The following is a 284604-nucleotide window of genomic DNA, read 5'->3' as shown; positions in this document are numbered from 1 at the left end:
GATTGTAGATCCCCTTTGTCTGATTGTAATCATCATTGCCTCCATTTTGCGGGCACTCCATGTTTATAATTTAGTCTGAGATATGGATGTTGACAGATGTGGTGGGAGCAGATAAGGACGCAGAGATAAAGGGAGAGGAAGGGGGACAGGCAGGTGAGACCAGGCGAGACATTGTGTGCCGGTAAATGCCCTGCATGTCTTTCTCTCTCATTTCATACCTGCAGACAGGTGCTTGGCAGGGCAAAACGTGCATGTGAGAGGTGGGGGGAGGCGGGCTGAGGGAGGAGGGTGGGAGCGAGGAAGACCTTCAGAGGGGGATGAAAGGAGGTCACGCTACTCCTCTCGCTAACCCCACCTCCCCCCCCCTCCTCGCACTCTCCCTCCTCCACTGATCTGGAAACGATAGATTTCATTCCTGCTTTCGCTCCTGAAGAGGGGAAGTGGTGTTGGATTACCAGGGTGGGGCCTGAGGATGTGATGTGGAACGAAGAACAAGACGCAGGATTCGTTTTATTATCTTTGATTGTGTCTATTTATTAAAAGATAAAGGGGGGAATATGCAAAGGGACAATTATTATTCCAATGAAGGGCACGTCGCTCAATCAGTTGATCCACTATTTGAGGGATTACCACATTTTTTTACAGACGCTCCTGCTTAATGAGATGATGATGATGATCATCATCATGATGATCCGTCGACTTACATACAGTGTCAAAATTCTGTTAAAAACTTTGGTTTATGACCAAATTGCTTTGAAAATGAAAGGCATTCTCAGCTGTGCTCTGTGTATGATGTCTTACATGGAAGGCGTCATCCCTGTTGAACATTTGTTAGCATTGTGATGGAAACATTAAGCTCCGTGCCTCAGTGGCGTGACCCCAGACTTCTATTTTTGTCCATTCTCTGCCACATTTTCTTTCAATTTGAGTCTCCAAAACGAGTCTGTAGCTCATTTGAAGTGTTTTACGTTAACTTTGTTCTTCTTAATTAACTACGTTAGCAAACTGGGTGCCAGACAGATTGTAAAACAAAACGGACACTCTGTATTATTCAACTTAATGATTCGTCATGAGCATTCTGCTTCGTGCACCACGGCTCCCCTACTTCCCGACTGCGTGAAGTTCCTTCACCGTAACAACGGTCGTCCTATTTCAAGGCTCCTTTCACCGTATTTAGCCCCCACCCCCCCCCCCCATAATTCCCATCGGGGGGACTCTTTATAGAGCTGTTGGACCATGTGTATTTATGGCCGCAGTCCTTGCATGTTTTCTCTGTTGTAGAGGAGTTACGGCCTGGCGAGTAGAGGTGCAGCCCCAGGCCGTTATTTACTGATGCCGCTGCACCTCGGGGGGACACGCAGCCGTGATACGGGCGGCAGGAGGCATGCAGGAATTAAATTACAGCACAAATTTAGTGATCCTTCAAAAGAATGGGCTCCCTTGTTGGATAGATTTACCTATGTTTCGGCAAACAGAGTTTCCCCCCCTTTGAAAAGGTCTGCTGGAGCAAACGGCCAACGCGGGTTTGTGCAGCGTGCGGTTGACATGTCGGCTCCTGTGTTTTTCGGGCTCCAAAAACAACCCCGCTGTAGGTTCGCTTAGAGAGGGAATTGCTAATCTCTAATTACCTGTTGAGATGTGGTTTGGATGGAAGCAGCCTTTGTGACAGAATTGTCTTTCTTCTTGATGAGGAAATGACAGGCTCAGCCGGGGCTCAGATTCTCTCGGTTTGCATCTCAAGGTCTTCACCTGCTCCTGTGCTTTCTCTGTAGTTTGAATTATGTGGTTGAAGGAATCCCCCCCCCTTCAGAAGTGGTGTGGGTTTATTTTCCCTGCTGCCTGGAGGAGGTGGAGGTTTTCCGAACCTCAAATTAACACATAGAGATTCATTTTGATTTTGCGTTTCACAGTAACATCCTGCAATACAAATCACAAAGATCAGCGTGTTTTATCCCCTGCTGTGTGTCCGCCGCGCTGAGTTATAGGGATATTTTGTACACGGACGCGTTGAGGAGTAAACCAGTGACGTGAGATCAAACACCACAAATGTCTGTGTGTGTGTGTGAGCGTGCGTGTGTGTGTGCGTGTGTGCGTGTGTGCGTGTGTGTGTGTGTGTGTATGGAGGCAAAGGGGGCAGATAGAGGGCAGCGAGGATTATCAAGCTGCCATTGATAAGACACACAGGTGGCTGATCTTGGGGCTTAGGGTCTGACGCTGTTCCTCAATCCACCACTTCCTACTCTGCGCACACACACACACACACACACACACACACACACACACACACACACACACACAGCTACACAAACACAACTCCTGTCCGGGGAGTTGCAATATCATGGCACAGCTCAAGTTACTTTCAGGGTGCACCACTCTGGGTTGTGGAGAGTCAGGAATGGGATGAAATAGATAGTCCATGTGATATTCTGCCAGTTCGTTCAGAGGTGAGAGGTTGTTGACGGGGGCTTTGCTGTTTGAGCGATACGTCTGACGGCCTCAGGATCCCCGTTTGATTTACAGTTTAACGGCCTGCAGGCTGCAGGAACGAACAAAGCCCATAACAGAAGAGAAAGTGGAGGAAAAACATAAAAACATAATAAGCAATCACTCTCTCCGCCGCACATTCTTAAGTGACGACAATTCATCTTCAATTTCACACCAGAGGTTTTCCTGCGCCGGACCCCCATAAAGTGCCGAAGAGCGGCCTAGAACTCTCCGTGGTTGCTGCTGTTGGCGTTAGCGGCGGGGGCCAGAGAGGGAAGAGGGGGTTGACATTTATGGATGAGGTTTTCCACCATCTCTACCACCGGGTTTTAGGAGCCATTGCTAGCTTGGAGCCCCTCTGCGTGCGGCGTTGCAGGGGGGGGCGGCTGACAGGATCCGGGTCGGCCGCGCTGTGTTCACGGAGGCTTTGTGAACTGCGTCTGTGACGTGCACATCCATCACGGCCCGGCGGCCTGCTGGGTTTCAGTATGGGGGTGCATTCATTATACTGACACGGCATGGAGGAAGGGGGGAACTGGGGGGGGGGGGGGTCAAGATTAGGGTGTTGGGGTAGAGTGGACAGTGTAGACGTGGTGGGGTGGGGGGGCCGGTGGGAGATAAGGAGGGTTCTGCGGGGGGGTTAGGGGGGGGTGAAGCTCCATGGCAGCACTCAAAGCCGCTGAAGAAATCTCACTCGTTCTTTTACAAGTCTTTGCATTGATAGAAGGGGATGTGGGGAATAAAAGGTTCCTGTGGAATTTCATTAACAAAACAACCTTCAGGCGGAAAGTAAGTGAGGGAAACACTTCAGGACTTTTTAAGTAACAACAGCGTCCCTGCAAACATTGCTCCTTTTAAGCTGACTGTTGCTTAGCTTTGTCTGTTCACCATGATTTTGGTCGTTTTAGGTTGGTTTTAATTTGGGACAACTGTTTCTCTTTTTCTTATTTTAGAAGTCTGCGTTGTCTGAAATCGCTGCTTGTTTATTTTTTTGGGACGGATCCACCTGCATGTCGCAGTTTTATTTTTATTCCCAAGCGTGGATTTGGCGGATTTCCATATAGTTTTCTGTCCCCAATCGAAACCCTGTGTCACCTTTTCACAATCTCTCTTCACAGCTCTGCACACACATAGTCCAAAGTGTACGAAGGAACTATTGCTTCATCCAGAGAGCGAACAGGACTTGTTGTTCTTGTAAAGCGACGACAATCTGCTGGAGACGACGGCAGAAACCTCAGGAATAGATTCATCAAAATCAGACAGCCCTTTACACAACGACACCCTTTTCATGCATTGACAACAGTGGGAAAGGGATTGTTTTGTGTGACTGCTTCTCTCCGCCGCCCTGTAATCTGTGCTAACCAGGGTGTCTGGTGGTGGGAGGGAGACACGGAAGGGAGGGGGGGGGAGTGATGCTGACAAGGAACATCAAAGCAGAAAGAGGGGAGGAGATGAAGGGCGACGGAGATTAGGTGGAGGGAGGGGAATGAGAGAAAGTATAGGTCAGGAGCAGGGTCGCGTGGGGAGCATGACAAGCAGACAAGTCCCAGATAATTATCTCGTTTTTGAGACCTTATCAGACCTCTGGCATGTAGGCGTTAATGTCTGCACGATGGCAATCTTCGGGCATCGCTGCGTTTTGGATAAATACAGATAAATATCAGCCAATTAACCCTTAATAATGAAGCTTAAGAGCGATTCAGGTTGATAAAGAGCGGCTTTCTTAATCCCGAGGGCCGATGGCTTCATCGCACATTCCATCGGGGAGCCGGTGGTATTCCAAAGTGTCAGTCACAGAGACACACAGGCTTCTTCTGCCGCAGCCAAACCCTCCAATCACAGATAATGATTTCCATTTGCTAGCTGCAGGCAAAGGGAGCAATTCTGTCTATCTCAAGAAGATTAATTTCCCCAGACTGAACCCCAAGTAAACCCTCAATTCAACCGGTTTGAAACATTCCTTCTTGTTTGTTGTTCTAAACAACGAATGACTCCGAAATGTAATAATATTTACTTGTTCTAAGATGCTGCACCACAAGTAGGAATAAGACGCTACGCGAGACGTCCAACTTTTGCAGTCACAAAGGGAGGACGGAGGGACGAAAGAAAAGGAAGGAGATGAGAGAACGGGAAAGTGAGAGGAGGAAGAAAAGGAGAGAGGATAGGGGGAGGAGAAGAGGAAGAGGTGAGTAGAGGAGAGCCAAGAATATGTGGAGAGGAGGAGAGATGATGGAAGAAGGAAGAGGAAAAGGGAAGAAGGAAAGGGGACGAGGAAGATATGATTAGAAGTGAAGGATAAGAGGAGGAGGGGAGGAAGAGGAGGAAAAGGGGAGGGAAAAAATGAGGCAAGGAGAGGATACAACAGGACGGGAAGAGGAGGAGGAGAGGAGCGCTGGTGTAAATCCCATAGAGACCTTTCTGTATCCCAGCCCACTGCAGCTGGAACTAAACGTCCACAAACGAACATCTGCTTTGTTTGGCCGCGGCGGTCGTTCTTCCTCTCCTCCTCTCCTCCTCTCCTCCTCTCCTCCTTCCTCCTTCCCTCAGCCGACCGCTGCGACAAACCACTGTGCTGTCACAACAATTTTCATCCATTTCTTGCATGAAGTAGATCCTTGACCTGGGTGTAGGAGGAAGATGAGGCGAAGGAGGCCTGTGGGGGCTTGAACACAAAGAGGAGGTTAGAAATGTGAAATCCTCTCTGTGAGAAGACGCTGCCCTGCGGAAAATGAGAGCGTTTGCTTGACAGAAAGTCCTCCAAACACAACAGCGTCTGGCTGTAATATGTGCTTATTATGGATTATTGCTTTGCTGATTCAGTGATGAGCTCATGCTCCTCTGGCAGCAGACTATCTTACAGTCGTCCTAAACAGCATCTCAAATTCTTGTTTTCTGAACACGTCAAGCGCGAAAAAAAAGCGAAAAGATTTACTTTGTGTCTAGAGAAGGATTTAGAGATTTAAATCAGGCTTTAATGAACATCCTTTCCTTGTGGGATGTTAGATGACTGTTTAGACGTGTCTGATTGATCCATATTGGATTCTCGTTCAACTTCTTATATAACTTTGGTGAAGAGTAAAAACAAAAGTCCTCTGTGAATTGACAGATACACTCAGTAAATCAAGTTCTTCTGCTTCATTTGTAAATTAAGTAAACAGTCATTCTAAAGGATCTGTTTTTAGTGGAACTTTAAGGATACTGCAGTTTTAAATCCAATATAGAACATATCAATAAATAATTATCAGGTAAATATTTTGATATTAATTATGAGAAAGCTTTATCAACTCCTTCATCACAAATGCATTGAATAATATTAATAGTATATAAAATACATCTCAAATTGTTTTTTAAGCTCACTTGACTAAAAGCATTGGTAGCTAAAAGAAGTTGCATCCCATCACGTGATGAAACATTAGATATTAGAACGAACAGCGCTTGAGATGTTCATCATATTTCATACTGCAGTTGCACCAATGTACGTAATTAGCAGTAATTTAGCCCATAAGTTAACGTTAGTAATGAGAGAAATCTAGAACTCCACATCCACTATATTTATATCAATCAAAATAAATTTAATTTCAATTTAGATTATTATTGTCTTCATCACAGAAAAAGGCTTCTTTGCTTTACACAAATGAGACATTGGTGCTGATATCGAGCACGCGTCTTGTCAGCCTCAGTAATTTCACAGCTAATCTCCTCCTGTTTCCAGCATCGTGAATATATTTGTCTCATTCCGGCTTCCTCTATTTGCTGCTGCAGTCCTGCAGTCATTCGATCCAATAATAACCCGGACAGGTAGCTCAGCCGTGTGGAATTTAACATCGTGTCCCAGGGCGCGTCGGGCCCCCGATGGGGGAGTGTGAGTGGACGGGAGACAGCCAGTGTCAGAGTGTCCAGAGTGAGTTACAGTCTTTGCTCAATTTTACTTGCAGACAGTTTTGGAGTGTAGGGCGGGAATTTCTATACGTAAACTAATCATTTTCAACAAACCTCACGAAAAGAACAAACCACCAATGAATTTATCAACTAGCCTGTCGGGAAACAATAAATCTGAAAAGAAATGACACAAAATGTGAAGAATCAGAGAGAACGCAATAAGTTGATTTTAAAAACAATGAAAATGCTTGAATTGGAAATTTAACATTTTTTTTAATATGTTATTTGCTTTCTGCCAGCCGCAGTTGATCTGTTTTGTTTAGTAATATTATACTTAAACATTCTCTGCCTCAAACAGCAGTAAAATCCTGCTTGCACATTAACGCATGACTCATTCTAATCAATTGATATTATACAAGGGCCGTTTCCTGCAGTACCTTTCCATGTAACACTTTAAGTCACGACCATACTCATACAAATGACATATTTGTGGGACTTTTACATGCAGCATTGTGGTTCTACTTCCGGTAATGGACTTGAATAGGGCCCCTGAACATATTGTGTGCGAGTGTCTTCCCTTCACAGACAAACCTTTCTTCTACTAAAGTCCAATGGCATGTAAACGTTAAGCAGCGGACCTACATATCAGCAGATAGCACACATGTTGTACATACATAAAGCGTTCATACTCTAAATACTTCAGCCTCCTACACGTCTCCTCTTCGCCCTCCCATCTCTCCTCATCTCTCTCCCAGGACCCGGGGTCGGTGGCGGCAGAAGCCGAGTGATTCATGAGCAGAGCGGAAGGAATGCGTACGAGCACCACATGTCTTTCCTGCTGCGCGCTTCGCGCACGGCGACAGGTGCTGCGTCTGCAGGACGGCGCGCGGCACTGAAGGAGGCCCTTGTGGTCGTTGGCCCAGGACCCTCAGCTGTGAAACTGTATAAATATTAATATTTCAGTGTTCGGTATTCACAAAAATATATCGCTTGGGGTCGAAAAAGGCTGCGTGCAGAGGATAATGTTTTAGCTTCACATCCACACATTGGAAAAGAATCTAATTGGTCACGAAAAGGTTTAATAAACCCGGGAGTTGAAGCATTGAGGCAACTTTCAGGGACGACTGGCTTCCATCGAATGAATGTAATAGAAATCCTCAACATTGGGTCACGCGGAGGTTAGAAACGTTTACGTGGTGATGATGTGAAGCCCGGTTTCCAGAGTGGGCTCATATTTCTGTGTGCGCACTCCGTTCGTGTCTCTCTGGGGGGCCCGAGGGTTTAGCTCGCGAGGACGAGGAGAGGACAGCGGCTGGCAAATGAGCCGGTTTGTCAGAGACTCGAGAAAAGCGCCGTCCGCCGAGAGCGGCGGTGTTAATAGATGCAAAAAAATGTTCGGGCCTTAATTAATATCACCTGGAGATATGAGGATATAGTTTACATCCATGTCCTTATGTTTATAACATGTGCAACTGGGTCCGGTTGTTGATTTTGGGGAATCCTGTTCACCTCCTCTAATGGTTTCATGTTCTCATTCAGGAGTCTGCTTTTCCATCCATGTCATAGTAATGTGTGTGTGTGTGTGTGTGTGTGTGTTTGGGATTTCATGTTATTTTACAAGAGAATTTTTACAAAAAAAATGATTGCATTGTTATTTATTATTTACATGTCTCCTGCATTACTGTACTGTGATATTCAATTTCAAACAGCTTTTTTGGGATACACTGACACCTATTATGACACCTACTATCCAGGTTTAGAGCACTTGACCTCAGCTTATTGTGTATTCAATTCTCATGTAAGAAATGTGATGTTACTAGTTGGATTCGGAGGCAGCGCAAAGGTTTGAGGTGCTCTGTGATATGAGTAAAACAGATGCCTGGCAGCCAATCACCAGTATTTTTGGCAGTCATGCTATAAATACAGATACATTCACACCACCCAGTGTTACACTCACATTCACGTTGACTTCAGGGAAATACATAGTTTTATTATATTATTATATTATTATTTATTATATATATATATATGGACAATTTTAAGCGGCGTGCAACAGCAGGGACCAAATCTGATGCATTCCTGGGCCCGCGTGCTGGTCGTTGCTGTCTGCCGGCTGGGTGACGAAGGAGCCAATAGCAGCCTGGCTACGTGATGAATGGACCAATAGAGGATGACGAAGAACAGCGAGGACGCAGTTGAGGCCCGAAACGTGAATGTCACAATCGAGAGAAGGACTGGAAGAAAAAACACAGAGAAAGATGGAGAGAGACAGGTACAGGGAGAGAGAGCGTGAGCAGCGATGAGTTATGGCTAAAGGAGTGAGAGAGGGGATGAGCAATGTGACGCGGCGTTAGGAGGCGAACAGGGCTGACGGAGGAAGGGGGGATTTATGAGTGAACAGAGAAATTTAATTAGTGAAGAAACAAGGTGAGCACAGACTTATAGGCACAGCTGTACTTTAAACTAAAATCTAACGCCATGATCAGAATAATGACTGAAAGCCACAAACGTCTACATCATCAGAGCGTCGGAAATAAATTTGATGGCAACCCATCCGGTCAGTTGATGAAATTGTTATATTTCAAATGCCAGACTGACGGACCGACGTTGCCGTCAATGGATCAGGCTGTTCTCAGACAGCGTTTACTTTAAGTTGTAGAAATGCTACGAAATGTCAAAATAGTGTGTCACTTAACCTCTGTGGAACACCAAGATGTTTCCTTAACGTAACTGAGAATCTCCGTTTTTTACGTATACATAGAAATGTAAATTTACTTTGAAAAGACAAATGTTGGTGGACTTTGGAAAACAGTACAAAAAATATAAAATATATATATACATATATAAAAAATATGAGAAGTCACTTTTTTGCAAGATATCATACAAATTGGTGTTTGAGGATTTTACTTAAAAAAAAGAAGAAAAAAGGCAGAAAAAAGTGATGCATTGAGCAATTTGCTTGTGCTATTCATCGAAGTGTGTGCGGGTTTAAATCCATTTACTGTGTAATACCACCAAGAGTCTGCAAAGTACATATCGGCCTGGCAACCCGGCAAACAGATTATCACAAACAAGAGGAAAACTTGTTTTTGGTTTGTAATCCAGAACCGCAAACCTCGGAAAAACAAACCCAACGAAAGGCAATGAAAAGAGAGATGTTAACGCCACAATAAATTTACTTCAGATGAAAACCTGCGCTGGCTAAGACATCAAAAGAGTGGAATATTTTCCATCACGGAATATTTTCAGGTCTCCTGGAGACGTGTGCCCAGGTTCTCATGCGTGTCAAAACAATCCCGAAGCAGTTCGCGCCGGCAAGTCGGAACTTAACCTCGGGCGCGACTTTTCCCGCCAAAACGGCCAATATCAGTAAAAAGCTGCAGGTTGCTTCTTCCAGCTCCAGCGGCAACTTGGCGGGTCCCTCGTGGAGGCGTCATGCGGGTTGGACTCCAAACAGCTCCGTCAACAAGGCGCAGCGCCTCGCAACAAAGGAAGACTGATTAAAGTTTCGGAAAGGGGGGGAGGGCGTCGCCTGCACACCTGTTTATGCTGTGATATCAAAAAGAATCTCGCTTGTTTCTGCTGCACGGTGAAAACGTCCGTCACAGTCGGCAAGTTCATATAGCTTCAAACAGAATACCTGAGTGAACAAAGACAGACGAGGAAGGACCATTAGGAGGCGAAAAAAAGGAGTGGAAGTTAATTATTTAATGACGATATCTCACAATGAAGAATAAGAATGAATGAAGAAAAATGGTAATATCCGTTGACAGTGAATCGTCTTTTATTAGATAGTGGTCATTTTACTTATCTGCTTCTCAGCGTTATTCATGTTGAAACAAACATGCTGATCTGCTGAATCAAGTCCATTCTGAGCCGCACCCACCAAATGTAAAATAAAATCCATAAATTACAAAAGTGAATATGTGTATGTAAATCTGCTAATCTGCGCTTGTTAGAAATGCAGATTAGCTGTTGAATTGAAATGTGCAAAACATTAAACTAGAGGAAATGTATATTTCCTTATACATTATTATATATTCAATTGTCATTTCTTATTTCAAACCATATGTCATTACACACAATGTTTAACACACTTCCTCCTTTTTTTTTCAGACCCAGAGGTTGCCGCCTGTTCACCCAGATGCAATGCATTGTGGGCCAGCTGAGTATGCGCAGTAAGCTCACGCCTCATAATAAATTATTTGTGCTGATGTAGTATCCATCTGGGCATTCCTGGAGTCCACAAAATCAACATCACATGTAGTGTGACCACAAAACGCAAGCAGCATAAACAACCGCATGCTATAATAAAGAGAGAGAGACAGAGGGAGAGGCAACAAAGGACTGTTAACTTTTGTATTCATTCAAACCAGGGATCAAAAGAGAAGAGAAGAGGCAACCTGGTCCATTAGGGGGAAGAAAAAGAAGAAGCAAAAACACCACTATTATCCAGCTTCCCTCCCGGGTTGCCATGCTCCTGTCACTGTAATGAGATGAAAACAAACAGTAACTGTAGCCCAGTGTGTGTGTGTGTGTGTGAGAGAGAGAAAGAGAGCAGACATTCTATATCCTTGTGTGTATCCACAGTGCTGTGTTGTCTGGTATCAATGGCAGTCACTTAGAGAGTGTGAGTCAGTGTGTTTACTGTTTTCACAGATGGAGCTCTGACACTGTCTGGATAACTGAGATAAATGACTCGCACTCCAGCTCAGCAGATAGTAAAAAAACAAAAAGCCTGTTACACACACACGCACACACACACACACACAGATATGCTGTATGTTAGAAATTGAACCCTTTATAAACCCTTTTTCTCTCTTTTATTCACATCAGGGAAGGTAAAAAAGTAGCTGCTCATTAATGAGGAACCGTCTGATTGGATTGGAGGCCACGTTGAGCCAATCAGGAGAGCTCATCTGTAATCAATTAACAGCAGCATTTGGTTACAGGGGAATCAAAGCAAACAGGAGAGAAAAGGTGAGCCAAGTACAGTGCGGCGCCTTAAGAGAGGACTGTGAAAAATGTCTGACCGGCCGCCATCCATCACGCCGTCTGCGAATAACCCCCCCCCCGCCCCCCACCGAAGGTTACTGCTGTTTAGTGGAAGGGCCCCCGCAACAGGTGTGTTACAACCTGCTGGTGACCTGCAGTTCAATCGTGTCCTCCAGCCCCCCCCCCCCCCCCCCCCCGGTCCACACAGTCCGCCCGCCACTACTGGCAAATACTGCCGCCATGTGGACAAAAAAACCTTCAGCCGCTCTGAGGGATGCAAGGTGGGGGGATAGGGGGGGGTCACTGGCAGAAGTAACCTGAACCAGACCTTCTGCCTGCATGCAGTGAGCGGCTTTCAGTGCTCACACTTCCAACCATGACGTTTATGCATTTTATCCGGCTCCAACTTCCACTTCTGGGTTAGTTTTATTGATCTATGATGATCTTCTTTCTCTCTGCATTCAAACTGATTTCACGTCATTCAGTTGTTAAAACTTGAACTTAACTTGTTGCCGTACTTCAATTAAAGCATCTGATACAATGCAGCTTATTTCAATTTCATGTTTTCTCCCACTAGCATGGTTTCATTTATTCCAGAACGTCCTAAAGATTCTGTCACATGCTGCTCACTTCTCTAAATTCTAAAGAGTCACTGAGTCATGCCCAAACAGCACAATATTCATAGGTCAAAAGACAACACGCACTTATCAAAACACATTTGAAATATAATTTATTGCACATTTACAGATCAACATAATGTGGCACGATACCCATTTCAATCCTGTTACATCAGAAACAAAAGACAAAAAGAAGTCCTAACAAAATGCTCACACCTTGTTCATGATCCTTGTTTTACACAAAATAACCACGTAGTTGCAGGAATGCCAGACCGAAACTGCATAGATTCATAAAACAAAAGAAAAACATTTTAAAAAGACACTTTTTTAATATGGCACAGAAAACCCAATCCGACCTTGCGTGTTACTCATGTTCGTCACACTTGGTCACATGGTCTCAGTGACTTACAGGCGGTTCAGTGCGTCAGAGGAAAACTGGGGATTTCCAATTCTTAAAAGAGGAAAGCACTGGTTTTCACATATAAATACAAACACGTCAAGCTTAAATTCAAATTCTATTTAGCAGAAATGATGAATCAAATATTTAAAAAAGAAAAAAAAAAAAAACATTCCTTCAGCCCCATTAACAGTAGCATGTTATTATTAAAACATGCGTCACTGTAAAAGCCTCAACGTGGAGGTGCAAGAAAAAATATAGAAAAACAAATTACATGATAGTCACAGTCATTTGTTTAAGATACTATTTACATCTTTGACCTCATTGTTCGTGTCATATCACAACCCAAACTCCCTTTTTTAAAGTCAGAATTGTCCACATCATTGATTAAATTAGCCGTCGCGATTCATAATAGGCGAATAATAATTTAATAGTTTTAGGGGGCACGGACCATCTCTTATTGCTGCATGGCTCATGTTTTGATAACTTGTTTCATCCACGTTTGTTGGCAAAAATCTATTACTTTATATCTACCGTTTCTGCTTCAGTTAAGTCATAAACTAAACCCCTGTGAAGTGTGACACCCAACCTAAATACCCACCATCGGAAAGTGGCTTATATGAAGTCCAACCCTAAGAGCTACATATGTACAGAATGTAGGTGAGAAGTGGCAGCCGTGCGTAAGAAACATACAAATTAATCATGGCAAAAAGTCAGTTTATGATCCCGTCACCTCACCTGAACCGTAAGTAAACATACACATGTTGATGTACAGTACAGCATAAATATAAACCCAGCCGATGGTCAAGAGAAGGACGGCACAAAAGCATGCGAACTGGTTTTAAAACTTATTAAAAGTTGCCCGATCAAAGTGTTTTTTTTTTTTTTTTTAAAAGGACGTAGCTGCTGTGAATGAAAACGGTTTGAATCCTCGACAGGTTTTAACATGACGTTTACTAGGGAAATAGTGCAGAGTGACCCCCCCCTGCGTTAGCCGCTTGATAAAACATTATATACATGGATGGCAGTAAAGAAACGTGATTTGTTTGGCACACTTTTACACTCAGTGTCTCGCAGCTTGGGCTGAGTTGAATATTAAACAGTAACATCGGTTGCCATGTCAGCTTTTTAGTAGGTCACTTACATGTTTGATGAACGTTGCCCCATTTATGCGTCAGAGGGAACGGGCTTTACACCATTGCGACTGCTCTCTAGCGCCCCCATTACGGGGGATTATTGTCAATGCAACTTTCCAGTTTAAAAACAAAAACAAGGTTTGAAACACTACCGTCGCCAAAAATCATTTTTAATGGTCGTGATTGGATCCGGCTGGCCGTTGTGGCCGTTCAGCATGAAACACAGCTGGAAAAAGATTCGTGGGGGGCTCGATTAGAACTCAACTGACCGAACTTCCAGTCTTCCAGAACCTGCCTGTTGAGCGCATGTACAATGGCACCACCATGAAAACCTTTTGACCCTACCGGAAAATAATTAAGAGAGAAATTCGTCTGCCGCCGAACAAAACCTTAAAACCGCAGGACGCATATTGTCCAAGTAAACATGAATAAAAGATGCAAAGTAGAGTTCCAGCGCTGAGCTATTTGGAGACACTTTGAAGAAGCAGCACTTGAGAGAAGCACAGACAGAAATGGGGAGATAAAAAGGACGTCAAGAGAGACGGACTTTCCTTTGGCACCTGAGCCACGGTGACATCGCTCCTCTGTGGGCGGAATAATGTACCAGGCGAGGCTGAAGAGACGAGACAGAAGAGGGGGAGAGGGAGCTCATGTGAGACAGCTGATGCCCGAAATAATCCTCCCTTGACCTTCCCTCTTTGGCTAACTGTTGGTTCTTCCAGCCCCCCGTCGCTCCGTCTGTAGGTCGTGATTCGGTTCCTCCCACATCGGTCGCACCTCTAAAAAAAACACATCAAATCAGAGCCAGAGTCCCCGAGGAGATCTCCTTCACAGCTTGCACCTCAATTCAGCAGGAAACCCTTGCGAGTGCTCGCTGAAGGGAGGTCCAGTTTCTTTATGGCACACAATGGGACTTCTGCAGGTTTTCTGTCTCCTTTTTTTTTCTTTCCTTTACACAGAAGAATCTCAAGTTTCTCCCAGTTGAGTTTCACAGGTGCTCCTCTGAGGTCGGTTAGTGCAGGTGGTTTCTGTGTCCCCCCCCCGGTTCGGTTCAGTGTGCGGTTCTATAGGTTCTCCCCGGGCTGATACTGGGGTTCTGTGGAGGTGAAGTAGTCCTCTAGGAAGCCCTGCAGGTACTCAAACGTAGGCCGCTCTTCTGGGTCCTTCCTCCAGCAGGAGAGCATGAGCTCGTGCAGAGAGCCGGGGCACTCCGCCGGGCAGGGCATCCTGTAGCCGCGCTCCACCTGGTCCAGCACCTCGCGGTTCACCATACCTGCCGAGAGAAACGGGTCAGAAGGACGGACGGGATCAGACGAACGTTCTTAAATGAATAGAAAAATCCTTATAGGGTACAAATAAAGATTTCCTGTTAGCTCTTATCTTCCAGCATCCATTTCGAAGGAGACGTGTTGAGGCGCTGACGCGTCCCGCGAGTCCTTACCTGGATAGGGGACCCTGCCTTTAGTCGCCAGCTCTGTGAGCAGCACCCCGAAGGACCACACGTCCGACTTGATGGTGAAACGGCCGTACAGAGCCGCCTCTGGTGCCGTCCATTTGATCGGGAACTTGGCGCCTGAGGAACCACGGGGCCAAAACGAAGCGATGAATGAGCGAAAAGTGGAAAAGAGACATGTTCTGAAACAAAGCCGTACTTCTCTCAGTTGTCGAAGTGGGAGAATAACATGTGGCGGAGTGGACTCACCCTGTCTTGCGGTGTACTCGTTGTCTTCGATAAGTCTCGCCAGACCAAAGTCCGCTACTTTACACACCAGGCTGTCTCCCACCAGGATGTTGGCGGAGCGCAGGTCTCTGTGGACGTAGTTCATCCGCTCCACGTAGGCCATGCCGGCTGCAATCTGGAGGGAAGCGACGCACAGCGGACGTGGATTTTATACACGAAAAAAAGAAAAAAAGACAAAATATATTTTTAAGTGGCCAAACTAAAAGGTTATTTTACCTGAGAAGACATGTCTACGAGCTGAGGCAGACGAAGCATCTTTCCTGAGTCTCCTTTCAGGAAGTCCAGTAAGCTGCCTGTGACAGGTACAAAACATTCAGCACAGAGTAATTAACCACTTGTTCATTTTATGTTCAAACCTTAAAAAACACGAGCTGTGAATTATAAGCAGTGTTATATAATGCTATATGCTTACATTTAAAAAGAACATTTTTAAACTTTTTTTTTTTAAGTTCTATTTTATTCCGATAAATCCAAGAAGCATTTCAGTTTGAGTCCCAGAGAATGTTTGATCCATCGCCTGTTACAGTGTGTATTACCTTGGCTCATGTACTCTGTCACAATGTAGATGGGCTCTTCAGAGACCACAGCGTACAGCTGGACCAGCTTCTCATGCCGGAGCTTCTTCATGACCTGAGCTTCCTGCAGAAAGGCCTCTGGAGACATGGTGCCGGGCTTCAGGGTCTTAATGGCAACCCGCGTGGTCCCGTTCCACGTGCCTGTCAACAGAACATCATTGAATGACTACTATGACAAAGCTGTAGACTTAAAGGAATACACTTATACTATTCCCTACAGAGATAAGAGAATCAAAGCCACTCTTTATAGCTTAGCAGAAATACTGTAAATCTCACTAATTAACGTGTTGATTTTCATTAGTTTACTTTGCATAAAAAAAAAATAATAATTGTAAGGGCAAACTCTTAGTCCAATAAATAACCTCCTATTAAACGCGAGTGATCTACGAGGCGCTGGAGTTTGTTACCGTTGGACGGCGCCTGGCGAGCAGTTTCCGGTATTTTTGCCAAGCTAAATAACTACTCAATGAAATACTCAATTTAACAAACAGACGTATGAATCTTTTATATCAAGCTCTCTTGCCAGAAACGACAAAATAAATCACCCAAAATATTCCTTTCATCAAAACAAATGATCCATTACCGGGATTGACGTCATCCTTGCGCGTACGGCGAGCGATTGAGCAAATTCACTGCATAAACCGTGTGTCTGCCACGGTGGGAGACGTCCTTACCCATCCAGACCTCTCCAAAGCAGCCCTGTCCCAGTTTAAGGTCGAGGCGGAGGGACTCTCGGGGGATCTCCCAGGCGTCCCGGGCCAGTCCCTGGGTCTGAGGTTTGGCCACCGGACACACGTCCGACAGAGCGTGGCACAGCCCATCCGAGTGCTCTGAGTCGGGGGGGTGGGGGAGAAGGGAGGGTGAGGGTGAGCGGTGAAAAAAGGTCTCCGGTCAGAGAGGCGGTGCGTGGACTCACTGCGGTAGTGAAAGACGAGCTGCTGCAGGCTGCTGAACTGGGTGCGGGAGGTGATGTAGAAACCGCCGCTGTCCAGTTTCCTGATTTTGTAATGTTTAACATTCAGGCCTTTGGTGTTGTCATAGTCGAGCACGGACAGGCAGTACGCCCCTGTGAACAGGACAGAAAAAACGGCACGCGGAGACGGGTTAGGACTGTAAAGCCGGCCGTGTGTGTCACCAGCTGCTCGCTGGAGTTTCCCCAGCAGCTGTGTCCCTGATGTCCCCTTCAAGGGCCCCCCAAACTCAAACAGAAACAGTGCTTAATCAGAACCCACTAGCGAGTAAGGCTGGAATTACTGTTACTGTTTTGTGGCCATATTTTTTGCAAACCAGTAAAACAATTTTGTACAATTTTTATTATGTACAAAAAAAACGAAATAAAAATAATAAAACTCGGAAAAATGTTTTAAAACATGAAATAAATCATCTCGTGGTCAGAGTGGACATGTGCAGAAAGGACACACTTACAATACTATTCCAGCAGTAGATCTTAACATCTGTGCCATAGTCCAAAAACTGTAGTTTCTGTACCAAATACACTTGATCATTTCCTGTAGTTTACTTAAATGTGTGCACAATGCAAGGCCTCCACACTAGCTGAGCCTTACAGCGACGAGATGCATCACGACCAGTCGGACATGATTCACCCCGTCACACTGTTAAGCCTCCGGGCAGAGCTCCTCCTACCCTCCCTGATCCTCACCCCTCACCCTCAAGTCTCCCCTCGCTCAGTGCGGAGAACGCAGACTTGTAGCCAGGAGGGAATCCAGCGCCCTCATGGGCTGACCTAGTTCTGGCAAAGTGATTCAGCCCTATTTTCATTCACAAGGCCCGATCCGGTCCACGCTGTGCCCTCTTCCTCGGAAAAAACAACCCCAACGAGCCCACTGACGTCACACGAGGGCTGCGTCTGACTGCAGAGTTCCAGAGAAGGATGTGAAACCCCAGAGAGCAAAGACACTGCGCCACAGGCCTGCGTGGCAGTTAACAAATGACTTAATTACGAGGTTCTGTCGCTTCTAAAGTGAGTCCCTAAAGATCTGGTCATTTTCAAAGTAGGATCACATCCGCTACGTGGGGAAGACTGCAGGGACAGATGAAGTGGTGTTAAGTTTTTATGAAACATGTTTCATCTGAGAAGTCGGTTTTTAGCTGTGAGAAAGTACATTTGTCCTCCAAAATGCCTCCGAAACGAGGCCCATGTAACGTCGATGCAATGTCTCTCTTGACTTCCAGCCACTAATCTCAAACTTCATAGCTTGAGGACATTTGCTTCATTTGGTGGAAACAAGTTACACGTGCAGGTCGGATAGCGATTAAGTCTCAAAGACGACGGCAGCCTGCGGCGTGTGCGCTCACCTTTAGTGGTCTCGCTCTCCCTCACCAAGAAGGTTCCTCGTCTGTTCTGCAGGTTCAGAAGGAGCCTCTCGGAGTCGCGCCGCGTTATCTTCCCAAAATACCACCTGCCAAAGTGGGCCGGGGAAGAATAAGATCAGACAGAAGCCACTGCGGAGCGTCTGGAGCGGAAAGAGACATGTTTTGACTGGAAATACGGCTAGGAGCCGAGGGGACGCCAACATTCCCTCAACACGTCCTGCATTTAGCTGGTAAAAGTAAATGTGTAGCAGAGATTCAGACAAACGCTTCAGAGTTGAAGGAGGAAAACTGCAAGAGGGAAAGAAGGATCATTTACTCTTCAGCTTGGATGGAGTCGGACGGAGCCACGTAGTTGCTGGGGATATAACCGCTCTCTCCGGTCGTCAGGGAGCGGGCGAGCCACCAGTCCCCTTCTCTGGGACAAAGAGACAGTGAGACAGAGACAAGAGAGTCAGCAGCAAATAGAAACAGAGGCGGCCCAAGGACGAGGTCTGTCGGATTGACTACGTTTGGCATAGTGAAGGAACATTAAAGTGCAACATTTACATGTGTGTATAGTTTTTGGAGAACAATAAGGTCCATCTCACACAGGAATAAGATAAATCGGGCTTTTTGGTCCTTTTGTTCCATTAAATACCATATATATATATATTGGTATCTACAGCACAGAATGTTTCAGTGTGTCCTCAGTAAGAAAGTGGCCGTCTGAAACAACCCATGATGTCATGTACAAACCACAGAAATACTTTTCATTCATTGTGTTTGAAATAAAACACCACATCTCATTCCACATTTAAGTGCAAAAAGTGAAGAAAAAGTAATTGTAAGATGAAACAGACGAATGCAACCTTCTGTTCAACTTGCAATCCCTCGGTTTACATTTTTAAACCTTTAACCGCTGCTCTGTGTAGTGAGACGTACAATATGTGACCCTCCAACCAACAACCCTCTACAGTAGATATTTAGTATTCACTTACTCACAATCTAATTCATTGCAGTTATGCTACACGCTCAGCAGCAGAGGGACGGTGAACAAAAGGTTGCGTGAGATTTTTCTTATTCTTTTTTATTACTGACCTGAAGCTGTACTTTTTCCTAAGAGGAACCATGAAGCATGAGAGAGGGAGAGAGAGAGAACAGTCACAGCAGACACATCAAAAACACGGCGAGGAGACACAGCCAGGCGAGCGGCACCGATGGATGGCAGAGGGGGGCGCCTCTGCTGTAGGACCACTCGGGGGGGGGGGTTAAAAGTTTAGAAGTTCCACTTTCCAGTCGAGTTTGGATGAGAGGATTGCAGGAATATGTCCCTGTGTATTATCCATAAATGATCAGTACCAGATATCATGGGATTCACTTTGTAGTTCCGCTAATTTTTTACTCCGTGCACCAATTAAGTCTTTGGAAAACTAGATATTCAAACCGTAATATCTGTGTTAATTATTAATGAATTCTATTTGCCAGCCCAAATGGTGCCAGACTATAACACCATAACACCCGATTTAACACGGGAAATTATGGCAAGAGCGCCGTGGGAGAGAAAGAAAAGGTTGTTCCGATTTAAACTGTGGGGGAGTTTTGCTCCAGTTCCTTAAAAAGTCAAAAAGCACCACGCAAAAAGCACCTCGCAAAAAGCACCACGCGGAAACACTTGCCGACGTCGAAGAGGACAACACGTTGTCACGTTGTCAGGCGGGACATTGGAGTGGAGCGGCGCTCCACGGAGCAGGCGAGCAGGCGCGGGAATGCGAACTAGTCAACAGATGGAGCGGATCAGACGCGGCTGTCCGGATCGCTCCGTATTCACCAGCTCCGCCTTTGTTCATTTAGTCACACAACTGCTCGCCATCTCACTCACGTGTGCGTGCGTGCGTCTGCAAATCTTTTTCGTTTTAGATGTTTGGTTGACGGCGTGGCACCACACAAAGGAAGAGAGAGAGAGAGAGAGAGGCTGTGGATTCTTACGTGTGGTTGACAATCTGCAGCCTGTCCCCTTTCCTAAAGGTCAGATCAGACGCCGTCCGTGACTCATAGTCATACAACGCCACAAATGTAGTGACACCTCCTGCAAGAAAGTACACACACACACAGAAATACGCGTTTAAGGAAGAATGTAATTATAGGGACAGATAAACATAGAAAAGGTACTTCCCGTGGTCCTATTCACTTCCGTAATACAGATGTGGTTATATCGCCTGTGAAGCTGGTATATTTAACCTCTGCTTTATGAAGCCATTTTCCGAGGCCTAATGAGAAATATCTGCATTCGGATCGCTCGGTGCGGATCGTCCGTGAAGGACGCCACCCCTACCGAGGAGCTTTCTACCTCTTCCTTTTAACGAGGCTGCGATCTACAGCCGGGAGCTCTGCGGCCAATTATTGATTGGCTCATTAGATGACCAGGAGGAGGCGGCTGGCAGACACAGCAGCAGCCCCCGTCTCCCTGGATGGAGCAACATTAAGCTAACCATCTGGCTGGTCTAGACACATTACAGCTTTACGCCACTTAAGATCTGGACAGTTTGGCTTCAAAGCCAAAGAGAAGGTTTGAGGTCCGTTTGGCAGCCGATGGTGGGAAAAGGACTTTTTTTTTTTTTTAAACATGGTTCTGTGGACATATGACTCACTGTGAATCATTTTTCTCAGAAGATCTGTAATCTCAAACTGAAAGTCAGGACTTACTCATAGATAAATCAAAGCTCTTCAATCTGCCTTCATTCACAACTTCAACATTCACATTAACTATTACTTGGATGAGAAGATCGATAGTCCTGTCAAATTCTGTTCCGAAAAGGCAGTCTGGAAATATCTAAATCTGCCCACGTGCAGGAACTTCCTAGAGTCTCGTCACGTAAACATTTCCAGGGAACCAGCAGAGGTTCCTGGACGTCGCTGCAACCGGAGCTTTTATTACCGTTTGTAAGGAAAGTCAACTTTGTCCCATAAACGTTGTTGCACCTATTTGCACCCCCCCCTTCGTCCCAAAGTGGCACCTACCTCTGTGTGGCGAGGTGACGGTGCCCGTGTGGTCCACCCCTCCGAACAGAGCCAGCACGGGAGTGTTTGTCGGAGCGAGCTGGTGCTGCCCTTGGTGGCCGTGGCCGCGCCGGCCCGTCCCGACGGCGGGGCTCCGGTTGGGGGTTTGAGTCTGCTGGGCCGGCCCCAGGTGGTGGAAGTGGCCGCTGTCGGAGCCGGTGCCGATGGTGCCGTCCAGGCTCATGGAGCGCTGGCCCGGCTCCTTGGGCTTGCTCTTGCCCGCCCCCATATGCAGACCTGGGAAGAGAGCCGACGATGAGTAAGGAGGCAGGAAGTCCCAAAAATATACGAGAAATAGGTTTGAGTCGTATGCCGAACAGCACATGGGGAAATTTGGACCTTCAGAATAATTTAATTGATTAAACCATTGAATCGATCGTCGAGGGATGACATCACAAACACTGTGAACAATATACTTGTTTGATTGTTGGTCGGATTAAAATACTTTTTATAGCAATATCCTGGCAATTCATTCAAATAGATGTTTCAAAATATTTATATCACAACCTTGACGAGGATGCCGTTAATATACCCAATTCATTTCTTCATATTAAACGTGGTTCTGTATTGTTCTGTCCTTGCAGCAGCAGGACGACTGAGGAGAGCACGTTGATGTCGGCCAACCTTTGTATTCTAATCAGGACGCGCATCGTTTTTCCAATAAGAAACATTACGTCAAACTACCGACAAACTGCATTTGAGAAAATAAGCAGTTCAGTTACATAAACGCGTAAAGACTGTCCCGAGTGAAAAGAGAGAAACATTTTCAAACCCCCCCCCCCCCCCCACCGCTGCAGTGAGAGTCGCATTCTCCTCCGCTCACCACAGACGGATCCTTGGAGCTGTTCCAGGTTCAGTTAGAGACGTTTAGCAAGCAAATTCTCAGAGAAGAGGACACCTTCAAACAGCCAACACACACACATTCAAGGTCCGTTCTATCGGTTGATTCAATCTGTTCTGAATCAATAAGCATCTACCGAGGGAAAACATACAAAAGGGAGCAGTGGGGGACCCCAACGCTAAAAAACAAAACTGGTGAGTTGACGGAGAAAAACCGATTCACCTCCTGCAGGTAATTACAACACTGCTTCTTCTTAAACACACACACACACATACATATTGTGGGCTGATGAAAAGCAACCAGACAAACACATGCCCAGACACTGGAGTGCACCCACAGAAGGTTGTAGTGCCGCGTTCGAACGCCACATCCGCCCCCCCCCCCGAGGCGCCGCAGAGTGATTCACTGAGAGACCGGCTATTTCAGGCCGGCTGAAACAGAGACAGTCATGCACACATGAAACAGCCTCGTTCCTCCGTGAATATAGAGGCCCTCTGGGGTCCACAGAGAGTCTGCGTGTGTGTGTCTGTGTCTATGTGGAGGGTGGGGGGGTTGTGCGTGCCTGAGCAGCGGCACCTCGGTTCCTCTGGGAAACGAGGCTCTATCGTGCACTGACACTCAACCGCAGTTGCATCTCACATCCACCCCCCCCCCCTTCTCCTCCTCCGCCTCCTCCCCAACACTGATGGAGAGGACAGAGGGGGGTTATTAACGGACGAGAGAAAAGAGGAACTGGCAGTGGATGTAAAAAGGAACACGTAGGTGGTTGTTGCATGCTGCATGGACAGCTGAGGTTTTTGGGGGGGGGCACCAAACTCTGGGGGGTGACATAACTCCACGGGTACGGGGTCTCTCAAAGGCACGGGAGGAACTCGCTGGGCAGACGTGTGGGCACGCACAAGCTGCAGGTGTCTGGGTGATCAGTCAATCACGGTTCAAAAGGCGGCATTTCACCAGCCTGTCGCACATTGAAAGAGCTTTTAGTTCCTCTTGTTGTTCCTCCTGTAACTTCTGGTTGCAAAGAGATCGTACGGGATTCCTCCCAAGACCCACGAACATCTGATGGATCGCCACGACTCGTGACCCGCAGACGATGAATCCTACCGAGTAATATCTCGACAAGTTAATGGTGGAACATTTGGTACAGGACTACAAGTTCCCCTCTGGTGGAATTGTAATAATAAACCTGGTAATCCCCTGACATTTTTTTTTCCGCCCTCATCAGATAAACATTTCAAAGCCGTCCAATACTTTGGTTTAAGACAGAATATTGCAAAACCGCCATCACCATCAGCTCTGCGGTGTCTACTGCTCTGCCAACTATCAAATATTAGCCGGGCAATAGAATGAACCACGGCCTTCAAATCATCCGTTGAATTATTTGCACATTGTACGTTCTTTAGAAAAGGGCTATATTGCTGGTTGCTAGTGTCATCGTATGATACAAATGGAATCACCCATAATCCTTCATGATGCCGATACCACAAATTCAGTCATTTGTGCCAGAGGACAGCTTGGAGGATTGCTTGCTTCCAACGGCACAAATAATTCAAACCCCCCCCCACCACCCCCACCACCCTCCTCCCCTCTAATCAGCGTTGGTGAACCTCCATCTGAAGCGGAGCCCACAAGCTGCATGTTCCTGGTCAGAAACACGAGCACATTTGGCCGCGACGAACCTCACTGAGTCACAACAGACGGTAACAGTTGCCACCGTGCTGCAGAGAGAGGGAAGCGGCTCGAGCCAACGTTTCAGCCGAATGGGGGGAAATTACAGTTTGCCCTGGGGGAGGAGCAGCTAGGGAGGGGGGGGGGGTGATGATGATGATGGCTCCTCAAGATCAAAACAAGCGGAAATGTGCATATTTTTCAACGTCCTATGCGACTATATGTCGGCCGATAACAGACTCCGCTCAATCCACATACACAATACACAGATTCTCTATATATAGCCCCAGTGAGAGGGGGGGGTTGCTTAAAAAGCCAATAAAGTCACATAACTATCAGGCCTCGTCCCGGGTCAGTACCCTGGATGCCCCGATCAGATATTCTCCTTTATCTTCTCCCCAGAATGTTTTGATAACCCGGCTGACTTTTCATGGGACAGCCCGAGCTGGCGTCTAGCTGTCCCATGTTGTCTCCGCCCCCCCGCGGGACAAACTGAAAAGGAGGAACATTTACATCGTTTCATCCCTTTTCAGCTAGAGGCTCTGCAAGCGATCCAGGCTGTGATGAACAGCTGCTACAGCGTGACTCTGAAGGGCAAAGGGTGGGAAGCGGGACACAAAGGCCGTTTCAGCGTAGGGGAGCTGAACTTTTAGCAGATACAACGACTTCTCTTCAGGACTTCCTGTAATGTCAAAAGGAAAGCAGCCGCTCTTTGGGGAGAATGTTCAAACGAACAGGCCAACACAACTAAAGCTGCGTAATGTAAGCGGGTAATACGTCTGGTAGAATTAAAATTCAGCTCTTCATAGAGAACATCTGATAGTTTCCTTTGTCCTTTGTGACAGGACATCAGAGGCGTTTGTACTGAAATGTGGACCAGACAAAAGAGCTTTGGGGACCTTTTTTGTAGACACCGTAGCGCTGTTAGTTTATAAAAGAGAAAGTCAACAACCACATCAGGTTGGGTTTCCCCCCCCCAGGCCATAGCCTCACGTTTATCAGCTAAGCTAGCGCTTCATAGCATCTCCTCACGTGTTCAGTGGCAAACAAAAAAAAAACGCACGTTGGGCTCTCCAATGATTCGCCTGCTTTGTTTAATTCTTAACCTGAATTCATTGCCTAATGGGAAATAAACTGGAACTCGTCCACCACCCCCCCGTCAAAAAAAAAGACTACATTAGATTAGCCACATAATTAAAATTCTATTTCCACGGGATTAAACACCAGTTGTCGGCAAAGCCGCCTTGGGAGAAACGAGGGGTGGGGTAGTGGCTTCATACGGGAGCAGCTGTCAAAATAACAGCGTCTTTGCTACGGGAGGGAATTAAACAATAATAATAATAATAATAAAAAGAGAGGACAAAACGCCAATCCGTGTTTTCCAAACTGATCCACGTTAGACGCGTAAACAGGATTTTGTGAATGGGAAGAGGGACAGACGGCGACGGGGGGGGTGGTGATGAATCAAAACAGGTGCTGTTACAGCTCCATTTTGAATTTCGATGGATTTGTTGACTTGTTTTTTTCTGCACGCAGTCGATTCAGCGAGTCGGTATTATGACATTTAAACACACGGTGCGGGTTTTGTCTAAAGGGTTGGGGGGGGTTCCGTCAACACAACGGAGCGCCGACACACACGAGTGGCCCTGAATGCGCGTCCGGTAAAACAATGAAATACGAGTCGCGCGCCGAGTGGAAAACATCAGCGTGGGAACATAAGCGGACAAAAAAAATAAACCCTGCACACAATTCCAGCAAAACAGGTCTTTTTTTGGATGGGGGAGACTCGCATTAAAACGACACAAGCTGTAATTAACTCACCTTTGACGCGTGTGAAGATTCAGTCCCCTCCCCAACCCTTAAAAAAAAAAAAAAAAAAAAAGACGAAATGAAAGACGCGCAGCGTGGAACTGTGTTAAATCCCGACGGCTGCCCTCATTTGAGAAACGATGGAAGCGGATGGCCAGTTGCTGCGGAAACCCTGCAGACAGCCACCAATCCCATTTAGCGAATATCGGCGGAAAGGCCGGAAAGGGGAGGTCATGACGGGGGCTGCCTTCGGGAGCAGAGGGCACAGCTGCCGGGCGGCGCTGCACCGGAGCCGGTACAGACACCCCCACCGCCCCTCCGTCGGGTCAGTGCGCCGGTGCCGGGACAGAATCCCCCCCCACACACCCCCTTTCCCTCTCGGGTCAGTGCGATGGAGCAGCGCGTTCAGCTGGGAAGAGACGACGGCGCGGTACATTCATATGAGGAAGCAGGAGCGGCGTGGGGATGACATGCCTCGAAGTGTGGGGGGGAGTCGAAAGGGGGGCATGGAATAGTGCATCATCGACGAAACGCGAGGGCGCAAATATGATGAGTCTGGGTTTTACGCTTTGTACGCAGCAACGTCGGAGTGATGCAGATTCACGTCGTGTTGCGTAACGTGTTAAATTCACGAGGCACGACAACGTCCCCCACGTTGAGCCCCCCCCCCCCATGAAATTAACCACGCTTTTGTTATTTTCGTATGGAAAATTGTTACAATAACATGATGCAAATACGCTGTACTTCAAAGTCATCAGGAAATATCCAATGCAAAACTAGCTTCGTTGCTTGACAGCACAACCGGTTGCTTAGCGACACAACGTTGCTCCTGCGCATTGATATTTAAAGGGAACGGTTATGAAGCCCGGCAGGTTCTTGTGTCAATCATGTTTTGAAGCTCATACCTCTATTTGAGATTTAAAAATTACCCAATAAATGCGTCTTTATATTGGCTGATTTTTTATCAATCATTTTCAATAAGAATTCCCTAAATCTGATTAGTGAATGAAACTATGCTCTACTTATTTGGCTTGATCTTCCCTTGTTACATACCTTTGTATTTTCGATGGTATCTGTAAATCATGTAAATTTATATTAAAAAAGGTATTTTCAAAGAAATTCACCTTACCTGCAGACAAAACAAGTGCCACAAAACTGCAGCATTGTGAGGAAATCTTATTGTTAGAATGCAATGCAACTCCTTCACACTTTAAAACCGTTCAAATATTAAAATATTCAGCTCTTTCATGAGAGGGGTGCTATGTCTTTTCAGCTTTCTACCTCTTATGCTTGAATTTATATAAATCAATAATCATTAATATTTTAACATGGTTTTCCAATGGAGATTTTTCAAATCCTCTTAAACTTTCAGACTTTTCAGCTTTGCTAATCTTTCAGCTACAGACACCATTCCAACTTTCAAATGTTGACACAAGTCTCAACTATTTTATGAAAAAAACTGCTTGTTGATATCTATTCTACTTTTTTCATAATCACTTATGTTTCACAAGTTCTTCGGACCGTTCCTGAGTTTTACATGAGTGTGTATTGCGTTTGTTAGAGTGAGACCCGGAGAGCTAGAGTGTAGAGCAGCGTCAGAATCTGGTTAAAAAATATGGAACTTCTGTCCTTCCAGCCAAAGTATACACTTTTGAGGCTTAATTTCTTTAGATTAATGATGGCATGGTTGTGCTGATTGGATTGATGTGGTTATGGAATCCCAGAGTTCTTTAGTTTTGGCTTCAGGAGTGTTAGAATGACACAACCTCTGCAAAAAAGCCCCATAGGGTCCAATACAAATCTGCCGACATATTTCTCAAAACATCCAGAAGGTACACGTTTTGTAAATTGCGACAGGAGCCGTATTTATTACCGGACAGACATAAAAACCACATCGTTGCGTTCGGAAGAGTCTTGGGTCTCTCACAAACTTATTTTTTAGATAGCCGTTATAGTTTTGTGCTGGAGGACACTTGTTTGAGGTGTGGATTCTGTGTAACTTGCTGTCCTGTCTCTGTCCTTTTCAGCAGCTCGTTAATGAACCCAGGTGCGCTGTTGCCGTGGATACTCGCACACGCTGCAGTACCTCTGTCTGTGACTCACATCTGCTCCTATTACCTGATTAGTGGAGTCACATGACGCAGCTATGCTTTCTGTCAACAGATCAACATGATGAAGACACTCGCCCCCCCCCTCTCCCCTGACCTCCTCACTCTTGATCAGTCACTCAGTCTGTCTGTCTGTCGCTTTCTCCCCCCCTCTCTCTCTCTTAATTACCACCCCTCACTTCCTCACCCTCCCTCCCTCTATCTATCCCCCACCCAATCCAATAATTTCAAAATAAAAGCCCCATGGAGTTAATTTACTGTAATGTTTGTGATGAGGCCTATCAATTAATAACTTTTTAGTTTGAATAACAAACATTCTGTCTCCCAACCCCTCACCCAATTCCATTATTTCAAAATAAAAGCCTCAATGATTATCTGTACCTTAACCATGAAGCTCAGAATGAAGCAGTTTCGTTGTAATACGTATTGCTCTTTCAAATACTACTACAACCACTAAAATATTACTAGTACTTCTAGTAGTACTACTACAACTGATACTTCTACTACCATAACTAACACTACGAGTATTTCAACTGGTATTAATGCTAAATGTACTTTTACTACTACTCTGTAAATATTTAGCTGTATAAAATATTCTGCAAAAGATAAATGACAATTAGTGTTTTAGCACATTGAATGTGAAGGACACATAGTTTGAGGACATCCTCGAGAGTCTTGAAATAAATGCACCTCATTTTAATTGTTGCAACATGACATTGTTTGGTACACCTGTAGTGATAATTGTATTTGTAACTGACTCACTGTTAACCATACAAACGCATTCACACAAGCCAGTAACACGCACACGCACACACACGCACGCACACACTCACACACTATCGCTTCTTTTTGCTCTCTTTCTTTGGTTTCTGTCGGATCTGCGGTGCGAGTCCTTTGGGTTTCTTCATCTGTTCAGTGGCCTTTCCTTCAGTCGATTCAGTCTCCTCCTGTAAAGCAAACAGAGGAAGCATTAACCAACCTGTATTTTCAAAATAAATCTGTCAGTTGGTATGGTATATGGTGTCAATTTATTTAAATGATAAGTATGGTCGGGTAAGTAGATAAATGCTTGTTCAGTCTCAAACAGTCAACACAGTTGGTTTTATACAGAACACTGTGCATCAGGAGGTGAGTAATTAGTGATAACAAGCAGCAAAGTGCATTTTGGTCCAACTCAGCTCAAACTCTGCTCAGACTTGTCTCAATTAAAATGGAAGTTTGAATAAAATTCCCCCAGTTCTTGGAGCACAGATACACACACAAATCTGACTGCCTTTTAACATATTTCCCTCTGTCTCTACAGAACAACATAAGGCTGCTATAAAGGACGAATTGGGAACCCACTGTGGAGCGTAATCAGTGCATCTCATGGCAGCGTCGGAAAATAGAATAATTAGATGGTGGACTTAATTGCCCTCGTCTATAAATAATCCCTCCCGACAGTTGTTATTATGGAGATAATGGAAGTCGTCCTCCATGGCACGGTCTTTGTGGAAAGAATTAAGACATATTCAGCACTAAACCAAAGGATATGTGGTTTCTCTGTATTTCACAAAAGAGTGCCATTGCAGAACTAATACATTTGTGGAAAAGATAGAAAATAAAGATATTAATCAAACCAGCAGCTGTGACACACTGCAAATGTTTCTGTATTATTTTGATATCAGATGTAGCCACCGGAAAGAACATTGTAAACATTTGAGCATTTGAGAAATAAGTCATGCTAACCTAGTTTCAGACATCCAAATCAATATTTTATTGCTGCTAGTGTTGTGTAGAAGTTATTGAGTCACGTTTCCCATTATCCCGATATCCTTATTCTGACCACCTATCTCTACACTCGCTTACTTATTCAAGGTAACACACACACCTGTAGTCACAACATCCCGAGAAATGCCCTTTCCAAAGAGCTGTAAACAGACTTTGACACAAAACCTGCACTCGTCCTTTCCCTGAAGTGTCTACCCACCTGCTCATGAGACGTGGATGTGGGGAAGACGACAGCCAGGATGCAGATGAGCTGGAAGATGGCCCCCAGGAAAAGCCCATAGCGCAGTAGGCTTTCTAGAAAGGTGGGCTCAGGGACCTCAGGTGGAGACAGGTCCAATTCGGCAGACATGATGCTGCTGATTGATGGTTTGGTTACTCTTCAGGGAACCTGTCTGTGAAAACACCACGTCCAGTGGGGGTAAAAAAAGAAAGAAAAAAAGTGAACGAAAATGTATTTATTTAAAAATAATATGATTACGGTTAATATATTAACTAAACAAAATATGCCATACTCATGTCCACGTGTCCCACTGCGTATTTACCCATAGTAATGAATTATGTTATTTATTTTCAAAATGGAAGTCAAATGATGTATTGTGCTCCTACATAGTCACGTCGATGACAATACAAATCTCTGCTGACTGATACTAATAAACAAACTGTATATGTTCTTAGCGGACAAAGCTGGTATAGACCCGGCTAGGACACACAACGGCTAAGCCAGCTGCGGCTAATGTCGCTAACGCTACGCCTTCATTTAATAAATGTCGACACGCAACATTAGTCCGTGGAAGACGAAGCTCACCGGGGCCGGAGGAACATCAAGCTTTACTTGTCGTTACGGGAGTTTGTGTATTGAAACCTGGGATAAAACCAAGTGAATGAAGTAGTGCAAAGACCAAATGAAGCCAATGCTAATTAATCTCACAAAGGGAAAAAACAACATCCGCTAGGCGGAAGTGACGTAACACTCGTGTGCTCCACTTCCTACCCGGTGAATGGTTGTTTTGAAAATGTCACCATCTAGTGCTTCATACAATACTACTTCAACAGGACACTGTATAATATGAATAGCATCATGGTTATTTTACAATTCAATTCAGAGCAATGTTACTTTATTGGCATGAACGTTTACAAAAAAGAAGGTAAAAAAAATGTAACCTGGTTACGAGTATCAACTTATTTTTACACTTGCAAGTACTGTATATCCGTTTTAACTTTAAGGCACTTTGCTTGAGGGCGTCCAACTCCACAATATAACTTTTTATTCTTATTATTTGTCTGACAGCTTTAGTGACTTTTTCACATAAGTAATAATAATTCATTTAGATTTACTGTATGCTTTCCTGGTGTTCGTCATCGCAAGACTACATTTAGAGAACATATTTTATAGTTACTTTATAACGGTGGTTGAAGTACGAGGTCATCACAGGATTTCATAGATAAAGGGATTACACACTAGTTTAGAAATGTACATTTTCTCTTTGGTCTATTCCTCGTTTTAATGCAAACATACTGATTAGCATAAACAGAAAATATTTGATTTACAACATCTTATATATGCTTACAAAGAGAAATTGTACAAATACATGAACAAAAATATGTCAAAACAGATTAATACAAAGCCCCATTAGATACACAATATAAGGTTGTGTTGCTGTCTACTACCACCCCTAAAGCTAAAAAGTCTAAAATCAACATCTAGCCCTACGTTTTGTTATTGCAACACACTTCAGGACATTCTAGATTATATATTTTACATATTATGCTCGGTGTGATGGACATCAGGCTTCCAGGATCACTCTCCATTGTGGCCCTTCATGTCTCTTCTTATGATGTCATTCACTGTAAAACATTACAAACACGATAAGCAACTATGTAAGCAACTATGCTGTAATAAACAGACACCATGCTTATTTTACGTCACATTCCTCTGCTCAATTTTTGGCATATAATTATCATTTCTATTTTCTTTTGTAAATATTCACGTTTGATATTCTTTCTCTTGACTAATGCGCCATGCTTATTGTTATTAAATAACTCGCAAAGATAATTTATTGTTGGGTCCAAACCTACTTGATAGCACAACCCATTTGTGCAGGTTCCTTAAATAATAATGGCCTCTACATCGTATTTATTACAACCAGCAGCTGTCGCCAAAGTACATTTTTGGGGGGACATTTTATGATTTTACGAGAGTGTGAAGTGAAGAGGTGACAGGAAATGAGAGAGGTGAATATCAAAGGTCCTCCCTTGGACTTGTGGTTTGTGGTTAAAGCCACGAGGGGTCCCTCAGAAAAGCTCTAACTAAATCTCTAAATGCATCCAGTTTAATTATGCAATGCATCTCCAAAAGTATTTTCCACTATGTTGATTTGATCAATCAGATTTTACTCATACTATTTTTGGAGTAATCAATGATGTCTTTCCAAACAAAACTATGCAAAATTGTAATCTAAGTAGTTATATAAGCCCTCACTGTTACCCCAGTCTGTATCAGAGACCAGAACAAAGGACAATGCAGTTTTTTTCTCACACCACAGATGTATCTGCATGTATTTGTGTGTACACTAAACTTCCTGTTTCTGTCTCCCATCACAAAGGCTTAAACAGAAACTTTGCCCCGCAGTAAATAACGTCATAGAACATCACTTGTTCTCTCACTTCATGGTGGTGTTGCTACTTTTCCCATCCATCGTGCTTAAACACATCGGAGGTAATTTACATAAATTGCCCTAGATTAATCATAAATGAGACTGTGCATGCGCATTAAGCCGTTACAAGTACGTTTCGGTTATGTGTGTCAGAGTGAGACTGAAAGACACAGGAAAGTGGATCGAAACACCAACACAAACCACAATGCAGGATTTGCAAGCGTACAGTTACAATGAGCTCGTATGCATTTGCAAACTGGACCACAATTACCCAACCCTCAGGCAAGTATGTATGACTGATAGACAATATAAAATTTACGTAAATACAGAACATTAAACTATGAAATACAGAACCAACAGACTCAGACGTTATAATCAAATGGGGATAACAACATGATACGCAAACATATGAAGGTAATCAAGTTAGAGCGTGTAAACCCAGCAAACATATGAAAATGGGGTTGTTCAAGAAAACAGCATGTCAGATAATGACTCACCATCCTCCAGGTAAGCACAGCGGAGATTCTCTCGTTTGACCGGGACCCGCTCTGGAGCTCGTTCCTCGTAGTTTCCTATACCCGAGCCGGTCTGGTTCAGAGGCTCCGCTCGGCTTCCAGACTTTACCTGGGCTTGACCCTGGGGGTACCTGGAGGATGGTGACTTCCCCATATAATTCTGATACCTTGACGCCACGCAGGCCTTGGGCGAATTGCCGACTTGAGGACCTGCGCCCAGTTTGCCCACGGGGGTTCTGACGCTGACGCACGGGCTGGGAGTTGGAGTAGGGTAGGAAGCCATCGGGGAACCATGGGGGGAGGTACCCCAGTTGCTGTAACGTTGATTCGCGGTGTGGTAAAGCGCAGGGTTGTTGATCAGAGTGCTGGCGCTGGACTGGTAATAAACCGGCTGGTCGTCCAGTGGATCAGGGATCAAGACATGGGATCTGGGGTCTACGGAGGCTAGATGGTACATTGTTGGACAAACATTCAAAGAATGAAGGTTGCTCTCCTGCTCCAGGTGATGGCAAAGCGACTTCATTGACAGGCCAGACAGGGACTGATTGTCTGAGTAGATGTATGAATTCAACTGGTAATCGTCCAGCGGTTCTGCTTTTATGGCTAGAATTAAAATACAAAAATAAGAGAAATCAGTCTAGGTCAATCATTATCTCACTGACAATGGTACAAGGACAGAGGCAACAATAAGAGAATAGCGCCACCCTGGTAGCACCGTGGTACTTCACATAAATGCTAACCCACTAGCTTTTGTATGATGAGCACTGATGACCCTCTAGTCATCAGCCTATTCTCAAACATTCAAGGTACATTTGTTCCCCCCGAGCCAGCCATATACCTATCATAGGAGTGTAGATGAAGTGCTGAGGCTGACTGCGTTTCTTCTTCCCGTTGACGACGTAGAAGTTGACTTTAGCTGGGTGGCAAATGCTGCGGTTTCTATACGGAGGGACCTCCACAAAGAGCATGTTCTAGAAGGGGATTGCGACAGAAAAAAAAGATTTACTTTAGACAAAGAGTCATTTTGAAACAGAGGGGCGTAGGCTAACCCAAATCTCACGAATCAAAATCCGCACCAGAAACAAGACTGTTTGAAAATGACACACAAAGCTGCATGTTGTGTGGGGCCAAAGGTTTTGCCTTTAGCTTTCTGTGAGCTTGTTACAGACAATGTGGGTGTAATGATTGAATACATTTCTATAAAAAGCACATAAGGGGTTACGTAAAAGCGTCATAGAGCCTCAATCCACGTGTCATTACAGGGAACCGTAAGTTAACTCACGGCTTGTGTTTTGTCTCTGTCAACAGTGGCCTCCACCTCCCAGATCTGCTTCCCATCTGTAAGCAGAGGCAATTTAAAGTGTCAACACTTTAAAGCAACGTAGTTTGACATCTTTGGCAACACGCTGGATTGACAACAAAACTACAACAAACAGCTGCAGATACTACTTCTACTTAGCTTAGCCAGGCTTAAACGGGGAAGGGAAGACAATGCTAAGACAACGGTTTCAATTGGGGTTTGTTTTAGCTTGTATGGAAATTATATGCAGCTTGGAAAGTTGTCTGTTTCCCTCGGTTTCCAGTCTGTGCTGAGCTAAGCTAACTGGCCGGCCCCAAATGAAAGCAAATAAGCATGAAGTCAAACTAACAAAGAGTTACTGCAATAGTAGTAATGCATGAATTGAACAAATCAGATCACATCAGGATATTTATAGATGGATAATGGATAGCAGGTTTCTCAGTCTGGATTATAATTTCATCACCACATAGGTTTGAACCTGCAGTCACTATTTTCTACCCGCACAATGTAGAAAAAGTCTCGTCTCCGGGTCTGAATCTTTATCAGTCTTTCTAACCACATCCTGTTGCATAAAACCCCACGCACAGCTACAGAGAGGCTTTACATGCAGTCATTTACCCATCCTGCTCTGTGTATGTTAAATCTTGTGTGGGCAGTAGGAGCAATAATAAGGTGAGACATTTCCATGTAGAAATCAATATAAGGTGCCACCAAATGCTAACAGTTGAAAGTTATGGCTCATTCTCATTTTGTCGGAGTTAAAAGTGTGGGCTGAAGGAAAATGTGCGTCATTAAAAGTTGATGTTGCCCGTGAAAAATGCAAATACTCTGAAAAAACAAATATTATATGAGTAGGTGGAGTGTGCTCAAGCAGCATGTTGTGAGGACACAGACTGGTGTTGCAAAAAAAAAGTATGTTTATTTTTATGAGTGAGCACTATGCATTAAAGGGATAATTCAACATTTTGAGAACTTGTTTGCTTTTTACTAAGCTTCTTTTGAGAAGATTCTCCTCCCCATATCTTTCAAGTTCCTTTTCAAATTAATGGTGTGTCTCATCTTTAGTACCCTTACGAAACTGTGATTTGAGATACGGATAGACATAAAATTCCCTATTTCTGTTCACATGAACAGACAGTTAAAGTTCTCACCTTGTGTCTTCTCGGAAAATATCACTTTGGAGTCAGATGTGAAGTTCTGTCCTGTAAGGACCATTTGTTGACCACCAAGCACTGAGCATTGGTCCAGGTCCTGCCTCTCGACTGCAGGGAACTCCTGAGCTGAGCGCTGGGCTGAGGAGACGAGGAGAAACATCTGTATGAAACACTGGAACCCCACGTGGGACCAAAACAAGCACGGCGTACTGAACGTATCAACGGTTTGTTTTTTATTGACTATGATTCATTTTTGTTAATTTGCAATAGGAAGCTTACAGCATTCGATAGGATGAGAGGCAGCTTGGAGGGACACCAGTTGGCCCCCAGGTTGAGGGATGTGGACGCGAAACACCAAACGCACACGTGTGTTTTTTCTTCCAACGTCCGTCTCACCGCTCCTCAGTTCGATGTCGGCATTCCTCAACTTCAGGATTCCCACACAGTCAATCCTACGAAGTGTAAGAAAAGACAGTGCAAGTGGCCGTGCAAGGATGATCTGTGTCAGTTGTGACCTCATTTCGTTCCTTCAAAGTAATGGTCTGTGACATTGTAAGAATAAATTACTTCTTCAGTGATATATCACAATTCAAGTTCTAAGCAGGGTTGTTGGTTTTGCTGTTGTGAACAGCCAGTGTGCGGTGGATTTTCGTGGAAAAAGTATTGCATTTTGTGTTGCTGCCAAAGTTGGTCTCAAAAAACACAAAGGACCTTGTAGCTTGCAGAGGCAGCCGGCACACGCAATGAGCACAAAAAACTCAAACCTTATCAAACAGAAAATAAGAAGAAAACGGATGACATCTCGCACAAGACCGGGTTCAAAGTATCTCCGCATCTGTAACTCTGAAAAGGGAAATGCAAACACGCCAAAGAAGTGACTGCAGATTATTAACTAACTAACGCCCAAAGCGTCCCACTCACATCACTTTCATGTGGTTCTTTGGCTCCAGAGGGATCTCCAACACTTTGGTGCCGTTCATCCACCGCTCCATGCTGGGCGTGGTGACGGTCTTCCCAGTGATGCGGTGGACCTGGTAGAAGGCGTGAGGTTTCAGGATTCTCTCGTCGGCTGTCCCTATGAAGACCTGCAGCCCCAGTGGAGCTGTGCCTTGGTACCCACGGAGCTACGGGGAAACAAAGTCGATTCATTGCATGCTTTACGTTGAATTAAATAAACTATAATACCATTAACATCAATGGGTGCATAGAGCAAATTTACACTGTGCAATACATCTCTTTCCCCTGCAGGGAGGATTTTACAGATCATTACCTAACTGGCTTAGCAAGAATAGTGATTTGCATAGCCTGTTTGTGCAGCAGTGCCAGGAAAACCAACAGTAACAGGCTTTTCAGTTAACTGATCAAAGCATTGATTAAAACCCACTCAATACTGTAATATTTCAACACAAATGATTGGTAATAATTAGTGGGTCTTTTAGCAATTTGAAACAGTTTGTTCCCAAATAATTTGCCTTTCCTGTCATTTGCATCATGGCTGTTGGCTTTACATAAACACATAACCCAATAAATACCCCCCTATATTTACAATCTCTCCTGTGTATCTTTAACAACAAACAAAAAAGCACCTGAACTTCCGGATGTCCTCCGTTAGGTGTCTTCACAGCTCCGCGGCTGCCCTCCGTCTCATAGTGAGCTCTGTGGTGGGATCTGGGCTCTTGCTGGATGAGAAGCTCGTACTGACCAGACTGGCATGGCAACGGCCACTCTGGGGAGGGCAGTGGAGCCACCGAAAGTCTGCTGGGGAAAAGAAATAGTATAGATAGAAAAGTACAATAAGAGGGAAACCGAAGACAAAAACGTTGAATTCCCAAATGTAAAAAAAGTTCATTGATCATATTTAATCTTAAAGTTCTTCTTAATGTTTACATTTGAGGAGAAAGATATAAAAAAAAGTCTCGGACAACACACCCGAGTGCTCCGTGGTGAACCGGATGAGGAGGAGCCCACACGGTTGGAAGCATATAGAAGTTCTCAGACTTGACCTCGGCCGCCCTGCTCATCCTCTCCTGCTCGATGGCCCGGTCATACTCCCCCCCATACGCACAGTCCTGTCTCTGGGCCGGCCCGTGAGCATCTCGCCCCACGGCATAAGGCAGAGCTCTGGATGGGCTGGAGCTGAGGCTCCTCAGCATCTCCTCCAGGCCCGTGGGGGAGCTCGGGGTTTGGGGCTGGAACTCTGCCTGGTACTGTTGAAGGTAGTAGGACCCCTGCTGCTCTTGGAGCGAGGGGATGGGGCTGGGGCTGGGGCTTCGGGAGCGCTGCTTGACGGGAGTGGCTCCCGCACATGGGTGGGACGGGTCGTAAGAGCGCTTCCCGTGCGGTGAGGCCGAGCGGGAGCGTTGGTGGGGGAGCGACGAGGCGGCGCATTGGTGCCTGGGCAAGAGATAGGTGTCGTCGGTGACGCTGTTGCGAGGTGAGGCTCCCGGGGAGGAGTGGGCAGAAGAAGTATGGACGCCCAGGCTGAGGTCCAAGCTCGACAACCCCATCCCAGCGCCGCCTCCATTAGATGGGGAGATGCACGGTGAAGCCAAAGGAGAGCATCCCTCTGCGGGCCAGCCCGTGGAGGAGTTACTGCTGGCCGGGCTCACACACTCCCTGTAGGCCGCCAGAGCTTTGGTGCCAGGGCTCAGCTCCGGGGTTTGAGAGCTGAGAGAGTCCCCTGACGGAGTGATCTCTATCCTGGGGCTGGGTGCGGGGATGGTCCCGGGTCTTGAAGCCATCACAACGGCGTCACACGCGACCCCCGAGAGGTTGGCTGTGGTAGGGCTGTAGGAGGAGGTGTCCTGACTGGAGTCGTCCCGGTCGGAGCTGGAGATGTAGGCAGCGGGATGATCGACCACCAGCAGAGGAGGGTGTTTGTTGCTCTGGAGGAGAACACCTGAGCCATCTGTGCAGAAAAATCAGAATTCGTTTGTGCACACATGTCAAGGGACTACTAATATACCACCCTGGGACAATAGATAAAGACATGTACAAATACTTTGGGTCTAATATGTTCAACAACCTCAATAGAACGCCTTCATACTTCAATTGAAATAAAAAGAAGAAAACCCCATTTTTTGTGAATTGAAACCATTAATCTGTAATATACTGTTCACACCTTTGTTTCTGTGTGTGAAGAGTCAATTGGACCCCCCCCCCTCTCAATGAGGAGGATTCAAATATAACATCAGTAACTGACAGTGCTCATAGACATCCCGATGCCACTTTACATACTACTACTAAAAATAAAGAAACAAACTCACAAACGGAGAGAATGTTTAAAATTACCATTAAAAAAACACATCACGTCATTGGAAAGTCTTAAGTCTAAAGCAGAATAAGCGATGCATGCACACCTTTATCGCAGCCGCCAGGAAAGTCCTCCCCAGGAGGATTATACAGAAACAGGTCGGAGAAGTCCAGCTCCTCCTGGCCGATGTTCGGACCCAGGTCCTCCGTGAAGTCCAAACCTACAGAACTCATCTCCCCACCTCGAAATATCTCTATCTTCTTTGGACGAGTGTATCTTTTATAATAACTTTTTCAAACTCGCAAATTGACGAAAGCTGCACGCACGAGATAAATAATAAAGGGAGGGGAAGAAAGAAAAAAAAAAGCCCGACAGATTTCACATTCAAAGCACGTAGAAGCTGCTTCGCTATAATATAGAACAGAGGCAGAAGCTTCCTGTCACCAGATGACGAGCGACAGGAGACGCGGACCTGCGTGTGTGCGTGTGTTCGCGCGTGTTTGTGCACTTCAAACGGACCCCGTTTCCTCATGCAGAGACACGTAAAGGGAGACATACAGGTACATGCAGCAGACTGGGTTTCATAACCATATGGAAAGAGTCGGGTTCACATAACCTCCAATGAGTTAAATGCTTTATCTTATAAACTCACTGTGTTTTAGCTTTGTGGATAAATCCCTTTGACTCTCTGCTCCGCCGTTTGGGTCAATAAATATTATTTGTATTGACCCTAACTCCACCTGATCAAGACTTTGAGTATGTAAAATATGTAAAAAAAAATAAAAAAAAAGATTATTATCCAGAAAGTAAAGGTGCAGAGAAATAATTTCCACGACTACAGTGGACATTAAATAGCTGCAGGTGTTCTTCCTCTTTATCTGAATAAGAACAATACACACACACACACACACACACACACACACACACACACACACACACACACACACACACACACACACACACACACACACACACACACACACACACACCACACACACACTTGCTTTTTGTGAAATAGGGTTATCTGTAGAGTTTACAGTGTAAACATGCCAAATATGAAGTGTATACAGATCAAATAACATATATGGGCAATCACATACAGTATATCCTCTTTGCCTCACTTACCACAAATCCACGGTAAACATTACATGTCGGTTAATGCAGCTTTTGGCCACTAGATGGAAATATTGTAAATTCCATTCCCGCACGAGCTATGATTCTCCACATTTAAAAAAATGCATATACTTTGTATACATTTCTGGCGGCTCTTAGTATCTTTTTCAGTACCTTTTTACATTGTTATAAAATAATATTTCATTAAAGTCATTCAATGATTTTATGCAATTTCAAAAGACGGCCTTGTATCTGATTTAGTGCGTCTTTAAGGCCTGAAATGTGAAGCCAATGTGGAAGTGCCTAAAAACCTCCTCTCTACCGGGCAGCAGAGGGCGGCAGAGATTCTGATTGAAAACGACCCTACGTCACTTCATTTATTGTTTCTATAAACACTGTGAAGATGAGTTCATGGTCTCAGTCGCTGGTTTCAAGTCTTCTTCCGTACAGCCCACGGTGGAAATGACGGTTCCATTTAGGGTAAATTAACGTTAAATACACAATCAAGCAAGGTGGGCTTTGGGGCGTGGCTACCTTGTGATTGACAGGTTGCTACGACCGCAAATTCACCACGGCTTCTTTACGCGTGTTGAACCATTGATACAAGATGTCACAATGGAGGAGAATTAAAGCGATTGTTTAAACAAGTAAACAAAAGTACTCGGTGTACACGCAGCCTGCCCAACTGGACTTCGGGTAACGAGTCTGGGCAATGACGTCACTAACTTTGTATTGAAGGGTGTATATATATATATATATTTATATGGCTGGACCTAATACACAGGAAGTTAAACACGGTCACAGTTTAAGGTCTAAATTTGTAAAAACTCATTTCTAAATTCAACGTCAATGAAACGGCAATGACGCAAACGATTTTCCAATGAATGTACTCTCTAATTTACCTAAATTAGAATTTCAACCAAAGGACTTTTGAAGATCAACACCCTCTATGTGACGCGTCGTGGCAGGCGATCGCAAACATTACATCATATACACCATTCACACGTGATTTTCATGTGCGGCCCTATAGCTCAGTGGTTAGAGCACTGGTCTAGTAAACCAGGGGTCGTGAGTTCAATTCTCACTAGGGCCTAACTATTGGTGACTCCCGCATTATGTTCCCCTGGTGTTTGGACTGAAGATATTTCCGCCCTCATCGTTCTTAGATACAAACGAGACCTTTGCGAGGTGTTTGACTATTACGTGTCAAATGATCGGTTTATGATGTTGTCACATACCTTTAGTATTAAAAGGAGGTTTTTACGTTTTTGAACCTGACCCATTAAATAATGGCCCATACTAACCTTACTTTTTACTTTACTTCCACAGCGGTCATGCGATTCATGTGAAACCTCCAGGGACGATATGTCAGGACAACAAATAAGCCAAGCTGATAAATGGTGTTACTCATTTCTTTACAACGTTCCCAAACAAGAATATCTTGTTATAGACCGAGCGGAGCTGAAGTATTGAGATCATTTACTGAAGGGAAAAGTACCAGGGCCACAATATCAATTTCCAAATCAAATTTAGATATTACACACGCCTGTCAGTTGGTAAATGGTGAAAAAATTATATCTGGACCTGAATTGTTAAAAAGTATCAAGTAGCGTTGAATGGAAATACACAACTACGAGCAGATTATCGAGCAAATCTTCTTCGTCTAGGCTTCTGAATCTTTTCCCAACAAAACAAACCCACCAATTTTGGTCCGCCTGCTTGTTCACTGCTTGTTGTCCGACTTAGTTCACATTTAGTGTGTTACATATAAAAAAGAAAAAGAAATAATCGCCCGAGAGCAAAGGAAAAGTATACAAAAGCTGACTGTTCAGATTTGTGTTGTTCAGCCAAATACAGCCCAATAAGATCCCATACGGGCCGGACCGGTGAAACCATTGCATAAAACCAACACCATAGTTTTATTTATAAAACGCGTATTCACCATGGGAATCGCCACTAAGTTGACAGTGCCTTTCATTGAAAGATTTGACAGTTTTCACATATTTGCCAGGCCATGCAGTCGAGCCGGTTCCCCCGGGCCGAATGTTTGACACCCGGGTCTAGATATAGGCTACTTTAGAAACTAAAGTCGTGTAAGTAAAAAGTACAACACATTACCATCCTTGGTCTAGATCTAGAAATGATTCAGATTGATTATATTATGTTGTTGATCATATATTTATGTACAATGTACAGATTAGTTAGCATTGACCTGTAATAAATCCATCTAATGTAATTTTGGACAAGATAAAATGTTCAGTGAATACAATATGTCGCCACATAAAACAAAGTAAAATACTTTAATGACACTTATATACACAATGAATATATACATATGCATGACTGTATATATTACATACATAAAAATATTAAACAAGGATAAGAAATAGTTACATACACAGCTGCCTTTGTACAACATTCAATTTGTACATGACAACTGGTATTTTGGTTTAAATAAGTTTGAGGTATTTATGGCATGATTACATGTATAATAATGTGTCTTTTTCTATTTACAGAGCAGCAATACAGGGAGTCACTGGACCATCAGGGCCTCGGCAACAGAGGTCTCCTCCTTCTGTGAATATGAAGCCTGGGAGCTGAGAGAAAGAAGGAATAATAACATTTAAAGTAAGAGCATTTATTCCACTCATATAGGTAAAGAGTCACAGTTAGCTTAGCTTAGCACTTTTGTTCAGCAACCAACAGGCTTTCGCTCCATATTTACATCATAAAAGTCATATGTTGTTTTTTTTCTTGTTTCGTTTACCTCATCTCTTAATGAAGGCGACGGGAAGTTCTCTGTTGGGGACCAAAAGCCCTGAGTGGATCACGTCCAGCGGCTCGTTGTCGGTCGCCACCACCTCGTAGTCTCTCACCAGCTGTAAAGGAACACGGAGCGGAGTCAAGCGTCGGGTTCGAGAGACGGTTGGGGGGTCGATGGGAGCTTCAGAGTGAACCGGGCCCCGATCTTACCCAGCACATGGCCAGCTGCAGCTGCAGCTCCGCCAGCCGGCGGCCGATGCACATCCTCTTCCCGATGCCGAAGGGAACGTGGGCGAAGGGGTTGATGGTGTTGTTCTCCCGCAGCCAGCGCTCGGGTTTGAACTGCTTCCCGTCTTCAAAGTACTCCTCGTTGGAGCCCAGCGCGTGGCTGTTTATCATCAACACCGTCTGTAAATGAAGGGAAATCACGGTTGCGGAGTTATTAGGAGTAGTGATATAGACAGCGCGGCACATCACAAGAGTAAAGACTCCGACCGATGACACGTTACTGTGAGTCTGATCCGGACGGACGGTTTGCAGAGTTGCACAAACTTGCACAAAGCCACTTACCCCTTTGGGAATGGCATAATCTCCCAACACAGTGTCTTTGTCCAGAGTCCTGCTGGTGAAAGGGACTGATGGCGATAACCTGTAAGAAAAAATAGAAAAGCACATGGGTATACGGCCTCAGTGAAGCGTGACACACACATCTAAGCCCTTTAAACATACATTCCATGTGACGCGGCTCGTCTATCCCACGTTATTGAGAATTCTCGTTTTTAATCGCCTTTGCCGTTTTTACGGCGTCGAATGTTGTATTGAAGACGTCGCCAAGCGATCGCAGTTAGGAACCTACAAGCAATGTGCCATTTCGTTAGCGGCTCCCGTCTCCTACTGTACCTCATGGACTCCTTGAGGCAGGCCTTGAGGTACGGCATGCTCTTGATGTGCTCTCCACAGGGGTCCTGGTCGGGGGAGACCACCTCTCTGATCTCCTCCAGCAGCTTCCTCTGGGCGCCGGGGTTACGTGACAGGTTGAAAATAGCCCACAGCATGCTGTTGGCGGTCTGAGAAACGCAAACAGAGGGAGAGAGCGGGGAGATGTCACTTACTGAGGCGGCTCGTCAAAGTGCATTCCTCGGCGGGGTTGCTGAGGGGAGCTGAGGAATGTGTGGGCTCCCTAAAGGGCTCCTCAGTTACATCCCACATCACATTCATGTTCCGCTTCAGGAGCGCTGTAACCGCAAGCACCTGTTTGTTTGAGCGGTTGAGCGTTTTCAAGGTTTCTTTTTTTTTTTCCCTTGAAGGGAAATAGGCGAAAGGTAAAAACTTTATCCTCATTCATGACTAACGTTCCTGCAGCCGCGCGGTCCGTTTTGGGGCATTAGTTGTAAATAAACGGGATCTCAGCTCTCGGTGAGAGAGTGATTCAGGGTGTTTTGCAAAAATGTCAAGCTGTTTCTTGAAGCGCCTTCGGAGTGGGAGGGGGGGAGAAACGGGCCGCTTACCGTCTCGACTCCTCCGATCTGCAGCTCCGTGATGGCCGCGTACAGCTCCTTCTTAGAGAGACAGCTCTGGTGTAAGATGTCGCCGATCAAGTCATCCGGGTCCCTGACGGCGTTCTTCTTCAGCTTCTTGTCGATGTAGACTTTGGCTGCGGGAAGGTAGAAGTAATGAGGAATTAATCCACTATATGAAATCTCACATTGTCCCACCTGGGGACGGCTCTCATCTTTGTCAGGGCAGCTTGTGTGGAACTACGTGGCGATGAATGCCAGATACATGCAGCTTTCTGTGGTGCTGACTGTAAATGATATTACATTTTTAAACGTATGCACCTCATTTGGTTCCTTGTGCTGAAGCAATGAGCTGATGGGTTGATTAGGTAAAAAAAAGTGAGACATTTCAAGCGTCCATCTCGTTTAGGAAATGTTTGTCCTTCTTTTTGGACTTTTCAAAAGATCCAATAATATGATCGAGTCACCCTCGGCTTTAAAGTCATCTTCTTTCAGATCTTCCTTCCCCCCGTATCATTCATGCGTTCATGTGACTTTTGGCGGGATGTTTGACGAGCTGCAGCGCGAACCCTCCCACCTCCTGCTACTACAAATATTTGGCGGATTTCTCCTCCTCTTGGGTCACACGGTTTACTATGCGTCCGGCTGCCGTTTACTCAAAGTGCCAAGTACACAAAAAAAACACAGAGGCACTCGGTTCAAGCCGGCCCTCCCCGATCTGCCCCCACGACTGCAACCCTCGTCCAACTGGGCCGTCAGTGTTTGTACCTGTGCTGAAGATGCGGTCCCACGCTGCCGTGTGGTCCTGCCACGTCTTGGTGTTGAGGGTCTTGTGGAGCTCCACCGGCGTGACGATCATCACGCCAAAGGTGCTCATCATCTTCACAGGCAAAGAGGGCAGAGGGTTCAGAGTGTATCCCACACACACACGCACGCACACACACACACACACACACACACACACACACGCTGAAGATGCACTTACTGTTTTCACGGCAGTGATGAAGTTCATGGCCTCCTCGTTGACTTCGTCCTGCAGGAGACCAAACCTCTTGTCGTAGAGGATGAGGCAGATGGCTGCACGATGAAGAGACGCAAAAAGGTTGAGAGGATACAGACAGTTTTCAGAATGAACTGATGATCACAAACGAATAAACGAGTCGAACTTACTCTCAAACGACCATTTATTCAGCTCGAAGTACAAGTCCTCGATCTTCCCACCGGCGTTTTTTTTCCCGATTCTTCCGACGAAGTCCACCAACACCTGCGTTCGGGGACAAAAGGCGGTGAGCCACGGAACCCTCGCAGGACACGTGATCGCCGGGGGCCGACGAGCCGAGTTTCTCACCTCATTGATTTTGCGATCGAGCTTCACCACCTCCGTCGGTTTCATGAGCTTCTGCTGAAAGGCGCTCCTCACTCTCTGCCAGTCCTCCCCCTCCCTGCAGACACACCGCCGGCTTTAGGACAACTGTCTCCCCCCGCCTCCTGCCACGCTTTTATTCGATCCCGACAAAGGAGTGTACTCACAGGATGAGGAGCCCGTACGCCTCGTCTCTCATGTCCCTGTACGCGGTCCACGGTTTGATCTCCAGCCTCTGCGGGTAGTTTCCCTCCTTCCTGTAGAGCGCCTCCAGCAGGCAAGGTGCGCCGATGTGCACCGACTCAAAGGAGCCCAGCTTCATCCGGAAGATCTTGCCGAATTTCTTATGATAGTCGACCTAAGATCAAATGCATTCAAGACAAAAATAAATAAACAAACAAATGGCAAACTTGTGTATCTCGTCGGTGCGCGCGGAGGAGGAGGTTGGAGCTACTGTACCAGCGCCTCGTGCTGTCTGGTCAGACCCCCCTTGCGCAGGAGCTGGAACAGGCTGCCGACGAGCGGCCAGTTGGTGGGACCCGGGATCGCGTCCAGGCTGCGCGCCCTCGAGGCGGCGTGCGGGCACCGCGCGGCCCGCGCAGCATCCTTCTCCTCCAGCACGCACACCGACGACGTCGGTTTGAAGTGCTGCAGCCCGACGTGCTTCTTCTTCAGAAACTCGACGATCTGAGGCACCTTTTGGATCTGCACCCTCATCCTCGAACTCGTAGATGTGTTTGAGGGAAGATGCAACAGCAAAAAAAAAAAAAAAAAAAAAAAGCTGAATTATTTAATGTTGAATAGTGGGTATTCTTCTTTTTTTCCCCCGTTTCCTTTTATCTCGGGGAGTTTCTCGTTTCTTGGAAGGGTCACACCTCACCGCGATGCATATATACCCTGAGAGTGTTTATTCCGGCCGTAATCTGGACCAATCAGCGACCGGTCCTGCATGGTGTGGCCGTCGAGCCCACCATTCGTTTATCCACTCTGGAAAGGTCCTATGACCCCAGATGGACCGAGGAGGTCCCCCTTACCCCCCTCCCCCCCCCCCCCCCCCGCTCTCCCTTCCCCTCCCCTGCCTTATAAATAAACAGATGGGCCAAATCAGAGGTGACGCGGTTCGCTTGAACCGTGTTACAGAGCGACCCGCGATTTGAAAAAACGAAACTTTGGCAGAGCAAATACTACTGCCACACTTCTGCACCGTGGAACAAATATTGGACAGATTGCAGCCCGTGTGTGTGTTTGCTTTGTTGTTTTTTTAGTGTGCGTTCTTTGAAGTTGGTACCTGGGCTGTTTTTTGCAGGAATCTTCTCCATTTGTATATTTATTATAATTTCACATTTTGTAAACCTTAGAACACCTCATCTAAGTATAGAAATATTAATAGTCAACATGGTTATCCTCAGAATCACGTCCTTCAGTAATTAAACGGTTTCCACGTGGTCTCTTAGAATAAACCGTAACTGCCAGTTGTGTGAAACTATATTTCATAAGTGCAGGTGAAGTAAGCACACACAATAGAAAACACACACAGAAAATCCTCATTTGATCAATTGATCAGCCTTTTCGATATCAGCTCTGTAAAAGAGTTAATGAGTTTGTTTGCAGCGAAACCACCTCCTCCCGCTCCTCTATACACTCACTCTCTCGCTCCCTCACATAAATGGCGTGATTTAACTAACATGTGCAGGGGCCCCGTGTTGGGAACCGGCTCATTCAGGGACTCTCGGCTGGCAAACCTCGAAACAGCCGTCAGTTGTTTCATCTGCCGCATACAACTATTTCTCATCCTCAGTTAGAAGACTTATTATAACCGACTAAAATTGATGAGACGGAGGCTTAAATATCAAGAGTATTAGTCCGAACATCAAAAAAAACATCTGGATCCTTCATCTCTCAACAGCTGTACTTTGCGTTGCTGAAGACGTCGCCGTGGTATTTGTGATGGGAGTAAAAGAGGAAGTGAGGAGACATTTTGAAAGGAACAGGTTAGGCTGCCGCTTGTTTTCAAAGCGAGAGTCGTGTTTGTTGCCATAGTGACCCCTCGACCTTAACAAAGCACTTTTGACACAACATCTTTCTCTAACCCTGAAAACTGTAAGAATTGTCTGTCAAAGCGATGTTTGAAATAAAGCTCGTCTTGCCCGGTTTATGTCCATGTCCCCCGGCACAGTTTGCCTGTGTTACAAAGCCTGAAAGCCCCCCCGCTGAGCAAATGCCCGATGACTTCACAGGGCTCGTTTTCACGAAGCTTTAAAAAAAAAGCCCCAAGAGCCACAAAACAAATGTGTTTTTTTGTTCAGGAGCTGAACATCGATGACAAGTGAACTGGCCTCTTGGGGGGGAAAGTGTGAAATGCTGTGATAAATATTTCCTCTGTGTGGCAGAGGTCAAATATAATTCGAGCTGAAACCATTAGACGACCAAGCAAGAGACTGTTTTTGATGAAGTTCAGTTCTTTTTTCTTCTGTGTTCTCTGTTCAGCAACTCGTTCGTGTTTGGGTAAGGGACATCTACATCATAAGAAATGTTGTATTTTATATATTTATGGATTGCAAGCATTTATTCAGAGCAGAATGATCGTGAGTGAGCATCAGGTTTTTGGGGCGTAATATGGAGCGAGAGCGTCGGTTTTATTACATAAAGAGCAGCATGTTGTTGACGAAGGCTTTGTCTGTTGCACAAGGTGACACTGGACGTGTTGCGGACGGCCGGCGCTGCGCAAGCTGCAAGTCATAGAGAAAACATGTTTTCTCGTGATGTCCTCTTGGGCAAATAGTCATACGCAATACTCCCCTGTGTGACCTCGGGTAGAATAAGTGAGTGACGCCGTTTTACCGTAATAAGAGTGTAAATAGAGGATGTGTGTGTGTGTGTGCTATTTGTTAATCAATTATTTTCTGTCACAATACTTTTTGTTGTAGTTTCATGTTAAATATATGTAGATAAATATCTGAAATAGAAGCAAATGTTGTTGTAAGTGTGTATGCAACTGCTGTTTTTTGGGAGATTTATTGGAAAAAGATATTTTGGAAAGAATTGCAGAATTTAACCTTAATAAATTAGCAAATTCTGAAAGGAAGATAACACACAAAGGAGACTTATTGTACTCAGTCAGGAAGAGAAGTGTCAACTTTTTAATAATAACAGCCAACATGATCTATTGGAGAAAAGAAAGAAAGTAAAACAACAACAAAACTATAGAAAGCGCTGTAGAAATAGTGTGTGTCAAATAAGAAAAAATAAATATTTTTAACTTCTTCCATCTGATTCACGTAGTATTAAATATATTGTTGTCTTTAAGCACTAAATGATCTGTTGATCTGAAATGAAACCGGACCCTCCTAAAGGGACTGAAACCTTCATTTTTTATTCACCAGAAACACTTTCATCATCTCGTCTCTCAGATATCCTCCTGATTTGCTGTTGCGTCGTCATTGTCTTACACTCATCCCGTGAGGGGGGCTTTGTTGTTGGAACGTCAGCAGGCAGAGAGATAACTGCTGGACTGAGATACGGGACGGCTGACCTCCCCCCAGGGCAGATGTGGCGTTATCAGCGCACAGAGCAGGCGAACCTGGTGACTCAAACTGCCCAAAATTGACTGAAAGGTCAGTGAGTTCGGTGTTTTGGGGGGTTTGAAGTGGAGGCTATTACGTATTCGCGCGGGACGGAGAAACACAGTCACGCTCAAAAAAACCATGCGGAGGCTCTCGCAGAAGATTTCGTGGGAACCCATAGCGGAGATGGAGCTGCTCCTTTCAGTCACATCGGCCTCTCACAACGCCTGACCTAGAATGCGAGGTGCCCCCTTCCCCCGGAGTCCACTCCTACACTAAGACTGAAAATATTTACAATAGAGCATGAGTGCAGTTATGCAAGGAGCGCCCCACCGCCATGTCCCCCTCTCCCGGCAGCACGTGCGGCCGCGGCGCCGTCAACACGCTCCGATTCGTTGCACATTCTGTGTGGCCTTAATCGAGCATTCTTCCTCGCCGTTGACATCGGGGCCAATTCAAATGTCACGAAACATGAGGATTCGCGACACTGACAAGCGAGGGGTTTTATATTCATTTGATCGGTCACACAAAAGCCTGTAGAGCGTCGGAAAGTAGGTCAGGTACAGGGATTACGGGGAAGGGCTGGATGCCGGTTGAGGAAGGAGATCTCCGTGAACTTGCTGACCTCCTCCTATGCACACTGAGGCTGCTGTTGCCTCAGTACTTGGGGCAGGATTCCCTGGATGGAGGAGGGCCTCCCTACCTCCCTCCCTCCCGCCTCTCTGATGGCAACAAGCTGAAGGAATGGAAAGTGTTTCAGTAGAAGGGAGGCCCCCCTCCTTGGAAAGGGGAAACGTCAATAGGCAACAGCAAAGTCATAAACGCAAGGGTCACAAATATGTCACAGTAAAAAAAAAGCTTCTTTAAATAATCATTGTTGCTCCCCAAAGTTTGACAATTTTAGCACCGCATCGTTCCCTTTAAAGAGATTAGCCTGTTGAGGCGGAAGTAAATGAGGTGAACTGCTGCTGTAGTTCACTGAGAGGGTGCAGTTAACAAAGGTGAACTAAATGTGTCCTGGAAAACTCAAGGTAGCAGCCCATAGAAAATCAGTATAGCATATTCGAATCTCATAATTAACACTCCTCTGCTCTCTTCACTGGCTACTGGTGGCTGCCCACATCCAGTTCAAAACATTGGTACTCACGCTCCGTGCTGTGAATCGGGTCCAGTCTACATCCAGGACATGGTCAAACCCGACATCCCGACCCGCGCACTGCAAAACTGCTTTGTCCCTCCCTCACTGACGGACTCTTTGCCGTCCTGGCTCCGAAATGGTGGAACGAGCTCTCTGTGCTCTATTGGCACAAACTCTGGGAAGATGATGTTCTTCAAATATTTATGAGTGCCCTATATTCCCCTCCGCCTCCGCTGTGTTTAAGGCTTATCGTCACAAGTGTTCACATTTAATGTGACATTCACTGTGAACTCAGACCATTTTACCTGCTAAACATCTGCATGTTGGCATGGCGATTGTGAACAAGTTAGCATGCTGACGTTAGCATTTAGCTCAAAGCACCGCTGTGCCTTCACGGCTACATACTTTGTAGTCTTCTTTGAAGACAGCTGATGTTTTAATGTCAAAGTTTGATGTAGGTACATTATATCGATTCTATTTACGTGCACGTGTGTGTCTGTCCACGTCTAATCTTGCATATTTCTGCACCGGACTACATCATGTTTTGGCCCCTCACTTATTACTGCATGCTCAAGGGCCTCTTGTGGTTGCAGTAACTCACACACACCTTTTATTTCCTGTTGTGTACTGCCGTTGATTGACTGATGACACCTGCCTCGCTTCTTTTACCTGTAGAGGCCGCAGGTGGTCCCACTGGTAACTGCGTCTCCTCCGCTTAAATGCTGGTTTGCAGCCTTTTTCCAAACTTCATGCATCAATCTCACGGTTCCGTTTGTGTTGGCAAAACAACAGTACCCAAAGCCGAAATGAAAGGTCCAGGTCGCGGCTACGCCTGTGAGACAGAGTTGAGAAGTGCGTCGCCAAAAAAAACAGTGCAGACACATGGATTGCAATTAGGGTGGATCTGTCGTGGTGGACGTGCAAAGTGGAAAACAAGTCTGTTACACTTGTAGTCTCGACGGGGGGGAGGGGGTGGGGGGGTTATTAGCCCTTTGTGGGCAGGTCCAAACTGGCCATCCGGAGCACCTGGAAAATTCATGGTGGTCTGGACCAGCTGATCGGCCTGGAGCGCCAGGCCAGTGTGAAGAATGCAGAATGTAATGAGTAAATCAAAGGGAATACGAAACGAGGTTGAGTCAGAGCTGATAATCTCTGCCTGTCATCACTGATTGGCGCGTGTGCATTCACAAACGCCGGAGGAAAAGCTCCAACTCAACAGTAAACAGTAAATGGCATCCGTTGGTGTTGTCAACAACGTGATCAGAAAAGTTGTGCGCCTTTTCGAGACGGCTCCACGTGCATCGATAATGCATATAGGTGATAAGAAATTGACCGATTTCCCTGCTGTGGTTATGTCACCATTGCCTCCGTAGGCCCTAGATCAACCTCGTTGACTACGTCGTTGACACACTTTGGCCTCTCCACTGACCTGAGCCTCACGGGTAAATTTGCCAACGTTTTGACCCCCAGATACAGTGCATCCCCACGGCCTCATAAACCCATCGCCCTGCCTCTGTTATCTTATCATTATAAACAAGAGCTCCTCGGGTTGATGTCATCATGCACCGGTGTCCTGTCAGCCTGCCTGTTGGTGGTCATTCAGAGGCGGCCGCGCAAGACAGAGCGCGGATAACATTTCGCTGCCCCATTCGAGCTTCGCGGTGGTTGGTGACCAAATAAACATCCCATAGTTAAACGACAAGCTTGTAAAAGCTCTTCAAACTACTGTAACTTCTGTAGCTGAGACTTTATAAAAGTTAATGTAACTATTATATAATTTAACTTGTATGGAGAAAGTCCTAGTTTATACATCCATTTACATGGATCAGAACAATACGCTCCTTGAATTAGAGCCGTCCTACTTTGTACCAATTGTTAGGGTTTGGGATTTGGATTTGGGGCCTCAGGCGAGTCAAAGTCAACCAAGCTCTTTGCTTAATCCTAATTACCTGTGTTGTGTTGCCTAAGCCTAACTTCAGAAGTTTATTTTGAAAGGATATTCATAGACATGTAACTGGGGAAACTCACACAGCTTCCATGCCACATGCAAATCCGACACTAGAGGGGAAGTGAGAGCATCATAGTTTGTGTTTAGGGCCACTGACCAAGCATCGGGATTGAGAATGTGTTCTTTGTTGCTAAGTTTTACTTAATTATTTTGTATTTCTGTAACCAAACTAAGTGGTGTTGTTGCCTAAACCTAAATGCCAACAACGTGACACATAAAAAGCCTGAAATGCATCAGTAAGAAACCCTTGAATGCCATTCAAATGTGGCATTTCTTTACACCATCACCCAACGATCAGATATCACTTGTAAACCTGAAGTTTTTATCTTTTTTTTTTCATGGTTCTTAGATGTATTTGTTAATAATCATTTGCTGCAAAGAACAAGAATCTTGCTGTGTATCTGATGGATATCGTGGGTTTCGAGTGAGTCTCGATTTACTGGACAAAATTCCCGCCCCTGCTTACAGCTTTCCTTTGCTTTCCCCAGTGTACATTCACACCGATCCGTTCCACATTACTTAGCAGATATACGACTCCCCCTTCACGGTCTGAGCACCACGGGGGCACGGATGGAGTAGCCGTTCCATGGCTCTTAATTAAGAGCCAGCGGGAACAGATGAAACCATGTCAAGCATAAGATCCCAACACCTCCTGGTCTCCTGGATGACAGTGTTGTTTACTACGCAGCGACGGGAATGTTCTCCACATCTGTAACCAGTAACCAGATCACCGGCTTACAGAGAAGAGCCCTTGACACACAATTCCAGGAAATGTTATGCTTTGATCGTCGCGTGACATGTGGCATGTGTTCTTCATTCATAAAGAGAGGGTGAGCAAACACGGGAGTCTCAAGGGAGGCTTTTTCAGGAACGAGCAAAAGAAATGGGAACACTCCGCGCCACTCACGGGGGGGTCGAAACACTCCGCAGTGTACCAATATCGAGTTTCACGGGGAGCAAAACGCCGTTGCTCAATGACATGAATGAAATGGGGAGGAAAACCATCCAAACAAGCGTGTCGAGACACTCGTATCAGTGGCAAATAGATTGAGCCTGTTTTATTGTGTGGCAGAGGTGATGGCAATGGGCAAAGAGGAAGGAACATCAAGTTCCACTTTCCCCCCCGTAGAAACAAGTTGCGCGAGTCATGTCTTGATCGCTCTTCATGCTGATTTAATGTAATTGAGTCGAATGCTACACTTGTTCATTGCGTCTGCAATAGATGATGTTAACTTGTATTTCCGTCTGATCAAACCACCTTCAGAGGAAGCCGTAAGCTGCCCGGAATGTGAGTGTTGCATCTGCATCTCCAGATGTTGCTTTTGGCGCCAACGAGGCGAGAGCCAGCACTTGTACGGCCTACTTGATTTAGTCACGCTAGCGCCGTGGCTCTCTGGGTGGCAACGCAACGTCTGCTGGTGGTTTCTGGATGGATCGCCAGGACATTGTGTTCAGACAGCTGTGACGTCCAGACAATGAATGCGGGCGGACTTCGCGTATTTCACTCAAAACTGTTGGGCAGCTTCGCACCGGACTAATAATTACCCCACGGGTAATATGTGACGCCTCATTCCGAGCCATTATCAAGTTAAAATACTAAGCAGTAATTTCCTTTACAACCAAATCAATCTGCAGCCTCAGCGGTACTCTGTCTTTAATGAACTCTAATTAACAGATGTTCTTATATACTAGTTAACACTATATTTTCAATGCAGTATTGAAGATGACACTACAAAGTAAAATGATGCCCCCCACCCCCCCCCCAGCTATCTAGCTCAATGTCTTGGAAAATGTGCTTTCTTATCGAGAATGGAAAGATGGATACCTCGCCTGCACAGTGAGCTGCAGCCGGTTAGCCTATATAGCTTACAGGCAACAGGGGTGGGCGGCACATGCTCGTTCCAACATGTGTGCAGGTGACCTGTCCCATGTGACCCGGCTCCCCGGCTCGCTCCCCTCGTTTTTTGTTTTTTCGCAGTCCCTGTTTTTGTCGAACATCCTCATTGGTTGTTTACAGAGTCAGATGTGGTTTCATCCAGCTCATCACTCACACCGACTGTTACAACATCTGTCTGCCTCTGGTGCCGGGGAGCGGGTCGCGCCCACGCTGTGTGTGTGTGTGTGTGTGTGTGTGTTCATGTCGTAGAGAAACGAAGCCCCGAGGTCATCCAGCCTGATCAAAAGAAGGTTTTAAACGCGGTTGTTTTGGAAAACATCACAGTATATTAACTGTGTTACTGTGTGTGTGTCGGGGGGGGGGGGGGGGGTACAAGGTAAGTTATGGTCTGTTTTGAGCTATGCAGCTGAGGTGAGATATTTGTTGGAAAGGAGCCAACTTGCTGAGTTCAGAGGGGTCCTTGTGTACCCTGCTCTGAACTCTTACAACCTCGGTGTGTGTGTGTGTGTGTGTGTGTGTGTGTGTGTGTGTGTGTGTGTGTGTGTGTGTGCAAGGGGGGAACAAGGTGGTAAGTAAATGAGTGAATGAGCTAAAAAACATGCACCGGTCGACCTCGCCTTTGCCAAAGTGATGCCCCGCCCCCCCCGCCGCCTTACAACTACCCCCCCAGGACTTATTGGCGTGGATGTGACAGTGATAACATGCAGTACCTCACACTTTGAAACACCCCCTGGCTCCAAGAACAAACAACAATATTACAATTAATAAAACACTCTGGATAGTTTGACTTTTGATACTTTCAGTAAGTTTTGCGGTTATGCACTTATGTACTTTTGCTGTATCATTTAGGACATTTACATGGACGTTATATACCATATACATTTTTTTTATCTAAGCAAAAAAACGACTCCTTCTTTGACCACAGCTCTTTCCGTCACATCTATGAGGTGTCAAAATAATTAGGGTTTAAATATCATGATAACGCACCTTACACACAGGATACATTATGTGTTATAACAAACTTTTCAGGTTCTCAGCTGAAAGATTTTCTTACCTTAATGCGTAATATATTTCATTTAACCGGTTTTACATTTATTCAACCAGGAAATTCCTTCTGATATTGAAATATTGTACATAAAATTATACAGGCCAAACATTCAAACCAAAATATAAAAAATAATATATAAAACGTTTGCTGAGTGAAATATAGAAGTAAAGATGCACGGAACGCAGGATTAAAAAGATGGGAAACCAGTTCATTCATTTGGTCCAATGTAGAAAATAAAGTAAGGACGCAAATGCACCAGGGTGAAGCGTGTGTCGGCTGCTCTCTTGTACCTGTTTTTATCAAAGGTCGATGTGTTTATCCCCACAGCAGCGACTGATGAGTCGGCCCAAACCAGGTTAACACCTTAAGGTCTCACACAGGGTTCACTTGTGAAATACACCCGGGGGTGTAAAGCACAAATGTCTCTTTATGCGACTTAATGTTTCACTCTACCCGTTTTTACAGATCCGTCTAAACGTCCCATTTAAAGATGTTTAAACGACATCACACGCGCATTATTGTCCAGTTGTTTGCGTGTGTGAACGCTCGCTCGGCGTCCACGGAGTGACTGACCTCTCCACAGATGTTATTACCCGCCCATCTGATCAATAACCCCTCACTGCGTCATCACACCAACATGTGTGTGCATGTTTGCCGCCGCTGCCCCCACACTCCTTGTTTTTCGTACTGTATTCAATCGAACCGCATCGACCTTCTCAAGGTCTTTCCCGCCGGGGGACTCTGATCTGTCGCATGCGAACTCTTTGGGCCCCTTCTTGTTTTTTCTTTATTACAACAGAGGACGGAGAGTTGAAAAAAAACAAAGCTGGAGTTTCTCGTCTCTGCCCCACTGAGCGTTTTTGACAATCAGAATATTTAGGAGGCTGAGGCTGCTGGCTGAGGTTTCTTGTAAAAGTTGTGAGGCAGTTAATGTCAATAATGCATCAGTGGCAGTTTATTGGGTGATAAATACTATTTCACCGTAGCGGAAGTCATTTTCTCCAAAAGAGCACTGTAAAACGTTAGTCGCCTCTGTTTAGTATTAAGTTGGGCCCGTGTGGGATTTAACTGCTTTTTCTGTCCGGTACAGTCGACGGGACAAGCAGAGTGTGTTAAAGAGTTCAAAGTTAAGGTTTGTTGTGGCCGCGGAAAAGGAAAAGTAGGAGTTCAGAAATCTCCACTCCAGGTCTTTGGTTGGTGTCACATGTTCTTCATCAGCAGAGTGAGGTCACTCAGTTGACGTGAATCTGTTGATGACCTCGTCCCATCCATGTTTTTGCCCGAAAGGTTGGCGTGAAAAAGTCAAAACATCGAAAGGTCCGCCGCAACTTAACAAACTGCGAATGCCGATGAAGACGAAGTGGGAAGTGGGCAAAGGCTCCGGAAACAAGGCGAGTTTCACAAAAGCAACAGAACAAATATGAGATGAGAAAGTAAGTGGACTCCTCCATTGATTTCTGTTTTCAAGGTCACAAATGAACTTACGAGTGTTTTTTTTCCTCAAGAGATTTCTGTGAGTTGAGAGTTGAATATCCTGAAATAACGCACGATACCGCTTCACTCCTGTATTCCTGTGTTAAATGATGATTAATATATTATTAACTAACAAAGGGGAAGAGACATTCATATAAAGAGGCTTCAGAAGGTAATCACAATAACATTTTATAGACTTTATTGGTTGAATTGAAACACCAACTTTTCTGTTATTAAATAATGCAAATAGTCCCCGTAATGACAAATTAAAAACATATTTGAATGAAACAAAAATGTTAAATCTTCTATTACCCCTTTAATCTTAAATAAATGAGTACCTTTGTTTTAACTTTTGGAGATGTGTTTATTAAACCGTTGATCAGCAGATCAATACAATACATAACGTACCCGTTGTCTTTCTTTACAGTAAATCAGTTGCTCAAAGGAACCTGAGTAAAACATGTCCAGGCCTTATCGGGCTTTAGGCTCAAAGGGTCACGGGGTCATAAAAACATTACGTCCGTGCCTTCCATCTATGGTACGAAAAACAAAAACAGGAATGACAAACCCGGTGACGCAAGGTGTGTGTGTGTGTGTGTGTGTGTGTGTGTGTGTGTGTGCGTCTCCCGCAGCTCGTTTATTCCTTTTGACCCGAGCTGTGCTCTTTATTAACGGCCCGCAGGAGGAAGTCGGGGCCCTGCGCTCTGCCGACCTCCCGAGGCGCCGGGAGGAGATGTCCGTCTGTTTGTCATTAAAGGGTCAATCTGTCAACATGACCTGATCAAATACCTGTGCGCTTCTTGGCAGCTGCGTGCGTGTGTGTACTTGGGCGGTTGCCCTCCGGTTTTGTGCAATTGGAGGATTTTCTCGGCTCGTCGTGAACCCGCTGTTCCATTCGTTGGACGCGCGCGGCCCGGCGTGTTGCATCACACTAATCAGGCCGCAGACTCACGCTCCTTTTTCACACTCAGTCATATTTGTTGTGCGCATTGTAGCTGTCTTTGGTGTGCTGCTTCCCTGAAGAAGAGACAAACGTAAACCGAGCGTGGAGATGTTTTCTGAAATAAAGGAATTTTAAAAAGTAAATAGATCAAACTTCACGTCACGTCAGCGATCACCCCTGACCAGACGGCGGCCTCTTGTCATCTTTCGGATATTTACGGTTCCTGAATGAGGACGAATGGTCATCGGACTGTGGATGTAATGTGTGTTATTTTGAAGATGCTCAAACCACAGTCCTCCCAATTTGACACTTGTTTCTTTCATTTCACCTCTTTTTTAACACATTTTCCATGCTCACCAAGCTCCTGACATCACTGCTTCTTCCTTCTTTTCATCCATTAAAATGGTATTTGATCACAGTGTCCTCTTCATTAGGGAGGCTAACCTCTGTTCATTTTTTAATAAACACAAAAACAGTATAGTATTATCAACAATAAACATACATGTTTGACTTAAGTAAATCTACAGTGTGAAATATATTTCATCACCACCCAGTCTACACCTGCTGTGTGTTGCCGTACACAGACCGCCACACGTTTGCCTCCTCGGCCTCTCAAACGCTGCCACAGATTCAGAATTGCCGTCTTGTTTGTCTTTCAGCGCCGGAGTTGAACTCAGAGCCTTTGACGGACGGACAGAGGACACTAAAACACTGCCAAGTGTTTTAACACAGGCGATAGCGACTTCACCGCCGCTTTCGCAATCGCAGTCTTTGCTTTGGAGCGCTCCCAGGTGTCAGTCACCTGAAACAGTCGCTGCGGTGAAATGTGTGTAGAGGTGAGAGTCGTACGTTTGTGGGTCCGCGGACGTGAACAAGGGGGGATTTAGATGAGCAGAGAGACCGACAGGAGGCCCGTCGAAAGAAATGGACGCTTAAAGAAACTTTATTCACATTTGAATAGCTATTTACATTACGTGCAATACTTTAAAAATGAGTGTATGTGAACCACGCATGGATCAAACATATATGAATTATTGTTTAATAGTCAGCTTTAGACTTGCTAGCAGGTTGATTTTGATACCTTAACATAAGTGAACAACAGAATAAATGATATTTGAAGTGACGTTGAGACGTGTATGGCTCTTGTAGCAACCTGTCAGTCACAGGTTAGCCCCGCCCCAAAACACACCCAGATTTTTTTTGGACTATTTTGAGAGCATTATTAACCAAATGAACATTAAGCTGTATTGAAGAAGACTTTAAACTAGATTTGTTAAGTTTGGTCATCTTATTTTTGCAGAGGAGTCCCCACCTGCTGGCAGGTAGAGAGACTGTTTAAGTGACCTCCTCGTTGTCTTCACCTTTCAATGCTGCACAAAACAGTGTTTTCATGTAAGCTGATACAGAAGGATCGTTCCTCTGGCCTTTGGAGTGAAAGCATCGTCATTTTAAAATCATTTCAAAGGGTTTATGATCATTTTAAGTTATTACAGCACAATTATTTTGTTTGATTGAAGCCGGCGGAGAGACTTGTTGACTGGTTGAAACCAAAAGCACAACAAAAACACACTTGGGATTGGTGTGTGTGTGTGTCTGTATGTGTATTGTGTATTCACAGCCCTAAAACAAAGCAGCAAGGAGCATCTGCAGCTTCCGGGTGTTGGACTTGGACTTTAAACCTTTAGCACCTCCCAGTGGTAGAATGAAGAAACACACACTGTGAGTGCAACAGTATCCTGATTATATACGTGTTTGTGTAGACTGGAATTTGAATGTTACTGTGAAATCATATGAGGATTCTATAACTGTGCCTTTATGAATCACAGCCTCGACCTCAATAATAACAAACGTCCATCTTAAAAACTGCCCAGCGAGGCCCAGTTTCTTAGGCTTCAGGTAAGAATAATAAGGTGTTATCGGCTAAATTCATTTGTATAAGTAAAAGTACTTATTATATTACTGGAATATCAGTGCTGATCCTTTACCCCCTAATGTCACACCGCGGTGAGATCTAGTTGGGGTTTTCTCGTCTCCGTGCCTTGTCTTGTCATTTCCTGTCTTATTTTGAAAGATTAACCCCTCTCTCGTTTCAGGTCACTTGCCCCTCATGTGTCGCCAGTCGAATCGTCTCCCCTGATCCCTGATTGTGTCCAACTGTTTCCCATTGCCCTCATGTATCTTATAGTCTGCGGCTCCCTTTCCCTGGTGCTGGAGTGTACCGACCATTCACCTACCGGGGCCCGTCGCCTTAGACTCGGTGGCCCTCGGCCTGGACGATTCTAGTTTCAGTTTATGGATTCAGTTCCTCAAGCCTGTTTGTAGTTTTTGTGTTTTTCCTCCTAATGGAGCGATTTTGTGTTTTTGATCTATTGAACTAAATAAAGACGGCCTATCCTGTTCATCATTCTGCTCCTGAGTCCTCTCTTAAACCCGACACCTAAGTAGTATTCTACTTTAATTCAACTGCCCGGAAACGTATTCAAAGTGTTCACCCACTTTCATTTATACTTAAACCTTTGGGAAATTTAATCAGAACCTTAATTATAGGAATCCGACCGCAATGACTGTGCAGTGAACACTGCCGGTACCAGAAACCTTCCCCTTCCTGACTGAAACACCTCGGCTGCTTCTGAAACGTCAGTGTGGGCAAGCGGATATGGTGTTGTTTTGAATGCTGCTGACACGTTTTCGCTGTTGCAAAGCTGCTCGGGGGTCCGTGAGCAACATCAGCGAGGACCCCAACGGGCCCAGAGCGGGACCGGTCTGTCCCCCGAGCGGGACACGGTGACACGTGCGGGACAATGCGAGCAGGGACAGACGGACTGAGGAACAGAATGTCCCCCCCCCGGAGCTGTAGCCGCAACACACACAGACAGACACACACACGCACGCACACCACGGTAGCTGCAACTCATTCGGAAACAGAGAGCATCAGCTGTGGAAAATTATATTCTGATTCTCCTGCACTTAATACTCAGTTTCCACTTTCAAAGCAACACATTGTATCATTTTAGTAACTTTTTTTCCTTCTGTGTGTTTGTATGTATATTGGTAGTTATTGTTCGCGTCGCTGTGGTTTGTTGGCTGAGGGCTACCAAACAAAACTTGGTCTTTGAAACTTGGGAGAGCTCCTGTCAACCTGAAATCTTATCAGTGTAAATATGTAAAACGTCAAGTCAAAACTGACAACAAAGATCAAACACCTCTATTGGGTTCTGTTCGTGGTGTCAACATGGACATTTTAGCCCAATATTAAAATGTCACAAACAATTCAGCCAGAAATGTAAAATATTGGTTTGTTCCGAGACAAATAGATCACTAAATGTTGCATCTATTGTTTAAACTTCTGTGTGCGATTCTTATTGTTCGTCCACACCAGGGTTTAAATATTGAGTGTGTCCGTTTGATGGCGAGGAGTGAATTAAAGAAGCTCTTAAGTGAGAAGAGTGGACGCCGGTGTGACTCGCTGTGAGCTCCTGCTAGTTGTGTTGCACCTCTTGTTGTGTGTGAAGTTATACTCATTTTCACTGGTGTACTTTTTGTGACTTTTCGGGTGAATTGTTGTTGTCCACGCATGTTAAAAAGAGGACGATGTGTCGAAGCTAACCCAACGGCGGTGTAAAACAATTTGAGTGATTTTATTTACTTGCCTGTCTTTGTGCATAAAACACGAATGTGATTGGTCAATTTGTGAGAAAGAAAATCACAGCACTTTAAAAAGAATCATTATTCATCAGTAAGTTAAATATTGGCGCAAACTTATAATAAACAACAGTATAATGTGTAAAAGATTCAGAATAGTTAGTTGCATCGACTACGAGAAAACCTGACAATTAGTGTTGCTGCTGAAGCAGTGAGACGTCATTACTGATCATTGTAGCAGTCGAGTATTCATCACAGAGAACTTTAAACCACGGATGAAGAGGAACATTAGTTGATCTTTTTCAGAAATGGTAAATGGACGTAAAGCCCTTTAACACTTCGGCAGACAGTGATAGCCGGGACTACAAGGGTTTTTCCATTATCACAATCCACACCTTGGTAAGCATAAGAATCCAATCAGAAGTGAGGGTTCTTTTGTGTGAGCCGACTTGGCTGAAGCCCAGTTTCTCGTACAGTTGCACAGCAGCCACCTGGGTGGAGCTGGTCTCCAGCACCACCTTGGAGAAGCCTCGCTCCTTACAGAAGTCAACCACGGTCTGGGTCATCCGCCGGCCCAGGCCCACCCGACGGCACGTCGGCGAGATGACCATCCGGAACATTTCTCCGTGTCTTTCTTCCCCACTTTGTTTGGCCACTACGGCCACCGTGCCCAAGATCCGGGTCCTCCCATCAACCTCGGCCTCCGCCACCCAGAAACAGTCGTCCGGCCGGCTCAGATAGTTCCCGGGGATGTCCTGCATGTCCGTCCGGAGTTTCTCCCTGACGTAGCTGGCGTATACCTCGTGGCAGCAGTAGTACACGAGGCCCACCCAGGCTCCCGTTAGCACCACAGCGCCCGACACGGAGCCGAGCAGGCGGCCCGCGACACACAGAGCCAGGGCGACGGCGAGGTTGAGAGGGTTGGTGATGGCGTTCCGGAAACACGGGTGGATGTGCTCCTTGATGCCGTTGCTGAAGAGGGCGCGCACTGCGTCCTTGTCTGAGGGACGGTACTGACGGATCACCGGCTGCATGGTCAAGAGAGAAACTAAGGAACAAAATAAAATAAAAGGATTAAAATGTGAAATCACGCATAATTTTATCCGAGTGTGTTCATTTATTTTGCTTTAGCTGGAAAGTAAAGTAGATGCTTTAGAAAGTATGCAATCCAAATTGACGAGCATTGGCCTGAGCATGTATGAAAGAGTTGCAACTATTAGTCCATCATTTGTTCATTTAATATAAAAAATACCCATTCAAGTAAAGAAATTCATCCATTCCATAACCTGTCGAGTATGAGGACTATTTATTATATTTATTTCCATTTAAATTGAGTATCTTTGGGATTGGGGCGGAACAGACTAACCACAAAAAAACTCACTGTAGTTAGATATTTATTTCACAATATCTTGGCATTTACTGATGGTGGTCAAAGTCTCACGTTTTGTCTCAGCTCTGCTTCTTCCAGGTAATAATTGTAAGAAGCCCCAAATCCCATTTTTTTTATCATGTAACGTTAATCAATCTCTTTGACAAACCCGTCATCATCATCATTATTATTATTTAGAGTAACTGTACAGACAGCTAATGCAGTTTGTATCTACAGAGTCACAAACAAACCCATGCGTTAGCATGAGCGGCAATACAACACGTTTAAAGTCACCACACGACAACCAGACCACGTCACTGGCATCGCTCCTCATGGGACATCTGGTGACGTCAGTTTACGTGTCTACCATTGAGCTAACTCACTCTACGTTAGCTCACTCAACATGAACTCACTACACGTTTCTAATCTCTACTTTAGCTCATTCTATGTTGCTAAACTCTACGTTAGCTCATTCTATGTTACCTCACTCTATGTTGCTAAACTCTACGTTAGCTCACTCTATATTTCTAAGCTCTACGTTGCTAAATTCTACGTTATCTCACTTCACGTTGCTAAACTCTATGTTTGCTCACTACGCTGCTACACTCTACGTTACCGCACTCCACGTTGCTAAACTCTACGTTAGCTCATTCTATGTTAGCTCACTCTACGTTGCTAAACTCTACTTTAGCTCACTTCACGTTGGTGCAGAACTTCAATTAATTAATTATTTTTTGTGTAACGTTTTACTAATTCAATCGCCGCAAAACGTACTTAAAATGCCGCTCGACGGTTACCGCTCGTCTGCAAACGTTAGTTCCATAATAACATAACGCTTTTTTTTTACTTACCAAGCCTTGAAAAGTTGTGAAATAGTTGCGTGTGGAGAGCCACCACGGTCCAAGCAGCGGCTCGGATGAACTCTGCACATGAGGAATCCCTAAGCTGAAAATTAACTCAGCTGATGAAAGAAGAGACATTTTAACCTTTATGTCGGATCAAAGTACAGCGAAGAAGTTGTATAAGGGTTATAAGTATAAGGCTTGAACAAAGCTACTGCCCCCCCTCCCCCACAGCCTGTGCAGAATTCTGGGATAGATGTAATTAATCATATATTTAAGACATTTGGACTTGCTCTATGTGCACTCTGCCTCTGCAGGCTACAGGTTGGAAGTGGTGACACCACCACCACCATGTAAAGGAATTACCATATTAAAAATCTGACTTTAGAACTAATGCATGCAGTTTTATTAAGAAAAAGAAATTAATTAAAACTAGGCCTCCCAATGAGACACAGGTTATTCCTGTGTGAACCTTGTAATGGTAAAATATGTTATAACATACTTATGCTAAAATATGGTAAATAGTGCATTGTATGGAAAATAAATTAAACAGTTGAATGTTGCCAGGATAGTATTTATGTTCTTAAAGCTGCTATTATTATTTTCTCCTGACAGAATTTCTGCTTTGGTCTTTGTACACCAGGACACCGAGGAAAGCCAGCAAGGGTTACGTTAGCACTGATCTTACATCTTCATGTTGATCAGTCTTTTTCTGATGCAAACCTAAAATCATTATCATCCAAACTCTTTCCAACGGTGAACCTTTATCGCTGCTCCCAATTCGGCCTCGGTCGTAACTCAATTACCTCAGTCCAGCCGTGCAGATAGTTATCCGTCTTTGAGATTTCTGCTGTCGTCCAAGTGCATGAATGGAAATTGGTTAGAAATTACATTTTAAAAATTCATAAGCAATTTTTCTTCCCTGAATATATGTTTTTCTGTGAACATGGACTATGTTTATGGTAAGAGGTGAAAGTGGAAAGTCATAGTAAATCAGTTGTAAAAAAAGGAAGTAATACTCATCTGACGGATGGGCACAACAAAAAAGTCTGATAGAGCAGCGGTTCAAACCACAAAGTATTTTATTCCAATAAATTTTCCAGATGAGTTTCACTTCCTGTTACAAATACAAAACATTACGGGAAGTACACTTGTTTGCAGTTTAACTCAATCACATGAAAACGTTGTTTATCGTGTGCGTCCAGCACAACAGTAAGAGTACAGTATTGAGAGAGTTTAGTCCACTTTTGATTAAAGACAGTGGAACAAATATTATTTGTTCACAGCAGAGAGAAAGTAAAAACTCACAAAAAAGTAAAGACACAAAATACATCTTCAGAAAAAAAGCAAAGCTGAGTATAGATAAAATGGACAAGCTTTGTATTCATCAATACGCCGTAATTTAAAACGAATGAAGGAATCTTCCTTCACTCGTTGCTGAGATTGTTGTCTGTCGACTGGCTTGTCTGAGTCCCTTGGTTTTCTCCTCGACACGCGATGTACTTTCTCCAGAGCTCTATGTACGCTGTCTTGATCTTTTTTATTTTGAACGCATACACGACTGGGTTTACAGCCGAATTAGCGTGCACCAGCAGGATGCCAACGTAGATAGCTATTTCGTGTACAGCATGTTTGCCACTAAAGTAATCAATGGTGTTCATAATGTGGAGAGGAAGCCAGGACAGGGCAAACAGAAACAAGACCAGAGACAGAGACCCCGCCAGCAGTTTCTCTTTCTTCAGGTAGTTCTGAGACGTATTTTGGGGTCTCTCGCCTGGTTTCTCTCGAAGGTTTCCTCGGATGGTGCAGAAGATGTAGCCGTACAATACAGTCATCACCGACAGCGGTATCAGGTTGCAGAGAAAGAAGCTCATGTAAACCAGGTACGACAGGGGCACCACTTCTATAAACTTGCATTCAATAGTCGGGTTGACTGACATGGTGCCATTTTGGTTCCATCCAAGCATGGGAGCGAAACTCAGGGGTATTGCCAGCAGCCAACACGCTGCTACCACAAGGCAAGAGTGTCTCTGCGTTATTGTCCTTTTGTACCTGCATGCAGAAAACAAGCAATGATTAGCCTCGCCAAACATGTATGTATTTGAGTGCTCTGACCATGTATGAACATGTTTAACAAAGATCATCTTGTTATTGTAGTTTTGAAAACATAAAGACTTTTTCCTGATTTAAAAACACTTTCACTTGCCTCTGCATTCAGGAAGCGTGAGTACGTCTGAATGGGCTCACCTGAGAGGTATATACACCCGGAGGAAGCGGTCCACTGCGATAGCCATGAGACACAAAACTGAGACCAGGGTCAACAGGATGGTCACACAGCAGAGGAAGAGACAGACGTGGAATGAAGTCTTTACTTTGCTGTCCACGAACACCGCCAACGGTATGGCCACGAGGCCGACCAGAAAGTCGGTCACGGCCAGACAGACGATGAGGCAGAAGGTGGGCTGGTGAAGGCTTTTACTGGTCCACAGCGCCAAAATGACCAGTGCATTACCAAGACAGCAGCTAACGGCAATCAGCAACTCCAACAACGTGTAGATCACTGCATTCGCCCCCTTTGCGCTCTCCATCTGGGTGATGTTCGATGGTGAAAGGTGTGACATGTCTGATACGGAGTCTGAGCCTGAATGTGTTCAAGTGAAACCTTTAAAGGAAGTCCACAGCCTTTAGAATCTTTTTTTTTGTTTACCATAAAACCACAGTTCTTTAGGTCTGGCAATAAATTTAACCATAGTTCCAATGGTGTATGAGTCACTAAAGAATGACCTATTTGGATAAGTGAGCCACAAAACCACATCCTTGGTGCAGCTTACTCTGCGCAGGGGTGAGTTGCTTGACTATCTGTCAGGGGTGCGGGTGGAAGGCAGGACTCAGATGCAGACTTCTCCGAAACAAAAGACTTTAATAGTTACTAGATACAAAATGCCAAGGGGCAAAAACACACAGGCATGAACCTACGGGGATCCAAGACAAAAGACAAGAACATGCGTGGCGAAAGACAATGACGCGACAAGTGACAACAGACACACATGGTTTAAATACACTAGGGAGGTGCAGGTGATTGGACACAGGTGGAAACTATTAGACGATCACAGGGGATGACGGGACAAGGCAGGAAGTGAAGTTACCCAAGGACACAAGTGGCAGAAAACTACAAAATATAACATGAAGTGAACCACACCGTGACACTATCAAATGCCATGGCTGGAGCTTTATGTTGATTTGAATTACTGTATATGGTACAGTGTAGCTTAACCCATAATAATATACAATAATTAGTATGGTACCGAAACCGGTCTGTTGAATAGTGGAGTAAAGGTACAATATATGCATCATGGGGTGAAGTACATGGCATGCTTTCAGTTACACTGCTGGTTGATAAATAATCATTGGCACCAACTAGTTATTTTCCATCATTTTTTTTATCTACACATACAACTATTTATGAAAAAAATAAAATAAATATTCTAAGACAACGGAAACCGTTTTACAACCTGATGTAAGCGTGTTCTGTGGTTGCCTAGCAACGGCAATTCCGCAACTATGGAGGGCTTTGTTGCATTAAATGCCGTCATTGGAAAACACAACATTATAAAATAACATTAAATTAGATAAGACGGTAGGCACGATGCCTTTCCTCGTGTCGAGCGTAGTAAAGTGCGATTTTTTGTGTTTACGTTTTCAACAAATCGGCGCGACGGACTCGGACTCTTCGGCTTTAGGACCCGGGGGCGCGCGGTGGCCCCAGACACCGGTTGATGAGACGGTCCAGTCGGCATTACGCGTCTAATTACCCGACAAAGAGCGACGGTTCGCTCCGGTCAGTCTCGGGACAAAAAAAATAAAAAAACTTATCAGAAACCGAAGGGTGGACCACAGTAGCGACCGAAGCGAGAGCCCAATTCCCCCTCGTCGCCCTTTTGCCCGTCACCCCGGTCACCGTGGCATAGAAGACCCCGCCGCTGGGTCTCACCGGCGACAACCATGAGCCAGAGATTCACCGTCTCCAAGAGCGACGGAGAGCGGCGCCCCTCGGACATCCAGGGCGAGGTGAACCAGCTGTTCGAGGGAGACGAACCCGCGACCGGCAGCTCCGCGGAGGCGGACGGATCCGCCGCCGGAGGCGAGGTGCTGGTGGTGCTGAAAGGTAAGCGGCAGACACACTTAAGCCGATGGCTTCGATCCACCTGCCGCTGCCCGTTAGCCGCAGGAGGCTGCAGGCTAGCAGACAAGATGCTCTCCTCCTGTGCGGAGGCACGTTGTCTGTGGACAGATGTGTGTGTGACTTGAATGTGTAATGTTCACAAAGGGCAATGACCGGGGCGCTGCAAAATGGGCACACAAGACCCCCCCCCCCCCACACCCCGTAGTGTGTTTTTATTGTTACTGCCTGCATGCATCTTGATGTCTATGTTGACGAACAAAACGAGGGTGTGTTTTTATTGGATTTCAAATGTTATGTTCGTTGTTGTGTACATTTTATTGTGTGTTTGGTTGCACAGCACAAATCGTCAGTGGCCCCTTTGAAGGGTAATGCTCCACCCTGGTTTGTGTATACTTTCTTATATTTATTTGATCTGTCCATCTCTTTCTTGGTAGGTTCATTGTATCACGGGTCAGGGCCTACAGGTCTATTCTTGTGTTCACCATAATAATGGATTTTATTCAAAAGGGGTAAAAAAACAAACAAAACCCATAGCTGGTCGAACCTTCATCTCTACAGTTAAATTTGGGGCCCTTCTGTGTAGTCCCAGTCCCGTCTGCTGGGAACCAGAACCATTGGTGTTCAGTCCGGTCACCTGAGTGAAATGATCGAGTTCCTGTCAGTCGTTTTCTGAATTGAACGCAGCCGTGCAGAACAAATAGTGGCCGGAAACTCCCACTAGGCCAAAAAATGGAAGCCATTACCATTACCAATGATTTGCAGCAGAAAGATTACAATCATTCAGGTCCACTGCAGTGCAAATACAGATTTGTCTGAAACAGAATCAATACATTTATACCGTTGAACTTATGAAGGCTGCCTCGTAAATGGCATTTCGAATGAATCACCCAGGCTCCATAGATTCCCATAAATCCCTGCAGCTCTATATTGGCTGCACCTTAGTTTTCCTTCTATGCTTTCCTCTGAAGGCTACTCCATCAACTAAAGTAGCCAAACCGTTAAATATTTGGGTAGAACAGGTCTTTTTTCTGATTTATACGACCACCTTTATACCGTACGCTTCATGGTACTTCCGCCTCTCACTAGATTTATGGAGATGTCATCCCTTTGTCTTCCTGCCGCGCCGCGGTTTTAGCGTCGCTGACAGATATCCGCTATTAAACCAGCCGGCCACCAAGATGAGGAGTGAAAGCTTTTAATTACCAGTCCGAGCACTCCGCTTCATCGCTACAGAAAGCCTCGCGGGTTTAAAAACACGGCGAGCAGTCGAAACAACATCTGCCTCCTCAGCAAATTTCTCCACTCCAATGCCCCCCGCGTGTTTCAATCATTCCCCTGGACATGAACGATGGCTGCGTGGGTCAGCAAGAGCAAAACTCGCCATCTCCTTATGCTCCCCGTGAGGGATGGGGGACGCTTTATCGAAGGACTTCCACTCATGGACAAGATGCTATGTTCTTGCTGAGCTGCAGCCTTGTGGAAGGCTAGCGTCTCTGCATCGGCTTTGCCGGTTGCCATAGCGACGCAGTACATTGTGGTGGTTTTTGCAATCAGGTGAAAACTCTTCAGATCAAGCAAGTACCATTATGAAACTCGCTGTGCCGTGTGCTATTTTCTCTCCTGTTTTTTGTTCGGTTTGGTTTGGAGTTATTGTAGTAGGACAAAAAGATGAACGGTAAGGATCAGGTTTTTAATGATGCTATTAGGATAATGATAGTAATTGTACTGTTGCAAAGGATGTGAAAAACTGAGTATAACAATCATTTTCATTACTGTGCATTTTCTTTACTAACTGTTTGGTTCGTAAGACATTTGTGAAAAATGCAATATCAAAGAATTAAAGTTGACATTAAAATAACACATTTTCCGCAACAACAGATCAATGAAATCCAAACATCTTCAATCATACAAGACAAAACATCTTGACATTATAGAAACTGAAACCAGAGAATACTTGATAATGCGCTTTTTTTTCTAGATTGAAAAATTATTAATTTATTCACCTTTGCAGTTGCAGTGCATAATGATGGATACATCAGTGTGCGGGAAACATTTTTGTGTGTGAGAATTCCTACAGATCACACTTAAATATGAATATAAATTCCATCTTATTATAAGAAGCGAAACCCATCTCTGAACTCTTCCCCCTTGGACCAGACCCGTGATCCTGTTCCTATTGATCCAGTGGGAGGTGTGAGCTTCAGCCAGCCAATGCGGTTGATGATGACTGACTGCAGTAGGGGGGGGGGGATCCTCGACTGGCTGCCAAACGCCCTCTCTGCCCTTGACCTTGCTGTGGTGTAAAGGGATACATCTTTGTTAGACCCGTTGGGCTCAGTGGAATGGCCGTCAGTTGGGTTCGGAGTGGGCCGGGAGCTGCAGTCGGCAAAAAAAAGAGTAAGGCCTTGCAAATGCTGTGTGTCGTTCATAAATCTTCTATTCCCAACATATTCATCACTTAAACCTGCAGTCATTGTTTGTTTTACCGCAGCGGGCCGTAAAAACAGCCGAAGTCATGATGTCTGCATTGACATGTTGCTTATTGTCACGTTTCTGCAGTCGGATCAACTATGACGAGTTCTGTGTCCACCTGATGAATGTACACTAATTATTTGCTTTGCTTGGTCTCCATTAACTCCTGGGTGAAATATCCAGCTGCTAAAAGCTCATCGGGATTCACCAGCTCGTTGCCAACTTTATCTATCGAACGAAGCTGATGGGAGTCGACCAAGACTCCAAATAATTATCTGAAAAATGAGAAAAAAAGTTCTGTCGAGCGGAATCACCTGGTGTTCTTATGCGGGTCACACATTAAACATTGTATCTTGATCCATTTTGAATATGAAAACAGGGATTTGAGCAGCTTTAAGGGAAGAGTTTATGATTATATTCTCACTGCGCTTCTACTCCAGCTTGCAGACCTCCGTGTGCCTGAACTCTTTAAGGTGAATTAGTTTGCTCTCTTTTTCTAACTCCTCTTTTACTGATGCACTCCTTGCACACCTCGACTCCCGCGGTCTTCAGCCAGGCTGCGATTGCTCTAACAGTTACTCAATTTGTGCAAGTGGCCTGAGTGTGTGTGTGTGTGTACCGGTGGTGTAGTTTTATATCAACAGTAACGAGCAGAAGCAGAAAGGCTTCAGCTCTCAATCACACACTTGACGCCAGTAGCCGCTACCCAATTTGTCCCCGGAGGTTGGGTCCCGTGAGCGGGGGGGAAGGTGTGGGGGGGGACTTGGCTGAGGTTTAATCCGTGTCAGGATGTTCTGTTTCCTTGTCAGCAAATACAGTCCCAAAGACAATGCCACAGCATGGGAGCACGACAACACCCACAGCAGCGCAACCCGATAACCCCACAAAGTCGGCAAAAAACACATTTAGTTTGTTAGTCAATTTTCTAAGACGTGTACAATATGAAGAAATGTCTCTGTGTGTGTGTGTCAAGACAGGAAATGGATTTACAGCATTAACACGATTTCCTATGCCCGTCCTCCCACTGTAATTTAAACGATGTCGCACTCCGTGATGGTTTGTTAAAGGTTACAGCTGCAATCATCGGCCCCTTTTTGCTATCGAGCCAAACACTATTGTCTTGAGGCCCCCCCATGGTTTTCACTAAAGACGCCATGCACCACGCATTTTTTTCTCCTTTCTAACAAATGTGGTTACCTGTGGATGACACGCAGTGTTCTTGAGGCACTGTTCTCCACATATCGACATTAGTAAGTCGGCTAATATCCGTATCCAGCGCCGGCTGCCAGCGAGTGTGTTCCCGTGATAACGGGCCGCTTGGCTGACCACGCGGAGGATTGTTTGCTGTAATGAACGCCGTGTAAATAACGGAGGAAGCCCTTTGATGCGGAGGTGCAGTCCGATGGCGAGCGCAGATATGGAGTCACAAAGGTCCATTGTGGATGAGTCCCGTGGCGCAGGGTCAATCCAGTGGGAAGAGTGCGGACACCTGATTAGGATTTTTATGGATTATTTATCCACGCCGGAAGGCCTGGTGTAATCACAGCTGTTTCTCTTCACAAAGGGAGAAATGTGAGACCCAAACGTGGTTTGCGCAAACCTTCGATCTCCTTGTTTGTTAGTGTTAACTCGAGACCGTGTCACCAGTTCTTTGGGTGCACTTTGTCTGCCTTGCCGAGCACATGGTCGAAGCTTGGGAATCTGCACCTTTGCCTTAACTGATGGACCCGTGTGTGTGTGTGTGTGTGTGTGTGTGGGTTGTATCTGTGGTTGGAGAGGAGTTTTCTGAGGCAATTATTTTTCCATGTGATCCAGTATGGTGTGCAACCTGTACCGGGTTTGAATCCATATTGTTTTCAGGGGGAAAAAGCACTTTTTTCAAAGTCAAAGTCTGCTTTGTTGTCAATTCCTCGACGTATACCAAACATACAAGGGGGCTTCAGTTCAACATATAAAGTAAAGATGAATATAATTAAGAGCAGGTAGATTTAAAAAAACAAAACATTTAGACAACAAAGTATTTTGATGTGTATTTTAGCAGCAGTCAGAAATCTAGCATCTAGTACATTTGGGGGAGTCTTAGTCTTGGGGGAGAAGGAGGGAGTTCAGCTTCCTGACAGCTTGGTGGACGAAGCTGTTTAAAAGCCCGGTGGCGCGAGGACGGAGGCTCCGGTATCTTCTCCCAGAGGGCAGGAGGCCAATCGAGGAACACTTTGTGTCGCTCATGTTTCGATGTTGGTCCGTTCAGACTCAAAAAGCATCGATCAGGGTATCGGTGACAAGGAGCCCATCATTGGTCATATTTTGCTCTATATGTTATTTAAATTATGTGAATGAAATTATGAAATTGGATCGGTGGATAACCAAAGACCAAAATGTTGTTATTGTTACTCAAAAAGCCTCGTGGAAAAAGGAACGTTTCCTCTACAGTGCAAACCTTTGTGTCTTTAACATCACCTGCCGGAAACATGAGCTGTGAAGATACATCCAAATAGTTTAAATCAAATACTTCTCTCTGGACCCAGTAAACCTCTTTAACCTTCCACTTACCTTTCTTTGTCTTCCTTCCCCAGCTGCCCTCCTCCTGCCGTAATGCCATTTAACGGCTTAAAATGTCCTCCCTCAGAAGAGCCATTGATTTGTAATCTAGTGAGCCATTAAATGCCAGAGCTTCTCCGCCATCATTCACCCGGCTATTTTTCTGCCAAAGAGGGATCCAGAAATACAGTGCGGATCAATAGAACCCGTACACCAGTACCTATGTATGTCCCTGTCTAATTATCTGGTCAAATTAAATCAAGTGATTAGCGGCTTCTTAGTGGGGTGAGACGCTGCGCGGTTTAACGGAGAGGTGTGCTGACATTGGCCTCACGGCAGAGGGCAGCCGGTTTGTTTATAAGGAGACACGCACGGCCAATGTGCCGGCTCTGTGGAGCGATTTTCAAATGAAAAGTGTGAATATTCAGCTGCTCCGTGCTCGTGCAGCATGCATTGATGTGCACGGGGATTCGGCGAGGCTGAATGTGACCACTGAATTGCCCTGCAGTGACCCGCGGGCGAGAGGGTGTGTTTCTCCCCTGAGACAGCAGGGGGCAGTCATGTCATGAAGAAGACGGCCGGCGTCTACGGATATTCCCTTCAGACAGAAATGATGTGCAAGAAAAACCTGATGCAAGAGAGGGGATCGGGAACGCAGCGAATTACACAACAGTCTGCGTTGTGCGTGTGTGTCTGTGTACGTGTGTGAGAGAGCGAAGGTGTGCGGCAACCATATTGTGTGTGTGTGTGTGTGTGTGTGTGTGTGAGAGAGAGAGAGCGAGAATAGGATGAAGAAGAAGTAAGAAAGAGCAAAAAGGTAATGGCTCAAGAGGAGGAGTAAACCTCCCTCATCCCAGAAATCCTTGTGCTGTTATGTAACATGTCTGCAAACGTGGGGGTAGGTGTGTGTGTGTGTGTGTATGTGAGTGTGTGTGTGTGTGTGTGTGTGTGCGCACGCTGTTCCGGACCAATTGATAGAAAGTGACAAAATCCTCCTCACATGCAGGCAGGCTGCAGGGCAGACCTCAGTGACACTAACATGGGACGAAGGAGGAGGAGGAGGAGGTGGAGGAGGAGAAGAGGAAACCTCAGTGGGTGGAGGTGAAGCGCCTTCTCCTCCACCAACGGACCTTGGACAATGACACATCCGTCACAGGTCCACTGATCCGGCAGCCCCGGACGGCCGCGGCTCGTTCTGCGACCTTCAACCTTTTAAGCCTCTGTTTCTCACGTCGACACGAGCAAAAATTGACCTTCCACATGGGGTCAGCCGGCCGGCCGGCACCGGTTTCACGGCCCCCTGTGAGGAGAACTTTAGAAATTCTCCCATAATGCATTTTGTGCGTATTCTCCGTTTCATTCTTGCCCGAAAAGATGCCGCGGGTGTTTATCCTGGAATTGTTCGGGAGAGAAACCACGAACTGCGTTTTGCATATTTTAGCTCACTTTTATTTTTTCCCAGAGCGGAAACAATTGGTCGCTTGAATTGATTAGAATGCGTCCAAAAAACTGCCCCCGGTTTGAGCCACTAAAATGGGAATTAATGCCGTGTTTTCTAGTCTTTGTAAAAACAAACTCGGATTCTCTATCAAACTTAAATGGGATGGAATCATATTGATTGGTCCGTCTTAACCTCTGTCTCCCTCCCCTCCCAGTGACCTGTCTCCTTTGGGTTTCACGCTCAGCACATCGCGGTTGGTTTCCTCTATTTATTTACTAGCCCCCGTGGGACCAGGCTGTACTCAGCTCCACGCCGTCCCGATCTGTGGGTAGCGACGTCCCCGAGGAGTCTCCTGCTCACAATTAACAGCCGCGCGTGTTATTTCGGTCTGATTTCAACGGCGCACGCTCCATCCACTGAGGCAGACAGCAGCGGCCCACAGATGCAGGTCACGGAGCCCCATGGGCCGGGGCTGGTATTCAGGAAGTACACCAGGCCTTCCTCTCCCCCAGGACCGCTGCGCTGTGTTCTCCCTCCCTCCCTCGCTTCTCTCTCTCTCTCTCTCTGGCTGGGAAACAGTTTGTGGCTGTAGTGGGGGGCATAATTTAGTTTTTTGAAAAGGTGAACTGTAAAGGGAGATTCATGATGTGAGATGTGCCACCAGCTAAACTCATTTTAATGATGTGCCCGTGATTTGATCATTTTTTTTTTTGCGTTGGGAGCTTTTCATGGAGCTGCAGCAGACCAGAGGCAGGAGGACTTCGCCCTCGTCCAGGTCTCTCCACAGTCCACAGGTTCTGTCAGCTAGGGGGTCACGCACCGCGGCCCCATTCCCACGCCAGGGTCAAGAGGGTCACTGCAGAGCAGGCCTGGGTCAAGAGGATTTCCGAGTACTTCCAATTGTCTGAGAATACACGCGTTGATTACACAAAAAGGAGGCGCTGTGATATGTTACGACAAGCCGCACCACTAGTCTGGTACTCTAAATAGATGAAATGGTTACAGCTTGTCTTGTTAATAGTATTTGGAATAGTACATTGGGAGTTTGTCAGTGCGGACACCTGCTACTTATTGATTTACAGAACTTTAATTATTTCACTATGTATTTATTTTCTTCTTCCATCTGTAGTTGGGCCGGACTATAATTCAGTATTAACGTTTAGTCACCTTCAGCCCAAATGTATCATGTTGAGGATCATATTACTAAGTCAATGTGCAATGTTGAGGCACCGTGTTGTCATTGGTTTTATGGATGAAATGCTAATGTGTTTAATAGTCCACAGCAGCGCAACAAGATATCTGTTTTTATTTGCTGTAGATTGATGCGGGTTTATATTCAAATTTTGTCATAGTTCCTTAGTTGATCCTTTTCATAATTAGTGAACATTTCAAATAAGTAGATGTTTTGCCCACTAGATGTTCATGGGGTCATTCTACTTCTGCTGCATCACCAGGTAACTTCTGAGTTTGATTTCAGTAATCTACTTCTGCAAGGCATTATTTTATAGGGTTTGTTATTGTGGGCTTTTATTTATTCATGTATTCATTTTATTTAAATTAGGCTTCACAGAAGTGCAACAAAATACAAAGGAATCACATTTGCATGCATGTTGCTGCAGATACAAGCACGTATACACATATTCAGAGTCCATGACTGAAGAACATTGCATACATTGTTTACTTACAGTAGGAATCCTCCGTATGGAGGATAAGCACATGTTATTCTGAAGCACTTTCTTCCTCCCCTTCCTACAAGCACACCTGTAACATGTCTTTTTTTTATTGAACAATATTTTTGGACTTTTTGTAATTAGTACAATTTCAGTGATGACTAGAAAGATCTTCAGCATCGCGTTAAAGTTCAGGAAGTTAGTGAGAGTTGAGAGAGATGTTAACAATAACGACAATGATGCTTTTCTTTTAGACGTTAAATAAATTACGTACCAGCGCCTTCACGTCTGTCAGCTCGGGGCATTTGTGGGATCCAATGAAAGAAACATGAACGACGAATCTGGCAATGACAACATCACATTTAACATTAATTGTCGACATGGCCTCTACACTCCTTAAATGTCAAATCTCAGCAGCTGAGAAGCTTTGACTTCACCCTCGTGTATTTACCACTTTGGTGGGTTGTTCGTGTGGGCCCGGCTTGGACTGTCAGGCTGTCATCTTCTCCAACTCTTATACTTAAGAGACCGGACTGGTCGCCGGTCCCTCTCAAGCCCGACGGACCACAGCCACCAACTCAACTCAACCTGGATGGGGGGGTCTTGGAACTCGAGTCTTGAACCCATGACCTTCTCAGTGTGTGGCTCCACACCACCGTGCTGCCCCTTCCAGCCGAGGTGACTAGATCCTTTTATCCAAATGTCATACTTTCAGGAGGGTTACAAACGCACAGAAGGAGCCAATCACATCCGGTGCTATTTGGCTCGAAAAGCGACCGACATACTAAAAAGATGATCATAGCTGCTGACTAGTTTCTTAAAAGTGTCCCGTGACCTTCATCCTGCCATCTGCCAGAGACCCCGGTGGTGAACTTTCTGTCAAATCCTACGGGCCCTTTACTCCTTCTGTTCAGCATTTCATGACCTTGTCAATCATTTCTGTTCCCAGCGACTTCACGCCGTTGATTCATTTGGTAATCTGCGCTTTTCGAGGCGACGATTACGATCGCGACTCCGTCCATCTGGTCGCCTCCTCTCTACCACTGCACCCAGTTCAGGGGGTCCTCTTCGGGGATCGGGGCCCCACAGTCGCTCTCGGAGTGGATTGAGTCATGCCGAGCCATTAATCTCCTCCCCCCTCTGCCGTCTACTGCTCTCTTTCTCACCTTCCCTTTTCACGTCGCTTCGACCTTCCCTTTAATCCGCCTGCCAAGAGCCGAGCGCTCCCGCAGTCGCTTTAACGTTGAGTATTTGAAGAATGCCCCGTTACGATCCCCCCCTCCCTCCCCCCCGTCTCCGCAGTCATTTGTTTTCCGCGCCGCGTGCTCGTTGTCGACCAGGTAGGCCGCAGACGGCTGCACGCGCCGCCCGTCTCCATCATCTGTTCGCTTGATGCGCGTTTAACGCCCACGCTCCATCACTTCCAGCCGAGAACTTCACACGCAGCACCTTTTTTTCACCTGCACCCGAGTAAATACTCTGTCTTTTCTAGCCCACACTTCTGCCTGCCCCCCCCCTTCTCCCCCTACACACATCTCTTTTTCTTTCTCCTCGTGGTACGTTCATTCAGCTCGGGGGCCACGTACCCTTGCCTGGCTCGCTGAATGGACGGTAAAAATCAGCCGCGTGTGAATGGCTGCTCGGTCGGCTCGCCTTGGTAATGGTGTGCGGAGAGGACGATAGGGAGGACTGCTCTGCCCGCGTCCTTCTGCAGATGTGTGTCGCTCGTAGTGGAAAGGATTGGGATTGTCTCTGTGGTGGGTGGGGGGGGGGGGGGGGGGGGGTGAAAGTGTAAAAACTACCCCCTCCCTCCAACACACACACACACACACACACACACACACACACACACAATTCTGCGGGAGCTAAAGCTAGATGGATGTGAAACAGGTCTTGTTGTTCCTCACCGCTCTCGATCTCCCTTGTTCTCTCCCCCTCTCTTGGTAAAGTCTCTCTTTGCGTTTCGCTGGTACCCCCCCCCCCCCTCTCTCCGTATTTTTGACTCCCTCTCTTTCCTCTCCTCTCTATCTTTCTTTCTGTCTCTGTCTCTACCCACCCCCTCACTCTTACACCCTCTCTCCCCTTGGTTTTGGTGCAATGCAGTGGCTCCACCACCACGTTGGAGACACAACAGCCTTGGCAAACAAGGTCTCTCTCTCCCTCCCTCTCTCTCTCTCCCGCTCTCATACACTCACACACTTTCTACTTTCCATTCCCTTGTTTTAGCCTCCATTCCGCATCCCTTCTCCTCTTCGTACTCTCAAGGCTTATCGAGAGCGAGAGACAAAGCCCGGAGAATGAGCGGAACAGTAACCTCAACTATTTCCATATCAAAAAGCTGCACAAGATTTGAAATAAAAGCCCCCAAAAACCCCAATCCTTTGGCCTCATTCTTGCTCAGAAGACACACCACAGCCCTCAGGACCCTCGTGCAAGGCACCCACCTCTTTAGTTTGCATATAATGGATTGCTCTTTTCTGGGGGGATAAAGACACTTCTCAGATGTTGAGCGGACAAAGACTTTGTTTGTGTCATCTATCACACCTGAATAGACTACCGAGGGGCGCGGCGCTGTAGGAGGTGACATCAAGCATCAATCCAGCGGCGCGTTCTGATTAAACAGACATTTGATCGGGGTTTCTTCCACCAGTATCATGCATTCAGATGTGCGGTCGAGCTCTAAATGAAGGTTGAGTTTCAATTCATCACTATTGTTTTTCTGAGCTTCTGGAAAGTGTCTTGAGATGAGACACAGATCAGAAAAAAATATATTTTTCTACTCAGTCAAAGTAAGACAAGTAAAATTGTTTTTTTGTGTGGGTTTCAAAATAACCAAATAGTTTAAAGTTGAGAATCTACTGATCTCTACAACGTATTGCAGTTCATGATATTTAAAAACTAGAAACCGGTGCAGTGAGCAGTGAATGTACATCACATTACAGACACATTATGCTGTCGAGTAGGGATTAGTCACTACGCTACTGTCTCATTGAAGGAAATGCATTCATGCATTCAATTCAATAAGCAGTTCCTTTATTTATTAGTCTTTAAAAGTCTATACAAACTCCAAATGTAAATTTAGAAAACCGTCAAAGTCGAACAGGAGAGAATAGTGTGTTTGCTGGGGATTATTTTCAGCGGTGGATTAAAACAGATTCTGTGCTCTGGTGATCATTTACAGCAGCAGGACGGTGTATTTGGGATCAGCTTAGAATAAACTACACTGGTTGTGTTCATTCATCATAGTGAGCGGACACGTCAGACGGCGCGGCACTTTGTCTCACTAATGTCATGGAGGTATAAATTACATATACATATAAAATCTGGCCAGGTCAATTCTTTTAAAGGTGCAGCGTGTACAATTTGGCGACATCTAGGCATAGTGGAACCGACTGAAACCTCTCCAGATTGCCAACATCTGGATCTGGATTGGTCCGTTCTCTGGTGCTGTCGACAAATCAAACGCAACGAATCCTCATTTCAGGTTATTATTCAGTAAATCCCCCAAAACATTCTACACGCCGAACCCCGAAGAACAGACACGAAACGGGCTCCTGTTGTTCGTTCTGATCTAGAATCAGTTCATTTGTCACGTTCCGGAGGCTGTTGGCAGCTCAGCTGTCCATCTCCGCCACACAGGAACGCAGGGCTGCGTGAGGCAAACCCCGTGAAGCATCGCTCCTTATAATCCGAGCTATTTAAGGACGTAACACACCCACTTGTGAAAACCCAAAGCCGAGCCTGTGATGTAGAGTTCCATGCGTGCGTTATGTAATGCTTTTTTCTTTCATGTTCAAACTCCTCTGCAGGCACTGCCATAGTTTATTAACGAGGATTGCATGATTGGGGGGGTTGGTTGTCTCTGTGTGTGTGTGTGTGTGTGTGTGTGTGTGTGTGTGTGTGTGTGAGTGTTTGCATCAGCGAACAATGCTTCGTCGCATTTGTGTGTGCAAGCGCGTGTGGGCCGAAAGCGTGCTGTGTGTGTGTGTGTGTGTGTGTGTGCGTGTGTGAGTGAGTGGGAGGAGATTGTGGGGATTCCTCTGCACTTGAGTAGTGACATGAGAAGCATGACAAAGTGGCCCCCCGCGACCATGGTAGGTCAGGGTTTGTCTTCCCCGAGGACGGCATGATGGCTCGTCACAGTTTGCACGGATTACCCACTCTTGCCAGCGGACATATGTGACACGATATGTGCGCAGGCTGCAAAGCTCAATAAGCGAGTGGAGAAAGCTGAAGCTGTTGTAGAAAAGTGTCTTCCTTTAAAATAGTTACAAATTTAGTGGGTAAAAGTACAATCACTGTTGTTTCGGGTCAAACAGCAATCAGAGGTTGTAGAGTAAAGCTTTCTTTTGTGTTTTTAAAAAATATATATAGGTTTATATTTTTAAGAATTTCTTTTAAAAATTCTTTGGGTGCAATTATTATCCGATTTCAACAATTCAAAATAAAAACATAACATTATTACAGTAAAAGTCCATAAGCAGCTTTGAGTAGAAGTCAAATAGATAAATCTGTATTCTAGGTTAAACTTGGTGTCTTTTTAGCCAGTCGGCAGGCAGGATGCATTAAAGAGCCTCCTAGAAATAGTTTTCCTGGTCCATGTTAAGAAGCAATGTTACTCAAGTTTTACGAGGAATCTTTTTGACTTCTGAACACGTGTCGAACATGTAATGAATGAAGAGGCTTGTCTTTTGTCTGCTTCCGTCCACCCATGATTCCATTTCTTCTAAAAATCCGTTCTCGCATCTGCGGCCCTCTCTGGCTCATCTCGTTACCTCTATGGATCGCGTGTGCATTTATCGACATGGCGAAACTTGTATAAGTAATTCAGTCGAGGCGTACCTCAAAAGGTCAGCCGTGAGGGCTGTGGCCGCTCCGATCGATGGACTGCGGAAGCCTTCTCGCTGTGGCGCGCGGTCCAATTGCTCATCGGGCTCGGGCGGCAGCGGCGGCTTGCGCTCAAGCCGTCCTTCGCTATCTCCACCCGTCTCTCAGCCTGCGATCGGCCCTGGACGGGGTTGGGTTTTAATCGAAATGGATTTCGTCTCCGGCGGAGGAAGCTGATGTAATTGATAGGCAACGTCTGGTAGCTGCCTGCAAATCTCCCATTGGGTCTCCAATGGTTTACTCCTCCTAAGTCTAGAGTTGTACAAACTAAGCCCCTGCTTGTTAAACCTGCTCTGACGACACATGTCTCGGCTGACGGAGTCACGCAGATGTTAGCGCACCCGATACGCCCTTCGGGAAGCTGCCACTGTTCGTTGATGGCATTTCGTCGGCCTCGCTTGCTGCCGTTATTCCAGCTTTAACTGTCTCCTCCACCGCTCTCGTTTTATTACCCCTCTCCCCTGTCTGTCCCTATCCCTCCGTCTCTCTCTTCATAGTGTGGCTATTCACCGTCTGTGTAGGTGTCTATCAGTGGAAAAATGCAATTGCTATCCCTCCGATTGGCCGAGTGCAATTGCCCGCGCTCTTTGTGTACACCTGTGACTGAATTGAATCAGACCAATTGAAGCCCCGATCTGCTTTTTATTGAGTCAGATGTGGAGGTGAGTGTATCCATCACTTTCCCGCTGCCGCGCTGAAAAGGAAGGCCACTCGCCTTCCCCCACGAGGCAGGTCAGCACGGAACCACGATTTCCACCCTCGACACCTCGGCGAGCTCAACGCAAGACCTCTCTTTCTTCGTTGCTAAAGGTCCCGTGTGGATTGGTCAGTTAAATCCCAATTGGGGTTTCCTTCATTCCTGAGAGAGAGAGAGAGAGAGAGAGAGAGACCTTGGCAGAGAAACTAAAAAAGCAACCGTGACGAAATGTTCACGTTTTCTCCCTCTCGGCTTTTCTCACCCATTATTCAGAGGAAAGGAAACCAGCGCCGGCGTCACACCGTGCTATAAATGGAAGCGCCGAGGATGTCGTGTAGTCAAGGAAACCATTTGACATAGATGTTCATTTTTTCTTTTCTTTTACAGAGGAAGCTCCTGTGTGCTCCAAGCGGGGCTCCGCTGAGTGATGCATGTAAGAGATGAATCTGAAGAACGCCGTTCGCTTGATATTTAAAACAGTTGAAGAAGGCAAAAAAGAAGATTTGAATCAGCGGAGTCCCTCTTGCCTCTGACTTTGGCCGGTCTCCTTGGCGATGAATGCAATGTGGGAGAATTACAGAGTGATTCATCTCACTACTGTGGTTCTTGGCTCAGTCACTGAGCAGCCGTACACAAATTAGCCTACTCGCATGCTGTGTGTAGGATCCCGGCTCCAACGTCACACTCTGGGAACAAATAAAGAAGAGACATTTAGTGCTTCTGTCCGTGTAAAGCTAGTGGAGCGATGTTGAGCTTTTTCAGTGGAAAATGAACTTTTCCAGCAGTCAGAAAGTCAGAAAATGACTCTACAGGGAGACCTGTATTTGATGGACACCTTCCCTGAGCCGCAGCAACATAACCCCCCCCCTCCCCCCGATGGAGCTCAGACATGGTTTGTGGTGTTGGCTGATGATGCTACTAGACTGATTGAGTTGATGAAGCTGATGAATGGGATGAAGATTGGGCGGAGATGGGGGAGGCGGAGGGATGCGTGACAGCAGCAGGATGATAACGATGAGGCTAACGGTGTCATTTGTTTCATTGCGCTTATTGGACGAAAGAGACCAGCTGATTAAAAGGCGTTCTTGATTGACAGCTCCAAACACGGGCATATACGAGTATATTCTCCCTTTCATATGGACACATTTTTTATTATTCGTACTTCATATGGGGTTGAAACATTTTATTTGGTAATGCCTTCTCCTTTTTGTTGATAATAGAGATGCTGTTTATTCACCAGAAGAAACGTGTTTTAGTCCTCGGGTTCATTATCTTTTCCTTGCTGCCTGCTAATTTAGTGCCCTCAGCCGCCGCTCAAGATTACCGCATGTCGCAATTAGTGCTTGCATCATTTTTTCGGTGCCCAAACTGTACAGCTGCAGTGCATTTCATGCCTTAGACCTTCCAGCAGCCCCTTTACAGAGTGTGTTTATCACCCCTGAACAAACGCAAGTTAATTAATGAAAGAATAATTAGCCGCGCTAATTAATAGGCTGTTAAAATCTCGGTGAGTGCATCCGTCCGACGCTAGTCCTCACACCTCAAAATAATTTGGTCTGTGCTTCCCCCTTGTGAACGAATAAGCGGCTTATGCATTCGCCAAACATTGATTTGATCTTCTCCGCTGACACGTGCGCGCCGTGATGGTCATGCTTGTAATCCTGTTGGCTAAATATGCTCAGCTGTGAAAGAAGATTAAGACATGGCTCTGTTTTCTTGGCCAGATATTCCCAGTGGCCCGGGTGATCTGAGCAGGAGCGCTGAAACATCTGTCCAGTGTTGTTGTGTTTAAGCATGACCTAAGGCTGCGCGTGTTACTGTGAGTATTCATTTCAGGGGACAGGGCACTCCTGATCATCAGACATTTTCTTTAATATCAAAGTAATCCAGCTTACAATGCTCCTTTTTATCCTTCACGTGATGGACATTTGTGCTGAGGGAATAAGAAAGAGGGCGTTACAAGCGCATCCTTTTGTAAAATGAAACATGATAGAAATCTAAGCGTGCATCCATTTAAAATATCATGTTTTTACAAACGTTGTTTTTATTGATTTAACAAGTATTTTCAGTTATGATTTAGCACTGAGGTTATATATAAATGTTATATTTAAAATTAAGAAAGTTACAGAATAATAAAACTCACGTCAGCTTACTGCATGCAATGTCTCAATTTAATACATTTAAAAAATTCTAAATTCTATCAATAGAACAAAGCCATTTAATTTCCATGTTCAGTTATTAATTATTCAACTACTTTTCGGGACATTTTAGAATATTGCCGCTGTTTCATTCCAGTGTCAATATCGAGAAATATTTAGGCAGGCTATTGTACAAAAGTCACAATTCGGTTGCAATTGTGACAAGCGACAAAGACGAACAGGCGCCTCTGTCATTTCCATTTGGCTGCGTCCGACCTTTGCTCACGACTACGGCTTCATCATAGAGGAGCCCGCCGGGGGGCCCGATTGTCAGCCGGACGAGGTGAGAGCAGCGTGCCTGGAGAAGGCTGCGATAGGCGGAGGTCGAGGCGGAGGTGGTGGAGTGGAAGGAGGCAGAGCTCTGGCAGTGGGCACCGCAGCCTCCACACCAGCAGCCAAGTGGAAAAGGGCAGTGGGGTGACGTAGAGGGGAAATACATAATGTAATGTATGTATATAAATATATGTATGTATTTGTTATATCAGTCACTATTTTTATGACCAGAACCGCATCGCTCCCCAGAATAAAAGAGGATTATACTTAAAGTACTGTGAACAGTTGTATCCGATTACTCACAAATGAACATTTCATCTTGTCGGATCACACCGAGCCTCAATCAGAGACAGCAGAAAAAACAAATAAAAATCCCTAAACCTCTACTTACGCCACGTTAAGGACACGGCCCTCAAATACTGGCATGCGGCCAATCATCCGACAGACAAAGATTCCCGCGTGAGACACAAGGATGAAGTAAGATGTAAGTAAGATGAGACGGCGAGAGAGAGACAAGTAAGGAGCGGTGCAGAGAGAGAACGGCAGACCCACCGCTCGCCGTATTGGACAGGAGTGCCGTTGCCATGGCAACCGGCAGCTCTCGATTGGTATTTGGAGCAGCGAGGGGAATTACTGCAGAGGATTTGATGTTCAGTACACATCCGGGGGTCGGCCGATGTGGTCGCTACGATCAGCTACTCCTTTGCTCGCCTTCCACCAGCGCTCCCCATCCCCCCCCCTTTTTCTTTTTTTGTGACCCAGCGGCTCGCACCCGAATTCCCCCCCCCCCCCACCCCCCCGGCCTCAAAAACCTCCCACCCAGGTACCAGGTGAACCGCCGGTCCGCTTCACCCGGACAGATGTTTGTGGCGCCGAGTACAACGTCAGGCCGGTAGCGTGTGTTCGTTTCAGGGCAGCATTCATTATTGGCTCTTGTGAAAAAATCAACTTGTTTTATCTGTGTGAGTAAAAAAAGAAGAGGTGTTCACTTTGACGAGGAACAGACGTGGAGAGACGGCGTAGTTTACATGTCGGGATTTGATGTATTCCCCAGAGTGACAGAGTGATTCCAGATGCTGAATCGCCCAAACCTCAAAGCTGCAGAGGCTTTGTTCGCCAAGCTTCTCAACGCCTTGCTAAGAGGGTCCCCCCCCCCCCCCCTCTCCTACCTCCCCACCACCGGAAAGTTCACTTCGCATCAATACGCCCCAAATTTAGAGACACTGATCACTTAAACGTTATTGGAATCGGCTTGTCCAATATTGATCGCGGATTGACTTCTGCTCTTTGACCTCATCATCCATTATCTGTGTAAAGGGCGGATGAAAGCCAGTTAATCACGGGGCAGACACACGGGTCGCGGCACATGTAGAAACCCAACAACGGGAATGTTTTTTTTGGACTGTGGGAGGAGAGCTGGATAAAACCCAAGTGGACAAATGCAAAGACGCAGGTGGAACTCTGTAGCCTGTGAGTGATAAACACTGCAGCACATGCTCTTCAACACTAAATGCAGCAAAGCCCTTTTAATTAAAGATTAATGTATGATATTAAAGATGCAAACGGACCCAACAAAGCACAGAATGGTGATATTTCCATTAATAACATCAGGTCCAGTCCTTTCTTCACCATGAACACGGGCGGTGTTGTTTATTCAATGTGAATCGCACGTATACAATACACCGTGCATACTCTGTAGGGCACCAACTGTATTAATCCACACCTGCAAATAGTCACCCAACCAAGACCAGCCGCTTTAGGAAATGAACTAGTTAATTCATTAAAAGAACCGAATGTACAGGACAGGGTATCAAAGTAAAAACGCACTCACACGTTGTTTGGTGGTTTTGGTCTCATTTTGTAACACCAACCTCACGCTCTGCGATGCTGCGAGTTACGGACAATATCTTTCACGTAGTTACAGCCGACTGGATGGGCTTCCTTCGCCAGACATCTGTTCTCCCTCCGCGACACGCCTCTCTGAGCGATGACAAAAGCGATTTAAAAACAGAGATTTCACGGTTTGGGTATGTCATGTAAGTTTTGGTTGAGTCACAAATAAACCCCAAAAACCTATTCAGGGAGAGGGGGAAAACCACTGTGAGCCCACAAAAGCAACGGCAGAGGTTTGCAGCATCGTCTTGTGGACTTTGCGATTTGATAAACAAGCTTCGTATATTTTGTGTAATGATGTTTTTCTGTGCAGGGCATGTTGGACTAAACAGAACTTCAAACAAATAGCTTTAAATAGCTCTCTCTGCCCCCTTTTATTCATGAGTTTCAACCTTTCACTTTGGATCCTGCCACTTTTTCTTCTTCAGTTGATAAATCTGCTAAAAGGGTTTAATGTCACACACCAATACATGTCATTTAAATATTTGAATGATGTTCTCACTTCCAGCAAGAAAAGAGGATGGGGGCACTTTAAGTCCATTTTTAGCCCGTGGTTGTAGACCTGCACCACTCTCAAATCCTTCGCCTCTTTCCGCCTTATTCAAGCGTGTGTACTGTACGCTAGGACACACACACACATACACACACGCACACGCATTCACGGACTACAGACCTGCACAATAGATTTGATCCAAGTCTTTGAAGTCTCTGAGCCACAACATTTTCCCCCGAAAATAAGTAGGAAAAGCAGAATCTGATGATTTAGCAACAACCGGGTGTGGATTAAAGAAGCCAACCCAAAGACCCATTTATTCATAAGCACCACAAGAGACCCGCATACAAACATTCTCTTTATAAAAAACATTCTCATTACGTTTTTCATAGATCTGTACTGATGCATAAGGGCTGTAAATGCTACATTCCAGATTAGCGAGGCATCCTGGTTAATTTGTGAAAAAAAACACCACCCGCCTGGTTTCTCACTTCTCCTTTTTTCACTGAGACAAACTCATTGTTTTGATCTAATCAAGAGACCGGCTGATTGGTTTAGAACTGAGCGCCTGCAACATCTCCCCCATCATTTTTTGTAAGCTGAGCAGGGTAAACAAACTCATTCAGCGACATAATGCTCGTGGCAATCAATCAATCAATTTCCCACAAGTGGAACTCAAACAATGCGCCGCGGCTGCGGAGCATTCAATAAGGAACTGCGGTTGAAACACACATTGTTCAAATGGACATGGATTAGTGTCTCCAGTGTCTCCAGTGATGTTTTCTACTGTGAGATGAAGTGAGTAGTGTGACCCCCCCCACACGCACACACACACACACACATGCTGTGATGTCTGTTGCAGTTCAAATTCTTCAGATAATAACCCTAGTTCACTTATAAATAATAATTATTGAATATCTACCCTGGAGCTTTGACCCGGCGGGGGGCCCGGGGGGGGCAGTGGATTGCTGGTCCAGTAGCAGACACCCTGTGTGTTTTATCTGTTACCATATAACTCAATAACTGGTCTTTTGTTCAGGGCTGTGTAGCTTACAGACTTTCTTTGTTAAATTGCCTCCCTGGAACGTGCACGTCCGTCTTACGACCGCTCGGTAGTGTTTTGAGTCACGGAAAGCTTGTCATTGACAGAAAATGAAATAATGTGGGGGGTCGGGTGGGAACAAAATGTACCTGTATTGGTGCACACCACAAAGTGTCTTGGACACGTGTGGGGATCTGCGTTATACGTGTAAATATTTGATAAAGAAAAAGCTTACTGCAGAACCCGCGGCTCTGTGGATGTGGTGGGGTTAAAAGCGTTTCTCCTCCCACTCCTCCAATACCCGAATGGGTTTGTAACGCTCTCTGCTCTCAAAAAAGTCTTGCCATGCTTCTGTCTAATCCTCGACCTTCAAATATTGACATTCTTTAAGGTATAAACTCAAATGAGGACCTTCGTACATTTGTTGATTAATCAGAGGCTAGATTGGTAATGAGGAAGCAGAATTCCTGTAATTAATTCAATTATAATGTAAGTGAACGAGTACCACCTTCCTCACCCCCCCCCCCCCCCTCCCGCTCTGTGTATTATTCATCATGGAGGACTCCTGCCCTGCTTCCCTGGGCTATTTTTACCCAGCATGTCCGTCACATTAACCAAGAGCCCCAATCCCCTGCTGTTCCCAGCAGCGAGCTCCCCCCTCATCCCCCCCATCTGGATTACATCCTTCGTTTACCCCTTTCTCCTACTCTCGGTACCTCTGACCCCCCCCCCCCTCCGCGCTCTCTCTCTTTTTTTTATCCCCGCTCGTGTTTCTTCAGCACATCGCTAACCCTCCTGCTCTCCTCTCCTCTTACTTAGGTCTGTCAATCATTCATATCGGTGCTCGCCTTCCCCCCCGGGAGGAATCCTCCCCACACATCTCTTCAGTCATGGCCTGCCGAGCGAGTGTAAAGGCGGGGCTAACAAACCACAGCTTTATTGTTTACAGGGAAATCCTGTCATCTCAAAATGATGTGTCCAGCCACGAGCGTATATATTGTTTGGTATGATTTTTAAATTGTGCCTCATCGTGATAGTTAGAAAAGAATTGCTCAAACTTGTTATTGTCTGAATTCATTGTAGTGCCCCCCCCCCCCCCATCAAAGAGGAGAGCTAGAAGGTGCATGTAGGCTTAGATATGGCGGTGAAGTGAAGTGTTATATTTAGTCATGCACTATAAGAACGGTGGAAATCCATCCATCCATCTTCAAAGCCGCTTACCAATCACAGGGCTAACACATAGACAAACAAAAGCATCATTTAATAAAAGGTGTTTTTGAAATTCAAACTTTTGATTTCACTGACCTTTTTTATTTCTCTCATATTTTAAGAAACAATAACAATGTATCTGTGGAAAAAAAAAATCCTGCTTGTTTTCTCTCTTCTAGTGAGTTGCACACAAAACCAAAGACTCATACAGTTTGTGAATATGTTTATTTCCTTCACAGTTCAGTCAGATGTGAATATGAATATCACTGTCATTGGTCCAGGATGTGTTTCCACTGTAGCTTAACCTCGGAGACTCAAGGCTGAGGTATAATATTTTCATACATACTTGTCCTTAAGTCTCCTCCTCTCCCTCCTCTTGTTTACTGTAATTAAGGAAAATATGTACATATGCATTCCCACAAACTGGCTATTTACCATCTTAAAATCAACACGGATTGTCCATTCATGTTCAGTTTACTTAGACCAGACCAAAGTTTATTGACCGAATATATGCAAATGTACACACTAGTACAGCCATTATTTTTGAATGCTGATTTAGAATGAAAAATATTTAGTTGTAGTTGTAGTTGTATTTAATAGTCCGAGGCAATTCCTGACATACAGCTGCAGCGCTTCTTTTCTTTTTTCTTTTCACATCCTAGGACACAATGTAATTTAATTTCCAATGAGTTCCCTCTTCCCCCAAGCTTCATCAAATAAACAGGGCCTCCTCCGGGGGCCAGGGCCTGCTCATTACTGGGAGTGATATGTTTCAGTCTCCGAAAACACGCAGTGAGACAAGGAGGTGCTCTCTCTGCAGAGTTCCAGGCTGCTATAACACTTTTTTTTATTTCCCATTTAAGTCCATTTCCCCTCAAGTTAGCCAAGTTAATATTTAATAACACCCACCGGCTCATCTGAAGGCAGTGCAAGCCCATAACAGCTCCAAACAATCTCTGGTAGCCATTTGTTGTGCTATTTCTGAGCCTCTGCAGTACGTAAGCTATTGTCATGTTGTTTTTTCCACTGGCTGAATGTATTCAGTTGGAAGCCACCAAAAGACTAATGGAAGTATATGACGCTGTGCACACTGAGCTGGGATTGCAAAACCGAGCGAAGCAGTGGCAGCATCTCGCAAATCTACGAATTGGCAACTGACTCTTTATTGCTCTTGAATTACAACATATATTGTCTATTGATTTACTGTGTAGATCAATAACAACGAATGCTACGGACAGGGAGCGGCATGAGAAAGAACAGAGAGCTCCTAGAGGGAGTCAAATGTAGAAATGGGGTCTGCAAAGGATGTTCCTCGATTTGGCCTCAGCTTTTTAATTACATCACACTTTTGCATGGTGCTCGGTGCAAACCGCCTCCTCTGTGTGACAGACGCTAGCACAACGAGGAAAAGGCTCTCGGGGGCCGATGTGGTTTCCCTCTTGTAACACTTACTAGATTACATCAGCTGCTTTTCTTCGACGCCTTTTTTTTCTTCTTTTTTTTTTTACCTTCATCCGCTTTCTCGGCCTCCGTCACCCACCCGACCCCGTCCGCTCCGCCGTGAACGTCTCCGGCAGCGCGTTATTTGACGAGGTGTGCTGACACGACGCCTGTCGTGAACACGAAGGAGTCTTCATCACTGTCTGTGTGTGTGTGTGTGTGTGTGTGTGTGCGTCGAAGAACAACGAGACAGCCCTTCAAATGAACTGCCCCCACTTCTCTTTAGCGTCCGTCACTGGGCTGCTTCCCCCCCCCCCCCCTCGCTCCCACTGTCCTTTCCACTGAACACACTTCACATTAACTTACCTCCTCGTCGCTTGGCTCAGTCACTCGCTCTGTCACCTCCCCCCCCACACACACACACACACACACTCACACTCGCTGCTGAGTCAGCAGCTGGTTTCTGTGGTTGTACCAGTTTGTGTGTGTCACTGTGTCACTTTCACTCCAACTCATTTCAAGTTTGTTTGAGATGCCCCGCCCCCTCCTCCCCCCCCCCCCCCCCCCCCCCACTCCCCCTCACCCCCCATCCTCAAGACCTGTGTGAGACAAATAAAATAATGTGTATTTTTTATATATTATATATTTTTTTGTATAATGTGAATGTGTATTCCTGTGGGGAACTGTGTTATCAAAACTCATCAAATGAGTTCTTGGAATTTGTAAATTGAGAAAAACTGCAGAAAAATGGTTTTGCTCTTTCTTTCTGTCTTTGTGACGTCTTCCTTTTACCTGCCGAACTCTGTAGCAGTCATTGAAACACACACACACACACACACACACACAGAGTTGTGTAGTTGATGCAGTGTGACAGAGTAAGTGCTAACGAGCAAAGCGAGGCAGGGAGTGTTCTACGTTTCCCCCGGGTATCCGAGTCAAACGTAAGACAGAAGGCCATAACATTTGAATTACATTATATTCACCCAGTGTCATGAAACATTCATCCTCTCTAAATATTGCATATGTTGTGAAATGTTATTGATACACCAACCTCTTAGGACAAGTGAGCAGGGATCAATTATTCATGTTTTCATTCTCAGAAGGAAAGCCGCTAAGAACGCCAAAAGCTGTATTTATAATGAGACATTATGGAAAGTTTTAATCTGGAGGTGACCTTAATACGCACAGCGATAAACAGCACTCATAAACAGCACTCGGATCCATGTACCAGTGTTTCCTTAATCTATTATTTAAGCAAGCGCAGTAAAAAAAAAATGTCGAGGAATAATACAATTGTCTCGCAATTTCAAACAAAAAAGAAAAATGTTTGACTTTACTCTTACTGTCGTGTTATTATAGACGGACAAACTGGTTGTGTAAACTAATGAAGACTAAATGAGCGCTCGTGTCACGGCTCCACGGACGTTTACGGCACGATGGCAGCTGCATCAAACTGTTTTGACACGCCGGCGTAAAGCTCGTAGTTTGATTTCATGCAGGAGAACCGTGACGTGTGTCTACTGAAGGCTTCCTCGGGCCCGCAAAACCCGGTAACCACATACACTCCCAGTAGATCTTACTGTTGGCCTACATGGAAAAAATATAGATCAAGATAAAACTCCGTGGATGCAAGTACAAGACAATGAGAACAGTCTCATTCCCATATTTCAGTTCTTAGCGGTTCTTCTGATGTCGGCAGGTGTGAATGGGAAAGAAAAGGCGAAATCCAGTTACATTTACTCCCACCTGCCAGCCTAGAACAGGCCCGGTAAGCTGGCGAGAAGCTCCGTAGTTCTGGATGTCCAATAAGTGTGTGTCCGGGCTCTTCCGAAGATGCCGGAGCCGATCACCACGAGGGAACGCATCTGCCTCCTGCACCAGTGGGCAGATACGATTATCGCATTTAGATTCAGAAAACCTTCTATTGCTTCAAGCTGACTAAATCTTCGCTGCACCCGTTAATACTCAAACTCAAACATGCTGCTGCATTTTTTAATTTTTTTCATTTTATCCGTGGCCGCAATAAAGGCTTGCTGTGATTTCCACAGCGTGTGTAGTTCCACTTTCAGTGTGTGTTTTTCTTGTGGAGGGTGTTTCTTTTATATCAAAACGTACATCTTTAAATTGGCCTTTTAAGATCAGCGCTGTGTTTTAAAGCATTTTCAGCCAGAAAATGCAAACTTTTCTAAATCTGAAATGTCATTACGCACACCAGTATCGATGTGTTTGATACACCGCTTGCATCTTAAAAAACCCTTTACTCTTTTATGACGCTGACACAGTGTCACGATCCAGGACTCGGGTCCATTTCTGAAAAGGTAAAGCGACACACCGCCTGAAATGATCTTCCTCTCTGATATGGTCTTAATTCTATCAGCCACGGGCCGAGCTGTAATCTCATTATCTGTTGTTAACAGAGTTGGGGTTGGGTGGGGGCTCGGCAGCGATGGGCATCTCCACAGGGCAGATTACCTCTGCATTATCCACTCCGAATAGGACATTATCACCTATCACAAGCCGGAGGTGTCAATTGATCCAATCACATTGTCCCTCCAGTGGTGCGGGCCACTCCCACCGCCAGTTAATTATAGAGAAGAAGAGACAATTTACATCCGGGGGAAGAGCTAGTGCCGCCTGCTGGCGCGCGGCTGTACTGCACGTTGATGCTCGGCTCGACAGCATGCTTCATGTCTGACCCCTGTGAAGGTCGAGTAGTTTTACTCTGAGCCGATGTGAGCAGCAGCTGCTGCGACCCAGAGATCGTTTATTAATAGATTATGAAGCTGGTTCCAAAGTCTTTCAGTGTTTTACAGATCGAAAGGAAATGGCTTCTCTTCGTCTAAAACGTTTTACTGGGCCCACCAGATAATGGACCTCTGATCTCCTGAAGGATGCCCTTTAGCAAAAGCCCTTCCACGGCCATTTCAGCATTTTCCAACCTGCCTCACATTTATTGTATTATTGTGGCCGCTCTGACTAATAGATCGTGCACTAAGTAGATCCCCTGTACACAACAGGAGAAAATCCTTTTTACATTACATGACCTTTTTTTAAAGGACGTATGTTGTTTTACGTGGTCTCCATTCTTCCACTAACAGTAGTGTTGTTAATACACTACTGTTAGTTACTTTCATTTCGAAAGGACAAGTTACACATTGTCTTTTTTATACTTTGTAATTCTTAAATATTGAGCCGCATTAAGGCCCGAGTGTGATGGGAAAGCCACAAATTACAAATAATGAATTGAATCCCACAACACATTGTGGTCAACTTCAAATCGAGGGCTTGATCCTTTCCTAATTGATCAGCCATCTCTTGCCAACTGGCTTTTTTTTGTTTTGACCACAAACGTATTATTGTGTATTATTATACACGGTATCTGCAAAAACAGATCAGGTTTCCTGTACTGAGATATTTCCCAATTGAAACACACAGCGTGGTTACATGGATTGGAATAACTGGCTTAGTCGGACTGAAATAGAATTATCCGTTTCATGTAAACACCTTTGTCCGACTATGTGCGGTCCGACTACGATCCGACTAACACCCCTGGATAACTCCATCCGATCCAGTTGATAGTTCGACTATTGCGGCATGTAACGGTGAATCGGATGAGGAACTGGACTTTGCGTCTTTGCGCATGCTTGAGATCCCGACGGCGTCTTCTCTCCGTTATGAAATCAGCCAATAGCGCCATTCGCATTGGCTGTACTCCTATTAACGTCATGCACACATAGTAGAGGGATGTAGCTTCACCTTGCTCTCTGCTCGCCATCTTTCTCGTAATGTGGATGTTGTTGTTGTTTGTAGTGGTGAAGCGGTCAAGCGGAAATGGCTGTATCACAACTAGTTGTAATGAAAACAGCGCCACCTATCATATCGGATATGACATGCTTTCGGCCAATGATTCGATTTATTCACTGCCATGTATATTGGAATAAAAGCACTTGCCCCGAAAGAGAGCGTAGTCCGACTAAGCAAAGATTTGAATTATACCATCATGTAAACACACTGACACAATAGCACAGAAGTGGTTTGCTCAGTGCTCATTGGCTCAAATGTTTTGGCTGATTTTCTTTTGCGCTAGTTAGTATTACCTGAAAACCGTAAACCAAAGCAGCTCAAAATAGCCCCAAAATTCATTATGCAATCATTTTCCCTTTCGTCATGATGTAAAAATAAGAATAAGATGAAATAAAGTCGCCGAAAATAAAAGAAAAGCGGGATATAACAGTGATATGAAAGGGCAGCAAACTCACCGAATGTCACCCGCTCTGAGCGGACGTCTTCGCTATGCTTGTCAACTTGCTCTGTACCTGAAGCCGCTGGATAAAAGCAGTACTGATCTAAGGGATTATTTCAGTCTCACGTTGATGTGTTTATTCCGGGACAATGTGGCACTAACACGGACACAAAACAGCCGTTCAGCAAGCAGCCCGAGCGAATCCCGGCCCAGTAATCGGCTATTACCACCTTTATCGGCCACGTACGCGTGCGCACACATGGAGTTTGTACTGTACATACAAAGGTTGTAACTGGCTCAAATGCATGACATGATGTTGTTAACTAACTAACGCAGCTCTGCCCTGGGTGCCCCCCCCTCCTGAGTGTAGAATGCAGTAGTTCTGGTGGAAATGTCAGCTTGGTGAGGGCTAGCCTATAGGTACTTTGTCGCAGGGCAGACCGAAATAGAAACAAAGGTCAATGTGGCATAAAATGAAATCAGATTTCTTAATGTGAGAACAGTAATGAGGTGACCTTTTAAACACAGACCCTGTGATCTTGTAGCACAAAATGCACACGAACGACGGAAAAGTTTCTCATGTAAAATACTCCGCAAAGGTCCTTGTTACAACGCAAGCATCATTTGCGCTTTATTATTTCCTATATTTTCCGTAGTTCTGGTCACAAAACGTTATCGCTGGTAACCGGTGACCTGTTTGTGCATGCCTCCATGAGTCTGGACAGCAGCACAGAAGCAGAGCAAATAAACCAGGGCCTTTTTATTTTATTTTTCCAGAGCAAACCAGGTCTGAACTTCATATCCTGTGGCCTTTTTATGAGAAATAGTGCGTTACAAACCAGGCAGAGATCCCACCTGGCTTCCATACGTGTACGGTTGGATGCCCTTGCAGTTATATATTTAGTTCCTCTTTTTGATGTTGTGTTCTTCATTATATAAATGTTATATGAATGAATGCATGCCTTTAATAGTGGGCTCGCTCATCATCTGGTTTATAAAATATAAAATAACTATGGCGTGTACTGTACACAGTAGAGGTGCACAGTGCAGATAAGGGCTTTTAATTAAATTTATAAAAATGTGTATACATGTGTATGTATATTTGCGTGTAGAATTATTTTCTCGAAAAAGAAAAAAGGCTTTTGTTTACACCACGTTTGTCTGGAGCGCCGCGAAAATGATACCTGAGTCAAAGTACTTGTCTTGTTTTTCCCAGTGAATGTGTGCATTTTGAAAACCATTAGATTTTAAGTCCTGCATCTGCAGGCAGTTAATTAGACAACAAGCGAGGCTCGATGTTCTCTGTAATTAAGGCGAAAAAAGGTACGCGAGTTTATCGGCAATCGGCCAAAGTGAGTTGGAATGAAATTAGACAAAATCACAAATCAATATTGTGCCTCTCTAATACACATTTGTCAGAGCCTTAATGCTGGAACGGGTTACTATGGGATTCATGGGAGCCGCTCTGACTACAGATTCAATCTAAACAATACATTTAAAGAAGACCAAAGTTGCAGAATTGGGTGTTGATTTAGCATAATTAGCAACTTCACATTGTAGCTATTTTAATTTCAAAATGAATATGAATGTATCAATATATTCTGCCCCCCCCCCCCATCCCTAAATTATTGATTATTTAATATCGGATCAGGATTTAGCAACAATCAAATCAAACTGATTATATATAATAGTATACAGTTTACATTGTCTTAATCCTAGTCCAAACCGGGTGAATATCTTACCCGCAATGCAGCTGCATCAACAGCAGTTGCGTCCGCGATCCAATCATATCACTGAAAATTGAAGCCGCTCCCCTAAATTGACCAATTTCAATTCTGACGTTTGACTGGTTCGAGATTAAAAACAGGTGTAAGCCACAAAAGGTTTGCCTCCGGCTTCATTCCATTTAGGTGCACCAGTGAGCCAGCATGCACATTAGCAGGGAGCCCCGGCACCTCTAAATGGAACACAGTTGTTATTAAGTTACACCTGTTTCACTTTCTCTGCCCAAATGCATTGGGAGTAATTCATCATTTTATGAACATGTACATTCGATGCTTTTTGGATAATGTTTTCAGGAAAGAGAACAGAGCCCACTTAAAGTGATATGGCTAGCGAACACAGCCAAAAGAAGTCCTTTTCTTTGTCTTCTGAGAGTTTTTCCGTTAGTAGGTCTGTGTGTGTGTGTGTGTGTGTCTGAGTGTGTGTGTGTCTGAGTGTGTACAAAATTAGCGTCAGCAACAGTGGAGAGTCTATAAAAACCACACAGCCCACATATTTCACAATAACCCTGCACAGCCTTCTCGCTTTAGTTCGGCAGGCGGAATATTGTTACATGTTACACAACCCAACGACATTCAAACAGAAAAAACATTATACAAACTATTTTTAACACAACGTCCACTGCATTTCGCTTCGACAAAAAAAAAAGACCAAATATGGCTGCCAGCTGCTCGCTAAGATAATCCCTCTGAACATGTTTCTGTGAAGCCCGAACCAAAAATTGATTTGTGTTACACTGGATGAATCTCCCCCGCCCCCCCCCCCCCCCCCCGCCTACCACCCTCCATCCCCCCTTTTTGCATCTCAGTCAAGTGTCTCCTTTCTGACGTAAACAGATGTTCTGTGCTCCTAAGCAGCTTACAAGGAAGGAGCCGCCTGCAGTACTTTGCCGTTCTTCACACCAGCTCGGCGCCGTTGGTGCGCTTCTTGTAATGAAACCGCCTGTAGTGCGTTTAAGTAGGCTTCTGTTCACACGTGTGGGTATTATTAGGTACACGTAGCGTAGATGGGCAGGTCAAGTGTGTTCCAGTTAGACATTACAGGCCAGAGGAGCTCCAGGTGCGCTGAGGAGGTGAGTGACTGAGCAAGCGAGGGAATTATCAAAAATTCATGCATGGAATCGCTATGAGGTCACTGAGCTCGGATAATAAACAACGACAAAATATAAATCACGGCGAGCTCCGCCTTTGTCGCCGTGTTATTGGGAATGCAGTAAAAAAAAAAAAAAAAAAAACGTTCATGAAGGAGATGAAGTCTTAATATGTTTGCAAAATACACCCGAGTTACACGTGGCGCCGCGACCGCTGGAGGGAGAGAATTTCAATAATGATCATTTCTTCAATTGCTGTTTGGAATAGCGTGGTTAGAGCAGAGTGCATCACATAGTGAGTAAAGTGTGAATGCCCTGATAAATGTCGCCCCACGAGGAGATCTCCTCAATATTGTTCTGGTTTGACCGAAGCGAGGTTGTATCCACACGATGTGGGTCCGTGTGTGGAAATGAGCCCTCATTACTTTCTGTTCTCATTCCGGGCGATGCTCCGCGCTCCTCTTTTTCTCTCTGTCTGTTTTCCTTGGGAGGGAATGAAAGTGGGTCATATCTTCACTCCTTCCTCCTCTCAGTGGCTTAAATGGAAAACATAGAGGGAAAAAAAAGGGGTAATTAATGCAGTGCTGGTGGATGTAACGGGGGGGTGGCGATGTATGCAAAGTAGTACAGGAATGGTCATGCCCACACACACACACACACATCCAAAAGCAATTGGAAGATATCTCTCAGTGCATCTCACCCACCAGTGGGAGTCTCCTTTTCTTTCTTCGCCTCTCACACGAGCCGCATCACGCTGCTGCTTTTCTTCCTGCCACATCTTTATCTAACGTTTCAGGGGTGTCAGCGCCGACTGCCTGCCGCCACGGCTCAATAGTTCTGTCGGGTTTACCTTTTTTAACGTGGGAGGATGTCAAGAGTCTCCCTCCCCTCAAAGACTCCCGGATCAGCTGCACAAACACATACACACACACACACACACACACAATATGAGTTCAAGGAAGATACAACAATACGACCGTGGGTTGCACATGACAATGAGGGTACAGTAGGTGATAGAAAGACTGGATGTAAATCATCACCCGACTTAATAAACTCCATAAAGTAGCCCCAACGGTGTAATAAGTAACTTTTTTTTGCATTCAGGCTTTAGATTATTATTTGCAACAATTAGACCTGCTGATTTATCTTTCTATGATAGTTAGCTACACAACAATATTCCTGTGAATATATATGCAGTTGCTATGCCAGACAATTGCGAGGGCATTTTTTGCTGGAAAACCTTTTGTGAGTGTGTACGGGAGAGTTAGGGAGAGAGTGCAGACAGTTTGTTGTGAGTGCACAGCCGGCTTAATGTTAGTGAAAAGCTTTTCAATGACATGGCTAAATAATGGAGGCGTCCCCATTAGTCACTAAGGCAACAACGTAGGAAAAGGGTCCAACTTTTAAAATGTCAAAGTGTCATTTCCCTTTTTTAATAACGCCTCCTCTTCATAGGAATATTTAGAGTGTTTGAAGAAGCGTTTTTGGAAATGAAAAGGAACTCTAATCCAGCCAAAATGAAAGTTAAATAAGAGAAGGGAACATTTCTTCACCTCGAGTCTACACTCTGCGCCTTGGTTTGATTGATTAGTCTACGGCTGCAAAATGCTGTGTTTTCATGAATGTAATATTGACATTTAGAAATTTCACAGAATTATCTCCGGGAATGTGTTGTGTGACATTGAAATAATAATAGGAAAGGGATTTGGATATGATATAGGAATACTGCAGAAACTCAGCTAAACCTTGTTTTCTGCAGCTAATGCATCAAACGATTGATTCAACGCAAACGCCGCTCTGCCGTCCGTCTCTCTATCAGAGCTGAATCCTGCTCTGTCCCGTAGTTCAAGTTCAAATTCCCCGCCGCTTTGTGCTTCTTTTCCTTTCTCTTGATCTCTGTGGGATTAAAAGCGAATGTCCTCGACGCATACCTGACCACATCTGTCCACGCCCCACGGTGAACACACTCGCAATACCTTTAAGCAGCACTCAGCATGCAATGCAACTACATGACCTCCGTGCATGTCCTGAGAGGCGGCGGCTGCTGTGGGGCGATTAGGCGATTAGGAAGACAACGCTCTGGGATTGGCCAGCAGGCCTCATCAGATCAAACACGTTTTGGAGCAAAACAAAAGGCCGGCTCTGCCGCGTCGGAACGCGGCCACACTGCTTTGATCTGCTCGTCTCTTTGCTGCGGAGGCTTCAAGAACCCGCCTCACATCGCCTCAGACGCCTGTCTCGCGAAATCAAAGCCCTGCCGGTGGAGGAGGGCTCGTAGCCTCAGGACGGACCCCGGCCATTCTCAGATGAATTACTAGACGCCCCCCCCCCCACCCCTCCCTCCGAGGGCCGAGAGGTTCTGCGTGCCCCCGGGCGGGTTCTGACACCTCGCAAATCTCTTTCCCCCGTACACGTGTGGCAGTCGCTGCGCCATGCGGGACAATGTGTTATGTATCCAATCAGCCCGGGACAAACAGAGGACGGGTTTGGAGCTTGATCGTAATTGATTTCCGCCCCCTTCGTCCCTCCATCACGTTTTCCCGCTCGTGTCTGTTAACGGGGGTTGGAGAACTTTTTTTATCATACTGCCACATCAGCCTTTCCCAACGGACAAAGCTTCATGATTAGATTTGTTTTTCAGAAAGACAACTCTCAGAAAAAGCGTATCGATTCAATAAAGAGCGTCTCCGCGCCGGGTGTAAACGTGTCATTTAACGCAGTGGTCCCCAACCATCGGGCCGCGGACCGCTACCGCTCCGGGCCATTTGGTACCGGGCCGCACCACAGAAAGAATATATATATTTTTTTCTTCTGAAAAATGTTTTATTTTGAAAATTGAAAATTGTGCGCTCGTCCCTCTGACAGATTCCCCACGCGTCACCAGGAGTTTTTCTCCTCTTACCGAGAATTGTCCTCTTACCGCGCACGGCATTTTCGCCCACCAGCGAACAGAGAGCGCGCGACTACTACACCCCATGTAGCTGCCCCATGTAATCGCCTTAACCCGTCCCAACACAATTTCACACAAATAAACGCAGAACTGTATCCTTATCTGTGCATGACGTCCTCGGACTCGCCGTAGGAGGATATTGGGCGTTTCTGAGGAGAGCCTGATCAGATTTACCGCTGAGAGGAAGAGAGAATAAGACGCATGGGAAGCACAACTGAGCTGAACTCATCAACAGAGGTGCTTGGGTATTGTTCTTACAAACTGCATCCTCAAATCGCTTCGCCGCGGCTCCGCAATAACCCTAACTTTGTATTTATAGAATTCATCTTCATGTTTGCATATTTCATTCCCAAAATGACTGAGCCCGAAAACCAAAATGCATTATTCATCACAATGCAGCTTCAGTTAGATTCATCGCAGACGAATAAAGATCTGACTTATGAGGGACATTCTGAGCAGACTAACCATAAAATGTAATAACACGTTTAGCGCGATGGCTTCGGCCCCGTGCTTTGATTGCGGGACAAAGCTGTTGTGAGCATGGTTCATTTGTGGGAATGGGGGGCTTAGATATGTCTAATGCTGACTCAGCCATTTCTGGCTGTTTATTAAATTTTTTCGACGGATCAAGAAAGACGGTGTTTTGCATTATTAACGTGCAAGTGCCTCCTCTCACTAAAAATATTTGTTTGATTTTAGACACTAAGGGAATCCAGACAGAATATTTTCGATGGCGTTTCATTTCAGAGCTTATTGACACTGCTTCCGCCGCAAATAACCGCCTTTTAAAACACTTTTTTAAGTTTGCGTTTAGTCTCCTTCTTGTATCGTTTGCTTCCAGTTGAGGTTCACCTCAGCTGCCGGGCCGGGGCTTCAGTTTTTTTTTTGCGGCAGCTGGATACTGTCAAACGCAGCGTGTCCTTGTCAATGTTCGGAGGTGCTCAGACAGACCATAATTATCTGGCAGCGGCCCAAGAAACCACAACCGGCCCAGGAGACGCGTCTCTGCCACTGACGCTGTAGGCCGGAGGTGGTCGCCGTCTTCGTCTCATCCCATAACCACCCGGGCTCCTTCAGCGGGGAGAGAACGTGACGCCGTGTGACCTCTATTCGTCCCTCTGTCTGGTCCCGGTCTCGAAGGTACCAGATCTGGGGATTTATTACAAGACGGTAGGTCTGTAATATCCTGCGGTGCGAGGAGTTGATGTACTTCTTGTACCGATTTGCTCAAAGAAAAGAAGATTTTTTTTTTCTATTGGATTAATGCGGAAAATGGAAAACTCATTCCTGCATTACTCTTGGTTACATGGTTTAAGGTTTGGTGGAAGCGACACTCTATTCTAGTGTAATCTCACATGCATTAAGTCACATCTTCTTCAGTTTGGTTTTCATCTCGTTGTTTTATGAAGGACCTCCGATCCATTTCTCTTGAAGGCCCTTCCTTTGTCTCTTTCTCGACCTTTGCTCCTTTTGTTGACACAAGGTCACAAGAGGTCAGCACCATAATTGAAGGTCTTTTTTTTTTTTTTTTTTAACCCCGGCCTGTCGTCATTAAAAGTATTTGGAGCGAATGAGTTCCCCTGCTTCATCAGTGCGCTCTTGAGAAAGAAAAGCAGACCGGGTCAACGTGACCTCAGCATGGTTCCATTTAGTTAAACGTGGCTCAACAATGATTATCCCGTTCCAGCTCTGAGTTCATGACATTTAAAGGAGCCTGCAATCGAACCCCTTGAAAATATAAATGCAGCGTTTCTGTCGCCGAAAACCTTTTAGAGCCGTTCTCTCCGAGGGGATTTATTGGTAGTAGAAGTTCTCCTCTGAGGGAAAAAAAAACACAAATGAAATTGGGCACAAGTATGTTCGCACATGAATGCCGGCTCACACGCATGTAATCAGGCAGAGATAACATGTGCAACAGGAAAGCTAGTGACTCATACATCTGCATTGAGTCATAATATTCTGTTATTTGTAAATACCCACCTCGACTTCGCTCTCTCCGTCTGTCTGTGCCAATTTAAGTGTGGTTGTAAATTGACATGCAGCCACTGTGGTCGTAGGTTTCACTGCCTCGACTTCCCGTCCTGTAAAACCGATTTTCTTCTTCTTTTTCTTCTTTCCGGCGGCGTCTGAGTGTTGTGAGGGTTTGTGCTAATCCAATAACCGGACCCTGTTTTGGAGAAGAAACTCTGTTGTCAGCGAGCCGTGATGCTTAAGAAATAAGACGATGAGTCAGAAGAACATGCACAGAATAGAACATATTTGAATGGCATTTATTTGACCCTCGTGTGGCTGTGGTTGACAAAATGAATGACAAATATGACAAAATGAACAATAGTGTTGAATTTACTTCCGGAAAGCCTTTGCATGTGACTTGTAAGTGAAACAGACCAGTCGTAGTTGCTTCTTTGGAGGATCAAGGGGCACTTTTTCAGCCAGCCACCTCGCGAACAGGGTTTGCATCCTAAGGCCGACTTTTAGAAGCGTTCTGTTACAACTCAGCGGAGCCTTATCAGTACATCTTCTTTGATTGTGAGAAGTCTCACAGTTTGTTGTGAGTGTCTTTATTGGGAAAGTGCTGCTGTGCCAACGGGCCCCTCTGCTCCAGTGCCCCCGATGCTCGTCTCCCGTCCTCCTCGTACATCCCTCCTTGTCATCGCCTCCAAGCACGACGCATTCTCGTTACCCAACACGAGACACGAGACACGAGACACGAATGGCGCAGAGACATTTTGACGGCAAATCATCACATTTCCGGTCCAAAAGCCTTGCTTCGTTTATTTCATTAACACGCAGACGCCATCGTCTATGCCACGGCGCTTTTGCGTCGTGTTTTTGTGACAATCCAGTGTGTGGAGGCGGCGGTGACAGGCAGACGGATGCAGCGCACAACTCTCTCTAAATGGTTAGCAGGCGTTGGGAATTGCGATGCGTGTCGTCGCCACCGTCTGCCTGATAGCTTCATGTTCTCACCTGTCTCCCGTCCTGTTTAGGTGATATCTCGACCTTGTCCCTGTCCCCTCCTTCCCTCTCCTCCATCCAGCTCAGCGCTGGGACCATTTTAACCACCGATCAAACGAAAAGATCCGCGCAATTCTCCAGCGTGTTCTCAGAGTGCGGTTAGTACATGTTTGATGCCCCGGCTGTTGCATTCAGACTAAACCTGCTCAGACAGACAGACAGAGCGAGATCGGTAGTGATGCTAACCTCGCTACAACACACTTTTATAGGACGCACGAGTCTACAGGTGGATGCTGTAATGGATGTAGGCCGTAGCTGCTGCTGTGATGCGGCGTCGCAGTGTCGCAGAAGCCCCTGAGGCAGAGTGACCTTTGCATCGAGAGCCTGAATAGATCATCTCGTTTAAAAAAAAAAAAGGGTGTGTTGCACATTAGTGTAGCAGCAGCACTTGAGTCGGGCTCTTCTGAGTTGTTGTCGTACTAAATTGCCTTTCCGTCATTTGTTCATAAGGTTTAACACCGGCTACATAGAAACCTTCTCATCTCAGGAGTCACTATGTCACATGTGCATCCACGTAGCATATCCACAAAGTAGCCATTATTACAGTAAATAATGCAATTGGGTTGTTGTTGATTACACACGTTTTAATCTAATTCCAAAAGGTAAACTAAAACAAACAATGAAAACCTGTTTCCCGTGTTTCCAGTGAAGCTGGGGTTCTTATCACCCTGATATCCCGCCGTGCTCATGCACATTAAACAGACGGCTGGTTTGATACTACGCTTAGCACAATGTACATGGAGCATTAACAACCGGCTATTCGGGGACACAACTGAACCGAATGTTTCAATTGAACGCAAAGGCTCGTCCCTCGTGGATAATTCAATTTGTGCGCGTCTGATGTTGTTACAAACAAACTGCCGGCTCTGACGCGAGTACTAATAAACAAAGAGAGCGGAGTGCATCCGTACACACAGCTCAGTAGAGAAATGTGTCACCCAGCTTCAAGGTATTGGTTGTTCTCGGTACCTTGGCATTGTTTGAGGCAATCGGTAACACATTTATTCCCTGGAGCCAGTGATATTTCTCCTCCCTTTCTCTTTGTCCAAATCTATTCTGTGCATCAGCGCTACCATGACTAAAACCGAGATTAATTGCTTTCATATCTGTGGCGTGGGATCGCAAACTGCCGGGACACACATAGAGACAGAGGCACGTGTCTCTGCACACGGCGCACGGCGTACCAGAGCGAGATGAATCTCCGTGGGACCTGATTGACAGCGAGGCTTCTATGCTGCCAATGCCGACGCCGTGCAGCATCTCTGTTGGGAAACGAGCATCTCCACTAGAATTAAGAAGTCAAAAGAAAAAGGACGCAGAACCTTGCTCTCCGGTTTAAGCAACGGGAGGCTGGTATTGCTGACACAGTGTGTCTTTTACAAGTGTGCGAGTGCAAGGCTCTCCGTGTTTATCTCACCTGCATGCTGATGATGTCAATAGTGCTCGTTCACCCCTTGATGGAAACCGAGGCTCTATTTGCATCTGACATTAAGGTGCGGGAGCGAGCGCCGTCGGCTTATTGCAAAGCTGACAGGAGGATGGGGGGGGGAAAGGCCGATGCATAATGCACCTGTGTGGACAGACGCCCTCTTTAACACCATCAATTCCACTTCCCCCAATCACCTCCGTGTCTGACAGCCGCGATGAGGGGAGGGAGCGCAGAAATAGATGGAGAAGCAACCGCACTAGTGTTTGGATGTGCAATCACTTTGGCAGCTACAGTGACTGAGCAACATTATCCGAGCAGGGTGAGAGTGAGTGTGTTTGCTTCTCGTGTCCGTGAGTGGGAGAGATCGAGATCAGGAGCAGGAAAAAAGAAAGACAAAAAAAAAAAAATAAGGAGGAGGGAGAGAGCGAGCAAGTGTGCAGCTTTGAGGCGCTCCATCATCACCCAACTCCTGCAGCTTCCCTCCTCCTCCTCCTCCTCATGTAGGGAGAGAAAGCAACAGAGAGAGAAAGGGGGGGGCAGCAACAGCGAGAGAGAGAGAGAGAGAGAGAGAGAGAGTCACGCTTACAAGCCAGCGGAGAAGAGACGTCAAGAGGAGGATCTAGAGAGGGAGGGAGAAAAAATAAATCCTTCTCTCCCTTCTGCCGCCTCTCTTCGTGCATCCGACGGGCAGCGCGGAGCGAGGAGGATCCGGCCGGCACATTTTCTACGCTGCTTTTCCCTGCGATTTCTGCGGCTGCATCACAGTGGGTGGAGCGCAGGGAAGAGCCGCCGAGAGCTCGATCGGTGACACCGCTCCGCAGCAGAGGAGGAGCGCCGTAGAGGAGCCGGGATGCTTAACAACCTGACCGACACAGAGGAGGGAGACGGGGGAGCGCAGAGCCAGGGTGAGTGACGGGAATGTGCACACGCAGGAGCAGATAGGCAGAAAACGGCAGGCGACGGCACGGCGACCTGAGGCGCATAGATGTACCGCACGTCTGCCCACGCTAACGCGCAGAGGGGACGTGTGCGTGCGTGCGTGTGTGTGTGTGTGCGGCACATGAAGTGCCCCGTGAAGCACGCCACATGCCCAATTTGGGTTTGCGCCGATCTGAGTGAACCGTCATGGAAGGCGGTGTGTGTGCGTGTGCGTGTTACAGCACTGTACAGTGCGATTTGGCCGCTTTCTTCCCCTGCTGCTATACTGCAAGGCTGTTGTGACAGGAATAGTAATGGGCTCACTCCGTACCGTGGATGGTCGGTGTAAAGGCATTACAGCTTTGCCCAGAACACGCACACACACACACACACACACGCACACATTAATAGGCCCGCTCACAAACCGAGACGTGCAATCAAACATGCATACGTACAATCCAGAGCGCGTTTTTCGGTTCAGTCTTCATGGCCAACATAAACGCCCCCAGCACACATGGCACTGGGTTGACGGGCAGCACGGGCACGTGCACGTTCTCTCTCTCTCACACACACACACACACACACACTGGCATGTACATACACACAGCCACTCAGAATTGAACAGATACCGAGCCACCGTCGCTGCTAATCCCATCCCCCCCCCCCCCTCCCAGCTGTCAAAATCTGCCCTCCATCGAATCCCCATCGCTCGGACCGGGGAAACCTGTGGGCTGCTGGTTTGTGCAGAGCGGTGTGCTCTTACAGTACACCTTCTCGGGGCCCATCCGGGAACCGAGCGTATCCCTCTCAGCGAGATACAGATAAGTTTGGTCAGGCAACCTCTCTGGAAGCCGTCTAGCTCCTCTGAGGTGAAGATCAGTCTGCGGCAGACTTAGTTTCTCCCTCTGTGTGCTTTATGTTGAGGATTGTTTGTTGCTCCGCGCACATCTCTCTCTCTCTCTCTCTCTCGCTCAGGCCCGGCTCTATCCTCCGCTGCCCTCGTTTTCTTCCTTTCGCTCTCAAGCTTTTCTCTCTCTTGCCCTTTCATGTCCCCCCCGTCCTGCGCTGCGGTACCAATCTCCCTGTTGTTCGTCAGGGCTCTCAGGGATGCTCTGGACAGACAGGTTACGGATGAGAGAACAGTCACTGGGCTGCTTCTCCTACCTGTGAGGGCTTAATGATAAAAATAGACCAGCGCTGGGAACATAAATATTTAACTTAATGCGGGCATCTCTCTTTTTTGTGTGTGTGTGTGAGTGTGTGTGTGTGTGTGTGGGGGGGGGGGGATTACAATGGTCTGCACGGCCAGCGGTTGTGATAAGTCGCCGACGGAGTGCGATGACCCTGTTTCTAAGTGCGACGAATGGAAACCGGCGAGCATTACGTGGAGCCACACAGCGCAGCGCGGAGACGTGTTAAACTAACCAGATTACTTGAGCGTTGCCAGCTCTGTATGCGCTTCTACCGAATGAACCATTTTAAACATACGTGCATGCGTCCACGCGTGCCCTCAGCCGGGTTTTAAAGTCAGCACGCATGTAGAAACGGAGACGTGACACTCGTCGCCTCCTTCTGCTTCATGTAGATGCCTCTTTCATCCGCCACGCTGTCCCTTTTCATCTTTTTCAGGGTGATGCATAGATGTAACCTTCACGTGTAACGCGTAAAGAGCCGAGTTGGGACCCTCAGAGAGGCGGATAAGTGCCCACCACCACCTCCTCCTCCTCCTCCTCCCACCTCCAACACGTCTCTCTGTTCCTGTTGTCACTCTCTCCCGATCCCTCTCTCTTTTTTGTCACTCCGCAGTAGCAGCATCTCTCAGGATAGGACCTCATTCTCGCACACACACACACACACACACACACACACACACACACACACACGCTACCCCCTCATCCCTTTCATCTGAATCACAGGCCTGCTAAGCTAGCTGTGCAACAACCTGAATAACTGTTTAGTCATCAGTACTATGCAGGCCGGCTGCAGATAGGGAGGGCTTTTCGCCTCTTTACAGTAGGATTGTCAGAGGCTGTCGCTGTCCGCTCTCCCCCGGTGCTGAAATCCTCCCCTCGCCCCCCCCTCGCCCCCCTTTATCCCTCGCCTGACTCCAGTAGCATGTACATCCAGGAGCTCAGCGCTGCCGAGCGCTGTCCGAGGTGCTGATTTATAGCCTTCATTACATGGCTGGGTCACAGCCCGGGAGAGTTACCCACAGCGTCCGGGTGGAGATGTGTGTTTATTTTCGCACTGCGCACCTTTATTTGTATTCATATATAATAATAGCATGCAAAGATAAAAGATATAATTCATGTTCTCAGATGAATTAAAAAAAAACGTTTTAGGGGAAGAAGCGAATGCATGTTGAGTCAAAGCCAGATTTCCATTTTGTTGCCATGTTGCTCTCCCACCGTATTGTTAATTATCCACAGATTTGTCAGCGGTGCAAGGAGGTGGGATGCAATCACGAGCTGAGCTGAAGCGGAGGCAAAGTTTCAGTGAACCGTTGGCTCCCCGCACAGACGGGCTTTGATGGCAGAGCGGGGAGGCTGTTACTGTCTGAAAGGTGTTGTGATGCAGGATGTTGGACACCTGAAGCGAAGAGCTGCTTCCTCGGCGGGCCCAGGATGATGGATTCTTGTGCTTCGTTTATATTTCAGGTCGTCATTGAGACGCCGGTGTTTAAACGCGGCGAGCACCATTTTACATATCCTCCACCTTGTTCCACATTTTCTCCCACCTTCCGAATCATGTAAGGTATCGATCCCGTCACCGTGACGATGCCGAGCTACAGCGCGGAGCATGTTTGCTCGGGCGGTCGGCGCACTCGTTTGTTTGTGGAGCTGCTCTCTGTTGTTGTTTAGCGAGCAGAAGTGATTTCACGCTGCCTCTCCAAACGTTTGTTACCGTCTGCAGTTTTTCATTTATGTACTCAGTCACTCATTAACGTGTCAGTTCAGTTTATTCGCTGCGGTTCAATGGGTGAGTAGTTTTTCGTAACGTGTGCATAATTGAGTATTGCTCATGAGTTCTGCCAGTACAGCCGTTAGCTGAGCGGGTCAGCAGACCGGCTCGCTCCACGTGGACCACAGTCTGGAGTATTATTATTATTATCGCCACTGTTGGGTTAGATGGACATTTTATTGATCACATGCAGAGAAAGAGAATTGTGTCAAAAGTATGTATACAAGAACAAATGTATAGTACAGGTACGTCACTTAAAATAGACAAATATTATAAAAAAAGCTTTATTTACAAACTTAGACAAAAAAGTCAGTCAATAAGAAGCTCAACCGCAATTTAATTCCTAAACCTTGTTATATAAACAGCTTTTTTGATAACACAGCGAATGTTGGTAACAAAGACATTTTTTCATTGAATGCTTTGCAATAAAAAGCCGCCCGTGTTTCACCATTTGAGCACTTTTAATGTGAAGCAGCGGCAGGAGGAAACGTCCTGTTTACATCAGCAGCTCTGATACGGCGTTCGAAGGGTGGACCGTAAACAGTAAGGCCGTTATCAGCGAGATGAAATTAAAAGCGATAAATCTAGATTACATGCACATCATTTCCCCGCGACTCCCTCGCGTGTTTGAAAGCAATTTCAATGAGAATGATGGGTTGAGCCACTAGCATGTTAATTAATGCAATGGCTATTGCTGATGAGAGGCCAACCATAAATAGCATAAACATTTGTTAACATCATTATAAGTAAGGACAAGATCTTTTCTTTCTTTCTGTGCCCGTGTTTAATAACTTTCACTTCTCTTGCTGTCAGATTTGTGTTTTGTCAATATCTACTAATTGGGAGGTTTAAATTCATGGCTAGTAGCAATTCATGACAACATCATGAATAGTATTGTCCTGCAGGTAAATGCAACGATTGTTAACATCTATAAAGTACAACCAGGTCTTTGTGTTCAATATATTAACCCACGGCGACTCCTCCATGTGTTTTTGCATTTACACAATCAGCCATCAACAGTTCATTCATGGAGAGATACAACAATAAAAATGTGTTCCCACCTCTCGTTAGATAAATGGTGTTTTTGTTTCATATGACATTTAACACAATATATTTGGGGGTTGTATTGCTGGGAAAACAAGCACTCATCCGTCTGTGGGAAACTAGAACAGTCATTATTTATTATTCGCAGCCCTCCGTCCATCGTTTCACCCCCCACCCCCAACCCCCCCTCCGTCCACTCATCCAGCCGTCACCTCTCTTGGTCAAGGCCTCGCACGAGGTTGTAATGATGTTTAGTTGGGTCCGACTGCAAAATGCTCCCCCGGGGGGGCCCTCTCTCCCAGGGAGGCAGTTGTTGTGCATGCTCAACGTCATTATTCTCCGTCTATGCGCTCTGCGTCTTATCCACTGTGAATGGAGAGACCGCCGGGATGCACTGTAAGTGAAAGAGATCGTTGGCTAATGCAGAGCCACGGGCACTTGTTACTCGGTAAGGTGGCTCTCCGGCTGCACACGAAAAAGAAAAAAAAAACATTTTCAGTGGCTTAGCGCTAAAGTGTATCACCTCCACGTGCGTAGCCAGACACACAGGCCCGTTGTAGCCCGCTGTGCCGTACTGTGTAGGTCAAGTTCAATCATTTCATCGCCGGGTCAAACAGGTTCATCGCTTGACCCATAGTGCAATATTAATATGTTCATAGTAAACGTGCACATGCGCATAGAATGCATCTTTCTGAGTTTAAAGGCATTATTGTAACCCCACTAATCATATTTCATTCATTGAATTTGACTCTATTTGATTTATTTGATCTAGTTATGGTTTTGATCTGTCCCCCTGATTCAAATGTCAGCAAGCTCGGGCATAACATGATTTTGTTTTCATCATTGTTAAAAGAAATGAAAAAATGTCATCGTCAAAATCAACCTAGTGGATCTTGGAGCAGCAATGCTGTGCACTGCATTGCCAATTAGACAGTGACTTTGAAGAGGAGAAACTAAATACCGCACATTGCAGTTTTTCCTGCAAAAGATATTATAGCTACATGTTTTGCCTGATTTCTAGCCCAATACAATGCCAACAAAAATACTCAGCCCATGACTCACTATTTTTCATTAGGGTACCAACTGGCTGCGTACTAATGGCTCCTGATGTCTAAATGTAGATTCTAATTATCATATGCTTAATTAAATTGAATAAAGGTAGGTTTAAATGAAACATGGATACAATGGCTTGCGTAACATTGGGGCAGATGAATCAGTTTTTCTTGCTAATTAGAGTATGGTTACCATCAGAAGTGGGTGTCCATATATAATGGACGGTTATTCATTCATTGGTTTTGTCAATTATAAAGCAGAAGAGTGTATAATCAGCATTGAAGGGCTCCGCTTCCCCAAAGCTTGACTCATACTGTTCTGATAAAAAGCCCGATCGGAAGGATGTGCCAACAGGGGTACTGTTATATGTACTGATACATATTTACCTTTCCCCTTTATAAGAGTTTAATGCACAATGTCATTGATAATAAAATGTAGTTTCATTGCATTTGGTTGGGTTTTGGACTCAAAAGCAGGATGCTTTCTTTGTAACACATCAATACATAGATGACCTTAGTTCTGTGCCCAGCTATGAAACCCCTGGTGAAGGCAAAAGGTTTCTGACTGGATGGATGGTCACAGAGACAAATAGATGGTTTTATTGAGGGGAAGAGGAGGTCAGTGGAAGTGGAGGGAAGCGATGAATCATGCCAGAAGAAGCTAAACCAAGTGGACACACAGTAACCAGCGTCGTCTCTCGCACCTCTTTTGTAATAATGGAATGGAATTTGCAGCCTCTGTGTTTGTTTCTGAAATGTTGTCACTCAGATTATTATACAGGGCAAATATTTCAACTATGTAAATACATAAGGAATAGAGTGAGGCTAAATTGTCACTAAGTTAGTATAATCAATAAAAGCCATTTTATATTGTATATAATGGAAATTAATTGATGTATTAACCTATAATAGAGAAAACATGTATTTTATATCCTTTCACAGTCGAATGAAATGGAAAAAGCACAGCAAATATTGTCTAACAATATAAGGGGGCATATTATATCAACAGAAGGTCAACTTTAACAAACGTTCTTGTTCAGTGGTTTAAAACCCTTTAGGACCACATATCATTGTAAATGTATGAACCTATTTATATGCAATTTTCCACGCAGTTTTTGAACCATTTTGTTTGTTGTCAGTGATAAACAGAAGCCTCAAGTTTAGTCCTTTAGGTCTGCTATTCGAGTTCACCCAAGAGGAGGCAGGAATATAATCGTCCTCATATAAAACAGCTAATGTTGATTGGAAAACACGTGAAAACACAACTCATGCGAATGTATTACATACTTTAAAAGCATTATTAACGGACATTTAACACTTTTTCTGCGGGATGGGTTTCCCCCTAATGGTCTTAAAGATGTGAGCTTTCCCTGAATGTTTGCAGTTCCTTATCAAGAGGAATCCGTACGGTTCAGGTGCAGCTCCATTTGTGAATCTGCACACAGCAGATAAAGTAAATCAAAACGAGTCCCGGGGAGCTGAGGGCTCGCGCTCAGCCCCGGCGACACGTCCTCGCCTTCCTGCAGGCCGTTATCGAAGAGAAAGAAGTCCTTGATGAGTCTTCCAATTTCCCCGTTATCTGCCGTTACTGTGAACCCACCTGTACCAGGAGATGGAACCGTAATGAAAAGCCACGTATTGATTTGCTCTCACTCATATACCTATTTGGAGTGATTTAGCCGGCGTGTGGTTGAGACCTGCCTCAGAACCATTATACCCGCTGGGCTCTGCAGCACAGCTCTGTACACAAAGACTTCATAAGCTGTCACTTGGGAGAAAGTGAAAACTTGAGAAGCTGCGGCTGCAGGTTTTCTGTATGTGCGTGAGCCTGGTTGCTACCCATCACATTAAGCTGTTTCTTCCATTGCCTCAGGAGAAAAAAACAGCCCGGTAGGTAATGTGGGTTACCATGGTTACAGCCCGGTCTGTTGAAAATGTTCAATATAGTTGCTAAATATGAACTGTTTATACCGAGGTTATACGTTGTATATTAAATAAAGCAGTTCTGCGTCTCTTCAGCCGCTCATTTGCTTCTGCAGGTAAATCGCTGATGTAGTAGATTTATTTTCATCGGGAATAAACGGCATTTAAGTTGTGAAGTCTTCTTGGTGGCTTAATCATTTCCATCTTTGCAAAGCAGAGAGCGAAGTCACGTTGCTTGCTTCTCCATATGTTTGCTCCTGCGCTCTCTCTGCCTCTCTGAGGAAGGCTCGAGAATCCGCTCCATCTTTAATCGCCTAGGCAACCAGCAGCATACTGACACATTGTTCTCTTCCTTCGTCTTCGTAGCGGTTGTTATGGAGTTTAGCGTAGTTTGGTGTAGGTGTGTGTTGGGTGGGGCCCCGTGGACGCACAGCTTCGGTTGTGGAAACCCCCAGTGTGCGCGTGTGTCTGTTGGAGGAGCCTCGGTTGTGCAGCACGGCATTGTGGGATTGCCGTGTCTTCAAACCAGAAGGTAGCTTGATTGTAGGGTACGAGTTGGCAGAGGGACTGCGAGGCCGGCGGTGGAGGCTTCTGCAGAGACTAGAAGCAGCGCCTGGCCGCCTTGGACAAAAATCAAACACGCAGCCTTTGTAATTGGGCAGCGTGCAGGCTCGAGGGAGGGGCGCAGAAGGGGATCAATCCCTCGCAGTTCTGCTTCAGCGCCAGGACACTAATTCTGGCCAGCAGTGGGTTCTGTCTACACACACACACACACACACACACACACACACACACACACACACACACACACACACACACACACATAATGTTTGGGAGGGACTGGAATTGCTAATGAGGCAGATGGGCACGTCACCAAGAGCATCCTTTTTGCGTAAGAACTTCAGTGCACAGATTGAAGTTCAGATCATCCAAATGATACTTAGATGATGAAAAAGTTGCCCCTGATGAATAACTGACGCAGCACTGTGAACAAGTGAAAGTAATGAGGCAACTCTAAACAGCAGCGGGAACGCAGGGAAAGGACGGGGACCCGGAGGACATGGAGAAGAAATAACAGCAAATCCTAATGATTTTCTCCGGCCTTCATCTTTGATTCAGACACTGAAACTATTTTTTTGGGCGTTGGTCATATCCCCCGTTAAATATATCTATTTCTAAAGTGAGATATCGGAGAGTTGGCAGACTTTTATTGCTAACGAGCTGCGCCAGGGGTGAGAGGTACATCATATGGGGCTGCAAACGTACGATTATCTTTTAATTAACAAAAAAAGTGAGGTTGCTAAATTAATCCCTGGGATTCTGAAAGTTCCACAATATTAAGTAATGGGATTTTTTTCCACCCAACAGACCAAATCTAAAATACGCAGATATTCAACAGAAAAGTGTGATGTTTCCACTGATTCGTGTCTATTGGCCCGTTTCGCTGTCCAGATGCCTCGTTCTATGAAGGCCGGCGCTGCGAATAATATATATATAAATCTCCTCATTTGCATGATTGACCCTACAAAAGACCAACGGTTCGCTTGAAATTTTGCCTTTGAAAGATGAAACGGCCCGAAGTGATGAAGTTTTTAGCTTTTCCTGTTTTTCCAGTTTTCCTTTTAGTTCCTGCCCATTAGGGCACCCACAGCGTCATTAGAGCATATTACGTTGTTTTAGTGGAAATGGTTTGCCATAATGGAACGTCTGTTTCCAAGGCGTATAATGGGGAGCCTCGCTTTGTTTATAACTTAATTTAACATCATGCCGTTCTCTGCAATGGCAAATAATTAAACCGTGGATGATTCGTAAATATAATGGAGAGGCTTGATTTATGTATGCAGTCAAATACGGTTGCATTAGTAGGTAACGCACCTCTTCATCCTGCCTCCCCTTCACGCTGTGCAGGAAGTGGCAGACGCGTGTAGAAGGACGTTACTGGATTAGGGCCATCGTGTCAGGAAGACAAAGAGCAACACTGTAATTGAACACTTTCAATGATGGGGCTGATCAGCTCAGCTGTTTGGGGAAATAGTCATTCGTTGTAAAGAGGGGACAATTTGTACCCTGGTCTGCAACTATCAGTTACAGCTGAGATAAAGCAAGGAATCGTTGTTTTTGCATGTTTGAGCATGTATGTATATGTATGTCCTACTTTACACTGCTGGGGACCCGAGAGCGTAAATGGAGACACAATAAACTCATAAGTCCACTCGAGTCAGTCGATAAGAAATCCTCCCGATCACGTTGGGACGAGAGCTTTGACCAAAACAGAGGAGCTCAGCGGGGTTTGAACATTTGGAGTTTAATGTTGTCAGACGACAAGAAGTGGGGGTTTTAAGAGATCGAGCCCAGGAGCTTTGTGATAACAGAGATTACAGCTGTTTAGCTGGCTCCCGCCTCAGGTCAGAGGTCAGAGTCGTTTTTTTTGGATGTCGCAGGTGTTTGTCCACCGAGGCTGACGAGATAAGGAGACGGCAGCTTTTGTGTGTTCCACTCTCGAATGGGAATGTGTTTGTATCCTCATGGTTGAAATGCACTTATTGTAAGTCGCTTTGGATAAAAGCGTCAGCTAAATGACACGTAGTGTAATGTAAAGAATGGAGTGCGCCATGAGCATGCGTGTGTAGACAGGCGGAGCTCATCTCAGATGCAACGTGTGGCCTGCTGAATGTGAAGTCATAGCATGTGGCAGACCCGTGAAGGTCAATTGCTTTGAGGAGGAGTGGAAAGAACAACAGCCATTGGGTCTGGGTCATAAAATGGACAATGTCATACATGGGACCATTCGGGTGGACATGGTACTATTTACTATGGAGTAACGCTGACTCATGGCACTAGGAACCTTCTGCCAGCGAAACATTGTTCTTTGTTCTTTTGATCGTCTTGTTTTACTTTTGGACCTTTTTCCTTGAAGTTAAACAATTACCTATAAGCCTGACAGTGAAACTATTTATACTCTGCATTCATTTTATTTTAATTAAAGGGAAGCGTCGTCAGCCCAGTGTTCTTACATGTAGACCTCGCATGGACCTGTTGGTATGGTAAGTTATTTTGTCTTGTAATCCGTCAGAATAGTAACATAATGAACGGGCATGTTTTCAGCAGGCATGGCTCTATAACACACACACACGCACACACGCACACGCACAGCTTGTTGGACACTCTACGGTGCCTATAGAGCTCTTTGATGTCTTTACAGCTGTGCTCTTTGTCATGTCATGTCGTTTGTCAGGGATCAAACGGGCACGACGGAGAAGACGGAAGCGGCGTGCAGAGGTAGACAGGCGGTGATTGATACGTCTCTTATCAGCTAATGGCCTTTGTGATGATTGCCTGAATCTGACACACACACACACACACACACTGTCTCTCGCTTCGTTTCACACTAATATTTCAGCGTGATTGATGTGATTCCAGCTCCTTTAATAATTGACGATACTTAAAACCGCTCGCATCATAGTTCAGGTGCATCCCTAAACATTTTACATTAACCGCCTGTGATGAAATCCCACTCACACGTCCCACGCTAGCCGCCGCCGCCGCTTTCATCATCGCCTTTCAGTCCACCACTTAAACACAGAGCCGCTAAGTGGACGTATAGAGCGAAAGTATAATCTGTCAATCAAGTATTTATGCCTCCAGGAATGAATTTCATGCTCCGCTCCCCTGAGTGTGGCGTGGCCTTTGGCTCACCGTCCGTCCCTCTCTCCCTGTCCCCCCCTCCACCCATGTCTATCTGTCTCTGTCTCTCTATGGAATTTGTCACACTTGCGCCCCTTACTTGGTTCAGGTGGTAATGTTTTGTTAAAGCAATAGCCTAATTTCATAATTTCAAGGGTCATCATTAGTCTATTAGCAGGTATTCGTGTGTTTACATCAGCGTGTAATCATCTGCCATTTTCAGTTTTATCTTATCTTTATCAAATGAGCCGTTCATATTTTTTTGTGGTGCAGCCGAGAATGGACACTCCTAACACTGCTTCTATTTAGAGCCATCACTACGTAACCCGCAGTTCTCCTGCACACTCGCAGTGCAAAACCAGCGAACCCGCCAGACACCATCGGACCTCCGTCCTCTTGAAGCAGAGTAAAGTTATTTTGGGAGGAATCTTTACATCGTTGCGTCATCTTTCCAGCTTCTTCTGGTTTGACGGACCGCTACGCTGCTGTTCAGGTTATTTCTCAGGGCTTTTTTTCAACCTGGCTCTCAGCGGGCGGCGAAGAGATGGAGCGTTTAGCAGCCACAGGGACCAAAAGGACATAATATTCCTCTCATATTTGATACTGGGTGTCTTAAAATGAATGCTGCTGTTGCTGCAATAAAAACTTGGACGTGGGCCATATAATGTCAAAAGAAATTCCCATAAAGTTGCTTTCAGGTTTTTTTTTATAGTCCACGTTTAAATGTGTCCAACTCCAAACAAACATTCGCACTGCATTGGTTCTATTTTGATTGTCATTGGCTTCACTGTCAGTGCAAACACATGAAGGTGGTTATGGGCTCATTCTTCTGACTTGGAGAGTCATCTGCTCTTTTCTTCTACATGTTCATTCTGCTCCCATTCACAAGATGCCAGTGACACTTTCCATCCCTGTGACTCCCCTAATGAATGCATTTATTCTGGTCGTATGGTCTTCATTATTCAATACACCAGCTTTAAGCTCCTGCTAAGGGACATAAAAGCCCCTAGCTCCTTAAAATAGAAGCCCTTACGTACCCCTATTTTGCGTTATAATTTATGATCTTTCAAGCCTCATATGTTCAATGAATGCTTAAAACCGAAATCCATCACCAGTGGTACTTCTCTTTTTATTATTCTTTATGGGCTGTCAAGTGAAGTATTTTCCATCGGATCCCGGTTCATTTGTTTAAGTTTCCAGAGCTTCCTGTGACCCCCGTCCAGCAATCCTTGGACCTCCTCTTCCCTGATCCCTCCACTCCTGCTATCCACCGTCTTCTTCCTTTCCCCACCCCGCCGTCCTCGTCCAGGATGTGTGGATTAATAAAACCAACACGTTCTAATCCTCTCAAACCTCCCACTGCACAGCTGCTTCCCTAGATTGGCCATCAGAGCTCCGGACCTCGGCTCAGCAGCTCTTCGCCACAGCTGGGCCTCGCCCCAAGATCTGCTGCCCAGTCAACTGACACTAAGCGTGTTTTTTAAGATCTTCTGAGTTGCTAATGATTGTGCCGGCTTAACAAAAAAAGCAAACTCTTCTTCTGCCCTCCCCCCCCCCCTCACTCGTGCTAACCGCCTGCCCCCACCCCCCCAAGGTTCTCAAACCTTCTCATCCACGATGCAGTATCGGGACTCCTCCAGGGTGCGACCGCTGCAGCTCGTCACACAGCCGCTTAATTTGGTTACCGTTGATGGTGCAGAGGGAGGGAGGGAGCCTTTCATATTTGGGAGGCACAATGTGCAGGACGAAAGAAACAGAGGGGCTCATGGGAGGGGATGGAGGGCGGGGAGGCGGCGGAGGAGGGGGGGGCTGCCATCATTGCTCGGGCACATCAAAGGATTCCTGCGCAGATGTCTCTAAACAAGATGGCTGCCAGGCCGGCTTAGTCCATTACCTCTGTAATAAGAACAGGTTGGCGTTAACTCCACGCGCTGCGGTCCGCGCACAGTTCCGTCTCTTTTACGCAGCAGGCGGCTGTTTTTTTTTTTTTTCACCCCATCTTTGAACTTGCTCTGAGCTTTTTTAATTTTGAGCCGTTTTATTTGAATCGATCGAAGTATCTTTTGATGGAACGGAGAAAAGTGAGGGGGTGTTTGTTGCGAGGCGCCAGTGAATTAGTGACTTCCTGCTGCGTTCATTCCCCAGACAGAGGGATAAAGAAGAAGAAGAAAAAAACACGCCGGTGCCTTTTTTGCCTCTTTGGCAGCTGTCACCCTCTGTTCCATCCAGAGGAGGAAGCAAGAGGGAATAATCATCTGTGCTTGGTATGGTTTGGGTCTGAACGCCGACAGACCTAATGGCACATGGGTGCCCAAACCGTGTCTGACTGAATGAGGCCATTACATTCATATTAAGGGTTTTGGTGCAGGAGGCTATAGATTATAATGCTCATGAGGTGACAAGTGATGAGTCTGAACATATACTTGTTCTTTCAGAGACCCGCAGCCTCGGCCGTTACTGCGGCATCGCGGCTCATGCGCCTGCTCCTCTTTGAACTCGTGAATGTGGACACAGATGGCATCAAACCAAATGTTATGCAAACATTTCTGCAGCCTCCGGGGTTACTAAATCTAAATGTTTGTTTGCTTGTGGAAGGCCCAACGTCTTTTGAGACTTGTTAGTATTAACCATCATGCATACCATCACACACTGAAGCAGTGACATTTTTTTCCCGAGCTCCACTGCTGCTGTAGCAACCAGCAGCGTTCCCGGCTCCATTATTCAACAACGCAGCCACTTGCCTCCAGAAATGATATGGGCAGCAACACCGCCTCATGCATACAAATCGGAAGGTTAGCATGTGATCCATCCTGGATTGGATTGCGCTCTCTGCCTTTGGCAACATGAAAAACATTGCTCCGACCCCTCGTGAGTAAATGTGGAATGACACAGTCAGATGGACAGTGCACTTGACGTGTTATCTGTTCACCGAGAGCATACGGGAGCTGCTCTGATGGTCAAGCAGCGGCTCTGCTCATATTTGTGCAATATGAGAGGGAGAGGAAGGCTCTACATGCAGCTCCAGCCTTTATCCTCGGCTGCATGGCCAGTTGCTATAGCAACATGACTTCGCATTCCTTTTCACCTGCCGTTTTTGATCAATTCTCACTCTTGCCGCTCCCTCGCCAACCTTCCTTTGTCCTGAAATGCCTCGCCAGTGCGACGGATTTACCTCCACGGTTTCGTAGAGGAACTACCGCCACGTTTGCTTTAACACCTCAATTACAAGCTTCCCTCCTGGTAGTTAATACAGTTTCACTGCAATCATGCCGTGCACCATCCTCATCCTCATGCATACCAGTGCCAGCTCAGGAGCAGCCTATTTAGTATGTCTCAAGTCTGAGTCCCCCCTCGGTGAAATAGAGGCCTCACCATCAACACATCGCCCCCTAATGCTGACAAGAACGCTGTGTGTGTGTGTGTGTGGCAACATCACTCCTGCAGAATCGATCACTCCCCAAGCTAACGATTCATCAGGAGCCAGGAGTCTCTGGAGTGTCCCTGCACCTCCTCAGCTGCAGCACCAGTTCATCATGGCCCTATAGACAAATTACCGGGGTGCTTGACGGAACCTAACCAGACCTTCATTAGAGTGAGAGGGACTCTCTGGAGACAATCAGTAAAGATAAGTAAATAGTCAAGACCAGAGGTTGGATGCGACCAATTATATGCCACACGCACACACCATTTATTATGTATTTGAACTATTGTATGTGTCACTGCTTCCATCATGTGAGCCGTGTTTTTCCGGAACGGTATTATGCTAATTAGCCTGCTTTTAATCAGGCAAGTGAAAGCAGGAGCTCTGTGCGGGGTGTTGCGTAATGGGTATATAGATGCATAGTGACAGTCAGTCCTGCAGGAGGAAGCCGTGCATGTAGGGAGTAAAGCCTGAGCTGGAGGCACTGAGCCGTGACTACTCGGCTCTCACGTAAAAATGCATTTCTACTCTGTGACATATCTGCTCATGGCTCAGTTCATGTATATAAGAGGTAGCTTCACACATGTACATCTACATCCACCTATAGAAGTAAAGCACAGGAGTCCAGAAGTCCATATGGGTATAACATGCACAAGAAAATATACATTATTTTCTTGCTCACAAGCACTTGCATAGGAAAGGAACTACAAAGGACTGCACGTAGAGGTGAGCATTCACAGAGGGAGGGAAGGCAGAAATTACAGAAATGTATAAACTAGACTGTGACATTAGTACAAATTCTGCATGGTTACAGGCAGGAAAAACAAACAAAAAAAGAATCCTTTGTTGCTTGAATTAATGTACATAATATGACATGGTGGCACTAATCTCCCAGCTCATTAGCACAACATCTGGAGTAGGTCACGCAATCCTGCCAGAAAGCAAACACAGGAAATTGCGGGAAAATGCACCGTCGCCTATTGCAGGGATTCATCCCCACATACATAAGCAGTCTTACACAACCTGTCTCCAGTTTACTCCGGCACTCTGTTGAAACAGATGGAACAATACCTCGACTGTTGATACACTGTGACTGACGTGCAGATACTCTTGTGTAATCTATTGGGAGCATCTGTGTTCCCTAGAATTGTGCAATGTGTTTGCATTTATGTTAGACACTTAAGTGTTAAGACACTATATATGTTTGCTTTGATGTCTGCAGAGATCATGTGTCAAACATTTTCCAGATAGCTTTTGTTTCCAAATATTTGATGACGAAGTAAGGCCTAAATTCATAAAATCATCTAAATCATTCATCTGGTTCTTCAGGCAAGCCAGAAATACGTCCGCGATGTAAAATATTAGTCCAAAGCCATAAACAAGTTAAAATTACCCCGTTCCACATCCTCAGTTTGTTAAGCGACTTAGATGATTAAAGATCTTTCTAATTAGCTACCTGTCTACATTCATGAGAATACCAACAGATCACAGTGATACGCGTGATCATCAGAGCTGTGAAGTTGATTCAGTTCATCATGAAAGGTTTTACATTTTCAGTTTCCAAACACCCGGTTACAAATGAACTCAACTCATCGACAGTTCTTCTCACACCAATGCTTTGTTTGGCATAAACAGAGGACATTTGCAGTTAGCATTAGCAGTGATAGCCAGGCTGATTGGGCAGCAGGCGATGACCATCGCTACCTGCAGATGAATTTACAAATGAGTCCGGCAAGAATCTTATATTGTGGGAAGCAAAATGGAAAAAATGTCATTTCAGTAAATGACATACCTTATTAGGAATACCAGGGACATTTAATGAGTTTTAAATGACATAGGAAAACATCTCCAAAATATGAACACGAGACACGAGCGAAGCACCGTAGGGATTTCAGAGTGGGCGTTCAGTTTGCAATAATTCCTCTGGGATTAACATCGAGAACGGCGGCTGTGCAATTTGGTAGCCAGACAGGTGCAGGGGGAGCGGTTCTTTTTCCACGTCTCTTGGTGCTCAGAGAGTTCCTGTTGGCAGTGCCCGTCACGGGAGCCCCTCTGGTACCTTCATCACTGTGCAAACTCTCAACCCGTGCCAGTCAGCAGCAACAGCAGCAGCAGCACCACCGCTAAGTAGGTCACACCGCAGTCACATTGGCTCCCCAGCGAGTGAAGGAGGAGAGAGGAAGACGGCGAGAGAAAGAGAGAAGATACAAAAGAGAAATGGAGAGGGGAGTCAAAAAGGAGGAGGAGAAGAAGAGGATGCAGAAGATGAAGGAACGAGGAAGAGGAGGGAGGAGCCAGGAGAGAACTGAGGAGGGATGGCGCCGGAAACGAGGCAGAGGAGTCGTAATAAGGAGAGCAGCCGGTTTGATAGATGTGGGTCTTTTTTAAAAAAAAGCAACGATGATTCAATATTGCAGCACGCAGCGAGCGAAGGCTGAGAGCCGACGAGGCGCACGGGGGAACGTGGCAGAAGGTGACGGCGAGAAAGATGAAAGGGGAACCGACGCGACAGTCGCATCGCGCAGGGGCTCCCGTCCAGAAAAAAGGCTGCATTGTTTTGCCACTTGTGTTTGTTCGGCAAACAGTGTGCAGTCTCAGATAGTGTCCTTTGTGTGTGTGTGTGTGTGTGTGTGTGTGTGTGTGTGTGTGTGTGTGTGTGTGTGTGTGTGTGTGTGTGTGTGTGTGTGTGTGTGCAATCGAGCCGTTGAACGAGAGCCCGGTGCCACATCAAGACGCTGTGTTTCTGCATCGTTGATTTCCTAAAGATTCCCCTTTCTTGCTTGAATCATTTTATGAAAAGCGTCCCTTTTTTGTTGTTGCAGGATTTACTATTTATCTGTGAGAATAACATCATGTTTATTGACAAGTTTACAATGTTTTTGGAGGTTGTTGACACTCATACGTGACTTGAGTGTGTATTGTGGCAGCGTATTGTAGATTCATTTGTGTGTATTTTATTCTGCATGCAATTTTGGCGAAAGGATTACCCTGATTTCCCCTGCCGGCTCAGACCGCGTCAAAAGCACACAGCACGAGTCAGCCAGTCATCTGTTGTGAGTCTGTGGCGACGCACACATAAAACAGATCCACAATCTGTCACCACAACCTTTTGAGTAGAACCTTTGAACTGTTTAATCTTAATGAAGTTAAGTCATGATAAAGCTTTAATCCCTGTGTTTGTAATATGAGAACAACAACAACAACAGTGCTGCCTTTTTAAACTTCATTACGGATTTATTGACTGATTATTTTATGAAAATAAACTATAATAACCATTTCAATTTCAGAGTGCTTCACTTAATATACAGTATTTAAATAGCTTTTTTTGCTAAAACCAACAGTACCACTCCCACTTAAAAAAAATTAGCAAATACATTACAATACAACATTAAGAGGCGAGAACAGTATCTTTTGCCATTCATCCCTAAAATGGACTTAACGAAGGCCCCCTTTTTTTATTTTCTTTAAAGTTTTACCACAAAGTTCTACTTCAAATGTCAAATTGAGGTGTTTTATTAACTGTGCTCCCACATTGTGATCGCATTTAATTTGACTATTTCTTTTCCAAACAAAGTATCCTTCGTCGTGAGTGAAGTCGTGAGTTGAGTGAACATTCAGTCGGACGCTTTCCAAAGAAGACAACAAACGCCCCTTCAGTCCAATGATTTCCCCAAATCACGAGTCTCCATTTCAGCCACAGATTTCAGTTCTAAAAGCATCTCGTATCTCCTGCATCTCGGACGCTCTTTAACAGTGACCTTCCTGTCGCTCAGCTAACAGCTGTGAGTTCTGATAAGAAGAGAGACTCTTTTCTCCTCTGCTGAACACTCTCCACCTCTAACCCATTAACACTAAACAACATGTCTCCTTTACCGCTGGATTTCTTGCACCATATCACTCCGGGGCATCTTCATTGAGTCGCTCACAGAACACACACACACACACACACTGTGTTAACCAAGCACACTGTGACAGTCTAACACCCTCGTTATGTCATTAATACCTGTGGCCGTGTCAAAAGCCTCTAACGCCAGTGTCAACGCCTTTTATTAGATTCACTCAGATCAGCGCTGCGTCTCACCTCCTTCCTCCCCCGTCCACTGTTTGCCATGCAGAGGGTGTGCAGTCCTCCGGCCCTACCGCGCCGCCAACACCGGGGGGGAGGGGGGGGGAGGACTAGGGCGGGACGAGAGGGAAAGACCGAGAGAAAACGAGCTCTTACACATTCTGCAGACGTAGTAGGGATTGGACAGGTTGCCTCGCAGTGGTGACTACGGTTTGTTGGTTTGTTGTTTGTCTCTCTATTGCCGGCGCTGCATATGAATATACCTCACCACACATCTCGTCTGCTTCGTGCCCTCCGCAAGTAAGAAGTATATGCAGTGCTGTATCACAAATTCCAAATCGGTGATCTACCAACGGATTGAAAATGTCATGGCAACAGCTGCTCCATCCTCCTCACCTCCCTTCTGTCTTTAGTCCATCTGATTAATCTCTGGCCTTGAGCCCGTTGAATCGCCGCCAATGAGGGTGACGGGCGAAAAATCTGTTTGCTTCCTGCTACCGCGGCAGCGAGACACCTTTTCTCTCCACGGATGCTTGTGATACCGTTCAAGGAGAAGCAGCAGAGGCCACGAGGAGACCGCGAAGAACCTCCCGTGAGTCACTCGTAGATCAGGAGTCTGTCATTGCCCTGACCGGACTGGATCTGGACTGACAGGCGTCTGAGAGACAAAAGGGCCGAGCAGTCCCGGCAGCACCGGCACACAGAGGTCGACCGTCCCTGTTTACCTTCATGGCTCGAACAAAGCGGAGCGTTTTGATCTGCTTGAACGGACTCGACCTTCTCTTGGTCTCCTGCAGCAGAGTGCAAAGGCTTTTTTAGACTCAGATGTGAGGAACATGCTAAATTACTTACACAACATCCCGACAGGCTCCTGCAGTTACTCTAAAATTTGTTTCGAGTGTCACAATGTACCTTTTCCAGTTTGTAAAAAAGAGATGACATGTTGATTCCTTTCTTCCTAGACAGAGTGGTTGTTTGCCACAGCTATCTAAAAAATGTAAAACGATGAAATATTCATTCAGACCTCTTTTGAGAACCGAATCTGTCTGCTTGATGGGACGGAGCCCGCGTTCACTCATTTCTTCAGTCACACACTCCGAAGCAGGACAGCCAAAAACAACGCAGGCAAGTCTTTTCTGCCACACTTGAGTTCAACTTGTGTGTCCTTTTGGATAAGGACATGTCCTTTTCGCGCACATGCGTGTGCGTGTTTGTCTTTGTGACTTTCCAATATAGTTCCAGACAGTAAACTGTCAGTAGAAGCAAACTGGTGCAATTATTGGCACTGGCACTGATGGATGACACAGCACGCTGCATCTAATGACGAGAGTCCCCACTACACGCCCTCATGCTATGCAAGCTCTCTCACACACGCACACACACACACACACACACACACACACACACAGAGTCCAAATGCACCCAGCAGTAAGTTGTTAGAACAGGGCATTCAAGGGTGATGTATCAAAATCTGCCTGAAATGCAAACACCTGCAAAGCCAACATGTTTCATAAATCACCTGAGGAGGCAGAGTCAGTGTGTGTGTGTGTGTGTGTGTGTGTGTGTGTGTGTGTGTAAGTGTGTTTGTAGTGTGTTGCTTGTGTCCTCCTCGGTTATCCTTCTTGTGGAAGTGACCTCTACATATCTATCATACACCGTTACCTCCCCCAACACACACTCTCTCTCACACACACACACACACACACACACACACACACACACACACACACACACACACACACACACACACACACACACACACACACACACACACACACACACACAGTCACTGCAGTGCAATGCAGTATCCAGTCATTGCTATTCATTCCAGTTTTTCGCACATCGCCGGCTCAAAAAACCAGAGGGCTTCCTCCAAAGCAGTCGGGGAGACGACGTTCTAGGCAGCGATTTGTGAGCGCAGCTTTCAAATCTGCAGCATCACGGTGACGGGGAAGCGTCTTCCAATACGTGGACGCTGAGGACACGGGTGCCTCGTTTTACGATGCCTATGAAAGAGCGTAGAGAGGCCCCGCCGGGCCGTCGGTAGTCGAAGGGCTTCGGAGCGGAACAGATTCAGCGCCGGGCGCTTTGAGGTTTTTTCCGACCGCTCCCGGTCCAGCCTTTGAACTGTGCACGCGTCCAGCCTCTTGGCCCGGGGCAAATTAGCATTTCACCGGCATCCATCTTCAAAGCCGGCAGAGAAAGCAAGGAGCCTCGCACACACACACACACACACACACACACACACACACACACGCGCGCGTTCATATCAAAGGAGGGCTCCTGTCCTCCGCGCAGAGGTCTGATGATGCAGTTTAAAAAGCTGCTGCGGTTAAGTGTTCAGGTCATTCAACAAAGAGGATTGTGCACTACAATAGTGAACATGCTGGTACTAATATAACTTGGTGATTAATAGATGAGGCATTGGATGGAAACGTCGGTTGCCAATGAATGGGCTCCACCGACGGGGAGGGTAAGTTGGAAAGCATCGAGAGGTGCAAAAGTTGTTGGTTTACAATGTTTATTCTAAACCTTTTTTTTAACCAAGCTAAGATTGGATAATATGAAAGAGTTCGTGTTGCACATTGTCTTTTCCATCCAAGTTAGTGGAAAGGCTCCGTAGCGCGATTAATGCACTGGACTGAAGTTTGTTGAGCAGCCGGCCTGATCCGGGGTCGGTGCCCTTGCATTAATCTGTTGGCCCGGTCAGCCTGCACTATCAAAGCTTCAGATGTCAGACGTGTGCTTAAGTGAAGCTGGAGTGTACTTGCGTACTTAACATCGGCAGCAAACATCTGCCGAGGCTCAGCGAGGACCGGTGTCACGTCGTTGGGAACCCGCCCGACAGAGGGGAGAAGTTGGGGCGAAATGAGGAGAATTTGAGAAGGAGCGAACGGTAACACAGGCTAGCCGGGAGTACTCTGGGGAGGCGGGAGGGGGAATTGAAAGCGAGGGCCGTGTCAGAGGGAACAGAGGACATTGGAAAGATGATGTTGTCTCACCTTTTTGTGTGACGCGTGTCTGCTAAACGGTTTTCATTCACCAGTTTGGCCTCGTGGGCGTTTCTCCTCCTTCAGGCGATGTGGAAACGATTGAAATAAGTCACGTTAGTGGTAGATCCACAAACGCAATTAGTCTCACCTTGAGAATCTATATTATTTCATAGTAGCCGAAGTGTTAAATGAAGGAAATTAAGCAAATTGTCCCATTGAAAGCCGCGTTGCAACTTTTCCTCTTTAGCACAACCTCATGAATGATAAACATGTCGACGTAAACTAACGAAGGAGCTGTTCTTGTCTCACGCGCAGCCGCCTCGTCACCCGGCGCAGCCTCCTGTCTGTTGACAGCGCGCCCGACTTCATGTTTTATTCAGCCGCAGCGCGTCGCCCTCCCGTCACTCCGACGATGTGCTGCGGACGGCCCAGCACGGACCTTTCATCAGCCTCCGCCAAACTCAATCCACTCACTCGCACGCGGGATCCAACCCAAGGACACACACTGAGGCAAAAACTCTCACGCGCACAAACACACACACACACACACATACAGTTGGATGCTCAGTATTCATAAGAACTCGGCAGTTACGACAAATCTCTGACATTCAGAGACGTTCAGCTGCTTGAGGCTCACGCACGGCCCCTCTTCACTTCACGGCGTCGCCTCGAAAACAGTCCAGAGAAATCCCGTAACAATAAGGGAGTTACACGAAGCTGCGATGGTGTCGTCTTCCTGTCTGGTCTCATAAGTGACCGTTTTGGCCGTTGGTAACTGACCTGCGACAAGGACTGTCCAAAATGGCGGCCCGGTTAACCGCCTCTTGGACGGAGTCCACTCCGTTCCTTCGAGGGGAGGCCCACGGGCGGCGGTGCCAGGCGGGCAGCTGGAGGTTGGAGGCTGGCAGAGGTGGCTTGTCAAACAATACACACAGGCGGAGAGATTACTGTTCATTTCTGTTGATGCTGCTGCTGCTGCTGCTGCTCACAGCCAAAAGACACCAGCGGAGGTTTGTTTTTTTCCTTTACTTTTAAATCCAACATTAACAGCAATGTCACCTGAAGATCAAACTGTCCGGTTTGTTAGCTTAGTTTTTTTTGAAGATCTTTAGTTACCTTAATGCGCAGTTTTTAGAGGCCGTAATGTAATACACACAGTGCCCACCGGTTTAAGAACCGGGTCTTTTACTTCTCTAGTATTTAACTGGAAGTAGACACACTTTGGGCTGTTATTTGCTATTTTTTAGTTTCATAATAACCGGCACTTTTTATTCATTATTTAGGGACATGTACACCAGTGGGGAAATTAAAAAGCTGCAATAATGGATTTCTTGGACACTTGGGTGCAGCGGACACTAACGCACCAACCAACACATATCACTTTACACGTTGTTGTGATGATCGTGTTATTTATTTACACGTCCAGCAGCTGTGGAGCAACAATCATTTTCATTTGGAGTCGTGTTTCTGGCCACCTGATGAATGAAGTAAATCCAATATTCACTTTCTTTCCGCTGTAACAACTCCTGAGAGAAGAAGATAATATTCCGCTGTGTTCTCCAGCGAGTTGATAACTCTGACTGTGTGCTGTTTGTGGGGATTCAGAAAAACAGATGCAGCTGAAGACGAGGCTTCGACATCAAAGAGAGTGAACCAAAACCAGGTCGGTGGAAATTGAAGCGAATGCAGAAGTAGAAGTACCTTAAGGTGGCATTACTTCTAATGGCCTTCAGGGGGCGACTCATCTGGTTTCAAAGGAAGATGTCAATGAGAAAACAAGCCTACTTTTCCCTTGATCCATCACCTTAGTGTGAATTCTTTTAGATTAGTTTAGATTAGATTTAGATCCAAGATAGCGACGGCCGAAATGTCGCAGTAAAAGCCTCTAAACGGCTCACCGCAAACCAATGAGTGATATCCAGAAGACTACGTCCACTTCTAGAGTCGGGGTTGACCAGCTGAGCAATGAGCTCAAACTTCATATGAAGCTCCGAAAAGCTGATAGAAGTTGCAGAGTTGGGTCATAATTTGTTTTCTGAGTTCTATCATGAGTAACCTCTTTCACATTGGCAAGTTGTTTTCCCATTGTTGTCGTTATAGTTGCATTGTTACGACAGTTCGAGCGTCTCTAGAAACTTTCTGCAGTCCGAAGAAATTCCCTTTTTAAGACTCTTAAATTAGGTTGAAAGCCCTGGCAGCAAATCAGTGACACGACCTTCGGGTTATTCTTTTAAGTTACCAAGGTGAAGCAGGAACTTATAGGCTTGACTGTACTGACAGTATATATTTATCTCTACACCTGGAGATGTTTAGCGTCTCTGGAGGATCATTAAAACCAATCAAAGGAGAAGCGAGAGGTTGACCTTGTCAGTAATAAGAGGAACAGGAAATGGACAAGACGACTGTGCGTTAATGCAATGAGAAAGTAAACAGCAGAGAGTCAAATCCATCACAGATAGAGTTTTTAAGTTGTGTAACAGCGAACCCTCACAGGACTCAACTTGCCTTGTTGTTTCTTTACTCAGCTTAAGCCAAATGAGCTCCTTAGCCGCGCAGAGCGGCGTTATTGTGGAGCGACCAGCAGGAAAGTTGTATCTCATCTGCCTCAGTGCTTATGGTAACGACACATGTGGCCCGGCTTGTGCTTCATTTATTTGTGTTTGCAAATACTGAGGATTTGTGTATTTCAAAGGGTCTTCCCTGTTTGTCTAGCTACCGCTGTAAGACGGTCTACTTCCAGACCGATTTATGATCGCTCCAAAAAAATCACCCCCCAGGAAGTGGATTGGATCTGGATTCATTTTGCAGTCTTTCCTCCCTGTAGAGAAGTGAGACGGTGAGAGCAGCGACAGGTGCAAGGAGGATGTTGGAACCCATGACACAGTAACAACGTGTGTGCTGTGCCGCTGCAGACGGCCTCAGGCTCTATATCGTAAAGACTGTGTCTTTTAATCGGTGCAGATGTGGCGTGGGCTGAATGAGGCTCATTGTGTCTGAGATGGAAGGACCCAGATAGCGCCACCGCCAGTGTGAAAACCGACCGATTGCCTTTTGTTGATCTCTTCCTCAACTTCTATGTTCTGGCTTCCCGCCTAAGCTCAAATCCTCCTTCCAGAACAAGTAACAACACTTCAGTGACTCCTCCAACCTTTTGCTCTATTTTTTTCTTCATCCCCAATAATCCTTTCCCTTCATTTCGCCCCCCCCATATCTGCCCGCTGAATATTCCTCCATGGGCACAAAGACTGTAGAAAAATAAGGCAGACAGCCCGATTACAATGAGGGAGAGTAAAAAACGGCGATGGCTTCATGCATCACCTGCTGTCTTGTCACTAAGAAGCATGGTTGTTCAGATACAGTGCAAATGGCTGCATATATCAAATCCCCCCCCACCCCCCCCCAGCCTCCTCCATCAGTCCAAATGCACGCCAGAGGCAGTCTGGAGGGATTTCCTTGGCCATGAATGTCAGATGGTTCCAGCCTTTGCCTAATTTCGCATTCTGTGGAGAAGGACTCCTCTGGGCCTTTGAGAGGCGATATAAGACGAGAACGACGGGACGGATGCGTCGATAATAAAACTGTTTTATTAAACGCAGTTCTTCTATGTCGCGGAGCTGCACTTATTTTAAATATGGAATCCTTCTCAACATGGCGCCGGCTCGCGGTCAACGGCGCTAACCTCTTTGTGACAGTGCAAACGGCGGTGCCACCCGAAGGGGAACCGGAGGGCAGGGTGCCCTCAGCGCAGCGGTCGGTCGGGACGCCGATCTCGGCGGCAAACGGCGTGCAGAGTGGCGTGCAACAAAAGGCGCAACGCAGTCAGCTGAACAAGGCACGGCGACAGACACAAGACGCAAAGTAAGATCTCTGATGGCCGGTGAGAGAATACTTTAAAGAGGAGACAAGGACAAATGTCAGTCACGCTAACTACGTTTCCATGCGTGTAGCAGGGTGTTAGTGTGCGTCTGCGTGAGGAAGCGTGATTGTGTGTGTGCGTGTGTGTGTGGGCTTGTGAGGTGAGTCTGAGAAGGGCGACGCGGTATCAGTCACTGTCACTAAACACTGCAGTCTCTGGCTCGGTTCCACACAGACACACACACATACACACACACTCAAAGACCCACATGGACACACTTGCAGAGAGGTGCAGGATGCATAATTCATAGGAGTAATCAAAGGCAGACAAAAGCCACAGTCTTTGAGTCTGTGGGCCCACTAGGACACACACACACACACGTACACAAACACACAAACACACACACACACACACACACACACACACACAGTGAAGTGAACAGTGCTTCCTACCAGCCAGGCAGCAGGCAGCCGTCTACACAGGGTAACCGAGAGAGAAAAGGAGGTGAATGAGAGCCTCTTCACTTCCCTCCTCTGCCTAGAGGCCTTCTCTTACAACTTCCTCTCCCTTTTTTGACTTAAAAAACGAGTTCTGTCTAGACCAAAGGAGACCGAGCTCATAGGATGTAACTTCCCGTTTCATTTTCCCACTCTCTTTCCTCCGTAGATTTTCTCCTGAGTATATCCAAAGAGAGGGATTTTAAAAGAAATGTTTTTTTTTGGCCTGCATACTGCATTAATATTTCATAAAATGCAGATGACATGAGAACCAAAAGAAAGAAGGAATATCAGGCGATGACATAATACTGTGCCACGATTCAAGGTGTGCACTTTAAAGACGCTGCCCCCTTCGCAAGCGACGGCACCCGGATGAGCACGCGTGTGCGCGCCGATGTATGTTTGCGCGGTGCCGTGTTTTCTCTCGTTCTCTCTCAGGGCACAGCTGTGAAAAAGCTCGGGGTCTTAAAGCTTCCATCGCTGCCTAAATCCGAACCAGTGTTCCATCATTTATTTATCTGCCAGGGCCCAGAAATATCCGCTAAGATCTGCCAGGCTTTGACAAGATGAGCGGCGGCCTCGCGGTGGGCCTCTGGGCGGCGGCGCGCAAACACCGACCCGCGCGCACGTGAACGGGCAAACGAGCACACGGGTGTTAGCAACTGAGATTCTCACACACACACACACACACACACTCACACTGAGCCAAGTGTGCTGCGGACTATCATTTAATGACTGCGACTGCTCTCAGCTGTCCAGGTAATGCACCTGTGGGGAGGCAGCAGATAAATGCCTGAATGCTGCGGCCTTATCTGCCCCGGCCAGGTTGAAGAACAAGGCTGTAATCTTTTTGTGCGCCCCTCCGTCTGTCGCTGTGTCTGTTTGTGTGCCTGTTTGTGTGTGTGTGTGTGTCTCTCTCTCCCTGTCTCTCTTGCTGCAGCGCTTCGGTCCGCGGTCCGTCTCTCCTGACTCCATTACTTCTCCCGCCAGAGTTGATCGGCTATAAACTCTCCTCATTACGGCCGATCTCTCGCTCCCCCCCCTCCACCCTCCTGCTCCCTCGTCCCCACCGCTTGCTTTTTATTTCCTTTAAAATGTCTCCGGTGCCGCCTCACAAAATGTAGTTGAGAATAAAGCCGCAGCACTAATCGCTTAGTATTTTTGATGTGATGCGAATGGCGTCGCACGTAGTGAGTCCCCTCGCTGCTTTGGGGAAACGTGTTGCTTTGTTCCACAGATCCAGGACGTTTTTGCTGAAAACAAATGCAAAGAAAACATTAAAAGCTCAAACCAGATGTTTGGCGTTCTTCTAAACAGTAATAAAGGTGAAGTAATGAAAAGCTGTCTGACACACTGTGTTGGGCCTCGTTGAAAGTCGGTCGTGTGAGATTTCTGAAGCTTTCTAGTGCAGATGATCGAGTACCCCCCCGTCCCCCCCGTCCCCTCCGCCTGTCGCCTTCCACTCTCCGAGATGAGGTTGATGTGTTTCACCGGAGTTATTTCTGGCCACGTTGCATAATAACTCCCTCTTTCTGTCTCTTCCCATGAGGTGGAATGATGCCGCGCACTTGGCAGACAGGTCAGGGCAAGAAGTAGCCGTGGTTTGTCGCACAGATATTTAACAGTTTTAGCTCTATAAAAGAGCTGCCGGGAGAGACGTGCAGGGTACGATAACTGTGCACTGTTTGCTTTTTTTTAATGATTTGGGCAGTTGGACGGGCCAGCGGAGGCAGACAAACAAACCATCTGGAGTTGTGGAAGTTTTTTCCCCGTCGTGGAGTCGACCTGTGAACCAGAAGTGGGTCCAATAAACACATAGAAAAATCTCTTGCTGTTTGGGGGATTTGCACAAGATTAATCTGCCAGCTCGGTGATGATGTTCCGCATAAACAAACCGCGTAGATCTGACGAATTGACACCGTGCTGCTTTCTGAGGTGCAGTGTGCACCATTCGAAGCATCGATGGCGCACAAGAAACCGGTTACAACTTCCAGAACTAAGATATGCTCTTTAAAATGGAGTTCCTTCAATGCCCAGAGTTACCGAAATGATTCTGAATCATTTCATGGGTTAAAACAACGTGAGAAGGCTGATGGAATGGTGGCAGTGATGGTTCTTTTTATTTATTTGTCAGTTACTTCTAATTTGATGTTGTTTTAATTGTCATCATACAAGACATCCATTTCATTGCATCTCTTATTACCCACTCGGCAAATTGGTTTTCCGTGTCCTCGGCCCTGCCTGACTGCTCGCCAGACTGCCTGGCTCTGTTATTTTTTTCCGGAGGAGAGGAGGACTCAAGGGGGTGAGGATGAAGGCAGGAAGGAAAGGAGAGTGGGAGGGAGAAAGAGGAGAGGAGCGTGTGGGAGAAACCGCAAGGATGTGGAATCGCACCTCAGAGGAGGAGAATGGACAAAATGAGGAGAGTGGAGAGGAGCACCACTGTTGCCCCCCCCCCCCCCCCCCCCCCCCCTTCCCGGGCTTCTCCTATATTGCTTTCTCTCTGACTCGGGGGAAAGGTGGAGGAGGATGGAGGGGGGCGGGGCGGTCAGCAGAGAGGACGCTCAAGTGGTAATTTACCTCTGGATTCACACCTCCAGCATCACATCACAGCCAGAGAGGTGCAAACCTGGGGAGACGATGGCCATCGCGTGGTGCACCGTCCCTGCCATCTATGAGACGTTGCTGCCCCCCCCCCCCCCCCCCCACCCCCCGTCCTCTCCCTCTCTCCCGTCCCACTCTCCCTCTCAAGTTCTGGCCCAGCCAAGATCCCTCTCCCGTCGCCCGGTCACAGACCTGCTGATCCATCTTACAGGAGCCCCTTGTCCAGAAAAGTGTGCCAAATGTAATAAAAGTGTGATAGCGCTTGGCTTCTCGTCCGGACCTGGCACCGGATCCTCGAGAGGGAAATTGTGTTTTTGAGTTAAATTGGTTTCCTGGCACCTGATAAGTCGGGTTGAATTTTTAATCCCTGACCCCATGAAAATATGTCAATCCCCCCCCCAGCTGCTATCGTTTCTCACGTACCCGTCACCTCGCTCCCTCGCCCTGTTTCCCACCTGCTTCTTGCCCCGGTGTCTTTTCCTCTGGCTGCGAAGTTGTTTTAAAAAAAAAAAAAAAAAAAGGTAAAAGATAGCAGGTGCGGGACACCTTTGCTCCTCAACCAATTACCGCACCAGTGTATAATCCAACCCCCGCCTCACCTCTCCCTCCCACTCAATCCATTTTCCCTCCGCGCCGCTGCTCGCTCCCTCGCCATCCACCCACGCGATTCTCCATTTTGTTATTTATTTTATTTTCATATATTTCATCTCACCTCCCTGCATCCCTCCAGCTCCGTTCGGCTCCACGGCTCAACCATCACAGCGGCAGGCGGCAGGCAGCGAGCCGCACCCGCTCCCATAGCGGCGGCCTCCGCCCGGCTTCACGTGGCCGGCCGTTCGCCGCGGCTCGTACCCGGCAGGCCTCCCGCCTGCCCGACTCGCTCCAAAGGGCCGGTGGTGGACGGGCGGACGTGCCAAGTTGTGTCCGCGGGGACTTGATTCTAAGCGTTGACGGTGTCCGAGAGGAGAGTCCTTATGTGTGTTCTTCAGTTGTTTTCCCCTGAACGCAGCTCCAGAGCTTCGCTTTGGCTTCAGGAGCCCTGTAAAGTAGAGCTGAATCGATTCATCATTTTAAAAGCCAGAAATGCACATTGTGTTTTTCCAACAGGCTTTTCTGTGTTTTATATCCTTGTGAGCTAAATTATTTTTCTTCAGGTAAAACAAGATATTTGAAGACTAATTCGGGAAGTAATTGGCAGATTGATTGGAAATGAAAATAACTGTTATTTGTATCCGTGGTGTAATTGGCAGGATGATTAATGGCTATTAAAAGACCCTTTAAGCATCTATAACTTCTTTGATTAATTCTGTATTCAAGAAAATATTGAACCTTTTAGCGACAATGTTAAATGTTTAACAAGTTGTATTTAATTCCATAAGAAAGGCCTCACAGATGAGCATGTTAACATTTAGAGGGTCCTTCGCCTAGTTTTTGGCCAGTAGACATCAAAAGATGTTTGGAAATAATTTAGAGAAGGAAACAAACCAATGTATGATTCTGAAAGGTGGAGATTGCGCCCTCTCTGTAACAGATAACATTTTATCTTTAAGGGAGTTCTATTATCTCAAATGATTCCTTATAGTCTGACTGTCTATATGCCTGCCAGCTCTCTTCCCTCCTTATCTGATAATGAAAAGAAAGAAAAGAAAATCAAGACGCCTTAACAAGGCCACTTATATGTCTATATCTGTGTTTTCGTGTCAAATGGAAGGAGAATCTTATCTCTCAAATATTTGCGTTTTCTGCGATAATCTGAAACCAGAAGCGGAGGAAAAAATAGAATTGTTTCACAGAGCGACAAGATGTGATGAAACGAAAGGGCCCCTAGGTTATAAAGCGAAGAGAATTGCCAATCGGCCTTTTCCCTCGCATCTTTTCGTAGTCAGGCAGTGGTCACCGGCAACAAAAATGAATCCTGACGTGCACGGCTAGAGGCGAGGCGGCGGCGGCGGTGAGGGAATATCGGTCCTGACCTACACATGCATCATCAGACCGTGACAACGCGCGGAGGCCCGGTGCCCATGCTAAGAGCGGCAAACGCGCGCTCACGTGCCTTCGCGGGCGCCCTCCCGCCTCCCGCCGCTCTCGGCCAACCAATCAGCGGCCCGACGGCTCAGGAGCCAATCTGGCATCAGGATCTCCGCAGGAGAAGGAACGCTGTCAAAATCGTACACTGTGAACTCTGCATTGAAATTCATATCGGGCCCGAAGCACCAGCCTGAATACTGATCACGGCCCCGGTTCTGTCCTGCAGCAGAAAAAGAAAAGAAGTAAAAAGGGGCCTTTTTTATTTTTTCAAGTGTGGCTTTACGCTCGCGCGTGCCCCACATAAATATAACCATAAAAACCCATCGTATCAGAGCTGCAGAGGCAGAGGGTAAGAATAAAGAGAGTCAGATTGGGTAGAGTGGGAGAACGGGAGAGAAAACTCTGAGCATGAGATCCCGTTATACAAGGCTGTTGTGTCTCTGATGTGGTGGAGCCATGATGGGAAGGAAGAGAGTGAGAGAATATCTATTTATGACAGCGTGTGGGAGCAGATGTGGGCATGTAAGCATACGCTGCTGCTATATTCTCCTCTCCACATTATGTGTGTGCTTTACAAAGCGTGTAAATCACGCAGTATTTTTATAGCAGGTGCTTTCTCACTTCTTTAAGCCTCCACACCTCCTTCTGATGAGTAGAGGTCCAGCTGATAGAGGACATCATCAGTGTGACATCATCAACCTGGCAAAAGTGGTATTTGCAAATACTGGTTTGTCATGTCTTTAAAACAATGTGCAGCTTTGATGATGCAAGCAGTATATTTGTTTTCTATCATTTATAGCTCATGGGCTGGTCTGAAATTTCATTATTTTTTATTATCATTTATCACATCTTGTCTTCATTTAAAACAATGTTGTACTCCATAAAGGAAAAAAAATACTATCAATTATTATTTTCAGCCCCTTAAGTACAAAAATCTTTCTTTGTTTGTTTAGTTCATTGTAAATATAATACTGTTTAAGATCTGACTCTTGGGGAAAACAAAACTAGATTAAAGTCGTCATTTTAGGCTTTTGGAATATTTGATGAGCATGTTTAAGCAATTTTGTGAAAATGTTCTGAACAATAATTGAATACTGTTTAACATGAGATAAGATGAATCGAACAGCGGCAACAACAACAACAGTTAGCGTACTAACTGTAAATACATAAACTGATCACAAATGAATGTCGGGATTAATATGAAATAATAGTGGGACAATATAATCTGAAATGAGGAATACAGAAAGTTGAATCAGTTTTAATGTGATAGATGTTCTTATTAGATTTTAAGCATATTGACCTTCATCTTTACGTCACACATTTATATTTAGCATACTAAGTCTTATAACTGAAAGCTGTTACATGTAGGTCAATTTTAGTCAAACATTTTTTTTTCTGCACACGGATATGTTCGGGTACATGTTAAACCACCGGCAATCCTGATTTGTCTGGAATTTAGATTAAAGTGACCTTAATCCATCACCTGACTCCACCCAACATGTCAGCAGAGAGAGAGAAACCATCGATTGCCAGACATGAATTATTGCGTTGCCGTGGTGACGTTCGGAGGAGACGAGCGGATCAGTGAGTGAACTCGTAGGCCCGCTCGGATTTGGCACAATGGCGAGGAACGCCGCCAGAAAATCCAACTCTGTCTTTTCCTAATTGTTTGTTTCCAACCCACCAATTCCATTTAAATTCCTCACTCTTCTCTCCGGATACAAATGGAATGACACCACACTACTGCACCCACTATTTACTCCACTGTGCGTCTGACTAACAGCCAAAAGCACGATCTATATTTACTTTCATACATGAAGTAGCTGTGAATACATTTTGGATGTGTAACTATTTTTTTTTTCTCAGCTATATACTTCACGTGTCCCTATTTTTACGTGAAATGGCTGTAATCCAGCCGTCTCAGCCCAGACTAATGCTGCTGTACAACACTGTCATCAATGTCTGGGCCAAACATATGCAGCATCACGTGTATAAACACACACGCGCCAAATCAACAAGTGCTCCCCGAGCTTCCGTCGAGTCGCCTCCTCAGGAATCAACATCCAGCGCTTTGGCTTTTCCCCTTGAAGTCGGTTCAATGAGGGAAAGAGCGGCAGGGCCGCGTGACACCGAGCCCGGCACACTGAGTGGAGAGAGAGAGAGAGAGATGACTGCTACCACCAGGTCACACAGTTCTCCTCAACTGATCCTCTGTGGTTCTGTTTTAAAGATCTGCAGGAAAACTGCCGCCAAACCAGGCCGCCACTTATTTGTAGTAAAAGCTCACAGATAATACGCAGATCATTAAAGCGGATTACAGATCAGTACTTAGTATTTTACCTATTTATGAAACAAAATATCACCATATATTGATACATTAAAGATATCATATTGGGCATGGTAACAAAAAGCATTAAATACTGTAAATACTGTGCATCTGACTGGGAGGCTATTGATTACAACAGATGAATCTAAATCTGGCTTTCCGATCTGCCCGTTCAAGTCACATAACTCAAGGTTATACTAAATAATGACCCATCGCAATCTCTGTTTTAGTATTGATAAATGTATTGATTCAAGCCGAAACAATTAAATTCGCCTATGCAAATATTTTGGTAATCAATAGTTTTTGTGGGTGCCTTTTTTTGTGCCTTTACAACCACTCACTTTGTCCGATGTGATATTAAACATTGGCTGATGGCCGGATGAAACACGTCATTTGAAGACGGCGTCATTCGGTGGACATTTTATAGACATCGATTGATCGAGATGAATTTGAAGGCGTTAATCCAAGATAAAAAATGGTTGCAGCTTCATCATTGATCTGACGCGGAGGCTGTTGTCGTTTGTTGTTGGCGAATAATTAATTAAACATCTAGCCAATACTATTACATAATAATGAAAGCTACCCAATTGCACATCGATAGTTACACAAGCCCAGGGTCAAATCTGTACATGCAAAGTACTTTTTCAAGAAAAGGAAGCAAACTATCAAAAGCTTTTAAATGAATTCGTGTCAATACTGTTGCTCTCACTTCTGCCAATAATAATCAATAAAACCCAGTGCGCATTGGAAGCCATGTCGAAAGCACCTCCTTTCATTTGATTAGCAAGCTCTATAAAGTGCATCAAGCGTGACTTTCAGCATACTCACAACAAACTGTAAAACGTCTAGGATGAGAGAAGTGTGGCGATTCTGCCTTTTTGTTTTGCCGAGGATTTGCAAGGCGCCGTCATGCTCAGTGAGCAGCAAAGCTCCTGGTTTTTGGCCGTAGAGAGCGAGAGGCTCTGATAGCGTGAGCCCCTGTTGGACGGATCCCATCAGATTGAAGGAGGATAAGCTGCTCGGGCGATGCGGCCCGAGCAAAGCTCTTTCCCGGCGCTGTCATTTTTTTCCAAAATGGGGGTATCTATCATTCCTCTGACGGCGGGGTTTTAATTATTAGACGGGGAGGAGAAATGGGCCGTGCAGAGGAAAGTGATGGGCTGGAGAAGTTGTCTCCGGGCATTAGCATTAATAGTGTCTCTGAGTCTGTGTGATGGTTGGAACACCAGCAGGCAAAGCACTTCAGCCGTTTCTCGTCCAATCAGATCCGTGCACCGGTGCAGCGCGGCCATTTTAACCAGTTCAACTGTATTGGTTCAAACGGTCCTACTTACACCTTCTTTGTTTTTCAGGTGAAACAATCAAAGCCAAAGAGAGACTTGTGTATTTAACAGAAACCGGTCAGACTTGGTACGAGGAGCCTTCGAAGCGCATCCAAAATGTCTACAATTCACCTTGAAATCGCTCGTTGATTAACAAGAGAAAAGCAGACAATCTCCCCCCTGGAAGCGCCAGATGTACCGTATATGTAAATCCCTTATCTACTGTTATCGGCGCACTGCGCTCCGTTACGTCGATGTAAATGTGGCGGATTGCTTTGAAGTAGGACGAGGGATGTATATTTAGCAGCAAAGCAGCATCTCGCGAGCTGTTTCTGTGCGGTGTGTATTTAAAAGCGTACATTATCGCATACTGTACATCTCTGCTTTATCCGCTCTGCCGCGCCGAACAGGCCTGATGCAAATCCCCACTGGTCCGTGTAGCACTCTTGTATCGCAGATGCATGAGACCCTCACGTGGTCTGAAGAGGTAAAAATAGTTTTAAAACAACCAACTAAATAAAACATGTGTTCTAAAAACCCTCTGCAGGAGCTTCCCTTTTACTGCCTGTGTACGTTTTAACCTGCAGGTCAAAGTGAGCTCAACCTTGAGTGCCGCAGGAGCTTTTACATTTCACAGCCGGAGACGCGAGTGTGTCTCTCTCTTCCCCCTCTCTCCCCCCCTCCCTCTCTCCCTCCCTCTTTGGATTTGCACTTCAGGTCTGGCCGCCTCGTCTTCGTCGGTCGGGGGCCCACATCTCTCTCTCTCTCCTTGTCACTATCCGCTCTCGCACCATCTATCTGTGTCCACTTCCATCTTCTCATCCGCACCCATCATGCTCCCGCCCTCCATCTCCTCGTATCATCCTCTCCTCTGCCGGCTTCGTGCTCTTTTCCGCGCGTCCCGTTTGCCGTTGTCTCTGTAGAACAGCGCGCCGGCTGTCAGCGGTGCCCCGGCGTCACGGCACATGGCTGCGGCATCGCGGCTATAAATAGCTCGGCCTCATGGTGCTCGGTCCGGGGCCGGGACGGAGAGAGCCAGAGGGAGAGCAATCTGCTGTCTCCCTCAAGAGAAACGCTCCAAGGGGAAAAGCGCAAATAAAGACGGCTTACGCCGCGCGGCCTTTCGCCGCCGAGACCTTCATTGTGCTCGGTGAACAAAGTGCTTCTGAATTTAATCGTTTTTTTTTTTTCCCCCAGACGAGCCCGGGCGAACGTCTGGTCGGGAAGCGGTTCAAGTACTAATCCCCATTCAAGCGTAATGCACAGAACAGCGAGGTGTAGGATAACAAGGCTCTCGGGATCCACACCAATGACTGTCGACGTTTAACCGTTGTTCTCCGTCTCCGACGGTGCACGAGGCATCGCATCCCATTTCACAATGAATTATGAGAACAGACGATTTGTGCTTAAATGAAGGTGTGAGGTGTGTTCAACACCTGGAGTCTGAGCTCATTAACCAGCTTCGAGCTTAACCAATACCTGTCCAGAAGTCCCATCTATTAACTACCTATTTACAAACTAATAAAGCCAGAAACACTTTTGACTTCCTGCGGCTACTTCACAATGAGCACATTTATCCCCTGAAGGGCGCCTGTTAGTAAAAGCTGTAGTGGTCCAGTCACAATGAGAGACACTCGGAGTCAATTGGAAATCAATGCGCTTTTCAAAGATCGCTCCCAAAAGTCAGACTCTGTCCGCGCGTATTGCTTTTCCCCGACAATAAGTGTTAAAAAGTGTTATTTTGACGCAAAGAAGCTGATTTCAAGGTTTGTGCATTTGGCGCGTCCCGTCTAAAAGTGGCGCTTGTGTCGTTCTGCTTGCAGGGGACAGTATTCCCAAGGAGAGCAGCCCCTTCATCAACAGCAGCGATGCGGCAGCAGAGAAGAGCCAGCAGTATGACGGCAAGAACATGGCCCTGTTTGAGGTACGGCGCCGCTCTTCTGCACACGCGATCCGGCATGATCACAATCAGCAGGCTACACCCTCGGCCTCGTGCTTCAGGGACTGAGTAGTCGCTCCGACATCTATTAATGAGAGTAATTACTGAGCGAAGGACATGTTGCAATCTCAGGTTAATGCAGGCGAGCACCACGCTGTAAAGAAGACCATTCGCCAGAGCTCTGCACAATTGTATTTACATTCTGCCCCCAGTGGGATTTTTAGATGGAAGGTAATCAGAAGGTAAACAATATGTTGTGTTAGCCCTTTTTTGCAGATGGGTTTGAATTTGCAAGAATACCTGAAATAGTAACCGTTATGAAAACGTAGTACTACTACAAGTAAGAATAAATAAAGGTCACAGTCCTACAGGATTAAAATGCTTTGCATTTCCTTCAAAAGCCTGATGAAAACAGTAACTCCAGCCCTCTGGCTTGTGTGCGTTCCTCTGTGCAGGAGGAGATGGATACCAGCCCCATGGTGTCGTCTCTTCTCAGCAGCCTGGCCAACTACTCCAACCTGCCCCAAGGAAGCAAGGAGCACGAGGAGGCCGAGAACAACGAGGCCGAGTCATCGCGCAAGAAACCCGTCAAGGTATTTGTCAACGTCCATGTATAGACGTGATAGAGTGCACGCGACAGTACACACATGTACGCAGATGTGTTACATTCTTGCAGCAATCAATCAAATGCTCTGACAGAAAAAAAGAAAGCGAAAGGATCCTGTCGCAGGTCTGTGTTAAGCCCAGCCAGTCGATCGAATGATGTGTGTTCTGAGCGGCTGAACGCGGTGGATCAATGTGTGCTGCAGCATGGACGAGGACATGCTTCCCTTTAATCACACATTCAGCGTCTAAGGCAGCAGACGGACGTCTTCGCAGGTTTATGGACGCATGTACAGTAGCAAGACATAAAACACATTTTAAAGAAAACAAAAACGTGCGACGAATAGATTAAATTGAATTCATTCATTCTAATTTCATTCCCAAAATCAGAAATTCGGAGGAATAATGATTGGATGATTACAAAATTTATATTTTTTCTTTGTTTCATTTAGAAAAAAAGGTTAGTTGAGGTTTGTTTTAACAAATACGAAACTATGGGAGAACCACCAATTTTTTTCAGCAATATATATCATCATCAGCATATTTGTTCATTTTATATCTTCTCTCTCCATCATATTCTGGGCTGTGCTGAACAGAAGAGGATCAAATTTACTGTAAACTTTTCTGATCTTTTTCCTCTATAGCAGCAAAGACTACAAATTCCTGATGCATGAGGATGTCCACACCGGATAAAGTCATTTTGATAAATCCTTATATTCCTCCTGAAAATCAATAAGAACTGCAGAGATTATCTTGAAGCGTGCCGCAGCAAAACGAAAAACCTGAATGTGTTTTCTGAGGTCAATAAGTTTAATCAGGTTAAGTGTATCGTAACGCATGCAGACTCTGACAAGTTTCCTTACTTTTTTCTTTAAGTAATGTCTTTTTTTCTGGCCATTCCTCCGCAAAGCCGACGGTTTGATGTGATCCTGCAGACCGATCCTGTTCTCTTTGGTTCCTCATTAATGCGCTCCTTGCCTGGTGCACTCACGTAACAATGGATTTAACAGTTGTCCATTAGATTATGTGAAACTCAGATTGCGCACTGGACGACTTTTTTTAAATGAATGTTGACAGCAGACCATATTGAGGGTCTTTCCTGAAAACGTTTTTTTATTTTACTCCACCAATTGTTACCATCTTATGCAGGTCCATCGCATTTTAATTTGTATTGCAACAAATAAGGAAGACATTCAGGCGAAATTCAGCGTGTGAATACTTTTGCAATGTACATCTCTTCGCTGTGGATGTACATTTGTTGCATTGTCTTTTGCACTTGTTCGCCCGAGGGGCCGTTGTGCCTGTTGCCAGGCGATGGCCATTAAATGTAACCAAATATAGATTTGTCATTTCTGTTACATCATTAAACCCTAATGGTTGAGTTTCTGGATGTTTGGGTAACACACTAACTGGAGAGAAAGAAAAACTCCAACCGGTTTAGAAGCTGTCACTCATTCTCTGTTGATTTTATAAATCCCATGTTCGTGTTACTGGATTGCATCTTAAATGCCACTCATTAGTGCGTCCCCTCCACATCATCCCCTGGTATTTTCAGCTGTTGGGTGTTGAGATTGACGGCAGGAAGGAGTCCACTTGATCGACAGACAGCCAGCTACATTATTAATCCTGTGGGAAATGGTGGTTTTAAAAGCGAGGCGGGACGTGACATTGCAACGCGGCGATGAGAAGAGATGCTGACAATGATGACGCCAATGCAAATAAATGAAAGAATCGCTCCCAGAGGAGGCAGACCGGGGAAAAATTGGCTGATTCAACATCAAGACATATTTCTCATGAAAGTGAAACTGTAACCGCATGTGAGGTAAAACATATGAAGTTTAGACATTGAGTGGCAACAGCAGTGACACGTTGACAGCTTTTCTGTGACCTTTGACCCAGCCTGTCATTTTAGGTGGCCAATCAGCCTGATTGTTTTCTCCCTCTCTAATATTTGGTGTTGTCTGCGCCGTGTGTCAGTCAGTTTCCACCCTTTTCCTTGTGACTGAGGTTTTCTGTATTTTTCTTACTTTAAGGTAAGAAACTGATGACGGTCTTGCATCCCAGTGTACATATCTGATATATTCCCTCACCATGAATCCAGATGAGGATATACACTAGTAAAGTGCATCAAGATGGAGGATAGATTTTCATCCCATGGTTTGATTGCTTCATTTTCCCACAGTTTTCCTCTATATGTCTTCAGAGGTCGGCCCAGTCTAAAAGATCTCATCAGCTATTTCATTGATTCATTTCCACCTTTTCTGCGTCATGGTTTAGTCCTGGTCTCCAGAAGATAAAACCCCTTTGCTTTGGGAATCCTCAAACCTTTCGTGTAGCGCCACCAACAGGGAGACACATGTAGTGTGGAGTGTATTTTACAGAGTGTGACCCTGTTGTTGGCACGTGAGACCCTTCATCACTTAGCCCAACTGGTTCCTTTGGTCAAACCATTCGCGTCCTTATGTTGATGTTAACAACACACCTGTAAAGTTTCATGACTGCATTTTTTCGGGGGTGTGACACTGGTGCGTCTACGAAATCGGTCCACGGTGAGCGTTCCAGACGTGCACACACAGTGTCTACCGGAACTACTTTCCAGAGAAGAAATAGTCGTCATGAAAACCATCCATCCAAATTGTACAAATATAGCAGGTAGCAGCTTTAGAGAACATCAGCGTCCACATGGGAGTTGTGTCTGTTCCTCATTGGTATATTCCCCCATTATCCCAGTGGTCCCATACTGTATGTAAGGTGCATTTGTCTGGTTCCACTAACACTGGGAGCAGGCCTAATCTTCCCCCTGTCGCCCCCTTTGATACTTTAATTAGTCTGCATGCTACACCAAGCCGCTGCTTCTCCAATCAGCAGCCTTTTCCGCAGGAAATCTCTCCATCGCCACGAGAGGCTTTTCATTAAGGCAGCCTGTGGTGTTTTATTGCTCACACAGCGGCCCCTCTTTCTCTCTCTTTGTCTCTCTCTCTCTCTCTCTCTCTCGCCTTCCTTCTCCATTTCTCACTCCACTCCGTCTCCCTCGTCCCCGCTCTCCATCTCCTTCATCGCCGGCCCCTCGAGTTAGCGAGTGAGTCGTGAGGGAGGCAGACCGAGGCGGCGGCCTTTCTTTGTCGCAGTGTGAAAGCCAAGAGAGGAGATTTGGTTCGGGTGCGACGCGAGGGGGCAGTCGGGAAATCGCTCGTGTTAAAATGGAAACCAGTCACAGCTAATATGCTTTTCTCTTTTTTCCCCTCATTGACATTTTTTTTTTTAGATTTGCATCCGTGAGACACAGCGGTAATTCAAGTGTTATATTAGCAGTGCAGGCTTTTGGAGCATTTAGAACGTTTAACACTACGCGTTGTTTTGGTTTTAGGTCGGAAACGTCACTGTTTAGGGGTCACTGTGACCGCTGTCATCAAGAGAGCAAAGAGCAAACGGACAAAACTAGCAACTAGCTAGTGAACATATTGGAACATTCAGCAGCTAAAGAACCAGATCATTCCCTCAGTAGAAAATGGAGACCCAAAGACACAACTGTGGGCATATGATCAGCAAATGGCCAAAGACTCCAAATAAATGCTGATGAGCAATAAGTAAACGCATTATATCAGCTTTACAAGGAAACAATATGTCGGTGACAGTTTATGTCACTTTTGCAGCTTGTAACGCTAAAGACCTAAATCAATAAATGGAGGTTCAGGAACTTTCTCGTTTCTCGTTCGATACTTTCAAATACCTCCTAGATTTAACTTTTTTTTTTCTCTTATCTTATTATTTTTTCATCTCGCATTTTACATTATTACCATTTTACAGTGTTTTACTGTTTTTTCCACAGCCGAGCCAGGTTGCTGCTGACCTGATTTTCAGTGTGAACCTATTGTTCACAAGCACGCGTGCATTATTAGTGAGGAAGACTTTCAGGCTAGAATATGACGGCGCGGCTTAATAGAGGCTTCACCACTAGTGGGGAACACACAAGGCTTTGTGGGGTCTTTTAACCTAGAATATTCTAGTAACACATGTAAACACCATTTCGTGGCGGCGAGCTTTCAGCGCCACAGAGCACGTTTGGCCGCGGCGGTCGCTGTTGTTGGACGGGCGATGCTTCCACACAGAGGGAGGACCGCCGAGCGACCAGGGGGGGGGGCGACGTTCCGCTGGCCTCTCCCCTCGCTGTCTATTTAATTATTCAGCACACCTGAGCAGAAACACATTTGCCCTATCAGCTCCGGTTTGGGCAGCAGAGCGCGGAGATGGCGTTACAAGCCTCCCTCGCCGTCATTAGCCTCCCCCCTCTCCCTCCGCCGCCTCGCTTTATGCGTGCTCTCCTTTATTGCACTTCTTCCACACCTGCTCTCCTGTTTCCTTGTGTCCTCTCTCCTCAACTCGGCCCACCTACTCGCTGCCTTCTTTTCCTGTTGAGTCCTACATCCTTTCACTCTCTCATAACGTCGAACTTCGCCAGAGACAATTCAACCAAATAACATTTGCATGGATAACATATTGGTGAAACTAGTTTGATCTAGTGTAGAAAATAAGACAAGTAATTCCTGGCAGTGAATTTGAGCCTATAAAGCTTCTTAATACTGAATCAGTACTCGGTACCAGCTGACAGTATAGACAGTATACGTTGGATTAGAAATATGCAGCTCCAATAAGGAATTAATGAAGATTTGACCACTGACTAATACGACTCAACGTGCAGCAGAGTTTGGTCCTGCTGTTGAACCTAAAGAAATCCTGTAAGAAGTGATTTTCATTATGAAGCTGGTTTTGCAGCCGAAGCAGGTGGGCGGGGCGTCCCGGAGCTCCAGGGCCTGGACTTCTCCTTTCCTCTCTCCTGCAGCTCTTGTCAAATGAAGGTAGTCTCTCTCTCCTGCTCCTCTTCCTCTTTTTCTTTCCCCGCAGCTTGCCAAGGATGTGAAGCTGCTTCCACTTTCCCTTTTCAACTCTTGTCTTCATCAAACTACAGACGTCCAGAGAGAAGGGCTACCTTTGCTAGCCTCAGCAATTCAGGAGATTTCAGGAATCAGGAAACATTTATTACCAAAATATGTCAAACATACAAGGAATTTGTCTTGGCGGTTGGTGCATGACAGTAGACATAAAACAGAAAATAGACAACAAGACAGCAGTGCACAAGTAATAAAATACAATGCTAATGCAATGGGTTAGTAGAATAAGGCTATGGGTTAGTATAAAAAAGAGAGTAAAGTTAAAGTTAAAAATTTAAGTTAAAAGATATTAAAAATAAAGTGCACTATCGAACAAGTGACAAGGTGACGAGTGACGACAAAGTGACGACAAAACTCCATATGAGGGTTGAAGCAGGGCTACAGGGCTACAAACAAGATGTATAGAAGAGTAGGAAAGAAGTATTATCTTAATTCCGTATGTGCAAAATAATACAGCATAGATTTACACAGACTTTTGTAATAAACAAATCCTCAAACCATTTGAAACAAAAATAGGCGGCTTGTGTTGTTATATATATATATATATATATATATATATATATATATATATATATATTATATTAATGATCGAATAACTTGAATATTATTGATTGTTTTTGATTGGCATTTTTCGCCGTAGTATTTTTTAGCTAAATATTTTTTTCCATGACATTTTCCAACCAAATATATTTGGACTTTTTCAACCTAATATTCTAATCCACTCTTGTAGTGGTGAAGTGGTAGATATGTGCGTGGTCCATCAGCAGACTGGAGTTTGCATTCCGTCACTGACCAGCAATGAACTACTGTGTTTTTTATGCACATATATTGAATAAAGCAATACTTTTGGATCTTACCATTATACCTCAATACAGCATTTTAAATTCTAAAGCCATAACTCTTTTGCGTCAGTGAGCTTCAGAGCTCAGACGGTCCAGCCGGCTGAGAGGCAGTTGTCAGCGGTGGGGCAGCAGGAGCCGCTTGAATCCGAATCTATTGAAAGGCCCCGTTGTGCGTCGAACACACCTGAGCCCTCCGGTCCGTGGGACCGCTGCGCTTCCCTGAGGGGGGGGAGGGAGTGCGGGGGGCAGCTGTTTATTCCTAGTTCAGTGGTGCCACGCTGGCGTACCTGTGGCTCTGCAGCAGTCCGTGTGCCTTTGCTCACGGTGGCTCCATCTCTGGGGAAATCATCACTCTGCTGGCTCGCAGCCCATTAAACAGACACTCTGTGTGTGTGTGTGTGTGTGTGTGTGTCTGTGTGTGTGTGTGTGTGTATGTGTGTGTCGTCTATCTGCCAGCCGACGCTGGTCGGGACCACAATCCCCGTCGACAAATGAAACACCAATTGAATGAAAATGGAAGAATCGGCCCGTTCAATAAACGTCCGGCCTCCTTCTCTCTCGGCAGTGTCATTGATTCAATGCAGGCAAAAGCGTCTCATCTGTTTCAGGCAATTTCTCAACACAAAGTCATTAGAAGCGTCTATTAGTTCACCAGGTGCGGTTTTGTCTAGGGTGGCTGTTTACCAAACCCACAGAGGAGTTCTATCGTGTTCAGGTTTCTCAGACTGCGTGTAAGCCCGCTCGCTCTCTATTATCTGCGTCTGTACATCTTATGTAACGCCGCGGATTTCTAGCAGACACACACTGTTTTTTTTCCCAAGCCCGCCTTTTGTTGAATGAGGATTATAATTTATCACTCAGCTGCCGCAGACTCTCATGCAGCGGGCCAACGTGCGAGGTCTGATTACGGTTCTCCATTGTGTGGGAGAGCGGGCAGGGAAAATGACATTTAGCAGTCTGGAGAGGGTTGTTGCCTGCTTTTGCCGAGGTTACTCTCCGGTGGAGTGTTGTGGGACGTCACGCTTTGTGTTCTCATGCACAATAGTTGCACACGCCCTTTTAGGGCCGATTTCATGATGTATTTTGCAGATACATATCAAAAACATCTCCCTTGGTTTTTCACTGCAGCTTTTCTGACAAACGATCCTGCCAATGTTATCTCCTCGGACTAAGAGTTTATTTATTTGATTTATCTATTTCTGATGACATCAACATTCTTAGACTGTCAATGTGGTTTTAGAGGTCCTCTTAAATTAGAATCACACACCTTGAAAGGTCTGCGGACCGTCGTCCTCTTCAGGGTGTTGTGTCTGCTGCTGTAAAAGCGCAAAGGTTTTCCTCTAATAACCTGTTATTACAAACGGACCTCACGGCTCGTTCTGCAGCAGCAGCAGTTTTGGGTCTCGCCAACAGAGTGCTGATGGCAGGTTTACCTTTTCTGCGTTCAACACCTGGCCGCTAATGTACATTACACACACCCAGGTCCCAGAAGAACCTGTCGATGGAAACCCAGGCCTTTTAATTACGGCTGTGCTGCAGGAAGCACCGAAAAGAAAACAACTCAGTGGTGAAAAGATTAAAACACAGCCGCTCTCAATGGTTTTGTTTTAGTAAATGAATTAAAACAACTTGATGTTGGGTTCATTCATCAAGAAACACAGGATCGGCCCCGGATCCTTTCATCTCACCAGTTGCCTGAATGGCCTCTTCAGATGGTAAATTAGGCAAAATGATTCTGCTTCATGTCCTTTTCTGACACAGTACGTATGTTGTCATGATAGAATCCAGCTGAGGTTTTTGCATTCAAAAAGAAAAACTTAAGACGCTGGATGAGCAGATTGACACTGGAGTGCACAGCCACAGCGAGCGAGGCACCTGATTCGCATCGGCGGAGTCAAGCTGTGCGAGTCATTATCGAGTAGTGGGGGAGGTGACGGAGACGAGCGCCGCTCCCTGCAGCACCTGCGGAGGCCTCGGTGTGGATCTTTGATCAGAGCTCGACGCTGCAGGAACGATTCGCACGAGACAAATGGAGGAAATATGGCGGCGATTGGAACATGATATCAACACAGGACAGTTTGTGTCTTTATGGTGTTTTTTTTTGCAATTAAGCATTATACAAAACTGAAAAACAAAACATTTGGAGTCATGAAACGGTGCCATATAAGAAGATTGAGGTGCAACTGCAGATATTATGAGAATTACATTTATACAGAATATTTAGCTGTTTGTTTAAAACGATTATATTAACTAAGGTAGTGAAATTACTTGTATGTCAAAGGGTGGAAAGAATACATTAAAGGCCATACACTGTATCTTGAGTAGACCTTTGAGGTTCAGTATTTCACTTTTATGCTGCTTTATACATCCTGCACTCTATTTCTGAGAGACATTCTGACTGAATTTCATGTGCATTTAGTAACTTGTTACTAATAATCCAAATTTATAAAGTATCATTACTATCAAATTAGATATATCCTTATAGATTAAGCTACACAAATATACAGTCATTACAAATGGCCCAACATTTACCACCACATGAATTAATCAGTGATAAATAGGGTAATGAGAACATTTTACATTTATATATTTATGTTAATACATTTGTACTTTTACTTTTAAGTAAAATATTGAATCAATGGTTTTTCCATTGTGGTATTGCTACCAACCAAATGATCAAAGTACTTCTTGCACCACTGACCACATATATAATGTCCCCAATGAGGTGACACAACTTTGGGATGAAGGATACGTGCGAGAGAACATATTATGATCTGATCTGACACGTGATGTGATGTGACAGGATAGGATTCAACACGTTTATAAGCCGTTTGCGTCTCTTCACATCCACATCGAGGGTCTCCAGCGCGATAAGGCAGCTAATTACGCTTCCCAGTGTGAGTTCTGCCTCCGTTGTTTGTCTTTAGGAAATTAAAAGTTAATCACATTTGCAAGACCTGCTTGGACTTGAGCTCTCCTCGCTTCTCCCTCCCGCTTGTGCTCTCTCCCTCGTCCTCTCTGCAAACCGCGTATTATTAGTGCTCGGGAGCGAGCCTCTCCAAACAAATCACCCACTGCGTAGCAACAGACACAAGATTAAGCATCTGACGCCAGCCACTTCTCAGGATGATTTGATTAAAAGTCTGGAATATGAATTTGCATCTGCTGTTTCTTCCCACTGCAGGGTTTTAAATCCTCCATCTTGTATAATGTCCGTGCTATTATAACAAATGAAAATAACAGCTTTTAAAGGAATAGGTTAGCAGCACTGACGACCAATTAGTATTCAATGCACCTTCCAAAGGATATCATTAAAAAAACATCACAATGAAGTATTGGGGTCTTTTTTCGTTTTACATAAACCTGGTAAGAAAAAAAAACTAACCATGAATTTGGTTAAAGAATGACGACATTGAGCAGGACAAAAAAACACAACTCACCTCAAACATGTTCTGCCAACTCTGTTTTAACTAATAAAATAAAATATGCAAAACGTCATCAACCTCGTGAAACAAAAATGTCATCAAGGAATAGTTTCCATGTCCTTTTGAGACTCAAATCATGTGATATGTATACCAAAAGCAAACTATCATAACATATATCATTTAGTTAATTATGATCTAATGTATTCAACAGAATAAAAAAACATCTAACGAGCAACTCCAGTAAATAGCACAGTTTCCGTAAGCTTTGTGGTCTAATAGAGCTTGTAATCCCTAATTTGCTGATACTGCCGATGTGAGACAAATTATTATCACTCCTCTTAATTTAGCTTCTAAATTGAGCAATATCCACATACTCTGTGACAGATTCTTCTGTACTAAAAACATCTTTACTGCCGTAAACAACAGCTAATGGATCCTCCTGTTTGTCCGTATTTGAGCTTAGAGATGCAGCAGAAACGGTTTGTGCGTGTGTTGTGCGCCATGTCGTGATGTGGTAAAATGGGTCATGCCTGGATATCGCTATAATTACCCTTCATTGGCCTGGCTGTCCTTGAGCAGGAAATGAATATTTGTCTTGTTTGTACAGGGTCAGGTGATGTGTCCTTCAGATTTAATACATGCCATTATGTTAGCACGCGCACGCACGCACGCACGGGACACATTTATCCGCCAACAAATGGCTTTGCACAAACACACGTTAGGAACACGCCTTCAGGAAAAGAAACCTCGTATTAATCAATCCGAAGTACAACAAAATACTTCCTCATTCTCCACGTGTCCGCAATGGCTTTCAATGGAGCGGCCTTGAAAGTGATGTGTGTGCTGTGAAAGGACAAACTGTACACGGCAGCTTCCCGTTGGTCCACCGATCCACAGCAGGCAGCCCACTGCAGCAAAACCCACCAGAACACATCCTCTGCAGTAAAAGAGCCGTCCGTCCATTCAAACTGATCCTGATGTCAAAAGTAATTATTGTCCCGGAAGTCAAACAGAGAAAGGCAATGGGGACGACCCTGATGTTGAAAAAAACAGGGGAAAAAGAACATATTTTTACATTTTTTGTGCAATAAATCCAAATGAACTAATGAGTCATGGACATTATATATGACCTCATGGTTCTACAGTGTGTTAGCTGATGGCGAAAGAAAAAAAAGACACGAATCACCTTAAAACCAACAAAATACACATAATTATTTGCCGGTGCTCGCAAACGTATGTCTCCATGACCCCAGAAAAGGGGTCTATAACAAATACAAATTGGATCCCTGAAGCAATCTGTGAAGTCCAACACGGGGAAGTAAATGTTTGCTTTGATGGCAGTGGGACCATCTGTAGTGTGTTTTCTTTGCATGCGACCTTCGGAGAAAGAAAAAGGAAATACATGGGTAGCTATAGATGAGATGTGCACACTGTGATCCTCAGCATGCGCTGCCGGTGTGTCGACTTTCATTGATTATTACCGAAGTGAGGCGGGAGTCAATCGGGTGAGTCCTGCAAATCTGCCGTGTCAGGCTTTGCAGCGAATAAGCTAAAACGTTCACCTTAGATTCAAAGTGATGTCATACTCTACAAATCAAATGGTTCCGCAACTTCTTGATCGAACTCATCAGAACTACTGCGTCACTGCAGAATGTCCGAGAAATGACCACTGATCCATCGCGCTGCTAACAAAGCGTGTAAACTCTCCTCCAGGCTCCCCAGCTCGGCACCCTGATGGGCGTGTACCTGCCGTGCATCCAGAACATCTTCGGGGTGATCCTGTTCCTCAGGATGACCTGGTTGGTGGGAATCGGAGGTGTCGTCGGGACCTTCGTCATCGTCACCATGTGCTGCACCACGGTGAGTGTGTTTTTCCCTTCTTTTATTTAAGCCTTCTGCTGCGGAACGTAAAAGTCTCATTAAACGCGTGACCTTAAACCGAAGAGCAGCATGTTACCGCAACTGTGGCAGCAGATCGCGTGCGGGTATCTAATGAGCTGTGTGGTACTAAAAGATACCAGATGTTCGTTATTGTACCATCATGAGATGTCAAGTAGTCCCCCATGGGAAACTTTAATACTGTATCTGCGGCTGGTTGAGGCCAATGCAGCCTTTTATATGGCTTTTGCACGAATAAGATTAAGTAGCCGGATTTGTCAGGTACTCACTGGATTAGAAAACATGCTGTTCTTTTCTCCTCCCGTCTCCACAAAGTTTGCAGCACTAATCAGTTTGTCCAGCATCTTCCTGTCTGAAGGTGAGATTTAACTTCTTCTTTAAGAAGAAGGTGAGTCACACACCTTCTTCACTAAGTGCTCCCCAACAGGACTAAGTGGTGCATTTGTGAGACCAAACATCCAGCTGCTGGTGAGTATTCACAGCAGCCGGATGGTGTGTGTGTGTGTGTGAGATCGCCTCGCGTTAAACTCCACATTCTGTACGCGTCACACGTACATATCACCACCTTGCTGAGTGAGTCAGCGCGCTGTGAAATGCAGCAGCACAGCTTGAACTTTAGCCGTCTTGTTTTCTACCTGTAACTGTGCACATAGATGTAGAGATGCACCAACCTGTGTGCAGCAATGCACGGACACACATAATAATGTGCTACCTGTTCAGAGTTTAATTTCATATTGCCTTTGAGAGAAAAAAAATGCTCGCTAAAGAGGAAATATTGACCCTGCTTCAAACTCAACAAATCCTTATTAAGACAGCATTTTATTGCAGGCAGTTTAATCATACGGCCCATTGGGGGAGTTTAATGCTGCTGTAACTGCAGTCACATGACAGAATCTCTGATGTAAGGAAGCGTCGGGTTGTTAAAGACGCTGCACACTCGAGCCATAAAAAGAACAAAATGGATGATGGGTGGTGTTCCCGTTAACGTCAGGCGCCGTCACGTGCCGTGGACACGAGACTCCCCGTAAAAGCCGCTGTCCCACAGGATGGACGGCGCTGCTGTCACCGATCTGAGTGGCCGTTACACTCTGATTGTGTTTGACTTTTGATTGTCAGGGAACGTACAATGTGCCTCTCCGCTGAATTCCCAACCTCTTATGTACTCTGGAGAACGCAGTTACATGCATTTTACGACCACCATTACGACCATATGCTGCAACAGGACCTTTCTTCTGCTCTCGTGCCGGGCGGGTTAATCAAAGTGTGCTGTGTGTCGTTGTGGCTGTATGTTGGCATGTCTGTGCAGCCTAGATTCTCCTCTAGCAGAGAGTGTATTTATAGAACAACCCCCTCAAATCCCAACCGGAGCAAAGTAGCCTGCACAGACACACGGGCAATATGCTTCCCTGTGACGGGGTGGAGAAGGCTTTGAAATGCCGTACTGACAGAGGGTGGTTTTTCTTTTACTTTTACTGTAAAAGAAAACTTTAAAATGGCTGTTAATTACGTGCAATAAGAGGGTTTTTCCGTCACGTCTTTCAGTGAATGTGAGAATGCAGATTCATTCATGTATCTATTTTCAAAAAAAAGGAGAAAAATATTTAGTTTGAACCTCAGATTAAAAAAATACATACATTTCACGGTTTTCTTTTTTTTTTAAATAGTGTCAAATTGCCAATAAATAAAAACTCCAAGATCAAAGCTGGTCGGGACGTAGTCTGACAGGAAGTCACGCAGACCCGAGTTCAATGGGGAGCGGTTCATGCATTTCTTCATACATGTCACACACTGGGGGATATTTAATCCGTTAAACATGCATTCGGTTCCCCTCTTCATTTCCTCCACACACACACACACACACACACACTCACAGATGCACAACACGTACAATTTTTCTTCTTTCTCACGAGCTCATTGCAGAGGCCCGGGGCGATAAGCCTGAGCGTGAACGGTGTGTTAGAAACCCCCACCTCTCTCCCCCTGAGCTCCTTACATAACACATAACCACCCGGCCCCCCAGGGGTTGCCAGCAACACACCGCGGGAGTGTGTGTTTGTGCATCGGTGTGTACATACATGTACACAGCAGTCCCGACCTTTTGTGAAATCCACAGGACTTGAAGTGGGAGGGGGGGGGGGGGGGGATATGCTGTAAAGCTCAATAACATACAGGCCGTGTTTTATTTGCGTGATGGGATTCCACTGACACAGCGCTTCTTATTAGATCAATATGAGGAATGGAACAACTGGGACACGTTAGGGACCAATAACTGTTTATACATAAACATCCTGAAGCTACAATACATCCAAAACAGTGCTGTCAGTATCCTGATGAAAGCCCGGAAATATGAGCACATAACACCCACCCTACACTCACATACACTGGCTCCCCGTCTCTTTCCGGATTGACTACAAAATTCTACTACTCACTCATAAATGCATAAATGGACATGCACCTCCCTCTGCAAAAACGACTCACTCCCCAAACCTCCACCCGCCCCCTCAGATCTGCAAGCAGCTCGCTCCTCCGGGTCCCCCCACACCAAGCTCTGCACCACGGGCGACCGGGCCATTTGCTCGGCAGCGCCGCGCACCCGTGGGCTCTTTATTCAAGAAGGCGTTTTTTACTCTTATCTTTAAGTTCTTTTCCTTAAGTTTTGTCCTTCCTCTATGTTTTTACTAGCTTTTACTTTATTTCTAACTATGTTTTACCATCTCTGTCGCACTCTGCTGATGATCTGCTGAATAAGAGTGCGTTATAGATAGAATGTATTATTATTATTCTTCTTATTATATATTATACATACGACTATTTTTTTTTTATTTCTCCAAAATGATATATCGGAACATGCTCTGCGTGTGTTTATTCTTGAATTCTATAATGAATGCAGGCGTGTCACCGAGACGAACTTGGGTTTAATATTCCCGCTGGAAAGTCATCTGTTGTTCGGCCTTCCTTCCCACTTCCACGTCTTGAATCCAAATTCTGCGAGGGGAAGGGTGACTCATTCAAATGCCTTCCTTCACCACTCTCATTTTTATCCCTCTCATCTCCTCATTTCTCTAACCCTCATTATTCTCTCTCCTCCCCCGTCCGTCTGCTTCCTCTCCATCTCTTTTCACCTACGCTCGAGCAGCTCCATCTCGCGCTCTTGATCTCTCGAGTCTCCGACCCCCTGATATCAGTCAGTAAAACACACCTCCGTCTCCTTCACGTGGCCCTTTGGTCTTCTGCGGTACACAATCAAGGCACAAACCGGAGCGCACTTCTACTGTCCCTTTGCATGGCAGCTTGATGAAGTTTCACTCTACGCAACTTCTGCATTTGTACAATGAAGCGTGCTAACGGAGCGTGCTCTCAGGGCAGTGTGGAAACCACATTTCTGTCCAATCCAATTTCCGCTTAAGTCCGAGGTCGGAAGAAGGCCACATCAGAGTTTGGCTGTAGCTCTGGGAAGAAACAGACTTTAAGTGTCCTTGGCGGTCAGCGTCACACGGGTATGTCAGCGGACTTTAGAGATAAAAAATGAGTTCCTTCGCCAAATGCATTTCTCAGGCTCAAAAGGAAGAGCTATCGAGGAGACTCCCAAACATCAGAGTTTTAGGGTACCTGCGCCGCCCGAAAGTGGGAGGGCAAAGCGGCCTCTGAGTCCGACGTGAGGTCATCGAGCCAAATAGTCTCTCTCTGTGTGGAAAGAAATGACACAAAAGATGTCGGTCTTAAATTTGAGATGGTTAATCTACACGGCAAGGACACTTTTAACAGCAAAAGAAAGAATAAACGAAAAACCTCATCTGCAGTCTGCATGTCAATGGAATGACCTCAGGAATTAACCAGAGGGTAGAAGTGAAATAAGCAATCTGTGCGTGTGATGTTTGTAGCATATAAACGTCCTCCAGACTGGGAACATGTTCAATAGGAAGGCATGGTGGCCAAACCCCAATTTAGTCTATGGCAAAAAAAAAACAATTTCATATACCGAGCCACACAAATGTGGCCCTAATGGGGCCTGTGAATTGAATTCTTAAAGACAATAACTGGTGTCTCTAGCGTGGTTTATCAGCTGCTCCTGTCTTGCTAGGTAATCATCGTCAGCTTCATAATCATTGCTTTCAAACTCGGTGTCCAGCTGACTCCTTTTGAAATGAGAAGCCTCTGAAAAGACCTCAAATGTGCACTTGATTGCTCTAAAAAATGCTATTGTGCCGCAGTCCCCGTCCCCACCAGCTGATGCTCATTGCTGATGACATTGAAAGAAGGGAGATGCAGGTTGCAGGTTGGAGACGATGAGTGCATCAATAGAAATTACGTAACAATAATATCGTTAGCTAATGATGTAATTCAGAGGACATAATGCGTTAGGCGTTGCAGCGGTAGAAAGAAATGGAACCCTCCTCCACACACGTTGAACAAAGACATCTTTTTTAACAAACAAAATAAGAAAAAGGATGTATGACTTTTGCTTGTATCATTACAGAAACACATGTGAGCCTTCACCGAAGTATCACTTCTAACGCACACCAGCCATTTCTGACCGTACGGGTCCGTCGGCGTCCGTCCTGCTCGGCTGTGTGCTGATTCAGGGGCTCAGTATGCGGCGGACTACCTCTGCGTAGCCGGCGCCCACGTCAGATAAAACACTTAAACAATTACTGTCTTATCTGCTGTGGTGGGAGAAAAGCTTGTGGCCTCATTATTACCAGATTAGAGAGAGAAACGGAGCCCAGTCGTACTTATTCTTCACTCGTGAGCGTCGGTCCACCGGGCCTCAGGTGACTCTAACCACATTACCGTCTTCACAGAGACGGACGTTATGATGGTATAACATAACCGGCTGGGACTCCCATTTATGAGTCTCCCTCTTTGTTGCTGGTACAAGTTAACAATGTGTTGTCTTGATCCTCAGGGATGGTAGTGGAAGAAAGCAACAAGCACCTGAATGAAATACTGTTAAATGGTATTCATAATAGTAGCATGAATCGAAAGTAAGGTCAAATTCTGTAGTATTATAAGTAAACTGTCTCTCGTTTCTCATCGTCTGACGTGCATCGACATGACAACTATATTCCCGTGATCAGCTGAAATATATGTGATGCATCTGTGGTTTATAAACCACCACATCAAAAGTAGGCTGGCCAGGGCTCCCTGCTGTGCACTCAGCTTCTGGTAGACGGATGTCATTTTTGAAATGTGTCATAAAGAGAAAATCTCATGCTGAATACCATAAATCAACATTTTTTTTTGCTAATTTGAAAGCTTTCATAAACTGTGTTGGAGCTGTACGCTGAAAACATCTGTGTGAAGATTTGGACTTTTAAAAAGGCACATTTTGAAACATTGAAACTCCAACTTAAACAACGAACGCGAATGGCAGAGTGAAAATGGAAATGATCGCAGTGACAAAGAGGAGCGGTGAGGAGGAGATGGCACCGATTTAAGCAGCCTGCCCTCACGTCTCCTCGTGCTTCTCTTTGTGTCCTCGTCGCTGTCTTTCAAGTGTAGAAAATGTAAAAAGACACTCAGGAATTCAACAATAGCGTCTGGGGGAAAAAAAAGGGGAAATCTTAACGCTGTCTTTCTTCTGTCACACACACACACTCTATTTTTCACTGTAATTTGTTATTTTTCGAGCCCATCCTTCCACTCGCTGCCGGCATTCTCCTCTCCCTCCCTCCCTCCCTCCCTCCCTCTCTCTCTCTCCCCATCTCCCTCTGCAGGGCAGTGAAAGCTGTTTGCGTCGCATGCATCCAGTGAGCTCCATCCCAGCGTGCCCTCACATTTCTGCCGGTGTTTTTCTCCTCTCCGCTCAGAGAACTTCCATTAGAGTTGTCGTTACAGTCTAAATGCGGGCTGACAGTTGTTGATGCGCCCGGTGGCATTAATGTTTATCTAATCGACAAGCAGCCGGCTCCTGCGTTGACATGAGTTGGGTGGTGTACTTACGTAATCTCGCAGGTTGTGTTGGATGTTATTTATACACCATCACGGGCATCGCTGGGGGGGGGATTGAAATATGCGTTTTTACAGGATGTCATAAGGGGTTTATGCTTAATGGGGGATGACACCAAATTGAAAAAAAGTGTTTTTAATCTCTGCCCACTGACTGAAACATCTCAAAACCTAATGAAGGAATTCAATCAAACTGCATTTGGGGTTCTGTGTCCAGATGAGACGGCACATTAAATAGATTCAAAGGACACTTAACAGCACAATAAAAAGTACAGAAGAATAACTGTTCCCCGTCAGTTCAGTTTCATTGCTGCTTTGTTGCTCTGTTGTGATTTATTGATTACATCTACAGATGAAAAACCATTGAGTACATTTGGGTTTAAATAACAGTTTTTCCACATGTCGTACAATTAAAGGATGAGAAAGTCATATTCTCAGAATCTGCAGAATTAGCTGAATATGATTTAATCTTCTTCTTCCTGCTCCCCTGTCTCCCCCCCCCCCCCCTCCCTTTCTCTGCAGACCATGCTGACTGCCATCTCGATGAGTGCCATCGCTACCAATGGAGTGGTGCCAGGTGGGTGAGCAGACGCCGGCGCCACACAGTCGTCGCTGTTTGAGTCCGTCCGCGTCGAAAAATTCTCTTTTTCGCTGATTGCTTTTGGCGTCGTCTCGCCCGGCGCAGCTTGACATCCAGAGAAACATTAAAAGCTTTAGTCTGGGGTCGCGTGCACTTTCGCGTGTCTCCACACAACGCGACACAACACAAAATAAAACGCCAGCCAAGTGCCCGAAATATAAAACCGAAGGGATATGTGTTTGTATCTGCCTGCAGACACATTATGCAGTAGAACTACATTTCTTTAATGTGATTTTACCTTGTAATGATGGCCTGCGTCTTACCAGTCAGAGTGCATACAGCAGGGGTCAGAGCAAATTACAGGCTTGTGTGCACCAATTATAACTCTCTCTTTTAGAACTGGTAGCAGCCTCCGTGCTGCTGCAAAGTTCTGATTGAATTATATTCACTGATGCTTTGTTCATTTATTTGCACGATGTTACGAAAAAGATTTCTGTTAACGTTGCCCTGTGTGTGTGTGTGTGTGTGTGTGTGCAGCCGGAGGCTCCTACTACATGATATCCCGTTCGCTGGGCCCTGAGTTTGGGGGAGCGGTGGGGATCTGTTTCTATCTGGGGACTACCTTCGCTGGGGCCATGTACATCCTGGGGGCCATCGAGCTGCTCCTGGTAAGAAACGTCCCGTTCGGTTACAGTCAGCCGGCTTTATCATTCACAGTTTTTAGGGTTTCCTCTTTTTTTGGTGGGGTTGCAACGTCAGCCCACGTTACATCCTGGGGGCCTCGGTGGTTTTCTTTGTTTCAGTTGAGATGTCGGTTGGACGGGGGTCTTTTTTTCATCCATGAGGCAGCGTAGATTAAAGGTGGTTTCGCGTTTCATGCTCTTTTTATCCAATGCACAACAGTTGCAAATAGAATCTTGGATCTCTGGCCCTGTTCAGCAGCGCTCATCAAGTATGCATACAAAGAGAGAAGAAAACCCCCTGAGTAAAAGGAAAAAGGAGAATCTAAGACAGAAAATAGTTAAAGTGGAAACATAACAGACGGCATCGGAAACTTCTGATTTATTCTTCTGGTTGATGATTTTTTTTTTAACATTTCAAGAACAGCCCCCACGTTCCTCTCGGGCCGCTGAGGGAGCGGCGAGTGGGTTCATGTTGACGTGAGTAGAGAAGACCCTCCTTTGTGGAACCTACTTGAAGCGGCGTCCATTTCTAGCCAGTTCCTTCCCGGTGTTGCCGTAGCGCAGTCAGTCAAAGGCCCCAAAAAAATGGGATCCTCTTGTCAGGTTAATGGAGGGTGACCCCCTCCACCCCCCCCCCCTCAAATCGCAGCTCTTCCCTCAGACTTTGACAGTTTTGTCATAGTGACAGCAAGCTGTCCTCGAGAGGAAGCGGAGTCATTCAGCCTCGGGCTCAGAATTGCCGCGATTGAATGTGAACCCTTAGATTTAATTATGTTGGTAATACGCGAAAGATTTGGTTTCATGTTGCTCCGGCCAAAGACGGGTGCCAATATTGGAAATGGTTCAATTATGTGAGGCGAGGAGCCAAAGACAACCAGCAGCAAAGAGGTATTCAAAAACCAATTACTGGTGTCTGTGGAGAATGTGGGCGCGCTCCCTTTGACTTTTTAAACAAAAGTATCACGATATTAAAAAGTATTTGTACAACAAAAGACAACTGAGACTAAAACGGGGTGTGAAACTTGGAAAATGTGCTGTGTATTTAAAAGGTTTTTTTTATGAAACTGTAAACGAGTAGAACGTAATCCAGGCATAGTTTTAATACCAGCTAGATAATAAAAAAGTAGGCAGACATGGGGGGGAAAAAAACTTGTGCTCTCAATAAAATGGCACCTATCAGATCCTCACTGTGTGCCGCATGCCTTTGAGAAAACAGAGCGCTCCTCCACTTCATTTTCCTCCCTCAAAGCGCTTTGAAGCTATTTTTTCCATCAACCTGTGTTCTTCTTCGACGTGAATTGTGATCAGTCGAGATGCGGGAATCTTTCATCTCTATCTTCGTTACTCTCCTCCTCCTCCTCCTCCTCTGCCTTCACTCCTTCTACTGCAGTCCCCCTCTGTTGGGTGATGATGCAAATACTGCATCAGCGAGCGATCAAGACACTGGCGGAGTAACAAGAGGATTCCTTGAAACAGCTCTCATCACTTTGGTCCTCTGTTATCAGCCGACCGGAGTGTGTTTTTTTATTTTAGAATTCCGCCATTATCCTCCTTCTGTTTGCCTCTAATGGGTACGCAGAGTTTGATCATGCCCGGAGGTTAATTTTGTCTTCTGGGTCAAAGCTGGCTTAGTTTCTATTGTAAAATAACAATCCCTGCAGAATTGTAAGGAGCGGATCTGAAGAGGGCTGATTTGAATACGTTTCATCCTTCCACCCAAGCCAAGACACGCAAACTGATGCTGCTGCTATTTTCGGAAGCATGAACGGTTCACAGCCGAAGCAGGAGGTTTGTTTGCCCGGTGATAATGCTGTTTCTCAGCACCGGATTCTTCAGCCAAACGGCCGACATGAACCACGACTCCCTGCTTGTTCTGCTCCATTTGATTTCCTCATTACGGTGATTCAACTGAAACCAAAAGACAACTTGAAAAAAAAAAAAAAAAAAAGAGTCATTCCCACAGTTATGTAACGTCTTCACATGAATCATCTAAAGCTGATGGCAGATACTGACGGGCTAATAAGGGTTTACCCTTTTTATACACGATGGTGCTATTCTCAGATTGACCCGTAGTAAAAGTATAATAAAGGCAGTTAATTTAGAATATTAATACCACGCTTGACTTCTTTAATTAAGCCAAATTAAAATGGCAGAGCCGTTTTAATGCTCGAAGCTCCAGGTGAGGACTGTAAATGTGAACATCACATGTTTTCACACTTCACAGAGTCGTCGTCCTCACTCACCTCCCGCTTTTCTCACCTCTTTTAATATGTCTCAATTTTTATTTTTTTTTACCCGTGGTGAAATGTATTAAATCCAGCAGTAAACAGTGAACCAGAGGAGCCGTCTTTTTGACCTGATATCTGCGAGTTTAAATCCCCAGACAGGCTGGTAGAAAAGTGAGGAGGGAAAGTGGATGAGTAACACTCCCTCAACAGCTACCAGCACGATGCCCTTCAGCAACAAAGAGATTGTATGGAACTTTTATGAGAAAATGGCAGGTGTGATATCCCTGGATATATAAAAGGGGGGGTGGGAAAACAATAACAACATCATCCCTCTGCTTCAGATCTACATAGCGCCCCAGGTGGCCATCTTTCCCCTGGAGGGCCTGGAGGGCCCCGAGGCAGAGGCCGCCCTGCTGAACAACATGCGCGTGTACGGGACCATCCTGTTGACCTCCATGGCCACGGTGGTGTTTGTCGGCGTGAAGTACGTCAACAAGCTGGCGCTGGTGTTTCTGGCCTGCGTCATTCTCTCCATCTTGGCCGTCTACGCCGGCGTCATCAAGACCGGCATCGACGCTCCAGATTTCCCGTAAGCAGCAGCAGCAACAGCGGCGACGACCCGTTCGAGACCCGTCGGAAAGAACACAAGTTTAAGCGTCAGAAATATGAGCTCGATGTATGAACGCGTGTCGCTGCATCGACGGGATGCTGCATGTTGATTGGTTTTGTTTTGCAGAACTTTGACATTTTAAACAAACTATATTTTTCTATTATTATAATGTGTATATATATTATATAATCAATGGTGGCATTATTATTGCCTTTATTGGTTTTGCCTATTCTAATATCTGCTTTTCTTGTTATTTCTATTGTTATTGACACTCCTTATTGTTATTTTTTAATAATTTGTTCCTATTCCTATTGTTTTTGCCGTTTTCATTTCCAATATGGATCTCATTATTATTACTGTGCTTTCCCTCCCCGTAGTGTGTGTCTGCTGGGCAACCGCACTTTGATTTGGAAGACCTTCGATGTGTGTTCCAAGACCGTAGAGACCGCTAACGGGACAGTCACCACCCAGCTGTGGCGCATGTTCTGTGACTCACCGTTCCTCAACGCCACCTGCGACAAGTACTTCACGTCCAACAACGTGACCCAGATACAGGGCATCCCGGGGGTCGCCAGTGGAATCCTGTCAGGTTGGTTTATTCGGATCGTTTTGGTTCAGTGGGCACATCCGTGTGCATCGCGCAGTCTTTCCGTCTCTTGACCCGATGTGTTGCTGAGCTACGGATAATTAACCAGTGCCGTTGCATTCGCTCCACAGGGGAAAAAGCTTTAGCTGAAGTGAATTATTGGGATGTCCTAAAGCAGATTGCCCCTGTGTGTCATCTGTACTTCTGAGGGATTTTCTGTTGCAGTCAAATGGGGAAAACAATAAGGGCCATTAAGAGTAAATAAGGAATAATGAAATCGTTAAGGAAAGCTCTCACAGATGGATAACAGATTCACTCAATTTGCTAAATCGGATTAGATTAGTTTTTTTTTTAATGTCTTGTATAAAAAGAAGATACAGAGATATCAGTTCAAAAGCTTTTCTAGGATATGTGGGAAATGATGAAGTAAGGGACCTTGACTGCAGCAGCACTTACATTGACAGAAGCGCCCCCCAGCTGGCTTAACCTCGTCTCTCTCTATTCGTGAAGCCCGGTGTTAAGGATCCACATTCAAAAATCAGAGCCCTGTTAACAAAAGAAATAATTCACCCTATGTGGACGCTTTAATGTTTCGACAAAAACCCTTTAATGCTACTTAGCCAGAGACCAGCTGGGCAACGGGGGAATTCATGTATGTTTAATGGTAATATGTATTGTTTCCAGAAATGGTTTTATAGGCACTGTATTTTTAAATCAATCTTTGAAGCACTAGTAGGTTTAGGTGGGAGAGAATATATTTGGACTTGGATTGAAGCCCATGTTCTATAAGACAAATATAGAAGATCAAAGTAGCGATGTGAAAGTAGCGATGGCTGTTAACTGCAGGTAGTCATGGATCCCCTCAACTCAAGTCTCCCGCTTGTCGCTCTCCCCCTTGCAGAGAACCTGTTTGGGACCTACTACGAGAAAGGGGATCTGATTGCCAGGACCAACATGGACTCCGTGGAGGACCAGGACGACCCTTTGACCAACGCAAACCGCTACGTGTTGGCCGACATTGCCAGCTTCTTCACGTTGCTGGTTGGAATCTACTTCCCTTCTGTGACAGGTGACGATCGGCACTGTTGACATTCTCCTTGTGCCGGCCGGCCTGTTTGTGTCTCCTGGAACCGGGATAACGTTTGCTCCTCATCTATTTCCGTCCAGGGATCATGGCCGGCTCCAACCGCTCTGGAGACCTGCGTGATGCCCAGAAGTCCATCCCAGTTGGAACCATTGCAGCCATCACCACCACCTCCTTCGTCTGTATCCTCTCGCTACTGCCACCTAGTGGCTACCCGGGGTCGCTGCACCGATCAATTAAAACGGATTTTGTTTTTAACACAATTTTGATATTTGAGATAATGCCATGAATCAAATACTTGTCCCAGAAAAGGACATTGCAAGATTGTTAAGGTTACACAAATTATTTTTTTGGACTTTGTTGATCATATTTAACTTTATTGTCATTGCACAACGCACAAAAAGCAGTAGAATAAGAATAAATAAGAATGTAGAATAAACTGTAAGCAACATAAATACAATAGCTATATACTGTATGAACGACATGACACCGTTACGCTGTTACTGTAGGAAAGTTAGTGATTAAACACACTGCAAGGATTCCAACCAGACATCTGGGTGATGAACACTGGTCCGATGTTTATAGGACTTGAAGCGACAATGCACTGTGCTTGCTTTGCTCTGCTGTAAAAAAACAAAACACTGATTGGCCTGCAGGGACCACCATAATAAAAGGTCAACACTTTTAGCTGTAAAAGGTCATCATTGCTACAAGACCAGCCTGGTTTTGACCAGGGATGTTGGAAAGTTTTTGTGAAATACCCCGGTATTGTTAAAGGAGATCACTCTGACTCTCTGATTTTTCCATTGCTGCAAGATTATTAAGCAGATCTAAAAATTGCTAGAAAAACTAAAAGACTACCAAGCATTAAAAAATAGCCGTGTGACACATGATTTGGAAGCAGTTTAACAAACTGTCCCCCAACTCTGTAGGAGCCATCTTGAATGTCTTCCATGTATCTCGGAGTAATCAGCTCGGAGTCTAAACCAATTTGATTAGGAAGTCTAATTGCATCAGTGGGCTGCCTATGCCATCACAAGTTAATAAAGCCGAAGGATATTAGTTACAATGTCATTGATCTCTCAGATATTATCCTAAACAAAATCGATTGGCGTCTTATCTCGGCGAACAGTCTATTGGTTTAGGCGATTATTAAGTGCATCCTCAAAGGGAAAGGCTGATGATGTCTTTGATCAAGTCCCGTCCATCACTGACCGGCCTCATCTAAAGAGCTTTCATTGCATCTGTCTGCAAAATACTTTCCTTATCCAGAACTGCATAGACATGTCCAGCGTGATTCTGTTCGGTGCCTGCATCGACGGTGTGGTCCTCAGGGACAAGTAAGTCCACCGATTGTTACCTGAGACAAACAACCCTGAAGACAAATGATCATTGTTTCCACAATATGCTCACTGCTAATAATGCAATGAAAGAAAAACGTCCTTTCCTCGATTCCTCAAGGTTCGGAGAGGGAGTCCACGGGAATTTGGTGATCGGCACGTTGGCTTGGCCGTCCCCATGGGTGATCGTGATTGGCTCCTTCTTCTCCACCTGCGGCGCGGGGCTGCAGAGTCTGACTGGAGCTCCCCGTCTCATGCAGGCCATCGCCAAGGACGGCATCGTGCCCGCCCTCCGGGTCAGTCCCGCTACTTATTATTCAGTCATCATTCTTCCGCACTTTTCCCAATCATTGATAATATAATTCTCTCGGAGCAGGCAATGAATGTACACCCGTTGTCCCCCCGCAGATCTTCGGCCATGCAAAGGCCAACGGAGAACCCACGTGGTCCCTCTTGCTGACAGCTTGTATCTGCGAGATCGGCATCCTCATAGCCTCCCTGGATTTGGTAGCTCCCATCCTCTCCATGTGAGAACTGAACTCTCTCATTAACTGCCGTTTCTGAAGAACCATCGGTGGGAGATTTCATAGCAGCAAGTCCGCTCCTGTTGTTTGAAACGATCCAAATGCCAAATGTTGCTCAGGATTTAGCTCGTCACACAAAGGGCAGAACGCTTTTCCGCTCTACTGATACACATAAATGCCAGTGAATGTGTCGGATACGAGACACTTGGGGTATCACAAGAAGGGCTGTGTCTTTAAACTGTGTGTGTGTGTGTGTGTCCTGCAGGTTCTTCCTGATGTGCTACATGTTTGTGAACTTGGCCTGTGCTCTGCAGACGCTACTGAGGACTCCAAACTGGAGACCCCGCTTCAAGTTCTACCACTGGTCCGTTCAGCAGCTGCTGAGACAAACTTGAAATGCGTGTCTCTGGGCCTCCGTCTCACTGTCTGTGCCTCTCCACAGGGCTCTGTCCTTCCTGGGGATGAGCTTGTGTCTCACCCTCATGTTCCTCTGCTCCTGGTATTACGCCATCGTCGCCATGGTAATTGCCGGCTCTATCTACAAGTATATCGAGTTCGCAGGGTGAGTGGAGCGCAACCCCAGGAGGGATTGGATTTGCTGGCTGCCTTTGGGTTTAGCTGGTGTGTGTGTGTGTGTGTGTGTGTGTGTGTGTGTGTGTGTGTGTGTGTGTGTGTGTGTGTGAGTGTGATTGTGTAAGTGTGAGGTAATGTGATTAGGTGTGTATCTGTGTGTGTGTGTGTGTGTGTGCTTTATTTTAAGCCTTTCTGCCTCTAAATCTACACCATCAATCTTTTTTTGGGGGTGGGGGGGTTTAAAGGGAAATTGGTGTTTGGGGTTTGAGTACTTCTGTTTGGTTTGGGCTTTGAGCTGCTCATTGCTATTACTATCATAGTGTAATAAGAGCAAAAACCCCAGACTCAAAGACACGTGTAGTCACTACAGACGATGAAGCTGAGCATCATCCAGGAATGTTTTGCAGGTAAAGAATAAGAAGACGATACCGTAGCTGTTTCGTCTGCGATGACGGGAACAGACAAACCGTCAAATGAAAGGCTGAGCGGATTCTGTCTTAAAATAGTGGCCTCTGCTCTCTCAGTAATCCACCCGTGCTTATGATGGAGTAGTACCAGGCGATGCACACTGAGTATTTAAGCGCCGTAATTCCCTGTGGTGACGACATCATGTCGACTTGACATTTAACAGTGACGCCTAATCCCTAATCACACTGCATTATGTCAGACCGTCATCCGGAAGTCAACTGCTTTTCATATTCAAAGCGGAGCCGCTGAACTTTTTTTTGTTCGCGTTGTGATTGGGGAGCATTGATCGCCGCTCGTCTGTGTCACAGTGCGGAGAAGGAGTGGGGAGACGGGATACGAGGCCTGTCTCTGAGCGCCGCCCGCTACGCTCTCATGCGGCTGGAAGAAGGCCCGCCGCACACCAAGAACTGGAGGTACAACGCGCAAACACAAAGTCCCACATTGTGATGTTTCATTCGACATAGAAATGGCGTCTCTCTGTTATGTGATGCTCGTCAGCAAGGCCGTCAAACTGAACTCAAATCAAGGCGGGGACCTTTCACGCCGTTTGTCTCTGTCTCTCCTTCCCAACCAGGACTCGTACCACCCTTTCATCACTTTCCTTGCATCTCTTCTTCTTCTTCTTCTTCTTCTTCTTCTTCTTCTTCTTCTTCGCTGCCCTCCTTGTTCTGCGCGTTCTGCCTGGTGTTCTCACGTTCTCTCCTCCCTCTCTTCAGGCCCCAGCTGCTGACGCTGGTCAGTACAGACGCAGAGCAGAACGTGGAACAGCCTCGTCTGCTCTCCCTGACCAACCAGCTGAAGGCGGGCAAAGGTCTGACCATCGTGGGAACGGCTCTGGTGGGAACATTCCTGGAGAACTACGAACAGTCTCAGCGTGCAGAGCAGGTGGGGAGCCCTAACATTCAGCAGCAAGTCTTTCAAAATCTGTTCTGTTTGCAAGAAAATGCGTTTCAATCAGGAGACGCTTCTGAACTTCCTAACAATGATTTATTTAAACGGGGATTAATATTTAAAGAGTTGTTGGGGCTTGGACGCCGCAGGATAGGCCAGGGGGCCGGGACGCCGAGATGAGAGGAGGCATTTCCAGAGACAGGTGGTGGTGGCGAATAAGTTGATCCAATCCTCTGCTGTACCGGGTTCTCCTGCTGATTGGAGGTGTCGGGTGTGGGGGGGGGGGCAGGCTGCCTCTGGTGCTTGCTGAAATCCTAACTAGCAACAGAGAGGAGACCAGCTTTTAGCGTTGGACAGCACCGATGCGATTGGTTTACGGGGACGGGGCCCCACGTCTGGTTGGCTAGTAACGAGCCCGCCCCCCAACCAGCTGATGGCGTACTCACAGAGAGAGGGAGAGAGGGCCGAGGCCCCCCGGGGCAGGGGACAGGCTTCTCCAGTTGTCCTCCTGAGCTACTCGTGTTGCCACTCGCATGTTTTGTTGGTTGGTCGGGCCAAAGAACCCCGCGAGTCTTCACACCGTCCTCTGAACCTGGCAAACCTCTATTCTCCCGCTTGACTTTCTAGGCGCTGCGTAAACTGATGGAGACTGAGAAGGTGAAGGGCTTCTGTCAGGTGACCGTGTCCTCCAACCTGCGCGACGCCACGTCCCACCTCATCCAGGCCAGTGGGCTGGGAGGCCTGAAACACAACGCCGTGCTGGTGTCCTGGCCACGCAACTGGAGGCAGGGAGACGAGCACCAGACCTGGAGGAACTTTGTCGGTGCGTCATTGGGGAAGCAGAAGAAAAAAATAAACGAGCTTCCCGTTGAGGTCGAAGCACAGCCAATTAGCTGCATCAGCAATGCCATGCGGAACAAAATCCCAAACTCCTCATTAGTCATTACGATCAAATAACAACAACGCCTTTTTCCCCTCTGAATGTGTTCGTTTCCGCAGAGTTGGTCAGAGAGACCACCGCCGCTGACTTGGCTCTGCTCGTCCCGAAGAACGTCGCCGCCTTCCCGTCCAACGGAGAGCGCTTCACCGAGGGCCACATCGACGTGTGGTGGATCGTCCACGACGGAGGCATGCTGATGCTGCTGCCCTTCCTCCTCCGCCAGCACAAGGTAGCGTGCCGTCAGTCGACACTGCACCGTAACGAGTAAATGCATCAAGTAAACCACTAAAACGCCGGGTCTCAATCCTTACGGACAAAGTGAAGACCGTGAGCTGACTTGTTTATGCTGTTCAGGTTTGGAGGAAGTGCAAGATGCGCATCTTCACCGTGGCCCAGTTGGACGACAACAGCATCCAGATGAAGAAGGACCTGACCACATTCCTCTATCACCTCCGTATCGACGCCATGGTGGAAGTTGTAGAAATGGTGAGTGTTCTTAAGAGTCACGACGAGCTCAGCTGGTTGCAGCCATGCACCGATGCCTCGGGCTTCGCCAGTCGCTCCGGTGAACACGCCGAGTGTTGTGAGCGGCCGCAAGCGTGAAGCCGCAGTTGTGCAACTTTAATATTATTTTTAACGTTATAATAATATACAGGCTGTTTCAGTCTTCAGCTGCGGGTTGACGCTTGTGTTTTAGAGCACATCTCACTCAGGATTCAGGGACAGATACAAAAAGTGGAATGTTGAAAGTAAATTAACCGTTGATTTCTGTTTTTTTCTCAGCATGACAGTGACATCTCAGCCTACACCTACGAGAAGACCCTGGTGATGGAGCAGCGGTCGCAGATGCTCAAACAGATCAAGATGACCAGGACTGAGCGTGAAAGAGAGGTGAGGGCGACGCGCAATCAGAGATGCACACGTGACCCTGACGAGACTCGACGGGCCGTGATTTGACTCGCCGTGACACATTAGCCCCTGCGGGCAGAAGCACACGGTTAAATCGGAGCAGTGGGACACCGTATTTCCGCTCCTCTGTCAGCGTCGACCAGCGCGGCCACTGCTTTGCTTTCGTGACTCGCAGCTTGTCGCCGTTTTGACGGATGTGAAAAGTAAAAGATATTGATCTCAGCGTTGTGCTATGATTAGCTCCTCCAAGTCCTTCTGTGCTGGACGTTGCCCGATTCTCCACGGCCATCATTTGGCTTTTGATCTTGGTTTGCTGCATCTTGAACATCAGGAAACCTCGACCCTCGTCTGTGTGTTTCCAGATCCAGAGCATCACCGATTCGTCCCGCGGGTCGATCCGTCGCAAGAACCCGGCCGCTGTGACCACGCAGCTGAGCGTGACCGAGGAACCGCCGGCAGCCAGCAAGGACGAGAAGCCCGAGGAAGAGGTAGAAGTTTGGAGGGTTGGGCTTGTAACCAGACAGGAACAAAGTCGCAGACGAGATAAATGACATAAGTGGATAAGATCGAAGAAGAAGTAAAGAAAACCATGAATAGAAGTTTGGTGCAGTGGGAATAGTAGACATCTTGGGGGGACATCTTGGGGGACGGACTGAAGAGGCTGCAGCAGCAGGTCCTCACGTCACTACAAAATAAACTGAGCAATGGAAGGCTTTTTAATCTCGCTTCTCCTCCCCTCCGTCCGTCAAACACTGTGGCTCTCTGTGACTTTTACCGCCGTCTCCCACATTCCCTCCTCACACTCTCTCAATCCACGTCCGTCCTCTCCTCCTCTCGTCCCATAGTCAAAGTCGGCCTCTCCCCCTGTTTGCCCCCCTGACCAGGTCCAGCTCATCCACGACAACACCACCCCGGCCAGCCCGGCCACCCCGGCCACCCCGCTGACCCCCGCCGAGGGCGTCCAGAGCCCCGGGGCGCAGGTCCAGATGACCTGGACGGAGAAGTGCGACGGCGAACCGGCCAAGCCGCCGGGCGCTGCCACACCGGAGGGCATCAAGGACCTCTTCAACATGAAGCCGTGAGTGCTCCGAAATGCTCGTTGAACCCGGCGGAAAGGTGACTCGTCTCCTCGTTCCCGACAGGAAAGAACCCGTCAGTGTTTTTGTTTCTGTGCGATATGACACCAAAGAGGTCCGCCCCGGGTGCCGTTACAGTTGTTGTATTTTGGGTATTTTTGGAATATTCACAACTTCGAAGTGATAATTGTGTGTTTCTCTTCTTGCCATGCTGCAGCGAGTGGGAGAACCTGTAAGTATTTAAGTTCTTACGAACCTCATTCGGCCCATTTACCCAGACGTAGATTGAATACTCGCTCCGTGACTCGCTCTGCAGTGTCCTTTATCGCACATCCCACGTGACAGCATGACCTCATTTCCCTGCTGCCTGGTCCTCCCTCAGGAACCAGTCCAATGTGCGACGTATGCACACAGCTCTCCGGCTGAATGAAGTCATCATCAAAAAGTCCTCGGAGGCCAAGCTGGTCCTCCTCAACATGCCCGGGCCCCCGAAGAACCGGACAGGTGATGAGAACTGTATCCTTCAGCGGGACAGAAGTGTGTTTACTGAGAGGAGCCCTTAAGCAATGAGCTTTGACCCCGCGGCGCCGCTGGTACCCGGCGTGTGTCGTTGGGTAACTGCGTGAACGAAATAAAAACGGGTTCATTAGTAAATTGACATTCGGGTGGAGTGAGGAAGATCTCTGCGGATATTAAAATCAGTTTGAGCCTGAAGGCACTTCCCTGCTCCGGTATTATAATTATACTTTGTATTTTGAGGAATAAACGGTAAGTTAATGTGATTTGTGAGCAGATAATAAGGAGGCACTAAGAACTAATTAGGATTTATCAGCAGAGTTCCATTGCAAGCAGCAGATGAACCTTTTGAGTAACATTTGCAGGTACAGTTTTAGTTTGATTCTTTTTAATTACTCCACCGCATGTTTTTTTTCTATCTATAAAAGTAATTATAAAATATTGTCAGGACCGTCTATGTAGATCTCTTATTTCACCTCCATGTTTATTTGTTTATCTAGTAACGTTGCGATTTCCCGCCGGTCAAACCAATATTCATTTATCTTCTCCAGATGAATGCAAACAGAACGTCCTCGAGCTGTATTTTGCATTCTTTCACAAGAGGCTGATGAGAAGATCAATACGATACGCTTCCGTTTGATCGATACGAAGCTTCAGCTGCTGCTGCCGGCCAACAAATGGGCGCTTTAGGAAGAAGTGGTTTTCCTGTTGACATTCCTACTTATTTTGTGTTTCGGAAACTTTCAGTTCCTGCTGTTTGTGTCCGTGTTGCTGTTCGTCGAGCTTCTTCTTGCTTCTTTAACGCTTCTCTCCAAGACATGGAGTTCCTCGAGGTCCTCACGGACGGTCTCAACCGCGTCCTCCTGGTCCGCGGAGGCGGCCGCGAGGTCATCACTATCTACTCCTGAGAGAGCAGCTCCCCCCCAAAACCCCACCAACCCCCCCCCCCCCCCCCCCCCCCCCCCCGACACCCCCACCTCAATCCCCTCCTCCCCCGCCAACAGCACCCTCCCACACCGCCACCACCACCACCCTCAGCCACCTTTACCCGCCCCCACACTCAATCGTCCACACTGCTTGTTTTACGTCGCTCGCAGCGTTCTGTCCCTCTCGCGTCTCCAACCTATCGCTCAGCTTCAGCACCGCTCCGTCAGCTCCATCCCCAGCAGACCGATGAGCATGAGTCCACCCGCTCGGCCGCTACGCCCTCCGCTCCGGGGAGGCTACTTTCAACCGCCGGCCGCGTAGATTTGTCCACGAAAGATCCATTTGTCCCATCGCTCATCTTTCATCTGCTGCGGTAACTGGCCTCGGGTTCGGAGTCGCTCGGTAAGGTGGAGGTGGTGGTGGTGGTGTTGGAGGTGGTGGTGTTGGAGGTGAGGTGATCTCGTTGTTTGAATCTCAGCCGATTCTTATCGATGTTGTTGTTCCTGTTGTTTCTTTGTTGTTTTCTTTTCAAATACGAGTGTGGCCTAGCAGCGGTTTCTGCCAGCTGCAGTGAGCTCGGGTGTGGGATCGAGTGTGTGTGCGTGTGCGTGCGTGTGTGAGTGTGTGAGTGTGTGTGTGTGTGTGTGTGGTTCTCTGATCGGACACCTCCCACGGCGCTGCGGCCTGTTGCCTTTTCGATGTGATTCATCCTTCAAGGGAGAAAGAGACTTTGCTTCCCAGCAGCTGGGAGGAGAGTAGTCGCTGAGCACGAACTGTGAGATTCACATCGGGAATCGAGACTTAGGCGAGTGGATCAGAGCCGCAGCGTCACCTCCGACCCGATCGCACCTCAGCGCGCCGCCCTTATAACTGTGTGCGTCTCCACCCGTCGCGTCTTTCTACCCGTCCTCCTTTAGATTTCCTTTTCTTAGTGGCTGTTCATCCCCGTGGCCACTGTTAGTGCCAAAAAAAAGAGCATATATATATATATTTATATATATATTTATATATATATATATATACATATATACAACAAGGCTAGCTTAGTTTGTAGAGATTGACACGTAATTAAAACTGTGAATAGTGCGTTTCCTACCAGAAGGCTGGCGTAACAGCGGAGTGGGGAGACGGTACAAACGCCCCGAGGAGGAGATGATCATCGCCAGCACCCCTCGTGTGGATCACTGTAAATAATGTACAAGCTCTGACGCGTTGTTCAGTATGAGTGTAGTATTTTTGTGACATACTAAAAAGCTTCTAGTGGAGAGAAAACGCCCCCCCACCCCCCCACAGCCGAGAGGGGCGGCTCGAAAACGCTGTTTTAAAAATATATGTATCTATTTATTTATTTATTTATCGGATGGCATAGGCTCCTGTCACTATGGTAACTGTCATTGTAACCTCGACAACACTGCACCTGCACTGTCCGCCACTGTGCAACAAGTGACATTTTAACGAATTCATTCTATTTAAGAAAAAAAAAGAGGAAACACTAAATGTTATTTTTTCATTTAGAGAGCAAATATGTATTTATGTTTTATGGGCTAGAGTTTACACACAATGATGAAATAGTTGTGTATGTCATTTTGATTGTCACTTAAAAGATTTATTGTTTTTTTTTTTGCCTGATTTAGATTACATTAAATGTGCCATATCAAAGTATTTTTCAAAGAGAAGTAGTGAACAAAGATTCTATTGATTTGAACTAGAGAGAACAAAGTGTGGAAAGGACCAACGGAGGCGTCCACGTGGCACTCGGGACAGAAACGACACTGTGGTTGTTGTAGTGCCAAAGTCGCCCCGGTAGGTGGCGCTCGGAGCATATCAGCTTTGACGGAGGTGAGATTTTGAACTGATCTCCCGATTGATCGATCGATCGATCGATTGATGGTTTATGGGGTCGTGTCTAAATAAGCAGAGGAGACGATGGCTTCTGTAGCGAGGAAACCCACGTTGTCCATAAGACTGAACTCTATGCAGTAGACTCTCCGCTGAGATTTTATATCCTCTAGATTGGCAAAGATTTGAGCCACACATGACCTTGGCTGAATGACTTGTGAACAAAATCGCATTAAGGTTCAAAAAAGTGCATCTTGGAAGGAATGTGCAATAGTTGAAATCCGGACTCATGTGATCATCATGTTATTTATTTTTTTACACATATATTTTGTATATGTAGATTTCGTAAGTCTAACAAAATCCAGATTCATCTCACTTTGACCAAGGACAGCTGTCACTTTACTTTATTTCAGTTTCTTTTCTTGAAGAAACCGTTTTTGGTCATTTGCACTTGTATTAGAAATTTGAATATAAAATATAAATAAATACGTATATATAAACAGTATATACAAACAGTATATACAATATAGGGAAGCAAAACAAATTAGTTTCTAGAAGTATTTACAAACCGTATTAAATGTTTTTAGTGTTGCCTGAATGTCGGACCATATGTTGTGAATGCTGCTAGTATCAATAGATTTATTTGTACTGTAAATAGGGATGACTAAAGCAACATTAAAGATCAAGTGAAAAAGGGTATAGACATACATATCAGTGGTACCTGTAAACGTTTGGCCGGAGATCTCTGAACAGGGTTAGCTTTCTGTTTTATTAGAAAACTATTAGAATACCTTGATGCAATATTATAACTGAGGGTAAACCCTCCACCTTTTTATTCTCTTTAAAAAAAAGAAATGTTCTATTTATTATTACCATCTTTAATCCCATAAGTAAAGTGAACCAATTATATTGTAAGATATTTAATTTAATTTAATTAAAAAAGCTTACAGGAATCACCAAAAATGTTGAAATTATGAATATTTATCTGCTAAACGTTACTAACTTTTAACGCACCTACCTTTGACACCTGTGAACCTTTGGAAGCAGCCACTCGTAGTTTGCAAAGATTCTAGGGTGCCATGATTTTCTTTAGTAAGCTCGCCACACGTCTGGCGAGGGGGTCGTTTAACGCTCACATACGTTTTTGGAGGCGCGGCTATTTTTGGGATGGTCTGCGCAACGTTGCCTGCATCAGCTGAGCCGTTTAAATGGATTCAAAAGAAAAGATTTCTGATGTTTATTGGAGAAATTTATTGGAAATTGATTTATTTATGGAATTCTAAATGTTTTATGATTGCTGTTTGCATGGTACTACGTGGCAATATTTGTTTTAGTGGTTTCTATAGTGATGACTTAGATGTTTAAGGGCCAGAGGGGGGTAAAAGGTCGTCAAATGTTCAACAGACCTTAAGCACTCTGGAGCGTTTGCGACACGGCTAGACCTGGAAAACACGTCTTTTACAAAAAAGTTAAAAAATAAAGTATGAGTTCACTATATTGTTACTTGTTATATTTCAATCTTGCTCAAATAGTCTTAATAGTTTTTTGAGTTTGCGAATGGATGGGCCTCAGAACTGGCCATTTCAACTTTTGTAAATATATATCACTTAAGTCAGAGACACTGTAACCGACTAGTGTTGTCTTTTGTTGTACACTGTTCTATCACTGTGGACGAAGTCTAAGAGTTTTGTAAGATTATGTGCAATATCGTTCTCACATGGATCATTTTCTCATTCTTGTCACAGTTATTTATTTTCTTTCGACAACTGGAGGTGTCACTTGTTTCATCCGAATGTCTGTCACCGGATCTTACAGACAATAAAGGTCTGCAGTGTTCATCCCAAATGTGGCTGAGACAGCAAAGCACTTTACACCGAGGATGGGAGGGGGAGGGAGGGAGGGAGGGAGGGGGGGAGTGTTCTCCACCCATCCCGCAGTGACCCCTGGTGGCACACGAGTGTGTTACAGTCACCTGTTGGCGGTCTGACAGCTCAGACTTTAAAAAAAAAAAAAACATAAAATAGGATTAACTCCCATCATCTTGCAGCGGTTTTGCAGAAAACTTCCTGCTGATCATGTTTACATTTTAGCGTCCGAAAGCATTTGCTTGGGCATTTTAGCATGCATCACATTCTTTCCTTTCTCTTGCCAAAAAAAAAAAGAAAAGAAGAATATTAACCGTTGAATTTATAGTGCTTGTCACTCAATCTGTGAGGTGAGCCTTCCCAGAATCCCTCCTCCACCCCCCTCCCTCACCCCATCTGCCCCACCCCTGGCCTCCCCCATCCCAGCCGATAAATCCACCCCAGCTCTGTATTTTAAATGTGATTGCAGTATAATTCTGAAGAAGAAAAAAAAAAAAGAAAATGATCAAAGAATATAAAACTCGCGCTTCCAATTCTGCCACTGGCTCTGCTTGCATGACACAAGACAGTCGACTGAGAAACCAGCACGCCCCCCCCGCGCCCACTCCCCCCGTCTCCCTCCAACTGATCCACGACTAAGATCAGATCCTTCGCCTGCACAACTGTAGCATGAGACAAACTTGCCGGTGATCATTACCCAGTCTCCATCCTTAAATGGATATCAAGGGCTCTGAAACACATCTGTTACCGGGTTGAGGAGGCTGTCAAGATACCAACAGAGGCGCACGTCATGGCCGAGAGGACGCAAACACACAGTCTGCAGCTGAGATAAGACCGCACCCTTCAGTACACACATATATATATATATATATATATATATATATATATATATATATCGTCCCCTCCTGATGTCGGCGAAAGAGCTGCACTTCCATTTCAGACAGTCGACCTCTCTGGGAGTCTAAGAGAAGAACTCGGGTGGCCGTCGGGTGGTGCAAGCAGAGCCAGGTCCCAGACACGTTGTGTAACTCAGTGCATGCATGAACAAGGTGTATTGAAAATATATTGGGTGTTTGTGGTATAAAAGTATTTTTGTTTCAATCAGTTAGGACATTTTTTCTTTCTTAGTTGTATGATTTTTTTTTCTTCTCTTTCCTTAGGACTGGCCAATCATTTTATTCAAGATGAATATTATTATTATTATAGTATAAGATTCTATTTTTTATGGTAGATTTGTTGACCATGTCTTCTCGTTGTGTCAAATATTACCTGCAGATAAACTGATTACCAAAGTATTTATTTCAGTTAACTACATTCATGATGGCGTGCAAACGTGTGCTCCGGTGAATTAATAAATATATATATTTTCTTTCCATTTCTAGTTAACAGATTGAGTAAGACTGTGAAAGTGCCAAAGCAGTCAAGGAGATTCCTGCAGAAATACACAATTTGGTGTCGGTTATGTTAAAAGGGAGCCATTACCTATTTTATTTTTTATTAATAACTGGTTATATTTAATGCATTTTGAAGTTTATTAGTTACGATTTTGGGGAATGCACTTATTGGCTCAGTAATTAACACTTCTACCTGGTTTATTTGTATAAAAAACAAAGTGCTACTAGAATTGTTGATGTTAACATCTGTCCAAAACGTCACATGACTTAATTTATTCTTATTAGACATTTGTGTGAAATTGTCATTATCACAATACAAATTCTTGAGTTAGTCACTATCACCTTTGTCCCCCAAATTCTAATGAGTTCAAGTAGGCGTTTGTTCCTAATTTGATTAAAATCGTTCAAAGCGATTTATGGTTGACTTAAGTGTTAATTATTGAGCTTAAAATGTGCTGGTAGCAGATTATATTTTCTTTGGGCAAAACCAGGCTAGCTGTTTGCATTCATTTCCAGTCTTTGTGCTAAGCTAACTTAGCCAGCGGCAGGTTCATATTTAACTTTATCGATCTCGTTGAACTCTGGAGAATGAACGTATGCTTTAAAGAAATTACATTTTTATTTGAGTGCTTGCAGCACTGTCCAAGTATGATTTTAATTCACTGGAGTTATGGGAAACATTTTTGTATGGATGCCTGACAATGTAATGGATGTAGATATAGAAGATATATATATATATATATATACACACACACACACACACACACACACAAAGACACACCTGTATCAAACTTAATATGAAAATGCTTTTTTTCATTCCAAAATGTTCATTACTCTTCCTTGATACTGTACCTAGTCTTTTGGTAAAGCCGTGGTGTGTTCCTTTAAGTTTTGTGGGAGTGTGTGTATATATGTGCACTTGTAACTGCTGGGGGCAGGGGTGGGAGGGGGCAACATGTAAATAAATCAAATACAGTTAGTGTGGAGGTGTTTTTTTTTGTGTCAGTGTAAGTTAAATATTATACAATTTAAAAAAAGACTAAAGTATTATTCTCTATTGTGTTTCATGATACATTTGGAAAAAAAGAAGTAGTTTTATCTTACATTACAAATGCTTATATCTATGGCTTCTGGCGATACCCGTTCCATTTTATAGATTTGTCAGCACAAAATGCAATAAACCAATACCATTTTATTACAGCAAATGTGTCTGGAGTTTTTAATCACGTCTTGTTTTGACAATGGAAATATTACAAATTATAAAAAGACACTGTGCGAGACTAAAACACAATCATTGGTGGAACAGAACAAAGGAGTCCATCAAAAACAAAAACATACTTTACACATGCAACGTTTTCTCAGTTTACCTCACGTCTAAGAATTAAGGAATCATTCGAACATATAGACCGTTGTCTAGTGCGGACAAATTAAACACAATGTAACCAGTCAATCAACTGAACACTACTTGTAAAATAAAAAAAAAAGATTAAAAGCTCTTACAAAACATCCAACCTACTTATTTTACACAGCTGGAGAATTCACTGCACAGACACTCGCTGTGGAGTCTACTTGTGTCGCGGTGGGGGGGGGAACTCACATTAGGGGAGGTTATTCGCTACCACGTCAGTAATGCCGGGGGTACATGGACATGGGCGGGGCCTGGCCCATGCCGGCGGGGGGCTGCTGAGCGGCGGCGGCTGCGGCGGGGCTCACCAGGTGGTTGAGAGACGGCCCGCTCTGAATGAGAGTGTCCAGCGCTTTCTGCACACTCGGGTTGTCAAAATTGATGCCTGACGCGGCCACGGGCAGCCGCTGGCCGCCCGGGGGGGCGACCTGCATGCGTGCGGCCGGGGCGCCGTAGCCCTGGGAGCCCCCGGCGGAGGGGACCATCATGGCCGGGCGGGGCGGGACCTGGGTCTGGGGCGGGGCGGGGCCGAGGGAGCCGTAAGCCTGTGGCTGCGAGACGGACGGCGGGCCCCCGGCGCCCGCCGCCACTCCGCTGCCGCTGTTGAACAGGCTGAGGATCTTGGCCTGCAGCTCCTGCTGGTGGCTCGGGTTGGCGGCGGCGCTCGGAGCGGCCGACAGGCCGAGGTGGCTGGACTGCGGCGGGGCGAGAGCAGAGTGGGACGCCGGAGGAAGTCCCGCGGCCGAGGGCGCCACGTCCAGGTGCATCGCCGCGGGAGCTGCACCGTGGACTCCGGCTGGGAGGAGAAAGGTGGAGGAATAACTAACTAAGAATGAACATTTATGGTTGAGTAGACTCGACTCAACACTTTTATCTCCATAGTGGCAGGAATGAAAAGAAAACCACATAATTGTGTCAATAAAAATACTTTCTTTGAATTATTGAGGATTCACCAGTAAAAAAAGATTATGTGGGTTCTCAAGTTGAAAATCTTTTGCAACAGTTGTCAGATGGTGTCAAAGAATTTTACTACACCCGCTATTATATCCATTACCGCCGAACTTTTGATTGTTTTTTGCTTTAAACCGTAAACGCTCTACAGGACCAGCGTGAGGATGAATGATTACACTAAATTGCTCCTTCAATGCAATGTGATTATATAAACAGACCAAAAGACAAGAAACAGTCCTTTAAAATTTGATTTTAAAACATTTCCCCCTCACCCGTGAGCGGCTCTGCGGCGCTTCGGAGCAGTCGAGCCCTTTTGTCCTTCAGGTAGGCAATGAGACCATCCATTTCGTCTGGGGTTACAAATCTACTCAGCAACCACAAAGGAGAAAACAAAAGCAAAAGCAAACGCTATAAGAAGTGCGGAGACTTTTACCCCGTGCTCACAAACTCCAAGTATGGAGTACGACATGTAATGAAGGTGACTCAAATGTCACGTGAAAGCGGACTGTGGAGCGGATACCTGTTTTCAGACAGCAGTGTGATGGAGGTGAGCACAGATACGGGGTGGCTCTCCCGGTCGGGCTCCCTGAGCAGCACGTCGTCCGCCATCTTGGCCGCCTTTCGGGCGATCTCCTCGCGTTCCTTCTCCCGGTTTTCCACCTTGTAGGTGTCATAGTTGTGGGCAACCAGCATCATGGCGTCCTGCATCGGCATGTTGCGATGCTCTACGCGCAAAAAACAACACAAAGGCACTCCTCTCAAACACTGCTGCTCTTTGCTTCTGGAGGGAAGAAAAATCCCCCCCGCCGACCAAAACAACAACAACAAGTACCTTGCGGCGTGCCGAACAAGATGTTGACCGTGCAGGACCGGTGGACCTGGTGCTGCTGGGTAATGATGATGGCGAAGGGGGTGCGGGCTCGGCCCACGTCCTCCAGCGCCTGAGTGAGCGACACCTCCGTGTTGAGGAAGATCAGATCCACCACCATGCCCAAATCACGAACCTTCCGTCCGACCGTCTCGGCATACTCCCTACAGTTGTTTGTGAAGCAGAAGTACACAAAAGGCAGACACACACACACAGACACACACCAGCGATATGAAATAAAGACACGCGATGTACAGGCGGGACCGTGGCGATGACGCCTGGGCTCCGATTGGTTCCCCAGGCGGAGGCGGAAAGCGGACATACTTCTGCGCCTTGTTGACGACGATCACCGAGCAGTCGACGGGCCGGTCGCTGTCGTAGCGCCGCTGCAGCTCCTCGTAGTACTGGCGGTACAGCTCGTTGCGGCGGCGCTCTTCCGGTCGAGCGCGATCGTCTACTCCTGAAGCCAGGCCCGCGGCGGCTGCACCGGGGGAGGAGGAAAAAAGGTTCAGGAAAATCCAACCCACCTGAGAAGAACTACATTCCCCAATCTAAAGGCCTTGTGACACGCAGCGCCCCTCCCCTTCAGTCTACTGGAGAACCGCCGCAGGCGCGCACACACCCTCTGACTCACGGCGCCCGTTCCACGGGTCTCTGTACGGGTCCCTATACGGGTCCCTGTAGGCTTCATCCTTCCTCCGGTAGTAGTCCTCCGCAGTACTGCTACTGCGCATGAAGCGGTCGTAGTCTTCTTTGCTGCATGGAGACATGTCGAGTTCACACAACAACAACAACAACAAAAAAAACACTCAACTCAACGCCGAGCGTCCGACTCCTCGAGCACTCACCTGTACGCCGCATCCCGGGGGTCTTTGTCCCTGGCCTCCGAGCTCCGGTACCGGTAGTCGTGGTCCCGAGAGTGCCCCCTCGGCCTCGGCTCTCGAGCGGAGTCCCTCCCGTCGCGGCTCTCCCGAGAGTCGCGGCCGTCGCGGCTCTCCCGAGACTCGCGGGGATACGCGGGCGAGCGGGAGCGGGGCCGGGGCTCCTTGCCGTCCCCGTAGCTGCCGTACGCGGCCCTGAGGGGAGACGATGGGCTGTTAGCAAAAGGGACACAATGAGAGTTCGGGCTGTGCATAAACCACAAAAAAGGGGTCCAAACGGGCTCCGGGACAGGCCTACGCTCGCGGACATTTTTGAAGATCGCGTTCAGTGGACGTGGAGAAAGATGGAGCGCATTTACTCGCTCAGGTGAAGGGAGGCGGTTCCCGAGAGACGAGTCGGCAACGAGGTTTTGAAAATGTCCCGCGATCCGCGGTCGCAACCGTGTCGATTTGTCGGCCGTTTGAGGGTCCCGACCATGAATCCAGCTCTTATACACACAAGTACCATATCCCAGGCGGTGTATTTTGCGCATCCGGCACTTGGAGGGGATGAGTTGCGTTTCCTCAGTGAGACACATGATGCAAATCTCTGGTTATTTAAATGCACATGTTCTTGAAATGTTGAAAAAAAATAGCTCCAATAGAAGAGTTGAGGTCTTTCGTATTTTATTTCCAGCAGACCAGAAAAGGAAAGCTTTTCAACTGGAGATCCTAAAGAACGACAAGTGATTCCCGAGAGGCATTTGTTAGATGCCATTTGAACCCTTCAGGTGTAGAAATGGTGGAAGTTTGCGTTGTTTCTTTTAGGGTTGGACAGCAGTTTGTCCCATTTATAGGATAATTAAAACATTCCCTACTGAAGTAGGTTTAAAGTTGAAAGAAAAATGCAACAAAAAAATCCCACATTTTCCTTTCCGTGCGTTGTGCACATCACAAACATTTGCTTTGATAATTAGAAACCTACTCATCGTTTGCTCTGGTCTGATCTTATGGGTGTAAATTACCGGCCCCGTACACCCGTTTTCCTCCACAAAAAGGTGCAATGTGGTGCAAAACCAGACTAAAGAACACGAGCACGTGAGACAAAGACACGTTGAATTACAACAATATGACTATTCTCTTTATTTCAACATATCTGCAAATGATTGTCCCAGGAGCAGTCACGAGCCTTTCTTCCACTCAGCGCATACCGCTGGTGGAAATGACAGTCGGGGGAAAACGTGATTCGCTTTTGTTTACCGGCACCTTGGAGGTGATCGTAGGTCTGCACACCAATTTTGCGTTACTTTACCTTCGTGGAGGGCTCTGCTGGGATTGAGGTTTAGCTTGCCGTCGCTCCACTGCCATATTTACATCTGAAAATAAATCAATCCAAACGTTGAACATAACAGTGACAATTAAGCAGTTTCTTTTCACGCAGAGCGGATCGACTGCGGCAACACTTCCACCATCCAAAAATGAAATTCAGAAATCCGAGCTGGACGAGAGTCCAAAATGCGGCGAATCGAGTTTCCGAATCGGTCGAATTGAGTTCAGGGTGAGCGAGAAACAAAATGACTTGTTTTATGCACAAACGAAACGAAAATTGGATTTTGAACTTGAAAATTTTGCTTTGAGAAGAAAAGCGCTGGACCGGAGCGACGCGTTGTAGAAAAATGACAGTAAAAAGATTTCAGAGTTCAGGCTTTGCCAAAATTTAATAATAAACTTTATTTTTTTGCTTTCTTTGCTGATAATGTAACATGTTCACAGAAAGGAAAATTGTTGGTAAAAAAAAAAATGAGTAAATTCCGTTTATACATGTTGAGCTGGAGATCAAGTAATTCAACTAAGGGTGCTGCGATCTTTATCTGCCGACGTTTGATCCAACGAGCTCAACGTGGAAGCCGATCAGATGACGCAGAACGTGCATCTAAAATCTCAACTAGGTCTTTTCAGAGGCCGTTTTAAAGAGGGGTGGGGGGGGTTCAGCATTATTGCAGGAGCGCTGTATAAAATGGACTAAAGATGCTGCCCATGTTGCGTAAGAATTAATAAAAAGTTCATCTCACGGTATAATCTCCTCCTGAATAAACGCAACGATAAATAAAAGGCTACAAATAAAACCACGTGATCGGCTTCCACAGTCGGCCCCAAAAAATTGGTGCTACTGATCCCGGAGAAGCAATGAAAACCAGCACCGTGGGAAAGAATGGCGCTAAACTTCTATATGGGCATTTTGTTGACTGGATGCAACATAAAATGAGTTTAAAAAGAAAAAACTATTCATCCAATCTCTAGCTTTCAATTACAACCTTTTAATTACAGAAAAAAATGTGGAAGTCAAAGTAAAACGTATTAATTTGTTTGCTACTTATCTTCACGATGAACACTTGAAAACACCATGCCCAGCCATTGAAGGTATTCACACACATACACACAAAACATTACCTTTCATTTCATTATTTTGTTGCGCTGTGTGCAACATCTGTACATCCTCTGCAGCCAGACAATCACACCCACTGCAGATAAGGCTTACCTATTTTATAACTTTTATATATTCGACCCTTTTGGGCAGCCTTTGCAGCTTCCGCTTCCTCAACACGTTCAAATTGTACAAATCCGAACCCACGAAACATGGACACGCCTGGAAGAGGGAAATTTAAAGTTGTACAGTTTTAGGATCATTTTGAAGAACATTTTTGGAGTTCTACCCACTTTAATAAAGGACATCCTTCTGCATTTCACATGCTTAACAATTTCATGAATAAACACGACGCCTGATGCTGCATTATTCAAACGATGTCATGAATTCAATTTATTGCTTGCATTGTGTTTTACTGACCGGTTATCTTCCCATAAGGGCTGAACAGCTCTTCCAAATCCTTCTTTTCCATGTCGGAGGTTGGCAAATTCCCAACAAAAATCCGTCTCTCCAGATCTCTGGGATCACTACTGCTGCAGGAGCGTGAAAAGCGGCCCGGTGACGGGCTGAGGCTTCTTCGGCGGGACATGACTCGATTCAAAAGTGGTTTACTCTTCTTTCTTCGTGCGTCTCAAATGCGGGGAAAAAACGTTTGGTTTGCTCACTAATCGCCGTCTTTAAATTGCCGTCGGAAATCCTGAAACATCAGTGGGTGAAGAGAGGAGATAAAATTGTCTTGGGAGGGATGAAAGGTTTCAGCAAAGCAAACGGTGCAAGTCAAAATCACATCAAGGTTCAGACAATGGAAATGATCGGGCAAAGATGGCTTTCAAAATGCGGCAAATTGGAAACGGGTCGTGCTGGTTAAATCATAAGTCTTCCAGAAGCTTTTGTCAAAAAACCACTAACGCACACAACGAGTCCCATTGCGTTTTCTTTGCCGCAGGCGTGCCAAAATCTGTCGGTTTGGTTTAAACGCTCCACGGGAGGAAATTTGACAACATGAGTCATTTAAGGTTATCTGGCACGATATAGAAAATAAAAACCAACAGGGACTGTCAGTGGGGAGTGTGAACGTTTTTTCTAACCTGTTAAAAATTGACTTATTGTCACTCACACACACGTTTGATGTTGTCTGGCAGATGAGTCGTTCCTACTTCCTAGCTAGAGATGCACAGACGTTTCTGAGGCGGTAGACACAACACATTAGCTACATGATTTGTTCCAGTGCAGCACAATGCTAACAATGAAAATGGGATAAAATGCACCCTGGCTCTTTAAATGTCAAACCAGAGATTAAAATAAGCCATGTGAAGACCGTGTGGGCGGTGAGAGAGGGCAAGGCTCTTTAAGTCGACGGGGAGAACAAGTTGTAGAACATTTCACGCGAAGCCAGCAGGGAAAGCCGACACCAGACTAGCTTTCCGTTTGAGCTCCAGTTGGCGTTCGGTGTCGCCTTAAGAGCGCCGTTTTGGCAGCGTGTTCCGCAACTGCTACAGCGTGTTGACGTTGTAGCACCTGGATGCTACAGGTTTGTTTTGTTTTTGTTTTTTAAGAGGTTGAAGCGCAGAAATGTGCCAAACTGCACAAAGAGAGAAAATAGAGGCAGAGGGCGGATTCTCCGCAGACACACACACTCCTCTAGTGGATCAAAAGTGACGACGATCATCTTTTCGTTGCTTTTTAGAACAACCCGTCATTCTGCCTTTAAGTTTAGGGTAAAGTTGTGCATCCCAACTTGACCCAAAAGTGTTAGGCTAACAGGTAGTTTCAATTCACGTTGCCAAGAAAATTGTGCCCCATTGAGTTTGTTTGTATAATGTGTTCAAATAATCTTCTTCTCTTGAGTCTTGAAGAAAATCGCGTCGATGAAATGAAATTGTGGAATTAAGATAATCTTGAAAATGCAATAGTACAATTTTTCTCTTCAATGAAACAAATTATTTGAAATGTCTTCAGGATATGTTATAAATCTGCCAACATCCCAGAGAAGAAACTATTTCATCTTTTTCAATCCCAACCTAATTTAAGTGTTATTAGGAAGTAAAAGCATTTGTGTTACATTAATGGTTGGGGTTATTTACATAATGGTAAAGGAAGCAACCCTTTACATACCTTAGGTTGAACTTTGACACCCTGGATTCTGTGTCCACATAATTCAAGAACCCCAAGTGTCTGAAAGGGAGAGAAAAATAAAATTAGATGAGGATTAGAAAAAAAAGTCGTTTAAAGTTGTTTAAATACAACCAACATTGTTTATCGATCCATCAAACCAGTTATTAACATTGGTAACTTTGCTTTCCCCAAATAACACTCCTGGATGAGGGCATTTAGTGACGACACGACACCATTATCTGCAAAAGCCCAAGTCAAAAGTCAACTGTTGAGTATCATTACCAGGTGCCCAATTCAGTAAGATCCTTGGAATTAAACGTGGCAAAACACTTGACAGTTGCGTTATCTGGTTTCATTATCTACAGGTGTTGGAACATTAATTATAATAATCCATCCATCCAGATTAAACTAACATCATCGCTGCTTTTTATATACAGTTATTTGGCAAATTGTAAACCCTCTTCTGCCTCGGATAAATGTCCAGCATGGGATGTTTAGATCCTTAACCGGGGCGGCATGCGGGTATTGGAACGCCGCTCGCGCTGCAAATGGCGAGCCACATGCTAACAGCGCCGGTTAGACAGAGGGGGTCGAATGCGAATACGGTTACGCGGTTATTTAAAGGTTTAAAAAAAAACGACTTGCTACGCTTCTACACCGCTTTACGTCGGCGTGTTACACATTCACGCGGATACGTTTTAAATGTCACGTAGCCAGGTCAGCTTCAATTGATGTTAGCTACTTGGCTTTAGCATAGCCATCTGGTATCTTAAAAGCAAACAGCTAACGTTAGCATTTTGAGACTGGTTATATAATGGATACGCTGAGAATATGTTTATCACCGAACATGTTGTTGTATTGTGGATAACATAGCAACTATTTACCCACCTTCAGTGATTCAATTTTGATCTCTGTTTACAGACTCTGACGGTCGCGCACAGGTCCGAACGTTAGCAACTTGGCTAGCTTCTCACAAAGCCGCTCTTCTACTTCTACTACTTTACGGTAGCTCTCTTCTTCTTCTACCACTGCTTTACGGTAGCTTGCCTTTCATCTCCGAGGCTGCGTTGTGCAGAATACTTGCATAATACTACTTGTGGTTTGGATACTATTTCATTTTGTGCCACACACGAGGACGTACAGTATAATCAAATCACCCCCAACAATTATCGTTAGCCAGAACTGGACCCCCCCCCCCCACACACACACACACACACGCGCGCAGACACTTTCAGAGTGTAAAAATGAACGTTGAAAAAAAGAGCCTTCCAGCTAAAGTGCATTTTTCCATGACATTTGTCGACATAACATACTTTTACTTTACCTACGTACTTTTTTTGTTAACCTTTTTGACCTCATTTGTTTCTTTTTTTACATGACGAATCTATTTAGATTCGTACAGATTTTCGTCTTTTTCATAACTTTTTTTGATCTATTATATTTTGAATTTTTCCATTAAACACTTTGACCTAACATATTTTCAAAGTAATTTCTCGACTGTATACATTGCCACTTTCTTTACAAAACATTATTTGACCAAACACATTTTTTTCTTTTTCAAAAGAAGTTTTTACCTAATATATTTTGACTTTTTTCAAAACATTTTTTGACCAAATATTTGATGACTTTTTTTCCATTACATTTTTTGACCTATTATATATTTTCAATATTACCTCTAATTCCTAATTTAGTCAATTCAATATTTTTTCTTCAAACATGTGAGTCAGCCTAATGCCGCCTTCAGTTATTATCGGAGTTATCGTAATTTTGACATTCTATAGTTTAATTAGCTTGTATATCGACATGCAAGACGTAATACAAGTACGTAATAGCATACTTCTAAAAGTTGACAATCAAGGCGTTCACATCGACATAGTCTGTGTCTTAAAAATCAAACAAACACAGTTGTTTCCAGTTGTTTTCGCATATTTTCCCACATGTCCTGAACGCCTTGTAGTTGCCAGGTTGGTATTTTGCCAGCTTTAATTTGTACGTGAAAGTAATATATGGTATTTTATCACAATATACATTTATTATAATAAAATATGGAGAGAAAATATTCTCTCCATACATATTTTGAAATTACTACTGAATTAACAAACACAAGAACAAGTTGCTGATTCAATAGTTATAAAATATGTACCGTTACATCGGTATTTTTTTTGGTCGTTTTCATACCACCTTTGTGACCGATATTTTTGCAGCTATAATTTATGTTTGAGTACTTAAACATTTATTGCACACTCATCATTCAACACGGACGGCGAGATCCCCCGCCGCGGGGCAGTCTGTCCCCGGTCGGGCGGATCTCTGCGACGGGAGGAGTCACACAAACCTGGCAACGTCGACGGGCGCTTTGTTAACGCTTCATCGAGCCAAGATGGCAGACTTCGAAGAGCTCAGCGATGAAGAGAAGGTATTACTTCATACACTACTAATGTGATTATTCGATTATCCTCAATACTAGGCTCGGGAAATAACAGTGCTCTGTGAGACACTTACTATTTAGCGTGAATTGCCAGACCGTAAAAGGTGGCGGCTGGTGGGGCCGCCGTGGCTAAAAGCCAGGCGGGCTTGTGTTTTGACAGTTCAGAATTACAGCCAACTGTTTCTTTTCAGCTAACAAACACACAACGTAAGTCATCTAACTACGTATGTGAGTTTTCGGTTAAAAGTGACTCATGTTCGATGTCTGACGAGTTAAACGACGAGCTAACGGCGGTGCTAAACGGGAGGAAGTAGCTGTACTTCCTGCATTTACAGTGCGGATAATGGCAGCGCATCGGCCACCCACACCCCGTCCAACGAAACCCAATGCAGCTGCTTAAACGCGGGTTTGTTCCCAGCGGTTTGCCGGTATTTAGCTTGTGTAACTAACTGTGTTTTCGCACCCTTGTGTGCTGTGTGGCTGCAGTGCTTCTGGGGCTGGGTGTTTCTCATCTTCCCCCCCCCCCCCCCCCCCCCCCATCATGCTGAGACATGTTGTAAAGAGAGAAAAAAAATAAGTGATGCTTTGCATTCCTCAAGCTGACAGGATTCAACTTCTCCGAGCATCACTGCAACAGACCGTCTTATAGTGCCGGTAAACAAGTCGGTGAAATGAAAGGATTGGGGGTGGGGGGTCTGAGCCCTTCTGGGCTCTGAATGGAGTAACTTTTTTTTTTCTTTCTGGAGCACGATCAAATTAGGTTACTCGTTGTTAGGCCCCACTGCAGCCCATTGTAGGTCAAAGCCAGCTGGGGGCCCCGGAGGCTAAATAACAGTCTGCTTGACAGGCGGCATCGCTACAACGTGGCGTTGGGATGGAGGACGGTCACAAATGAAGGGTTGTGCACCTTCTCTTGAACTGTACCGTCCTTGCTGCGTTTGACCAGTTAGGAGATCAACAAGCAACGTCTTCACCCTGTGGCTGTGACACCTCATGCTGACACTTGCTTTCTGGCTGCTAAGAAAAGACCATGGGGGGGGGACATTCCCTGTTTGCCATCTAAGGAGTGGCCAAAGTAGAACCAACAACCTCACGGAGAACGACAGCTCACTGCTTCGCTCTAGTGGCTATTTGCAGGGTTTCTTTTTCACTGAATCTCAAAAGCGGATGAATTGCACAAGAAGAGAGGCGTCTGTGTTTTTTTTCTGCTCTACCACACAGTTTCTTTGCGCAAGAGGGGAAATAAACCAATACGTTACACATTGTATTTGTGCTTTGCTCCTTTTAATGTTTTCATTGACGCATGTTGTATTTATTTCTAGGTCCGAATTGCAGCTAACTTTGTGATGCACTCTCCCCCAGGAGAGTTCAATGAAGTCTTTAATGGTGAGCATTATCTGCATCAAACGTATTTAGGATCACATCTGTTTTGTTGTGTGTGTGGGGCGCAGTCCGTTAATGCTTTTGTCATGTTTATTTATCTTTTTCAGATGTGCGACTACTGCTCAACAATGATAATCTTCTCAGGGAGGGCGCGGCTCAGTAAGTTTTATGATTGTCATTTTTTTCTTTTGTGGTAAAAAAAATATTTTACGAATGTACATGCAAATTGTGGTTGTTTTTTCTTTGTTTGACGTAGTGCCTTTGCCCAGTACAACATGGATCAGTTCACCCTGGCCAAGATTGCTGGATATGAAGATCAGGCAAGCTTATTGCTTTTCTTATCTCAGTGAAACCACCAAATTAATTCTACATTTCGAAGACTAAAAAGCAGGATTCTCTGTCCCCTGAAGGTCCTGATAACGGAGCATGGAGACCTGGGCAACGGCCGCTTCTTTGACCCTCACAACAAGATCTCCTTCAAGTTTGACCACCTGAGAAAGGAAGCCAGCGACCCCCAGCCCCACGACGGCGGATCAGCGCTCAAGTCTTGGAGGGACACCTGCGAATCTGCCCTGAGGGCCTACGTGAAGGAGCACTACCAAAGTGGCGTTTGCACCGTAATAACGCCCTCCTCGTCCGCACAGCCATATCTAGCACGACTCTCAATGAATCACCCGCTCATCGTGTTGTTCTTCTGCTCGCAGGTTTATGGGAAAACAATTGATGGCCAGCAGACCATCATCGCTTGTATCCAGGGCCATCAATTCGAGCCTAAAAACTTCTGGTAATCCTCTAATCAAATTCCCTGAGAGAACTCTGTTTGCTGCCGCATACAGGCAGTGTGTTATGGGGGTTAGTTTTCAAGTGTTCTCTTTTATGTTCTCTGTTTCCAGGAATGGTTGCTGCCGATCTGAATGGAAGTTCAGCGTCTCGCAATCTACAGCACAGCTGGTTGGAGTCTTGAAAGTACAGGTGTGTGTGTGTGTGTGTGTGTGTGTGTGTGTGTGTGTGTGTGTGTGTGTGGGGTTGGCTGGTTTGGTTTTAACGCTGCTGTTAGTTATTTTTGTTTCACTGTTGTGTCTCTTCTTCCCTCATATCCAGGTACATTATTACGAGGATGGAAATGTGCAACTGGTCAGCCATAAGGATGTGCAGGAATCCCTGACCGTGTCTGTAAGTATGGGAACATTGTAATAGTTCTTCTATTTTAAGCTGCGATATAGTAAAGATTATTTTTTGTCAAGTAAAAGTAATCAATTATTTATAGTTTTTCATAGGTATGCTGTGTTTTCATTTGTTCAATTAACCCACAAATGTATTTGTTTTTTCAGAATGAGAGCCAGACTGCAAAGGAGCTCGTGAAAATTATTGAGGATGCGGAGAATGAATACCAGGTATGTGGGAGTTAAAAAAAAACAAGAATTGACCCTGTATGTGCGCTTTTATTATATTATTATGCCATGCACAGCATACAAGACATACCGGATGCCTGTAAGCCATAAAAAAAAAAATTGTATAGACAAGGAGAAATGATAAAGAATAGTCATCGTAATAATTGCACATATTGCAAGACATGCACGTATTTGTTGTTTTGCAGCTGGCCATCAGTGAGAACTATCAGACCATGTCGGACACCACGTTCAAAGCTTTACGCAGACAGCTGCCAGTCACCCGCACCAAGATCGACTGGAACAAGATCCTCAGCTACAAGATCGGCAAGGAGATGCAGAACGCTTAGAGGAAAGAGGCCGACTGCGCGCCGACACGCAAACGTGGGAGAAGCTGACGCTCGCAAAAAACGCGCGCTGCAATGTAACGTACTGTATGTCCTGCAAAAACAGACATTTGTTCTGGGGGTTTAACGGAGAGGGACAGCCGCATTGCTACGAGGAAACACCTTAATTTTACAAAGACGCTGAGTGATGCCACTGTCGCTCATTGGCAAAGCTATAAGTACAAAAAGAACAAAACGAACAAGGCTTCTATTAACACTGAACGTTTGGTTATTTTCCTCCTATTCAAATTGTCACACACACCATTTCTGAAATGAGTGCTTCAAAATGGATGGACCCATTCTCCCAAAACCCCTTGAATTTAATATAGCAACTAATATACACTCTGTATGACTGATCATCTTCAAGATATACCTATTACTATAGTTTCTTATTAACAAAACGCAGATACTGTATGCAATTTGATATATTAACTATAAGTGACACTTTAAGGCACCAAATTATACGTCTGAAGATTTAATTTTAGACATCCATCACTATCAATTCAGGGTTGTAGCCAGAGCATACTTTTTTTTTTTTTGTCCATTCACTGACCATATTTTGTCTCCCTTATGGCGATCTTTTCTTTATGTTGTCAGAGGACATTTTTGGTGATAATCCCTGTATACTGCCCTGAACTGATAGTCTTGCCTTTGGCTTTTGCTATATTTTTTTATACATACTGTAAGTACATTTAATATTCATGAAATAAAAATCTTCAAGCAATGGTGATCACTTTGTGTTTGTATGGAATTTCTTTTAGAGAGGATGGACACTAGATGTTTTCATGTGTGTTCTGGGAATATGAGGCATTTATTGACCTGGGAGGACTTTTACACTCGTAACACGTTCCCTTTTGTACAATGGTTCTTACTGTTTTTTGGCAAAAAGGTAATAATTGAAATAAACTTTAGTATTATCCATTAGAATCTTGTACGTAACACCAGATCCTTGTGTAGTGGGATACAATTTGAAATGTATGTATTTAGAGATTTAGGTTGACAAACAACATTTAAGTACGTAACAATGTCTCAGGTAGTTTGGGTTGTGATGGGGAATTTGGCATTACAGTATATGGAAAAATTGTTCCGTTGCGTTCCTTCACTTTACATTTCATGTTACACGTCAACTAAGTATGTATCAGGAATCAGGAAACATTTATTGCCAAAATATGTCATACATACAAGGATTTTGACTTGGCAGTTGGTGCATGACAGTAGACAGTATGACAATGGGCACTTAGGCCCTCAGGGCAGATTCACAGGTGTCCCTCCAAGACTTGAGGGCTGATCCGCCGTCGTGGGGCTGGGGGTCGCTGGCTTCCTTTCTCAGGTGGTCAAACTTGAAGGAGATCTTGTTGTGAGGGTCAAAGAAGCGGCCGTTGCCCAGGTCTCCATGCTCCGTTATCAGCACCTTCAGGGGACAGAGAATCCTGCTTTTTAGTCTTCGAAATGTGGAATTAATTTGGTGGTTTCAATGAGATAATTGCTATGAGTTAGTAGAATAAGGCTATGGGTTAGTTTAAAATAAAAGAATAAAGTACAGGTTAAAAATATTTAAAAAGTGCACTAGCGAACAGGAAGTGACAAAAGTGACGAGTGAAAAGTGACAACTCAAAGTGACCAGTGGAATGTCAGAGTCAGTCACTCCAAACGAAGAATATAATCATTATATTTTCAAGTGCACTGTTGCTTTGTGTGTGAGCATTTTGAGAATACATATTGCAAACTTCTATCGCTGATCAATTCTGTTGACTGTCAATTACAGCTGAAATAATTTGTGAATGTATTGATTAGTTGATCTATTAATTCATATACAATTACATTAATATAAAACAGTTCACTAACAATTACTGTTAAATAATCGTTTTGTTAAAAAGTAATACACGTGACGTTATTTATGTTTTGCTATCACATTTCCAATCTTTCCAGTCGCCGATATGATCTCTCACCAGCTGGAATGAACGTGTGCTTTGAGAAGAAAATGATGACACGTGATCACAAGCTGGAAACGCCCATCTCACGTGACCCCCACGCGGCTCAGGGAGCGTCAACAATGACGCGTCTGAGGACGTGGAGCCTCCTCGCCGCAATAGTCGGGAAGCGGGTTGGAATTCAACAGCTGAGCTTTGACAAATAAAGAAACAAGACTTTTGCGCTTAAGTTGTTCGTTCCAACTCGGCATTTTATTCCGCCGACCGCCCCCCCCGCCGTCTTTTTCTTATGTGAAACACACGCTGACGTTTCCTCCCGGCACCCGTCCAGAATGTAACGTTAGTTAAGGTTTCTGTACACCGCGAACAATCCCCGAGGCGCGCGCAACACATTAGCTGTTAGCATCGCGGAAACGTGCCGCGTATTCGCAGCGTCGAGGAGACCGACGGGAGGCGGTCGGTGAACCGGGTGAACTTCCTCGTCGGGAGCCGGTGGAGAGTCAGCTGCGGCGGCTTGTGACACGACGTCATGCCGCTCAAAGAGTCGCTCGAGTCAGGACTGGACTTTGTGGAGTTTCTCGGGGACCGAGCATCCACCACCAGTAAAACAGAACTTCGCAACATCTACAACTCTGAGTTCAGGGGCAGGTAATGTCAGGCTGCGACAAAAAATGTAAATAAAATAAAAAAATAACACAATGCGGTGGTTTTAACTTCTTTCCGTGTGCTTATGTTCACAGAGAAGGAATTAAAGACCCTTCCTTTAGCAATGTCCTCTACGCCCTGGTGAAGTTCCAAAAAGCAAGCGCGAGGAATGGGGAGATCTACATAAATGTCAAGCCTCAGGTGAGATTTGCCTTTTGTTTTCCTTTGTTGAGGGAGCAGGACTGCACACAAGAGTGAAGAAAATAGATGTCAAGTGTCATTGTATGCATTTGCTTATTTACTTTTGAAACACCACCGCAGGTCCGAGTGTATTGCGACCAATGGAGGAGGCCCCGGGCCCCTCAGGCTCCACACACTCCAGGTTCTGACTCTCAGACGACGACGGATGGGACGCCGTCGTCGTCGGCCTCCTCTGGCCCCTCAACTCCCATGAAGCCCGTGCTCACCCCGAAGAAGAAGCTGGCTACGGAAATCCTCCACAAGTTGCGGGTGAACAGGTGCGCGTCGGCCCTTTTGTAGCGTTTTACTGCCATTTGAAATTAAGTCTATTTTTTTTTTATTGTCCGGCCTTTCGTGTGCACTGACATAAAGAAACGGGTGATCTTCACGCTGTGTTCATAACATGCAACTGTAGGTTCAGTTACAGTGCATATTGGGGATAAAACATAAACATTGATTATAATATGAACCTACATAACACACTTTCATAGAATCACACAAACGCTAACAACAACCGAAGAAATCTGTACCATATGTTTGGAAAAAAACGGAACCAGCTTTGCCGTCATATTTCTGGTGGCTTTTGAAGGTCAAGGTTCAATTTTATTTTCCTGTACGACAAAAGGTCAACAAAAATGCAGTTAACGCCCTCTCCGCCCTCATGATAGGGTGGAATAAAACGGGCAGGAAAAAAAAAACGAGTTAATAAAAGTAACAGGAAAGGAAGGAAGGAAGAAAAACTACATTTTTATGTTCGATATATACTAACATAGTTGGATTTAAATACACACAAATATGCAAGTAATAGTGAAAAAAACAACATAATTACAGGAGGGAATCTGTGTTTTTCTTGGTCCTGTGATAGACTGTTGACCTAAGGGCCCCTGGGCAGATTAGCGGTTAAAGTACTAAAGATCAACTGTGTCCTCAGTGCGGATCCTGCTCGGGACATTCTGCAGCTTTTCAACCGGCCGCCTGCTCTCATATCCCATATCCAAATGTAGCAAACCCCTTGAAGAGAAATAATGGGATTCAGATTAAATTTTCAACCCTGTGAAGATACTCAAAGACTTTCATTTATCATTTATCTGATAGAGGACAGACTCCGTTACACAACAGATGGGAGTGTTCGACTCATACAGTGTTTTCTCTCTCAGTTCCACGCCTCACAGTTTGTAAACTCTGCAGCCTGACGACGACCCTCTTCCCCTACAGGAAGAAGTTGACCGCTGACAAGGGGGGCATTGAGATCACCTCGGACCCCGTGGCGAGCGGCGGCGGCAAGGTGCAGTTCACCGTGGGTCGTCTGAGGGAGCCGTTCCTCCTCAGGTTCCACATTTTGAACAAGGGCCCAGACTCCGTACACTTCACCTCCTACACGGCCCTGCACAAGATCCGCTGTTTCACCCTGGAGGATGAGAGGAGAGTGAACCGAGCCGCCCCGCTGTTCCTCTGTCCCGGTGAGACCACTGACCCCCCTCCCCCCCCCGGCTCTGTTTTTTAAGGGAGAGGTATTTGACGCTCACGTCTCCTCCTCTTCCGCCTTCCTTCTCTCACAGGAGAAAGCTACGAGGTCGTGGTTTGTTACAGGCTCAACCACTACGGGTATTTCCCCGCCACCATGTACTTTGAGTTCTGCCCCGATGGGCCGGCGTCGGCGCCCTTTTGCATCGTGAGGGAGATGGAAGCAGTAGCCGCGACCCCTCTGGCTGAGGAGCTGGGGCCCGTGGCTCCTTACGAACCGTTCCAGAGGGTCACGTACAAGCCCGTCAACACTGTGCTAGTGGAGGGGGTACCTCCTCAGAGGTAAGGTATAAAAAGATGTATACGTAGATGCGTGGATTTGGGGGATGGCTGAGAGAACTCTTCTTCCCTGATAATGGGAACCGATCAACAAATGGACCCAGAACCTTTCACACAAGTGTGCTTTTATTCATGCGTGACGGGATTTGGTTTTGTTCGATGCAGATCTGGGGCCCAGCCTCCGAAGGCGACGGTGAAATCAGGAGACTTTAGGTACCCTTATTATCTGAAGGAACTGGCTAAACAAAGGATGGAGGACTCTGAGTACCTCTCTCCAGCTGCGAGGCAGAAATTGGCTTCAGTGAAGTGAGAAACCAAGCCAATTATTTTCAGCGATATCTATTTTGCGGGCTGAACTCCCCGATGGGCACAATGTTTGAGTGCGTGTGCTTTGTGCCCAGGGGTCTCCTCGACTCTCCCTTGCAGATGAAGACATATGCTCAGAGATTAAGCCTCCTGCTGCACCTGGAAGAGATCCAGATGGAGGTGGACATCAGGAAGTACGACCTCCACGATCAAACCATGATCCAAGACCAGAGCAACAAAAAACTCCTCGCACTCAGAGTAAATCAGTCCTCACCTTCTTCTGATCTGCAATGAAACAAAAAACAAAACACAGCTGTTTATTCTCCCAACAGGTTCCTGGTGTAGCTGAGAATCGTCCGTCTGTGCTACGAGGAGACTGTCTCAGGGTGTCCAAATCAGGGGACACGGTCCAGCCGATCACCGTGTACGCTGGGTACGTCCACAGAGTGGAGCTGGACAGCGTGAAGCTGGGCTTCTCAAAGAGGTACGAGCCGAGCCGCGGACCCTCGTCTGTTGGGGCACCCGGTCTACGCCTCAGGCGGTGAATAAAACACCTTTTCCTCTCATTTTGCCCACGTTTCAGGTTGCTGCAGCTTTGCATCGGCAACATGAAGTTTGACGTCGAGTTCACTCTCAACCGGCACTCCTTGAGGCTGCAACATCGGGCCGCGCAGCTGGCGGTAAATCACGGGCTCGGCGAGGTGCTGTTTCCGTCTGGGGCGGCGGTGGCTCAACGCGCCACGCCTGAACTCCGGTACGGTGCCTGCTTGCACCCAAAGTTCAAAGATCTTCTACGAGCGCACAAAGCAAACCACCTCAGAATCTGTATCTCGTGTGCCGGTAGAGTAAAAGGAGCTCGACGCCATCTGGTATAATTGATAAGAGCGCATGAACTCCTGGTGACGAGAGAGTGAGCCCAACAGCCTCGGCTCTCCGGGATCTTATCCGCCATATCGTAAGAACGGGCCGTTCTTGGGTGAAATGCCACACGCCTGCATTGAGTGGATTAGGGGAAAAATATCGAGGATCGCCGTGTCTTTTCGGACGCACGCATGAAGTGTAAAGTGTTTCACCGGCGCGCACGGTTTAAAGACGCGTTCTCCTATCGTCACTCTCCAGGATGTTCAACCAGCAGCTGGAAAACAATCCGGAGCAACGAGCCGCGGTGCAGCGCATCGTGGCCGGATCGTCAAAGCCCGCCCCCCATCTGGTGTTTGGACCCCCCGGAACTGGAAAGACGATCACCATGGTCGAAGCTATGCAGCAGGTATTAAGTCTTTCCTTACTGGACAAATATGATGTCACTTCTTTTGGCGGGAGGGAAATGGCTATAGAAAGGGGTTGGGGTGCTTGGTTGCCACGGAGATGCCACTGTCTGTATAATCCAATGAAACCGCACCCTCATATTTCTAAATCAGATTTAATTTTTGATTGAAGTCTCAGTAGAACAACAGCAGGTATCTTTTCACACCCGTTGATTATTTGTTCGTGAATATTTATCATATTGATATTTTAGACTTCATTTAGAGTGTTCTGAAACATAAATCACACATCTATGTGTTTAAAATAGACTATGACTGGTCAAATTACTTCCATGACGTACACACTGCAACAACATTGTTTCTGATTTTCTTTTCAGCAAAGCGTCAAATTATTTGTTGGTAATGACAAAAGTGACAAATTTCCCTTTTGCTTTTGTCGACAGGTCAGCCTTGCAGACCCGTCAGCCCGCATCCTCGCCTGCGCTCCTTCGAACAGTGCGTGCGACCTCCTCTGTGAGCGACTGATGGTTCACACGGATGCTTCTCAGATTTACCGCGTCTACGCCAGCAGCCGAGACCCAAGAAGCATCCCCACGACCCTGCTGGTGAGCATCCGTTGGCTTTTCTAGGTCCACGGCATAATCCGGTTACCGCATATAAACAGGCTGTGATTGGTGGGGAATTGCAAATAAACACATTTAAGCTTTCGATATCCTCTGATTTAGAACACATGTGAACACGAATCATCAAATTAGGTTGTATGTTGGTCCCTTAACATTCAATAGAATAGATAGTAATTCTGCATATTAAGGCATTGTTAAAGTAAAAGTGTTTTGTTTACCCAAACTGTGTGAAGAACAGGTATACTCTGGATAGAACAGCATTATATCTGCATTTTAAGTGTATTTTCTCATTTTTTTTGTCCCTTCTAGACAAATTGCAACTGGGACCAGACCCAGGCGGGTTTTGTGTTTCCAGAGAAAGAAGTTCTGATGACATACAGGATCATAGCTACTACAATGGTCACAGCCGGCAGGTAAGCGGCTTTTATCAGTATTTATTCACTATGCTGCTCTAGTTGGCTTTTGGCATTGTCCTTTAGTTTAAACTGTAATTCATTTCCTTTTACACTTGTTATTATGATAATATTTGTGTTTTGTTTTCAGGCTGGTGTCCGGAGGAATCCCAGTCGGCCATTTTACCCACGTCTTTTTGGATGAAGGAGGCCAGGCCGTGGAGCCAGAGTGCGTCATTGCCATTGCAGGTAAGCAGCTTTTTGCGGTTTCCAGACGTCAATTGTCGGACTAACAGTACATCTGCGTTAAATCGAACACATCTGTCAGTACGTTCACATTCTTACGATCTTACGATTAAAGGTCCCCGATGTATAAGTTGGTTAGAGCTTCCCCAGAGCAGAAAGAGGTGCATCTTGTCCCCGATGGGTCTGACTTTGTGTCTCAGGTCTGCTCAGCACAGAGAGTGGTCAGCTGGTGCTGGCAGGAGATCCCAAGCAGCTGGGGCCGATCCTCCGGTCCCGTTTCGCCCAGCAGTATGGACTTGGTAAGTAGTTGTTGCTGTGTGTTCAGGGTCCAGGCACCACATTATTTGGAGGCACAGAATGTAAGTCTGAGATAATTGTGTTTGTTCAGGGCTGTCTCTGCTTGAGAGACTGATGAAACAGAACACTTTGTATCAGAAAAACGCAGAGTCGGGGCACTTTGACACCCGTTTTGTCAGCAAACTGCTTCGAAACTACAGGTACGTCTTCTGTTTTTCACCTCCATTTTGCTTGTTATAATTTTAATTAAAGCTCTACAGCTTTTCTTTTTTGATTCTTTTTTTTTTTTTTTTTAATTAAGGTCTCACGCTTCCATTCTGAAAATCCCCAACGAGCTCTTCTATGAGAATGAACTGCAGGTGTTTGCTGACCGGGGGGAGCGTGAGACCTACTGCAACTGGGAACACCTACCCCAAAAAGTATGGCTGCAAGGATATTCTGTTTAGTAATTTCTCTAAGCTTCTAAAATGACATCTCAGCAGTGATATCGTCCTCATACATAGCAAACCATTCAAAATAGTAATAGTTACAATGTGTATATATATTTATAGTTACATGTGAAATGGCAAAGTACAAATGATCTACATTCAAACCGAATACAAAAAGTGCTTTTCTGTTGCATCATGGGAAGTGTATGATAAAACTTGACCCACACCAGGGGACTTTTAAGTCAGGATATTTCCACCTGTGCTGCGCTGATTTGGGGCCATTTCATTTTGTATCCGTCTAGTTGTATCCCTAGTTGTATGCATGTAAAGAAATAATTATTTGGACCTTCTTGTTGTGAGGCGACCATGCACACCGCTCGGGTGGGTAACCGACAGCCGCTCGCTCTCTGGTCACTACAGGGTTTCCCTCTGATCTTCCACGGCGTGATGGGGAAAGACGAGCGAGAGGCCAACAGTCCCTCTTTCTTCAACGTGTGTGAGATTGAAGTTCTGGTCGACTACCTGACCAAGCTGATGGAAACGCAAGGAAAGGACGGTCTCCCCAAACTCTCGGCTAAAGACATCGGCATAATCGCCCCTTACAGGAAACAAGTGGGTCTGACCGCCATTCAGTCGTGTTTTCTACAGTTGTGGATGAACAGTTTGAACACGACGTCGGCAACATTCTTACTTTTCTTACAGGTGGAGAAGATCCAAAAGGCCCTGAGGTCCGTCGCAGCTCTGAAGGGATTGAGTGATCTCAAAGAGCTGAAGGTTCGCAATGCCGCTCCTAACATATCCTCATCTGTTTAAGTGAAAGAAATACAAGGATGCTCATTTAAAGACTCGGCGGCATGTAAACAAGACGGGGACGTTAAAAAATGCTGTTCTCCTGTGTCCCTAAATACACACGTTAAAGGAAATACGGATTTTGTTATGTATATTATTTGAAACCCCGATTTGTACCTTTCTCTTTGCGCCGCCAGGTGGGGTCTGTGGAGGAGTTTCAGGGACAAGAGAGGAGGATCATCATGGTCTCTACTGTCCGCAGCAGCGTCAACTACGTCAAGATGGACAAAGACTTCAGCATCGGATTCCTGTCAAACGAAAAGGTGCGTTTTGAAATTCATTTTTCTTTCATATGAGGAAACCGGCAGGGTCTTTAATATATTTTTCTCATTTTCCTTTTAATGTGTGTGTGTGCATCTTACTGCAGAGATTCAACGTGGCACTGACCAGAGCCAGGTCCCTGTTGATAGTTGTGGGAAACCCTGTGATCCTCAACAAGGACCCCACCTGGGAGAAGTAAGGCCGAGATGTCAGATGGAATCCAAGAGGAGGATTCTTTCCATTTTAGAGAGAGTTGTGAGCCTTGTATGGGAATTTGATTGGGATTGTATTCTTGACCATCGAAACGGCAAAAAACTGCTCACGTCTGTATTGTAACAGCGGCTGAAGTTTACCCATTTATAGATTTAGTTTTAGATATCCATGTTTGTTTTTCTTTCAGGAGCACTACACGACTTTTGCACAATTTGTGTCTGTTTATTCACGTGCAGGTTCATCAGCTACTGCGTGCAGGAGAACGGCTACACTGGATTTCACTTTGACGACGCTGAAGGAGAGGACGATATTGTGTCACGGTTGGCAACCCTGAAAATTAGCGTGGAGTCTGACGGTCAGTTCAGATAGAACCTCAAGATAAAATCAAACAAATTGCCTTTGTCCTATTAAGAAATAAAAAATGTTGTCTTTGTGCATTTGTCATAGATCCTGTAGAAGAAAGCTTCCTGGACCAACATTGGAAGAATGAGCATTAACGTCTCTCAAAAGAATTTGCAGTGACAAATCAAAGACTTCTCCATTTACTTAGGATTCATATGCACTCTCTTCTGAGCTTTTGACATTGGCATCTAGTGTTTAGGAATATATCATTTTAATCACGGTTTAGGTTTTGATGTTTATGCTACAAATTAATCATTAAATCCTGTTCTTGACTTTCTCTCCAGTGGCTTTTTAAATAAAGTTTGGCACGGTAAAAAAATGACTTACACTTCTCAGGAATTCACCGTGGTCTTACTGCTGTTTGCATTTAACCTTTTAAAATGATCTGATACATGAAATAAATCTACTTCTGAACCACGTTGTCCTGGCAGAACAGTTGATGTAAAACCATACCTGAGGAGAGTTGACCGGATAACAATATTCACACAAAATCAGTCAAGTTTACAAAGCATTAGAATTTAAAATACTTTGGACGTTTACCGCTCGCTTAACTCAGTTTTCTTAACTTTATTTGTATACACAAACCACATTATACATGCTCAGGGACTTTTAATAGAGCTAAATAGTTCTCAACCTCAACTCAACCACACACTGAAAGCGTAGGAAGTTGCCTTACAAATGGCATAACTGATATGGCCGTAGTTTATGGAGATTACAAGCAGTGCAAGACGTCATTGGCCCTTTGGAGCATTGCAAGTCAAATCTATTCTGAGGGGAGACAAGTGTAACGGCAAATTCAGAGTGGACCATTGATATTCAACATGAGACCAAATGTTTATCACCAAGGGAAGCTCAAGTCCAACATGGATCCAGACGAGTAACACTAAACTGTTAAAGAGATATTACCTGCAGATATAGAAATATTTTTAGGAGAATTTTCCCACGATTCATTCTTGAAAGTATGAAACAAATTAGCATTCTCTACTTTGCCTGACAAGATGAGGCATAGGATTAAATATTAATAGCCGTGCTTTGTGCAGAAATGTCACTCTTGACCTGGTCACTGGATGTTTAGCATAGTGCAGATGGTCTATCCTGTTCTGGGAGAAAACTAAAAGGCACATCAGCGAAGGCACCACGAAAAAACAAAACTCAGTTACCAACAGTTCTGACAAGACACAGATTCCACCACTGGGCCAACGAGGTCCAACAGCTGGTGACCTTCATTTGTGCCGGAATGCAAAAAAAAGAAAAAGATTGAAGGCTGTTCCCCTCTTTCAACAAAAGAGGGCAGGTTTTAGACTTGGGCCTTCCTTTCAGTCGCTGTAAGGGATGCACACAAATGAGTACATCCCTTACACTACAAATAAGAAAAAGTGGGCAATGAAAACGGAATTAAATACATTTCTAAGCACAGTTATAGAGTTTATTCCTTGTATTTGTTTTTATTTTTTTTTGCATACAGTTTATGTCCGTTATTGTGAAGATAAAGTCATTTGGTGAAAGGTCGCTGCTTTTCGGTCCGCGCTCACAGCAGCTGGCAGCCGCCTTTCTTCTGAGGCTTGCGGACCTGCAGCGCCGCCCTGGTGGCCATCTCGAACACTTCCCGCACGCCGTCCTTGGTCTTGGCAGAGCACTCCAAATAGCCAAAAGCACAGATTCTGCTGGCCATGTCTTTGCCTTCTTCCGTCCTCACCGGCTCCTGTGGGGTTGGAAGAGAAATTGTTGTAAGGTAATATACAAAAAAAATTTTTTTTTAAACAGACAGGGATTAGTCAGAAAGACTATTTTGTCTTAAAATAACGTAAACATGTTACAGTAAAAAAAAGGTGTGAATTTAAGCATAGACCATAATAAATACTGAAGATGCAAAGGAGATTTTAACTTTTATTAAAACGCAAAGCATAATCAGAGCTGCAATCATTTATTCTTCAAAGCAGTCGTGACAACATTCCTGCCCACGCGAGTGTCGTTTCCATCACGAGGACCTGGATGGAGAACAGGTCACAACGACATGCTGTGTCACACTAAACCAATATGCTGCCGTTAATAGATTACTTACGCTGTCACAACGGGAAGTCATCTCAGGTAAAATAAAGTTAAATCGCTCCATTGACATTTAAGAAAATTGCTCAAATTCTTCCTTAGTTAATAGTTCATCGGTTTGCCCTTTATGTATGTATGTTGATGCTAGTTTCTCGAGGGCAACATGACCACAAAGCTTCCCCTTTTCATGCAGTAGTCAGCCATGTCTGTCATCAATATGAACATAAATAATTCAGAAGAGTTGTCGAAATGTTCCCACTCTGCACACAGGTCCCTACTTCTCCCCAATTAACCATGTGCGGTTTCCTTTTTCCCCCATTGATTGACCTTCAGAGGCTTTTGCACCTGCTTCATCTTGGCCAGCTCCCTCCGTGTGGGCTCATCATTCCTCAGGTCCCGCTTGTTCCCCACAAGGATGATGGGGACTTTGGGACAGAAGTGCTTCACCTCAGGCGTCCACTTCTCAGGGATATTTTCTGAGAAAAAAAAAAAAAAAAAGCATGTGAGCAGCACTAAACTCCAAAAACAAATATTACTTTTACACAGTACAAGTCGGGCATCTTTTAATGTTACAAAAGCTGTATTTTTCTATCCCAGCTAGGCATTAAAAACCCAAACTACTAGTATAGTTTATACCCAAACTGTCTGGGCTGTCGATGGAGAAGCACATGAGGATGACATCGGTGTCCGGGTAGGAGAGCGGCCTCAACCGGTCGTAGTCCTCCTGGCCTGCAGTGTCCCACAGCGCCAACTCCACCTGAGCGACATCGCAACAGAAACATACCAATAAAACAACAACTTTGATGGGAAAGTGGGAGATTAGCAAGTCCGGTACGCTAACAGAGCACAAGCATCAGTCAAATGGTCCCAAAATAGGGTTTCAGAGGGTTGGAAGGGGAGGGCGGGGGCTGCATGAGCAACCAGTCACGTTCCCAGTGGACTTGTTGTGCACCGCACACTTAAGATAAGAACATTTATTTTTAGAGCCTGCCGAATCCATCGAAGGTGCAATGGAAATGGTCTGTTACCCTCTGAGCGGCGGGAGGACCAACATTTTAGGGGATGATTGTTTGACTGGATGTTTTTCACTGCCGCCCGCCTGAAAGTTGAAGATGGATAACTGAAAAAACGTGGCCAAAAATACGACCAAACATGATCCCCACCTACTGGTTTCAATCATGGATCCCAACGTCATATTTCCTGTGCAGAACACAATAGTTAAACCCCCCTCCCTCCCTCCCGGGAGGGACCAGGACAGGAAATGAGAGGCGTTTATCGGGTAGAGAGGGGTTGCCAGAAGACATCCCTGTTCCCTGTGTGAACAGGAAGTTGGAGAGTAGAGTCATTTCCTGTTTTTGGCAAGCAGGGATCCTGCAGAGAGGGGTGGGGGGGCCCTCAACGGTACAAAACCCTTTGACATAACGAGCCATCTGCTGTTCAGACCAGCCTCAGTGACCAACAACGTGGGAGTCCGATCGGAGGATGTCACGCACGCACGACTTTGCAACCACATTGCAGAAACATTACTTCATTTACTTTGTTCAGCTGCTTTCTGCATGCAGGTGAAACAACAAACTGATTAAAAAAGAAACTACTTCATGACATTCTTGTTTTGACCGAACTGAACTTGAGCCACATTCGACCTTCGTGTCTCTTTTTAAAGCAAAAAAGCTAAATTTGTTCACTAATATTACATCTTGAAATGACCGTGAGAGCAAGCAGAAAGAACCACGTCTAGACTGCTTGCTAGAGCGTTAGGAAGGTACGAACCTGCTTTCCATCAACCTCGATGTCAGCGATGTAGTTCTCGAACACTGTTGGAACGTAGACTTCAGGAAACTGGTCTTTACTGAAAACAATGAGGAGGCACGTTTTCCCACAAGCGCCATCGCCGACAATGACCAGCTTCTTCCGAATGGCTGCCATCTCTGTCGGGAAACCAGCAGGAGAGCATAGACAGATATTGAAAAGAAACTCAGTTGCGTCAAGATGATCAGCAGTACTACAAAATACATTTTGCCATTATAGGCTGAACGTTTGCTTGACACAAACGGTCCCTTTTTTGTCATCTCCTTTGTGCATTGCAGGCTACAGATGTCTGAATCATTCCTCCAGATTGCAGGAACACAAGATAACGCTTATCTGCTCCAAAGCGGCCACGTGGACATCAGACCTTCATGTCTGCGTCACCTGAGGGGAGTGCTCCCTGATCACAGGCAGACCTTTAGCCAACAGATGACACATCAAGACAACAAAAGCTACACGAGGAGGAAGCTGGTGGGAGAGAAAAACTGGGGCGAGCAGGAATGCGACAGCCCCTCCCAGTTCGTTTCCCTCTGCAACGTGTGGAAAGAAAACGCATCCGGGAAATCAGAGCCGCTGGTAAAAGCACTTACTGGTGTCCTAAAGCAGATAAAAACCTGACCTCAAGTGCTCTTGTAGGTGGTAGAGAATATCCCGCATTCTCTCAAAATGCACAGACGAGACAGAAGCTAAATCTGTTCCACATGCTCATCAGTTACGCTGCACGCTTAAAAAAACGAGCTGTAAAAACTGGTATAAGCTGCAAAAAAATAAATAGATGCAATCAGCAAGAACCAGGGAGCACTGTTGCAACAGGCCTGGTTGAGGGGACCGGTTGAGTTGGTGGGGGCCGCGTAGGGAGGAGTAAGCGGCTCCCCGGGCCTGGCAGCAGCTGTGCAAATAGTCATCTGGTGCCTCACCTCATCCATTTCCTGCCAGACAGCGATCCTCTACAGTGGGGAAACACACTTTAGAGGAAGTTATCTTCTATCGAACAATCCATCTTTATGAAAACGCCCACTGTTTAATCTCTGCTGATGCACAGCAACACCAAAACTGATGAATGATCACGAACACGTTCAGATATCTGGATTACGGCCACCGCTTTTCACCTAGAGGCCTTCCTTGCTAAATCAAGATCTTGAACAAAAAACATATTATATTTAATAAAAGGGACAGTTTCTGCGATTGATTGCAGAGAAACTGGACGGTACGTTCAGCTGCACCGATGGCCAAGAGGAGCGGCGACGGCCTGGTGGTTCCAAACCAAGCGAGGTGGAGACCGCAGTACCGAGGCCTCAGGGGCTCCGCTGTGAAACGAAACCATCGCTCTCCTGAGGAGGAAGTTGGGCCGGTTGCAACAGAGTCACCGTAGTAGTCGTCGACTGTTCGTCACGCGTCAGCCAGCGTTCATCTGCTCCTCCATCACATCAAAGCCCGACGTCAACCTGACGCAATCAACTCATCTGCAAGTAGCCTCAGCTGGCTGACCTTTCGACCTCCACACGAGGTTCAACATCACGCCGGTGCGTCAATGCAACTTATTTGGGTCGAAGTGCAGACAAAATGCAGTCACTGTGATGCCAGACAATATCTATATTTTTTTTTATATAGTGAGCCTTTGATTCGGTGTACGATGCAAAGTTCAGATAGAAGTGTAAAACATTGTCTCATTAACTGCTGCACCCTCCAAAGTTGTATGAAAGTACTATTTCCATTATTGTGCGAACAAAAAGATGATACCATTTGCAGACTGAAAGTTTACATTACAGTAGATTCAAACGCAACACGAGGAACCCTTCAAATACAAAAAAAAGGAAAGCAGCATCACTTCCTACGACTATTTGCCGCCCCGGGTTGGTGGACACTACGCCCCTCCTTCCAGAAGGACGCTTCCTGGGGCCATCAGGGTCACGCAACAAGCCGAGCAGAGTCGGCGCGACCCTGAGAGCCAGACAGCCGACCGATAAAGAGGTTTCCTCCTCGATGAGGACTCATTCGCGTCGAGGTCCGTGGAGGACACTCGTCCACTAACCTTCTTTTAATGCATTTGACACCGACCGCAGTGGAGTTACCAATCAGGTGATGAACACGGAACGTTACCTCCTGGGTTTTTGGCATGATTTCCATTACAAACAAAGTTGTCAAAGAGTCCAGTCAAACTCTGACGTCATTACCAGCAGAGCAATGAAACCAGGGCTGTATTTGGACTGCGGGACAGATTAAGCATTCAGAGCTTACACGTTTTATCAGAAATCTTTACGGAAGAAGGCAAAACCCATTCGAACAAAGAAAAAAAAAAAAAAGCTTTTTAAAGTACATAAAACGGGACGGGATCCTTACCAGAACGCCCTTTAGCATCCAAACGACAACTCTCAAGGTGAGACAGGGGTCAAAGCTCATAAACTGGCAAAGACCTACATCACCGGCGGTCTACACCACCTTTAACCAGTTGTACTTTTTATCTGACAGGAGGCAACAGAGACCAGACCACACAGAGAGGACTTCTCAAAAACACTGGGTTGTTCAAGCACAACGTAGAGCTTGTGAGAGAAGTAAAGGACCCCAGTGAATACAACTGAAAGGTGATTGCCAAGTTCTCCTACAGAAAAGCAGGAGTGTAAAACACAGCATCAGGTCGGCTTCATCCAGTGACTGGGCGTATGGAACTAAACACCCCCACTCCTTCCTTTACTGGTGCCCCCCATGGAAATGAACAAATCTCCACAGCCAATGAAATGAAACCATCAGCGCCTTGAGGAAAAAGCAAAAACAAAAAGCGGTGTATCCATACCATGACGAGAGGCTAAACGGAAGGGGAGGCAGAAAGAGGCCATACGGCTCTGATGGAACAGACACCTCATAACTCACTTCTATTCAATAACTCGGCCAGACCAGATCTCGTCAGCATACGGGGGTCTGTGCCGCCAGAGACCAGCAGATTGAGCTCATGGGGCTTTTTTTCATGAGGAGAGAATCTGCTTCCATACGCTATTAATATTAATTTGGTTTATAATGAAAGGAAGTTCGCATTATAAACCAAAGGCTTTTTCTACAGGAAATATTCACATCTGAGAAGCTGGAACAGAAAATATTTGGCATTTTTGTTACTTCAAAAAAAGATTTACCAAAATGATTCATCATCTGGTGATCACCTATTAATTTACTTCATTGTTGCATTCACACAGTTTTGCGGTCATCATCAACCGCTTTCATTACGTTTGAACTTGTTGAGGAGGATGAGGACAATATTATAATTTAATTTAATGATTTAAAGTTTTCATGCATTGGACCTTCCTGTTGAACCCATATGCAATGAATGGGATCAGATATGGTTACACACACGCACACGCACACGCGGGCACACACACGCACGCACACACAATTTAGGAGTCATTGTTGGCAGGTCAAAGAAAGTCTTACACGACGAGCGTAAATAATGAGGGAAAGGAAGCGCTCCTATGAATAGAAATGTCTCATATTTGCTTATTGACGTCGCAGCGGCTGGATTCGATGCTCTGACTTAGAAACTTCCCACGTTGAAGCCTTCAACAGGTGTAACAAACACACGACTACCCGCGCACTGCTCGCTTACTTCATTACACTCTGGGATTAAACCGCCAATTAAGGAGGAACAAGCTGCGTGCAAGTATCAGTCAAATAAGAACGAAGAGTCAAACTTCAGCTTCCGGTTCATAATTACCTGTCTGCAGCCAGGTGAGACGTTTTTATAAATAATAATCCTCGCTTTCGACTCGCTGGTGACACAGACACATATCCGCGGACACACTCTGGGAAGTCTTGCTGCATTATTCGCTAATTTTATAGAGAAGGTGCTGAGAAACGGGGGCAGGCGACCAGGACACTCCCACCGATACCAGCAAGCAAGAGGGCGAAGCGCACCAAATACCGGTTCCGTTTAGGCCCTTTCAAAATAAAAGGGGCAGTCGCTACCGTTGGGTGGGGTTACATTTATGGGGATGAAATATCTTATCTTTAATGTTTGATCACCATAAAAAGGGACTCGTTGTGTTTTGTGTCACCTAAATTTAGATGTTTGTACCATGTTTCTAAAGAAGCCCAGGAATCACAATCGCTGCCTCCTGTTTATATTTAAAATATACAAAAGTTCTCCTTAAATATATAACAGAAGCATAAGAAACATGCCACCACAAGTAGAGAGATGTTTAATGAACATTTGTGCAAGGCTAAATCACTTTCCCACGCAGATGTGTTTTTTTTCTTTGATTTGATACGTTGACATTTTAAATGTTTACATTACATAATTTGCATCACTAAAGACAACTACTTTACTGGGTCCTCCATTATTAGACAGCATTTTGTTGTGACCTTACATTGTGCAAAAAAACAATGAAAAAAACATACAACTGTTTCAGGACTCTGTTAGGGACTCTGGTTTGTTACTTTGAAGGCCACTGATTGTACTTCCGGTGTTATTACTGTTAGTTCTAGCCAACTTGATGGAGCTGCTGCGGTCGCTGGGTTCCCCCGCGTGCCTCCTTCCCTTCCCCCGGTAAAAGATGACATCATCCGCAGGACAAGCAGACTCGTGCAACAGGACGGCTGGGTGTGTTTGTGTGTGTGTGTGTGTGTGTGTGTGTGTGTGTGTGTGTGTGTGTGTGCGTGCGAGGCACGTCTTATCGTGCATCCAATCTGTACGGAATTGAGTTTCAACATAAATGGTCAATGTCAGTAAAATACATTTACTCAAGCGTGGTAGTTAACAACAATTATGCAGTATGTGTACTCAACATATACGCCTCCACAACCTTTCAGGGGGAAATATTGTAAAGTACTTTTGGACTCTTTTTACATTCATTCTCAGTTATTCGTTCTTAGTTTCCTTACAGCTAAAGGTTTTACACACAAAGGCAATGTGGTGACTAATCAACTTATTATTGATTGAAGGCCCTGCACACCCTCACAGGGGATGTGACTTACTGTTGCTGATTAACACTGTGCTCAGGTTGAGGTTGGTGGGAAGAGGAAACATAGATTTTGATGTATTTTACCTCGAATATCTATTGTACATGCCTCTATCTGTGCATTGATGAAGCTGTTTTTTGAGTGGATCTGTTTTGTTTGTCACAAACGCATGAACTGATGAAAAAAAATGAAAACACTTGTGTGAGTGGACCGTTTTATATGCGTACATAGTCTACAATCTAAAGTGTTTATCAAAATTATGTTCCTACTTAATAATATAGTCTTATAAGTTTAAATAAGGCCAGAGAAGAAAATTACACACTATATAATCTGTGCATTGAGACACACAACAAACAACAGTTCATCCTTAAATGATTTAGATTCAGTGAACATGAACCACAGACACTTTTTTTATTGTTTGATTTATTCTATCATATATTTAAAAATTGTTATATTTAATTCTTCCTTCATACCATGGACTATATTTACTGTTATGCACCAGTCATTCCAGTAAATTCCATGTACAGACTTTACAATTAACCGTACAATTAATTCTGATTGTAAAGAAGTGTACTTAACTATTGTTAAATGCATCCTTTTGAAAAACTTTGCTGCCTCTTGAAATTCAGGGTTATATTTATTATGACTTAAGATCACTTAACAATAGCTCAGAGTGACATTAATGCCAAGAGTCAGTATAGTGAAAAGTGAATATATTGTAACTGAACTTTGTTCAAACGGTAATTAGGACCAACCGTCTCTCTGAACTATTCAAACTTATGAGTTGTTTACATGAAAAGTTCATTTCCTTTTGAGCAACGGGCTGAGTAAATAAACAAATTAGAAGCAAATGGGAAAAATCTGATTTATTTCCAAGCTGGTACACATTATCCCTTTACCTCATATACTAGGACACATCGTCTCTCTAAATACACACTTAATGGGTAGAAACATAAAAATAAAATTCTGATACTGCTTACAACCATGTCGTCTTCAAAAATATATGACTAGTCTAAATAACAACAATAATGATAAAAAAGAGGTATTCAGTATATTTAAGGGCAAACAATGTTCTTTTACAAATATCACGTTTAGTGCATCTGAGGGGGGAAAACTTAAATCTCTTAGTAAGGCATATGTGTGAAGTTTATCACCTTATTATACCTTATTATTATTATAAACATTTACTGATAACAAATTACTTTCTCCTCAGAAAGTAAAAAAAAAACATGGTTACATCAAGAAAATGATCCTTTTGCTTCATATAATTTTTTACTGAACACAAGTAAAACCCTTTTTATTGTAAAGACAAAAATAAAACAAACACCTATTGAAGCCCATTCAATAGGGCAGATATCACAAACCAACAGGCTAACACGTAGCATGTGCAACGTCATTCATCGGCACCTCAGTGCGGCAATACAGACCCAACGGGAGTCCAGTGCTAAAACAAAGGTCCCTTCCATTTCCCACATGCGGTTTTAATGTACAGACAATAATCTATTGATTCGCCTTTTTTAAATCTGTTTTATCTGTTTGGTTTCCTCACATTCGTTGCTGCAATCCCGGCTCTTTTTTTTCTCTTCTCTTCTATTTCTTTTTTTTTTTTTTTTTTTTTTTACAAAAGGGAGTCGCAGTCATGGTATGACATGAAAATGATCAATCCAATCAAAGGAACTGATGAGCGGTCCAAACAGGAAACAAAAATACCACAAGAGGTTCGATTCTGTCCGGCGACCGTCAACAAGCAGCGGCGGGAGGGTCTGGGAGGAAGGGGGGGGGGGGGGGGGGGTGACTTCTCGTATGATGTCACTGAAAATACTTTGCTACAAACCCAAATGACGCGGGTTGGACCGCCTTGATGGGAGGTGCCGGTCGGACCCGCGCCTCCCCTATGGCGAAGGTGCTTTCATCTCCCGCCGCCCCCCCCTCCGGCGGTCCATTGCTCAGGGAGCAAGCAGGGAGGTCGACGCCCCCGTCATGTCTCGGACTCCGGCCTCGCCAGCGGGACGACAAACACGGTGATGTCGTCGCCCGAGCCCAGTCGCTCGTTGGGCAGCCGCCAGCCGCGCTCCTTCAGTACACCCCGTGACCTCATCAGCAGGTCCTGGGCCGCCAGGGTGTACCTGAGGAACGCAGCGAGCCGCGAAAAAAACACATCCAAAGTACAGAATCATAATCAATCACTTCAGTACATGCTCCAGATACAAGGACATGTAATATAATATGAAACTTGTACTACGTGGCCACTAGGACACATGTCCCCATCAAGTGGACACCGCGGGCGCCTACGCAAGCCTGATGTCGAGGATTAAAGGACACGCACCTCATTGGATCCGAGGGGTCACAGCCGGACAAGTAGGACGACACGGCGTCCGCCACTTCCCGGTCCGTCGTCACGTCCCACAATCCGTCCGTGCCCATGACCAAGACGTCGTCCGGGCCGTGCTGGTTTTCTTCCATGTCATACACCTTCACCTGCGACGAAAAGGACACAACATCGGTGAAGGTTCCTGCTGAGAAGTGCTTGAGAAAGAAATGAGAGCATATCAAGAAAAACAACAACAAAAAGTATGTGAGTGCTCACGCGAGTAAATTAAAGGAGACATTTTGAAAATAAAGCAAAGTTACTTTTAGGTGTTTACAGGTCAGGGATTATTATGTGATCATCTCCAAAGTTGCTGGTTCCTCCGTAAGACGTCTCCTGCCACTCACCTCGGGGGCGCACGAGAGGAAGGGCTTGATGTAGATGTTGGAGTTGTACACCTTCAGCTCATGGTCTCCCAGCCCTCGGGTCACTCCGATCGTCGCCATGACGCGTGCCTGTGCGCGCCGACACAGACGCACGCAGTCAAATAAGAAAACCCACTTATGAGGGATCATCAAGCGAAGATCATGGTGAAAGTGTTTAGCCGGTTTCATGAACACAAAGGAATTTAACAAATAACACAGACGGACTAGGAGACCTAAATACTGTTGTAGCTGCAGAGGATTTGGATTATTGAGCGCCACACATTTTGTTTCCGTGTCTCTTACCTTTTTACCCTCTCCGTATATCAGAGGGAATTTCAGATCATCTTCAACAATCGTCTTATAAGCCCTAAAAGGATAAAACAGCTGTGAGATGTAAGTTACCGCAACAGTTTGCAAAATAATTCCATCGTGTTCTCTTCACTGTTTAATCATCACAAGGAATCGAAACCAATTTTTACATAGTTGGCACCACATAGAAAGGAGGCCATCTGCTTGTCTTTGTTGCTTCAATGATAATAAAAATCAATATTTGACGATTCAAACTTGTTCCAAAAGCCGTTTGAACAAGTCGACTCGAGCTCTAATTCTCAGTTTCAGAATAACATTCGGCTGCTGCCCCTGGATTGAATACCCTATAGGACGCCAAGTACAGAGCACAGTGATGAACCGTCAGACGGGTGATTAAACAGGATCTCCGGGTTTACCAGCCGGTCATGGTGTGGTCTCTGTAGAGCATCTTCTTGCCCAGCTCGCTGTGCTGGATCCTACGGGGGAACTCGATGCTGGTGAACTCATTGCCCAGGAGCTCTGGCCTCAGGAAGCCCTGCAGCGACACACCAAATAGGGCGGGTTGTGCAAAACCACAGAATGAAACGCTTCGCCTAACTGCAAACGCCCGTCACAGCTACGCTACTGCACGGGCGAGAGGTGACTTGAGCGGTGTACCGTAAACCCAAACATCTCCCGGTTTTAGCAGCAAACATCATCCACCCACTGTGTGACTCAGAAGTAAAAACCCACAAACGTCAGATCGTTTCAGTCGGACAGGATTTCCTCCCTCGTCTCCAGATGTCGCCCGATGCCTGTTTATCGAATCTTTTCTGTAAGTAAAACCTCGTTTGACCGTGAAGATCAACGGCCAATTACATTGTTAACAGAGAAGAAAGACGTATACCAGATACTGTAGCCGCTGTCTCTCGGACTCCGGTGTGAATTCATTCGTCATGGGAATAACTTCCTTATTTCGGATGATTATGGCCCTGCGAGGTGAAAGAAGTTGGGGCAGGAGTGAGTTTTTTTCTCAAATATGAATAGAACGTTGAAGCCGAAATGAAGCTGCAGTACACAAAGTGAAGCCCAGGGGGCTCAAGAAGCTGACTTCCCACATAAAGCTGCATTCTCTGTTTGCTGGAGAGGGAACACAGAATTGATGCTGTGGGTCTGCAGTAAAGAGCTTTTGTTGTTTTACCTGCTGTCTCCGGCATTGGCCACGTAGAGTTTCCCCATTAAATGAATGGCAGCTAAGGCACAACATCCACCAGAGATGGCATATGATGCTTTTTCCTTTTCAATTAGGTTATCCTGAAATACAAAAAAGAAAAAAAAACTCTCAGGTTAAAGAGCTCCCTTTGGCGAGTTGCCCTAAATGTGTTTTCTATAAATATTTATTTTCAAAACAAAACATAGTTTTGCCTTTTTTCAACATAACATATATATATATATATATTTTTCCAAACGTTTAACCCAGGGGTCTCAAACTCAAATCAGCTGCGGGCCAGATGCAGCCCACTTCAACCGAACGCGGGCCAGACTAGCGTCCGAACGGCATGGTCGACAATAACACAACTTAACACTCACTTTCAAAAGCAGTCATTGAACCCCACCCTGGGGGATCGGTCCGAATGAGACTACAACACTAGTCCTCCTTTAACTCAGCGGGGGAGACCTAAGGTCATGTGACCGTGGAATTCCTTTATAGCCAAACGTGAAGTTACGTGAATCGAAGCTGCGTAGTAATGGACGGAGACGCTCGTCGGTGACGTCAGATGCTTCATGTGTTGTTAGTGTGAGTCGTAAAGGAAAACTTTATTAAACGAGCGATGCTAACGGTTAGTCACATGATCACCTGCGCGAAAGAGGGCAGGAAACTGAATTTCACCCTCCTGCTCTCTGCACCTCGGCCGACACACACGACCCGCCCCCCATGTCAGTCACATGCACGCCACGTTCACTGGACAAGCACACAGTAGGAAACCAGAACATCATAACATGTCCCACACAGCAGCTGACAGTGGGGTTACAGTATAAAACTTGCGGGCCGCACTAACATTACACTTTCATATTAAGGATGGGGCCACAAAATATCGTCCCGAGGGCCGCAATTGGCCCGCGGGCCGCGAGTTTGAGACCCCTGGTTTAACCTAATATTTATTTAGTTTTTTTCAAAAATATTTTGGACATCACCTATTTCAACCTTTCTTTCAAACAATTTTTTCTTTTTCAAAAATATTTTTTCGACCCTAAAAATTTAGAATTATTTTTCAAAACATTTTTCGACCTAACATATTTTGACATTTTTTTACTTATTTACGTATTTACATTTTACATTACATTTTTTTTACTTATTTACGTATTTACATTTTTCGAAATTTTTTTTAACAGAAGGTATTTTGATGCTTTTTCAAAATATTTTTTCTACAAATTTAGAATTATTTCTCAAAACATTTTTCGACCCAACACATTTTGAGGTCATCTCACAATGCTTGTTTGTGAACATCTGCTCACCATCTGGGTGAATGCGGTCTCTATGACTCCCATCACCAGGCTCTGCAGACTGACAACCTTCTCCATGTGAAAGCGCACGGAGGAGTCGGTGACTGCATCGGGGTCCTCTGTCTCCTGCGCGGCCCCCTTCTTGGTGTCCGCCTGGTACGGGCTCCCATTCTTGGCGAGGCAGATGGGCGGTGCACAGTTGGGGTTCTCCAGCAGGTGACAGACTTCTCCCAAGCGGTCTCTGATGAGGCGGTGTAGAAGCTTGGAGGCCATGATGGCGGCTCCAGAACCAGCGTGTCCATCAAACACGCCCCAGAAATGGAGAGGGATTCCTGTGCCATCCTGGAAAATGTATAAAAACGTATTAAATAAATGTAGTAAGAGAAGCAGTAACAAAAAAATAAATAAAAGTAGGCCTATGATAACTTAAAATAATAATTTAAAAACCTCCAATGAGATTACAGCTGATGAGATTACAGCATTTTCTTGCTGTTCAGGTCCCTGCAGCAAATCTAGATTAAAACATCATTTGAAAGATGGCAGTACATCAAAACAGTGTTGCTCCATTTCCTATGATCTATATGGCAACTGGGTGCAAAAACGCTTCTGCTGATCAAGGACGACGCGATGGCCGGCGGAGAGGCGTCGTCCCCGTTTGTCACCTTTTTGTTGTTTTCACACACATTTACAGGCACAGTTGGCCCGACTGACTGACTAACACTTGAACAGGCACAAGGCATCTGCTCACCGCGCTGATCATACACTCAGGTGGGGGAGGGAGGGGGGTCAGCGAGAGATGACGTAATCGCAATACACCGAATGGAGGACGAGTGCGTGTGCGTGCCTGTGCCAGATGCGCTGCACTATCCAGATTTGTGAAAAACACCGACGTCACATTTAGATTATTGTAACTATTTGTTTATTGGACCAGCCGGCCTTCAGCTAAACACTTGAGCAGATGTCCGGGTACTTTGCTCACCCCGTTGTCCTCCAGCATGGACGAGTTGCGGTGTTTGCCGCTCGGCTTCTTCACGAACACCTTCTCACAGGACGCCTGGTCCTCGTTCAGCATGCTCTTCCCCGCATTGATCACCCTGGTGGAGGAAGAGGTGAAGCCTGGAGTCAGATGATTCATAGTGTTTGCTTCCTCTAACCACAAGACAATATAATAGCATCACAAAAATATGTGGGGGGGGGGCTAGGAAAAAAGTGAAACAGGATGCTGCCGTGTCCCGGAGGGAATTTGCAGGAGGGATTAAGTGTTTTTATTGTGAGCTGCGGAGGGTAATGTAAGTGCAGAGTGATGCCCTGGTTCTGCAGCAGCGTTGCCTGGAGGAGCCGGTGCAGACGACCGGTGCACGGTTACACAAATATGACACAAAACATGCAGACATGCATTGGCATGGTGTTCAAAGCTGTGGCGTTAGGCAGACTTGGTAAGGCTGAGGTTTGGGCCCTAATGCTGACTTGTAATTTGGCATTTTCTGTTGTAGCTAAATGTCCGATTCGACAAAACACCTATTGCGCAATTCCACTTATTCAAGTATTGTCGTTGAGATTCCCCTTTGAAACTCCGGCAGAGGTCAGATTCGTCATTTATCACTTTCTGCTGGGATCATCAAGAGAAAGACGACAAAAATAAAAGGGAGCTGAGCAAGAGAGCAGCAAGAGGGAAGGACAAAAAACTGCACAGTCGTTTAGTGGAGGAGATAAATCCAAAGTTAAAATATCATCAGAATAAGACCTTTGACCTCTGGCTCTCCAACTAGTTCAGCTGATTACAATCTCTGGAGGAAATGTCCCGACACAAAGCTCTAATATCAGATTTGCAGCAGAAATGAGGCACAAAAAGGCAACCGCTGCCCAAATCTGGATTATGAAAATCTCTTCCACCGTGTAATCAGTTGAAAGCGGTAGATGGGAACCGCGGCGTCCTGAACTCGCTCCCCGCATTCGGACCAATGACTGGGAAGAATTTCATGTTCGCCCGATCGTAACTTAATAAAGTAGAATGTGTTAAAAATACCCAGCATGACGATACCTTTAAACACTGTGGCATCTCTTAATGTTAGTCCTCTCGTGGGTTGATTTCCTCATTCTTTCATGTTAAATAATATTTTTGATATATCCTGATTCAACCACGAATCACTTGTTTTGAGAAGAGGCAACGTCGTGCATGGAAGGGAATGCCTTCTTTCTGGATTTCTGCGCCGCGTTGAAGATTCACGTCTCCCGCAGTGAAGAATCAGCAAATCATTTTCTGTCACATGCGCCCCGCGAGGAGGCGGACGCAGGATGTGAAGCCTTCCGATAAAGTGACGTAACTCTTTGCGCGTTTCGGTCATATGTTTTCACAACTTGTGACTGAAAGCCGTTTTCCGTCGTGTTCGCTGACTGAACAGTACATCGTGTCGGGGAAGTTCGAAGGAGGAAGTTGAGTGTTCCGGTGAATTCTGTGAACCTTTTAACGTCATAAATGTGATGAAAATGTGTGTGCTGTTATTAGACCACTTGTCTCTGAAAAAAACAACATACCTATGTTGTAACATGTAGAGTTTTGGGCTAAAAAATATTGCATTTATCATCATTTACCTGATCTCTGGCGACCTTTTGCAACTCAGGAGAGACCGACGAGAGGTTTTTAAAGTTCTATCGGCTGATTTGTTTATTCACTTTATTCAGGATTACAGAGAGAGAGAATATTGTGCTCGACTCAGTTATTATGTTTTCATTAGATTGACCCGTAAACCTTCGGCCAAGCCAACATTTCACACAAAATACAGAGTTTTTGTTATTGGATCAACCGCTGGAGGCCGACATCATGCTCGGCTGCAAGGCTCCTATTTAATATCATGGCATTTGGAATAAATATATTAGTAGTTCATAATGTTGAATAAAATGTCATATCAAGTAGAAAGATCAGCTTGTTGTGCGTTGATAAAATACTAATTTTTCATAATAATGAAAACATTGTCACAACGGCCGTGAGTCATTTCAACATGAAATGACACTTTTTTCTTTTCTTTTCATATCTGCTTATTCACATCGGGGTGACGGGGAGCTTTGAATGATATTCCCCCCGGACTTCTGCGCTCGCCTCACGTGTGTTTATTATTAAGAGATCACGCCGTAGACAATAACTAAATATACGTGGGGTCACACAGCAGACGACACATACAGTAAGCGTTCCCATTTGTATCTCAGCTCGAGGAAAGGGAGAATGTCAACGGAAGCATTTCCACAATGAGTCCTTGCATCTCTGTCATGATCTCAGTGCAGGAAGCTCGCCTCCATTTCAAAGTGTTTTGAGAAGCCATTCGACAAAAGCCGTTAGAGCGGCTCGCCGTTAAGTGAAACGATGTACAGCAGCATCACGGCGCCAATTACACTGTATTGAGTGTATTGAGCATCCTGAACCGAACAAATGAAATTAGACCCTATATGCGTGTGTGTGTGTGTGTGTGTGTGTGTGCTCCTCATTACCAGCGATGACACCAACTAAGTGCTGTCAAAGTGGAGGGGAAGTCGGAGGGAGGTCTGAATGGGAGGCAGCAGTGCGGCCTTCCGACGGGACGGATTCTCCACCTCAAACGGTTCAGCCTTCGCTGTTCCTCGAGGGGAAGGGAGCAGACGCTCCGCTACATGAATCCTGCTCCGCCGAGGTCTTCATGTCGCACCCCGTCGATCGACTGCGACGCGGCGTTTTCAATCGGCCCCCATCTCGGACCCCAAGAGTTCATTTAACGCCTTCTGATGGATCCGAGTGGTCTCGTCGTCAGCTGTGTGAGCGAATGACTCACTTCTGCAATCAGATATGTTTCCATTCATTTTCTCAGGTTTCGTGTTGGCGCCGTCTGCGCCACACGCTGTTAATTCGACATTGACAGCTGATGCATTACACCGGGTCGTAAACAGCCCTGGTGGTAATGCCTGCTGATCACGGCGCCAGCGACCTCCATCTAAGTCATCTCCTGCAGAACGCAGATGACGGTGCACCCCCCCCCCCCCCCCCCCCACCCTCTCCCCCCTCCCCACGCCACCACCTCTCTCTCTGTGCATCGGCAGCGTCCTCGTTTGACCTCCCTCCTTCAGTCTTCTGAGGCACTTGTCGTGACCAATCGCCGTCTCCCTGAGAGTCTCTGCATGAGTCAGGCCTTTTTAGGGCTCCACACTGGGTGCAGCAGGACGGGACGGGGACCATTCAGTCCTTCTTACCATGGAATGTCTTGAAGTATAGTGGCCTAATAAACACACAGAGAGACTCAAAGGCTCATGCCGACAACCTCAAAGGAATTGATGTCCTTGTCAAAGAGGCTATGTGGTTTTTGTAGGTTTCAGGATGGTCATGCACGTATAGGAAACACACAGGCGACCTGGTTGGTAACAGCAGTAGGTACATTTCCTGCTTTCACTTTTGCATGAATTCCAGCATGGGGACGCTTTCACATTGACTCGAGGTGGCGCCTGTGGACGGGTATGTTTAAACACAAATATGGAGCGTTTTTGCCTCATTCCACCCCCCCCCCCAAAAAAATACATCCCTCCCAGCTGGACCAGCACAGCCTGCAGAAGGCCGCGTTGGCCATCAGCTGGCTGCTGCAGTGCAGGCCCGCCACTCAACAGGAGACTCACGAAAACACAATATTTGGTTATGATAATACCAAAATAAATTTAAAAAAAAATTAGGGGGGAGGGGGGGGGGGTTCGTTCACTCACTCCGCGTATCCCGTCCGCCACGGAAGCCTGCTGTCTCTCTTCACCGTGAGCACCGGCCGTGACGCGTGCTCCGTGGAGTACTGCAGGAGCTCCGGGGTGAGGTCCAAGAAGTCCGGGCGGCCGTAGGGGAAGCGCGGCGGCAGGCTGTCCGCTGCGCACGCCTGGCCGCCGGCCGGGTGCTGGTTGTGCTGGTGCTGGTGGTGGTGGTGGTGCGGCACCATCCCTCCCACCAGAGTGGACATCGCGTTCTTTACTTTGCTGATCATCATCGGGAGCCGACTGCGGAAAGAGGTTCCGGGACACGGGGGGACAGGAGGGGTAGGAGGGAGGGAGGGAGGGAGGGAGGGGGGGGTCGATCGCGATGTTACGTTAGAGAGTAAAACCCCCAAAACGACACGAAGCCAGCGACGAGGATCATTTCAGGAAGCGGGTTTCTCTCTCTCTCTCTCTCTCTCTCTCTGTCTCTGTCTCTCTCTCTCCTCGGTCCTCGGGCCCACGTGACGGCGCTCGCCAGGCGGACTCGTAAAGCTCCCCGCTGGCTGCGCGCGGGCTGTAATCCGGCAGATTGCTCATCGCGCGAGGCGGAGGGCTTCATACAGATGCGCAACCTCCAAAAACAGCGCCGGACAGCTGAGAGAAAATATTCACACGCAAGATATTGAACGTGAAAGTCAGCAGATTTTGGACGCTAACCGCGTAGCCTGATTATGAACATTGGTCGATGTCGACAGAGCAGCTGATTGTTAAGTGATGTGCGTGGAAGTGACCGAGGTTCATGAGTGTGACTTTCTAATAATACATCACCAACTCGTGTATAATAGTAACACGTTAGCAGGACCCCAGTTCATTTACAGTTACAGTTATTACCACATAACATAACACAAACATATCATTTGGAGTTACTTGGATATCTGTATTTCATTACACTTTAATTCACTATATTTAAACTCACTGGCAACTTAATTAGGTGCATTTTTATGTAATCCAACACAACCAATTCATATGTATGAATGGTGCCCTCTAAAGGAAGTACTGCACATTTTCCTGCAGATATAAAATAACAGTCCTTTCAAACGTGTTTTTTGTTTGAGTATTTTAGTGTCACATGATCACTTTTATGCTGATAAGTGATTCATTTGGTTCATATTGATTGTTTTTGAAATAGGAATCACTGTCAACAGGTACACTAAACGACCATTGGTGCCTATTCTCATTCCAGCTGTCAACACTGCTCTTTTAATTGTGACATTCTCGTCTTTTTTACCGTTTAACAAATGGAATCAGAGATAGTTTACTGAATACAAATTGTGTATTATGAAAAACACAAAGGGCTGCATTTAATTTGCATTGGTATTTAATTCAAATTCATTTGCTCATCTATTTTAATTCTATTTTTCGGAAATTAGCAAAAGCAGAACCACATCACGTTACAGGAAACACTCCATTGGATGCGTTTGCTCATAGTGTGCGACACATCGTCTACATTTACTATTCTTAGAGAAAACACTAAGCTACTTGGACTTTACTTGGGTAGCAAAGCTACTTTACTTCTAATCTACTTGACAATAGTAGTTACGTGTTAATGCAGATTAGATTCTACCAACAACACTTAGGATGGATTTATGCACTATAATCCTTTTGGAAGGATGACACCACCCTAAAGTACGCAAACCACTTAACCAACACCAACAGTAAAATGCTGCTTATCGCTAAAATACAGTATGAGTCCCAGAGGCCATATTCTGCATGAATTTTTGATGTGGTTTGCTCTCTTGGAGTCATGGAGTATTTCCCCAGTGTGCAACTTTTCCGCACAAAATCCTATTTAGAGCAGTTAAAATATGATGCATTGTAAATGAAATGATCAACAGTCATTCAGTAAGCAGGCATTTACACAATGTAATAGCTCTCCATAGTTAGACTTGTGCTTCACCAGCATGACACGAGTGAACTGTGCGTTCACTGTTATGTTTAAGGACAGATGTTTGCAGCTGTGCGTGTTCTCCAGAAGATGGAGCTAAAGTATTGCAGGATGAGAAGCAGTTATTAAGCTAATGTGCTTAACCGATTACACTCTTGTCTATCTTGCTTGTTAAAACAGAAGGAATGCAATTATATGGCTGGAATGTTATGACATTTATTTCACATTAATCACCACTTTAGAAAAATGTAATAAACGCTGTTTTATTGATATCAACGATACAGGCTGCCAAGTGCAGAAAGGAAATTAAATTGTTGCATTTTTCATTAACGGATGGATGTAAAATTGTTTTTATTTCCCCTCTCAAAGATAAAATAAACTCTCAACGTGCAGCCGCAGTGGATGAAGATGTAATCTCTCTCCTGATAAATGAACTTCTGCTTCTCTATCAGAGGCTGCCGCGGCCGAATCCGAGGGAAACAGCAAATTAGTTTCTACCACACGATGGCCGGATCTCTGTCAGGAGGTCAGCGAGTCATGCAATAAGTAGATAATCAGGAAAGAAAAACACGACGAGAGAATAAGAACAAACCTGGAGTTCATATTTCAGGACAGCATTCGGCTTTACATGGCAGAAATACTCATTTAAAAAGGTTCTCATCATGACTCAAAGTAAAGAAACATACAATGTGGTCTTTTTATATTACACTGTATCGCTGAAATCAGTTATATCTAACAAATGCAGCACCGAACTCTTTGTCTATGTAAATATATAATGCCTATATGGCTATTTATCTCGTTACACCTGTTCTCCGGTTCCCCCTCAAGTGAAACATGTTAGCTCTGTCGCTAATTTTGTGGTAGATTGCGCTGTTTGCGCTGTTAGCGCTGTTAGCACGGCGTGCTACCAGCTGCCGGGCCGCTTTGTCAACAACACATTGGCTGCTGAAATGCTCACATGTACTACTTTTCAGATTAAGTCTTGCCATAAAACTGCACACGATGAGCAAATACAGAACAACCTATTGTCACATATTAAACCGACGGTTTCCATCCTTTTCAGATTGTGGAGAAGGAGGAGCTGTGACTTTCCAAAAAAAACGACCATCGCACCATGACAGGCTGTGTGCAGGTGAGAAAGTAACCGGCAGCTGAACTTCTATCTGCAGCTTTCCCTCTTCGATCTGTACACATCTACTGTGTTTCTGTCTCTTTTTCAGGGTAAAACTTGGTGGTGAAGCACCAGCACGCAGATGAGCGGCCTACAGGGAACCTCCTTGCATGTTCTGCAAGCTGTCGTCCAACGCTGTTAAAAATAAACAGTTTGCATCTGAGCTGTGAGTGTGTGACTTGCTCCTCCTTTCTTCAGATTAGTTACAGTCGACCATTTTACTTGATTTACCTTCACATGTGATGGGAAATACGGTCGGTAAAAATGTTGGTATTACTAGTCCCATCTCACGTTAATGGCCGAACCCCTCAGTTGTGTTAAATTGTAGACAACCTTCTTCACGTTTCTGCACCGTAACGTTGGCTGTTGTTCTTTGTTAATTAAAGCCGTCTGCGCTCTTACTGATCGGACCTCATTGGGTTCATACATCCTGACTTTGAAAGGGAATTATTTCTTTCTCTGTGGCTACAGCCCCCCCCCCCCCCCCCCCCTCACCAACTAGTATCTGAGCGAGACGGTGAAGTTGGAAACTCCATTATGCGCGGGCCCCTGATGAAAACCCATTAGCGGCCCTGTGATCGGGATTGAGGTCGGGTGGGATGGGAAAGGCCCGGCAGTGCAGCCGTACACGGAGCCATAAAGCCCGACGTAGCAGCCTCTCATCGAGCATCTGCAGCTGAGGAAGAATAACTGTCTCGGTGTCTGGCGACCTGTTGAATTAAAGGGGGCATTAACTGCTGCTTCCTCTGCATTATTGATGGCCAGCTCCATTCCCGAGGCCATCGCGCCGCCTATTTTTCCTCTTGCAATTTTCTGGTAGACAACCCGCTGTCTTCAAGCACACTTCCGCCAGCGAAGGCGGGTGTGAGTTCAGGCGGAGGGCTCCCACCGTTATTTTAAGCCCAACCCCCGCCACAGTCAATTTGTGTATGTGTGTGTGTGTGTGTTGTGTGCAAAGAGAAAGCTATCCCAGGTTGACGAGCATGGGACGATGAGCGTTACGCAGACGTTTGGGTATCTTAAGCGTAATTTGGGGCCCTATAAGGAGCCAACCTGACCTCAAGAAATACAAGGGAGATTGAATTAATGTAAAATAGATGAAAAAGAATGTATGAATGTATAGCTGATGAAGCAAAACCTTATGTTGCACATTTATACTAAATCAAGTTTAAATTTAAACATTCATTGTTACATTATAAACAATACTATAGTAATAATAATTAAAAAAAAAATGCATGATGGATCAATAATGAATTACAAACAGCGTTTGTTTCATTTGTCTTCCATATTGCTGCTACTCAAAATGTGCAAATGCACCCAGCAGCAACTATTCAAAACCAAAGTGCGATAATCCAAATCGCACGACGCCTCAACCTCAGCGCCGCGTGACCTCAAGGAGACAACACCACAGACTTTTTTTCTCTTCCATTTTGACACCAATGAGCTCACTAACCGGGCTTACCTCACGACTCACCTCAGCCGTCACGTACATCTGTAGTTTGAGCTCTCTCACAAGAAGCTTTATCTGCTCTCACCCAGCTTGAGACACCTCACCTCACGGCTGACCTCATCCTGTCATATGATTTAATGAGCAGAGCTGTGTCACAAACCACAGTGTCAGGGGTTTGACGCCTTCGGTCCATACAATGCACCGAAGATTAATGAGGTTGTCTCCTCTCTGCGTGTGCGTCCGTCTGTGTCTGTGTGTAAGTGCGAAGGAGGGAGGAGGAAGAAAGACAGTTGAGGACTTCGGGATTTTACGATAAATTCGTTAATAGAATAAAATGAACAGTTTTTCTACCCGGTTATGAAGTGACTAATATAGCTCAGCCTGGTCAATGATGATAGCCCAACAGTTTTTCATAATCAGTCGCCGGGGATTTGTGCCGTTCGATTGTGCTCGTGTGTGCACGTGTGTTTGCAGAGATGAGGCCCGTGAGGTAGATGGCTTCGGCTTCATGGCGATAACATTCTCTCAGGGTGTCCGAAATCAATCAAATGCAAACCCAAACGCTCGCCTCGCATCTCCGCCGGCCATCTCAAAGGTCGGTATCGATTCTTCCACCCAGTCGTGCCTTATGGACGGCCAGACGAAAGAGACACAGAGAGGTGAAATGGAGAGATGGTAATGCAGTTACCTGGGGGGGAGTGGGAGGGAGGGGGGGGGCTTTGTGTGTTTTAGGAGAGAGGAAGTTGAATGTCAGAGAAAAGCAGATGTATTATGATGGCCGCGGTGAGTAGGAGCCTAATGCATGTCCGAACACGCAAGTTCCTCTGAGGAATGGACTGCAGAGAAACCATGAGGGGGGGGCGGGTGGTCCATAATGGGAGAGGTCACTGTCATTTTCATTTCTGCTCATGAGAGGGTAGTGTGACCATTTCAGGGGAGTCAAATGAGATGCAATATTTACATAAAAAAGTAGAATTTACATGCAGCAATGAGGTAGGTTGTGCTGATGGTTATTAAATGGTGTAAAAATAGTGCTAGATACAATCCCTCAGCATATCAGAGTTGTGACTTCTTTTCATTCTATGTTTGGAAAAAACACTTTACAAAACAAATAAACACTGGCTGTATTTTTTATCTTTCAATATATTTAGGTAAGTAACGGGGTATAAATCCAAAAATATCCAATAATACCCATTTTATAAAATAAGAAGATATTTTTATCTTTATGGATATCAAATAACCCCCTAACTACAAAAGCTGTATCCAAACGCATCACACAATAAAGTGGCTTCTTTGGTTTGTTTGCGATCCACTTCCTCTAAACAAGAGCAGGAAATTGATAAATAATTACATGAAATGTATTAATCAAACCTAGAAAACCTGGAATTACGGCGAAGCCATTAATAACAATTAGCTGTGGCTACTGTGCTGCTGTCTTCGACGGGTCTCGCAACCATCCGCTTCCCATCACCCAACGCCGGGTGAGATAAAGCGTCTGCACTCCCTCCTGCCTCCGCCACGCACCTCCACTGGGTGGCGCTAAAACACCGGCGCATCTCCCGCAGCATCCACCCTCATCCTCACCCCCTCTCCATCTCTCTCTCTCTCTCGTCCCCTTGATACTTCAAATCCGTTTCTCTGACTGCACGAAGACGTTCTCAAAAAGAAAAAGCCAAACGCAACCTGGAAGGAGTAAAAAAAAAAAAAGCCGAAAAGAAAGGAATGCTTGAATCCAGAGAGGATGAGTGACAGTCCGGCGCGTGGTCCAGCTGCTGCGGCGCTCCGGCGGAGGGGAAGTTGGGAGTCGGAGCCGGAGGAGCAGCAACTTTTGTAGACTTTCAAAAACCTCAATTCAGACTGGTTTTACGCGTGGAGCGCGCGTCCGGAGGGCTTTGGACATTAAAACCCAGTAGAGTTTTTTTTTCTCCTTCTAATGTTATGTGTTGTCAACGAGGGCGGCTTGAAGCGACGAGGAAATGGCATTTCTGTGAAGAAGAGGTCTCTGGTTTTTGTGGTCGACAATGGAGAATAAATGAAAGGGACGTTTCAGCGGATTAACTGACTGCCGCACAACGACAGGTAGGTTCGGACGTGTCGCGCGTCGAAATGGCGCAATTTGCACATTTGCCGGGTCACAAAAATGACTTTTAACAATTGGACACTGCGAATTTGGGAAAGCGCAATAGCGCACGCGTGCGCATCCGCCAAACATGCGAATACGCGTATCGCTTCCACTATTGATCGCCTCCACTTTGATGAATATTTATTAACTTGCCAGGCACAGGCGATCTACTGGAAACCTTTTAGGTGGTATGGAGGTGTAGCTGTTGGCTGACAATGACTCAGAGAATATGAGGTACGTGTGGCAACCAAACAGTCATCGTTGGCTGCTCAAATTAGACAAGAATCATAAGGAAACTAAAAAAAAATGTACGTGTTTGTTCATTTCCCTTGAAATATATAAAAGGAGAATGTGTGCACGTGTGTGTACATGTGTTATGCATCATGTAAATATCTCAGTATGGATTTAGATTCACTGATAAAAACTGATACTGAAAGTATCCGTCTCTATCCATCCACCCATCTGTTAAATCTAAATTAAAGTGCATAATATTTCTGTTCCTAATCGTCTGTACCTTGGTAAAGGTATCCCCCCAAACCTCAACATGGCTCCCCACAGTAACGCTCCATCATGTGATTCCCCAACTCCAACATACCACTGATATTAAATAAGAAGCAGCTCCGGCTGTGAGCGTCTCCTTTGTGACTTAAGAGGAGTACTTTCGCTGTTATCTTGTTGGATTATGTCGAGAAGAGACGGGTGGAGTCCCCCCGATGAAAAGCGACTCCTGTGCTTGTAGATATTTACGATCATGCTTAGACACCTCTGTGAATATTTCTCTTTCTACAACCCCTCCCCTTCCACTTCCTCTCTTCCTTTTTTTTTAATCTCGGGAACATCTCCTTGTTCACCGCCGTCTTCTATCCGCCCTTCATCCTCTCGACGAGGCCTGTGCGGTCAGCTCTTTTTCGCTCCCTCCCTCCCCATCAATTAGTCCTATCATCGCATTTCACCCCCTTGCAATCTGAGGACGATAATAACCGTACGCTCATATCTGGGTGTGATGAATTGAAGTCCCCGCAGAGAGTCAGAGGAGGTGTAGATCTTCCCTCTCACTGACAGGCAACCCATTGTATTGTTTTATAGATCGCCGTCAGTAGCCCTTGAAGCCGCCCGCGCGGCCCGCTGTTGTTCTGGAGGGTTATTTGTTGTGCAATGTTATTGGTTGGTATTAATGACAGGCAGAGCAAAGGCCACCTTGAGAGCAGTGGAGACGGTTCCACTGTATTTGATCGGAAACCCGGAAACCCGGACAGGATTTGTGCTCTCGGCAGTGACTGTTGTAAAAAAATGGGAATTATGTTGCGGAGCCAAAGGCCTAGAATGACCTTTTTCCTGCACCTGTAAGCATCCCGTCACAATTACCCCGCCATTGCTGCACTGTTGCACGCACGCTCGCTCCCCGGCACGCGGTGAAACCAAAAATGGTTGCTGGAAATGGCATCAAAGCAAAATATCGGCAATCAGCAGAGGTTAGACCGTTTAGTTCCCACTTTCCGTGGTGCTTTTCTTCTTTAAAGCCACCACCCCGCTGATGTGGCAACAAACAGAGATGCTCGGCGCAGACACGGGCTCGGAGAGAGCACTTGATATGCATCAGCCACCAGGTGTTTTCCAGAGGAACAGAGCAGCGTGAATAAGAGGCTTGTCTCAAGTTTTAAGGAGCCACCCCGGGCAGTATTTGTGTTCTCCGGCAGCTTCCCGCTCGCTCTGTCAGATCAATAGGGCACAATATGGGAGTCTGACTCGCGTTTCCAGACATGAGACAGAACAATACCGTTTTTTCTTGCACTGGAGTTATGTATGTATTCACAGCTCTGTGGCGAGCAATAAGATTGCCCGTTGAGACCTCTGCCCCCTCCAGATGTGAGACCGACTTCGATGCCGCAGTTCCTTTTTCAAGAAGGGAAATTATGAACCCAGGACGCACGCACATGTCTTGTCATGCTGCGGCACCACGATTTAGCCATAAAATCCCCGGCTATTGCATCATCACCGGAAGCTCCCCCCGCTCGCCGCCAGCCTCGCGGATTTGGCTTAGCGGGACTCTGAAAAGTCGCCCATCTATCGACATGATTACACCCGATTTCAGCACCCCGAGATCCGCTGCTCGCCAGTGTTTAGAAAGCACAGTTTGTTCCACCTCTCAAAAGCGGCCGATCAAGCCCGCCGGGGCGAATCCGTCGGGCTGACTCAGAAGGGAAATTCAAAGCCCCACCGTAGTGAAAGAAATGCAGCATTGTTCCGCCCGCGTACAGCTCCGTCATGTACGGAGGAGGAGGTGGAGGACACGGGGAGTGAACACCCCATGTTTTATAGATGCCATTTAAAGGAGCATGCCCGAGATGGGCTGGCTGCAATGAACTGTAACCGCCGACAAAACACCAAGACAATAAACAAACAAATTGGTTTCCTGGAAGCCAGAAGTGTCCCAGACTCGCCCGGGCTGATCCTTGTCGATGCGGAGAGCCATTTTTGCTCCTCAGAGATTCGGCTTGCACATCTTATTTATTCATGCTGATGCGCTGTGTATGTTTGCGTGTGTGTCCCCGGGTGTTTTATTCGAATGGTTTGAGGCTTGTGTCTCTCTCACTGCTTTATTAAGGCGGTGGGTCCGTCTGTGCCGTAACGTCATTGCGTTGTATCAGTTCCTTGTGCTGTTATGTTCTCTGCGCATGACTGGAGCTCAGACAGGGGTCCCGCAGGGCCTGTTCATGTAAAGTTCACTGGGACATGTCGCACAAACTCGAGTAAACGGCGCATGTCACCCGTGCGTTTGAGGTGTTATTTGTTCGATGTTTCTGCCAAATAACGGTCCTAGAGTTCGAAGGGGGCGCTCGTCCGGGCTTTAGCACCGTTAGCCGTCGCCGCGCGGGGAGCCGTGTAGACAACAGGTTGCAATGTCATATTGAGCATCTTAACACGAGCCATTATGTATAACAGATATGTCTCTTCGTTCCCCAACTTTGGGCCCAAGAAACCTTCAGGTTTAGATCACAATATTTTAGAAAAAGGCTATCCCATCTTACTTTTTGTGGATGGATGACACTGACGAACAGTGGAGGAGTCACGTGACTCGGCCTGAGAATCCGTCCAACAGAATCCTCAAGTGCTCGGGACGCCGAGGACAACGAGTGGAGAAGATCCTCAGCAGAGCTCAGGAATCCACTCTTCCATTGAGGTGGTTTCAGGTTTTTTCCACTAACCCCCTTTCTCTCTCTCTCTCCTCCCATCAAACTATAGCTGGTTCCTTTTCCCTGAGGTAGTCAGCATTTGGCAGCTTTCCCTCTTTAAAGTTTCCTTCCGGTCGTTCTCCAGCCCAGCAGCGAGGAACTCAATTCTCCAAGCCCTTAACCATTGGCCCGTTGAAAAGGTCTGGGAATTGCACATTTTGAGAAGCCCACTTCTAAACCCGGGTTCCTTTCGGAGTAAGCGAGCTCTTAATTTTCTTTTGGCAGATTTTCTCTTCTCTCAGGGTGACTTAGAAAATGTTTTTTCATCCGCTCCTTCTTTTCCGGTGTTGTTGTCAAGCTCAACCTCATGCCTGTAATCATTAGCCTGCAATTTGAGTAGAAAATTGCAATTACAGGGGTTTAAAAATGAGCCTGTTATTTTCTACGCTCGTTATTTCTTTGTCGAGAGAGAACAAGATTGGCAAACGCTTTCTGTGATCATAATTAAACCAATTTGACTCATTTGGAATTCGTATATCAAGGGTCTTACCATTTGCTTCACGTTCAGGCCTTTCTTTCCACATACGTTGAGGTGGACTGTAGCGTGTTAACATGGTTTCGATGGACCTTCCCTCAGCCTCTGACTACACAAACAACAGAAGGTGGGTTTGATTTTTGTGACCCAACAACGGGGGAGTCCGGGGAGTCGCGCTTCTCCGTCATCGGATCCAATCGGCGCGATCGCCGAGGACTCTTCCAAGCCGCGGTGCCATCTTCAAAAGAAACACACGCCATGTCATTAAATGTATTGTGCAGAAACCGGCGTCTCAGTCTCGATCTAATGTACACGATGAGAATGTGGAACAGAAATCTGGGTGCCTGTTTTATCTCTCCAACGCGATGGAATTAGCTCAAGGCTAGCCGCAGTTCACACTCCGCTTTCATCTGTTGAAACACGCCTCCTCTATCAGTCAATTACGTGCACACTGAACTATAAATACATACACAGCATTTCACTTTGAATTTGTTCTTTTGCAGTGTAGCGCCAATTCACATTTCAATGTGACCATTTGATGAAGCTCGGTATGGTTTGTCTGTGTGTGTGTTTTTAGTTTTGTGGGGGATCAACCGGATGTACTTTGGGTAAATACAGATTTGCCTTCATGCAAAATGGGAAACATTTTTAAGTATTGTAGCTTGAGCCATCTATTAGTGGGTCTCGGTGCTCCAGTAGAAGCTGTGCACCTTGTGAATGCTGCATCAACATATCAAAATAGAACAATAACATTTCCCCCAAATTATAGACTATTTGAGAAAAACTAATAATAATCGTTTTTTTCTGACCAATCTCACTGATGCTCAGTTGATGGTGACTGATGATGACCGGTGGGAACAATGAGGGCGGGGCTTGCAAACCACACAGGAAGTTAGGTGTCTGGAACGACAGGTAACGAGAGGCAACGCGACAGAAAACACAGACAGAAACAGACAGTGACCACACGGACTGCAGAGGAAGTCAGGATGCTTTCCAACCGCTCCGGATAACTTAATGTTAGCAAACTTAATCACTTTAGCCGCGGTCTGAACTGCGACTGAACTCTGCGGGAGATTAAAGTGGCTAAAATAACTGAGCGTATGAGCGAGGGCGTCCCTCTCCGGGTTCACATCCCGCCAGCGTTGGCTATCGGCGCTCCGCCGCCAGCCTCAGAGTTCAAGTTCTGGAAAAACGATCTTTATTGAACGACGGCGTGTCGTTAACACGCAATGACCGCCAATCCTCGCTAACTTCTGTGGCATTTCACAGCCCTGCGAGACGTCTCTGGCAGAGACGAACAAGACATTGCAATAATCACTCAAGTGTAACAACAGCTAACGGTTTGATTCAGTGTTTCTGCTTCTCTCAGCTGCGTGTGAGCGGACGTACGTGGGTGTCGTTCAGACACGTTCAAGTGTGCGTTGGAGCAGTTCGGGGGGTGTAATGTAAGTGTCCTCTAGAAAGTAGTGTCATGTTTAACGAACCGCCGAGGCGGGAAGGAAAACTCAACGGTTGCAGTGGCGGGACATTTTGTCTCTGGCCCCGTATGAGTCGGCGTGACCCGCGTCTTGCTGGGACCACTGCTGTTTCCGTACCGCACAGCGAAGGTTTCTCCTGTTACTCACACATTTCTGATGCTCAGATTGATGTTCTTTTTACCAGACCAGCATCATTTTTCAGATATAAAGCAGAATTATATGCCTCAGGATGGAAAACAATTTTGTTCCCTCTCTCTGCCTGTTCTCTTTCGTCTTGCTTGCACTCCCTCTTTCCTTCAAAGACACACACACACAACACAATTCCCTCTCCGCTGCGTGCGTGGTGACTAATTTCTCTGGGGCTTTGGACTTCGGCCTGAGAGAGGGTGAAAATTAAGGAGAAAATGAAAGCGAGCGAGCGAGCGAGAAAGAGAGAGAGAGAGGAGAGAAGCAGTGATGCATCGGCAGCTCGAGGACGCCGCCCACATCCAAGGAGCCCGATACCACTGATCTCGTTTATTTCTTGGGTGCGTGTCTGTGTCAGAAAACATTGCAAGCCCAGCAGGCTGGCAAGAGTCTGACGGCACGACGCGTATCATGATACACGGGTGGAGATTCAATGCATTGAGATGATGTTAGCCAGGCGATATATATGTTCGAAGAACAGACGATATATATATATATATATATATGCAATATATGCATCAAATCTAGAAGGCCAGGTACATTTTGTTTCGCCACCGTCAAATTGATCCTCTTCTCATTCCCCATTTTCAGGTACTTGAGACGAATCACCGGCAATGTGTGTGGCGTCTGTGGAGGAGAAATTGAAATCTTAAGTGTGCTGTTTTTGTGTCCAATTTGCGCCGTCTTTGCTGTATTCTGTTGAGCGGAACGGCTGCCAATCAGCGAGACTTTGTTTACTCACTGTGTCCCGCTGACAGGCGGCTGGTACAAATATCAGCTGTGCCTTTGTACACTCTAACTCGCTGACATACACCAAGAAAACCAGAGGGGTTTGGAACCAACAATCATTTAGGGCTCTGAATGCTCCCGTCAATTCATCACCAGACAAAATACATTTCTTAAAAAACTTTGGTGAAATAAAGTTTTCTCTCTCACTGAAATTGAAGTGATTCGAATAAAGGGAAGTAGTTCCACTGAAGGAAAGTAGCTGAAAAGAAAAGGTACTTTTCCACTGACTGAATTGTTTGATTTGTTTTATATCGTATTTGTATTTTCTGAAAAGATATATAGGAAGAACGTCGGAGTCCTTTCCAAATCTAGTTCTTAAAGAAAAGCCAGGCACGCATGGAAAGCAGTACAACAAATACAATGTCATATATTTTGCAAGTGAATTGTGCATGAAATGGCCATGTTATAAAAACAGAATTTACTAATGTTATCAGGTACTTAATGGTTAAAGAGCACCTCGTTTCTTATCTGCCTCTCTACCACCATGTATCCAATAGATGCACCAAAAAATAATAATCTATGTGACATTTCTGCTTTCTTTTCCTTTAGCTAAACGGTTTTAACCTTCTTACATTTTACCTCCTGTGATAATGACTATTTCCACCAAAACAACAACTGGGATCGCAGTAAGCTGCATGCACTGAGGACTCGTACGTTTAGAAAGCTTTAGTATTTGATTTATTAACATTGACATCAACAAAGTCGTTCAAGTCTCGGATTCTGCTAAAAAAAAAAAGCACATCTCCACACGGAACACATCCGAACTCCGTGATTAGAGACATAATGGACGCGGTTCCCTTCTTCCCCCTTGTACATCTCTTAACACCTCCTAATTCATTGAAACATTTAAAACCGACATCTCAATTATTCATGTCCCCCCAGTTGTCTGTGGCTCCGGCCCGGCCCCCCCCATGCGGCTCCCCGGGCAGAGTGTGTCTGGACGGACACATTCCCAGGCTGCTCATTAATTGATGCCTCGGTTGACGCCAGAGGTCTAATGCACTCTCACTCCCTGCTTGATCCCCCCCCCCTGCTAATCCAGCATGTCGTCTCTTCCCTCTCTCACGCGGACCGGTGATGTCACAAAGCCCGGCTTAAAAGGTTCAAACTGGCCCCCGCTAAAGAGGAAAAAACTGTGTTGGGTGAAGGAAGGAAGCCTCGGGTTCACGGAGTCCAGGCTGCTGCAAGTGGACAAACACGCGGGTCAACTTCGTTTGTGTTCCATCCGTCTCTTAACTTCTGTCCTTGTTTCGTTTGTGTGGAGCCGGCGTCTCGAGTTCTCCATCACTCAGCTCAGCATGTGGGTGGCGGTTACCTCCTCTGCAGCAGAACGGAAGGTTCAAAGGGAAGGACCTTAAAGTGTAGATTCACATCAAGAGATGCTTCCCCATTAAAGGGAGAAGACAGCAGGGATGAGTTTGCTGTTATGCAAAACAGTTTAGGATGTACTTCCGTCATCTCAATGCATTGAGATACAGCAGGATGAAAGACCTTTGCCATTGTTGGTCATTGGACTGTTAAAAGAAGGTTTCATTTGTGGGGTCTGTCGATCGATTGGCCACGTAATTCTAGTAAGGCTTGGTGTGCTATTCACACCCGGGGATTTCTACACAATAGATGAATTTACCTCAATTCATTTATTTATAATGTTACTGTCACTGGTAGGTGCTATATTCATGTTGAATAGGCCCTCTGTGACAGTGTTAATTTAGTGTAATTCACTTTATTGCCGTTTCGATTACCAACTCTTGACCTTGATAACAAGTTGTGCAAAATCTTTTTTTTTTTGTTGCTGAACACCGGAGCCAGCAGACCAGAGGTCCAGAGGTCCGTCTGAGTGCCAGCTTGACCACTGCATTAGAACTGTGCAAAAAATCAATTCGGGAAATATAGAGGCAATTATTTTTGTCTCCGACATTCGCTGACAAAGTAGCAGCTAAGCGCGGCCAAGAACAAAATACGGAATGAAAGAGAAGAAAATCTGTAGTGTCTGTGTGGGGTTTGGAGACATATATATATATATATATATATATAGATATATAGATATATAAATATAACGTGTGGGTGATCTGAAATCCGGCACCGTTTTGCAATGCAGCTGTAATTAGGGAGACTGTGACTTCCTGAAACCCCGGACTGATATTTTCCCACGTGCGTGGTCGGAACATAGACTCAGAAGAGCATCAAATTGAAGTTGAGGCCAGGTTGAAATGACTGAGTGTATTATTCGTGCTGTTGCCTGTAGAGTCAGTGTTTAGTAATGGGTCTTTTGGGTTTAGGAATCATGCACAGTATCTGTCTTCATGCCCAGCAAGTTCATTCAATGTCAGACAACCTGCTGTTGAAAATAGATTCAGCTGTCATACTTATCCTCTCCTAGAAAAGGTTTTAGTTTACTTTTAAAGTACAACTTCAGCAATATAATAACGATTTGTTAATCAATTACTTGGAATTCTTGAAGGGAGCGATTCTTTTCTTTCGTAGTACACAAGAATGATAAATGGAGAAAAGTCCCGACACATCGATGGTAAATGACGGCCCACCATCGAGGTGAGTAATTGATCTACAATGATTATTATTACAAAAGACTACCGTGATGTAAATGCATTGACCTGAAACCATATGCAAATTGGATGTACGTATCTAAGACTCTTGACCAATCATCTCCTTCGGTATCTTTTATTAATAGAGAATAAATACCTGATCTGATTCCATCTTCCGTTTATGCCATTTACTGTGTGAGTTCTGGCATTTACTCCCTAATCGGATCTTTGAAGTTCATTTTCGCTCACCGGTCTCTCATGCGGAGCTTTTCAGCCTCTTATTGTTCCGTCAAATGAGGTGTGCAAAGATCAGCTGTAAGCCATCAGCAACAGAGGCCAAATGGAGGGGTAATATACTCCTCCTTATGCAAATATGCACAGCTGCCATCTATGTATTAGCATTTGGGAGCAACTCAAACCTCGTAATCCTCCGGACAATTAAAAAAAAGGGCACTTTTTATCTCTCCGTCCACGGCTTTTTATCTGCAAATGAGCTCCGTAAGAAGTGCGGGAGGGGGGGGGCGAGGGCCGGAGAGAGGGAGTTGATATCTTGACAGTTAACAGTTGCAGAAGCCTCTACGGAGCGGATGTGGTGAGACTTGACAGAAAGTGGTTCTGTATTAAGATACGGCATCTCTCGCTCCAGAGGGGCCCCTCGGGCACCACGGGGACTACACACAGATGGACGTGGACTTGGTGCGTCCGCGGCACAGCGAGGGCGGTGAAGGCATTTGCCCCCTCCCTCCTCCTCCTCCTCCCCCCCCCATGTGCGGGAGTGAAGACCGGTGCTGCAGATGAAGCACGTCCCTTTCCAAAGAGCATGTTCTCTGACACGTCTGTAAGAATCTGACAGGACATCCTCCCGACCGCTGTGAGGAGAAGAATAAATCTCCACTGAAAAGGGAGGAAAATGAATCGGCTCTGGCTCACTGCTAATGAACTGTGATACGTTACAGAAGCTGTCTCTTTCATCCGCTCAGAAAAAGGCGAGTCGTATGTGTCTCTTATTCGTCCTTCCTGCCGGGCATTTTGGTGCACGCAGCGTTGCTAAACATAAGACGGACCCGCCCGTCAAGTCCGCCTTGGGTAAATAAAGGTTAATACATTCACCCTTTTCCTCGTGCTATACGTGAAGAAAAAAACATTGTTTATTTCCGTTATGATAACACTGTGCTCGCCCAAATAATTGCCGATTTAAGAGCAAATTGAAGGTATTAATGCAACACGCATTAGATTAGTCATTCAGACTGATGGGGAATGGAAAACGATGGCAGGAGGCAAACGCATCGCTTGCATAGAGCCGGTGTATTCTCGCCTCGTTTGTCTTACAATCACTAACCATTGCCGTGGCCAGCTCTTCTTCATATTTGGTAGCCATATTTTTCCTGATGCCAAAGTTGTTTTCAGTCGACTCGCAGCAGATGCAAGGATTTCCGTTGTTGTTGCAACAAAATGTATTTAGGAGTTGTCATTTCTTAGCGTCCCTTTAAAACAACATCTACACCTCGAAGGGTTTAATCCACTGTTGTAGTTTCGGTCAGCCAACATTCGGCCATCGATGAACATCACGGTCGCTCATAATAACCCCTACGACGCTCCGCTAGATCGAATGTGTCTTCAACCAGCTGAAACAGGAGTCAACATCAGGACGTTTCACTGACCGATTCTGTTGTTTTTATACTTTGCCAGAAAGCGGTGTGTTTGTATAAAATCCAATCCACGTTGATTAAGACAACGGGTTTCCCTTTATGTACATTCATTTGTTCTGTTTTAAGCCGCTGTGACTCCAGCATGTGGCGTTTCCTCGGTATTTGCCTTCTGACGCTGTACGCGGTTCCAGGTGATGCTTATTCTTCCCTTTCCTCCCCCCAGCAGCTCTCATGCGCTCAGCTTTCCATTTGTCTTCCAAGAACACTGTCGAATCGATTGCGCGCGTCTGTTGGCGCGCACCGGCGTTCTTTATCTGCGCACGTGGTTAATGTCTGCGTGCGGCTTCGCGAAGGGGGGGGGGGGGGGCGTGGCGCAGACGCCCAGCTCAGACCCACCCATTCATCACTCCGGAGCAGGGAGTTCATTAAAACAGCCCCCGGGCAGCCTCCTCCGTGGCTCCCCATCCGGAGCCAGCCGGCAATGCTGAACAAACCGGGTCAGACGGCGACCTCACCGCACGCCGCCGCAGAAAAGGGTCTTTGCTGCTGTCTGATTAAGCAACAACAAATTGGCCAAGGTCACTTTTTGTTAATTTCCCGATTTCAAATATATTATTTATGCCAAACTTTGAAGCGTTGCTCTGCTGTGTGTTCAGAATAATAACAACCTTTTTGAACCACCATCTGAAATATTCTTTCTAACAACTGTTTTTCTTCTTTAAGATTAAAAAGTAAAAAAAAACAGACATGCACAAGGGACATGTAACATCGATTAACAACAACAGAAGCGTGAGACTGGTGGTCGTCGGCAGTCGTCAGTCATCAATCGGCCCGGTTGCGTGTGTGGTGTGCGTTTCCACACAAGCGGGGAGTATCTTCTCCATTCTGCTGAATTCTGTGTTTCACGGTTGGCTGATGGTGGCGATGCCGGAGCAGATGTGGCCTTTTAAATGGCCTTCTTTTTGGGGGGGAAAGCAGGTGGCTTGAGTGTGATAGATCATAGATGTCATCCGTGCTTCGGCTGTGTTCTGTATTAATACTGCCGGAACGAGTTCCTTGGTGCTTTTGGCGCACGCACGCACGCACGTGCAGGGACACGGGAAACGCACGCGCATCACATCAACCTTTTCCCGATCCGTTCGCGTGTACGCTCGGACACCCGCTGCCCGCAGGGAGGAGCGGACCGGCTGTGATGGAGGAGCCCTGAAGTCCCCCGGCGCCGAGGCGTCGGACCTCTCCTCCTCTCTAATGTGCTGTAATAGTCCACTTGCGCAAAGAGCCAAAGCATCATATGAAGCACGCCACGTCGCCATGGAGACCTGTGACCTCCGGCTGCGCGACTGTCGTGCAGCTTCTCCCAGAATGCACCTTGCAGCCCAGTAACGACTTTGCACAACTGTAAAAAAAAAAAAGAAAGTAGAAAAAGTAAATCATAGTTGCATCTGACTTTTTAATGATGTGTTCGCTGTCCTTGGGGCCTGCTCCCTTTCCCATCTCTTTATTCCCGGGTAGGAGTGAGGGCGTTTGGAACGAGCCCACAGCAAACAGGACTAAAAATAATGACACTGTGGCTCTGTTTGAGCTTTTGCTGCTCTTTGCCCCCCCTCAGGAACAGCTCTCTAAATACACACAGCGCTGAAGCCGCGGCACCGCTCTGGGCCGTCTGCGTGCCTCCTCAGTCATTTTCTTAAAATATCCAAAAGCTTTATTGATCTGGCCCCAGTCAGCCTCAGACGCATCGCATCTCTCTCCGCTGCCTTCTCCAATATAACTCGTGTGTGTGTTTTGCGCTTGTGGGAGCATCCTGTTTGCTCGGGCTTTGCAAACTCTAAAAAGGAGAGAGAGTGGGCTGAGTTGTTGTTGTTATCGGTCCGCGGTGACGTCGTTTCTCACAGGAATGCTGAGAGTTTGAGGGTGGATCTTTTTTTCAAAACATCCGATTCCGACGGCACGCGCCGCCGCACAATTCATTTTAATCAAATGTTTACTATGCACAGCTTGGACTGTTCTGCGTAATAATGATGCAAAATTAGACTTTGTTTGAAATGATCGCCCCAAAACAAACACTAATTAGCTCGCCGCGCGTTGATGTATCGCTGCTGTCCAATCGCAGACGGAGAGAGAAGCAGCGGGAAATGTGGATAATTGAGCTCCGACTGTTCGTTCCACCAGTCGCCATGCAGATACTTATGGAACACGTGCGTTTCCTTTTCTTTTCATCCAATTCTTACACCCGCTTCCTATCGCTTACTATTCACCAATCCTCTCTCCCGGTCCCGCCTGTGGTTTCTGAAACCCATCACATCACCCAGGTTCTGCCTTCTTCCCAGACTCTCTCTCTCTCTCTCTCTGTTAAATTCTCCATTTTTCTGCCTCACCTCGTCCCGCCTCTTCGCTCCCCCTGCCCCCCCGCGGAGTGTCGCTCCTCCAGCGTCTCCGGGGGCCGCGGCCCGCTGCTCTCAGCCCGAGTGTGTTTACCGCTCCCGGTGCACTTCGAACCCGGGGATCCAGCAGACTTACGCTCGGCTAATATGTCCATCCAGATGTGGTGTGGCGCTCTGGGATATTATTAAAAGTCTTTGAGGTGAATTCAGTCGCGTAAATGGCGAGGTGGTAAATGAAAGATGTATGTAAATGCAGCACTTGGCTGATATTTTAGTATATATTTAATTCATCCAGGTTGAGTTTTTAGGAGTTTCCAAGGCACGAATGCCAAGTTGATACTTTAGCATCTGGTGAAGGAGACGTGGAACCGGAGCAGATCTTGTGAGAAGGATGTGACACATTGAGGATGCTTCACCTGCTCCACCAGTAATGTCGTGAGAAAATGATTTTTGCAGATGGACCTCATGCACTTATGTTTTTGTTGTTGTGGTATTGATATTATTCCAATTATTCTACATGCACTGTAGCTATGACATAAAAATAATAAAAGTTACACAATTCACAAAAAATAATAGACTTTATCCTTGTGCGAGGGAGCTACGTACAATTATTATACAATTTTGACTTTCAACAGCATTGCTGTTTAAAGAAAATCAATGATATTTCTTTACCAGATAAAATCAAAATTGTGATGATATTATAGGGTTGACCATTGATTCATGCATTGATGCATACTTTAAAAAGACGACACTCGAGCAATATAATAATATCCAATATCCAAGAGGATACTTAGTCTCATTCCCGTATCGGTGTGACATCGATATATTGCAGAGCTTATTCTACCGTGGTGCTCTACTCCACCGACATACTGCCGTCAACATTCTGCAACACTTCTTCCCCCTGCATCCTTTGACCTTCTAAAACATGACAACTGATCACTACTGGAGGTGTTTCTGCTCAGCATTTCACTCTTTGGGTGAGTTTTAATAAAATAAACTCTGCTGCAGACATATTTAAACTAACCAACAGCATATATGCCTAACGCAAACCCAGAGACCATAAAAACACTCCCAGAACAGCCAGGACAAAAACAATCACACCGCACAATTGATTGTGTGATTGCAATATTAGCCTTGTCGACAGCTGCACTCGCCGCGCCTTAACCAGCAGGAGGTAAATATTGAACATCATTGCAGGCTGATTAAATATGCTTATTGAATTTCTGGCCAGGCAGGCAGCCGGATGCATGATTACCACAACTATTTCCACAAAGCAATTCTATCAGGTTAAGTTGGTAAATGTTTCATCCTACAAACTGTGGCACCGGCAGAAAATAGAAACGCAGGAGCTGGATGTTGTGCTTCCCGCAGGCTTGATCCTTTCTGTGGCATAATTAATCTCTCTCACGTCACCTGTATCATGAATATCTACTCCAGGTTATTCGCCGCCGCACATCAGACTTTCTCTCTCTGTGCTTGCTCGAGCAAGAGCAACTCCCTTTAAAAGATTCTTCACACCGAAGACAATAAAAGCAGATATTCATGCCCCGGCGTAGCATTTTGTCAAAAGATAAAAGCTTTCCTCCCCTCTATCTCTCTTTTCATCAATACAGAAAAACACTATGTGAAGGCCGACCCCATTTTCTTCTGCGCTCCTGATACATCTGCAGTGCAATGTGCAGGTTGTCATTTGTAATAAATAGCCCTGAGGTAATTAGAAACACGCTGCTCTTCCTGGAGAAAAACAAGATTGTGAAAAAGTGATGATGAATAAATAGAAAAGGCGCAAAACAGAAATGGATGAAGGAGGGATTTCGCCCTCCCGGCTGGGAAACAGATGCCAGGGCCGCATTGTTGATGCTCTCCGCTGTTTGGCGGAGGATGCGGGGGGGCTTTTGCCAATTCATTAACCTGTGAAGGAAGGCGGCCTCACACTGTCGGCAGCAGGGCTCCAAACACCGCCCACTCGTCTTGTCACTTCTGAGCGCGTTTGAGTGATGATGGTGTGTTTCCCAGTGTTTTATGTGTGTGTTGTGTCTGACATCTGTGTTTGAAGCTCAAGAATTGGAAGAGGCTGCGACGCGAGAGGATGCAATTCCCTTTAGTGCAGAGCAGCGACGGCGGTGGTAAACGCTGTGTACTGTAAAGTACATTCATGTTCCACATTTAATGTCTTTGTTCAATACATTTAGTGGACTTGTATATTTGATGTCTGGTTGGTGGTTGACTGGTTTCCTTTTGCTTTCTCAGGTTTAGACAGTTGATTCAGATTAAAATATGTTTTATATTTACAAAGGATAAAATGACCAGTAATGGGGAAGCGTTTGCAATAACGAAAACCCCCCAAGAGACAGGTTGCCGAGCCCTTTTCTATTCCCTTTGACTGCTCCAATTAGCATTGCATCCCAATGCAGCAGGTACAGTGGAGTACTTGGAGGTTGAAAAGCCAGATATTTCCCAGGGGAGTTGTTGGAAGCCTCGGGTTTTGGTGGACCTTTTTTCCACGGAGCTAAAGAAAGGTGGGACTCCATCTATCGTCATTGCGGTTCAGTAGCGGGCTGACGACCGCAGTCAACGTCCGTGGGATCAGACTAATGGAAGCTAAACCGGAGCTAAAAGGAGAGTGGATGTTAGACCTACATTTGTTAAGGGCATAACTTACAAACAAGGTGTCAAAGAGAAGACTAAAGGAAAAAAAAAAAGCATAACATTTTGACCATAGATGCATCGGGGGTTTGAATGCATCGCCACTTCCCACCCGGTGATTGCACCTCACTTAAGTGCAGCATAAGCTACAGCCAGTCATCACTGCATGTGAAGTAGATGGGGGGGGGGGAAAAGATGCACACGCTAATAGAAAAATCAATATTCCCCATTTTGAATGTCGAATCGCTGCTCAAAAGACGGCCGACGTGAACTATTTGCATTTTGGTGCAACCTGTGTTTTGTGTTTGTATGTTTTTGTTGATGAGAACAGGGAGGCAAATGTAGCTGTTGGAAAGAAATGATTATAATACAGCAGATGCCGGCATGTTCAAAGCTGCAGATTTCCATTCGCGTCTGTGTGTGTGTGTGTGTGTTTGTAACAATCACATACAAACTCAAGCGAGTGCTTTTCACGCTCACATCAACAGGTTTATTCTTAGAAACCCAAATGTTCTAATTAATGACTTTGAGACTTTCAGTGTACAGCCTGTCAAGAAGAATTAGCAAATCTGCTCCTCTTGATTTGTGTCCAGTGAACACGTTCAGAAGTAGCGACGCCTTCGTTTTGTGAGGCTGAGGTTCTTGGTAGTTACAATGCAAACGCGTTAAAGTGTCACCAGAGTAGCAATCGGCTAATATCATACTGTTATTAACAGATAAAGCATCCTTAATGCGTTTGCTGAACCTTTTTTTGATCATGGTGTAGGGTTAACGTTTTGTTTTTTAAACCGTTATCTTACATTCTTCTCTGATGGGATGAAATTCAAGTAGAAACTTCACAGCTCCTGCTTTTGTGCTGCCGTGAACTTTGTTGCACCACCTACACACGATACATACAGAACGATCATCAAAAAAAACAAAAACGTGTTGCCTTCTCAAAATAGAAGCGTCGACACGAGGGCAGGAGGTCATCAATGAATCGGATCAATCAAACGTTTACTAGTCTCACCTTGGTTGATTGTCACATTTTATGATTTGATGCCTTCGCCAACATCTCACTGATTAAGGAGGATTGGTTGTTGACCTCGGAGGCAGTTTTGATCCGGCTGCTCTTTGTCAATAAAGTTGAGTGTTAAGTGGAGATTTGTGGTGTTTATGACACAAATAGCTTGGTTCACATCCTCTGGCTTCCCCTTTTTATTTTTGCCCAAAACCCAAGATTTACCATATAAGTACTAAAAAATATTCTGCAACAATGTGCCAAATATTGTGTTGAACGATAATCTGTGGTGCTCCGTTCTCATCTCATTTGTATGAAGTTGGAGCTCGCTTGGAGACATAGACAAACTATATAAATATATCAACCTAGAAACAACCCCCCCGTCCCCCATCCTGTTTAGTTGACACATTTCCGTCGTCCTTTGTAATGCGGTAATGCGCTCAGGCTGCAGGAGGATCGCCGATCGCCGCTGATGTCCACTGGAGATGACCAGTAAGCCCGCCGGTAACCTCCCACTGACTTTCCCTGTTTTACAAGCTCGTCTCACCAGAGGTATTTATCTTTATATGTGTGTGTGAGTCTTAAAACCCTCAAAGCAATCTGGGGGTGATGCACACACGTCAGCTGAAACCCCAAATTTGGCTGTAAACAACCGTTGAATTAGTGTTCCTTAGTGTTCACCCAGCAGCAGATGTTGCTTTATCCAGGGGACGAGAGACCTTTGAGGACAAAATGTTTAGATAATCATTCATAGAAATATGCCCAGTCGCTCCCTTTCAGAATGTGAGGTGACAACATTTATAGTACGGCTCTCCTAGCTGTCAGAATGTTAGCTTAGCGTAGCAAAACGACTGGAAACAGCTACGCTGGCTCATAGGTAGAGAGAGAGAGAGAGAGAGAAAGAGAGAGAAAGAGAGAGGCAGGAACGATAAGGGAAGAGAGGAAGCAAGGAAATGAGGAGAGGAGGCGAAAAGAGCCTTTGAGTCGAAAGTCAGCAACATCTCAAACTGCTCTCCAGATTAATCTGCACACGCAGTGTGAACAAAAAGTAGCCAGCTACAGTAACACAACACCCGTCCTTTATTTCTATCGACACACATGCTAAATGTTTTATTGTGCAACAAGTAACACAAAAAAAAGAAGAAAGAAGTACACCATTTAATTAGTAAATAAGCTCCTGGATCAACTGAATGTTTGGCATCTGTTAGCAGTGAGAGAGAGAGTGTGTGTGTGTGTGTGTGTGTGTGTGTGTGTGTGTGTGTGTGTGTGTCTCTAAGCGCGCTGCGGTGCGTATGCTTACACCTCTGAGATTATGCTTAGCAAGCTTATACAATCCACTTAGCATACAGGCTGTGAGACAGTATTAACATGCACAGTCACAGGCCAAATAAATCCTGGATCAAAGCAGGGGTGAAACTGCGACGGGTGTTTTGGTCACACGATGGAGGGTTGATTAAAAAGAAACCAAAAACAAAGACTGGGCTGGGGTTTCTCTCTCATAGTGGTTTAAAATATCAAGCTAGTTTTGGGATTTGCAACCGTTTCAGCTCGAATCCCTTTCATTCAAGTGTTGATGTGAGGTGTTTTTTTTTTTTCTGGAAAGAGCGAGAAATGTGATGATCGTCGTGCGGGATAACGCGCAGGTCGTTTGGTATAAATAGAAGGCTCTGTTTTCATACCTCGAAGCAGCTCGTTAAAATACGAGGACTACGATCGTCTTCATCTCCCTCCTCCGATCATGCTACCAGGGAAACGTCGATTTGAAATACGCACGTACAACGGAGCCTCCGTTCACTCTCCATCAGCTCCGATCAGCTGGCGCTGCGATGTCGTCAGAACCTTCTGTCGCTTCACACAACTTTACACTCCACTCCTGTTGTTCCTGCCGTGTCATCTTGTTCTCATTCACTGTGTGCTCGTCCTGTCGTAGTTGGAACGATTGATATTGGTTTAAAACATTGTAAGAACTCTCCAATAGACATAAACCTGTTGGCTTCACTTTTCGAACCCGATCATCGTCTGTGAGGCGGGTTTAGCAAATGGTCCGTTTTGTCATATTCTGTAACCAGTGTTAGAAATTAATTCTGCATCGGACTGGTAGTAGACCCCCCCCCCCCCCCCCCCCAGCATGTAGACCAGTGTACACTGACCTGAGGGCTTCCTGCTGCTGGTGACTTAATGATCACAGCTGTTGCTACATGTGCACTGCGTGCTATTGGCTTCAGGCCACCTCAGAGATGTCAGTCCAGATGCCTTTTGAACTGGCACAGTTTTATATATATATCCTGAATTTTAAAAAACCCCAGCTGTGTTATTTCCACTCAATAACAACGAATGAATGAATTAAAGGATGTGAACATTTATTTAACATCCCCCTAACCGTCTGCTCTCTCTTTCCTACTGTCGCCTACAAAGTCTGTGTGCAAAAACCGGATTCATTTAACTTTCCAATCGGGCCTTCCCCTTAACGCACGACCCAATCTGTGTCCCGGAGCCGCGTTTAATCCCGTGGCTCACAGTAAAAAGGGCAGACGTCTAAAGTGGCGCTTCTCCGCGCCCGCCGCCGCCGACCGCCGCTCAGACGTTAATACCGCCAGCGCCGCGAGAGTAGCGGTAAGAGGAATTAGCGAGAGTAGTGCACAGATTGGAGGCAAAGTGGACTCCTGAATTTTAGTTTAATATCTCCCTCATCCCCCCAATGTACATGCATGGCTCGTTCCTGTGTGTGTGTGTGTGTGTGTGTGTTTGTGTGTGTGGGGTGGGGGTGGGGGGGGATCACTGAACATAACACTGGTGGAAAAGAGTGTGGTGAAAAGGGATAGAGGGCATGTAAAACAGGAAGAGAGCGGAAATCAGCTTCGGCAGCACAGGCGGTGTGAGGTAATATTTTAATGATCAGTGTTTGATGATGATGATGATGATGATGAGCCCCCCCCCCCCCCCCCTTTCCCATCCATCCAGTTTGAGCAACAAAGAGCCGCTGTGAGTGACAGCTCAGCGGCAGCGGTTCTCTCTGAGAGCATCTTGTTTGACAGATCGCTCAACATGCTCCTCAAATGACGTGTTTCCATGTCGACAACTTGTGTGTTGATGTGTTTTCGTAAACGTCTCAGCTTGCTCAGGGGATCAGCGCAGTCATTAGCGTCACTATTAACATGCAGCGTTAAAGTGTTTCCCACGATTCACAAAAAAATGTTTTTTTTTCCGAGCTCAAAGTCAACGCCGGTCGAAGCAAAAAGGCCCAACGCCGTGCTAAAACAATACTTTAGGGATCATAAACCGATGTCTACGTTACCTATTCATCTGCCTGGGATTTTTTTCAAGAGCATAATTCGTGTTAACAACTTGGGCAGGTCTCCTGAATATGTTCAAGGCTGCTTGACGTGCCGGCGATCACAAAGACATATTTGAAGACAAACCCACGATGCTGTGAGGGGAGATTTCACGGCAAAGCTACAGTAGGATCCTTCACATTTCTGGGTCAGAGAGCGACCATTAATCTTTCTTATTGGATGTGTCATATCCGCCCCACCTTGTCTGATCTTTTAAGAAATATACAGAAAACACAGAATAAAAACCATTGTCTAGACACACGTTGTGGAGAGGCAGATGATTGAGACTCTCCGTCCTTGATCTGGTGATTCAATTAAAAAAAGAAAAAAAAGCCTTCAAAGAGTCCCAGCGAAACTGATAACACAGCACATAAATACATTCACCTGACGTTGGGTAGAATGCCATTATAATATGTGCTGTGCTATCGTTTCGGGGCCGAACGCAATGAAAGCAGTTTTCCACCTGGAGGCCTTGAGGCGGCCCGGTGGGCCGGCAGCACACGCAGTCCGCCACCAATCATTCCGCCGCGGCGGCAAGGCTGCACACCCGTCACACTTTGAGCACCTGCAAATGTCTGCTCCCAAAAGTGAACAACACCATATTTAATAGCATTAATTCGTCGGCACTTTGACGTCCGGGTATTATGATTGTATTTCTCTGCGCGATTGCCACTCGAGGAATTAAGTAAATGTGCTTTTGTGACGTGGCGTCGGAGCCGGTCCGTACTGCAGGATTAGACTGGGCTGCTGATAAGTGAGCAGGCAGGAGCTCATTAAGAGTTGCTTATTCCTCCGAATGCAGCTCCGCGTATCATCCCGTGTGACCTCGGCCGCCGAAGAGCAGGGATTGTTGGCTGGGACACAAAAAGCTTATATATATATATATAGAATGATGTAATAGATTTCACTTTGTCCATTAACAGATCATTTGACACTGTAATTAAAAACAGCTCGCGGTGATGAATTAATCAATCCCCCCGAGTGGCTCGGTAAGATAAGCTGAGCACAGTTTCTCACACCGGAGAGCAGGAGGTATGCGCAGTATTATCGACGGGGAGAGGAAACAGACAGCCGCCGCGATTCAAGTTGCGATGCAGCTGGAGGAAAAAGGGGCGCGGCGAAGTCAGATGGAAACAAAAGGGGAGAAGAAAGAAAGAAAGAAAGCCGAAAACACACACACACACACACACACACACACACAGCAGCATCTGTTCAAACACGACGCAGCAGGTTGGTTTGCCCGTCCTTCATTCCGACGCTGCACCAGATTTAATTGTTACTGTTTTTGTTTCAAACACATCCACCGTCCTCCACTGTGCATTATTACTGCTGGTTATTGGAAGACTTAAGTGGCACAGGGGAAAAGCTGCAACGCATCTTTACTCGTTTTCATTCGGATGCCAGATGCAGAGCATGGACATGAAATGTACGGGGGGAGCATGCGAAGATGATAGAAGTCGAAGGCGGACATTTAGCCGATCCCTCCATGACCCTGCGCCGTACGGACGACCCCGAGGCTCCTCCCACTCGCTGCGGCGCTGAGGTCCGTTAGTTAGATACAAAACGAGATCTGGTCCATGTGTTGACTCATTTTCATTAAACATAACAACATTATGCTGCCAAATTGATCTGTAAAATGCTCAGAGTCAGTCTGTATTTTCTTTTTTAGAGTGATGTATATTTTTGGCAACTACAGCATGAATAATTAATTTGCTGTTATGTGAAGGAAACTCGTAACGAAAGTCGGTTCGTTCAACAGCTCCGACTACGAACAACCACGGCGTTCGTTGTTTGCTGTTTACGTCAGTTGTGATATATTTGAGATCATCGTGGCCATTTTGGGGGAGTTGGTTTGGAAGGAGCCTGGGGGCGCATTCTCTACTGTTAATACAGTTGCAGCAAATTCCACTTCCTATAATGTAACTTATGGATTTCATTGATTTTTCTGTAATCACAGTACACGCAGCACCACATCCTCAAGGAGTCACAGGAGCCTCCACGCCGAACAAACCAAAACAAATAAACAGTAAACTCTATTCCCACTTGCAATTGTCTGTGCGCTCACCAAAAAAATCCGGCCTCATTTATACTTTAAATTAGCTGGCATAAATAGGTTGGAGTGTGCCCGGGAAACACGAACACAACACTCCCTGCTGGAGAAGCACAAAGGAGCAGCACAGAACAAAATCTTTTGAAGGGACTCTAAAAGAGAATTAAGCAGGCCTGTCAAAAATTAAACTGGCTGCTGTTTGAAAAGGGATTCTTTTAGCTCTTCTGTCTCATCATTCCTTCTCCCAAAAATACACGGGGCTCTGCCAAGACACTGCAGTCCACACTGCAGATCTTTCTGCCATGGAGGACAAGCTCACGCAGAGTCTGCTGATAGCGCTGCTCCTTGTCTCAAAAGGAATACACAGCAGTTGTGTTTTTAATCCAGAATGAAAAAAAACTTCATATAATGAACCAGTTCAAATAATGTTCGACTTAATCTTTTTGACCCCTTTTTAAAAGTCTGCTTGGCTTTGGCTTTATTTACACCAGACCCAGGATTATAGTAGACATTATAGCAGTAATACCATCAGACCTTTGTAATTAAAACACAGAAGGGTATAGAGAGCAGCCATGTGTGTGTGTTTCAGAAGGTCTTTCGTATTTACCACACGTACCGGAGGGATTTGTTGAAATTTGAACAATGCTTTATTATACACAGACATGAATATTTATGGTGGAAAGTAGTTTGGGGCTTGGACTCCATCATGCCGCAGGATGGACCAGGGGCCGGGATGCCGAGCCGAGATGAGGCAAATCCCCCCTCCCCCCCTCTGAGAGTCCAGACACTGGTGGTGGTGGAGAATAAGCAAGGTCACTGGAGAGGAGAACAGTTTGTAACGTTTGCCAGCACCGATTTATGGTAACGGCACCCACGTCTGGTTGGCTGGCACTACCCGCCCCCGCCGCCAATCGGCGGACCGTGCACCCGCAGGGAGAGAGAAGGCCACCAGGGAACGGCATTCATGCATTTAAAATCGGAATATCTCTCCGCGTGGATCTCATCAAACGTAATCTTTGGGTAATGAAACTTTTGCTGTGGTGCTGAAAACTTTGCACATGGCTGAATTCGTTTAACAGAAACACAGCCTCCCTCGCGTGGCTGCAGTGATTTAGTGAATGTTTGTATTTAGAATACAGTTGTTTGCTGCTGAATGTTGATCAGAGAACCCTTAACTGTCACAATCAAATGTGCCCACGTGGAATTTACTTACATTACAAACAGAAGGAAAAGAGAAAACGAGTAAACACTCAACAAACACAACTACAACACTAATTAACTTACAACACTCTCTTGCACGGTTGCCTGCTCTGGTTGTTTTTTCTCTCTCTGCACAATGAGCCTTTACAATTGAACTAAGTCAAAGGTTGTGTACAGGAGAAAAGATTGAGTAATTCAACTGCAACTTTATGACTATCAACTTCAGATATCAGAAACATTATAAAACATGATGATAAAAACAGAGAAATCCAACCACTTCTACAATCGTTTTTGTTATATTGATAATTTTCTACAGTAAGTGGGTGGACTAAGTAAGTGGACTAAAAAATGTTCTCACTCCCGACTGGTGGAAGGTGTGTTCAGCTACATAATTTATTTTGCCTATTCCCCAGACCAGCAAGGTATTTCGAAGAATGTATCTCGAGCAAGATACCTAGCACATACACCGTAAGCAGATCTATATGAAGAACATGCATAAATCAGTTCAAGGAGTTCTCCTGTGTATTGTCCCTCTATATATTTAGCTATTTCTTTCACCAATTATTTCTCTATGTATACTGTCACTGTTCCTGAAGTAGACCGAAAAAGGTGTTTTTGTCTGATCATTAAGTTAGGAAAATACTGTTAAGAGCTTTATATGCAGGAAAACTAAAGTTCTAAATTGCTGTTAGAATTAGCTTGTCCAAACGTGTCAGAGGACTCCGTTAGACATCCAATTACGGCCGCGGCGCTCGCTCTCATTAACTACTCTCTTATGAAAAATGAATAAATGAATGCAAACATTCGGCAAATCCTTTCTGGATCAGGGAGGCGCCCGGCGTCTAATCCCATTTGGAAAGTTTGTTCATCTTTGTGGCATCAGTCCGCGACAGTCCGTGTGACGCTCTTACCAGCAGCTTAGAAGAAGAATTAAATAAGTGGCAGCTGCATAAAAACATGCCATAGAGCGTGTCTCAGTGTATTTCAGCTTAGTTGTCATAAGTGTCAGTGAAAGCCTCTGATTGTACTCTGCAGAACATGAAATATCCTCCTCAGCCGCAGCCTCCACTTCTCTGCCTTCTTCTTCCTGCAGGACTGTGATCAGATCAGTTTAGCACGGTGGCTTTGTGCCAGACTCTGCTGACAGAGATGCAAATTTTGTTTTTCTTGCACGGTTGCCTGCTCTGGTTGTTTTTTTTTCTCTCTCTCTGCATTTTGTCATCTGGCTATTAGTTCTTCATGGATGACTCACATGCATGGACAGTGTTGTACCATGCCAAGATTAAGCAGCCCTGTTCTCTTTCACGCTGTGTGACCGGGCTCCTCTTTGTGCTCCTCTTTCCCACGCGTTGTGCAGCGCTTTTATTATTTATGAATGCATGCAAAGCTACTTCTGCTGGAGCAAACGGTACTGGAGCCCTGCCTTGCTCCAGTGTAAATAATGCATTTGGCACGAACAGAGAGGTATTGGTGGACTTTTAGGTGGTGGAGCGCAGTGCTGTCTTGGAGCCTCCTGAATACTGGCCCATGTCCCAAATTGTTGCCCTTCAGAGTCTCTGGCACATACTCTGTTGTCCTAAAGGGGGGCTAATGAGGTGCTGAATAGTAGTTCCAAGTTATTCTTTTTGACCCTACCCTTATTAAGATGCAGAACATCGAGTCCAGCAGCGCTAACAGCAGCATGGGGACTCATTATTTAAGTGGTGCTATGACTGGCGATGGTGGCTCGTTTCCTAGAAAGCTCTGGTGTGCCACAATCTGGCCATTAACATGATAATGCTAACTATACGTATCTCTGTGAAAAATAAAACAAACGTTCAGCTCCCAACAGCGGTTAAATGTTCATTTTCAATGTTGAGTCAAGACTGATTTTTTTTTCTCCGGATTCAGAGGCCCTCGTCACCCGCTGCGCATTAATACACATGAACACCCCCCTCCGGCTCACTCTTACACCTTTTACAGCCCATCTCTTAAGTGAAAGTTGGCCTATTTCAGACTCACTATATTAACTGCTGACATGCAATGTGGGGCTCGCTGGGGAAAGAGTGACATCACCAGAGCTGTCACTCTTCTGGCAGACACACACCAGTCTTTTTTATGTTGGTGCAGAATGGAGGTCAGAAAAAACTTCTTGCATGAATTTAGTTGCACAGTTGACAAGGAGCGGTGAGTTGGAAGTCAATGAAATATGCAATGGAGGAAGATGAATTGGAGGTGTCGGAAACTTTAAACATCCTTTTGCCGTACGCTGCCATCAAGGGTTACAAAAATATATTAAAATGAGGCCTTAGTATATTTTTTAACTTCTATATGAAGAAATGTAATGTAATAAATCAGAAATCTAAAAGGGCACTATTAGTATACTGACAAATCATTGCCACAATCAGAGGTTGCATTCTTTCTTTTTGCCAGTAGGGGACTCCTCTGGTTGCAAAAACTATTTTGACCAAAGTCCACGAAAAAAGGATTCTTTCCACTTAATTTAATACTTGAATAAACATTATGATGGTCTTGATTGCTTGCGCAATGGTTAAAATGTCTTCATCAATCTCAAACAGGTTGCATCGGTAGTCTTCCTCCGGGACGCAGTATGTGGGATGCAGTAAAAAATGGTGACACCTTCTGCTTATTCTTGATCCACAGCCACATGTCAGTCAGGTCTGGACATCATTATCGTATAATCTGCATTGGGCATAAGATTAAAACAATGAACATCTTCTTAATCAAAACCCATCAATCTGCAAATGCTGCAAGGAACAGATAAACGCAGTAGATTGGGGGGTACTGATGGTTACCACTTCCTCTTCAGGTTCCATCTCTCTCATTTCCTGTCTGCCTCCACACTGTCCACTATCCAATAAAGGTGAAATTGACGTTACAATAACAAGAGGGCTGCAGGGAGGAATCAAGACTGAGCCAGTCAAGTTTGTGCTGGTAAAATTCAGCTTTATGCAGAAAGAGGAAATGATGGAGCACGCAGCGAATGTTTGTTGGTGTTGTGCTGTGATTTGTTGCTTGGGTTTAATTCCGTTGTAGTTATAATCTGCTCGGCCCGTCGTTGGAGCTTAATTGCACGAGTACGAGGACCCGAGTGTTTATTCTAGAGTGACTTATATTGCGTTAAAGCGGCCGAATCATTTTTTGCTTGAGCAGACATATCGTTGGATAAAATGTGGAAATAAAGCTTGAAGATCCACTTAGCGTTTCTTTGATCTTATTACAGCTTATGCCTGGCTCACACATTCAGTTGATGTGAAAATACTTTTCACGGTTTTGAATATGCATTTTAAGCATTTTGCAACTGACTCAATATCAGACATGACAACAGAACTGCTGATGGGGAAAATCATCTCTGGAAATGACCTAGAAAGCTCAACAAACCTGTTTAGGTGTTGAAAATGCAAATTTCTGAAAAGTAATAAAACACATTTAAACACGTATATATGAAGACAACTCGGTAACGGTGTTACTGTTTATAAATGCTCATTGGTGAAGTTTGAACACAAACGTATGTTTACCATCAACGTCATTCTGGAAGCTTCAAGCTTCGAGGAGTTTGAGGACGACAAAAAAAACGTGTGGTGCATTTTAAACACACCTGAATGAATATAAATGTAACTGCACAGCATCAAGAATTCATTTCTCCCTTTAGAATTTTCCTCCCATCGTCATTGTGAGGCTTGGATGGAGATGTATAGGTTGCTGCATGGAGCTCGTGCTTTATTATGCATAGAATGTGACTGAATGGAAAAACAAACACAAAATTGTGCTCTCGAGCCCAGCAGCTCTCCTTTAAACCCACACTTCACCCGACTGTTCCTGGGCTCCCCGTGCCCGCGCCGTGCCATGATGCATTAGGACAGCTATCTGATCCCGGCTGCGGCGCGCCGTGTGTCCGGTGGCACAGGACATGCTGCGAGGACTCGGGATGAGTCAGAAGCGAGGCGGCCGCGCCGAACCACAACAGCGGGGGGGGGGGGAGATGGGCAGATAGAGAGGGACAGAACCAGATAAAGGGACTAGCCGAGTGTGTCGAAAGGACTCCAGCTCCACCGAGGTGACCTCTGCGTCCGCACCCGAGGGGATTTTTTCCAAAAAGGCCCGAGCCTAATGTTGGCTTCTGGATTGAAGCGCTCGGCCTCCGCTGCTTCCAAAATAACACCACGCCAAGCCCGGCGGGGAGTTGGAGGCTGGAAGGCGGCCGCTGTCCTCCACCCCTGCACGCTGAATCTGCTGCAGCTTTTCACAGCTCCAACTTCTACGAGTCACATGAGGTTTAATTGCAGCGACTTATTGAACCAGAAGTAACTATGAAATTCATGTTTTTTGTGCAGCAGAATCGGACGTCTATCTGCTATCTGTATTAGCGCGCTTGTAACCACAGAGTCCCCAGTCAGAAGAATGGGCTGAATAGATGGCAATTTGTTCACCAGATGTCTAGGAGGCACTGCTAAATAGTGCAAACTAATGGGTCCTCCACCACTGCTGCTGTTGTCCCTGGGAGCACTGTGGGGCGAGCTTTAATTGATTGTTTGAATAACACAACTGCGGGAATATGCCATACTAGTTTTGCAACACACTGCACATCATTAATGCACAGACTCACAATGTAGCGACATAAAAAAAACGTTCTTAGTTTCAATCTTGACCACAGAGAGCGGTGACCTTTACGACATTATCTGTGGTTGATGTTCAATTACAGTGAGTTCCAGACGATAGTGACGCTTGGGGGTGTAACGGATCACAAGCCTCGCGGTTCGGTTCGGATCACGGATCAGGAGTCACAAATATAACTTTCCATTTATTAAGTAAACGAGTTCAAAACGCTTGAAGCAAAGAACTGTTGGCTATAGTTTAAAATAAAAACATCTATAATAGCTATAGATATGAAATATCTGTGTGGTTCCCTTTTTTTCTACCAGCTTGTTCCAACCCAGCTTTTTGAATGCTTAACCAATGACATTAATATTAGTATTAGTCTACACAGCAAGATATGAATGATAACGACATGGTGCTATCATAGCATCGATTACACAGATATGTAATGTAGGACTTCCCAACCGCGAGGAGTGATTTGTTACACCAATAGTATCTCTAGATAACTAATGTCAGTTTAATGACATTACATTTAAGTACATTTAATATAAATGCATTTCTTTTGATTCATTCTGTTTTTATTAAGTACAATAGTTTACTTTTTTCATCCCGTGAAGTCTTGTGTACTATGGTGTACCACTGGTCTAATAACATAGCATGGTATGGAACATGGTTGGCAGTATCATAACCATATTTGATTTGTAGGAAATGCGCCAACGATGACAAACCTGCCTGCGTTTAAAAAAATGAGATTGAGGTGATAACATAAAATATATACAATATATCTTTTATATATCTCCAAATATACAGTATATATGTCATCTGTGCATATACTTTTTCCTTTTGACTTTGGTTGTGCTTCAGGGTTGTTTTTAAGCTGTGCCCTATAAATAACTCGTTACAGGCGGGAAGCTGCAAGTTGGAGTTTCTTTTTTTTAGATTTAAAAAAAAAAAAGATTGAGCACAAATGATTAAAGAAAATATTGTTTTCCCCTCATTCTATGAGGCTGCTGTGTTTACATACTTTAAACATTTTGCACTTGATTGCCCACTGAGCCATATGCTGCAGCGTTGATTGTGCATTTGATTACATGACGTGCCCAAAGAAATTTATAATTTTGTCAGGCGACCTGCTGAGTTAAAGCTGTCGCTGACAGGCCGCCTGATGCTCACCTGTCACTTGCCTTCTGATTCCCCCCTTGCAGTCGGTTCTGTAATGTGCAAATCATTTTCCTGTTTAAAGTTACCTGTAGAATTGCTTAGAATTTGTGGTTAAAAAAAACCACTGGGGGCAAATTCAGTAAAAAAGTACCATTCCCTCAATGGATTCATCATTCTGCTTTAATTCAGACTTTAAACGCATGGCAATTTCCCTTAATAGTCAAAACACTCTAAAATGATGTCAAACAGTGTGTGCTTTATTTGCGCACACAAGTGTTGGATTCTACTCGCCTGTCATTCCTGGGACGAGGGAAGACAAAATATCTAAGAACTTCCAACAATATTAAATATATCAGAATAAATATTGGTGAAGTGCATAAGTTAGTGACGTATAACATGTTTCCATTTGATGGTGCTGATTCAGAATAATTCTGTCAGACAATGGAACGACTTTAACAACTACAAAGCTGCTCATGAATTTGATCAAAGCGAGATACATGAAATGAAACACAATGAAACACATATCAAGTTTGAGACATTGACTTCAGGTGATGATGCACTTTGCTTCAGCAGACTCCATGCTTTCCACGTCAGCGTAATAACTCATGCAGCCGAGCAACGGCTCGCCGGGGGCATGACTGCTGGTGCGCAACCAACTGTGCGCCGTATTCAGAGGCGAGGTAAACAATGCTAACTCCTGACATGAACAGCGGCGTTGTGTTTGTTTTGCCCTCCGACCACAGCAGCCGCCTCCGGCTCGTCCACTCGGTGTCACGTACCGGCAGTAAACACACTCCTCTTTCTCAGCAGTCCCATTCCTCCACTGCTGCTGCAGAAAGGCAATAGGTGCCCGGGGAGAAGTTTGTTGTGTGACAGATGGTGCGTGCATGACTGTGTGTGTGTGTGTGTGCACGTGCACATTTTTGTGTCGATTATGTCCATCCGATTGGCCGTAATCAATGAGGAGGCATTTATTCACCGTGAGCAGTGAGACTCACCAATAGGAATAGCAGGAGATCAAAGGGTGTGTGTTGCTGGGGTTGCTATGCAACGCAAATTATAGGTAGGACACAGTGTCAATTGAGTATGAGCTGCATATATCCCAGAAATAGAAAGTGAATAAAGTTAAAGGTGCAAGAACCGAGAGTTGGAGCATTCCGATTGCCTCTCGACGATTCCCAAAATATCAGCGGGGAGCTGCAGGATTACGGCTTTACGGATTTGGGTTTTGGGGTTTGCAGTTGATGGTTATTACCCACAGAGCAATCAGCAGAGAAGAATGCAGGTGTTACTCCCAGTTGATAAAAAGATATGGAGAAGGAGAATGTTTTGCTCATTTTCATGGAAAAGTATAAATGTTTTCTTTGTGTACTAACTGATGAAATAGAAAACTATGAAAATTGCAATTCTTTCCTACCTTTGACTTGCGTAAAACACAACAATAAAAATATCCAATCACAAATGTGTTGTGAACCTTTGAGTATGAAGATAGACGCAGACGCGCTCATTAAAGATGCAATGTGCGAAACAGCAACTCTCTCACCTTGCTCTTACATTCAGATAGTCAAAATAAGGCCTTTATCTGACAGTCTTCCTAAGTGGCTCTTTCAATAGGTTGTTATAGCTCACCTCGCCCGGACCCCAGCAGCAGGATAACAGCTACATCAAACATTAGATGTTAATTGCATGTGTCTAAAAGAAACGTTACGAGTTCAGCATCAACTCCAGTGTGGAAAAGCCACTATAAAAGCCTTTTTATCTCTTATTTTCTGTGTGGTTTAGTGCAGTGAGCCAATTGCTGGGATGGTGATGGAGGTCGTTTGCCAAGAGCTTCCGCCGTCTTCTCGTGCTCTCAAATACGCAAAGTACCATACCAGTTAGGACTATTTAGCATGGCAGAATGTCCCAACACTTGCGATGCACTATGCCAAAAATACCACATGCATCCTCCTGCATCTTGTAGGATTTTGCATGAGGAAAAGCCAACGTGCTCTTTTGCAGATATTTGAGGGGCAGGGTCAAAGTTGAAGGTGCAACGTTATGACAAAGAACACGGTGTTTGCGCTAAGTGGGCGGCTTGTTCAATGTGCTCGACTGCCCCTCTACTTCTCCACTTCTTCTGTTAGACCGAGGACAGACTGTATCGCTATGGCCTCTCACAGGGTAAGTAGTGTTAGCTGGGGCTGTTTAGCATGCGCAACTCATTAGATATCTCCGCAGCACCATAGACACCTTTGACAAAACGTCCTCACGCCTAAATCTTTTTATTAATGTTTTAAAACTAGAACCTCAGGACATTGCACCTTTTTAAAAACAATCTCTCACAATGTTGATACAAAAAGTCAGCCAATTAGGTGGGAAAGGGTGTTATTTATATCAAAGGTGCACAGATTGGAGTTGTGATACTGTGGAGAAAGCAATGATATTAAAATCCAAGCCACATGTCACGCTGAAAGTGAATGTGTACCTCCAGCATGTACATATTTGCCTGAAGTGATCGCAGAGTAGATTTACCCTGATCAGGCCATTTTGTGATGAGCCACCTGGTCTCAGTGCCACATCCATCAGGTGGAATAATTACCCCGTTAACGGGCTCCAGCAGGCCACCTGAACACCGCCCGACGTGAGGGGGAAGATGTGGTATAAGACGCTTGAGTAGATTTAAATCTTGTTTGGAATAAAACTCACACACTAACTGCGAGACATTTCATTTTCAACCGCTCAAATTCCAATTATTCCCAGAGTTCGGCTGTCAGAGCGGGTTTATTATTTTTCTCCATTTTTCTTGTTATCAATAACTGGAAATAAATAAGTTTAGAGAAGCGGGGAAACGTAATTTTCAGGATGAACAGAAGTGAAAGGTATTGAAAGCACTAAACTACAAGTGAGGTTGCTTTACACTTTGTGAAGACGTGAAACTAGAGGGAGTGAAGGTGAGAATGAGTCTTCTAACTCTGCGGGATCTGATTCAACTGGTTGGTCTCCGGAGAGGCGCTTTGGTTACACTGACGTGTGTGTTTTTGCTGACGTAAGTCCGACAAATTCAAACAACGCCTGCGGCAAAGTGTTGACGCCACTGTGAAGAACTTCACCACGCAGATCACCAAATTACATTTCAGAAACCTACAGGTATTACCGATGTTACACCGGCTATTTCTTACCAAAGCGCATCGCGTTTCTCCGCGAGGTCTTCCTTTCGCCACGTCAGCAATTTTCGCCTTTTCTTTGCTTTTGTCGACACACTGCTACACTTCTTGCACAGTCGCCACCACCTTCGCATCGGCAAACTTCACATGATGCATCTGGGAACCGAGGGTGAAGGTGGAGTCTCTGTTGGTGATGCATCAGACACTGTGGGTACATCGGTTTTTCAGTCTGCGTGATGGCGTCAGCTGTGTGATACTGTACGGAATTAGAGCCTTTGGCAAAGATCTCACCCCGGCTCTGGCTGTCAGTACAAAGACGGTCCCGGAACAAAAACATTTCCCTCACACGCGGGCCGCTGCCAGATGAGACGGAGTTGAGCTCTCTTCAAGGAAACCCAAGCTTTTTTTTTTTTTTTCACTAATTTGAGTGGCTGCACTGGAACCGAGTTCAAAGCAGGACTGTGATTTGCGAGCGCCTTCTCACGAGATTGGAGGCCGGTTCTGTTGGCAATAAGATGAGCGGCTGATTGCATTGCCCGTTCCACTCTCTCCACGGGCCTCTCAAATGGAGATGGAGAGTGTTACTGGACAGCGGCTCTCTGAAAGTACATGAAGATTACTCAGCTGAGCACATTAAGACAGACCACAGAAGCAGCATTACTCAGCTCCCAGGTAGCAGGATGACAGAAACTGTGTGTGTTGGGGGCAGAGAGAGTAAACAGACTTTATTTGTTCTGGCTGTCTCCAGATCTAAATTGGTGTTATGAATTGCAGTGTGTTTATGCACGGTTGCCAACGCACACTTTTGGCACGAGCAGCCGGCTTTCGAGCTTTGTCTCACGCTCTCATGCTGCTCAAACAAATATCACGCGAGGAAACCTTGCAAGGCATTCAGTCTCGAAAAAAATGTAGTTATATTGGTTAAATAGGCTTTGCACAGAACGGGAGCAACGGGCTTTCAGCTCCAACGTTAATCATCAAAAACCTTGTTAGCACTGCTGCTAATGGGGACATTCAAGTCACACAGTTATTTATTTCTGGAATCCCAACAAAGGAAGTTGAATGAAGCCGGATGCAGCGCGGCTAATAAGCTGAAAACCGCTCCCTGCCTTCAAAGGTCAGCCGTGTCAAGACGATTTGCTATTCCACAACGGAGAAATTTGGCATGTCAAAGTTCATCAACGCTGAGCCCACTGCATAACAATTAGCGCAGATTGACTCCAGCGCTGTGAGCAAATCCCCCCCCCCCGATTTCTGAGAGTGTGTGAGACTGGGCCCTAATGCCGCCGCTGATGTGTGCTGTTGTTGCATTTATTTGCATCTCCTGCGCAGTCGCCGCACTCCGTGGTTCTCAGCCGGCTTAATCCTCGCTACAGAGAAGGAGTCCACCTTAAGCTCTGCTGATCCAAGCGTTGTGATTTCAGGAGTTACTTTAATTGACCACCTCAGACTGCCGAGCCGAAGCTTCGGCAGCTCGCTGGCATGAGCCCAAGCGAGCCAACCTGCATATTTCGGAGTGCTTGTGTGATACAAATGTGGCACGCCGATGATTTTTGTTTCCCCGCCCCCCCCTCCCCCCTTTTTTTTTCTTCCAGAATGCAGGAGAGGGATCTACAGAGCATGTGCAGAAGGGCACTGCTGCTGACCGTCTGTATGGTGTCTCTGTGGGGACAACTGACCAGTGCATCGTCACACAGAAGCCACATAGGTAAAGTACATGTGTGTTCCTCGTTGTTTTCTCTGAAGATCGTCCTGCTGCTGCTGGATGTTTCAGTGTAAGTGGAGGCGCTGATTAAAGAAACACGCTGGTCTATATTTGTTAATTGGTGGTATATTGTACTTTGAGTCAATTCCCATGAGAAGTCTGAAAAATAATAACAGTATTTACTGTATTTATGAAAATAATGGGAGCTACTGGCTTCTGAGAGAGTTGGACCACGTACAGCATCATCAAGGTTTTATGAAAACAAATCAGAATTTTGAAGAAAACAGACATTTTAAATCGACTTATTTTTACTCTGAACAATAAATCAGCACAACAACACAGTGAGATGCACCATAACAGATACGATACGTTTGATAATGTCATCATAAATGATATCACAGCACATAACGCATCGGCTTAGGGAAGGGCTTCTTTCTCACTGACTGCATGGGGAGAAAATCGAATCCAAACCGATTCCTCACAGGTCACGTCAGTGGATGCGTTGGTCACAGTTCGCCTCGCTCGTGTTTTCAACGGAAGGTGATATAATTAGCTGAGCTTTCTCTGGGTCTCTTCTCAAAGAAGATTTACAGATGTACCGTGAGGTTGGCAGCCATGTGAGTCAAGCATACCATGAGAAAAAAGTAATACCAGTAAAAGTGTGTGTGTGTGTGTGTGACAGGGGACACTACCCTTCAAAGTCAAGCTAATGGGGAGATGGCCTTATCCCTGGGCGTGTCGGTAGAAACTGGGACCAAACATTGAAATAATGAGCGTTATTCCGCTGAAGGCAGAGGCTGCAGGGATGCGGCGCCATGTTAGCTGAAAACAACAACACGACCCGCAAAAGAAAAAAGTTTTCGTAGACGTCTATGAGAAAATGACCTCACTTCTCATTTGTATTAGGATTGTGAACATGAGTTTTTTTATTTCAATTGCTAGTTTCAAGCTTCTTCAGCAGAGGTCCCATTTAGAGTGAATTAGACATTAAGGCACGGTGAGCTTTAGGGCAGGTTACCTGCTAATGGTCGCTACATCGTTGTTACTAGAGTTGTTTTTGGACGCTTATTTGACTTTTTTGGACGCTTATTTGACTGTGTGTAAGTTATTTCAATGTTTAGTTTTTGTAATGTTTTGTTCAGCTGAAAATGTTCATTTCTCTGATCTTTGTACTTCCATCGTCCTCCTTTCCTACCGACATAATTACCACGGGCATTGGACCAGACCTTGTGGAACCGCCCTGTGATGACCCAGTTTATAGACGATTTCAGCTGATCCCATCTTACATCTATTGTCCTCATCCATATAATGTGCTGCTAACATTTAAAGTGGATGATCGAATACAGAGGAAGAAAAAGCCGTCCTAGTAGTTACTGGGATTTTCTTTACTTGAGCAGCTGCTGAATAATTTCACCGTGTCAAAGTTTATTTTTGGACACAGGAGGATAGATATTTTATTAGTAGTATTTATGTTAGTCATTATTATTTCCTCACTACATTTTTGGCCATAGGATGAAAATATACTCTAAAGTAAGTCGATGTGTCCCCTCATCCACACACTCACCAACGCTGCTTTGGCCGAACAGAGGAACAAATTCTGCAGTTTGACTCCGAGGCGGGAAACGGAGCAGGACCGTCCACCGCAAACCCCACATCGCTCACGGGGCTCCACAAATGTCATTTTCACCTTCTCATGTAACGCATGAGAAGGTCATCTAATGCAGCGGCAGGTCACATTAGACACCGTGTGGGATGCCGTCCCTCCCATCACCCAACGACATTAACGGCCCGTCACTTTATTTTTTTCCTTTTTATTTATTGGTTGCGTTCTTGTGTAATGATGTCTCACCTTATCCCAATGTGCTAATTATGGGAGAGAAATGATTTGTTTTTGCTCTATTTTTCTGCCCGGATGTGGGCTTTAGGATGTAAAACAGTTATCTATCTATCTATCCGAGGTAACGTTTCAATGTGCTGTCATGATTAAATGGGCGCATTCATTAAAAAACAACAGATAGCCGACACACGATCTAATCAAAACCTTACATTTCTTTCGAAATATACTTGACGATTACTGCACGATAAAGCGGTAAATCTTGCGCGTGTGACCGCCAACATGTTGCATGAACAATTTTGTCTGGTTCCGTAATCGTCCCGCCCCTTTTTTTTTTTTTTTTCCGCGTGTATCGCTCTTGATTTATTAGGCGGGATAGAGAGAGAGAGAGAGAGAGCGGGCTAACACGAGTAGCTTGTCCTCCCCGGACCGCGCTGACACTTCGGTAATCACGGACCGCCGTCCCTGAGCCGCTGAGGTCAAGTCAAGGTGGATCCAGCAAACAAACCTCTTTAGCCCCTTTAGTTTATTGAGGCGGGGGGCTTCGCCCCCAAAGCAATTGAACTTCTCACCATAGACAGAGCGGAGCACGCTGAGTGTACGATGCGCACACATAACCCCGGTAATAAGACCACTGCATCCCCCAGAGCACCATCTGCATTCATTAGCTAGTCATGGAAGTGTGCCGAGGGAGAGGGGGAGGGGGGGGGGGGGAGCGGTCCAGATAGAGAGTCGGCGCAAGAAGTGTCCTTTGCCCGTGCAATTTCTTTTGATCCCGTCGTTGGGTTTTAGATTGATGACCAGGATCAGATTGCAGCGTCATTACTCGGCTATTCAGATACAGGACTTTTTAACTGTATCTCAGTTTGTCCAATTTAGAAAAAAAAGTGATCAGGCTCTCTGTGGTTTCTTGGTCGGTGCCTTCGAGGGGGAAACACAAAAAAATGTGGCAGAGAGGAAAACGGGCGTGAAAAACATTTCCCGCTGAGGCTGTGCGATGCAAAGTGGCAGCAGCTCCTCTTTCCCGAGAGGAAAACGCTCCAAGCAGCGGCGTTTACAGGTCGTAAACTCCTTCTTAAATTCAGAGCATTAAGCCAAATTACAATCAAATGACATCGGAGCTCGGGTTTGCGCTGGTTTTATATCAAGGTCCCGTTCTGCATTCACATGGAAACAGGGGGGCCGTGTTGCCCCTTATTAATTAATAAGATGGAACTGTGCACATGGCTCTCATTTGAATTCAGAGGAGTATTTCCATATTTGCTTACTGTGGAGACTTTCCAAAAACTGTGATGCACTCTAATGACTCATTCTCAAGCAGATTTTTCTTCCTTGTGGGGATTTTTTTTGCATTCTCTGCAAATTTGCTTAAACTCTTTTCCCCTCTTCATTTTCAATGTTTCATAAAGGGTAAAACGAGTTTCTTCTGATTCCAAATTAATGGTAAAATCCACACAACATAGCTATCTAGATATAGATATATATCTTGAAAAAACCTTTTTCTCTCCCTCCAAATTTCCAGTTTGATTATTATAATGATGGGAAATACATATTAGATATTAAAATGTCCTACTTTATTAAAAATGGTGAATTTTAATATGCTTAAAAGATTAATTAAAATTGTTTCAGTCTTCCAGCCTGGAAGAAAAAGGCTGTAAAAGAGAGCTTTTAATGCCTTGATGAAAACCACGTAGCAGCCGAGTCATTATTTTAGTGTCAAAAGGCTTAGATTATTGTCAGAATTTCCAATAGTAGCATTTCAGATAGTCCAACCTCAAGTTATTCAGTGGTAGATTTAGCCATTGTGTTTTGAACAATGACTTTAGAGTGCACCAGTTAAGAGATATTAAAAGGGAAATTGCAAAAATAACTTTATCTTCATACTGAGTCCATAATTTCAAACTCATTAAACCACTTTCCGCTTTATTTATATTCTATGGAGCCTCAAACTGACCAAATGTAGTAATATATTTTACCACAGCAGTCAACCTCCCTGACCTTATTGCTCCATTTATTTCACTTCCAGTTCCAAGCTCACGAGTATAAAATCGGGACACAAGAAAAGAACCAGTGGTGCAATAGAGTAACGAGGAGAACCATCAGATAAATTAAGCTTGACTGCAAAACATCATTTTTGGGGAAGATTTTGATCCCACTATGCATTTTCCACCTTATCGTGTCCTCCTCCGGCCTCCTGGCCCTGTAATGAGCTCGCCAACGCAGCGCACGGGTGCTGTTTTCGCCTTGCAGCGCTACATCAGCTGACCCTCGGAACCCCCCTCGCCCGGGGGTAGCATGACATTATACCAGCTCGGCGGCGGAGCAGGTCGCCCCCCCCCCCCGGGGGACGTGTGCGGATGCGGAGCATTCGTCCTGACATTTGGAGAGCAGGTGGAGGACACAACGGTGGACAGAGATAGCGGGCGGAGGGAGATTGAGATGGAGATGTGGGGCTGTTTGAGATGCACTTGGGGGGGATGACAGGGGTCAGCTCGCCCCATCTCCCCGTGGCAGCCAGCAAGATTAGAAAACCATCAAACGTCCTGTGCTATACGCATCGGAATGGCAGCTGTATAGACGAGCCGTGAGTGTCTGCGTGTGGCCCCGTGTGTGTGTGTGTGTAGCCAGTGCAAGGGGAGTGTGTGTGTGTGTGTGTGCGCTAAGAGAATGTCAATAGTTTTATTCACATCCTTAAAAGGAAAAGTTCCCTCCAGAGCTTGTTCTTTTTATCGTGGGGGTGTTCTGGTGATAAAAAAACAAAAAATACAGCGTAAACATTTTCCGATTTAAGGGAAGGAATTTCTGGTTTCATACAACTTGATTGCTGTTTTTGCTTGGAGGGAGCTCAACACGAAGTCTACAGGCACGCAAGATGTGAAAAACAGGATTAAGGATAATTTGAATGGTAAATAGACCTGTTTTTTTGAATAGCGCCTTATTTAGTCTCTCAACCCCCTAGAGTGCTGTGCACATGCCATATTTCACCCATTCATACCCATTCATATCCATTCATGCACATTCATGCCCATTCACAGCCTTTCACGGGGGCCTTTCAGGGGCTGCCGTGCGAGGTGCCACCTGCAGACGTCCCCATTCTCGCGAATGAATGTATTGACACAATATTGTATTGAAACAGTTTGTTTTGGTTTCAGTTTATTGTCTCCTTATGTGTTTTTGTTGAAATATGTTTAATTAATACAGTTTGTTGTCTGCGTCTTTAGGCAATTAAACTTTTATGCTTCGATCTCAGCCGAGACCCGAAAGTATTTGAAGTGGCATACATGTATCTACTGCATACTGCACTAATCAGCGTGTACTGCTTACTGCGCACTAAATTAACAACGACGTGAGCTATTAACAGGAGACTGTTCACAGTTAAGGAAACTGAATTGATCATTTTCATGTTGAATTTTGCATTAAATCTTTATATTTTGCTTTAAAATGTCTCTCGCTGTCCATCGTAATTATTTTATCCAACCGGTTATTTATTTAGACCGTCTGCCTCGCAGTCCTGCGACTGAGGGGACGCAATGCATTTTGGTGCGTTATTCTAGTAGTCATACTAGAATTCTTCCCAAATTGAGGTCAGTTTACATCAGGAGTTTTCAAGAAAATACAAAAAAAGAGATACGTTTTCTTTAAGTACAATCTCTCTCTCTGTGTTTTAATGTTGCAAACAGGACTCTGACTTTGTCAGAATCAGTTACGCCAGCAGTCCTCTCTCTCCATCCCTCCTCTAATTACACCTTAAATGTAAACCCACCGTTCCTCACTCCACTATGACTTATATTTTTCTTTTCTGAAACTCCAAAGAATGAGGATTTGGGGATTTTGATAGAAATCGCAGGAGAGCCCGGCGATAACGATTTCAACTGATGAATGCAATTAGCGGAGGAGTACTAACAGCATGGTGGTAATTGGGTCTTACAAACTAAAAGCCTGCCCTTACCCTGCAATTAGAGCAACCTCCTTTAAAGTTAGTCAATTGTGTTGCTGTTAATGGGCTGTGCTTGGTTGAAGCTTAGCGGGAGGAGCCGCGGTTCCTTTTCAAATGATCCACTCCTGTTCTCCGCTCTGTTGAACCTGGAATGTGTTGAAGACTTTCTGGAGCGATTCATTTGTTGGTGGATGTTCAGTCGCTGCTCTACAGATGTTGCTACATGACATTAAATCTGGAACCAGTGTGATTTATTATAATTTATGTATCATAAAGAACAATAGTAACATTCAGCTTTAATCATGTTGTTCCAAACGCTGTGATATCGTTGCTATTCATTTTGAAAGGAAGGAGGGGAAAGCAGTTCCCTTATATAGAAAGATGTCTGAAACTTTTTTTACGTGACCGGATTGTTTCACATAAAAACAATTATCTATATATTTTTTTCTCTATGACGGGTTTTAGTCTGCATTTGTCTAGTTTGCTGGTCCTGATGTTGGAAGCAATCTCTTTGTAAACTCTTATTTCATCGACACTGGAGCTCATTAATGTAAATCACATAACCAATGCATTTCATTTGCCACTAATTGGTGGTGTTTGTCCTTCTTCAGGGTACAAAGGACAAACCACGAAACGGCATAAAACATGAAATTATTAATTATGTCCATCACTATAAAAGAGTTTGCCCTTTCCCGCTTTCCTTTATGGGTAATTGTAATAATATCACTGTAGAAAAGGTCTCATTGTCGCTAAGTGCGCTTCCTCAATATATATTATATAAAGTAAAAGTATATCCAGCGAGAAGCAAACATAAGGGGTTATAATGTGTTTGAAGGATGTATCCAAAAAAATAAAAAGGCAGAAGATACAGATCAAAGTGTAAAAGTTAACCCAGACATCGCCATGGTGACCGAGACAGAAGACCATGAAACAAATGAACAACGCTGTTCCTCCAAAGCTGGGGACATCTTTGTCCACGGTCACGATTATTAAAGAACAATATGTAGAAATTCAACATTCGGACCTTGTTCAGTGCTGACGGATGCTGCGCAGGTAGGCTGACGCGTCCGTTGGTGGTTCGTTCCTATAAGTCATTTTGGGCCTCATTGTCAAACAAATGATACCATAAGAAATGGTACGGGGAAGGAATTCCTCATTAGGTGTGTGTGTGTGTGTGTGTGGTTCATTATGCAAACACCGAGGTACTTACGTACTCCAGCATCCTCTGCATTGTTTCGCTGGAATGCCCCCAAAACATCTTTTCATCCTCGCAATCGTTTGTGAAAGGATGAGTAGCGAGCGGGCATGTATTCTATCGCAGATTACACGTCCGCTTCTCTGATTTCCACTTCCGTAGAACTCTTCGAGCTCACACATATTTAATGAGCCGCCCGTAAGCTGCCAGAACGGCGCACGTTAAAGCCGGGGTTTAGTCGTGTTCCGCTAAATGCTCGACACGCGCTTCCTCGTAGGGTTTTCGCCAGAGTGACATGCGGCTACATGCAGCAGGGAGGTGCAGACTGGTGCAGGAGCCTCACAACTATTTTATATAAACTATTTAGGGGAAGGGTTTTTTGCCCTCAAGCTTTTACACGTAGTTAAACACGGCTTTCACCTGTAGAGCAGGTGAGGCGGAGGCGAACGCTCCCAGCTGATGGTCCGAGCAGATTGTCTGGTAGTCGGAGAGGGGTTTACAAACCCCATCTTTTTACCTCAACGGAGCGGCCCCCGATCTTATCAAACGCATTTGATATTTAGAGCCTCGTGTCCGGATGATTCCTGCGGAGCGCCGGGGATTACAAACTTCAAAGAGCATCGGCAGCTTGCCGAGTTTATGGCGAGTTCAGGCCGAGAGAATCGTAAATAAAAAGGTAGAAACCAGCAAGGAATGTCAGTTTTTCTGTTGTGACACTTTTTACAAGTTACAAAAAGGAAGATGAACTATGAATCGGTCCAGATGTGTATGCATGTGACCAAAATAAAGCTTATTTCAAATGACCTGATTGGCAATAGAGTCAAGTTGTGCCAGTTCATTTTGAGAGCACATTAAAACTAAGAGCTGCTGGCATGTGCTTTACAGAGAGGTTAAATGTGCTTTCCATATCAAAGAGGAGAGTTGTTGTGGGGGAGTAGGTGTTAAAAGAAGCATGGTCCCAACTATAAAAACGTATTTTTCTTCAGTATCAACGTATCCCACAGATAGTTGTAGTAGAGTGCGAACGCGGCTAAAAGCATATTCATGAATCAACACCGTGGCAACATCAAACTTCCTGTCTACATCCTCCAACACGTTGTGGTTGTTCAAAAAAGTCTGTTTGGGGCACATTTGTCTTGATTTTGCCAGATTTTGAAGAATAAATTCGAACAATACAGCTAACGACGGATTGTCGTGATCAATTAAAATGAATCTTAGGTATTTTTCACTCTCGCAGGCTGGTACTTGTAACTCTGTCGTCATTGAGACCGCTTCCAACAGCTCGCCATCTGTCTCTAGATTGGCAAATGGTATTATTTCAAGATGTGTGAGAACATGTCGGGAAAGTTTAATCTCCTCTTTAAGCGCTAATTCTTTCCTAGTTTCTATTACAGATGTGCGGCCTCCGTTTTAAAAAAATATAATCCGTTTCCTTAACAAGTGTCCCCCGAAACCCCTTTTCCACGCACTCTGATAATATAAATCTCGCCAGACATTTATGAGTGCTCATCTGTAGTCAGGCAATGTTGAGAGGGAAGTCAGAGAGAAACTCTTCAGCTGTTCAGCCTTGGGTGGTTTCCCTTTTTCCCTTTAAAGTAATGCCGCGCTACGGCCGGGTAGTTATTCACTAGAGGCTGGATACCGACTGAATAAAGTGAAATATAAGCTTCTAAAATGCAGTACATCAATTGCTTGCCTCCGTCTTCCGGCTGCGCTCCATGACTTTTTGCCTTCTGGCTCACACCTTCTCAGGAATGAGGTGCAGCGCCGGGTTTCCGGAGTGAACCATAAAAACAGCAGCCGAGGCTGAGCATCAAGTTTATGTGAATGGGCTGGAGCGTAAAATGTAATGGGTGGAACCATTGGAGTCCTCTCGAAATGGCTTCTTTTTAACAGGTTTGTCGACATATTTTCAGCGAGATGGTCTATTAAAAAAAGGAACATTTGTATCGAGCTGTCGGGGGGGGGGGGGGGGGGGCAGGTCAGATGCTCCTCTAATAGTGTCCACGGGCGGCCCACAATTCAACAGGGGATCAGTGTCGATGGCCGCGGCGACGCTAACAAGATAATATTGTTCCAGCCAATCCTTTGTCTTTCATTACACCGGGTCCGTCACTTCAGCTCCGAAAGGCCTCACTGGAATCTAGATGAAAAACATGGGAATCCAGTGGGAGAGCAAAGACGGCAGCCGTTTACGACGCCGTTACGGCGTGGCGTCTGCGTGGCAGATCCCGTGCCACTTCTTCTGCCTGCCTTTATGGAGACAGATGCCGTCATTATGAAGCTGTCATTGAAAATCCATCCATGCACGCTATGATACCATAGCTCGCTTTAAGCCGTGGATGCTACTCATGAAGCAGAGCACTCAGGTAGCCCTCCGCTGAAGTGAGCCAAAGCAACCGACTTAAAAAAAAGGAGCGGCCTCTGGCTTCTCCTCCAGCTTGAGGTTAAGAGGTTTTGGACACTATCACACTATTAGTTTGCATCAGGAAAATATTGTGATATTGGAAATGTAACGCAGCAAAAAGTTCAATCTTAAGTAGAAAAATTAAACAAAAGTAATTATGCTGCTGAGCTTCATCCCTCTTTTTTGTCTCCTATTGTTCTGCTTAGGGTGTGATTGAACCAGAAGCGACCTTTACACTTTTCCACATACATAATTGCAATCAACTACACGTTTTCCACTGTAAGGATGCTGTAAAAAAACCATATCATTTGTGAATTTGACCTTGAGAGGAGCAGAGCTCCTTTTAAACTGATCCACAATGTCAGATGAATTCAGCCTTCTGCTGCTGCTACTCGTTGTGAATTTGCCCCTCGCAATTTTTTTTATTATTGTGTTTATCCTTGAGGCATACCAACCCCGCGTCATGAATGTGTTATGCTTTGCCTACGTGCTTGTGGTCGTCTGTGGGCGCACAACAAAGAGGTACAAATGAGACACAGACAAAGCGAGGACTTATTCGTCAAAACATTGCTCAGTAGAGCTCCGCCTGTGCCGCTTCTAAAGGACGCGGGGCTGAAATGTCAAAAGTTGTTGCCTTATTTGCGCGTGGGATGTGAGCACCGTCGCTTTGAGTCAAACAGATTCCCTTCACCGCATCCTCCACTCCTGGCATTGTGTTAATTTTAAATCAATGTTGCTGTTTTTTTTTCTTCATCCTGTTGAATAAAGTAGCACAGAAAAACTACTGACAGCGAATGACAAAACAAACATGAAAAAACATTTTTTGCTAAGTCGGGTGAGAAAGATTTCTTTTTTCTCTTTTTACTCTACTGCACATGTTATTGATGTCATGATGAAACAGCACGGAGACGTTTCTGACATAAGGCGGATTTTCCTTTTTCAGAATGAAACTTAAACTCTAATAAAACTGTTGCCAGATCTTAATGTGAAACAAAATCACGGTAGACAACCACGGGACGTGTTCGGCTGCTTTCATTAAAGTGCTCGCTTCAGACGATGTGGAAAAACGTTGAATAGGCCTCTTATCGTATCTCTCTCGCAACGCTGAGATGAGATGATGAGAAATGCACATACAGCGTTATTCACCGAAAAATCACATGCGATGAAGTGAGGAAAAGACCAAGATGGCTCCTTGACGGTGTGTCTGAACATCCCTAATTGCATTTCCAGGCCACTGTCTGGAGAATGAGTAACCGCGTCGAGACGACCGTCTTTTGCAGGAGCTCTGGAGTCTGCGAGTCCTTTTCTGCCTCTCCCCGAGGCAGCTGTCCCCGGGTTTAATAACTTCAGTAGCCTTTCCCTTATAAAGCTGTGTGATTCCTTGAGGGACTCCAATTGATCAGTCAGTGGTGGGCTCTAACGCCTTGGCAGCCAGATGAATGGTACTGACACGGACTTCATCTAAAGCGCCAAAGCGTGCACCCCGGGAATGTCAGGGCCCGCTCATCTGTTTCTGTGTTCTTTCTGCACAAAGATTGTCCCCGGCGAGTCAAAGATTAAAACATAGGAGGAATTCTGCCCACCAGAAAACAGACCTACGAGAATGAAGACTGCGCGCGCTTTATCTGCAGCAATTTGATGAAGGACGACCTCAAAAGTTGTGGTTGGCTTGATTCTCAGTCGGGGCGGGGCGGCTGTCGCGGGAATGACGAAGCACCGCGAGCGCTCGGCTAGCAGGTGACCGACAGGATTTGCTAACCTGGTTTCTCAATATTGCATTTCGTCCGACACGATCGAGCATTCGTGTTGCATTTTCTTACCATCTCTGCTATCAAGCGGCAACGGGGAAAGTGGGAAATAGAGACTCTGCCAACAACTTAGTCTTCCAGACTAAAGATCACAATAGAACATCTAGAACAAGTTCTTGCATGCAACACCACCCAATTGGCCCCTAAATATACTGTAGTTTTGCGGCGCTGCATCAGCGTTACTACCACCGTACAATCTACATGCTGGGATTTCATTGTAAACTGAACCCCTGCTACAGTCTCTCTCAGCTTATTTCTGGGGTCTTGCTGGGGCTGATTTCTGGCTCAGCAGGTTTACGGCCGGATGCAAATGAGTGAAGCGTCTCTGAATATGTTAATCCCATTTAACACCGGTCTTGGGAAAGTTCTCTTCATGATCCTCGGCGGGCATGAATTTATAATAAACCAATAATAGTATGTCTTTGGTGTGTTTGAAGCCTCATTTTAAGCCTTTTTCACTAGTAAACCCATTTCTATATTTTTACCTAAGTATTTTTATTACACGCGTATCCCCGTATTTTGTCCGCATGAGGTTAGCAGCCGTGTTCCTGAAGCAGCACAGGCTCAGTTGTACCCGGAAAAGATGCTGCAGTTAGTTGTGTTTTTTTTTGAGTCAGCCAAAAAGCGTGCCGAACGTGATGAGGAGCAAAGAGCTTTATTTGAATCATTACTAATTCATAAGCCGTCTCCGTTTTATGGCCTGCAACCTCTGTCTTTATGGCTGCTGCTGTTTCTGCAGTCCGGGCCCCCTGGCCAGGATGTGGCTGTTTTTTTTTTTTTTTGCGTTTTTTGATCTGCCTCTGCACATAAAGCTGGGATTGAAACAGAAAATACACCTCGGATGTCTTTATGTGGTGAAATCGTTGCGTCACGCCTCAGTGGAAAAAACACCTTTGTTTCCTGTCGGGCGGATGTTTAAGCTTAAGTCTCAAATCAACGGGGTGGTCGATCAAGTTTTCGGCCCCATGAAAGTGATCGCTTACCAAAAGCTTTAAAGTGCTCGTGTGATTTCTGGTGTTTAGACGACCAGGTTTTCGATGAGCGCGTCTTTTACAAGGGACTGTAAATGGCTGTGTAAGTGGTTTGATTATGAAACGATTGAGCTCTCCTTCAGTAATTACGTTCCTTTATACAAGCTCCGCTCACTGGTTAAGGCGTTAAGATGTACTTCAGCGTACAGCGCTGATAATGATATAAATCATGTCCGTGATTCACTGCCTATTCATTCCTCCGTGGTTTGAAATGAAGTCATTAAAAGAAGACATTCTGCCCTCTTCAGAGTTGGTGTTTTTCTTCCGGCGGAGGAGACGACCATTCAGCTGCCCTGTCTGGATGTTTGAGGGTTGTGTAACAAGTCATCGACATTCAAGACCTTGTGTCTGTTCCCGTTTGGTAGTTCAAACGTGTGTGTCCACCGAGCACCTTGGAGACAAGAGGAGAGGCAATTCCGTATTTTATGATGAATTAAACATTCCTGAGATATAACTTGTTATTCTAGATGAACTTGGGTGTTTTCTTACAAATTCAGAAGTCGTGAATGTACCTTTGATACTGATCTATTATGAGGACTTTCCAAGTCTGATGACACTGATCTATATTTAATGCATCTGTTCCGCTTAGCTTTTATTTGTGTTTATTTGGGGGCTTTTGTGTCAAACCCTATGCAGTCTTTGCCGGTTGCCTGGCAACCGCCTGGTGACGATTATGTGTTTAATTGATGATTGTCTTTTCCGTCGTCATTTTTGGACTTCCCTCGCTCCCTGGTCCCACGTCTATTCAGACAGACATTTACCTACAATTAGTTAATCATTTCCAGGAAGGCAACATTTGCCTGCAGCTCCAAAGTCATCTGTGAAATAGCACATTTACCGCTGTTGAGAAGTGTTGATTGGGTTTCTCAGGGTGTACCTGTTAAAAAAGTACTGAAAATAATTTCTCTCAGAGGTTCTGGCTGTATAGCAGCATGAGAGCGAGAAAGAAAAAGTCAACTTTAATGATGTTTGCACTCCTGCACCTTGCAACTGAGCCGCCATACTCATCCTCATCGCTTATTTATTTCTTAAATCATTCTGCCAGTGGCAGCATATAGTGTAAAATGTCGTCAGTCCTGATTTACTTTGCGGCGGAAATATAAAGTGGAAAGGAACGATGGGTTTTGAAAAGGATGTTACCCAAAATTGTTACACAGAGAAAATAAATCTATTCCAGGAATCCATGCATCATGTTAGTGACTCTTTTCAGGACTTGTGTACTTTCAGAAAACAGAATGCTTGAAGTGTCACGCTGACATATATGACGTTCGACACGTGATTCATTTCAGATTTCGGCTTGTTGTTCCCTGTCGGCATTCAAACCGACGCCGTGCTTGTGTTTCCCTGACACTTCCCCCGCTGTGCTTCTATTACTGTATCTTGTGCTCGACTGGCCAGCTGAGGATGATCCGGCCAGTCACGCGGCTGACAGTTGGAGCAGTGTGTTGTTCTTGATGCCTCCCTGCCTGCAGGTTAGATCAATTGTTTGAACGTACTGAAGGCAACCCGTGGCTTCGTTCTTACTCGCACCAATGGTTCTTTGATGAGGACAACAGGAAAGCTCTTTACGCCGTGTGTGCCGACGAGTTTGAGAGACACAAATCAATGCGAATGTCAAAAATCAATCAACGTAAAAGTATACATGTACCCATAAAGGTATTAAATGATGCCATGGTTCTCCTTCACTCTGCCCTTCTCCTGCCTTAGTAAACCGCCGCATTGAAAACATGATATGGTGTCAAAGAGAGTCGTGCGTCCGCCAAATTATGCAAATTAGAACGAGAGTGCATCCATCAATTTGTCTTTTTTCATCTGTCAGGGGATTCACACCCTGCAAAGTCTTAATAGTAGTAGTAGCGTTGTGACAGGTTTGTTATTCCTCCTTTTTGCCGTCCCGCACTGCTCACAACGTACCAACGCACAGTAACTTAAACACAGCACGGTCATGAATAACTGTCAGAAACACATCAATTCAGTAGAATCGCCACTTGCTGAGTGGAGCTTTCGTTTTTTAATTTTTTTTATTATTGCATTTGTCCTCGCGAGTTGTAGTCCCTTGACATCACACAAGGAAGGGGGGAAAAAGAGGGAGGAAGCTGCTCTCTGAAGAAGAGCACGTAAGCTTAGTTATTTCAGATTTTTCTTCACACCATTTCCTTTGAATTGCCTTGTTGTTTTTTTGTCTTCGCACTTCGCAGCTGTGACGGTTTTAAATAGCAGCTGCGCGAATGTCGCCATATTAAATGCGAGAAATGTATGTTTGCAACTGAACTTGTGTTTTCTTAACTAATACGATTTAGCTGATGCAAACACAAATAAGAAAATGTGATATTTGTGACCAAAAAAAACCCAAAAAACATAAACACTAAATGTGACAACAATCCTTTGATGGTCGGAGACAAACCTCTAAAACAAATAGATATGACACCCAGAAACAGATATAACGGGTGTACAGCAGATATACAGTCATTTCAATGTTTAAAGACAAGGGAAGAACAAGGTGATTTTTTTATCCTTTTTTTTCCAGCTCTGTGCGAGTTCTGGTGGCATTTTGGAATTTATCAATCAGGGGTCGATGGAGTGCTCTGCCTCGGAGTGGTATTGATCGGCCGAGGAGTCGGGCCTAATGCCAGTTCTCATTAGTGGCGCCTGTCCCTTCACCTCTCTTTGTCTCTCATCTCTCCCTCTCGCTAGCGTCGCTGCCTGCTGATTCTAAGTGATGACAGTCCTAAGTGCTTTAATAGAAATGTATTGATCACAGGTGTTGTGAGCCATTCACACACACACACACACACACACACACACACACACACACACACACGTACACACACACACACATGCTCGCACACACGCACGGAGCACAGGCAGCCTTTCTGTATGTTGCACTTCACGACTCTCACACTCAGTTGCCCCCTTTGATACTGTGTAAGGAGCATAATTTGTGCTGTGAACGGGGTGACAGGGTGACCCTGGTGGTCGGTCAGGCCGTTTTACAATCAGAGGCTCAATGTTGCCCCAACCGACGTCTACGTGTCCTTGAGCAAAACAGCGACCTCCTGACAGCTCGGAGCTGCAGCTGTGTTCATGCATGTGTGCTTGACTGAAAGGACGTAAACATAAGTAATATATACACCTCTGTTTGTGTCAAATGTGCCCAAAGGGTTTTCTAAATAATGAATACATGTTAAATTATTCATAAAATGTTCTTGGCACTAAAATGCCTCTACGATTACGTTTTTCTTTTTTTTGTGGCAACTGAATATTTTTTTTTTTTAAGAGCTACTTTAGTAGTCTACCAGTTCACATCAGAACACAGATGAAGAATGATACAAATTCTCAAATACAAAATATGCATTACAATCTAAAACAAATATGATACAGTTAAAGGAGGATTTATATAATGATATAAAGAAGGGGGAGGGTTAGTATGCGTATTCCTATTTTTAAAGCTCCCTTTACACATTTAGAAACAAATAAATTCCCTCTTGGAAAAATTTGCTATAATTAATAACATTTGACAAATGTGTGTCTGTGGGAGTATTGGGAACTTATGTGAAAAAACACCTATCCGGAAATATTATGTTTAATTTGTACGGATGTGTTTTACTGGATTATGCTAAACTAAGCTAACTATCTCATGGCCGTGGCTTGAACAGAGTGAAATCAGAACTAATGTGTGTTTCCCCAAAACTCCTTAATGCTTTAAAATGTTCTTATATCTGTTTGATATTTTCCATTTCCAAATCAAGAGCGTGGTGCATTCGTTCTTTCCCAAGTTTGTTCCCCCTCACGTGGATCGTTACCAGCTGCGTCTGACCACCGCGCTGTGCCCTCTGACCTCACGGCCCCTCGGCTACACTCCGCCTGGCGTTACGGCGTCCGGGGCTCAGAGTCAGCGACCTCGGCCAGCGGCTCCGGTTTTAATCAGCGGCATCTTTCCAGGCGGGCGGCACCCGGACAGCCGCTTGCTGCACCTTAATGAGCTCCGCGGCTTTCCCTCCTCTTCTCCTAATCACAGTCGGGTGGGCGAACGGACAGCAAAACTACGCCCAGCCGGGCCGATCGTTGGTGCAGGACTAGCGGACAGGGTGGAGGACGTTTTAAAGGCTTCCAGTGTGACATCTTTCCTTTGACACTATCTATTTTTGACAGCTAATTCAAAATGGAATTCAGGCTGCTGGGGTTCGCGCTGCTGTCTTTCTGATTTGTAATGCTGGCCGGTCACAGTTATCGATGGCGCCTTCTGGGTAATCAGGTTGTTTACAACGATCGCCTTTGCTCATCGCACCTCTTTTGATTGGCCATTGTCCGCGCGCATCTATCTCTTAAACAAAGTTTGAATATTCTATTCAACCTATCCCAACTTTTGAAATGAACTTTGATCGCCCGCCTAGTGGCTTAACGATAATCACATCAAGGGCGTGAGCCTGTTTTTTGCATCAGTAAGTTTCTGCTCGGTCAAAAGCACTCAATCTGCGATTGTTGTCTTGCCTTTAGCGGGAATGTGAATAGCACCTTATTGATTGGAAGCAAAATGTTTTTAATGTTGTAGATGAGATTTCGGGATTGCTTGCTAATGGGAAGATGGGAGCTCGCTGCAATCCATTTTCAAGTCAAGTTGCAAAGTGAAAATCTTTACGGGAATAATTAAGGCTTATCTGAAAGGAATGTCAAAACTTTCCAAATGCCTTTTTTCAGCCTGATTGTTTCGTGTAAATACACCAACATGCTCACGACAGCGATGAGTCTATGCAGAAAAGTAATGAATATAAAACAGAGAGCAGCATTGATGTTTGACCCGTCTTAATGGGAGTGAAATCAACGCCCTTGTGACTGATATTGTCTTTCCCCAAGTAAATAAGCTGTTAAGTGATGTTAATCAAGTCATTTTCTAGAAGTATACGTGTTTTTGATGTTATATTACCATTTAGTAAATGAGTCTCATCCCAATAGAGAAATTATCTTTCCCATCCTCCGGTTGGCGTGCAGGGTCAGCGGATTACGTATGTTGCTCAAGGACACGTGGGCAGGCAGGCGGCGCTGCACCGGGGTTCAAAGTCAGGCTCGTCCACCCGGTGGGGGAGGCGTGGGGGGGGTGACCTTGGTTTTTAAAGTAGCCTCTGGATGTGCTGAGAGAATACCGAGACTTCCCTCGGCCACACTACCTGTAAGCGGTGCCGACCTAAGAAATTGGTTGGTTAAGGTTATTAGCATTCGCACTTCCATGCTGATGCTTGAGCTCGAGACATATGTGTGAAGACACCCGGGTACAGAAAAGGAAAGACACAGACACCGTTTGCTGACACGATGGAATTGCTGCTGGTGTCACGTGCATTCTCACATTGGTGTGTGTTTGTGCTTCCAGTTCACGTGAAAGCGGGAACCTGTGAGGTGATTGCCGCTCACCGATGCTGCAACAAGAACAAGATCGAAGAGAGATCCCAGACCGTCAAGTGCTCCTGCTTCCCCGGACAGGTGGCGGGAACAACGAGAGCGGCTCCGTCCTGTGTAGACGGTAGGTCAGGCTTCTCATTAGTTGTGGTAACGGTGTGGGACTAACTCCTGGGGAGGGTAGAACAGGAGGGGCAAACGCTGTCGGAACCCGTCACAATGCTCCCGGGGCGTGTTGGTGGGAGAGAATCGCTGCACGCAACGAGACAAAAAAAGGACGTTGTGATCCGGCCGTCTTCTGGTTTTATAACCCTCACCAGTTCATCCGTTTGCCCCCTTTGCCCTTGTTTGCAATACGGTATCAGACCTTGCGTTCAGCAGAGTAAACAGAAGGCCAGGTCATTTAATATTATGTCAAAGGTCTCCTCGCTTACAGGTGAATCGATCCCTACCTCCACTTTTCACCGTAACGGCTCCGACGGGGGGGGTTTCCTCAGATTTGACGCCTCTTATTTCCCTTCAGAAATGTCACAGGAAGCCGTCTCTGCCCCCCCCGCCGGGCGAGGCCTCCCCTCGGAGCCACCGCTGACCTGCACGCGCAACCCTCTGCGGCGCGCTTTGTTACCCCGCCCACATACTAACACCCCCCACCACCCTTCCTCACGCTGGCTCCACAGTGACCCACTCCCTGTAATTCAGACCTGAGAACACAGCGGGGCGAGACTGACAGATCTCCACTATCTGTCAGTAATTAAAAGACGCGCTCTTCGATCCCTGTGATGTATATAGAGACCGAAAGAGCCCGGGCGGGGACGAGCTACACTTTGAAACAGCGTGTTCTCGATAGCTTCCTCCCTCCTTTTTGTAACGTTTTTGTTCTCTTCACAGCATCCATAGTTGCGCAGAAGTGGTGGTGCCAGATGCATCCCTGCATGGACGGGGAAGAGTGTAAAGTGCTGCCAGATCTCAAAGGGTGGAGCTGCAGTACAGGAAACAAAGTTAAGACAACCAAGGTGGGTCTCCTTCACAGAATTGGTACAATAATTCATAGTAATTTGTATTATTATGAGTGAATGTGTCCAACGATCACAGCTGAATAATGGAGGAGTGAAAAGATAAAAAGAACTAGAAATAAACAAGATAGCTGTATAGGAGATTTTTGTTTGGAAACGTATATGATGAATAATACCACAAAATAAGTTGGAATTGGATAAAATAAATCAAAATTATCAATGATCACCTTTGTAGAAATCAAATGAGTTCGTTGGTACAGATTGGAAAACATTGCCTCTGGGGAACAGAGTCTTCATCTCACCCTGTTAACTTTAAGCATGAAGGGTCAGAGTCGGGTGCCACCTTTGAACAGTCGGGCTTGTATGTCACATCACAAGTGCCAGCGAGAGGCAAAAACAAAGGCAAGGCAGGAGAAATACGAACAAATAACAAACTGAAATCCCCCCCAGGAAGCCGCATTGTTGAGTAGGATGTGCTGAGGCAGGACAGGAGGGCAGAAGCTGAAGGGTTCCCGAGATTAATAGAGGATATCCGGATGCGTGGTTTGGGTTTTAGGGTGTGAAGAACCTGAAGTGGGTGGAAGTGGGAGGGAAGGGGGGGAGGGTGGGGGGAGGGAGGGGGCAGCGGGCCCTGAGCCATCCATCACATCCTAGTGTTTGACTCAACAAACGCCTGTAGTTGAGCCGCCTCTTCCATTATTCAGGAGGCATGGACGAAGGAGAGCTTTTTATTTTAGCCGGGTTAATAATTCATGGCCTCTCACACAGCCGCGGGAAAGCAGAAACAGAGGCGCAGACAAGCAGGGGTCCAGGTGGCTAGTAGAACCTTTACAACCTCCACTCCGTTTTTGATTTGGTAGTCAGCGGGGGGGAGGTGGGGGGGCGGGGGGGTCGCTCCATGCTCATGGGCCCCGCTGCCTCCTGCAGCAAGGGGCCGCCTGCGCACGCTGGAGGACGTCCGTACGCGGGCCTCCCGGTCGGCCGGCGTCGAAGCTTCAGCTCAGGCTGCGCTTCCTTTGAGAAAAGTAATGACCTACGAATCCTGCGTAGTGAGCGGTTTGGAATAGTAGATACAAATGTATTAAATATATCACCTTTTCTTCAAGTCACAAGTTGAAGCAACAGCAGCGTCGCCCTTCAGCCCTTCAGCTAACGAGGGTCTCTTGAGCAGGTAGATGCTGCGCTGTGATAGGCCGGTCTGCGTTTCAGGGGCGTGACTTAGCAAAGGCTCAATTGTTAAAGCAAACCTCGAGCAATTTGCATTTCAATCTGTGGATGCATTGAGTTTAAAGGGTTGATGTATGAACATTTTAAATGTAACTGTGGTCATTACTTTAAAAAAAAATCAAATTACCACATATATCTATGAAAAAAGTGGAAATTGCTTTAATCCGAGTGCCCTTTAAATGAGAAACTGATCATCACAGTAATCATACAATTATAATTTTTCAATGCTAAAAAGTGAATACATAATCCACACCCCAGCTGCAGTACGCGCCCCCAGTCCTAAAAATGATTTCCTCCGTAATGTCCGGCGGTGGCTTGCTTGATAAAGATTGATGATGTTCACCTCATGACGAAGTCACACCAATAAATCAGGAAACCCATCACCCCGCAAGCTCCCTTCCCGCACAGCTCACAAGTTGTTTGTTCGCTCTTTACGCGTCCACGAGCAGCTACTTTTATGTTCCTGCTGGTAACGTCAGGGATTATGACCCTGGAAGCTCCGGCTTTTTACTTCCTATCAATCAGAGATCAAGAGAAGCACAGAATCGTCCCACTCGACAGGTGCTGCCGTGCTTGTTCGGGGTGCGTTGAGGGCTGGTGATGGATAGCTGTCTGACGGGGAAGAAACAGTGGAAACAAGCCTTGCATTTTCTAAAGCAATAGCCTCTGTGTACTTATTAGTATCTACCCGGATTCAAGCCGCTCTGCTGCGCAATGCCGTCCAAACCGACCGGTAGGAGTCGCTAGTGCCGTGGCAGCGATCCCTCAATGGCTCCCCGTCCACTGACACTTCCACCTCCACGGAGTGCCAACAAATATCGCACAGGCCGTTGCTTGAAATAAATAAATGGGCAGAAATTCTCCTGCGTGAGAGACTTCTTTGCACTCTCAGTCTACCGACCAATGAGTTTAAGTTACTGGTTGCGAGAGTCTTTTTCTTTTCATTCTAGAGACGATGTTTGCGTTGTTTTGTTTGACCAACAATCTTCAAATCTAGAGTAACATTAAAAAAACATTTCACGGCCGACCAGTCAAGGGTGGTCCTTCACCCTGAAGCAGCTTGAGCATCAAACCCTGAGGATCTGCCCTCTGTTCTTCCCTTTGTGTGTTTACTCACAGTGACCATTCACAGCACCACGCCGCGCTAATTGCTTCGATAAGACTTCAGACGCTTCTCCCCGCTGTGATATGTATATATTGTTAATTGCGTGTCTTGTACTTCTCCCTTGTGAGGTGGAATTCCGTTTCAATGCAGCTCCTGCAATTAAAATCGTGTTCATATTTGTATGCCTCACTATATTTTCAAGAGAGTCTTTTATAATGAGAAAGTCATAAAGTTAGCAACACAACAATGTTATCGATATCGATTAATACAATACAATGCAATCTCAAAAAACATTCGCCTCTTAATGCATGAATGTTTGTCTACAAGACGGCTGCTGCAAACCCAACTCATCTCAACATGCTCTCTCACATCGGGTTCCCGAGGATTGTCTCATAAAAGTGAAAATTAAATTGTGGCTCCCAGAACAGCGAGACGCTGTGTCTTTGGCTGCAGCTCTTGGCATAAAAATCTGCCTTCCCACAAAACGTTAGAGTTGTATTGCTTGGATGAGTGATTGTGTGTAAACCCCTTGCTGGTTCAACTGGTGGGAACCAACTAACTGCTAATTGAATGACAGTTATGTGCATGTTTATTCATCTGTGTGTTGTGCGTTTGTGTGTCACAGTGCTTCTCACATCAGAGGGGCCACTGAAAAAAAGTTACTTGTGTTCTACTTTCAAAGGGCAAACCCACAAGAGTGTATATTTAGTGTTCTGCTTAAAGTGAGTGTGGTAAAAAAAACGGCTTCTTTCAATCCTTGAGATTAAAATTCATGAAAACGCCCGAGAAAAAAAATAGCGCCTGCAGTGTGTCGTCATGAATAAATATATTGGCTGTTTGCATATAAATCATTGAGCATTATGTTATTTGCATTACCGTACATCTGACTTCCAGCGGCCCATTTCTGCTTCGAAACGCCGCAGATGTTTGAATTATAACCACACGGGCTGAGAACTCACTCACCTTGAACCTGTCACACTTCTGACAGACTTTTTAAAGCCGGGCTGAAATGATCAATTATCGAATCAATGGACGAAAGACGATTAAGTGCTAACCTCTGAAAGCTATAATAAAGACAGTGCCACCATGCGAATGCTGAGCAGGTATTGTTCACTCTGTTTACCATCTTGGGTTATCTTGTTAACGCGCTAACAATGAGCTAATTAGAGAGTTGTAATTAAAGCCACTTCTGGCTTGTCCTCATTTTTTGGGATGTTTCAACTAATAGGCGCACTGAGTTTGATTATTCAGCTCCTCCCTCAGCAGCGTCTGTCACATTGCATGTCAGATATCTCTGTTTATTAGTCGCACTCCCCCTATTTGTCACCGTTAATGCGTCTCTTTTCATCCCGTTTTCAACGTCCTTGGTTTTCACTGACAATACATTCGTCTAATCCCTGCCGCTCTTTTTCTGTTGCTCTTTCTTCACAGGTCACACGATAGTCCTCGGTTTCAAGGATCACCTTGTTTGAAACCAGACATTTGTTTCTTTGACCATGAGCGGGACGTTCGGATTTTACGTGTTCTGGAGGATTTGTGGAAACCAGCGACCGACATGGGCGACGATCACGGACAGCTCGCCCAACGGACGGAGGAAACGGCCCAGGACCAGAGCATCATTTCCACAAGTGTTCCTGGCTTTTAGATCCAGCATCAAGCGTCGCTGTCTCTGAACTCTGCCCACCAGGTCGCTCTTTGTAACATAGTTTTATTCCTATGGACTAGAAGACTCAACCATGAAGATATTTATTGACTCAAAGACTATGTTTCACACCCCACCTCCCCTCCAAAAAAAAAGAAACGCCCCTTAAACAAAACCACGTGATGTGAAACTTTTGTGTTATTTTCTTGCCACAAAGAGCCCCGGGACTCATGATGCATATGTGTGTGAGATCATAAGCATTTTCATTCCTTTTAGCCTTACGGAGCAGAGCTGTCTCTTCTGATTCTGTTTTTTTTGTTGTTGATTTGAATCTAGTGTTTGGCTTTCTTAAGTTTGTTGAGATGTCGAGTCTTGTTTTTAAAGACTGAAAACGATGACGCGACAATGAGAACACAGAAAAAATGTAACGAAGGAAGCTCAACACAGCTAACGTCTGCCAAATTGTTTTAATGGTATCTGTTGTTTTCAACAGGTGACCACCATCGATTACAAATGTCAATATTATCTCAATAAATCTAACTCAAAGAATATCTGGGGTTTTTACGGTGTGTGTTAATGGCTTTTGTATGTGCCAGGTTAAAATGCTGTGTGGGCTCGAGCTATTCAGACTTCAAATCAGCTTAGGAAAATAGTTTGACAAAAAAAAGAGAAGGGTTTTGTTGGAACTGAAAATGTGACATTCAGCAAATGTAGAAATGGGCCATGTTCAAAAACACAAGAGGAAAATCTAAACTCTGGTTCCAGGGAGGAGGGAGTGACAATTAGCTCTCACCCAAACACAACCCCTAATCCTATTTGATACATTTCCAAAACCAGATGTGGTCGTCATCCAAGCCTGCCTTTTGTTCTTTTGTTGTATTAAGTCAATTCTGCCCATCGCCGACCAATGATTGGTAGGCGGGTGACGATTTCCAGGCGGCCGTTGCCGTTTGAAACCCCCAAAAGGATCGTTAGCGCGTGTCATTAGAAGCTTAGAGAAAATAAACCATCCGTCTGGGCAGCAGGAGGCTCGGCAAAAAAAAAAGGGACAATGGCCCGAGATCGGAGCACAATAGAAAATAATTATATCGCCCCCGAGTGGCCGCCCCGGCCATTGGGACCTGCGTGTACCATCGGCAAGTGAGACGCCCGTCCATCTATTTCTAACGTGTGTATACGGCATGATGTGGTTGCCGTCATTACCGGCATCAGCATGCAGCTCCATCCCTGTGCCTGCGGAAGCCAAGCGGGTTCCTCCGAGGAGAAAGATGCATTTATATTTTACCTGCATGCGTCTTTCCGGCCCCGGGGACAGAAACCATGGCATTCATATATATATGTATATGAGACGACGTGGAGTAGAGAGGGTGCGCCGGGAGGCGGTTCGAACCCCGGCTGCTCCATG

At 45.4% G+C, this 284604-nt stretch overlaps 13 protein-coding genes, 1 long non-coding RNA gene and 1 other non-coding gene across 31 annotated transcripts; 6 read left to right on the top strand and 9 right to left on the bottom strand.

Annotated features, from left to right (window-relative positions):
• Window positions 1-12071: 12071 nt before the first annotated feature.
• Window positions 12072-26181, bottom strand: LOC120835124 (proto-oncogene tyrosine-protein kinase Src). 2 transcript variants are annotated; one of them, XM_040203719.2, is made up of 13 exons: window positions 25525-26092; window positions 21156-21431; window positions 20124-20223; window positions 19236-19253; window positions 18475-18573; window positions 18141-18244; window positions 16741-16890; window positions 16499-16654; window positions 15786-15965; window positions 15466-15542; window positions 15211-15364; window positions 14950-15081; window positions 12072-14781 (listed from the first exon to the last, which is right to left on the bottom strand). In XM_040203719.2, exons 2-13 carry the CDS (start codon window positions 21421-21423, stop codon window positions 14573-14575), a joined length of 1647 nt encoding a protein of 548 aa, XP_040059653.1. In that variant the 5' UTR covers window positions 21424-21431; window positions 25525-26092; the 3' UTR covers window positions 12072-14572. The 2 variants fall into 2 exon arrangements, with proteins under 2 accessions (XP_040059653.1, XP_040059654.1); XM_040203720.2 differs by lacking the exon at window positions 19236-19253 and having other exon boundaries at window positions 25525-26181.
• Window positions 26182-28295: 2114 nt separating this feature from the next.
• Window positions 28296-30372, bottom strand: manbal (mannosidase beta like). The gene is made up of 3 exons (XM_040203721.2): window positions 30196-30372; window positions 29590-29782; window positions 28296-28567 (listed from the first exon to the last, which is right to left on the bottom strand). The coding sequence occupies exons 2-3, from the start codon at window positions 29737-29739 to the stop codon at window positions 28457-28459; spliced, it is 261 nt and encodes an 86-aa protein (XP_040059655.1). The 5' UTR covers window positions 29740-29782; window positions 30196-30372; the 3' UTR covers window positions 28296-28456.
• Window positions 30373-30475: 103 nt separating this feature from the next.
• Window positions 30476-38748, bottom strand: nfatc2b (nuclear factor of activated T cells 2b). Of its 2 annotated transcripts, none has more exons than XM_040203716.2 (10): window positions 38373-38748; window positions 36943-37921; window positions 36600-36768; window positions 35935-36137; window positions 35293-35465; window positions 35011-35151; window positions 33842-33897; window positions 33398-33530; window positions 32542-33162; window positions 30476-31235 (listed from the first exon to the last, which is right to left on the bottom strand). In XM_040203716.2, exons 1-10 carry the CDS (start codon window positions 38497-38499, stop codon window positions 31189-31191), a joined length of 2649 nt encoding a protein of 882 aa, XP_040059650.2. In that variant the 5' UTR covers window positions 38500-38748; the 3' UTR covers window positions 30476-31188. The 2 variants fall into 2 exon arrangements, with proteins under 2 accessions (XP_040059650.2, XP_040059649.2); XM_040203715.2 differs by having other exon boundaries at window positions 36600-36771; window positions 38373-38746.
• Window positions 38749-40399: 1651 nt separating this feature from the next.
• On the top strand, window positions 40400-40472 carry trnat-agu (transfer RNA threonine (anticodon AGU)). Its single transcript has one exon. It is a non-coding gene; the product is annotated as a tRNA-Thr (tRNA).
• A 1188-nt stretch (window positions 40473-41660) lies between these two features.
• cyp24a1 (cytochrome P450, family 24, subfamily A, polypeptide 1) lies at window positions 41661-46078 on the bottom strand. 2 transcript variants are annotated; one of them, XM_040205015.2, is made up of 12 exons: window positions 45482-46078; window positions 45190-45380; window positions 45008-45101; window positions 44830-44923; window positions 44645-44736; window positions 44428-44539; window positions 43651-43796; window positions 43043-43209; window positions 42713-42791; window positions 42353-42550; window positions 42147-42258; window positions 41661-41976 (listed from the first exon to the last, which is right to left on the bottom strand). In XM_040205015.2, the coding sequence occupies exons 1-11, from the start codon at window positions 45737-45739 to the stop codon at window positions 42148-42150; spliced, it is 1542 nt and encodes a 513-aa protein (XP_040060949.2). In that variant the 5' UTR covers window positions 45740-46078; the 3' UTR covers window positions 41661-41976; window position 42147. The 2 variants fall into 2 exon arrangements, with proteins under 2 accessions (XP_040060949.2, XP_077949064.1); XM_078092938.1 differs by having other exon boundaries at window positions 42353-42791; window positions 45482-46026.
• A 14633-nt stretch (window positions 46079-60711) lies between these two features.
• On the bottom strand, window positions 60712-63909 carry nat8l2 (N-acetyltransferase 8-like 2). Of its 2 annotated transcripts, none has more exons than XM_078092937.1 (2): window positions 62955-63909; window positions 60712-61782 (listed from the first exon to the last, which is right to left on the bottom strand). In XM_078092937.1, exon 2 carries the CDS (start codon window positions 61766-61768, stop codon window positions 61097-61099), a length of 672 nt encoding a protein of 223 aa, XP_077949063.1. In that variant the 5' UTR covers window positions 61769-61782; window positions 62955-63909; the 3' UTR covers window positions 60712-61096. The 2 variants fall into 2 exon arrangements, with proteins under 2 accessions (XP_077949063.1, XP_040060706.1); XM_040204772.2 differs by having other exon boundaries at window positions 62878-62962.
• A 100-nt stretch (window positions 63910-64009) lies between these two features.
• Window positions 64010-65678, bottom strand: LOC120835657 (adenosine receptor A1). The gene is made up of 2 exons (XM_040204768.2): window positions 65193-65678; window positions 64010-64997 (listed from the first exon to the last, which is right to left on the bottom strand). The coding sequence occupies exons 1-2, from the start codon at window positions 65564-65566 to the stop codon at window positions 64373-64375; spliced, it is 999 nt and encodes a 332-aa protein (XP_040060702.2). The 5' UTR covers window positions 65567-65678; the 3' UTR covers window positions 64010-64372.
• An 805-nt stretch (window positions 65679-66483) lies between these two features.
• Window positions 66484-173802, top strand: slc12a5a (solute carrier family 12 member 5a). 3 transcript variants are annotated; one of them, XM_040204757.2, is made up of 26 exons: window positions 66484-67110; window positions 140412-140512; window positions 140983-141120; window positions 152060-152206; window positions 158717-158771; window positions 159312-159442; window positions 162027-162274; window positions 162673-162884; window positions 163783-163950; window positions 164049-164147; window positions 165248-165305; window positions 165427-165601; window positions 165714-165832; window positions 166095-166193; window positions 166272-166391; window positions 167179-167283; window positions 167587-167755; window positions 168389-168584; window positions 168761-168930; window positions 169056-169187; window positions 169485-169592; window positions 169973-170098; window positions 170495-170688; window positions 170904-170918; window positions 171069-171202; window positions 172019-173802. In XM_040204757.2, exons 1-26 carry the CDS (start codon window positions 66948-66950, stop codon window positions 172108-172110), a joined length of 3474 nt encoding a protein of 1157 aa, XP_040060691.2. In that variant the 5' UTR covers window positions 66484-66947; the 3' UTR covers window positions 172111-173802. The 3 variants fall into 3 exon arrangements, with proteins under 3 accessions (XP_040060691.2, XP_040060690.2, XP_040060693.2); XM_040204756.2 differs by having other exon boundaries at window positions 170456-170688; XM_040204759.2 differs by lacking the exon at window positions 66484-67110 and adding an exon at window positions 104486-104798 and having other exon boundaries at window positions 170456-170688.
• Window positions 173803-178417: 4615 nt separating this feature from the next.
• On the bottom strand, window positions 178418-187096 carry ncoa5 (nuclear receptor coactivator 5). 9 transcript variants are annotated; one of them, XM_040204765.2, is made up of 12 exons: window positions 186740-187079; window positions 185852-185911; window positions 184157-184433; window positions 183851-183958; window positions 182624-182687; window positions 181300-181527; window positions 181074-181207; window positions 180776-180932; window positions 180416-180615; window positions 180104-180308; window positions 179856-179947; window positions 178418-179428 (listed from the first exon to the last, which is right to left on the bottom strand). In XM_040204765.2, exons 3-12 carry the CDS (start codon window positions 184323-184325, stop codon window positions 178851-178853), a joined length of 1935 nt encoding a protein of 644 aa, XP_040060699.1. In that variant the 5' UTR covers window positions 184326-184433; window positions 185852-185911; window positions 186740-187079; the 3' UTR covers window positions 178418-178850. The 9 variants fall into 9 exon arrangements, with proteins under 9 accessions (XP_040060699.1, XP_040060694.1, XP_040060697.1 ...); XM_040204760.2 differs by having other exon boundaries at window positions 180416-180633; window positions 186740-187062; XM_040204763.2 differs by having other exon boundaries at window positions 180416-180618; window positions 186740-187062.
• LOC120835727 (F-actin-capping protein subunit alpha-1) lies at window positions 187049-192166 on the top strand. The gene is made up of 10 exons (XM_078092935.1): window positions 187049-188267; window positions 189602-189665; window positions 189770-189821; window positions 189919-189982; window positions 190073-190279; window positions 190367-190446; window positions 190556-190634; window positions 190764-190835; window positions 190994-191056; window positions 191260-192166. The coding sequence occupies exons 1-10, from the start codon at window positions 188232-188234 to the stop codon at window positions 191398-191400; spliced, it is 858 nt and encodes a 285-aa protein (XP_077949061.1). The 5' UTR covers window positions 187049-188231; the 3' UTR covers window positions 191401-192166.
• A 1284-nt stretch (window positions 192167-193450) lies between these two features.
• mov10a (Mov10 RNA helicase a) lies at window positions 193451-201748 on the top strand. Its single transcript, XM_040204896.2, has 22 exons — window positions 193451-194015; window positions 194108-194213; window positions 194334-194530; window positions 195468-195712; window positions 195812-196058; window positions 196221-196361; window positions 196457-196619; window positions 196694-196845; window positions 196945-197115; window positions 197481-197628; window positions 198067-198228; window positions 198556-198659; window positions 198790-198887; window positions 199085-199183; window positions 199273-199381; window positions 199483-199600; window positions 200030-200221; window positions 200312-200383; window positions 200596-200721; window positions 200826-200914; window positions 201169-201287; window positions 201380-201748. Exons 1-22 carry the CDS (start codon window positions 193897-193899, stop codon window positions 201427-201429), a joined length of 3027 nt encoding a protein of 1008 aa, XP_040060830.1. The 5' UTR covers window positions 193451-193896; the 3' UTR covers window positions 201430-201748.
• Window positions 201749-202738: 990 nt separating this feature from the next.
• LOC120835726 (rho-related GTP-binding protein RhoA-D) lies at window positions 202739-209081 on the bottom strand. Of its 2 annotated transcripts, none has more exons than XM_040204901.2 (5): window positions 208887-209081; window positions 205151-205308; window positions 204017-204137; window positions 203726-203856; window positions 202739-203036 (listed from the first exon to the last, which is right to left on the bottom strand). In XM_040204901.2, the coding sequence occupies exons 2-5, from the start codon at window positions 205304-205306 to the stop codon at window positions 202863-202865; spliced, it is 582 nt and encodes a 193-aa protein (XP_040060835.1). In that variant the 5' UTR covers window positions 205307-205308; window positions 208887-209081; the 3' UTR covers window positions 202739-202862. The 2 variants fall into 2 exon arrangements, with proteins under 2 accessions (XP_040060835.1, XP_040060833.1); XM_040204899.2 differs by having other exon boundaries at window positions 203708-203856; window positions 208887-209031.
• Window positions 209082-210981: 1900 nt separating this feature from the next.
• On the bottom strand, window positions 210982-220959 carry ppm1j (protein phosphatase, Mg2+/Mn2+ dependent, 1J). Of its 2 annotated transcripts, none has more exons than XM_040204897.2 (10): window positions 220373-220959; window positions 216636-216750; window positions 215669-215998; window positions 214353-214465; window positions 214059-214143; window positions 213589-213707; window positions 213167-213230; window positions 212846-212953; window positions 212457-212608; window positions 210982-212256 (listed from the first exon to the last, which is right to left on the bottom strand). In XM_040204897.2, exons 1-10 carry the CDS (start codon window positions 220639-220641, stop codon window positions 212109-212111), a joined length of 1503 nt encoding a protein of 500 aa, XP_040060831.1. In that variant the 5' UTR covers window positions 220642-220959; the 3' UTR covers window positions 210982-212108. The 2 variants fall into 2 exon arrangements, with proteins under 2 accessions (XP_040060831.1, XP_040060832.1); XM_040204898.2 differs by lacking the exon at window positions 220373-220959 and adding an exon at window positions 217698-217895.
• A 1729-nt stretch (window positions 220960-222688) lies between these two features.
• LOC120835723 (uncharacterized) lies at window positions 222689-223627 on the top strand. Its single transcript, XR_005714613.2, has 3 exons — window positions 222689-222819; window positions 223357-223425; window positions 223514-223627. It is a non-coding gene; the product is annotated as an uncharacterized LOC120835723 (long non-coding RNA).
• A 2907-nt stretch (window positions 223628-226534) lies between these two features.
• On the top strand, window positions 226535-283748 carry tafa3a (TAFA chemokine like family member 3a). The gene is made up of 5 exons (XM_040204895.2): window positions 226535-226993; window positions 260500-260612; window positions 278187-278336; window positions 279101-279225; window positions 282989-283748. Exons 2-5 carry the CDS (start codon window positions 260501-260503, stop codon window positions 282998-283000), a joined length of 399 nt encoding a protein of 132 aa, XP_040060829.1. The 5' UTR covers window positions 226535-226993; window position 260500; the 3' UTR covers window positions 283001-283748.
• The last annotated feature ends 856 nt before the right edge of the window (window positions 283749-284604 follow it).

The sequence above is a fragment of the Gasterosteus aculeatus genome, chromosome 17, assembly GCF_964276395.1.
Source record: "Gasterosteus aculeatus chromosome 17, fGasAcu3.hap1.1, whole genome shotgun sequence".
Taxonomy (NCBI): Eukaryota; Metazoa; Chordata; class Actinopteri; order Perciformes; family Gasterosteidae; genus Gasterosteus; species Gasterosteus aculeatus.
Note: the sequence above shows the minus strand (reverse complement) of the source record. Positions and strands in the feature narration are given on the sequence as shown.

Excerpts from the sequence above, each read along its gene's own strand:
- LOC120835124 (XM_040203719.2), bottom strand. The coding sequence starts at position 21,423 with ATGGGGGCGGGCAAGAGCAAGCCCAAGGAGCCGGGCCAGCGCTCCATG. Across the intron at positions 20,224-21,155 it reads CGTCACCTCGCCACACAGAG|GAGGTGTCACTACATTTGTG; the intron begins GTAGGTGCCACT and ends ACTTTCTTGCAG. Across the intron at positions 15,543-15,785 it reads GACAGAGTACATGAGCCAAG|GCAGCTTACTGGACTTCCTG; the intron begins GTAATACACACT and ends TACCTGTCACAG.
- manbal (XM_040203721.2), bottom strand. The coding sequence starts at position 29,739 with ATGTCTGCCGAATTGGACCTGTCTCCACCTGAGGTCCCTGAGCCCACC. Across the intron at positions 28,568-29,589 it reads CATCCACGTCTCATGAGCAG|GAGGAGACTGAATCGACTGA; the intron begins GTGGGTAGACAC and ends TTTGCTTTACAG.
- nfatc2b (XM_040203715.2), bottom strand. The coding sequence starts at position 38,499 with ATGAGTTCTGTAGGTTTGGACTTCACGGAGGACCTGGGTCCGAACATC. Across the intron at positions 33,898-35,010 it reads ATTTTCCGAGAAGACACAAG|ATGGGAAGCAGATCTGGGAG; the intron begins GTGAGAACTTTA and ends CTCTGCTTACAG. Across the intron at positions 33,163-33,397 it reads CATCTACACTCCTATGATAG|CCATAAAAGCAGAACCGCTG; the intron begins GTATATGGCTGG and ends TTTTAATTCTAG.
- cyp24a1 (XM_078092938.1), bottom strand. The coding sequence starts at position 45,739 with ATGAGGGTGCAGATCCAAAAGGTGCCTCAGATCGTCGAGTTTCTGAAG. Across the intron at positions 45,102-45,189 it reads GCGTACGGGCTCCTCATCCT|GGAGGGGGAGGACTGGCAGA; the intron begins GTGAGTACACTC and ends GTGTGTCTGCAG. Across the intron at positions 42,792-43,042 it reads TGCCTCAAGGAGTCCATGAG|GTTATCGCCATCAGTCCCTT; the intron begins GTACAGTAGGAG and ends TTTTTCTTACAG.
- nat8l2 (XM_078092937.1), bottom strand. The coding sequence starts at position 61,768 with ATGCAGCCGGTGATCCGTCAGTACCGTCCCTCAGACAAGGACGCAGTG.
- LOC120835657 (XM_040204768.2), bottom strand. The coding sequence starts at position 65,566 with ATGTCACACCTTTCACCATCGAACATCACCCAGATGGAGAGCGCAAAG. Across the intron at positions 64,998-65,192 it reads CGGGTGTATATACCTCTCAG|GTACAAAAGGACAATAACGC; the intron begins GTGAGCCCATTC and ends TTCTGCATGCAG.
- slc12a5a (XM_040204756.2), top strand. The coding sequence starts at position 66,948 with ATGAGCCAGAGATTCACCGTCTCCAAGAGCGACGGAGAGCGGCGCCCC. Across the intron at positions 165,602-165,713 it reads GCATCGTGCCCGCCCTCCGG|ATCTTCGGCCATGCAAAGGC; the intron begins GTCAGTCCCGCT and ends GTCCCCCCGCAG. Across the intron at positions 167,284-167,586 it reads CCGCACACCAAGAACTGGAG|GCCCCAGCTGCTGACGCTGG; the intron begins GTACAACGCGCA and ends CCCTCTCTTCAG.
- ncoa5 (XM_040204760.2), bottom strand. The coding sequence starts at position 184,325 with ATGTCCCGCCGAAGAAGCCTCAGCCCGTCACCGGGCCGCTTTTCACGC. Across the intron at positions 182,688-183,850 it reads ATATAAAAGTTATAAAATAG|ATGTAAATATGGCAGTGGAG; the intron begins GTAAGCCTTATC and ends ATTTATTTTCAG. Across the intron at positions 180,309-180,415 it reads CTTGTTCGGCACGCCGCAAG|AGCATCGCAACATGCCGATG; the intron begins GTACTTGTTGTT and ends TTTTGCGCGTAG.
- LOC120835727 (XM_078092935.1), top strand. The coding sequence starts at position 188,232 with ATGGCAGACTTCGAAGAGCTCAGCGATGAAGAGAAG. Across the intron at positions 189,666-189,769 it reads GTTCAATGAAGTCTTTAATG|ATGTGCGACTACTGCTCAAC; the intron begins GTGAGCATTATC and ends TATCTTTTTCAG. Across the intron at positions 190,635-190,763 it reads TTGGAGTCTTGAAAGTACAG|GTACATTATTACGAGGATGG; the intron begins GTGTGTGTGTGT and ends CCTCATATCCAG.
- mov10a (XM_040204896.2), top strand. The coding sequence starts at position 193,897 with ATGCCGCTCAAAGAGTCGCTCGAGTCAGGACTGGACTTTGTGGAGTTT. Across the intron at positions 196,620-196,693 it reads AAAAACTCCTCGCACTCAGA|GTTCCTGGTGTAGCTGAGAA; the intron begins GTAAATCAGTCC and ends TTCTCCCAACAG. Across the intron at positions 198,888-199,084 it reads GTGCGTCATTGCCATTGCAG|GTCTGCTCAGCACAGAGAGT; the intron begins GTAAGCAGCTTT and ends TTTGTGTCTCAG.
- LOC120835726 (XM_040204899.2), bottom strand. The coding sequence starts at position 205,306 with ATGGCAGCCATTCGGAAGAAGCTGGTCATTGTCGGCGATGGCGCTTGT. Across the intron at positions 204,138-205,150 it reads TCGAGGTTGATGGAAAGCAG|GTGGAGTTGGCGCTGTGGGA; the intron begins GTTCGTACCTTC and ends GATGTCGCTCAG. Across the intron at positions 203,037-203,707 it reads AGGTGCAAAAGCCTCTGAAG|GAGCCGGTGAGGACGGAAGA; the intron begins GTCAATCAATGG and ends CCAACCCCACAG.
- ppm1j (XM_040204897.2), bottom strand. The coding sequence starts at position 220,641 with ATGATGATCAGCAAAGTAAAGAACGCGATGTCCACTCTGGTGGGAGGG. Across the intron at positions 213,708-214,058 it reads GACAGCGGCTACAGTATCTG|GGCTTCCTGAGGCCAGAGCT; the intron begins GTATACGTCTTT and ends GTGTCGCTGCAG. Across the intron at positions 212,609-212,845 it reads TCCTCTCGTGCGCCCCCGAG|GTGAAGGTGTATGACATGGA; the intron begins GTGAGTGGCAGG and ends TTTTCGTCGCAG.
- tafa3a (XM_040204895.2), top strand. The coding sequence starts at position 260,501 with ATGCAGGAGAGGGATCTACAGAGCATGTGCAGAAGGGCACTGCTGCTG. Across the intron at positions 260,613-278,186 it reads GTCACACAGAAGCCACATAG|TTCACGTGAAAGCGGGAACC; the intron begins GTAAAGTACATG and ends TTGTGCTTCCAG. Across the intron at positions 278,337-279,100 it reads GGCTCCGTCCTGTGTAGACG|CATCCATAGTTGCGCAGAAG; the intron begins GTAGGTCAGGCT and ends TTCTCTTCACAG.